The sequence below is a fragment of the Hemiscyllium ocellatum genome, chromosome 12 (assembly GCF_020745735.1).
Source record: "Hemiscyllium ocellatum isolate sHemOce1 chromosome 12, sHemOce1.pat.X.cur, whole genome shotgun sequence".
Classification (NCBI taxonomy): Eukaryota; Metazoa; Chordata; class Chondrichthyes; order Orectolobiformes; family Hemiscylliidae; genus Hemiscyllium; species Hemiscyllium ocellatum.
This window is the reverse complement of record NC_083412.1, coordinates 34,235,296-34,463,786: the sequence shown is the minus strand read 5'-3', so window position 1 is coordinate 34,463,786 and position 228,491 is coordinate 34,235,296. Positions and strand designations below refer to the sequence as shown.

The following is a 228,491-nucleotide window of genomic DNA, read 5'->3' as shown; positions in this document are numbered from 1 at the left end:
CTCCCTCACGGTCACATGCCACTCAAGACACAATGCAGCAAACACATAAACTCCAGAAACAATGTAATGCAAATTATCCTTTAGTGGCCAGATCTGGTGTGAAATGTATTTCTTTAACTACTGGGAGTAGTCAGATTTCTGAATAGGGGATGAAAATATAAATAGGTTTTTGAATGGCAAGGAAATGGCCATGTAAATGGGTCTGAATAATAGAAGATGATAATATAATTCCTTACAATCTATCTGTAAGTCAGACGGATCCCACCCTAGCCTCGGAACATCCAATTTCCTGCAGGTCAGCAGAGCAAATTAACTCTTTAATATCAGAAGGCCAGATAATTCTTTTTCAGCTAGTTTAGAGGCATTAGGCTGAATGTCCTCCTGAAACATCAATATAAAATCCACAGGTATTCCCAGAAATTTCTGTGCCATAGATTTCTATGTTTCTATATAGATATTTTTTGTAATAAAAGTGATGCTGAATTTTCTTTTCACATTCTCAAGAATAACTTGTTTCATTAGACTTTGCTGGTTGTGTGCTTCCAACATCCTACCTAATCTATCTTTTCTTCTCCTCCTAATTACTTGTCATAACACCCTTTCAATTCCTGATCTTAATCAACTAAATTCAGGGGGCGGGTTAGCTCAGTTGGCTTGTTTATGATACCAAAGTGTAGGTTCAATTCCTGTCCGGGCTGAGGTTACCATGAAGGACTCTCCTCAATCTCACCCCTTGCTTGAGGTGTGGTGACTGTCAGGTTAAACTCAACACCAAGTGACTCTAATACAAGAGCAGCCCTGTGGTCTTCTCACACTGTGGTGACTTGACTTTTTTACTCAATTGTCAGGCTTTGAATTTTCCCCCATAACTATTCCAAAATCTTTCTTACGTGTTCTTATGCCAACATCCCTGGCTTTCCTGCCAACCAGGTCAGTTTGTTAATAGTATAGTAGCCAGGTAGGAAATAGTTTTAAAAATGATAATGAAATCTCACTCCCTTGCCATGGCTTTCAGTGTCTTTGTCAGTAATGGATGGATTCTGGAAGGAAAGAATTTGGGAGTAAATATAGCTGTTTGAATTGATGACATCGCTGCTACAATAAGCACTTCAATCACAATGCTATTCGTCCAAGAACTTAAAAGCAAAAAAAGTCAAAAAAAGTGTCCAGTTTTAATTACAAAGACAAAAACAAAAGCAGCTTGCATGTACTATAAATAAATTATAACAATTTTAATAAAGTAGCTACAGGGAGATACCCTTAATTTCTGTTTTTGCTCAGAATAAATATATTCATTGTGAGCTAGTCTCCTGACATATTAGAAATAAGCCTTCTTTTGAAGAATATTCCATGACTGAAGTGTGTAAGTTCAAGGAGTTATGTTAGGCTTGGGATGGTTATGGCAAATTTAATTGTGTGCTCCAGGCCTCACAGCTGAGACCAATATTGATAATTTATTCAAATAACTAGATTCAGAAAATGATAAAGTAGGCAAATGTGGAGAGGATCTCAACTTCAAGAAGCAGTAAAATCTGAGACATTAGCTCAGAAACTGCAGAATAAATTGGGCAAATGAAAGGAGTAATAACGTGGCAAATAGAATTTAATAAGCAAAATATTTCACAAAGGAAGTAAAGTAAACCATGTTTCAAGGAATGCTCTTGAGACAGTTATAGCTGATACCAAGCCACTCTCAACATGTCCAATTAATGCAAAGCCCTTCCAGAACAGAATGCTACATTACTTAGCAAAAAAAAATCTGAAGAATTAGTGTTCCATCTCATTACATTCTAGCTGGATTGCACTTTTGAGGACTGCATCCACCTTTCTGGTCATTATATCATAAGGGACACATTCATACATATTGAAATTGGAGGTAGTGCAGAGGAGACCTATTTGACATGATAAAGTGGTGGTTAAAGAGTGATTTTTTTTCCCACAGGTAACAAGATAGCTAACAGAACAAACAAATTGTAAAATAAAAGGAAAGTAAATTTAAATTCACATTAGTGTATCTTCAAATGTGTAATTAACTGAAAACAGAATTGGAATTGCATTCTTAATGAGGCATCAAATACTTAAAGAGAGGAGAGATTTTCTTTGAAAGAAGGTCATAACATCTGATGTTTAGTGGTTAGTTCTGCAAGGATATGCTAATCAGATTTTCGCAGTGTGCTAATGTGATAGCTCCATTATCTTTTCATATTGTAGTCATGGTAGTTTTCTGTCTTTGTTTATGATGAGAATCAGAATTCAGAAAAGTTTGTTAATCTTCAATTTTAGACAGCGAGCACAAATTAATAATTACTTCTGCAATATGGCAAATTTTAATCTGATCAACATAAAACACTGCAACTCAGGCCACTTGCTATTCATCTATGTTATCCAAATCATTTCTTATACAGTCTGCTATGGAATAAAATTTCCCTTAATCACTTGTAGCAAAACAAATTAAACTCCTAAATGTTAAACATCGACCTTTGTCACAAAAGATCAGCAGCTATTGAGGTGTTCAACCACTCTCTCTGATTTTAATACCCTTCTCTTGTTAAATCACATTGTATTACATCTTATCGTTGCTTCTTAATGTTTAAAGGGACTTCAGTACATCTAACGCACAACTGTTTATCACTCATTGCTGCATCTACCATTAAACATCATCAGTTCAGGCTCCCTATCAAAACAGTTGTACACGACATTGGTTAGGCCACTTGGAGAATATTGTGTTCAATTCTGGTCTCTGTTATAGGAAAGATGTTGTTAAACTTGAAAGGATTCAGAAAAGACTTACAAGGATGTTGCCAGGGATGGAGAGCTTGAACTAAAGGGATAGGCTGGGGCTATTTTCCTCAGAGCGTTGGGAGATGAGGGTTGACCTTACAGAACTTTATAAAACCACAAGGGGCAAGGATTGGGTGAATAGTCAAAGTCTTTACCCCAGGGTAGGGAGTCCAAAACTAAGGGGCATAGATTTTCAGTGAGAGGGAAAAGATTTAAAAGGGACAGAATGGGCACTTTTTCACACAGAGGGTGGTGCTTATAAAGAATGTGCTGCCAGAGGACGTTAGATGCAGGTGCAATTATAACATTTAAAAGGCATCAGAATTGGTATTTAAATAGGAAGGGTTTAGAAGGATGTGGACCAAATGCTGGCAAATGGGACTAGATTAAGGTAGAATATCTGGTTGGCGTAGACGAGTTGGACCGAAGGGTCCGTTTCCTTGCTATACAACTCTAATTCTAAGTGACATTCTTAACAACCTACTGGAAAGTCAAGATAATCTTTGGCTCCTTTTCACTACTACAAACCATTTTCTGAGATCCTTTTTACATTGTCCTATCGCACAGCTCCTACCAGTGCTAAGAATTTACCCTCACCATCATTTTATTGGCTCCCCTCATGTTCCTTTCATATTAAACCTTCCTCAAAATTATCTCTTGCGCCAGTCCTGAACTTATTCTCTCCTATGTCTATTTTCACGTTCATAACATCACCTGTCACAACCCATCATCTCCTGACGCTATCTTCAGACTCCAATAATATGACATTCTCCCAATCACCTTTACATCCACCACCATCCATAAAAACCTCAACTCGTCTGAAACACTGCTGTCGGTTCCCTTCCATACACCGAATACATATTACTTTGAGACCTACATTAATTTCCCAAAACAAATTGAAAATTGTTATCATCATGTCCAAATTTCTTCATGGTCCCTATATCTGTAAAACTTCGAAAGGTCATTGGAAAAAAGGAAGAGAGGGGACCTAATTGAGGTGTACAAGATAATGAGAGGCATAGATAGAGTCGATCGCCAGAGACTTTTTCCCAGGACAGAAATTGTTAACACGAGGGGTCATAGTTTTAAGCTATTCTGCGGAAGGTATAGAGGGGATGTCAGAAGCGGGTTCTTTACGCAGAGAGTTGTTAGAGCATGGAATGCGTTGCCAGCAGCAGTTGTGGAAGCTAGGTTATTGGGGATATTTAAGAGACAAAAATGTGTTGCTGGTTAAAGCACAGCAGGTCAGGCAGCATCCAAGGAACAGGAAATTCGACGTTTCGGGGCAGAGCCCTTCATTAGGAGTCAGATGATCTCCAGCATCTACAGACCTCACCTTTTACTCGATATTTAAGAGACTGCTGGATATGCATATTATCACAGAAATTTGAGGGTTCATAACATTAGGTTTACTTTACATGAGGATCAGTGGTCGGCCCAACATCGTGGGCTGAAGGGCCTGTTCTGTGCTGTACTGTTCTATGTCACACAATTTTTCCACAACTCTCCATTGCCCCAACTCTGCCGTCTCAAGCACCTTCTAATACGAGCGACCATACATGCCTTCATTAAATGGGGAGAAAAATTCTGGAATTCCTAAAGTGAACTCTGGATTAAAAATGCTCCATCTTTCTCAAGCCTGTGCATCTTTGACCAGGTTTTGAGACACTGTCCTAACACCCCGCTGGTTTGGCTGATTTTGTTTCCATTAAGCACTTCAGATGTTTTGCCAACGTTAATCATGCTATCTGTGCAAGTTGTGCATTCGTAAATCCACAAGCTTGCAAATTCATTGTGAAATAATGAAATAAGGATCACACTGGGATTTAGGAAGGTGGAAACTATGCCAAAACAGGGACAAAAAAAAATCGAAATACCCAGTAATACATCAAGATTTCCCCCAGACTTTGCACCCTTCTAGCCACTCCCAACCTCCAACTCAATCCACCATTGCAAAATACCGCCGTGCCTGTTGCACATGAAGACTTTGCGACGTGACACCAGCTGAGGTTTAGGCACAGGTCCCTGGGGTTGTTGTTTCTGGCCGGTCGGTTCAAGAGGAGAGCACACGGGTTGCTTCGGAGCAAGCGCAGTGAGAGCGGAATGTGGAATGTCGTGGCCATTTGAAAGTAACGGAAGTGCAGCGAGCCGGAGAGTGGAGCGCGCGCGATGGGTGGGAGAAACAAGCAGCGAACGAAAGGCAATGTGCGGGTAAGAGAGTGAGTGTCATTCGCGGCCGGCAGGCGGGCCGCTGGGTTGGGGTGTTGTCTCTTGCTGCTCGGGACCGGGCTCCCCCGGAAACTCAACCGCTCTTCCTGAGATAATGCACACTTTGACAAACGCATATAAGCAGGATACTCGGCCGCATCATGCTGCCTGTGCTACGACCTCCTTCCTGTCCCTGCTTTTTTTTTCCCCTTCCTTATCTCTTTAGCCACTTCTCAAGTTCTGTGCTTCAAGGAAAGATTTTATCTCTTAACTTGGCGCTTTTACGATCTCGAGATGTCCCCACCGCGCATTAACAAGCGTTGCAAAAGTGTAGTCACTGTTTTCATGTAGCAAACTTATACTGCAAATTGTGCACAACAGCAATTCCCCCCCCCATCCCCCATTACTAATTTGATAACGAGCTTTTTAATGTTACGGAGGATGAATACCTGCCAGGACTCCAGAAGGGCTAAAATCAAACACGAACTGCGGATGCTGGAGATCGGAAACAAAAACAAATTTGCAGGAGAAACTCAGCAGGTTTGGCAACATATGTGGAAAGAAAGCAGAGTTTCAGATCCTGTGACCCTACTTCAGAAATGGAGTCACTGGACACGAAACATTCACTGTGCTTCTCTGCCCCGCCCGCCCCATTCATGCTGCTAGATCTGCCAATTTCTGTTTTTGTTTACTGCACAGGACTTCCTTGCTGGAGAATTGTTTACATTCACCTAAGAGGGCTACACCTCTGCCTTTGCATTGAGTGTCAGGCTTGGCTTTGTGTTCATTGCACTAGGCAGCATCTAACACTACTATTGTCAGCTTTCAAATATGGGGTGTGGGGGGGGGAGAGAAATGCTTTTAGAGGCACTGAAGTTGTGAAAGTCAGTGTTGTGACCTGAAGGCTATAAACTGCCTCAGTGAAAAATGAAATGTTGTCTGCCAGTTTGTATTGGATGTTGCTAGAACATTTCAGCAAGTCTATAGCAGACATAGTCATAGAGTTGTACAGCATGGAAATAGACCCTTTAGTTCAACTCGTCCATGCTGACCAGCTATCCTAACCTAATTTAGTCCCATTTGCCAGCATTAGACCCATATCCCTCTAAACCCTTTAAGGTCACCCCTCAGCCTCCGACACTCCATGTTCGCCTGAGAGCAAAAAAGATGCATTGAAATGACTAGCAGCTGGAAGTTCGGTGAGATTCTTATGGACAGTGCAAAGGTGTTCCATGAAGTGGGAACCCAATTTGTGTTTGATCCCGCCAATGTAGAGCATGCCTCATCAAAGGGATCTGACACATGAAAGTATAGGTGTGTACTGTACCTTTGAGAGAGAGAAAGAGAGGAAGCTAGCAAGATTAGATTTCCTACAGTATGGAAACAGGCCCTTTGTCCCAACAAATCCACACTGACCCTCCGAAGAGCAACCCACCCAGATCCATTCCCCACATTTATCCCTGACTAATGCCCCTAACACTATGGGCAACTTAGCATGGCCAGTTCACCTGACCTGCGCATCTTTGGACTGTGGGAGGAAACCGGAACACCCGGAAGAAACCCACACAGACACAAGGAGAATCTGCAAACTCCACAAAGACTGTCGTCCGAGGCAGGAATTGAACCCGGGTGTCTGGTGCTGTGGGGTAGCAGTGCTAGCCACTGTGCCATCCGGCAAGTACTGACTGACAGCACAGAGTGCTGAACAAAGTAAAAATGTAACACGTGATTGAAACAAGTAGCTGGAGTTGCATTGCCATGGAATAAAAACAAATTCAAATCCGACCAATCAATTTAAATTATGCCCCAGGTACCAAAATCCAATCAAATTTGAAGTTAGTGTTTGATGACATCAAACCATTGAAATGATCCAATGTTTTTGGGTATAAAATTGGGCATTTTGAACAGTTCTCTCTAAAAGGTACCTGTCCACAACAAAACTTGTGCAGCAAAAGATCGAAGAGATGACCCAGGAAAATCTACAGCGAAAAATTGACAAAGCTGACTGGTTTTGAAACGTGATTTATTTTTTGTAAATCTTAATCAGGTTTATTTTTAATTGGACCAGTATTGTAGACTGGGAGGTAAAAGATAGGTTCAAGAGAAAGAAGTTTTAATATTCCCTGTTGGACTTAAAGAATAGAATTGTTAATTTTTCACTTTAAATAGTGAAAACTGGGATAGTTTTTTGCCTCTTGAAATTTAACAGATTATGACATGAGGTGAGCTTCTCTGTATGTCGAGTTTAAAGTAGCAGACTTTACCCCATGTCATAACACACAGCTGAAGGTCTTGTCAGCCATGGTGATAAAGTGAATCCTCGTTGAGGGAAAAGAAAAACATGACAAGTACTCCTGTGGAAGGTGTCATAATAGATGAGTTGGAGAAACTGAGAGAATGAAAAACAGTGGATGGGCAAGCACTTCTTCTATAAGTGGAAGAATCAATAACCAGATGCCATAGATTTAAAGTAAAAGGAGAGCTGGGTGTGAGAAAGTATAGTTAAGGTGGTTGTGCATGTTGGTGGAATTGTAATGACTATTGGTAGACAGTCTGTCCCCAGAAAAGAAAACAGACTTGACAGAATGGAAGAAGAGTCGGAGGGACCAAGTAGGGGTGAGAAAAGGTTGGAACTTGAAAACAAAATTTTGATGTTTTTTCCCAATTCCGGACAAGTCCAGCAAGCAAATCAATGGACTGGAGAAAGATTTGGGAGAGGGCTGTCTGTGTAGGACTGGAGCATATTCCGCATACCCCTCAAAATGACAGACATAACTGGGATCAATATATATGAAACCCTTCCTGATGAAGGGCTTATGCCCGGGGCGTCGGGTTTCCTGTTCCTTGGATGCTGCCTGGCCTGCTGCGCTTTTCTAGCGGCACGTTTTCGGCTCTGATCTCCAGCATCTGCAGACCTCACTTTCTCCTCGATCAATATATATACCCAACCTTTGACTTGGAGAAAAATGAACTGAGTTAAAGGAGAAATTGCACTGTGGTCAATGAAAGGACCCTGTGAAGATCCCGAAGATCCGAGAGACTGCAATGTGCATATAGCAAGATTCTTGAAGGTATTGAGCAGCTTGTTAAGTTGGTTCAGAAGGCATATGGGATACTTACGTTTATTAGCCAAAGCAGGAATGCAAGTGCAAACATATAATGCTGGAGCTGTTAACATGTTGATTAGGCTACAACTGGAATATTGTGTACAGTTCTGGTCAACACATTAGAGGAAAGATGTTGATTGTGTTATGGACCAGGCCAGACAACCTCAACATATTTCAAGAAGGTAGTCTAGACCCCAATGTTTTCTTATTTTAAAGGCAGATGTGGAGTGGGTGTTTCTGGTGTGATGCAGCTGGTCAGATCACACTGTTTTAAGATAAACAATTTATTTAAACACGATAGTTGAAACACAAACAAAAAAAGTGTAATTTAGAATAACTTTACTATCGGAAAACATATCGACTTGATACTGTAACTATTACTAATTAACTGTTCCAATACAATAACATCTCATCAACACACCCTTTGGCAAAAAATGTAAATTCAAACACAGATTCCTACAAGCAGAAGGGAATAACAGCTAGAGAGAGATTTCAGAAAAAAACAGAGGAATCCTTTACTTTTTGAAGAGGTGACAAGATAGGTTGACAAAGGTGGTGTAGTAGATGTGGTGAATATGGACTTCAGCAAGGCATTTGATTAGGTTCCCCATGGTAGGCTCATTGATAAAATCAGGAGGTGTGGGATACAGGTAGGTTTGGCTATCTGGATTCGGAATTGGTCGGCTGACAGAAGGCGGAGAGTGGTTGTAGTTGGAAAGTATTCTGCCTGGAGGTCAGTGTTGAGTGGCATCCTGGTGGGGGGTGGGGGGCTCCTGAAGAAGGGCTCATGCCCGAAACGTCGATTCTCCTGCTACTTGGATGCTGCCTGACCTGTTGCGCTTTTCCAGCAACACATTTCCAGCTCTGATCTCCAGCATCTGCAGTCCTCACTTTCTCCTGTGGAGATTCTAGACTAGATTCTACTCGACTGCATTTGCAGCTCACAATGTGGTCTCCTCTAAATAGGGGAAATGAAGCACAGACTGCTTCACTGAACACCTACATTCTGTCTGCAAACAAGACCCTGAGCTTACGATTGCTTGCCACTTCAACACATCACCATGTTCTTTGGCTAACATCTTTATCTTAGGCTCGTTGCAGTGCTCCAGTGATGTTCAGTGCAAGCTGGAAGAACAACACCTAAGTTTCTGCTTGGGAACCCTGCATCCATCTGGACTTAATATCAAATTCAATAATTTTAGGGCTTGAGCACAGTTTGACAGGGTTGGGTAGAAGAGCAGAGATATTGAGGCAGCGTCTTCAGTCTTCATCTGATGCAAACGTTTCTGTGCCAGGTCTCCTACACTGTTCCAATGAAGTCTGATATAAGCTGGAGGAATGCCTGATTTTGAGCTGAAGCACTTTATAGCTTGAGAATTCAATGTTGAGCTGAACAGGTTCAGAGCATAAACACCATTCTTTATTTTGATTACCCTCCTACCGCCATAACACCCCCTGCCCTCCACCTCTCACTGTCTTGTTTACTTTCAGTAGAACTGATTGATTTTCTTCTTTTAACGCCTACCATTAATACTTTGAACAACTATCCTTCATAAATATCACTCCTCTGCTACTATTAGCACTCCTTTTGCCTTTTGCTCTGGGCACCCCCACCACCTCTTCCTCCCACTTTGTGCAGACCATTTATTTTTTTAAAAACACATTTCCAGCCCTCTCCAATTTAGAATAAGAGTCATCCAGGACTTGAAAAAACATTAACTGTGTTCAGCATCAACAGATGCTGTCAGACCAGCTGAGTTTCTCCAGCACTTCTAGTTTTTATTTTACATTTACATTTTATTCCAGTATTCCTGATGTTTGCCAAGCCTGCACATCCACACTACCCTGTGCTGCAATAGAAGTTGTCTGCTATTAATGACAATGCTTGGGTTCTGCTGAAGAATTGCACAGAAATAAAATTGGTTAGGTACCTTCCGCATAATTGCTATATATAGATCTTATGGGTGTAATGCACAAAAACTAGAAAATGGTAGTGGAACAATACAGTATCTTTTTGTTTATCAGTGTCCCTGTTTTCTGTCTTGAAATCTTCCACATTATCCATATCTCATGACGGACATAATTATTTCCTGCTGATTTCTTTACCATTTTCTGCTTCCAAAGCGCACAAGTTTTCGGGATGCTTAACACTTTTGTGCTGGAAAGTTCCAAAATGTGTCAGCACTACAGTCCATTTATTTGAGGATGGTTTATATTAAAATTGTCCATTTTGTTTGGACGGTACAAACCTTCAGTTTAGTAGTAGCCCTCCTTTTCTCTACTCTTCGGAGAAATTGTATCCTACATTTACAGAATTTCAGATTGGGATCTTAATCAGTGCAGCAGTTGAAGACTGAATTGTCTGAAATGTACCCTTGTGAAAAATGCTTCTGAGGCTAATTGCCACTAACGTAACCATTGACAATTTTAGTAATTGTTATTGTTCCAATACAACATTTTTTTAAAAATGTTCTCCAGCTGTCAAAATCAAAAATCATGCAGACCTCATTTGACTTCCAAGGAAGTTAGCATAAGTTACTTTGAGATGCTTTGTTTTTGTTTTGCAGCCATCAAGCAGTGGTAAAGCAGCTGAGCTGCTGGCTAAAGACAAGGGAACAGTTCCAGGCTTTACTGGGTTTGGAGCCAACCAGAATGAACTGGGTTATGTTCCTGCAGTCCAAGGATTTGAAGAAGTGGATAGTTTGGTAGATGCTGACTTTCGATTGGTTCTACGCAAAATGTCAAAACGAGATGCAACAACAAAATTAAAAGTATGTTTTGCTGACATTTTCCACAGAAGCTCATTTTTGTACTTCAAGACATTGTTGGGGAAATTGCCTTTGTAAACTGATCTGCAAAATTCTGTTTGTGACTGTGTATCACAAAATACTTGTAGAGGATAATAATGAAGTAAGAGATTCTGCTTTTGTTTTTGCTGTTTTTGTGCTCATGCTCTGTTTTATGCAGAGAGAACATTCAGGTCAACTGAATCAATAACATGACTGTTTTTACAGACAGAATTTTATCTGTTCCCTTTTACTGTTGATAATCAGGATGTTTGTATATACGTAAGAGGGATGTGCTTCCTTGTCCTCCATCTGAGTGTTACAAAATGCTTTCAGATGAATAATTTAATTGCAAGTTTTAAGATAAGTTACTTCTTATCCTGAAAATAACGTGGTGTACCTCTTGGGAGAGAGGAAAGCTGAAAGTAGATTTGATTGAGGTTTTCAAAATCATGAGTAAGCTGGACAGAGTAGGTAGGGTGAAGCTGTTTTAGCTTGTAAAAAATACAGGAAGGAAAGGGTATGGATTTAAAGTGATTTGCAAACGAAGCAAGGATAATGTGCGATAAAACTCTTTCAGACAGTGAGTTTTTAGGGTATGGAATGTACTGCCTGGAAAGGTAATTGAAGCAGGAGGGTATTGGATTTTTTTGGATATAATACTTTGCAAAGATATGGGGAAAAGGCAGAGATTGGCAGTAGGTAATAGAGCTGGTGAAGGCACAATAGACTGAATGGCCTCCTTCTACACGGTAATAATTCTGTGTTTCTGTAATTTCAGTCACTTGGCATGTGCATTTACACACGCACACAAACAGATTACATACTGATCAAGGTAAACTATAATTGCAGCATATAATTTTTTGTTTTCCTAAGGTAGTTTCTTAGATGATATTGAAGCTTTAAAGTTGAAGTGCAGATCTGTTCAAACAAGGAATTCTTAGTTAGATACGAAACTTCTTGTAGTTGAATTTCCATGAGGATGGATCTCAGATGAACTTCAATTGCAATAGTCTGGAAGCAGTCCTTCGCTCTGCTAGGATCTCCCACTTTCAAGGTATTGTTGATTATTACCTTCTGGCTTGGTTTACTTCTTTCGATGCAACTCTGTTTACAAATTCTGTTTATAGCTCCTATTAAAAGCAGACAACAAAATTGTTCCCTCGTTGTATCACTTCCATGTGTTCAAAATCTTTTGTTTCCAAACATGGGATTGAACTAACAATTACAAACCATCCCATTTTGTTCTGTTTTGACACATGGAGAAGTTGAGGCAGTCATGTTTGGATAAGCCATTTAATTTGCCAATATTCTTTTTTCTTAACTTCAGGAAAAGACATAGATTCAGCATCAGTCTAGATTTTTTTTATTTCTAAGTCAGTTCAGTGCACAAATGATGTCAGGTGACTCTTGGATGACCAACTTTTGTGTTCAGTTTTAATATATCAAGATGTATTTGAAGTTTAGAATCTATTCGAACAGGACAGTGATATAATCAAAAATCATTGACCAATGTTTAACTCATTCCTTATTACGGTTGTGGTGGAAGTATTATCCTAAACCAGTGTTTTAGAGTCATGGAGATGTACAGCATGGATACAGACCCTTCAGTCCAACATGTCCATCTGACCAGATATCCCAACCCAATCTACTTCCTCCTGCCAGCACTCGGCCCATATCCCTTCAAACCCTTCCTATTCATATACTCATCCAGACACGTGTTCAATGTTGCAATTCCATACACTTACGACCCTCTGCATGAAAACGTTGCCCCTTAGGTCACTTTTATATCTTTTCCCTCCCACCCTAAACCTATGCCCTCTAGTTCTGGACTCCCCCAAATCAGGGAAAAGACGGTCTGTTTATCTTATCTGTGCCCCACATGATTTTATAAACCTCTATAAGGTCATCCCTCAGCCTCCGATGCTCCAGGGAAAACAACCCCAGCCTATTCAACGTCTCCCTATAGCTCAAATCCTCCAACCCTGGCAACATCCTTGTAAATCTTTTCTGAACCCTTTCAAGTTTCACAGCATCTTTCCGATAGGAAGGAGACCAGAATTGCATGCAATATTCCAACAGTGGCCGAACCAATGTCCTGTACAGTCACAACATGACCTCCCAACTCCTGTACTCAATACTGTGACCAATAAAGGAAACCATATCAAAAGCCTCCTTCACTATCCTATCTACCTGCAACTCTACTTTCAAGGTGCAATGAATCTGTACTCCAAGGTCTCTTTGTTCAACAACACTCCCTCGGACCTTACCATTAAGTGTATAAGTTCTGCTAAGATTTGTTTTCCCAAAATGCAGCACATTGCATTTATCTGAATTAAACTCCATCTGCCACTTCTCAGCCCATTGGCCCATCTGATCAAGATCCTATTGTAATCTGAGGTAACCCTCTTCGCTGTCCTCTACACCTTCAATTTTGCTGTCTTGAGCAAACTTACTAACTAAACCTCTTATGCTCACATCCAAATCATGTTCAAATCAAAAAGAGTTCTTGAATTTAGATTCTTACATTTTGGTTGTGAGTTTGTTTTTGTGTATCAAAGTAATTTTATTTTTAACAGTTGACAACAGTTTTTTCATAAAGCTTCAATTTTTCATTTGACTTGAACTTAAAGAAAATAAACTTTGAGAGAAGTTAGATGCTTCTATTGACAAAAGTTGTCTAAATTGCAAATAAAATATTCTGTTTTTCTTATCTGTTTTCAACAAATTATGAGAACAAAATGAATACTGTGCTCTCTATTCAATTATGAAAATTCAGCATCCTGAATTTTGATTAACTAAACAGTACAGTTTCTAATGTGTTTGAAACAGTCTTGCAATCCTGTCACGATCCAATTGATCAAAATAGTTTTAAAAAGGAATTAAAATTTTCAATTAATAACTGAAAGGATGACATTTCAAGATTTCATATTTTAAGGTGTTTATTGTAAGAGACTTAAAACACGCTGAGTAAATGCTACTTTTGTAAACAACTTGTACTTCAGCCTGCAATATGGAATATCCCCGCTTTCTGCTCAGCTGAAAGAAAACCCTTTGCAGGTATGCTTCACAACAGGCATTCAGCTTTCCAAGATTTATTCCAAAATGGTTCTTGACTCCCAGAACTTATTCCTGTTCTTTTCTCAGCCTGGTAATTTACAATCTTAGTCTTTTACAGTGAGTTTTTTTTTACTTGAAGAATTAACATCTAGCCCTAGCTAGGTAACTCTTTCAACTTTGTTTTAATCCCTTGTGAGTTTGGTCTTTACATTGTATACTCAAGCTTCTACCTGTACTTCTACACAGCGAGCCATTGAATCATTTTTGGCCTCTGGTTACTCCTTTGCACCTGATCCAGGTAAACTAAAAAGTGATTTTCTCGCTAAGCCTGTAATGTACTCTCTATAATGACTTCCTCTGCATCCTTTCTCATGATGTAAATCACACGGGTCTTATATTAAGGCAGAAATGTTCATTATCCATTAATGAGAACCCAACCCCCTTTTATTTTCAGACTAAAATGATAGGTAAAATAAACTGCCAACAAGCTAACATTCTCAACATCCTTTTGGGACTTTGGGAACCTATAGACTCAGCTTTGACACACAGGTTGTCACCAACACCAAAGCATTTGGCACTTTCTCCCAAGTAAAATAATCTAATCCTTCCTTTGATGGAACAATGAAGCCCCCCAGGCTCACTGTCAGTCAAATGTCAGAACAGGTCACAGACCCCTATTTTATTTGAGCCTAAATTTCTAAATACAGTCCCAAAAAAAGTCATGTAAATCTCATACTACACATCTTGTATAATTGTAACAATTGCTGTTATAATTGGATTTATTGTGTAACAAACTGTGACGTTAGTACATCTTCATAGAACTAGTAGAAGATGGGTAGAATTATTTTTGACATTTCTTTGTGACTGAAGTTAGTTGTATGATCTTTATTACCCCCACACTTCTTGTCCTCCCCTGAGATCCATCTTCTGAATAAACAATCTTGGAAAAAGCAAAGACCTTAGTGCAACCTCATTGTGAGCACTGGACTAACAAGCATAATTAATGGTATAGATTAATATTGAGGAGAAACAAAAGTAAATCTGAACACTGTGCAATAACGTTGCTACATTTTTCAGAGGATTGATGATACTTTGTGATTGAAGATAGCCTGTAACTTTGTTCTTGTCTACTCTAAATAACATATCATAGTAAGTGTTCCTATATATTTCTGCCATAGGAGTTTGCATACGTTTAATTCTGTACACCTGTTATAGAATCATACAAGCCACTTGGCAATAATGCCAATACTAATATATTCTTGTATAGTGAAAATATTAGTAACTATTCCAGCATTCTGAATTTTGAGATTCTTATTGATGTCAAAAGTGAAATCTAAACAGCTATAAAAGAGAAAAGGTGCTTGATATTTATTTGCAATGGTGATATTATACATTTTTTGAAAAATTTGGACAGTATTGGACGTGTTCTGCAAAGTGGTCACCCAGTCTGGATTAGTGTCTGTTCCAGATTTTGAGTGGAGATTGCAATGTGCTATATTGGGAGGTCATGTTGTGGCTGTACAGGACATTGGTTAGGCCACTATTGGAATATTGCGTGCAATTCTGGTCTCCTTCCTGTTGGAAAGATGTTGTGAAACTTGAAAGGGTTCAGAAAAGATTTACAAGGATGTTGCCAAGGTTGGAGGATCTGAACTACAGGGAGAAGCTGAACAGGCTGGGGCTGTTTTCCCTGGAGTGTCGGAGACTGAGGGGTGACCTTATAGAGGTTTACAAAATTGTGAGGGGCATGGATATGATAGACAAAGTCTTTTCCCTTGGGTGGGGGAGTCCAGAACTAGAGGGCATAGGTTTAGGGTGAGATGGGAAAGATATAAAAGAGACCTAAGGGGTAACTTTTTCACACCGAGGGTGGTACGTGTATGGAATGAGCTGCCAGAGGAAGTGGTGGAGGCTGGTACAATTGCAACATTTAAGAGGCATTTGGATGGGTATATGAATATGAAGGGTTTGGAGGGATATGGTCCGGGTGCTGACAGGTGGGACTAGATTGGGCTGGGATATCTAGTTGGCATGGACGGGTTGGACTGAAGGGTCTGTTTCCATGCTGTACATCTCTATGACTCTATATTAAAAGACGCACTATATAGTAAACCTGCTGGGGACAAGGGTAGTGAAAGGAGATAAAAGAGCTAACATTGCATCTCCTGAGTTTGTATGAAAAAGAGAACGGATGTTGAGTCTAAGGGGTAGTCAAATCTATTGTGAAGGGAAAGTCTCTTTCAGTATGCAGAAAGGGGAGATGTGGGTAAGCTGGGTCTGGTGATGGCATTATATGGAAGATGACAGAACTGGAGGAAAATTATCTGTTGAACACGAAGTATGAAAAAATGGAAGTCCAAGACAAAAGGAAGCACTATCAGTGTTCTGGGAGCTAAGAGAAGGAATGAGAGCAGAACTATGTGAAATGGAATGAAATAGATGAGAACCCTTTCAGGCATAGTGTAGAATGGGATCCTCAATTGAGGGAGAAAGGAATACATAACAAAAGAACTGGTATGCAAAGTTGCATCATCAGAATAGATGTAAGTGGGAGGATGGAATGGAGCCCTTGCAGAACTGATATAAGAAAGTATGGCTAGTGTAGCTATTGAGGTCAGCAGACTTAATAGCAAATGTGTTTTCATTGCCTATTGCCAAAAACTGAGACACAGAAATTGAAAAGAGCAGGACAATGTAAAGGTCGAAATTGGAACCAAAGTTTATGAAATTTCCAGCTCCGGGTGAGAACAAGAAGTGGCATGAATACTCCACATATCCCACAACAAGGTACACATTGAATGGACTCATGGGTTAGAATGGTAACATCTTTTATTTGGGAGAAATGATTGAAATTCAAGGAGATCTTGCTTTGCTGAATCACAAAGCTTTACATTGGTTTCTATTGTAGCACCTCTTCCCAACCCCTGGGGTTGTCCTTGAAAGTGCAAATCCACCAAAAGGATAACTGAATGTAAAAAGATTAAGTTATGAGAAGATGTTTGAAGCAGAGATGCAGTAGGATACATGCAGAGGAGCTGTTTTCTCTGGTGTACAATCTTAAAATCAGTGCTTTGTCACTTACAAGAGAAATATGAAAATATTGCAGAGTGGAAAATAAATATGGACTCTATTTACCCAAGAAGCTGGATCAATTGACATATCTAATACGAAGGTTGACAGAGTTTTAAGAAGTGTGTCAAATAATATCAAGCAAAAACAGTTTGAGTTGACGTACAGATCACCCGTGAGCATAATAGGCTCAAGGAGCTGAATAGTCTATATCTGTCCCCATGTACAGTAGCTAAACAGGCAGCCATATATTCTCAGTCAAAAAGTCTCATCTTTGATAGTACACTTGCTGTTGCCTTAGCTATTTATCTAGAATGTGCCTTGAAACCATGAAATGGATGGAGAGAAACATTCTTCAGCCAAGTCAAACTGACACAAGCAGGGATCAAGTGTTCAGTCTTTTTGATCAATATGACTGAATTATAGATAGCAGATTTCTTTTAGCCAAACTAACTATGATGAACTACTGGACTATTTTGCCAGGTAACATTAAATTTGGATGTGCCTTTTTCAAGCCCAGCTAATTGTAAGACTTTTTTTTGATGGCACTGTTGTTCCTAAATTAGAAAATAGTGGATTCAGTATGTTCTTCAGATACTTAAGCACATTTTCTGAGGACTGCTGCACTTGTTCACATGAGAAGTTAAACTGAGAATTGTCTGCTCATTCAAGTGGATGTAAAAGATCTTGTAATATTGTTAGAAAAAGTGCAGGTGACTGCTTCCAGTGTCTTGAAAAATACTTAGCCTTCAACCCATCTCCATTAAAAACCACAGGTAACATTACTATTCATTTCATTTTTTGGGTGGGGGGTGGGTGGGGAGCAACCTGCTTTGTACCATTATTTCCAAAATTACAAAGGTAACCTCAGTTTTAAAACACCCTACAGACATCAAACTCCACACAACAAAGCACTTTTTAAAAAGTCTAATGCAATTTTCTTGTTCAGGTCGTTCTGCTATAATGCGTGTTTTGTCAGCATGAATTGGCTATAAAACGATTGATAAATTGTGGACGTTGTTTGTATAATGCCAACTTTCTGCTGAACAACTATAGTGTGTTTTTTCCATGGCGCGATTTCTATAGTCGTTTCCCATACCGCGATTTTCTATAACACAAAGTTGCAGGCGAACACGACTGCCACGTTATAGCAAAATGACCTACACAGCAAACTTTGTATGACTGCCATGTTATGAACTGGTGTTCACAGCCCAGTCCATCTTACAAACCTGCTTTCCATCCATCAACTCCATCTGTATTCCCTGCTGTCTAAAGAAAAAGCAACCAACATAATTAAAGACATCCTCCCACTCTGGTTATATTCTGTTTCACACAATTCCATCGGGCAGAAGATATAAAAGTTTGAATACATGTGCAGATTCAAAACCAGATTCAAGAACAGCTTCTTACATGATTTTATCAGACTTTTGAATGGACCTCTCAAATGTTAATATTGATTTCTCTCTCTCTCTCTCTCTCTCTCTCTCTCCACACCTTCTCTGCGGTGGTAACACTGTATCCTGCACTCTGTTCTGCTACCCTCATGCACTTTGTTTGGTACAATCTGCCTCTATAGCACGCAGAACAACACTTCTCACTGCATGTCGGTACGTGTGACAACAATAAATCAAATTCATCTGATAAACAGAAAAAATATTATATCCCTCATACTGTAAAGTTTACTACATTATTCTGTGCAGTTATTATAGCTTTTTAAAATGTATTTACTTCAATATAACAATACTTGTTCAATGCAATGGCCACACAAAATATCAACAGTTGATTCAAGTTCAAATCAATTTCTCCACAAGTACTGCAACCTGCTGCAATGTCCAAGTAGTCATTTGAGGGTGCGAGCGAGAAGGCTTACTACTGAAGGAAAAGTTACATTATTATCGAATTGTTTTATGCTGAAAATAAAGTATAACAGTGATGGGTATACCCCCTGTATTTTGTTTCTATACTTAGTGTATCTTTTTGCATTGATTATGTGGACCTTTTGATTATCTGGAATATTTGATCAACTGGTACACTCCTGGTTCCACTGGTGCTGGTTAATAAAAAGGATGCTCTTTATTAAGTTTTATTTTCTATGATACATTTTGAGCCTTTAATGGCACACTTAAACATTGCTATATTTACTTGCCTAGTTTAGCTTGTCTTATCCCTCAATGTGGATTAATTAGGTAACTGTAAGTTAAGCTTTCTGTTTCAAACTGCACTAGAATTACTGTTTGGTCAGATTTTTAAAAATGTGCCATATAATAGGTAGAATTCAATTAAATGCTAAGTGTTATATTGTATTTGACACAGTATTATTGTGAGAAATGTTATTGTTTGGAATTATGAAATTCTCTTGGCTTTTTTCAGTATGATATTGGTTTCATTTTTCACTGCTCGAATTACTCACTAAATGTTCACTCACTTTCTTCTAAGGCTGTACAAGAGTTTGGAGCAATGTGCAAAGAGAAGCACCTAGAGAATATTAAAGGAGTTCTTCCTTACTGGTCAAGGATTTACTGCAAAATTTCTTTGGTAAGCTTCAATGTGCTAATGCTTAAACTGAATAAATGCAAGCAAATAAATCAGATAAATAAATAAATAGAACTGAGACGTTGGCCCAATATTTACAAGGAAGCAGAGAGGGTATGGCAAAGTGAAGAAAACCAGCAAAGCCAATGGTGCAGACTTTCTTCTATACTTCAATGGCGCCTTCTTGTTATAACCTGATTTCACTTCCATTTCATGCCTGGCAGTAGCCCAGTCAGCTGCTGAATGGAAAAACCAGCAGCAAGTGACTGCAGCCATTGACCCTTTGGGACGGTTCAGTTCTGGACAGTTACAAGGGAGGGGAGAGAGAGAATTTGGGCTGGGGGGGGGGGAAATTAAGGCCATGCATGGGCGGGAGGTGACATGAGATTGGGGCTTGGAAGGGGTTATTCAACAGAGAGAAAGAGTGGCAAAAGCTTTTTCACATAAAATACTAAGGCCTTCGTGAGCTTGAAGCATTTACTTTCTCTTTGCTTCACAGGGAACCCAAGTGGCAACAGTTAAATTGACTTGCATTGAACTATTGGAACCTGGCAGAAATATGTTAATGAAGTGACTTATCTCTCCATTGTGAATTGTTGTAAAAATATTGAAGGATGTTTGCACAGCCAGATTGAGGATGCATTCCCTATTTTAAAACCTTAACCTCCAATGTAGCCTGTCATTAGATTGGACAGCTGTCTGGGGAGTGAGGGAAGCATAACAGGAGCAGTGTGGAGTACCATTAATATTATAGTCCTAGAGTCTGCAAATCAATAACATAATATTTTTTAATGAAAGCAACACCAATAATTTCTTAATATTATCATCGTTCATATCCACTATCAAAAGGATTGTTATAATCCCAAATTAAGAACAGTAACTCCATTGTTCCTTTATACAAATATTTTGCTCATATGTTGCATTTCTCAACATTTGTTTTGTTTAAATGTAGCCCTTATCATTGAAGTCATTGGACTGTCTCAATTTGGGCATCACATTTACTCGCTGTTGTGGTTTTCTGCCATAGTTTTCATGATCAAATGTGAATTTGATTCTATGTACTTTGTGGTCACTTACATGTTGTGGCATATCAGGATTACACAGCTTAACTACATATAACATATATACCATATATACTTGTTTAAAAATTGATCTCATGTAAAAGTTGACCACCGATTCTTAGCCAAAAAATCTGGAATTTTCCATATACCTCATGTAAAAGTTGACCCTAGTTCTTCACAGAAAACAGCAGCACTTATGAGCCAAAGTATTATCTTGTACGTAAATGTTACAATGAGGATATGAACTTTTTTCCATGCTATTACTGGGTATGTGATTTGATGTACAATTCGCACCAATTTGGCGCGAAAGTTTAAGATGCATCAGGTCAGAGTCAGGTGACAACCAACTTCATGGAATATGGTTACCTACTGTACTGCTACCTAGTTGAGGCTTTGAAATTTCTTCGTCACTTTGTGTAAAAATGCTTTCCAGAGAAAACACAATATACAGCAGCATTGGAATAGCAGAAAGGACAAGTAACTGTGCAGCATTGAGAGAATTTTGTGTTTCAAAGAACTTGAGAGACTAGAAAGATGTCCAACCAACTTCAGACAATGCTAAAATGAAAGTGTGCCAACGGAAGTAAAACAAGCAAGTGGCCACATTTGGAGAAAAAAGTTGCTGAATGGGTACTTGAAAATCATCAACGTGGAAAATGTGTTAGCCGTGAAGCCATCCAAATGTAGAAAGAAAACAAATCAAAGAAGGGTGGAATTTTGGATTTTAAGGCAAGTGTTGGATGGGGCGCAAGGTTCATGAGAAGTCATGACTTAGTACTTCGGCAGAAAACTATGCTTGCACAATAGCTGCCTGCTGAACTACAAGGTAAGATATTACAATTTCACCAGTTTGTAATCAGAAATTAGCTGAAGGAAGGCTTCAAGTTATTATGCATTGGAAACATGGACGAAATGTGTATTACTCTCAACATGCCAGAGAATCGAACTGTGAACCAAAAAGGAGAAAAAAACAGTATTGGTGAAAACCGCTGGACATGAGGAAAGTAGGTTTACCTTAGTTCTTTCCTGTATGGCTGATGCACTAAGTTAAAACTGATAGCTGTTTTTAAGAACAAAACTTTACCAAAGGAGAAATTTCCAAAAGGAATTGTCCATATGCATCCACATGGCTGGATGAATGAAGGTGGTTGCAGAAAATGGAGAAAGGAAGTTTAAAATTTACAACCTGGTGGACTACGCAAGGAAAAGTGTTTGCTCAACCTAGACCAGTTTAAATCGCACCTAGTGAAGGATGTTGTTGATAACACCCAATCACATAACACTGATGTAGCTGTAATTCCCGTGGACTTACAAGTGTTTTGCAACCAATACATGTTGGTATCTATAAGCCATTTAAAGACATGATGAGAATGAAGTTGTATAACTGGATGTGTGATGGAGAAAACATATACACTAAAGGAGGCAGTATGTAGGCTATATCACTGTCACTGTTCTATGAATGGATCGTTGATTCATGGAAGGAAATAAAAGCTGACACAATTTCCAAACCATTCAAGAAATGTGGGATTTCGAGTGTATTGGATGGTACAAAGAATGATTATCTATGGGATGACACAGATGAAGAAGAAACAAATGATGTGCTACCTCTAATTACAGACAGCAAAGCTGAAGAGGATCCATATGATAATATCATTAATCCTGATGCTTATGAAGCTTTATTCAGTGCTGAAAATATGGAACAGTGTGATTTTGCTGGATTTCAATGAACTTTTATATTTGACATGTTTAATTTAAGGTCTACCATGTAATTGTGATTCAAATGTACAAATAAAAGCTTACTAATTTATTTTTGTTTCTATTGTCTTTATTGGTTTTTTTGTGTCCTAATGTTTTCATGTTTTCATTTCATCTGATCTAAGTGCCTTTTTTTCAGATGACATTTTCTTCCCCTTTCCCTGTAAATAACTACCACCCTCTCATTGTAGCCAGAAGTACAGATAGTTGATTTGTTTTTAAGCTTCTCCCAATTTATCTATCAAAGACTATATTCTCCTTTGGTTTAATATTCGCATCTACACCCAAAGTATGCTCACAACACTAACAGCAAGCTTGAAAACTATCACTTCTTCAAGATAAACACTTAGATTCTCAATAAATGTGAAAATTGCTTTGGCTGATTGTGTTGTATTTTTGTAAATTAATACATTGTCTTTTTTTCGACAAAAATAAAAATGTCACCTTTAAAAATGATTAATTTTGGTTCTTTTACTTTGTGATTTCAAACATGCCTCATTCATTTTTCAAGTGCATGAACAAATGACTTGCTGCCAGAATCTTGTCACTCCTGCTATTAAGCCAGTCACAAGGAGTTGCATGACAGTGCTTGCAATAATTCAGTCAGGGTGTGTTTGTTACTGTGTATTTATTTAAATATCCTTAAAACATTCTCCTTCCAAATTGGGGATTTCCTTTCATAATATGCAGCCTGTGAGAACATGGCAAGTAGAAAACCATGACTATATCTTGCTACTCCTCTTAATAGCACAATGTGAAAAATAACCCTTTCACTTTCTCTTTCATTCTTCCAATGAGAACCCTTTGCCCGTGCCTTTTTGTAACATTTTACACATGCACCTAGAAGAGATTTTGGTTTAATTTTTATTACCATTATATGGTCAGGTTACTTTAGGAAGGATTAAAATGTCAAATAGGACATGTCAGTCAGAATGCTTTTGAGATTGGACCAAGTTAAAAGTCAGATGAAACCATAGTCATGTGGGTACTTTCCTATTGTCTCAAAACTAATAGAACATGAGAATATGTTGGAACAATTTATACCCACTTGCTAAAATTGACTTTTCATTGTGTTTGGCTCAGGGATTTTGCAGAACAGATGTTGCAATTGCCTTGATCTCCCACAAAAAGGAGGTTTAATTTAAGATTTAAATTTTGATTTGACACCATAATAGACAGGTCCTCATCAGAGTTATGGAGGAACATAGGCGATGCAAATCTGTGCAATCAGAAATCTGGCTCCCTGCTCAGAGATCTGATCTGATAAGATTGAGGAAACTTATAACAGCGGAAGAAGCAAGTTTGTGCTTACTAATACATGGAAGCCTAATTATGTTTAGCCCATAACAAAAAAGAAGATTTGGGGCTTATTTTTCAAAGCATTTGGTATGACTTGAAATAGATGTTTCTCACTGGTTCATTCATCCATTTAATGTAAAATGAACCTGTTTATGATTGGCCTTATCTCACTAAAATGCTTTTCAATCTGTCTTTTGAAAAGATTAAAAGAATGCACGTGCCACTGAAAGGGGAAATGAAGTTTTCATTATACACAATGATCTATTATGAAGATGCTAACCACGAGTTAAAATAATTTATTTCTGGAGGGCTACTTTTATGATTTGCAAGGGCCTACTGTTTCATTCTCACTAGCTCACTTATTAGATGATGTGATCATATTGCCTGATGTATTGATGTTCATTTTTGGACTTGCACAGAACAAAGGTAGAATAATTCCTCAATATACTCCATTATTATCAACTTACCATTAAACTTAAAGCCACAACATTAGGTTTCTTAGTCAAAGTAGCTAACATTCTTTGACACTCAAAAAGCCATCATGCTAAACACACCTCCAGGAGACTGGTCAGGTCCCAGCTTCAATGGCAGCTGATCGAAGCAGTTTCATTTCAATCAGGCAGTTACAACCCTGCAACCTCCATCAGATCTCAAACTCAAATTTAACAACTGGCACACTTTTTTTTTTCTCCAAGTATTGTAGCTACTGAAACAAAGGTAATTTATATTAAAGGTTATACAAGATTCATTGCTTCAGTAATTCCAAATTTTATTGGATCCTAGTTGGCTGAGCATTCCATTCTTGATAGATTTAAAACTGTTGTTTCTCCATTGCAGCCTCCCCTCTTCCTGGCTCCTTTTCACACCTTTTACATCTTACAGTCTCCTTCTACCCCTCTCTGCAGCTTCCTACTCCCTACAAATCCCGTAGCCGCCTCCTTTCATCCCATCTATCGAGAATCATTGAATGGAATCCTGACAGTTTGGAAACAGGCCATCTGGCCTAACGAGTCCACACAGACCCTCTGAAGAATATCCCATCCAAACCTGTTCCCCTACCCCATTACTCTCCCTGAACACTATGGGCAATTTAGCATAGCCAATTCATCTAACCAGCACATCTTTGGACTGTGGGAGGAAACTGGAGCACTCGGAGGAAACCCATGCAGACACTGGGAGAATGTGCAAACTCCATGCAGACAGTTGTCCGAAACTGTGAGGGGACAGTGCTAACCACTGAACCACCGTGCCACTCCTAGCAACTTTCTTTTCCCCTCTGTACTCTTTGCCACCTTTTCTCTCTGACCCTATCATAGCCTCATTTTCCTCGTGTTGTCCTGTTCAGATTCCACTTCCTCTACGAGTCCTCTTGCAGCCACCTCCTTTTCCCCTTCCATACTGATCCTAATGGACAGAACTCCTGGACTCCACACAAAAAAAATCTTTCCCACCCCAGCTAAATGCAGCTCCCCATCATGGCTTTTATGTGTATTTTGTGCATTGATCCCAACATCATGTTAATTTAACAAGGTATTGAGCATTTTTGGTACTCCCCTAATTTATGGGATGTGAAATTCTGTAACTTGAGTGACCAATAATGGTAGAGGAAAGTAAGGGCTGCAGATGCTGAAGATCAACGTCGAAGAATGTGGTGCTGGAAAAGCACAGCCGGTCAGGCAGCATCCTAGGAGCAGGAGAGTTGATGTTTCTAGCATAAACCCTTCATCAGGATTGGTCATTGCCCTTCATCAGAAGGGCAATAATCAATAATGTTGAATTATAGAGAATATTAAATAGAACATTGAACTTAGATCCTTTCATTAATAATTTGCAAACCAGTTGAAACGAATCTTTCAATAGCTGGTTTCTCAAAACACTTCTCATCTGATAGTGGAGACTACTCCAATCAACACTATGTTTTTTATAATTATAGTAGTCCCAAAACCTACACAAATTGAAACTACAATATCCACACTGATTTGCACGGAATTTTTTACCTTAGTGCTTTCAAGTTTTCTTGGACATCTGTTAGACGTATTGTTGTTCATGTAAAACTGCTCTCTCTCTTTTGGTTTCTCCCTCCCTCCTCACTCCTCCCTTGCAACTCCTTTTCACCTCTTCCATTACTTTATCCCTAACCTCTCACTGTTGTACTTTGCAGCCTCCTTTAGCATTAAACCTTCAGCCCTTTTCTGATCCTGGGAAAAGGCCCCCAATTTCAATGTCTTTCTTCATGACTGTGACCTTGCATCTTGGTAGATTTGAAAATCTTCTCTGTATCTTTTCCATGGCTGTAATATCTTCCATATGATAAGATATCAATTCATTGAATTTAAAATTAAGAAATGTTGAAATACAGTGTTCTTTGCACAATACCTAGGATCCATTTGCCAGTACTTACAGTTTAAAAGAATTATGTAACTATTTCTTGAGATCTTTCTGTCATATTATAAGAATCATAACTGTCACAGTTAAGGCCCTTTTGAAATTGACAATGTTTTGTGAAGGTAATTTTGCTTAACATACTGACATTTACTGTGCATTCCAAAACCAAGATTTGCTAAATTCTAGTGGAAACTTCACTTGGATTATACTGTCTGCTGCCTTGCTGATTGATTCAAACAAGTAATGCATCTGTCCTCTCAGTGGGTTTGGTTTAAAATGTGAAAAGTGCAAAATGAGAGGAGTAAAAAGACAGAAGCAGATAATCCCGCAGAAGCATCGAGTGTAATTTTATCATATTTGGTGACTTCAATTTTTTTAACACTTTAATATGCCCAAATATTTTCCTGCCTTCCCATTTTCTAATGAAGATATAGATTTGTTAGCTGATACTTTTCCATTGGTGCCTGCTAGCTTTTAACACTACTTAAGTGGAAATTCTTTGCTATGTGAACCTAACTATTAGATGTGTTCAACTTTGAATACCATGGTTCAGCCTAATCCTAACATTGACATTGCACTTTTACAACAGCTATGCCGGGGTAGTTACCAAAAGTGACAATCATGGATGATTTCTACCCCCCCCCCCCCCCCCCCCCCCCCCCCTTAATTCTGGGTTGCTGAGACCAATTAAAATGCCCATTGAGCACCCCTTATAAACTACAAGTTGTATGTGGGATGCTTCTCTTTCGTGTGGATTAGTTGCTTACTCATAAACTTGCTGACCTATTGAGAGATGTGCACGGGAAGGAAATTGTTTAATTATAGCACCATTTTTATTAATATTTTTTATCTCTTATGTTTTCATTTAGTTCATAGACAATAGGTGCAGGAGTAGGCCATTTTGCCCTTCAAGCCTGCACCACCATTCAATATGATCATGGCTGATCATCCTTAATCAGTATCCTGTTCCTGCCTTATCTCCATAACCCTTGATTCCACTATCCTTGAGAGCTCTATTCAACTCTTTCTTAAATGAATCCAGAGATTGGGCCTCCACTGCCCTCTGGGGCAGAGCATTCCGCACAGCCACCACTCTCTGGGTGAAGAAGTTTCTCCTCAATTCTGTCCTAAATGGTCTACCCCGTATTTTTAAGCTGTGTCCTCTGGTTCGGCACTCACCCATCAGCAGAAACATGTTTCCTGCCTCCAGAGTGTCCAATCCTTTAATAATCTTATATGTCTCAATCATATCATACCCCCTCTCATGTAGTGAAGTTTATAATGTCCAAATCTAGTAAATGCATACTGCAAGTAAAGACTAAGACACAGATGAAGACATTCATCCTTTATTGCTTACTGCCAACCTTTGTTCATTATTCACCAGAGAAATCCTAATACTTCGTAATGACAAATTATTTTCATTAATTCCCTGCTCCCATCCCTACTCCAGGACCATGATCGTCGGGTTCGAGAAGCAGTACAGCAAGCATTTGAAATACTCGTCCTTCAAGTGAAGCGAAACTTAGCACCTTATTTGAAGAGTATTATGGGACACTGGCTTATTGCACAATGTGATACCTACAATCCGGCAGCCTCAGCAGCAAAAGTAGCATTTCAAGTTGCATTTCCACTAAACAAACAGCCAGAAGCTGTGGCTTTTTGTAAAGAAGAAATTATGAATGTAAGTTCTTTTTAAAAGCAAAATCTTTCTCACTGGTTTTTGAAGAATTATGAAAAGTTCTGTTACTTGTAACATTTGTTTAAATTTGCCCTGTAATTTAGCCAGAATTATTAGCTTGAATTTTTAGAATTCTTTTTGAGTGATTAGAAAACTTTCTACCACAGGTCAGTGATTTGTCTGTTTTGTTGTGCAGATAGTTCTCCTATAACACGATGGTTGCCTTCTTGAGCAACCCTGCATTATAGAAAAATGGCACTTTAAAAATAGCACTTAAAGTGTTGGTGCTGTAATTGCATTATAGCCAACCCATGTTTTAAACGTTATCGCTTTAAAAACAGTGTCCCAAATTTGTCAATCACGTTACAGTGAATTCGCATTAACGAAGTGTGCATTATAACTTGATACAGAGCATTCTGTTATCAGTTATCATTCCTTACCAGCTGTTTATGCACATTGCTCATTTTCACTTGGTTCAAATGAATATTGTTTGAGCAAAGCCATTAGTGTAGCATAACTGACCTAACTATTTAACAAGGGTGTAGCTTTTATCCTTTTAATCCATCCCAAAGTGAGATTGACAATATTCTAATGGTAAGCATTGGAGGGATTGTCCAGTGATATAGCATACTAGCTTTAATTTCTTGTACGTGTGTTTCAATCCAACACACTGATGGGATGAAGGCCTTCTTTCTCTTTTGGCTGGCAAGGTCTTGTACAAAATAGGTTTGTGTATTGACAACTTAAGGTCCTGTGGGTATGATTCACAAATTGGTCCTAAGTTATGAACCTTTGGGAGACAAGAAATGGAAAATTAAAACAAAACTAACTTCATCGTAGCAGACTATTCCAAAGTGATTCGGTTAATGGCATATTCTAATGACAGCAAAAAATTTTTATGATCATCGAAGAGTCCTGTTGCAGTTCTGAAAGCAAAACATCTTTTTAGATTAGATTAGATTACTTACAGTGTGGAAACAGGCCCTTCGGCCCAACAAGTCCACACCGACCCGCCGAAGCACAACCCACCCATACCCCTACATTTACCCCTTACCTAACACTACGGGCAATTTAGCATGGCCAATTCACCTGACCTGCACATCTTTGGACTGTGGGAGGAAACCCACGCAGACACGGGGAGAACGTGCAAACTCCACACAGTCAGTTGCCTGAGTCGGGAATTGAAACCGGGTCTCAGGCGCTGTGAGGCAGCAGTGCTAACCATTAAGAGTCGTTTTTGGAGGATTCCAGACACAGAGGAATTGCTCATCGGCAAATTCAAGAATTTCCATAGAGTTAGCTACATCAGAAACCCCATGATAAGGCAGGATCTTAATGAAACTTACAGAGTACCGAGAGGCCTGGATAGAATGGATGTGGAGGTGTTTCCACTAGCAGGACAGACTAGGACCTGAGGGCACAGCCTCAGAGTGAAGGGATGACCCTTTAGAACTGAGGTGAGGAATTTCTTCCATCAGACAGTGTGAATCTGACGTATTACAAAATTTAGGAAATATTCTATTCCCCCTCAATTATTTTAAGATCTTTTGATTAATATTGCTGTTTGTTTTGTATTTAAAATGAATTTAATTTTGCTTTACATGAGTCTATTTGCTCTTTATGCAGTTTCAAATAACTTTTGAGCAGCAAACCAAAAGCTGTGAAAACATTTGAATCCAGTGCCATCTGTTGACAACAGTATACTTTACAGCAAAACACCAGTTGACAATGAGCCAAATATCCCAATGATCAGACAGTTATTGGAATAATGTAGATTCATGTGAAAATTACCTATGACTATTCATCTTGTATCATATGGTACAGAATTAGGCCATTCAACCCATCGAGTCTGCACCATTAAATGATCATGGCAGATATATTTCTCAACCCCATTCTCCTGCCTTCTCCCTGAAACCTTGATCCCCCTCACAATCAAGATCTTATTTATCTTTGTCTTAAATACACTCAGTGATTGGCTTCCACAGCCTTCTGCTACAATGACTTCCACAGATTCACACTGTCTGGTGGAAGAAATTCCTCACCTCAGTTCTAAAGGGTCATCCCTTCACTCTGAGGCTGTGCCCTCAGGTCCTAGTCTGTCCTGCTAGTGGAAACACCTCCACATCCATTCTATCCAGGCCTCTCGGTACTCTGTAAGTTTCATTAAGATCCTGCCTTATCATGGGGTTTCTGATGTAGCTAACTCTATGGAAATTCTTGAATTTGCCGATGAGCAATTCCTCTGTGTCTGGAATCCTCCAAAAACGACTCTTGATGTCAGAGAATTCAAAGGGTTCAAAATCTATTTAAAAGTAGCACTGGAATTGGAATCCGAACCTACTCCAACTTCTTGGTAACTAGTAAGCTAGTTAACCCCTGACAAACCATTGATGTCCCACCAGACATGACCCTGCTAGAGATAGTTAAAAATAATACAACACCAGGTTATAGTCCAACAGGTTTAATTGGAAGCACACTAGCGTTCGGAGCGACGCTCCTTCATCAGGTGATAGTGGAGGGCTCGGTCGTAACACAGAATTTATAGCAAAAATTTACAGTGTGATGTAACTGAAATTATACATTGAAAAATTGACTGTCTGTTAAGCCTTTCATCTGTTAGAATACAGTGATAGTTTCACAAAACCTTTTTTTAAAATGTTGCATTCTCGGGTTAGCTGTTAACAATGGTGATAGCTAGACAATATGTTGAAGGTGTTGGCCCCCTATCTATGCCATGATGTTTAGATTGATTCTAATCTAAAAAGTGAGATAACGGAGTTTTACATAAATTCATGCAGTTTTTGAGCTCAGAGTTCTACATGAATGCATGCAGTTTTTGAGCAAAATACAATGTGACTCTGCAAGTACGAATTCACCCCACAAAATATATGTGTGCATGTGGGTCTTTGTTTGTTTGTGTGTGTGTGACTGTCTGTCTGTCAGTCTGGGGTGGGGGTTGTGAGTGTGAGAAAGTGTGTGTGTGTGTGTGTAGTGAGTGCAGAGTGTCTTAAGTCTGTGAGGGGGTGCATGTGAGAGTGTGGGAGCGTGTGAGTTTACAAGGGTGTGTGTGTGTGTGTGTGTGTGTAGTGCAATGGTGATCATCTGTAATGTCCCTGTTGAGGCCCTCCCTATAGGTACTGAACTTCGCTATCAGCTTCTGCTCGGCCACCTTTCTCTGCTGCCTGTCCCGAAGTACACCTTGGAGGACTCCTTCTGAATTTCAAGGTTGTGGCGCCTGATGTAGAGTTGGTGCATGAGATGATTGAGGAGTTTACGAGAGGTGCAGTGGCAAAGTCTCTCTGCAGAGTCTGCGGAGTCCACACTCACAGCCTGCACACAGGATACATCAGTACAATTATTTGACGTTGCCAAACAGAGAAGGTGACAAAACTACACCACGTGCATTCATGCCAAGAACAAAAAAACTGGGGAAACTTGGCATTCTCACCAGTAATAGCAAAGCCTGCCCTGGAACCACAGTAGACAACATTATCACTGCGGGGAAGTCTATTGTCAACTTATCGGACCACACTGTTCGACCGGAAGAGATTGAAGTCCTGACCAGAGATCTCAACTTCTGCCCCACCACCAAAAGGGACTCGTTGGTTCTGGCAGCAGACACAGGAGTTCATCTGACGAATGAGACTCCAGGAATTCTTTCAAGGTGCTGGCAGTGATCCCACTAAGCCCACTAATGAACTGGAACAGTCATCACAGGGATCTGTAGAGGAGCGACCAAAGAAGGTGTCAACATGGATCCCACCAGAGGGCCACTGCCCTGGGCTTGACATGTATGCTCAAACTGTCAGGAAATATATGTTCATCAGCCGTACCCACAAGGTAGAGCAAAACATCACCTGTTCACAACGCAATGCCGTCCAGGCTCTCAAAACTAATCACAACATTGTCATCAAACCAGCAGATAAAGGAGGAGCCATTGTCATTCAGAATAGAACAGATTACTGCAAGGAAGTGTACCGACAACTGAACAACCAGGAACACTACAGGAAACTACCAGCTGATCCAAACAAAGAACACACCCGAGAATTAAACACTGATCAGAACTTTGGATCCAGTCCTTCAGAGTTCCCTACGCACCCTCATCCCACATACTTCTCGTGTAGGCAACTTCTACTGCCTTCCAAAGGTACACAAAGCCAACACACCGGGATGTCACATCGTGTCGGGCAATGGGACTCTGTATGAGAATCTCTCCAGCTATGTGGAAGGCATCTTGACACCTATTGTTCAGGGGATCCCCAACTTCTGTCACAACACTATGGATTTCTTACAGAAACTCCGCATCCACGGACCAGCCGAACCGGGAACATTCCTCATTACAATGGATGTTTCCGCACTCTGCACCAGCATCCCCCACAATGATGGCATCGCGGCAACAGCCTCAGTACTCAACACCAACAACTGCCAGTCTCCAAACACCATCCCACAGCTCATCCGCTTTATCCTCGATCACAATGTCTTCACCTTTGACAACCAATTCTTCATCCAGCCACACAGAACAGCCATGGGCACCAAATCTGCACCCCAATATGCCCACATTTTTATGCACAGGTTCAAACAAGACTTCTTCTCTACACAGGATCTACAACCAACATTATATAACATGTACATTGATAACATTTTCTTCCTCTGGACCCATGGCGAGGAGTCACTGATAAAACTACACAGTGACATCAACAAGTTTCATCCCACCATCAAACTCACCATGGACTACTCTCGACTATCTGTCTCATTCTTGGACACATGCGTCTCCATCAAGGACCACACTCTACCGCAAACCCACAGACAACCTCACAATGCACACTTCTTCAGCTTCCACCCAAAACATATTAAAACAGCTATTCCCTATGGACAAGCTCTACGCATACCGATGAGGAGGAACATGACGGACACCTGGAAGTACTCAAGGATGCCCACACAAGAACGGGGTACGATGCTCAACTCATCGACCGCCAGTTCCGACGCGCCACAGCAAGGAACCATAATGACCTCCTCAAGAGTCAAACACATGCTGCAACTGACAAGGTGCCCTTCGTTGTTCAGTACTTCCCAGGAGCTGAAAGATTACGCCATGTTCTTTGTGACCTGCAATACGTTATCAATGAGGATGAGCACCTCATCAAGACCTTCCCCACACCTCCACTACTTGTCTTTAAACAACCGCCAAACCTCAAACAGATCATTGTTCGTAGCAAACTGCCCGACTCTCAGGACAACTCCATACAACCCTGTCACGGTGGACGCTGCAAGACGTGTCAGGTTGTGGACATAGTTACCACTATTATGCGTGGGAACACCTCCCACCTTGCACGTGGCAGGTACTCATGTGACTCAGCCAACATTGTCTATCTTATACATTGCAGGCAAGGATGCCCTGAGGCATGGTACGTTGGGGAAACCAAGCAAAGGCCACGACAACGGATGAATGGGCACCGCATAACAATCAACAGACAGGAGGGTTCCCTCCCAATTGGGGAACACTTCAGTGGTCCAGGACATTCAGCCTTGGACCTTCGGGTGACCATCCTCCAAGCTGGACTTCAGCACAGGCAGCAGAGAAAAGTGGCCGAGCAGAGGCTGATAGCGAAGTTCGGTACTCCTAGAACTGATCACCATTGCACGCCACACACACACACACACACACACACACACACACTCACATGCACCCCCTCACAGACTTAAGATACTCTGCACTCAATACACACACTTTCTCACACTCACAACCCCCACCCCAGACAGACACAAAGCACAGACAGACAAAGACCCACATGCACACATATATCTTGTGGGGTGAATTCGTACTTGGAAAGTTACGTTGTACTTTGCTCAAAAACTGCATGCATTCATGTAGAACTCTGAGCTCAAAAATGAATTTATGTAAAACTCCGTTATCTCACTTTTTAGATTAGAATCAATTTAAACATCATGGCATAGATAGAGAATGCAAGGGGCTAGCACCTTCAACATATTGTCTAGCTATCACCATTATTAACAGCTAACTTGAGAATGCAACTTTTTTTTAAAAAGTTTTGTGATTTACACATGAAAGAAGTGAAACTATCACTGTATTCTAACAGATGAAAGGCTTAACAAACAATCAATTTTTCAATGTATAATTTCAGTTACATCACACTGTAAATTTTTGCTATAAATTCTGTATTACGATCGAACCCTCTACTATCTCTTGATGAAGGAGCGTCGCTCCAAAAGCTAGTGTGCTTCCAATTAAACCTGTTGGACTATAACCTGGTGTTGTGTGATTTTTAACTTTGTACACCCCAGTCCAACACCGGCATCTCCAAATCATGACTGCTAGAGATAATACTCCCCAGCTCCACTTCCTTACTGGGCCTGACCAACCCCTCCCCACACCCCAATACAACCTAATCCTGCCAGGCCTGCAATCCTGCTGAACCCAACAAACTCTGTCACAGACCAAACACCGCCCCTGACCTACCATAAACACTTGTACTCAACTGATACCCTATCCACTCATTCACTTTGCACAATACTCACTTGGCACACAACCTCCTTTTCTACACATTGTCTACCCTGTACCCTCAACTTTCCTCAGTCATTGTCAAAGTACATTTAACCTCTGAAGTACAGCAACAGGTGTTTTAAAATAAATGGGATATGTCATGGCCTGTATCACAAATTCTGAACTAATTAAATTTATCTTTGGTGTATCTGGATGAATATATTGAGGGCAGGCGAGGCAAAGAATCTTGGCTGGAAAAATTGCCAACAGTTAAGTGGGTGACTTTAAAGAGAATTGCCGTTGCTTAAGTATGTTCCAATTTGGGCCAGTAAGTCATCAACAAATTGTATTCTTTTAGTAACTTTGACATGGAAAAAATTCCCAAGACACATTAACAATGCCAATCAATTAGACAAAAGTGGATGCTGAGGCAAAAAAAGACCAGTTTTTCTATATCTTCATTCACTGCAATACATACTCAGTTTATTAACTAGGAATTAGGATCTATTCAATTAGGAGGTCTTTGCTAGCAGCTTATGACTTATTAATTAATATTTTTCCCCACCTCTTTGGAAAATGTCTGTTTTTTTCACTATTTGGTGAATAACATAAGACTGAAAGAGAGCAAGTATATAACTTGTTAATTATACAGTAGTGGCCTATGCTGCTGAACCACCAAATGATGCTACTTTTAAGTGTGAAGTAGAATTAGTTTCTTACACATTTATATTATTATGTAATGATAGACACAAGCAAGCCTACCAATGTGAAAGTAATTACTTAACATGTATAGAAATTCTCATTAAATTGTGCATTTTCACTTCAGTTCCACCTAGATAGTTCAATCAATGGTGTCACCAAGACATGATATTTCAGAATAAAAATGAAAAGAAATGTCTTTTTTTTGAGTGCTGTTTTGAAGTGTATGTACATTTTAGCAGTTACAAGAACAACTATTTAAATTTATTTGGAAGAATGGTACAAATGACATTATTTTGTTTCACAGATCATATGTGATTACATCTTGAAGGAAACTCCAGAGACCCTCAGTGATCCACAGTAGGTTGGAGACAGTTTACATTGAAGTATTTAGGAGTTTGACAATAATGACATTGAGGATGTATTCTGACGTTTGAACAGTCTCCCAAATGCATCAAATTCAATTATTGTGACTTAAAATGCAACCTAACCATAATTCCAATGTTATTCATGCTGAAGCAACTGCTATATATATAAATAAATGCTAAATACATATATGCCAACATTGCAGAACTGTTGTTTGGGATGCACATGAGAATTGCATATGGACTATCAGTCTTGTGTTTTGACCTAAAAGTTTAACTGCAACTGTAACATCTCAATGTGAATCTGAATGTGCATTTTCAAAGGAATGGCGCACTGCAATTGGAGTGTGTAGTCTGCACTGCATGTTTCTATAGTACTGATATTTAGAAAGCACCCATGAGAAATGGCTGAGCAGTTTCCTCCTTTAATGTCGCAGACGTATTCTTGACAGGACCAGATCACCACCTTAATGGTCTTGGAGCATGCTGATGGAATCAGCATACACTTAAGTGTTTAATGTCGACACTAGTTTGGTCAAGTTCATCAAATGGATGATGGCTGTAAACCGAAAGGCGTTTTGTGTGGTGAAATAGTCACTATGTTACAACATGTTAGAACATCCATCTCCCTGCCACCAGCAAGTGAGATGTGAGGATGATAGATATTGTCACAGTCAGCTGTGAGATAGTCACTGACTGTTATTGTCTTGGGAGACTCACTGTTTGGGAGGGCATTGGAAGAGACAAGGCAGTATGTAAAGTTCAGCTGGCTTGGAAAAGAGCACTAAGAAAATAGAGGTAAGCAAATCCTGCCTCTGGTGAAGCCGCTGCCTTTATCTGCAGCAAATTTGGCAGAGACTGCCATGCCACAATGAGCTTCCGGAGCCACCCAAAGCATAAATCATTTCAAATAGAAATCTGCCAAAGAGAGTGCAATGGTCTGTCCATGCAATAATCTTTTCAGCTGTGAGGTTATTGTTTAATTGGACGTTTTATATCTTTGACTGTTTTGGCGACTTCAATGTATCTCATTAAAATTAGCCTTCTAGCACCACTACTAATCAAATGTTCCCATTCTCAAAGATGCTGGAATCCAGCAAAGTACAAGTAAAGCAATTTCAGGCATTTTTAGCCAGAAGTGCTTGTTGAATTATTCAATTCTGCCTCCTTCTGAGGCCTCAAGTGTCACAAATATTAATCTTCTTTTCATTTAATTCATTCGCATGATGTCAAGACGCAGTTGGAGGCACTGGATGTTATAGAAGCTGCATGCCCTGACAATATCCCCGCCATAGTGCTGAAGACTCATGTTCCAGAACTAGCCATGTGTCTAGCCAATCTGTTCCAATATAAATACAATGTCAGTGGGGAAAAAAATGCCAAGGCATGACTGATCCACGAAAAGGAGGACCAGTTCAATCCATCCAATTATTACTCCATCAGTGGCCTCTCAGTTATCAGTAAAGTGATGTGGACAGTTTTGATCTTTATACTAAAGAATGGATACATTTGCTTTAGAAGTAGTTCAGGCATGGATCATTTGTTCGATTCCTGGGATGAGGAGTTACCTCATAAGGAAAGGTTGAGCACATTTGGACCTATACCTTGTGGAATTTAGATGAATGAGAGGTGATATTTTTAAACATTGTAGGAACAAATTTTCCAATAACCAGACCATTATAATGCCAGTGTAAGTTGGAATTGTGCAGGGGGACACTGCAGAATCCCATCACAATGTAGGTGTGAGGAAATTGAATTTTCTGTTGGGTGGATAGAGCCCCCCCCGCCCCCCCCCCCCCCCCACCGAACACCCTAATTTAAATCCGAGACTTTGACAAGTTCCTGTGCAATTAGATAAAATAGGAAAAGTTAAATATGAAGTCTAACTCCTAAATAACTATTCATCAGATCCCATATTTACCACACACTTCCCCTCGACTATGTCTCACCCAGAACCCAATGTCTTGTTTCAGATGGATGCAATGTGGTGCACCATGCTGTCGATGCAACAAATGTACTTTTGTTGTTTTCATGTTGTAGCGTAAGACTCTGGATCCTGTCTATAGCTTTCTCAGCATTGGTCAAGGCAGTTTCCCAGTTTTTCTAGAATTGGATCTGAATTGAGATCTTTCTGCTTAACTTGCTTTGAATCATATGCTGACCCTCTTCAAATTTGGGACAGATCTCCTGTTCTTATCATTTTGTTTGCTGGAAGGAAAGCCTGTTTATTGAATTGTTCTGAGATGTTTATCTTATGTTTCATAATGGTGGACAAATGGTGGAATCACCTACTCATTCACAATGTCAATTTTCTGCACCACGGTTTTCCACTTGGTTTATAACTTCACCCTCCCTTCGATTAACAGCTTTTAAAATTTTCTGAACTGTTTAGTCATTCTCTCAGGCCTTTCTCAAGATGATCTCATTGTTAAATCAAGGCTCTTGCCCAACATTTCATGATTTCATGCTTGTGTCGGGTCAAACGCCTCTTTTGTTGGCATGGTCATATGACAAGTTTGACAAGTTCTGTTCTTCCAGAGTAGGTATGGCTGCTTGGTTTATCAATGTCATTGTTTTGTGGGATTTACTATTTCTGGACAGGAATAGTTGAGGTCTTTGACCTAACTGGAATTTTCTGTAATCTGAATTTGACTCACTGCAATTTCAATCTAAATGTATTATTCATGATTATTTCAGAAAATATGCCACTTGATATTTACAAATGCTGAGGTTTATTACACTGGTTTCGAGGTTCAAAATGTATAGAGGCAGTAGACAAATTTGCCCTTCAAAGCTCTCTAGATGCTCTCAAAACATCAATAATGGGATGCCATTGAAAGAAAGAGTCACCTCTATGCATGGGAGAGACAAAATAATGACAGCATGCATGTGCGATCTAGCTCCTTATGCATGCAGTGACTTCATAATGCTAGCAGTCACTATGACCTCCATCTTGAACTGGGACAGAGAAGAATGACATGGCTTTGAAGACTAACAGCATTTGTGATTAAGCACCCCCATTGCAGTCCTTTCAGGGAAATATCTCAAAGCTTTCTGCCTCATCATTACCAAGCTCTTAATCTGGACACTCTCAATTCACATTCTTTAAATACTTACCTTGTTTATCTATATATTTATACAGAATTCACTAATAGTGATTGATTTATAGTGTGAATGTTGCTTGTATTTGGAGACAGTACTGAAGATCATCTGGTTCTTGGGTCCAGAGCATATGACATCAAGCAGTGAAAACAAACATGTCAAGATGCTTCTAGGTTTGGTGCTAGTTCAGTTTATTACAGGAAACAGTGGCAGAGTAGTTACCTTAATCAACTGAAAAGCCACAGACCTGAATTAGTGATCAGAAGAATACAAGTTAGCTTCCCGTGATAGAACTTAAATTCAGTTAATTAAATAAACTGGAACATTATTTAAAGAGAGAATCCATTGGGTGAGCAACTTTTGTGGAAAGAAATTATCCTTGCCTGGTCTGTTCTAAATGATATTCCAAACCAGTGTCAATGCAGTTGAGTTTTAATTGCCCTCTGAAATATCCTAGTAAGACACTCAGCTGTCTTAAAGAAGGCAGCTTGCCTCTAGTTTGTCAGAATCCCGTGGATTGTGCAACAGGATATGGCATTATAATATTGACACGTGGTTAGAAAGCTATTTTGATCTGATTAATTCTTGGTTTGAGTTTGGATGAACTGTTGTACATAATAGAATCAATTAACTACCAACTGACTATATACTTTGGTTTTATGCTCACAAAGGAGGACACAAATAACATTTTAGAAATACTGGGAAACACGGCATTTAGTAAAAGGGAGGAATCAAGAAAATTAATGTTAGTAGGGAAATTGATGAGATTGAAGGCAAATAAATCCCCAAAACCTGATAATCTACATTCCACAGTACTTGAAGTGGACGTAGAAATAGTGAATGCATTGGTGGAGGTTTTCCATGCTTCTATAGACTCTAGAGCAGTTTGTACAGATTAGACAATAGACACTAGGTGTAGGAGTAGGCCATTCAGCCCTTCGAGCCTGCACCGCCATTCAATATGATCATGGCTGATCATTCCTAATCAGTATCCGCTCCCTGCCTTATCTCCATAACCCTTGATTCCACTATCTTTGAGAGCTCTATCCAACTCTTTCTTAAATGAATCCAGAGACTGGGCCTCCACTGTCCTCTGGGGCAGAGCATTCCACACAGCCACCACTCTCTGGGTGAAGAAGTTTCTCCTCATCTCTGTCCTAAATGGTCTACCCCGTATTTTTAAGCTGTGTCCTCTGGTTCGGCACTCACCCATCAGCGGAAACATGTTTCCTGCTGCCAGAGTGTCCAATCTTATACGTCTCAATCAGATCCCCTCTCAGTCTTCTAAACTCAAGGGTATACAAGCCCAGTCGCTTCAGTCTTTCGGACAGCCAACTGATTGGCTGACAGGAAGCAAGGAGTAGGAATAAGTGAATCTTTCTCTGAATGGCAAGTAGTGACGAATGGGTACTGCAGGGATCAGTGCTAAGATTAGAGAGTAGCTAATGTAATCGTGCTTGATAAATCCACTGGAATTCTTTGAGACTATAACTCATGGAGTTGATGAGAGGGAGGTAGTGTATATGACTGATGTGGGCTTTCAGAAGGCTTACGACAAAGACCTGCATATGGGATTAGCGTGTAAAATTAAAGCACATTGAACTGCGAGTTGTTTGTTCAAATGGACAGACAAATGATTGGCTGACAGGAAACAAAGAGTAGGAATAAGTGAATCTTTCTCTGAATGGCAAGTAGTGACGAATGGGGTACTGCAGGGATCAGTGCTAAGACCCCAGCTATTCACAACATATGTATGAATGATTAAGATGAGGGAACTAAATTCGCTGGTGACACAAATCTGGCTGGAAAGGTGAGAAGTGAGGAGGGTGCAGAGATTCTTCATTGTCATTTAGACAAGCTGAGTGAGTGGGCAAATGCACTATTATGTGAATAAATGTGAGGTTATCCACTTTGGAAGTAAAAACAGGAAGGTAGATTATTATCAGAATGGCTATAAATTGAGATGGGGTAATATGAAATGGGAGCTGGGTGTCTTCATATCCCAGTCACTGAAGATAAGCATGCAGGTGCAACAGGTGATCGTGAAGGAAAATGATGTCCTTCATAGTGAGAATATTTGAGTATAGGAGACTGGATGTCTTGCTGAAATTATACAGGGCCACATGATGAATATCATATGCAGTTTTGGTCTCCTTTTCTGAGGATGAGTGTTCTTCTTAGAGGGAGTGCAGTAAAGGTACACCAGTCTGATTGCAAGAATGGCAGAACTGACATATGAGGAGAGGTTGAATCAGTTAGGTCAGTATTTGCTGAGGGAGAAAATGAGGGTGAAATCTCACAGTAACCATTAAAGTTTAAAAGGACTAGACAGGGTAGTTACAGAAAGGATATTACTGAAGATGGAGGAGTTCAGAACCAGGTGTCACAGTCAAAGGATATGGGGAAACACCATTTATGAGTCAGGTGAAGAGACATTTCTTCACCCATAGTGTGAGCCTGTGGAGTTCGCTATCACAGAAAGCATTTGTGGTCAAAACATTGTTATGATTTCAAGAAAGAGTTGGATAGAGCACTTGGGGCTAAATGGATCAAAGGGGATGGTGGAAAAGTTGGATGATCATCCCTGATCATAATGAATGACAGAGCAGGCTCAAAGGGCTGAATAACCTCCTCCTTATGTTTTCTATGTTTCTTTGTAACCTTTATATTCTTGTATTTGTACTATCTTCCTTACATAAAGAAATCCCCCAAAAATTTCATCACAAATTCAAAAGTTAATTTTCCTCCATGATGGCATTACCTAATAATGGAGTTAGTTAGAATGGGAAAGAAAGTGAGTCTCTGAAAATCATGAAGTAGTCATCTCAGAAATATTAAAAGAACCCTTGCAAGTAAAAAATTATTTTTATCCCTAATGGATAGCCATAAAGGGTGGAATACCAAAAGTAAACATTAAATGATCACTCTTCTAAATGCTGTATTGTAAGTATGCTAACAATATAATATGTTTTTGAGAAGTGTAGGTAATATTCAGATAATTTTACTGTTTTATTATCTAATGACTGTAATATTGCATGTGATTAGCATTCATTTACAACATAAATTGGTGTTCAAACCTAGAAGTGTTCCAGAGGAAGAAAGGGAAGAAAAATACATAAGGATTGTCACAAGTTCACTTCTGGCTCTGAAAAAGCTACTTGACCTTCTCCCTGAAAATGAGAACATTGTCCTGAAGAACAGACTATTGGCTATTCTATCACAGTCCAAGTTCTGGAAATACAGCAAGCACAAAACCCCACAGGTTCGGCTTAACCATTCTCTGGTATATTAAACGAAATCATTAATTATTGCAGTAATTTAACAAATATAATTTTACCTATTACATGAGAAACTGAGCCCCTCAACCTTGTGAAACTTCTCTAATTTAAAGGTTTTCCAAATTTTTATTAAATAGTGGTTTTCCTATTCATAAAATGGTTGTTTTAACAATTCAGTTAAAAGTCAAAGGATGCTGGAAAGTTGTAGCACTGAATTGCTGGACTTCTAATCTGTACCCCTTAGCTTTGATTTAGATAACCTATGGTGCAGTGATTGAACATGTATCTTTTGACAACAACGGTTCTTGGGCAGAGGGAAATAGCAGGACTAGTTCAGCCCACAAGTTTGCAATAAACAATGCCCAAAGTCCAATTTGCCAATTTTGTATGACAGCTTGGCAGGAGGAAGAAACATGATGATAGTAAATGAGATTTGAGAAGAATTTGTCACTCTTGTTTATAAATATTATCTAAAACTGTTACATCAGAACATTGTTTTGTGGAGACTTTATCTTGCCAAAATTAATCCTTCAATTTATTCCTAATTGTAAGCTTTACTTTTAGAACAGTCAGTTGAAAATAAGATTGGATTTTCAAAGAATGTAGGATAACTGGGGGAAATAAAACTCCCTGATACAGGAAAATTGATTGTTTATGAGAATTTGTGTCTTGTTTTATAACCTTCATTCACAATAATATAACCTGATGGTGGCATGGTACATTTTATTGACCACTTGAACTTTGCAGATCAGAATTAACCTTTTGGGATCCAATGAGTACAAAGCATTTATATTAATATCTTTATGGAAATGGTGAGGTTCTAAAACACTTACAATATTTTTTTAAAAATTTGTTAGATCCGCTCAGCTTTCTTTGAATTGATTATTGCTTTTTGCCAATACTTGCCTGAGCTGATGAAATCTGAAGCTGCACGAGTGTGTCCCGCTGTGCTACTGAATATAGATGACATGGATCCAGTCGTATGCCCTTCTGTGTGGGCGGCAGCACTTTATGTGCTCACCTGTATTGAGGTAACATGAAACTTAAAATCAACAATTCAGGCATACAAAGTATTATTTTATTGATTTTTAAAAATGCATTGCATTATATTATTGTAAAATAGCAAAAGAATGTTTGTGTTAATGTTTTAGTGAAGAAATTTTGGTGTTCTATTTTCAAACAAAGATTAATTATTTAAGCTGGGACTCTGGAATTCCCACTGAATCAATGGGTTAAAGTAATTTATAATAGGGGTTTCATTTAGTTTGTAGTGAATGAATTGGTTTTATTATGGTAGCAGTACCCCTTGGTTAGGTGGAGAAGTTTGCCATGACTTTTTCTTCTAATCATTGTCTGATAATTCCTGTTAGAATTAGTCTGTATGTCAGCTGACAATGGTATCATGTTCAGTTTTGGCACTTGTGTTTATCTCAGGCTATGGGTACCCTCTCTAGCTCTCATTTGAACAGTGGCCATTTGTGGAAGTATCAGAGGATGTTTATTAAACATCATCCTGACAAAAAGAGATGAGAAGAGGAGCTGTGAAAAATTACCCAAACAAAGTCTATTCAAGTTTGCTTTCCTTCTCTTCTCTCTGAGATTGCCCAAAGTGAGGATGTTGCTCAGATCATCTTAGGTAACACTAAAATTTGTTGAAAATAAAGATTGTCCCAGTTTTTTGTCAACCTTGGGTGGATCCTTAGCTGAAAAAAAGAACATTGAGTGGTTTGTAACTGAAGACAACAAAGCTACAGTTTCAGAATAAAATGTTCAAGTTTTTTTTTAAAAATGGTGATAGATCAGGAGCATATTTGGTTTTGATTGAAATACTTTGTTATTATGCATTTGTTCAAATGGCACAAAAATACATACCCTATTTCCTATCTATCCTTGTTCTTGCCTGCTGATTTAGATTAAATGGAACAAAGTACAGGTTCAAAGTCTTGTAATCTGTGTTCTGTGTCACAGTCTGTCACGTTGCGTCTCTGAGGTCAGGTATTTATTTTTCACTAGTCATGATTTTATCAGCAATCTTCATAGCTACCATCACAATACAGATAGTTTTTATTATAAAAATTTAGATTTTGAAATGTAAGTAAATTAAGATAGGAGATGTTTAGTAATATCATTACAGATGCTTTTTCCTGAGATTGTAATAGCATTTTTCAATGTGCTTTTAAGATTAGTGCCATGAGGAGACAATGTCAATATTTTGGTATTCTGGTTCATGTGGTTGCAGAGATATTGTTTCCAGTGAATTCATGTTTGCCATCCAGTATTACAATATTTTAACAACACTGCTTTATCTTATTTACGGTTTTGTTAGGATTGCTGGGTCCATGTAAACGCAAAGAAAGGAATTTTGCCAAAGTTGTGGGCAGTTCTTAAAGAAGGTGGTCGTGGCCTGGCTACTTCTGTTTATCCAAGTCTTTTACCATTCATCAGCAAGATACCCGAAGAAGTAATTGGATCAAAGATAGAATTTTTCACCTTGTTCTTCAATACTGTTAGCGTGGGGTATGATTTGTTTAAAAATTTCAATCAACAGAGCACTGCATCATTATGTTGTTTAGCTATTTACAAAGCAGCCTGGCCTGGAGAAATTTAAATATTTTAAGTGGTGTTTTGCAAAGAAGTGTACGCAACTCAGAAAATAGATTTCTGGAAAAGGCAACACTGATTTTAAAGGATAATTGACTGGATCATTGATATAGCATGCTGCTATTTTGTTTCCAGTTCTGGGTTAAAGTTCAACATTGTCCTGTCTCTCTGTTTATCCTAAGAGCCCAAAATGAAATAAGCTAGGGTAATTTTAGCACAAAAAGTGACAGGTTAGTTGTGGCTTGCATCGTCCTTTATGCCACGCAGCCTTTGATAATAATGCATTAGTCCTGTCATCAAAGGCAGTGAAGATTTTGCACTCTGCTTTTGGCAGATTTATTTGTTTGTGTATATGAATTATGAGCAGGAGTAGGTCATTCAGTCTTAATAATTGTTCACTGATGAAGAGAATTAAAAAAAACAGCCTTCTCAAAAAACTCATCTCTTCACTCTCTTTTAAATGAGAGTTTAAAATTGGGTTCCCTACTCTCCCATGAGTACAAACAACCTTCAGAATTCACCTTGTGAAGTCCCCCAAGATCTGGCATGTTTGATTGAGGTAGTCTTTCATTCTTTTAAATTCCATTGGTTGCTGACCCAACCTGTACAATCTTTCCTCATAAGATAACCCCTTCATCCTGGAAATTGGCCGAGTGAAGCTTCTTAGCGCTGCTTCACATGCAATTATATCCTTTCTAATGAGAGGAAACCAAAGTACTCATATGTGGTCTCATCAACATCCTAAACAATTGTAGCAAGGCCTCTTAACTCTTATGTTCCATTCTCCTTGCATTTCACAATAAATTTCCATTTATCCTCCAGTCTACTTGCTCAACCTGCATACTAACTTTTTGAGATTCTTGTTTGAATTTCACAAACCTTATCTTGTGTATTAAATATTTGGGAAACAACCTATGGAAGTCCTTATGGAAATCCAAATACTTTGCATCTACCGGTTTCCTTTCATCTAGCCTAAAAGTTACATTGTCAAAAAATCTAAATCTGTCAATCCAGGTTTCCCTTTCAAAGCAATGTTGCCTTCAACTCATACTATGTTTTTTCCAAGTGCACTGTTAAGACTTAATCCTAGCCTCCAGTACTTTTCCAATGACTGGTGGTATGTTAATTGGCCTCTAGTTCACTGTTTTCCCCTTCTCTCTTTTCCTGATTAGGAGTGTTCAATGAGGAGTGTAGGAGGGTTTGCCAGAAGCAAAATGAGGCATATCAAACAATCAGGTGCCGATCTTTGAAGTTACAACAAAAGACTACTTACATGTCAAACAGTGTAAGCAGTTGCAAGAGACGAGGCTAAACAATTGCACAACTAACAATTCCGATCTAAGTTTTGCAATTCTTCCACATTCAGTTGTGATTGGTGATGGACAATTAACCAGATAACCAACGTGAAGAGGATTCACAAATATCCTCATCCTCAGCAATGGGGAAGCCCAGCATATATAAGTCATAGAAATCATAGAACACCTACAGTGTGGAAACAGGCCATCAGGCAAAACAAGCCCACACCAACCCTCCGAAGAGTAACCCACCCCGACCCTATTACTCTGCATTTACCCTTGACCAGTGCACCTGACCTATACATCCCTGAAACACTATGGGCAATATAGCATGACCAATTCACCTAACCTGCACATCTTTGGATTGTGGAAGGAAACCGGAGCACCTGGAGGAAACCCAGGCAGTCACCCAGGGAGAATGTGAAAACTCCATGCAAACAGTCGCCTGAGGCTGGAATTGAACCTAGGTCCCTAGCGCTGTGAGACAGTAGTGCTAACCACTGAGCCATGCAAAAGACAATGCTGAAGCATTTTCATCCATCTTCAGCCAGGGATGGCTAGTGAATGATCAGTCTCAGCCTTCACCTCAGGTCCCCAGCATCATTGATGTCAGCTTTGAACCAAAGCACTCCTTGTGATTTCAATAAATGGCTGGAGGCACAGTATAATTCAAAGACCATGCATCCTGACTGAATTCTTGTAATAGGTACTGAAGATCAATACTCCAAACAGACCTCATTCCGAGACATGCTGTTCCAGTGCAGCCACAAATGCTGAAATTTTCCAATGTGTAAAATTGACGAGCTATGTCTTCGCACAAAACTCAGGACCCATTCACCCTGATGGCTGTTGATGGGCCATAATCTTGGAAATGCCCTTTTGGCAATGGGCATTCCTACACGCAAGGAGTGCAAACAGCTCTCCACAACCTTCTCTAGAGCAGTAGGATCTCTGTATACCATGAGTGAATTAAAAAAAAATCTGATGCCCAGCCTGATGGGAATGTCGAAGAATCTAGGTCAGCATGAAAAATCATAGCCAGTGCATGTACTGGGTCTCTAGTGGGTTTTTTTGGAACTCTGCGAGGTAGGCCATCAGATCCTGGGGATTTTTCAGATATTAGTCCCTTGAGTTTCTTAAGTACTTTTTCTTTGCTAATAACTAATTATTTTAATTTCGTACTCTTAATAGTCCCTAGGTTATAATATATTTCTGCTATCTAACCTGTATTTTACTGCAAAGATGAGGACAAATGTATCTGCCATTTCCTCAGTCCATGATAGTTTATTTTGTCTGTGCAGCTAAGGGATCAACATTCCTTTTTGTTATTCTATTCCTTTTTATATAGTTATAAAAATCTTGCAATCTGTTTTTGATATTCCTGACTCCTAAACACACTCTGTACCTTTCCCTTTTTATCATTGTTCCCTATTGTTATTGAATTAACTTTACAGTATAAAAGGAAAAAAATAGGTCAGAATACAAAATTATGCACTTAGAATTGGAGGTGGCTGAGGATTTAAACACAATACTGGGGAGAGCAGAAAGTCAGACCATATAGAAATGTCACATTACTACATTGAGCTGAATATGAGAGCAGAACAGCCCTTGCTACTATCTGACCGGTGCTCTGCCATATTGCATATATTGTAATGTTCAGAAAAGACAGTTGGACCTGTTTCCCACCTTTGTTTTTGCTCCACAAGAGCCTCAATCTGAGCCTGCTAATGTAATAATCCATTTATTCTTCCTTGTGTCTCTTCAACTATATAGATATGTTTCATCCTGATTACTCCTTGTGATAGTATAGTCCACATTCTGATGTCACTGGTATATAAGCCTCTTTTGAATTTCTTACTGGATCATTACATCTGGAAATGTGCATTTTAGCCACATCACCTAAAACTGAAATGCTACTCGTAACCAAAACAGTACTTAGAGATTTGTGCATTTTACTGAATTTAATGAAATGAAGCGTGGTAGTGTAGCAAATTGAAACTTGAGTATATAATGCCTTTAGCTGTTGGAGAATGCAACTTCATTCAGTACTTCACAGGTTGCTTTTTCTTACCCCATCTTTGAAGTGAATGCCAAAGGAAGCGGACAGATTCCTTACAGAAAATAAAGAAACATTTGCAAAAGAAGTGGACTTGGATTGCACTTCAGAGTTTACAATTTATCTGAGATAATTTAGGGAACTAATATCTCCTGTTATTTTAAAAAGATGTCCTTTTATTTTTGATTAGATTACAGAGTGAACGTGCCTTGACGAGCTGCAGTGAGAGTTCAGCAATTGTATCAGCATTCATGGAATGCTTATGCTTTACTGTGCACCAAAATCTTGGAAACATTGAGGATCACCAAAAACTCCAACAGATGCTCATAAATGAACAGGTATATGAAAAACTGAAGGAAACGTTTCTTAAAAATACTGAAAATTAACTTGCTAAAGTTGAAAACAAAAAGGGATCTGGAAATTGGAATCTTTTATCCATTGATTAGCACTTTTACACATTTTAATGTATCAATCCACCACAGGTTTTCATTTCTTTGAGACATTTTTCTTATTCCATTCTCTTTTAGTGTTTCCTTGAGAATTGCAATATCCTTAACTCAGGGAATAGGTGTATACCCCACTTAACTACAAGGAACAAACACTGGTATCTTTCCCTTTCATCTAGTGCATCCGGTCATTGATGCTTCCCAATACTAGGTGAAGTTGGTAATTGACAATGTGGAGGACTATTGTCACAAACCTGCAGCCAATGATACATTTGTCATAGCATGCTGGGAAACAATAGACAGCTTCGTGACTTTTGAATTTGGCTTTCATGACTCTTTAAAATTCATCCTTGACTTTAGTTTTGTTACAAATGCAAAATTTATGAGATTATGGGACTAAATCTTTAAGGTAAAATAAACAAAGGACTGGTAAGGCAACCTGCTCTACTTTGGTGTTTTTCAACTTGGTTGCTCAAGGAAGACCCAGGTTGATTTGCTGGGAAGAAGAAGGTTCTAGATATTAACATATATAGATAATGGAGAGTAGTTGTGCCACTTATCGGTCAATTCTCATGGAAATGCTTAGAATGTCAGCTTTATAAGCTTTTGTACTTACAACTGCCAGTATAATTCCAAGGTAGAATGGTCTAAGAGGTCTAGAGAATAGTTAACCAGCATTTTTGCTTTGATGCTTGATCCAACTGACGCACTTTGCAATAGAGACAGTCTTTGGGATGGCAAGTTCACAGAAAATCATTATTATATTGAGTTACAGTTTCTAAGATATCACTCAACCTCTTAGGCACAAAACAGCCTGAAAGAGAGACCCAGAAAAGTAAAATGCTTCCTTTATCAGTAAAGATAAAAGTAGAAATCTCACAATGCCAGGTTACAGTCCAATAGGTTTATTTGAAATCACAGCCCCAATGCTCCAAAAGCTTGTGATTTCAATTAAACCTGTTGGATGTTGTGAGATTTCTGACTTTGTCCACTCCAGTCCAACACCGGCACACCTACATCAAAGGTAAAAGTGACAGGAGGACCTTTTTTCTGCAGTCGAGTAGCAGTTCCCTTCCAAGGCTGTGATTCATATAAAGGCCACCTACTGGTGGTGCATAAAGTACATGTAAGCAAAAAGAAAGCCAGGATCATTGTAAATGATGGAAAGCAGTAGCCAGTCTCAGGAAGTGTGCATTTAGAAACGTTCTGTTTTTTTTTGAAAAAAGTGATTTTTAAAATAAAATTAAATGCACAAAATGGAGAAATGGAGGCTAGCTCCTCTGCTCCCATTGCAGGCCTCCCAACTTTTGACCCTATTCACACCAGAGTCCCAGCCCTGACTTTGCTTTCCCAAACTCCACATCAGCAGTGCATGTACTGATGATATCATTGCTGTGTACAGAATGCAGTTATGTCGTAGGTGCTTTGTGTAACTTGTCCTCATGACTATGTTATGCATGTGAGGTGGTCAGTTTAGTGTTCTGGATAATCACACCTAATTACTGAATTTGTTTACTCACTGTTGCTTTTGGTTTGTTACCGTAGAAATATGAAATCTTGAAAGTCTCTGTGTGATCCACTGAGTTCCTGAAAATGCAAATATCTTGTAAAAATTAGTGGTTTCTAGGCAGATTATAGCAATATTTATGATTTTTGCATTGGTCAATAGCCAATATTTCAATTAGATGCGAAGACTATTGTGCCAGTGTTACTCATCAGAATGGTCTGCTTTTGACCATACGGTAAGCTTGCTTGTCATAGAGTCATAGAGATGAACAGCATGGAAACAGACCCTTCTGTCCATGCCGACCAGATATCACAACCCAGTCTAGTCCCACCTGCCAGCACCCGGCCCATATCCCTCCAAACCCTTCCTATTCATATACCCATCCAAATGCCTCCACCACATCCTCTGGCAGCTCATTCCATACATGTAACACCCTCTGCATAAAAATGTTGCCCATTAGGTGTCTTCTATATCTTTCCCCTCTCACCCTAAACCTCTGCCCTCGGGTTCTGCACTCCCCGACCCCAGGGAAAAGACATTACCTATGTACCCTATCCATGCCCCTCATAATTTTATAAACCTCTATAAGGCCACCCCTCAGCCTCCGACGCTGCAGGGAAAACAGCCCCAGCCTGTTCAACCTTTCCCTATAACCCTGGCAACATACTTGTAATTCTTTTCTGAACCCTTTCAAGTTTCACAACATCTTTCCGATAGGAAGGAGACCAGAATTGCATGCAATATTCCGACAGTGGCCGAACCAATGTGCTATACAGCCGCAACATGACCTCCCAACTCCTGTACTCAATACTCTGACCAATAAAGTAAAGCATACCAAACGCCTTCTTCACTATCCTATCTATCTGCGACTCCACTTTGAAGGAGCTATGAACCTGCACTCCATGGTCTCTTTGTTCAGCAACAAAATGAGAAATGGCAGATGGAATTTAACTCAGATAAATGCGATTTGCTGCATTTTGGGAAAACAAATCTTAGCCGAACTTACACACTTAATGGTAAGGTCCTAGGGAAAGTGTGTAAGTTCGGCTAAGATTTGTTTTCCCAAAATGCAGCAAATCGCATTTATCTGAGTTAAATTCCATCTGCCATTTCTCAGCCCATTGGCCCATCTGGTTCAGATTCTGTTGTAATCTGAGGTAACCCTCTTCGCTGTCTACTACACCTCCAATTTTGGTGTCATCTGCAAACTTACTAACTGTACCTCTTATACTCACATCCAAATCATTTATATAAATAACAAAAAGTAGAGGACCCAGCACCGATCCTTGTGGCACTTCACTGGTCACAGGCCTCCAATCTGAAGAACCACCCTCCATAACCACCTCTGTCTTCTACCTTTGAGCCAGTTCTGTATCCAAATGGCTAGTTCTCCCTGTATTTCGCGAGATCTAACCTTGCTAACCAGTCTCCCATGGGGAACCTTGTTGAACGCCTTACTGAAGTCCATATAGATCACATCTACCAGTCTGCCCTCCTTAATCCTCTTTGTTACATCCTCAAAAAAACTCAATCAAGTTTGTGAGACATGATTTCCCACACACAAAGCCATGTTGACTATCCCTAATCAGTCCTTGCCTTTCTAAATACATGTACATCCTGTCCCTCAGGATTCCCTCCAACAACTTGCCCACCACGGACGTCAGACTCACTGGTCTATAATTCTCTGGCTTGTCCTCACTATCCATCTTAAAAAGTGGCACCACGTTATCCAACCTTCAGTCTTCTGGCACCTCACCTGCGACTATCGATGGTACAAATATCTCAGCAAGAGGCTAAGCAATCACTTCTCTAGCTTCTCAGATACGCCTGATCAGGTCCTGGGGATTTATCCACTTTTATGCCTTTCAAGACATCCAGCACTTCCTCCTCTGTACCGTGGACATTTTGCAAGGTGTCACCATCTATTTCCCTACAGTCTAGATCTTTCATATTCTTTTCCACAATAAATACTGATGCAAAATACTCGTTTAGTATCTCCCCCATTTTCTGCAGCTCCACACAAAGGCTGCCTTGCTGATCTTTGAGAGACCCTATTTGCTCCCTAGTCACCCTTTTGTTCTTAATGTATTTGTAAAAACCCTTCGGATTCTCCTTAATTCTATTTGCCAAAGCTATCTCATGTCCCCTTTTTGCCCTCCTGATTTCCCTCTCAAGTGTACTCCTACTTCCTTTATACTCTTCCTTTATACCTTGCATATGCTTCCTTCTTTTCCTTAACCAAACCCTCAATTTCTTTAGTCATCCAGCATTCCCTATACCTACCAGCCTTTCTTTTCACCCTGACAGGAATATTTACTTTCTCTGGATTCTCATTATGTCATTTCTGAAGACTTGCCATTTTCCAGTCGTCCCTTTACCTGCGAACATCTGCTCCAATCAGCTTTTGAAAGTGCTTGCCTTATACTGTCAAAATTGGCCTTTCTCCAATTTAGAACTTCAACTTTTCGATCTGGTCTATCCTTTTCCATCATTATTTTAAATCTAATAGAATTATGGTCACTGGCCCCAAAGTGCTCCCTCACTGACACCTGAGTCATCTGCCCTGCTTTATTTCCCAAGAGTGGGTCACGTTTTGCACCTTCTCTAGTAGGTATGTCCACATACTGAATCAGAAAATTTTCTTGTACACACTTAACAAATTCCTCTCCATCTAAACCCTTAACACTATGGCAGTCCCAGTCTATGTTTGGAAAGTTAAAATCCCCTACAATAACCACCCTATTTTTCTTACAGATAGCTGAGATCTCCTTACGTTTGTTTCTCAATTTCCCTCTGACTATCAGGGGGTCTATAATACAATCCCAATAAGGTGATCATCCTTTCTTATTTCTCAGTTCCATCCAAATAACCTCCCTGGATGTATTTCTGGGAATATCCTCCCTCTGTACAGCTGTAATGCTATCTCTTATCAAAAATGCCACTCCCCCTCCTCTGTTGCCTCCTTTTCTATCCTTCCTGTAGCATTTGTATCCTGGAACATTAAGCTGCCAGTCCTGCCCATCCCTGAGCCATGTTTCTGTAATTGCTATGATATCCCAGTCCCATGTTCCTAACCATGCCCTGAGTTCACCTGCCTTCCCTGTTAGGCCCCTTGCATTGAAATAAATGCAGTTTAATTTATTAGGCCTACCTTGTCCTTGCCTGCCCTGGCTGTTTGACTTGCTTCTGTTCTCACCTGTACCCATCTCCGATCGATCTCTTTCCTCACTATCTCCCTGGGTCATGCACAGGCACACAGACGCACACTTCCGAGCAGCTCCAGCAAATTTCCCTGCCAGTATATTAGTCCCTGTCTGATTTAAGTGCAGTCTGTCCTCATTGTACAGGTCACTTCTACCCCAAAAGAGATTCCAATGATCCAAAAACGTGAATCCTTCTCCCATACATCAGCTCCTCAACCATGCATTCATCTGCTCTATCCTCCTATTCCTGCCCTCACTAGCTCATAGCACCGGGAGTAATCCAAATATTACTACTCTCGAGGACCTCCTTTTCTTCAGAATCTCAAACTTTTCCTTTCCTATGTCACTGGTTCCAATGTGGATAATGATCTCTTGCTGGCCCCTCTCCCCTGTGAGAACATCCTGCACCCCCTCTGAGACACTTTTGATCCTGGCACCAGGGAAGCAACACACCATTCTGATTTTCTGCTACTGGCCACAGAAACATCTGACTGTACCTCAGACTAGAGAATCCCCTAACACAATTGATCTCTTGGAACCCAACATACCCCTCGTTGCATTAGAGCCAGTCTCAATACCAGAAACTTGGCTGATTGTGCTACATTCCTGTGAGATTCCATCACCCCCTACATTTTCCAAAACAGCATACCTGTTTGACATGGGTATATAGACTCCTGCACTAGCTGCCTACCTCTCTTACTTTTCCTGGAGTAAACCAATCTATGTGACTGTATCTGAGACTCTTTCCACCCCCCCCCCCCCCCCCCCCCTTCCTATAACTGCCATCCATCACGTACTGTTGCTGTCGCATATTCCTCATCGCTTCTATCTGTCTCTCCAACCGATCCATTCAATCTGATAATATTTGCATCCAACAGCATTTATGGCATTTATAATCTGCAATAACCCTTAAACACTCTTTAAACTCCAACATCTGACAAGAAGCACATATTACTCTACTAAAGGCCATTTTCGCTCCTTCACAATCTACAGACCCAGAAAATAACACCGTCTTATTCCTCTATAAACACTGCCCCAGGTTAAATTACTAGTTATGGCTTATATCTTAAATTTAATCAAGAGCCATATGTTTTAAATTGGTCAAGTTGTAAGTGTGGCATATAGCAAAAAGAGCATTTACAGGTGCAGACTGAGAGTATTTAAGGCAAATAGAAGTTTGATAATTGTTAATGTAATTTTGAAAGTAATAAAGTTGAACTACTTCTTTCCTGAACTTCTTATTTCTTTCAGCTGCTACCTCTTTTAAATTTTGCGTTGAAGAATCCCAAGCTGCAAAGTAGCACTTTCTCCAAACTTGCAGACACTCTTGCCTCATGGGAAAGACGAACTGATAATTCAGATATAGAAGAGTGGGCTGCTGCATACAAACAACTGTTATCTGATTTTTGGAAAGGTCTTTCTCAAGCCTGCATATCTCAGTTGGGCAGCACTGAAGTTGATGAAAATGTATTAGAAGGGATCTCCTCTTTGCTTAAATGCATGGGAAAGCCTAAGGGGACAACAGAACAGTCTGTGAGAAAGAAAGGTAAAATCAGATTTATCGATCAAGAAGAAACTCAAGATTATGAAAGCAATGCTACAAACCACCTGGAAGAATTAATTTTTGAAACGAAGAATACATTGGAATCTGAAAATTTGGAGGATACTTCAAGACAACGTCAGGACAGCCATCCTGCCAGAACAGTGCCTTTGGAAGCCCTAATCTGTGAACTTGCCAAACTGAGCATGACCTTTGTTAATGAACAGAACTCCGAAATGCATCTTGTGTTCTTGACTACACTCATTAGCTCATTTCCATCAACAAAGCTATTCACTATTTTGCTGGAAAATGATAAACCAGGGAGTACTGAATCTTTCTTTGAGACAAGTAATGAAGTGAAAGCGATGGCAAGTAACCCTGCTATACGGTTTCTGACTCAGAAACTACTAGTGTGGGTGAAAGAAGATAAAACTGACTTAGGTTTTTTGGTTGATATGCTCTACAGTGTCCTTCATTGCTGTGATAATAATGAAAGGAAGATAATACTGAACCAAATCTCCCAGGTAGGTGAAAGAGCATAGAAAATCAATGACAATTTTATTTACTGGTTTTGAATAGGTTGGATTAATAGTTACGAAACATGTTCAAGACATTTTTATAGCTGTTTATGCCTAGTCAGCAGTAGACACTGTTACCAGGAGGGCACAGACTTATCATTGCACGGAAAAATTATTGTTAAGCAAGCAAATGGAAGGTTATCCAGTAGGCGGGCATGTGGGTCTGAGGTTACAATCAGTGTTCCCTCTAATATTTCATGTTGATGCATGGACCTCTATCTGCGCACAGCTTCCGGAACTAGAAGCCAATGTATCTGCGTGGTTATTGTTGTGTACAGACCCTTCAAGAGCTGTTCTGTCAATGAGGGAACATCGATTACAATCAGGTCAGCCATGTCATTTGAATGGTAGAGGAGGCTTAAGGGGCTAAATGGTCTACTCCTGCTCCATGTTCGTGTGTTCATATTTGGCTCATCAATTTAGGATGGCTCTAACCCTGCAGCTCTACAGGTTTATGTTCTTATAGTCCCTGTCCAATTGCCAAGAACCAACCAAGTAGTGTGTTCCAGCTCGGTAAGATGGAAATGTTCTTAAATCGGCAGCACCGTTATTGCCATGAGTTTCTCTTTTTCTCCTCTGTCTGTCTCTCTCTCTCCCTCTCGTGCTCTCGCTCTCGCTCTCTTTCCACCCCCCTTAGTCTCTCACTCTCATGTCTCCCCTCCTCCATCACTTGTTTTCTTTCACTTTTCTGTTTTATGTCTGCAATTTATTTCACTCTATATCCAGCAACTTTCCTGGTCAATTGTGAAAACGGTAAATATAGACGATAAGTAGGATTAGCTGCAACTAGCTGAGTAGCAGGTAGGGAGGGAGCATGCAGCTGTGGAAGCTCAGCGTACATACTTTTGAGAACTGATCCAAAACTTTTCTGTTAAGTCTCACTTAACATTCACTCTGACTGTTGTTGGCTTGTACGTACTCCATGTTCTGTAATGCCCCAGATTAAAATTTCTCATCCTCCACTTTAAATGCCTTCATGGCTCGGTGTCTCCCTATTTCTGTAGCCTTCTCTCTAGCCCTAATATTTATCTCTTAAAAACTTTTGGTTAACTTTTCTCCTGCTGTTTCACCATCATTGATTGTGCCTTTAGCTGCCTGAGTCTCGAGCTCTGAATTCCCTCCCTGAATCTCTCCACCTGTCCACCTCTATTTTCTTCTTTCAGTCTTTCCTTTAAATCTATCACTTTGAACAAAATTTTAGTCTCTACTTCTACTAGTTACTTTAGTTCAACATCCACTTTTGTTTGACATCTTTGGGAAGCACCAGTGTATTTCTTATGTTCCAGTTGCCATGCAAATGCAAGCTATTATGTTATTATCCCTTTACTAAAGAACGCTAACTTTTCTTTTGTAGATGGAGCAAGGCTGGCTCCTCGTGTTCCACATCGTACAAAAGGTAATTCTGCATGCTACTGGAATTTATTTACTGAGTTTAGATTTTCAGACAGCCTTGTGTTTTGGGCTTTAAATTTTCCTTTTCTTTCAGTTAGAGTAGAAGTGCAGAATGTCATATTGCTTCTCATAAGTTTGTCTTCATGTCCAACTGTAAATGATAAAGATACTGTGTTAATTTGATTTTCAAAATGCAGCTGTTCAATCAGCATTCAAAATAAAATTTGTGTGTCATGTAAGCTATTTTTGTGAATGCCTTTAGCGTGCTATTTAACAATATTTGAACTAAAAGGAATTTAAATAAAAGCAAAATCCTTTTGCAGCTGATTTATATAACCTGAATAACCTGAATTAGTAGTAGTAGGTATTTATAGGATGAGGTCAGAAAAAGTTTGTTTTGTTCTCAAATTTTGGTTTTGTAGTTAACGAATGACAATCTGGAAAGTGCACATTTTATGCCCTCTATCTGGATATATTAGTATTGCAAGTTTATGTTGTTAGTTTAACTGTGGTCATCAGTTGACTGGAATTTTCACATTATTTTGAAACAAAATCTTGTGATTCTGTCAACAATTCTAACATACATTAAATAACGATATTCCCTCGGCACTAGTGTTGGACTTGTAGAAGTAGAAGGAATTAATACCATAGGCAATTTGTTTTGAGCCTCAAAACCATTAAAACTAAACCATTAATAGCTATTTTAATCAGTTTACAATATAGATTGTTCATGGATTATGGAAGGTGCTGGCTACATCAGCATTTATTGTCCATCACTAATTGCCTAGAGGGCAGTTAAGAGAAAACCATATTACCATAAGTCTGAAGTCATGTATAAGTAAAACCAGGTAACGATGGCAGATTTCATTCCCGAAAGGACATTGGTTGTCCAGATGAGGTTTTTACAATCATAAGCATTGGTTATATGGTTGCCTTTAGGCTAGCTTTCTAATCTTCAATTTAATTGAATCCAAATTTCACCTTCTGCCATGGTGCAATTTGAATTCATGTACCTAGGACATTTGCTAAGCGTTCTGGATTACTACTGCAGTGACGTTGACACTATGCTCTCCCTTCTCCAAAAGTTTATTAAAAGTCACATAGAGGACTGAACTTGAATAATGCTAAAAATGCGTTCATGTTGTACTGAGCAGGGCAACTGGAAGAATGCTAAATTTCAAATTATTACAGCAATTAATATTGCAGGAGAAGCACAGTTACCCTGTCCAAACAAGAGGATTATGTTAATGTCTTGCATTTTTGTTTAATTACCCAAGAATTTAGAGAACTCATTGCTTGCTCCATGACAATGTCCAATCAATCAGAGTCAACTTGTGAACAGCTTTTCTAGGAGTATTGATCATTTGAAATTTGACTTCCTTGCATTTGTTCTGCTGAGCTCAACATAGAGCGCTCTAGCAATGTGTTTCTCTTTTCAGAAATAAATAAGTTTATAAACATTACAATATAAGAAAACCTAATTTATAATGGTTAAAATGCTTGGTAATCTTTGTTGTTTCCATTTCTAACCTGTTTCTTTCAGGCATGTTTGGATCAAGTTAAGTATGCTGCTGTTTCTGATTGGTTGAAAGGAGAAGTACTTGGTGAGAAATTGGTCTTATTGGCAGATGAGCTCTGTACAATGGGAAAAACCAGCTCTTGGCCAAAAGATGCTCACTCACAAAGCTGGGTGTTACTTAGCCTAGCTCTATCTAAGCACTTCAGTAATGGTGAGTAGAGAAGCTTTCTTTCAAAAACCTTCCAGAACTCTGTGTAATGACATATGACATATTTCTGTGCCACGAATCTAGGTCATTTGGCCCAAACAATCCATGTCAGTATTATGCTCGAATCCCCTCCTAGTAGTAACCCCCTATCCTCATAGTGGTGACAAAACACTTTTCACTCTATATTTGTAGATATGTGACAATAAATAACTCAATAAATCACGTATGTGTCCATCTTCCCACTAAATGTATCTGGCTATTTGCTTCTACTACATAATGTGGTAGTGAGTTCCACTTTCTCAAAATGCATGTTTTATCAAAATGAGGAATTTAAAATAACAAAGGATTTGTTAATATATATAAATAATGTATTGCTACTTCTGATGAGGTATAATTTTAAAATCAGATTTGGGCTTTTCAGAATAAAATCAGGAAGTGTAAGATAAAGTGCATTCGAAATGTGGGACTTGCTTCCTCTTAAAGCTTGTGGAAACTGGGTGAGTTGATGTTGTTCAGACTGAGATTTTTGTAAAGGTAATGTGACAAGGAGTATCAGTCAAAGTTGAGAGGCGGATACTAGCTGAGTTGCGATATTATGAACATACGAAATGGAAGCAGCGCTAGGCTACTCAGCCAGTCAAGCTTTGTCTTCCATTTGATAAGAACATGGCTGATCTGATTACTCCATAGTAATAATCTTTCACTTCCTTGCTTATCAAGGTTCTGTCTGCCTCTCCCTTAAAAATATTCAAAAACTTTATTTTCACCACCTTCAGAGAAAGAGAGTTCCAAGCACTCATGATCCTCTGAGAAAATAATTTTCCTTCTCTGTCTTAAATGGGCAGACCTTAATTTTTGAACCATGATCCCCTTGTTCTAAATTCTCAAGCAAGCAGAGATAACCTTTCCACACCAACCTATCAACACACTTCAGGGTAAGCGTTTCAACTAAGCTTCTAACTCTTCTAAACCCAGGCAGATGCATGCCTCACCTGTCTTGCAGCGTGTTTCCTGTTCAAATATTCCCAGCAAAATGGTTAAATATGATTTCCCTTTTGCAAAATCTTCATTTACCTTAGTGCTTGGTTATATCATCTTCAGTAATAATTTCAAGTATTTTCCCAGATGTTGAGCTAACTGGGTTGTAGTTTCCTGCTTAGAGTGTTGAATATTGAAGTTGCATTTAATATTTTCCAATCTGACACTGATTAGCCACAATTTAATGGTTAAATTTTTCTATAAGTGCAGGTCAAAGGCTAGGAATTCTCAGTAACCCCTTACAGCTTCCCAAAGCAGAGCTGATCCTAGGGTAGAGTGAATCAAGGTCATCTAAAAGAGGGCCACCCCATATCCTGTATTTGGTGGGGCACTCTGCATTGGGATCATAGACACATAGAAGGAACTAGAAACCAGGGTGAGAGTGAACTTTGAATAAGCAAACAAAACATTTCATTTCTTTTCCAGTTTAGTTTGAAGGCAGCAAGAACTCTTTAACACAAAGAAATTCATGGAATTATGTATTATAATGATATATGTGTTATAATTATGTCCTATAATACTTTGAGGATTGATTCAATGCTTGTGGATGTGTTGAGCAACCAGAACATCTTTTGTAGTTAACACCTTCTCTCTTGACACAATTTTGGATTTGGCTGCATTTCAGTGATTAATTTGGTTCAAATCATATGATTTCTCTCATTTAGCCATCCCTGCTCTGTGAAGGAGTTGGCACAATGTGACTTCCACGAGATCTTTCACCCACTTAAGAATGGTTCTGTCCCAAAGGCTAACCATCTGCAAGGCATAAATCAGGCATACATTAGAATATTCTCTGTGAGTTTTGAGAAGATTTGTAGCTCAGATTGACGTTCTGGATGTAGGTTTCCTCGCTTACTGATGATGTTACCTAGTATGATGACGAAGGTTTTGAAAACGAACCTTCCAGCTCAGTGAGCAAACCTACATTCAAGAATACTCTCTACTTGACTGGCTTAGTGCAGCCAACAACACTCAAGCTTGACAGCTTCCAGGTCAATGCAATCCACTTGATTTTGCACCAATCCACCACTTTCAGCATTCACTTCTTTCACCTAAGTGAAGTGGTAGCAGAATGCATCATCCAGAAGATGCAGTGCAGTTACTCAAGTCAGCTCCTCTGACAGCGTCTTCCAAATCATGACTTTTACCACCGAGAAGAACAAGGACAGCAGCTGCTAGGGAATACATCCACCTTCATCCTCCCTTCCGAGCCACACAACTTCCTGATTTGGAACTATATCACCATTTGTGCACTGTCACTGGGTGAAAATCCTGGAACTTCCTTCCAGCAGTACTGAGTGACCTTGTATCCCAAGGACTGCACCAGTTCAAGAAAGTAGTGTGCTGAAACTTCTTTCAGGCAGCAATATCCACATTCCAAAGAACAAGTTAAAACAGAAACTGCTCTTTGTTGTGGTTTTGGAAGAACTAAATGATAGTTCCTTTTAAATCCTGATTGAAAACAATTTTTATCTTTCCTCTGGCTTTTTCCAAAGTTTTGGTAAAAAATTGCTTTTACTGCCTATTAAAAAGTAAGGACAGCATAGCCCTGCCTGATCATAGGGCTGCTCTCATTAGAGAGAGAGAGAAATAACTGGTGCTGTTTTAACTTGAGGGTCACCGCACCTCAGGTGAGGGAAGAGTTTGAGAAGGAAAGTCTTTCATGGCACCAAGGCAAACTCAGCCAATGCAGAAACCCATGTTGTTGGTATCATTCCATTGTAAACCAACCATCCAGCCAACTGAGCTAGCCAACTTCCTTGTTGAGTATTAGAGCACTGGCAGAAAATTCCATCCAAGCTGAAACCTATCATTGACAATAGCCTGGAAGTTGGTAGTAAGGGCTCTTGTAGCAGTGCTAGTGTCCCTATCTCTGGGCTGGAAGGCGTGGGTTCAAGTCTCACCTACTCCAGTGGTGTGTCATGAACATCTGACTAGTTGATTAAAAATATTTGGAAATCATTTTTCATCACCCTCATTCAGCTGAGTTTTGACGAGGTTTATTAGACTAAAGATCAGGGTATTATAGAGTCTGAAGATACTGAAAGGGATCACTTGAACAGTTGAGTTCATGCTAGATCTCTTTAGAACAACCCAGTTAGCCCCATTCTGCTACTCTTTCATATTTGTATAGATAATATATCACAGGTACTTTTTTTATTGTTATGTTTGAGTCATTCAGATGGCTTCTTTAATTAATTGGTATGTATTCGTCAAATTGAACTATTGTATCAAAGGGTGCGTATTGCCTTAAGGATGTGTTGTAGTATTTGAATTTTTTTTTATAGAGTTCTTGATCGGTGAGCTGTATATTGAAAGGATAATTGACAGACTGCACAATGCGCTCTCTAAGGATCTTTCTAAGGACCTGTCTAAAACTCGAGCTCTGGAGCCAATGCTTTCCTTCATTTGTGATCTGGCGTCTAATTTTTTCTGCTCCATCAAGGGGTGTTTGCAGATGTCTACAGCTGAAGATCTTCTTTCCACAATCTTCCAGCTCTGTGCCCAAAGCCAGGAGAAGACTCATCTCTCAGGTGAAGTGCAGTGTTAAAAAATTAGGTTTATTGTTTCTATGTATCTTAAACATATGCAATTTCAAGGTGTGCACATGTGTTTTATATTTTAATTAATCTAACCTCATCCTCCTCAGAAATCTTGGCATGGTGTTATTCTATTATTGGACATATCTGATAGTGATTTATCTCACAAAGTTAGCCTGACCGCATTTAGCATGACTTCAGTTGTTTGTAAGATTTTTGAGTCAATTATTAAGGATGCGATTGCGGAATACTTGGAAGTGCATGGTTAAATGGGGCTGAGTAAATATAGTTTCATCAAGGGAGGTCATGCCTGACCAATTTGTTAAAACTCTCTGAGGAGCTTATGAGCAAGTTAGGCAAAGGAGAGCCAGTGGACGTGATCTGTTTGGATTTCTAGAAGGCCTTTGAGAAGGTGCAGCAGAGAAAGCTGCACAGTAAGATAAAAGCCCATAGTGTTAGGGGCAAGGTACTGGCATAGTCAGAGGATTGGCTAACTGGCAGATGGCAGAGTGTGGGGATAAAGGAGTATTTTTCAGGATGGCAATCAGTGACTAGTGGCTTTTGCAGAGTCCACAACTATTCACACACATTAACAATTTAGATGAAGGAACTGAGGGCATTGTTGCTAAGTTTGCAGATGGTACAAAGATAGATGGAGGGGCAGGTTGTGTGGAGGAAGCAGGGAGGCTGCAGAAGGACTTGGGCAGGCTAGAAGAGTGGACAAAGAAGTGGCAGCTAGAATGCAGTGTGGGAAAGTGAGAGATTATACACTTTGGTAGGAAGAATAGAGGCGTAGACTATTTTATAAATGGAGGGCGGTTTCAGAAATCTGGGACCGGGAGTCCTAGTTCGGGATTCTCTTAAGGTCAACATGCAGGTTCACTTGGCAGTTGGGAAGGCAAATGCAATGTTGGCATTCATTTCAAGAGGGCTAGAATACAAGAGCAAAAATGTACTGCTTGGGTTTAATAAAGCCGTAGTCAGTCTGCATTTTGAAATATTGTGAGGGGTTTTGGGCCTGTATCTGAGAAAGGATGTGTTAGCATTGGAGGAGGTTCAGAAGAGATTCACTAAAATAATTCCAGGAATGAAGGAGTTGTTGTATCTTAGTCATAGCGATAATCAGCACTGAAACAGATTCTTCAGTCCAACACGTCCACGCTGACCAGATATTTTAAACTAATCTAGTCCCATTTGCCAGCATTTGGCCCATTTTACTTCTAAACCTTTCCTATTCATATGCCCATCCAGATGTCTTTTAGGTGTTGTAATTGTACCAGCCTCCACCACTTCCTCTGGCAGCTTATTCCATACACGCACCACCTCTCTGCGTAAAAAAGAGTTGCCCCTTAGGTCCGTTTTAAATCTTTCCCCTCTCACCCTAAATCTATGCCGTCCAGTTCTGGACTCCCTCACCCTGGGGAAAAAACCTTGTCTATTTATCCTTTCCCTGCCCTTCATGATTTTGTAAACCTTTAAGGTCACCTCTCAGCCTCTGATGCTCCATGGAAAACAGCCCCAGCCTATTCAGCCTCTCCCCATAGCTCAAGCCCTCCAATCTTGCCAATCCTTGTAAGTCTTTTATGAATCCTTTCAAATCTGTTGTTTTTTATGATCCTAAACTCAATTGTCAAATAAATATCTAACTCTAGCTGGGATAAATTCAATGACTAAGCCTGTAGCGACTTCTGAAAATGACATGCAAAGTAATCTCAGTCTGGAGTGGGGAGACACATCTCTATTTAACATTGATGAGGAGTGGTTGAGGAATCTGTGTCTGTACTTGATGGAATTTAAAAGGATGAGGGGAGATCTGATTGAAACTTAAATAATACTGGTAGGCCTGGATAGAGTGGTAATGGAGAAGATAATTCCATTAGTAGGAGAGAGTAGGACCCGATGGCACAGCCACATAGTGTAGGGACGGATCTTTAGAACGGCGATGAGAATGAATTTTTTCAGCCAGAGGGTGGTTAATCTGCTGCAGAGGCCTGTGGAAGTCAAGTCAATGATTATATTTTCGACAGAGAGAGAGATAGGTATTTGATTGGTAAGGGAATTAAGGGTTACCGGGAGAAGGCAAAAGAATGGTGTTGGGAAATGTATCAGCCATGATTGAATGGTGGAGCAGACTTGATCAATTGAATGTTATAATTCTGCTCTGGTCTTATGGACTCATGGAAAGTTATTAACCATTTACTGGGATTCAGATGCTAAGTAACTAAGTGTCTGATTACTGTCAAGAAATGAACACCTTTATTGCCTGACCACTGAGATATAAGTCTGGCAAACATTGTCATTTGCATTTTGAGAGCTCATTACAATTTCTGCAGTGGAGGAAGGTTGGAGTGAGACTTCTAAATAAAAATGCCGAACATATTTTTAAAAATAATTTATCCATCTTTCACTTGATGAATAGACCTTTGCTGATACTGAAAGTGGCTCCTGTACACTCCCCATGTACTTACTCCTGACCATTTACCTGTTTAGGCTCCACACTCTTCTACCTTTCCACCTTCCTCTTTCAAGACAAATGCTTAAATCACACATGTTTGATACAGCTTCTTTGCTCGCTCCTTTATTGCCTTCCTGAACAGTTTTCATCTGATGATGCCTTGCTGTACATCTCTATGACTCTAAGAGACTATAACTGTAAGCTGCAGATGTAGTTATACATTTCAAGGTGGCTACCTCGAGGTTGCTGAAGTTCACCTTGCAGAATTTTCCTGCAGTTAATGCTTTGTGCAGCTGGAAGATGTGGTTGGCTTCATGTGCACTTGTTCACAATGCAAAACAGAGATTAAACTTGACAATGTGGCATTAAGACTGAACACGATACATTTGCATCTCTAAGAAACCTGTCTGCCTCATTTATTATTTATTTTCTGTTTCTAATGTGTCTTGAGTTTTTTTTTCAACTCTCATTCAGCTCTGCTCAGACATTCAGAGTTAAGAATCTTTTTGCATTTGGCCAAAGTTTGTGTAATATTCAAAATTATTAAATGTACCTGTGTCTGCTACTGACTTCAAAGAGATACACAGCAGAACTTTCATTCCGGGGCAGAGGCAGCTGTGGAAGTATTTAGTGCCAAGCTATGTACCAGTTTCCTCACAATTTCTCAATTCCCAGCAATTTTGGTGGAGGCAACTTATGTTGGACTCAGCATGAAAATAACATCAATTGTGGTTGTTCAAGAGCCACCTTCAGGGTGAATGGTACACAGCAGAGCTGCTGACTCCATGGCTATGGAGACTCAGCTACCCTGAGATTGCAACAGCTGCTGACAGAGAGAAAAAATGTCAACATTAGATGCAATGTGTTATTACAGAGAGATGAGGTGCATGGGGAGTCCAAAACTGCCATGCTTGCTTTTGGTTTAGCTTCCAGGACATTTTGAAGCAACAGTGTCACCAGAGTCTGTAGGTTGAGGCAGGTGATTGCTGTTTGTATGCAGTCCTGCAGGAAAACCTGAGGCCTTGTGGATTATATGGGCACACTGTGGCAGGCATATCATGGCAGCAGTCCTGATAATGACAATGGTCTTGAATATTTTGTTACTGGGTTATTCTCAAAGCATGCTATTTGAGTGTGAGACATGGAATCTAATCTAATCAACATCTCACAAATGGCTGCTCATCACATTGTTCAGATGCCCTCTATAAGAGGGAAGTGAAATACATTGAGTTCCAGAATGAACAGCAGTTGTCATCTGTATCAACATGACAATCAAAGCTTAATTAGAGCAGCCAAGGGCATTCATCAATATCCACTCCCGCAATTTATAACTGGTGTGCAACCACCACATGAGTTTGCTGCAACTGTTCTAGATTTCTTGGAAACTGTCATGGCATCTGCATCTTAAGGCAACAGTATATGTTGCAGCTGTTAGTGCTACCAGAGGTAATATGTGGATGGCTTCTAAAGGACAAAGGTTGTTTGTTGAAGAAATGGCTACTGACATCAGTGCGTAATCCTACAATAGATGCACAGAGTTACTATGGTGAATACCATCTCAGTGCATGGATCATTAGTTAGTAACCCATCAGACTCCCGATCCTGGGGCTAGTGAGGAATCAGCATAATGTTCTGGACTGAATAGATAGGGAAGAACTGTTCAGTAGGGTTGACAACCATAGGACACTGAACTTAGGAGATGGGCAAAACAACCAGGTGCAGTGTAAATCAAAACATTTTTTACAGAGCAAACGTTAAGGAGTGTATTGCCTCAGAGCATGGTGGAAGTAGATTTAATCATGATTTTCAAAAGGGAGTTATTTAATTATCTGAGAAGAAAATACTTGGAAGGTATACGGCCAAGAGTAAGGGAGTTGGACCAGCTGAGTTCATGTTGCAGGAGCCAAATGGGCACTTTCTGTGCTGTAATTCTTTTGTGATGGAAGATTGACTCCTTCATTTTCTGTCCAAGACGTCCCGACATTTGGGCACACACATCCCATGCCTTCATCAGAAAGGTTTTGCATGTGACCTTCAATCCCCAACAAGACTCTGCACCTCTCCCTAGTTGAGCATGATTGATCTGACCACCAATCCACCTGGGGGAGTTTCCTTCACCTGCCTCTGCATCCATCGCATTGTCCACACAATTGAAGTACTGGGTACTTTGTGCCATCCTTTCAAAACTCATGTGACACTAAGTTAGTGAGTGTTTCAGCAGTGGTGGGTAATGCACTTAACTGCAGTGATGGTGCTATCTTCGATGAATCTTTTCCCTGCTGTTGTCATAAGCAGCACAATGGTATGCTGAAGATGTCCATCCATAACTGGCTTTAAGGAAGACCAACTGGCTTTAAGGAAGCTTATTCCTGATGAAGGGCTTATGCTTGAAACGTCGAATTCTCTATTCCTGAGATGCTGCCTGGCCTGCTGTGCTTTGACCAGCAACACATTTGCAGCTGTGATCTCCAGCATCTGCAGACCTCATTTTTTACTTAAGGAAGACCAAGGCGAGTACTTAGACACTTTCTCCTCTGTCTGGAGTGACTTGCTCGACTTGTCTGTTCACATTGATAACTTCATCAGGAGCAGCTACACCACCCTTCTCAAGAAAATAGCAAAGTGCTTTCGCACTCTTTCAGATGTCAATCTTACTCTTACCAACGTATACAATCATAGTTATAGAGTGATAGAGTCATGCAGAACCGAAACAGACCCTTTGCTCCAACAGCATATAATCCCACCTAAACTAGTCCCACTTGCCTGCTCCTGGCACAAATCCCTCCAAACCTTTCCTATTTATGTGTTTATCCAAGTGTCTTTTAAATGTTATAACTGTGTCCGCATCCACCACTTCCTCAGGAAGTTCATTCCACATGTGAATCACCCACTGTTTAAAAATAATTGGTCCATCATGTCTTTTTTTAAATCTCTCTCCTCTCACCTTAAAAATGTGCCCCCTGTCTTGAAATTCCTCATCTTAGGGAAAAGACACTACCATTAACTCTATCTATACCCCTCATGATTTATAAACTTCTATAAGCTCACCTCTCAACCTCCTCCTCTCCAATGAAAACGTCCCAGCCTATCCAGCTTTTCTTTAGAACTTAGATCTTCTATACCAAGCAATATTCTGGTAAATCTCTTCTGAACTCTCTCGAGCTTAATAATATCCTTTATATAGCAGGACGACCAGAAAAGGCCTCACCAATGTCCTGTACAGCCTCAACATGCTTTTCCAATTCCTATATTCAAAGGACTGAGCAATGAAGGCAAGCATACTAAATGACTTTTTCACTACCCTGTTTATATATACCTGAACCCCTAGGTCCAAATAGCAGTGTTCTATAGCACTTCTTGCAAATCTGTAACCTACCAACTTCCAGGGCCGCCTTAATAGCTGTCTGTATAGGAAATAGCATCACTAATGCTATCCCTTTTTTGAATGTTACATTTTTTTCCCTGCAAAGTCGATAGTGATAAATTTAGCACCATGGTGTCCTTCCTCAATGTATACTATGGCTCACTATAATTAGTTGGCTGTTTGGTACAAAATATTTTAGATATCCAGCAGCAAAATTGAGCAGGATCAGGACTTCAAAAAAGTTTAAATCTACAATAAAGATTCAATCTGTGCTATCTGTTCTTACACTTGATCGTGTAGACTGCAGAACCACGTTCACCAGAATCAACATAAGCAAAGAGATTGTATAAGTGGTACCAATTGATTTTGGAAATATTTCTAAAGTGGAGTAGATATTCCCCTGAGCATTTGTGCTCAATTCAGTTGAGTTTGTGTTTTCTGATGTTAGTGAGTTGTGTCAAAATGCTGTAGTTAACATTTAATTTTTGTGGAATGCCCTACAGTGATAAAAGCTTACAATAAGTAAAGGGGAGTGGTTAATACAAATGGAACTTATTGCCTGGCAGTTCTAAGAAGCTAAAATATACATGGTGCTTATGAATCATGTCTTGTAATTTTCAGGACTGTTCTCGAGCTGATATATTATGGTCTTTGTTCAGTGACCCCCAAATAATTTAAAACAGAATCAAAAACATGAAGCATTTTCATTGTTGTCTCCGTAGCTCTCCTAAAAATGCCAGCTTTGGCTGTTATGATTTCAAAACTACTCAGTTTCCTCATCCAAATAGCAGTGTTCAGCATTGAATTACCACTCAGCAGTTTGCGAAATTTTGTCCACTAGGAGCCAAAATGGTCGTGAATGGAAATTGAAATTCTGATTGCTTTTTCCCAGTTCCCCTAATGCAATGTCATCCCTTGCGAATTTCAAGTAATTTAGCAAAATCCAAGAATTGAACTTCGATTCCTTGGTCTATGCAATTCAATATCAAATCAGCACTGACCTGACCCCGATCTCTTTTCTATAACTGAGGTTGATATGAAAGTGACTAGCTAATATAGGCAGCTGAAAATGTGTTGCTGGAAAAGCACAGCAGGTCAGGCAGCATCCAAGGAACAGGAAATTCGACGTTTCGGGCATAAGCCCTTCATCAGGATAAGCCCTTCCTGATGAAGGGCTTATGCCCGAAATGTCGAATTTCCTGTTCCTTGGATGCTGCCTGACCTGCTGCGCTTTTCCAGCAACACATTTTCAGCTCAGATCTCCAGCATCTGCAGACCTCACTTTCTCCTAGCTAATATAGGCAGCCTTGTAAGCAAAGTGGATAGAAGTATAAAATTGATGAATGTGCAAAGCTGAGACAATGTAGGAACTGTAAGTTGACATCTACTTCAGACCTAGAAAGGATACTTTCTGAACAATACAGGAGGATCAAGCTAATCTTGAGCTAAACAAAGTCTGACTGGACTACATCTGGAATGCAGTGAGCAATTTTAGGCATTGCAACAGAGGAAAATGTATTGCCTTAGAGTGGTTACAATATAGATTTATTAAAATTAAGCCTTGACTCATAGAGTTAAATTATGAAGAGGAAATTCAAGATCTTTGATTGTATTCTCTGGAATCTAGGAGGTAAAGGGATGACTTCATCAAAATTTTCAATCTTTCAATCTATCCTATTATCCCAAGTTAGGACTTGGGGACCTAATCAAATAAAAAATCTAGAGTCTGATTTTGAGGAATGAAATGAGGAAATACTACTACATTGAGTGGCAGGAGTTTGAAACTCTCTTCCTTAAACAGTAGTTAATGCTAGATAATTTGTTAATTTTAAAACTTAGATTTTTGTTAGCCAAAGATATCAAGGAAATTGGGGGATAAGTGTTTATCAGGAGTTAGGTTCCAGAAATCTGACCGAATGTCAGAACAGACTCGAGGAGCCCAATAATGTACAATATTCCAGTATTTCTGTTCAACTGAATTAGCCTTTTTACTACCAATTGATGGATTTGACAACAATAGGAAATGTGATTGTACATATTGGAGAGACCAAAACCAGAAACTGAGCTATTGTTATTCTTGGGAGAAAGTGAGGACTGCAGATGCTGGAGTCAGAGTCGAAAAGTGTGGTGCTGCAAAAGCGCAGCAGGTCAGGCAGCATCCGAGACGCAGGAGAGTTGGCATTTCGGGCATAAGCTCTTGATCCTGATGAAGGGTTTATGCCCAAACCATTGACTATTCTACTCCTCGGATACTGCCTGATCTGCTGTGCTTTTATTATTCCTGACTTGTATCATTGTTACTGTTAATTGTTATTTATTAAATACACTTTTTTTCATATAATTATGTCTGAAAGAAGTGGTAGGCTGTTTGTGTTCTGGTGTTTGTATAGGTCTTGATAAACACAGTTGGAGAATAACTGGACAGGCTGGTTATTCCCACAGCCAGATTGCAAAATTTCTGCTCTAATCTCTTTGCTGCCAGGGTACTCGTTTGTACTTCCAGTCGTTAGCAGTTTAGTTTATTGGCAACTCAGCAAACCTGCCTCACTTGCATTGTTTCTGCTTCAGGTTGGATTTTGATCTGCAGTATGAAAGAAAATGAGATAATGTATGACCCTTAGGGTCTAAACTTATTATTTTCTATTATAAAACATATAGAAGATACCTTCACAAATATTGTTTAACCACATATTGGGAAGTAACTTGGTTATATCTGACTGACTTTTATTGATTCATAATTCCTTCCCTTTCCCACCCCTCCAGCCTTCGACGAAGGTATTGCAAATCTTTAGTCAGTATTTGGACCATGGTGTGCTAATATAGTGAACTGAACACGGGGGACCAACCTTTGTATACTGCATCAAGATGATGTACATCAACACCAAAATGCTATGTAAATGTGGTTTCACTCTGCAATATATTTTTAGTATTTGCATACCTTCATGCAATAAATAGGATGCAATAAAGAGAGTTTGCTTCAAAATCAATATTTTAAACATATTATAATAGTAGAGTGGTGCTATGCAGTAATTTACTGATGTTATAAACCAGAAGGGTATAAACTTTCTCTGTTCATAGGCAGACATCAGTGCCCACAGTTAATGCATAAAAAGACATGAGTGTTTAGATTAGAAGATTAGAGTCCTCACACTGACCCATTGAAGAGTAACCCACCCAGACTCATTCACCTACCCTATATTTACCCCTGACTGATGCACCTAATACTATGGGCAATTTAGCATGGCCAATTCACCTGACCCGCACATTTTTGGATTGTAGGAGGAAACCGGAGCACCCAGAGGGAACCATGCAGACAGGGAGAATGTGCAAACTCCACATAGACAGTTACCCGAGGTTGGAAACGAACCCAGATCCGTGGCACTGTGAGGCAGCAGTGCTAACCACTGAGCACTGTGCCGCCCCATGTTACTTATGCTTGCTTACGTTTTTTTTAATCTTACCTTTCATTTACATATTTTTGATGATTTGGCACTTTTCCCACTCTTGCAGATTAAAATAGTGGTCTCCTTCTCTCTACCCCACCTTCCCTAAGCTGGCGTAATATTGTATGCATAGAAAGTATTGACGTTGCATGGCATTCCACCCACATTATGCAGTAGTGTTCAATTACTTGGAAAAGTAGGAACCTGCCTGCAATTTGCTAAGGAGTTTTTAAAAGTGGTATTTGGTGAATTGGGCTAGATAGTATGCACACCAAATTGTTGTTACATGACTACTGTTCATCTTTTGCTTCCACTAAAAATATTTAATTTTCGAAGGTGATACTTAGCACTGTACAATTCTGTTGTTTTGCTGAAATTATTTGTATTGTGTTGCTTGATGCATTACTAATCACAGTGCTAACATGGGATACTTGTCTTTGGCAGGCTTCCCAAATGTGCATTATAATGGTGAATCTGAAGTGCTTTATAATGGTCATCCTTATCAAATGCCATCACATTGTTGGCATGTGCAATCCATTTGAGAAAAGTTTCAATTGTTGGAAAAAGTAAATTGGGTCTTAAAAGCATTCTGTAGATGGTCAATCTCGGTGTACATTATTCTAATGTTCTTAAATCCATTTTAAAGAATACTTTAATGGCACTACTAACCTTCCATTCTAACATTTTTGTAAAAGGATATTCTGAATATTCGATATTGACCATTTACCCACTTAGTCCCCACCCATTAAAACGTTTCTCAATACTTTTTAATCACTTTTTATATGAAATACAAATGATTTTAATACCTTTTGCAAGTCTGAAATATTGACTTTATTCTTGTTTGACACATTGTTAAAATGTAGTTACATAAAACATTTCAACAAGTCTTTCAAAATAATGAGTTAAGATATTCTTATTTTTAATGGCACAAATATATGGTGTACAATAAAGCATTTTTCATACAAATCCACATGCATGCATATACAAAAGCACAAACTGCAAATCTGAAACAATGTAGAAAGTGCTAGAAACACTCAAGTTAATCCATGTGGAGAGAAGAGGCTAACATTTCCAATATCGCCATTTATCAGAACTCAAAAATATCATCAATTAACCTATTTAAAGGAACAGATAAAACATGTGGCAGGAGTAAGCAATTTGACTCCCTTAGTCTTCTGCACTATTCAACTATATCTGGGCTGATCTGGTTCGATGACATTTTATTGCTTTATCCACGTATCCCTTTATATCTTCAATATCTAGAAATCTATTGATCTCTGATTTAAACATCATCAATGACTGAGTCTCCATGATCCTTGGGGTCAAGAATTGCAAAGATTAATCACACATTGAGTGAAAAAATTCCTCGTTACCTCAGTACCAAGTGGCCTATTCCTAATATTGAGACTGTATCCCCTAGTTCTAAATCTCCCCCTGAAGTTCTGGACAAACATTCTTCCTGCATTAACCCTGTCAAACTTTGCAACGATTTTCCATTTCTCAACAAGATCACCTTTCATTCTTCTAAGCTTTAGAAAATACAGGCCCAGTCTTCTAAATCTATCTTCATAGAACAATTCCGTTTTCCCTAGAACCAGTCTGGTGAACCTTCATTGCACTCCCTTTGTAACAATGGTATCATTCCTTAAGTTAGGAGCCTAAAACTTTCCAAGCTATCATTGGAGACGCCTCATCAAGGCTAAAAGGAAGAATTACTCATGCAAGTAGGCCCAGTGGTTAGCACTGTTGCCTCAAAGCACGAGGGACCTGGGTTCAATTCCAACCTCGAGCGACAGTGTGGAGTTTGTACATTTTCCCTATGTCTGCATGGACTTCCTCTGCGTGCTCCAGTTTCCTCCCACAGTCCAAAGATATGCAGGTTAGGTTGTTTGGCCATGCTAAATTGCCCACAGTGTCCAGGGATGTGTAAACTGGGTGAGTTATCAATAGGAAATGCAGGGGTACAGGAATAGGTTAAGGGGGTGCCTGGATTTGGTTGGGATGCCCTTTGGAGGGTCGATGTGGAGTTGATGGGCCTAATGGCCTGCTTCCACAATACAGGGATTCTGTGATGATTCTGTAAGTCCATGCATTCACATGATATAATGAACGTGAATGAAAACCAAAAGGCAGCAGAGTACCTGATTAAATATTAATGTCAGACGGTAGGAGAAAGGATAGTGAAAGGAAGGTTAAGAGATATGGAACATGTAAATATAGTAGCTGAGGCAATTTTGGAATAGAACAGCAATGCAAGCAAAGTCGATATGCAACCTCACAACAAAGAAAAAAACAAGTAGAAAGCAAAGGTGGAGACTGTCAAACCCACTTACAATGTTGCCTGAAGAGGTGAAGGAGTTTATGGAGAAAACTGCAGAGTTTAGGACCGGAACAAAGTGCCAAGGTTAGAGCAATTGAGATGAGACACAAAGGAGAATACTGTGGTTGATTAGGTCAAAGATTTAAGAAGTCAAGATGGATAATTGTGAAAAGTTCAATGTTACTACAATCATAGAGGTTGTCGTTTGTGACTTTAAGTGTAGTATTTTCAAAAATATGGATGTTCCGACAATCCAAGCTGTATTCTTGGTATCCTATACATTTATTTTGAGATGTTTCCTGAATGAATGAAGTTATTTAAAGTGAGGAGTTAAGCCAGTTTTAGTAGTGTGATGGCAGATGGGAATTGGCGAGACTGCTGATCAAGACAATGATCCCAGGCCACCTTAATGAAATATGGTGATGTAAACAATTTTCTGATGAAAAGTAATACAACGCTGCTCCGAGGCAGTAGAAGAGCATCTCCGGGACTGCTTGGAATTGGTGGACTGGACCATTTTCAGGTATTCAGTGGAAAAGCTAGATAGTATGCTACCACCATCACGGACTTCACTATCAAGGGCATAGAGGACTGCATGCCAAAGAAGTCAACCCAGGTGTTCCCCAACCGGAAAGGTTGGATGAACTTGGAATACCAGGTGTGCAGCATTGAAGTCGGATGATCCAGATCTGTACCGAAGATCCAGATATGACCTCTGCAAAGCCATCAGAGATGCCAAGAGGTGTTAGAGGCTCAAACCAACTGTACAAACACCTGCCACATGCCTAAACAACATAACGGGATACAAAATGAAGCACAGCAAGGTATAGATAAAACACATCCCTCCCTGATGCGCTGGATGCTTTCTATGCTCAGTTCGAGCAGCATGCCAGCAGCACAGTGTCACCTGCCCCGACAGTACCTCACACACCTGTTCCCTCTGTCACCGCTGCAAATGTCAGATCGATCTTGCTGAGAGTCAACTCTTGGGAAACGACGGGCCAGGACAGAGGCCCCAGCTGTGCACTTAGATCCTGTGCGTACCAGCTGGCAGAGGTATTCACTGACATAGAGTCATAGAGATGTACAGCATGGAAACAGACCCTTCGGTCCAACCCATCCATGCTGACCAGATATCCCAACCTAATCTAGTCCCACCTGCCATCACCCAGCCCATATCCCTCCAAACCCTTCCTATTCATATAGCCATCCAAATGCCTCTTAAATGTTGCAATTGTACCAGCCTCCACCACATCCTCTGGCAGCTCATTCCATACATGTACCACCCTCTGCATGAAAAAGTTGTCCCTTAGGTGTCTTTTATATCTTTCCCCTCTCACCCTAAACCTATGCCCTCTAGTTCTGGACTCCCCGACCCCAGGGAAAAGACTTTGTCTATAACCTCTCCCTCATACAAGCCAACGTCCCCGTCTGCTTTAAAAAGACCACCATCTTCCAAGTACCAAAGAAAGCACATGCAATGTGCCTTAATGACTACCGCCCAGTGGCTCTGACCTCCATAATCATGAAGTATTTCAAAAGACTCATCATGGCCCACATCAACTCCAGGCTCGCAACCCTACTGACGTAACAGGTCCACAGGGAACGCCATTTCCCTAGCCCTGCACTCATCCCTTGAACATATGGACAACACGGACACCTACTTGAAATTCCTACTCGTCAATTATAGCTCCGTCTTTAACATCATGATCCCCTCCAGACTAATTTCAAAACTCTGAGACCTAGGTCTCGGTTCCAGCCTCTGCAATTTGATCCTCAGCTTCCTGATCCACAGATCGCATTCAGTGAAGACAAGCGACTGCACCTCCTCCACAATAACCCTCAACACTGGAGCCCTGTAAAGATGCATTCTCAGCCCCATACTGTACTCCCTGTTCATGCACCACTGTGTTGTCAAATTCCAAACAAATGCCATCTACAAGTTTGCTGACAACACCACCATGGTGGGATGGATATCAAACAACAATGAGTCCAAATAGAAAATGAGATGGGGGCTTGGTGTCATGGTGCAACCTCTGTCTCAATGTCAGCAAACTAATCATTGAATTCATAAAGAAAGTAGCGGAACACACCCCTATCTGTGGACATTGACAGGGTTGAGAGTGACAAATTTCTCAAAGTGATGATAACTGACAACCTGTCCTAGATTTCCCATGTGAATGCGATCATCAAGAACACACAACGATGCCGCCTCTTCCTCAAGTGGCACAAGAAATTCAGCATGCCCATAAGGATGCTCACCAACTTTTACAGATGCATCATAGAAAGCATTCTATCCTGGTGCATAATGGCCCGGTATGGCAACTGTTCTACCTGGGACTGTAAGAAACTACAGAAGGTTGTGTGCACAGCCCAGACCGTCACTGAAGCCAACCTCCCATTCATGGATTCCACTTACATGTCTCATTGCCGCAGAAAGATTGCCAGCCTAATCAAAGACCCATCACACCCTGGTAATGCCCTCTTCCAACCTCTTCCATTAGGCAGACGATACAGAAGCTTGTACACATGCACCAACAGGTTCAAGAACAGCTTCTTGCCTGCCGTTATTAAACTGATGATTGGATTCTCTAACTTCAAATAATGTAAATTTTGTTAATATTGATCATGCTTTGCACAACTCCTCTGCAGTGTAACCTGTATGCCTCACTCTTAAGTTTTTTTTCACCCTATGTTCTGTATGTCCTTGTTTACTATTATTTGCCTGTACTGCTCACAAACATAGCTTTTCATTGAACTTGGGTAAACAAATCAACACAGTGATGCATGAACAGGGAGTACAGTAGGGGGCTGAGAATGCATCCTTACAAGGCTCCAGTGTTGAGGGTTATTGTCGACTAGATGCAGTCGCTTATCTTCATTGAGTGCAGTCTGCGGATCAGGAAGCTGAGGATCAAGTTGCAGAGGCTGGAACCGAGACCTAGGTCTCGGAGTTTTGAGATTAGTCTGGAGGGGATTATGTTGTTGAAGACGGAGCTGTAATTGCTAAGTAGGAATTTCACGTAGGTGTCCTTGTAGAATTTGATCTGAACAAAGAGCAATTTACCAATGTCAAGACAAAAATAAATTTGTGAGGCAGGAACAATCGTATATGGGTCATATGGAGCAGGTAAAATAAGATTATACAGGATTGGGGCACAGAGCTTGGAAGCAGTGCAGAGGAAAACCTTAATAATGTCATAAGTACCTGGGAAATTACGAATGTGTTTTTGGAAACAATGTTATTGCCTAGAAGGAGATAAAGAGATGTTGTAGAATTATTGTTCAGCTTTACCAAGATAAAGATGTTTGTGTTTATTCAAAAACAATGGTTCCATGAAAGCAGGTTTGAGAAAGATTAAACCTGAAAGAACAAGCATTGCAAATTCAGAGGCAGATAGATTCAAATCTGGGAAGGAGAATGGAAAAACTGATGTCGGTGATATTCGATGGAAAGATTGCATAGCGAATACTAGATAAAGAAACCATAATGTGTCAAACTAGATGAAGCCAAAGGCAGTCAAAAATGGTAGAATGGAAAATTATTTTGATGATGATTAGGGAGAAAGATAGAAGTAACAGAGAGTTGAGTGTTGGTGTGATCTAAGGTTAGAGTGGAGTCCAGCTGACAAAGGATTTTTCTGAGTCAGAGGGGGCAATATTGAAGAGGATAGTGTAAATCTCACAGCAATTGAAATTGGGCGAAAAACAATCGGGCAATAGGCTGGTACTCAAGTGTTGTTGATGGTAATGTTTTTCCTTATTTGAAAACAAGAGGAATCAGGTAGTCTCAAAGTGATAGATGAGATGAAATATATAAAGGACTGAGAACTATTTCTGTTCCAACATACAGTGCTCCTGAAGAAAAAGTGCATGCAGTCTGCAATATCAGCAAATCATGAATTGTTGACAGTAGCAGTTACAAGAGTTTAGAAACCACAACAATGTTGATCATGGTTGGATCCAAAAGAGGAAGGCTAACTCTGAAGCATTTACATATGTGCTCTCTTAAATATGTTACAATTATTCTATTTATTTGCTCATACTTATTTGTGTGCTTTTCCTCTCCTCTATTTTAAATGCTGATCCTTTGTATTTTTGTCTCTGGAGATTATATCTGAAATGTTCACTTGGTTGTTCTCTTCACAAGTACTCACTGGCTGAGTGTTTCCAGAACTTTGAGCATGTATTTGCTGATACTTTAAAGCTGTTTTGCTTCTCCCAAGGAGAACATCTAAAAATCACCAATGGACAATTTCATGGATATGTTTAATTTCAATTATTTTTGATGCAGAACTTCTTGAGGAACAAAATCAGATTAGATTTTTCTTTTGACATTAAACGGAGTTATGTTTAATTCTTGATGTCATTAGTGGAGTTTTCCATGTGTAGAATCTTAGTTAAGGCAATCACCTGATTATGTAGGGTGAAGTGGCACTTAAGCTAGTATGACTATTTTAGTATAAATCTGAAAGAGCTAATGAAGAATGAAACAAGAACAAAACTGTCAAGATGACAACTTCTGTGTGCTAGAGATAAGGTATAGCTCTCTGTTCCTGTCTGTGTTACTTATAGTTAGTGACAGTTGATGTGTGACCAGACCAACTTAACATGAAAAAGCCTCATGGATTTGGCATTATGGCTTCAATGTTGTGATCAGGCCAATGTCCTGAAACTGGGAAACAAGAAAATCTTCCACTTGTGCTGGTTTTCAGAAATAATACTTTGAGAAATTTAATTTAGTAAAATAATATTTTCAGTCATAAAGGTGCTTGTGGTGTAGAAAAACATTCTTTCTGTAATAGAACATTTATCAGCTATGTATTGCGTGAGATCTTAACAAATAGTCCAAATAACACAAGTATTCTGTCAAATGACTGATAATCTAAGACCAAGGCTGTAGCAGCAGAAACAACGAATTGCTCAATATATTGTTTCAAACAATGAAAAGAATAACTTCAAAATAGTTAGAAAAAATGTCAACTTGATTTTAATTGTAAAATTTTATCATAGGGTTTCAGAACAATTTAATGATTTGAAAATAAATTATTTTCTGAAATAACTATTCTCATTTGTGCATTCTCCCTTCAGCCATACACTGATTTTCCATTTATTTGTAATTGCTGATGTTAGAAATGTTCACATATTTCACAAATTTTGTTTTTTTAATGATGCATTAAACAACGTCCTCAGGATATATGTGGCAAGATTTTATGTCTCCTCTTGAAAATCTCTGAACAGAAAATAGCAAAGTACAACCTTGTAGCAATAATATGTACCTGAAGATCTTTCACTAAATCTTAGATCATATTTCAGCTCTGATTTGCCAGCATTTATCCAGCTCTACGTGGTCAATGAATAATTCAAGAAGAACCCCTGTAATTGACAGTATTTCACTTATGAAATCATCTTTAATGATGCATTTTCATGGAGAAACAATATTTGCTTTTTAAATGTCAGATGGTTACCACTTTTAAAGCTAATTGTTAGACAGACAATTATTTGAACTTTACTGGTTTTGTTTAATAGAAACAGCTGAGAATAGGTTTTTTTGCTTACGGATAGAATTGGTCTCCTCTGGAGTACTGAATGTGGAGAAAATGGTGGTTGTATGTAGTGAACGGTCTGTCTCAAAGCATGTTGCATTTTGTTTTGACCTTTTGATTCTATTCACTCAAGTGGCACATTCACATCTGGAAAAAATTGGATCCTTCTGTGGCAGCAGTAGCGAGCAGCTGAAACTGATCTCTTATGCATCCCAACAGAAAAATAGATTGTATTCCTCAAAGAGATCTTAAAAGAATGTTTGTCCTTGTAGTTCTATTCGTAGATGGCACAGGACATGATCTTTGCAGAAAATAAGTACTCCGTGCAGCAGTGTCTCTGTAAGGCAGAAAAATAAACAGAAGAAAAATTATAATGAATCTATAGATGTGGCTTTGTTTTTAAGTTACTGTGGCAAATTGGACAGCAGGCTCAGTGATACAATACTGGCCCTGTACTTCAAATCCAAATTCCTTTTTAAGTCAGGAAAGACTGTAAGAGGTTGCTATGGTTCTGATGGAAAAAGGCAAATGATTGATTTACTATGGAGTTAAGTGTTTGCTTGTGAACTGTTTAACTGTTTTCCTGCCATGAATGTAATAATTTACCTTACTGATTGAAAATGAATGGCTATTCTGATTCAAATACACAGCTTTATTTTTATTTTTGTTGATATTAGTAGCATAGCATCTTTAGTATTTTTGTGCAAAAGAAATTCAAATGTACAATACTGGACTTTTTTCCCTTCATGTAAAGTGAACAGTGTACCAATTCGGTCAAGAGTAGATGACCTTGTCAGTGTATGTTGAAACCAGACTGGTAGGAGGTGCACAAGAAAGGCTAGTTGAATCACTGTCCAATATTTTCACCCCCAGTGGGAAATGCCTTTCCAGTTTTCAATACCAATGCCAGATGGTCTAACTAAAATCTAGAACAAATATTTTCTCCTCTGCGTGTGATGTTACCACAAACTACAAATTACTGTATCTTTATGAGAATAACAAGTTCCATATTAATGGCAATTAATTTCAACTGGTTTTGTCAAACACCATTAATTTCTTGTCCCATTCTGCTGTCCTGTCCAGAAGGTATGGTAAAGGGCATATTTTAGCTGTTGCATGGGTGTCTAGGTAAAAGGATTTTAAATGCTTTTCTGCTTCGCTATGTTTTAGAGGATTTAATTTTATTAGCTTATCACATTTGTGACTGCAAACATACTTTCAGTCATAGCAGAATATATACTTCTTGGTCTTGTCACCCGGTGATCATAATTCAGGTGAGGCAGCACATGGTTTTCCGTGCGGGCTTACTTCTTCAAACATGCCTCTGTCTTAACCTGCGAGAAAAACACCCTAAGAAGCTCAATATTTTGCTTTCAATGCCGCCATCTCTTTATCAGTGAGACTGTCAAAGAAGACCAAATCATTCTGAAATATGAAAATTCTGTTTCTGAAAAGTTCCTGTATGTACTTTTGAAATGTCAAAGTTCTTTTTTAAATCAGTTTATTTGATCATTCTGTCTATGTTGCTCCTTTGCTCACAGTAATTTTTGTATTTCAGTATGCTAAAGCACAACCAGGGAGAACAATCCAAATATAATATTGTTGTGTTTTTGTTACCTGATTTTAGAAAGGCAGTGGACCTTTCCGTGAGAGTTTGGGTCGCGTGCGTTTATTTTCTCGTGTAGCAGACTGTTTGCATCCTGAGCAGCGAATGATGCGACTTACTGATTGACTAACAGCTTCTGTTGGATTTGTTTCTGCCCAACGTACAAACTGCTGGAGTTCTAACAAAGAAATAAATAGATCAGTCAAGAATTCATGGCTTACTGTGACTCTTAGAAATGTATCATCAATACAGCAGCAATATGTACACAGCTTGTTGCAATATCTTAGAAAATGTAAAATATTGCTACAGAATCAAATAAGGGTTTTGCATATGTTACTTTCAAAAGCCTAAAAAAACAAATGTATCCTAAAAGGGAGACTAACACAATGATTGATAGATTCTTACAGGCATTCATTTAACTTTGTATTGATAACAACTAATGCCAGTGCAAGCTGGCCATCATTGCTGTTGAAAACTGACTGTTAGTTTGTGACGCAGTAAGATGATTTCAGTGCATAGTTTAAAGTGTTTATCTTTATCTAAATTATAATTCATCGTCAATGTTCTTCAAAACAATCATTTTAGTAAACATGTAGTGCTTACCTTCACATACTGAAGACATTGCTATCAAGATGATTAGAAGAACAATGATGTATTTAGCATTCATTATTTTGATGAATATATGAATAACTTCAGTTACTAATACAGTAAGAAAACGTTCTCCACCATATTTAAATACATCTGAGTGACTTCCTTTGGTTGCATACTAGGAGAAAATTTCACTTCAGTCTTGATTGTAACTGCTTGCAGACCGTTTCACTATTATGTGGATAGCAGTGCAGTCAATCATGCGGACCATGTAGTTCAGCCTATTGAATTAGTGTATTGCACATTAAACCATGCCTCTTAGTTCTTATTTGGAACTGCAGCCCATTAAAACTCCTGTGTTTTTACTTTGCCAGATTTTGCTGCAATGGAAACGCATCTTGATGCTGATAGTTGTTTAAATAATATTTCAGATAACTGTGCAACAAAGCTTATTTATCAAACAATGTATTGTGTTGTGCTAAATTGTAATTAACGTTAAGAGAAGCATCAGAGAATGCATTTTTATTGCACTAATTTGATTAAAGGTTACAGTAAAATGACTGGAATAACACAAAAGAGATTGCTGTTGCGTAATTGTACAGAAATCCATCCTTGGTTACTTGCTTGTTCTGGAGACTCTCCACTGTCCAGAAGAAGAACCATCTCCTAACATCTAGCTTGAGTCTAAATTTATAAACTGTAATATTGTGACCCCATACCATATTTAATCTATTTAATTGGAGCACACTGTCAATTTAAACTCAATCTATTATCCTCATCCACTTATCTCAGTTTGATCACTCAGTTTTCTATGCTTCTCTAATATGTAAAGGCCTGGTCGTGAATTAAATAAATCGCCATCCTCTGTACCCTTTCCAAAGTCTCAGATTAATTCACTCAGTGAGGAGAGCAGAACTGGACACAGTATTCAATTAAGACCTGACTAAGTTTTTGCACAAAGCCAAGTGCAGTGTTTTGCTTTAAAATCAGTTGTACTATAAATGCGCGATAAAATTTGGCTTTCTTTTGCTATCACATTCACAGAATTTCTTGTGATCTGTGCACCTAGCCCTTTTTCGACATAATTTAATGCTTTTCCCTGAAGGGAGTACCAATGTTGAGTATTTCCCCTACCCAGGTATGTAATAGTATTCTTTCTGAGCTTAGCCATACTTTACCAGCTATAAACACCATCCTGTTAATGTATCAAGATTTACTTAGGGCAGTAGACAATATCTAATGCTTAAGACTCATACAGGTCTTAGCTTTGTGTCAGTTGTATATTGTGACCTACACAGGTCATTAATTTAAACAACAGTAAGCTCATAACAAACAAATATGACCAAATCTGAGTGAATTAATGAAAAAATTAAAAATGAGTAAAACTGGAATAATGTTGGAGAAATCCTGAAATTTGTAAAAGCTTAATGGAATAGATAAAAGAACTGTAAATAGTCGTTTAGCAGTATAGAACTTGGGAAAGAAGACACATTTTGTTAAAGCTTTTCAACCTTGGGTGACTGTCTGTGTAGAGTTTGCACGTTCTCCCTGTTTCTGCGTGGGTTTTCTCTGGGTGCTCCCATTTCCTCCCACATTCCAAAAGATGTGCAGGTTAGATGAATTGGCCATGCTAAATTGCCCTTAGTGTTAGGTGCATGTATAGGTCTGGGGTAAATGTAGGGAAATGAGTCTGGGTAGGTTTCTCTTCAGAGGGTTTCTGTGGACTTGTTGGGCCAAAGGGCCTGTTTCCATACTGTAGGGAAACTAATCTAATCTAAACTTGTATTCATCAGAGCATTTCACAAGAATACAAATCCAAGTGGAAAACTAACATTTGGTACTGCATGAGTGGAAAGTGTTGTTTGGCTGGCAAATGAACAGTGGTAGAGGCATTGCCACAGAGAATACGCTATTAATACATGGGAGTTGGAACTGGATGCTACATATATGCTACACAGTGCCCTGCTTTTTGCAGCCAGAAAGAATTATTTACATACATGGATCCTGAGAAATCTGAGCCAGTCTGTTTGGTTTGAAGTTTAAACAAAGCCAAGCAATTAACTGTCAATCAGCATTAATGGGTTCACTTTATCCCTCTATCTTAACAAAAGTGGAAACATCAAAAATAAATCACATTAATTTCCTAAAATTGTAACATTAATTTATTGAAAAGGATTTATGTTTGATTTTTAAAGCAACATCTTAATTTTAGAGTTGTCAAAAATAGGGGATAAGTGATTGTGAAATAATTCCAAGTAAACTATAATGTAAATTTATTACTAATTACTATCTTAATTCCCCATCTCAAGTTTTCCATTGGTTCTCTAGGTCGCATTATTTTATGTTAACAAAGGTATAAATGTACTGACTACAAAAATTGGAAGTTCTCTTCAAAATCTGACAATTTTGTTCAGATTAAAGTGACATGATTATAGCTAATTGAGGGACTTTGTTCCACTTACTTATGCTTATTCGTCATTTGCATTGTCATGTTGAACAAACTAAACTACCTCTAGTTGTGTACCAGAGAACTCAATTTTAGTATGCTTATGCTGTTTAAAAGGATGATGACTTGAATTCACGTTGCAAACTTTCACATTGTATTTACTATAATTTTTTTATTCAAATTTTATTTTGTAAGGTTAAATCCTATTACTACTTGAGATTATGTCTTGAAATATATACTTTGTTAAGAAGCATTTTCTGGTATTTACACCAAGCATAAAATATTATTTTGTCACTATTGCAAATAATATACTTATAAAATTTAATATTGTCCAGTACACATGTACAGATGACAACTCTACGGTATAACCTGCATTAGTGTGAACACAACAAGAAAATTAGTAATTAAATTATACTTTTACTTCAACATTTAAAAAGAATCAAATTATTTTCTATTTTTCTGATGTTTAGTTAAAGTTTTAGAACACAAAACCCTAAAGAAATTGTTAAAATCATTGTGAACTGCATTTTATATATATATATGCAAAATTAATGAGCAATTGTTGTTAGGGTAATTTTATTTTCCATTTCTGTAGAAAGTATATTCTGTGATATAAATTTTATATTTATCATTGACTTAACACTGAATGCATCATTATTCTAAGATGCCAGCTTTGTGGCATTTTATATTGTTTTTAACCACATCCAGGTTATTTTAAACTCAGAACAAGAAGTTGTGATGAATGCATTCAAGAGTTGCCTTTGCACCATTCATAGAAGCCACAATTTCAAAGGAAACATTCCAAACCACAACTAAAATATTCAGGACTTCAGGATATTTAAGTATGTTAAAAGATATTTTACATGAAGTTATTGAATTATTGAGTTTTTTCTTCTTGTTTTAGATGCTGATCTGCAAAAACTACAACAAACCTGGTTGCTAGGATTAACATCACTAATCAAACAACAAGATGGGAATTTTAGAAAATGTGGTTTCTTTCATAGCTCTGCAACATGGTTGAAAACTCAAGTCCAAGCATCAACTTTGGATGTGAAGAGGTATTATTTCACAAATAAGCATTCTCTTTTTCTGATGTTTCCTACACAGATAAATATATTTTCCTGTGAGAAGCTTGACCAGTTGATATTTGCCTGTTGTGTAAAGCATCGTCTTATTTATATTACATCCTTGTTTGGTCTTAATACACATGTTGCATGCGTTATATTATGACATGTAGTAAATTTGAGATGTGGCATTTTTGCATTATGTATTCCTTGCAATTATAATTACTCTTCTTGAACTTGCAGTCATTAAAATAATGTAGGAAAAGTCCAGCTGTGGTGTGATGATAAGAATGTTGCCCACAGCTAAGTGATTTCTTACTGCATACAAATCTTTTGTTCGAAAAAATATTGGCAAGAAAATGTTTTGATAAATATTCAAAGGATTTTGAATAAACTAGCATCTTGGATAGATACTTAAATTACATTTATTTATATGACTGAAATATTAAGTGATGCAGTGATATGGATATTAGTCAATTACCTTTATAGCAAGAGTTAGTTTTAAAATCCAGTACCCGGTGACAGTTTCAATTATACTTGAGATGAGAAGTTAGGTGAATGGAATAGACATCATTAATGTAGCAAAGATGCTAACATTAGAGAAGGGAAAGGACTTGTTTGCAAAAGTAAGCTCTTCAAAGGTCAAAACATAAACTATACTTTTAGAATTGGATCAGCTTGCCTAACTCTCCTGTGAAGAACTTATAGCCAAATGAAGTGGTCAAAACAAAACTAAACGAGATGAAAGGAAACATGTTTCTTTAATTTTACTTCTTAAAATAAGTTTTGAAAGCATTGCGGCACTCTGAAGAAGAAACAAATACCAACCATCAACTTACTATGGTAGAGTGTGGTGCTGGAAAAGCACAGCCAATCAGGTAGCATCTGAGGAGCAGGAGAATTGACGTTTCGGGCATAAGCCCTTCATCAGGAAGAGCTTATGCCTGAAATCTCGATACTCCTGTTTGGATGCTGGCTGACTGGCTATGCTTTTCCAGCACCATTTTCCTTGACCCTGATCTCCAGCATCTGCAGTGCTCACTTTCTGCCATCAATTTACTATACTATTTCTAAACTTTTCATTTCATACAAATGATTTAATAATTCTCAAAATAGCCTGGTGATGTGACCCTAACGATTTTGAAATTACAATTCTCAATTCTGTCATCAGGAGATTATTCATTGTAAGAGTCTTCAATGCAATTAATTAGGTGGTTTAACTCAAATTTTAAGAACACAATAATATTGAAATTGCTTTTGTTTTTTAAGTAATTTATTTTAAGATGTTATACTAACACTTTTCAGAGACCGAAGACTGCCACTGGACAATAGTTGGTGTCGCGGTGGTCAAATCTATATAAAGCATCTCTGTGAGGCTCAGGAGCCCTACTGTGCTGTTCCATTCTCTGCTTTATTTGCTGCAGGTGAAAATTGTCGACTGAGAAGGTGCTTGATTCTTGCTGTCTGTTTTTTCTTAGATCTCTTCTCAGTTTAGCAGAGATTTTTGATTTTAGTTGCCTCTTTCTTTGTCCTTCTAAGGATTGACCATTGCCATCAAAACTGTCTCCCAGTCATCAGTGTCTACTTCCATTTATGTTTTTGTATTATCTCAGTTTTTGGTATCCTTATGGCAATAGTATGGACATCCAGGAGGCTGTGACTCAGTGGCTAGTTTGCCATACAGCAGGACTTTGGATATGCAGTTGTTGGTTGAACCTATTGAGTTTTGTTGGAGCTGCGCTCACCCAAACAAGTGGAGATTATATCATCATACTCCTGATTTCTGTCTTGTAAATGGTGGACAAACTTTGAGACTCAAGCTGTGATTACAGTGACAAAGCCAGTTCTTTTAGCCAATGTATTTATCTGGCTGATGCTTCAGTTTCTGCTTTATGGCTATCCTAGGATGTTTCTTGTGGTGGATTCAGAATTGATAATTCCATTGAATATCAACAATAGATTGATTCTCTCTTGAAGATTTTCATTGCTTGACACTCTTTTGGTACAAATATCATTTTCTACTTATCATCTCAAGTCTGAATAACATTCCCTGTGTCAAAGGACATTTGGATATTATAGTAGTTGTTGACACACTATCCAGCATTCTTTTGGACTTTACTTCAGGTGATTCTTAGTGCACAAATTGTTTTACTCAAATCTAGTTTGTAGTTAATGATTGTAGCTTGGCTTCGATGACAAGCTTCACTGCAGTGGTACTAGCCTTGAGTCAAACAGCATCTTTCTGTTCTTGCTTCCTGTATATTGAGAATATTGAACAATATTGAAATATTGTGGGCGGCACGGTGGCACAGTGGTTAGCACTGCTGCCTCACAGCGCCAGAGACCCGGGTTCAATTCCCGCCTCAGGCGATAGACTGTGTGGAGTTTGCACGTTCTCCCCGTGTCTGCGTGGGTTTCCTCCGCGTGCTCCGGTTTCCTCCCACAGTCACAAAGGTGTGCGATTCAGGTGAATTGGCCATGCTAAATTGCCCATAGTGTTAGGTAAGGGGTAAATGTAGGGGTATGGGTGGGTTGCGCTTCGGCGGGTCGGTGTGGACTTGTTGGGCCGAAGGGCCTGTTTCCACACTGTAAGTAATCTTATCTAATCTAATCTATATTTGTAGTCTTGAAAAAGACTGTTCCACTTCATTTCTGTACTCTCTGTGGGAATTCTAGAGTACAGCTGTTCAGGTGAGCTGAGGAACTGATATTTTAATCTGGGTTTCCTATTGTGTTGTCATGGACATAAGGATAACATTTCTGTTTTGAATGAAAGTACTTCAAGACTGTATCCTCTCACAAGTGTACCAGAGAGTAATCTGTAGCGTGGCCAGTGCTGTGCCATAGCTGTATCTCTCAAAAGTGCTGATCAGAAAATTACTTCAGGCGGAGATCAGATCCAACTAGTACCTGTACAATAATCTTGGATGTTGGTCGGGCACCTTGTGGCATATTTTGTTTTGAATTAGTTTCATGGAGCTCATTGATGAAGGAGTCTCTGTCATTCTAATTGATCTTTTCCTGTCCATGATGAAGAGGCAGGAGGACAATGCTGTATGATAATGATTTAATGTTGTCATATAAGATTTTCTGACTTTGACATTGCCATCAACCAAATTCCTATGTATTCATTGAACAAATCCTTTACCTCTAATGGAGAACAAGATTGACAATGAGATTAACACCATTCCCTCCCCTCCGTTTGCGTTGAGAGTTGGATAGAAGGAACACATTTCGAAACACTTGTGAATTTTATTACAGAGAGTAGTGAATTCCTTACAGTCAAGCCTGTACCTTGCTCTGATGTTTTTTCTGAACTCTTATACTCCTGGGTCCACCTTGTCGGACCAGCATCTTAGAGTCAGAGTCAGAGTTATACAGTATGGAAACAGACCCTTTGCTCCAACTCGTCCATGTGGACCAGATGTCCTAAACTGATCTAGTCCCATTTGCCAAAATTTTGCCATATCCCTGTAAAGCCTTCCTATTTGTGTACCCATCCAGATGCCTTTTGAATGTTGTAAATGTACCTGCATCCTCCACTTCTTCAGGCAGCTCATTCCATACATGCGCTACCTTCTGTGTGAAAAAGTTGTCACTTAGATCCCTTTTAAAACGTTTCCCTCTCATCTTAAACCTATACCGTCTAGTTTTAAACACCCACAACGCAGGGAAATGACCTTGTCTATTTACCCTTTCAATGTCCCTCATGATTTTATAACCTCAAAAAGTCACCCATCAGCCTCCGGTGCTCCTGGGAAGTAGCCCCAGTCTGTTCAGCCCCTCCTTATAGCTCAACACTCCAACCCTGGCAACATCCTTATAAATCTTTATTTGAACCCTTTCAAATTTTGCAGCATCTTTCCTATAGCAGGGAGACCAGAATTGCACACAGTATTCCAATAGCGGCTTAACTAATATCCTGTACAGCCGCGACATGAGCTCCCAATGCCTATACTCAGTGCAATGACCAATAAAAGCAAGCATATCAAATGCCTTCTTCACTATCCTATCTACCTGAGACTCCACTTTCAAGGAACTATGAACTTTTACACCAAGGTTTCTTTGTCAAGCAACATTCCCCAGAACCTTACCATTAAGTGTATATGTTCTACCATGATTTGCCTTTCCAAAATGCCACCACCTCACATTAGTTGTATAAAGACTATATATTTTTGTTTTTCATTATTTTAATTATGGACTGAAATGGGAAAAGGATACATTAAAATCCAAGGGTTTTTTGACTGAAGACATCTGCTGTTGACTCATTCTTATTTGCTCAAATAATGTTTACTGTTGACCACTGCTGTATATTTAGATGTTGCTTTCTTGTTTGTCATCACGTTTTTCCAATTAACAACTCAATTTTGAACAAGCTAACCAATTTTCCATGAGTTCAATGAGTCTTGCAATTTCAATCTTTTGAAATACCTTTTGAGCTCAAATTATTGCCATTAGATGTCTCCATAAATGAATGAAGTTATTTCATCAAAGCTGTCGGACTAGGAAGCTAGAAAATAACCTGAATTTAAACCATTACTAATCATGGTGTTCTTTCTGGTTATAAACTAAAATAATTTTGTGCAAAATTGATGATTTCTTGAATTGTTTGCAATTGATATACAATAATTTCATTTTTTTTCTCTTCTCTAAAGCCTCCAAGTGCTCCTTACCTGCACTTCTACTTTGCTGGATAAGCTGAAAGCAACTCAGCCTTTACCTCGTGGTCATCTCATAACATTGATTGAATGCATTGTTCCAAATAATTCAGAATGGGAAAATCTGAGGCAGAAACTAACTCCACAGGTAATATTTGATGTCTTGTGCAATATGTAAACATGCACTGTTTATTTAATTATTTCAGGGGTTAGCATCACTTGCAAGATCACTGTTTATTGCCCATTCATTCGTGCCCTTGAGGAGATGGTGGTGAACAGCATTCTTGAATTGCTGCAGACCGTGTAGCGTAGGTCAGGCTGTCATGGTGGTGGAAATGGCGGAGAATCCTTTGAACATGGAGGCTAGAGGATAGGGTGTAAGGGCAAGTGAAACTCTTATGCTGCGAGGGAGCAGAAAGCATGGGACTAGAACCAGTGGTTTACTACAAGGATGCATGCTGGGTCGAGTACTTTTTGTCATTTATATTAATGATTTGCATGAGAACATAGGTATGACTAGTAAGTTTGCATATGACACCAAAATGGGTGGAGTAGCAGATGCAGTTTAATCTAGAAAAATATGAGGTGCTGTATTTTGAAAAGACAAACCAGGGTAGGACTTACAGACTGAATGGTAAGGTTCTGGGGAATGTTGCTGCGCAAAGAGACCTTAGAGGGCAGGTTCATAGTTCCTTGAAAGTAATGTTGCAGGTAGACAGGATAGTGAAGATGATGTTTGGTATGTTTGCCTTTATTGTCCAGAGCATTGAGAATAGGTGGTGGGAGGTCATGTTGCGGCTGTACAGGACATTAATTAGGCCACTTTTGGATTACTGCGCTGAATTCTGACCTTCCTGCTGTAGGAAGGATGTTTTGAAACTTGGAAGGATTCAGAAAACCTTAATATTTACAAGGATGTTGCCAGATTGGAGGGTTTGAGCTATAGGGAGAGTCTGAATAGACTGGAGCTATTTTCCCTATGGAGTATCGGAGGCTGAGAGGTAACCTTATAGAAGTTTTTTAAATCGTGAGGCGCATAGTTAGGGTGAATAGCCAAGTTCTTTTTCCAAGGGTAGTGGAGTCCAAAACTAGAGAGCATAAGTTTAAGGTGAGAGGGGAAAGATTTAAAAGGGATCTAAGGGGCAACATTTTCACTCTCGGGGTAGTGTGTGTATGAAATGAGTTACCAGAGGAAGTGGTGAATGATGGTACAGTTACAAGATTTAAAAGGCATCTGGATAGGTATATGAACAGGATGTGTTTGTAGGGATGTAGGCCAAATGATGGTAAACAGGACTGGATTAATTTAGAATATCTGGTCACCATGGATGAGTTGGACCGAAGGATCTGTTTCCACGCTGTACATCTCTATGATTCTTAAGAGGAAGGAAGAGATTGGAAATAGCAGACAGGCATGTCGGCCAATGTGGATGGAGGGATTATCCTTGGTTGAGGAGAAAGGAAGATGTATCATAAGCATCCCTGTGGAATGTGGCATCTCTGTAGCAGATGTGACAGAAACGAATGGTGTCCTTACACGAAGTAGGGTGCATGCAAAGCAATGACTAGATATGATATGTTATTTCATTTGTTGAATGTGTAGCTTTAGCAACTGTCATCAATATTTAAAAGTTGCTTGGTGACCAAGCATGATTTTGGAAGTTTAATATGTATTTCTTGATGCATTCCAATAGTGTAATGATAAAGAACTTTCAAAATTTAATGTGTTGTTTATTCACAGTGGCTGAGTAAAGTATTGCTGATGGAGCGGTTGAGTCTGAACAAAGATGCCCTGTATGTTGGCTCTGATATTTACTCTTCTGACAAGATACCAAATCATTTGTGTATCACAGCATTATTAAACTTAGTGCTGTTACATATATTAGAAGCCAATGTATTCAGTGAACAGGAAGAAATTCATTCAGTCCTGTCTACATCAGAAAGTAAGTTTGTTTGGAAGTCAGCTCATTGTGATGTTGTTAAGCTCTTAGATAATTAACCCAATTATAAATATTTAACAGTTAAATACTCTGATGTCTTGAGAGTAGTTTATGAGTGAACAACTAAAAAAAACTTAACAGAATTACCAAAAATAGCATATAGAGTGATATTTCTGAGGGTTAAGCTTTAAAACTGCAAAACTAAATGTTGTGGGAACCATATGCAGTCACCATTCACTTTGTAAGATGAATGGGATCTGGAAAGACTTGTTTTAAAAAGAGAAATTTAAATTTTCAGTTAATAGCTGAAACATTTACTCATTTACAAACCTATTTTCCATTCAAACCATCTCCTACTGATGAGACCTCAAATAACAATTTTAAACAGCTGGCATGAAAAACAAGAATTGTCAAAATTCAGTCAAGAATACAGTGAGATCAAAATAACTTTGAATCAAAACAGCCTCATCATGTTTATCATCCTCCCCTTGGCCTTATGCACTCTTCTAGTTTGTCACAGCTGGAAACTAATTTTTCTGCTCTGATCAAATTTATATTATGTCAATTCTTGGCTGGAGTTTCATAAATATGATCACCCTCTGGTATATTGATCACGTGATTATTACTCATGCATAAACTGTGGCTTTAAATGCGAGCAGAGCATTCCATAATCATAACTAAACACAGCTTGATCTCATCTGATATGCATAGAGTTTCAATTGCAGAAGCAAGGATTTTTAAAAGTTTTTGTGCCTCCATATCTCAGTGATTATTGAGACTTCTTGCAGTACTCTGAACACAGCTAAGAACCACTAATTTGGTTGGTAGTCTTGGTACTAACTTGCAAACTCTTAAGATTTCACATATTTGCTGAATAAACCTTTGTTGAGGAAATCCAACTTTTTGTTTTGGCTCATTGAGAGTTTAGTTAAGATTTTTCTTTGAACAAAAACAGAATTTGTGGGGGAAACTCAGCAAGACTGGCAGCATGTGTGGACATGCTGGTGACCCTCCTTCAGAACTGATTGTAGCTAGGGTAAGGTTGGTATATCTCCTAAAGATGGAAACCCTGCAATGTTCTGGACTCAATTTTAAGTTCAGCAGTTTTAGGACTTGAGCACCTCGTAGGTCCTTATCCCAAACCTACACCAGCCTTGTCATGTCATGGGCTGCTACCAAAAATAATCCATTGTCAGCTATCAGTAGTCCCCGTTAGTACCTATTCATTCTCCCAGGTTGACTGCCCAACTGTGTTTCTCTCTCTTTGGGCTCCATTTCCACCTATGGTTTACTCCTTCCCACCCACCTCCACCCCTCCCCCTCCCCCGCAACCCCCTCTTTAGCACAAATACCAAACCTTTTCTAGCTAGTCTCAGCTATGAAGAAGAGTCACTGGGCCTGAAATGAAATATGCTGTTTGGTCTACCCAAAGCGTGTTGGTCTTCCAGTATAAAGAATTGATCTTGACTGGTGTTTGCAAACCGGCACGTTCCAAGGTCCAGGACTATGTGCTAAGGGATGCATTAAAGCTTGGAGTAGCTGTTGCTAAGGTGCTGTAGAGAAAAACCACTGTCTAAGATCTTTCTACTGAAGTTTAACAATGGTTTGTTTATTTATTGGCCCCCTGATTGCCTCCGTGTATGTTAATACTGTCCTGCGTGAGTAAGAAATGCCTTTAGTTTTTGCAGCTGCAAGGAATGTCAAATCCCAATGTTTGTTTTCTTGATATGCAAAGACTACAGAACTGCTTTAATATCTGTGAACATGAAGAAAGCTTTTCTTTATATATAAGATATATTTTTGCAATAAATTGTTCTCCACTACTGCCAGACCTGCTGATTTTCTTTTCCAGCAATTTTTGTTTTTGTTTTTGACTTCTAGCATCCAAGTTATAGTCATAGAGTTATACAGCATGGAAACAGACCCTTCAGTCCAACTGATCAGCGGCGACCAGATTTCCTAAATTATTCTGGTCCCATTTGCCAGCATTTGGCTCATATCCCTAAAGCCTTCCCATTCATGTACCCATACAGGTGCCTTTTAAATGTTGTAATTATCCCTGCCTCCATCAACTCCTTTGGCAGCTCGTTCCATACATGTACCACCCTCTGTGTGAAAAGGTTGCCCCTCAGGCCTCTTTTAAATGTTTCCCCTCACACCATAAATCTATCCCCTCTGGTTTTGGATTCCCTTACCAAGGGAAAAAAAAATTGGCTATTCACCCTATCCATGCCCTTATGATTTTATAAACCTCTATATCCTTTGATTTTTTTAAAAAATATTTTTGTCTGTTGCTTCTTATAAGATAGCTAAAGTTACCATTGCAATGATGGCTAATGGTAATCAAATAACTATTTTACAGGATAGTTGACACAGTAACATAACCACTTTATAGGATATGAAATCTATTTGCAAGCTCATCATCCAACTCTTGGTAATTGTAGCTGATGGTATATCAGCAAAAAGACTCACCAGTCCAAAGCTCTTAGATGTTGATTACAAAGTTAGATAGGCAAAGTCTTTTCCCTGGGGTCAGGGAGTCCAGAACTAGATGGTATAGGTTTAGGGTGAGAGGGGAAAAATATAAAACAGACCTAAAGGGCGACTTTTTCACACACTGGGTGGTTACGTGTATGGAATGAGCTGCCAGAGGAACTGGTGGAGGCTGGTACAGTTGCAACATTTCAAAGGCATTTGGATGGGTATATGAATAGGAAGGGTTTGGAGGGATATGGGCCAGGTGCTGACAGATGGGACTAGATTGGGATATCTGGTTAGCATGGATGGGTTGGACCAAAGGTTCTGTTTCCATGCTGTACATCTCTATGACTCTAGTTAAGTTAATTGACATTTTTTGAAAGACTTTTCTAATGTTTTAAGATTATCTTTAACATAATGCCCTGATTTACTATGAATAGTACTTTGTATAGCGAATTGTACATTGTAAACTAATCAGCCATGTTCTTTGTTTATTCAGTTATTTGCTTCATATTGTTGAGAACTATTAGTTATGTAAATATGCATGTATCCTGGGTGCCCCATTCACTCCTGCACAGTAGTCATGTTCCAAATAACAATGCAGCAATCTATTAGTCCATCAGCTCCATGGTAAACTGATAGAAATACATTTGATGACGTTTTAGCGTTTGAGTCTAAAGCAGGGCTTCTGAAAATGAGGGCAGCAGCCCAAATGGGGTCACAGAATTTGAGGTCGGAGTTCTGAGGCAGTAAAGGTGCTGTTGACCTCTGACAGAGTGAACAACGGCATGGCAGTTTCAAATCCTTCCACTTTTGTCAAACTGTGGCTGTAGTCTAAATGACACAACCTCAAGGCCTGGCTCCAGTAGCAATAAAAATTGTAGTCTTTACATTAGCGCGTTTTGAGAAGATTTGTAGCTCAGGTTGAGGTTTTGGATGTACGTTTGCTCACTGAGCTAATAGGTCTGGAAATGAACCTTTCATTACCTTACTAGGTAACATCTTCAGTGGACCTCATGTGAAGCAATGCTGAAACTTTCTGCTTTCTATTTATATGTTTGGGTTTCTTCAGGTTGGTGATGTTATTTCCTGTGGTGCAGTCACTTCCTGTTCCTTTTCTCAGGGGGTAGTAGGTGGGGTCTAACTTGATGTATTTGTTGATAGAGTTCTGGTTGTAATGCATGCTTCGAGGAATTATAATGAGTGTCTTTGTTTGGCTTGTCCTTGAATGGATATATTGTCCCGAAGTGGTGTCCTCCCTCATCCGTATGTGAAGATACTAGTAAGAGAGGGTCATGTCTTTTTGTGGCTAGTTGGTGTTCATGTATCCTGGTGGCTAGTTTTCTGCCTGTTTGTCCAATGTATTGTTTGTTACAGTCTTTGCAGAGTATTTTGTAAATGAGCTGAAAATGTGTTGCTGGAAAAGCAGCATCCAAGGAGCAGGAGAATCGACGTTTCGGGCGTGAGCCCTTCTTCAGGAATCGTCATTTTGTAAATGACCGTTAGTTTTGCTCATTGTCTGCACAGGGTCTTTCATGTTCATTAGCTGCTGTTTTAGTGTGTTGGTGGGTTTGTGGGTTACCATGATGCCAAGGGCAGTCATTTCTGAGATGTCTTTGATGTAGGGGAGAGTGGCTAGGGTTTCTGGACGTGTTTTGACTGCTTGTTTGGGTTTATCACTGAGAAATCGACGGACTGTGTTTATTGGGTACCCAATCTTTTTGAACACGGTACAGGTCATTTTCCTCTGCTCTGCGTAGTTCCTTTTTGCTGCAGTGTGTTGGCTCGTTGAAATAATGTTCTGATGCAGCTTCGTTTGTGGGTGTTGGCATGACTGCTTCTGTAGTTCAATATTTGATCTGTATGTGTTGTTTTTCTTTAGATGCTGACTTAAAGTTCCCATTGGCTGTTCGCTCTACTGTGACTTCTAGGAATGGCAGTTTGTTGTTGTTTTCCTCCTCTTTTTAGTGAGTTTTATGCCAGTTAGGGTACTTTTGATGGCCTTGAAGGTTTCCTCTAACTTGTTTCTTTTAGTGATGGCAAAGGTGTCATCCACGTAGCGGACCCAGAGTTTGGGTTGGATGGTTGGCAAAGCTGTTTGCTCAAGTCTCTGCATTACTGCCTCTGCTAAGAACCCTGATTGTGGAGATCCCATGGGTGTTCCATTGGTTTGTCTGTATGTTTTGTTGTTAAGGGTGAAGTAGGTGGTAAAGCATAGGTCCGCTAGCTTGATCATCTTCTCCTTGTTGATGAAGTTAGTGGAGTTTGGTGTCTGTGTCTTTGGGTCGTCTTATAGTGTAGCCAGTGTTTCCTTGGCCAGGTTAATGTTGATTGAGGTAAACAGGGCTGTTACATCAAAGGAGACCATTATTTCATCCTCTTCTATCTTAGTGTCTTTGGTCTTCAGGAATTCTTGGGTGGAGTGGATGGAGTGGCGTGAGCCTTCTACTAAATGTTTTAGTATTTGGTGTAACCAGTATGTAAGTTGGTGTTCCAGGTAGTGAAACTATGGGTCTGAGGGGGACTCCTGGTTTGTGAATTTTGGGTAATCCGTAGAAGTGTGGTGTGTTGGATTTGTCTGGTTTAGTTTTTTGGAAGTCGGTCTTATTTATTTGTCCAAATTTCTGAAGTTTTTTGAGTAGGACTGTGATTCAGTTCTCTAGTTGTGGGTTCAGGTCTATCGCCACTTGTTGGTAAGTGTTGGTATCTGTAAGTAGTGAGTTTGCTTTTTCAATGTAGCCTCTTCGATTTAGAATCGAGCGTCCTTTGTCTGCAGGTAGGATAACAATGTTTTTGTATTTTTAAAGTCTTTCCGGTGCTTTCCTTTTTTGTGTATTGAGTGTGTTTCCTTCCTTTTTTTCTGTTTAATGCTCGTGTGACTACTTGTCTGATGGATTGTTGGATTTCTTTTGTGAGTTAGTTGTCTTTTAAGTGTTGTTTCTAATGCTGCTAAGAAATCTTTCTTGTCCGCATCCTGGCAGTTGTAATTCCTGATGAAGGGCTCTGGCCCGAAATGTCGAATTTCCTGTTCCTTGGATGCTGCCTGACCTGCTGTGCTTTAACCAGCAACACATTTTCAGCTCTGATCTTCAGCATCTGCAGACCTCACTTTTTACTCCAGTTGTAATTTAATCTTACTAAGACGGCTTTTTCAGTGTCTGTTACTTTTTCAAATAATGTAAAGACTAATACTGTTTCCATGTTTCTAATTTCACCACCACCCCTCTCTCTGTCTCACCCCCCCTACACACACACACACACACACACACACACACACACACACACACACACACACACACCCCCACACACCCACCAGGTTTCAAGAGTTGAAATGGGATCCTGGTGGGCAACATCTCGGGACTCCCTGGTCTAAAGTGTGATTACATCTGTCTTAACTGGACAAGAATATATAATAATGATGCAAGGAATAAAAGTGTTAAGTTAACAGATTCAATGATCACTTAAAAAAAAGCAAAGTACTGCTGAAGGTCAAAAATAAGAAAAAAGTGCTGGAGGAATTCAGCGCACCTGCAGCATCTGTGGAGATAGAAAGAGAGTTTGAGTTGGGTATGACTTTTTCAGGTTACAAGCTCTCTTTCCTTCCAGAGATGCTGCCAGGTCTGCTGAGTTTCTCCAGCATTTTCTGCTTTTATTCCAAGGCTGCCTTCTCAGCTGTGACTTTTTTTAATGCTACATTACATCATTGCATTGCATAATCCCTCTGTTATAATACTTGGTTCATTGTTTTCCGTTCAATAAGGCTAATTTTGTTGCAATTAGTAAGAGAATCATTTAAGTTGAGTTGTCTTCATTTTAATCTAATGTGCATACATTAAATTTAATAACGATGTTTTTGTAGCTGAGGCTCAAAAATAAATAATTTCTAAGGTTGTTATAGCAGAATCCTAATGTCTCTTGTGTGTAATGCCTCAGATGTTGAATCTGTTGTGTTGATTTCTCCGTGGTCAGCATAATTGATTTTAAGGATTAATAGTGCAATTTTGTAGGCTTCAACCAGTGACCTTCCCTGTGCAATTGTGTCCAACATCTGTTACACACTATTCAAGTTACTTTGTTTTAACTGGCTCTGTTTTCAAAGTACTGATACAAATCTCTTCATGAAACCTTCATAATCTTGTGTCCTTGTTGAAGATGCAGTCATCAGTCCTTCCTTTCATCATTCTCGATATTGATGACCAATTTAGATGGGGTGGGGAGAAATTTGTTGATATTAGTTTCTATTCACGATATTAAATATTATATGGTGTAAATGTACACTTGGAGAATTATTGGATGTACTCTTGTTAGGCACAAAGTTAAAAGCGCAAAACACCAGATTTCAGTCCAACAGGTTTATTTGGAAGCACTAGCTTTTGGAGCGCTGCCCCTTCATCAGATGGTTGTGGAGTATAAGATCACAAGACACAAAATTTATAGCAAAAGTTTACAGTGTGATATAACTGAAATAATATATTGAAAAAGAGCTGGATTGTTTAAGTGTCTCATTTTTTAGAATGGGCATGTTGGTTTCAGTTCTTTCATATGTAAATTGCAAAACTTTTTTAAAGTTACATTCTCAAGTGAACTTTAACAGAAGGTGCCCTCTGTGAGGCTGTCTATGCCACAATGTTCAGACTGATTCTGATCTAAAAGAGGGATTTACAGAGTCTTACTTGGATTCATGCAGTTTTTAAGCAAAATAAAATATAATTCTGCAAGTACAGATTCACCCAACAAACTTGTGTGTGTGTGTGGGCCTCTGTTGCTAGGCCTCTGCTTGGCCTTGCCAATGTACCTGAGGCATGGTATGAATGGACAACAATGAACGGAGAGCAGTGTTCCCTCCCAGTCAGAGAAAACTTCAGCGGTTTGGGACATTCAACCTTGGATTTTCAGGTGTCCATCCTCCAAGGCGGACTTCCGACAGGCAACAACACAAAGTGGCCAAGCAGAGGCTGAACACCAAATTCAGTACCCATGGGAATGTCCTCAACTAGGATCTTGGATTCATGTCACACTATAGGTGATCCCGCTGCACTATACACACACAGACAGACGCGCACACACTCTGTTACAGACCTATATTCTCACACAGACCCGCTCATATGCTCTCACACACACACACACACACACACACACACTGCCACGCTCTCATAGACTTATACCCCTTTGCACTCTCACACGTACACACACACGCACACATACACATATAAATTTATAGGTTGAATTTGTATTTGCAGAGTTACATTTTATTTTGCTCAAAAACTGTTTGAATCCATGTAAGATTCTGTGAATCCCTCTTTTAGATTAGAATCAGTCTAACCAGGGGGGCACAGACAGCCTCACACAGCGCACTTCACACCTTTAGTGCATTACCTGGGCTGATATGGCACCTATTGTTACAAGTTCACTTAAGAATACAACTTTTGAAAAGTTCTGAAATTTACATATAAAAGAACTGAAACCAACATGCCCATTCTAAAAGATGAGAGGCTTAACAAACAATCCAGGTCTTTTTCAATGTATAATTTCAGTTACATCACACTGTCAACCTTTGCTATAAATTCTGCATCATACGATCTTATAATTCACAACCACTTGATGAAGGAGCAGTGCTCTGAAAGCTAATCCTTCCAAATAAACCTGTTCGACTATAACCTGGTGTTGTGTGATTTTTAATTTTGTACAACCCAGTCCAACACTGGCACCTCCAAATCATGTTAGGTAGTTATGGTATAAATCTCCTTTTGAGATTTTAATATATATTTTAAGTCAGAGGGTACAAAACTGATTGCTTAACTTGTGTATTTAGATTGGCAAACCAATATGATTTGGTTTGCTGTTTTAAAAATGTTTAAGCATTCTTCTAATGTGGCACAATTTTGCAATAAAGTTTTTTTAAAAATTGAGTGTTTTATTTAGTCTATAGGAATATTATGGATACTTGTGCATTTTGTTTTTTGTTTTTACTAGTTGCTGCAGAAATGCTGTATTCTTTGCAGTGGTGTGAAGAAATGAAAGACTTCTGTCCTGCTATTGAAAAGTATCGTGAAGTACTACTTCAATTTGAAATTACACATGAGAGACTGATGAAAGCATGCAGCACATTGTCTGAAACTCTCTTTAGCAGGTAATCACACCAATTCTGTGACTGAGCATATATTGTAGTAAACCAGTGATTTTTAAAAAAATTATCTTGTAATGTGGAATATAATATTGATGTCACAATTTTATACACTAAAGGGTGTATTTATTCACTGCTAGAAAATGCTCTTTGCTATCCAAAGTAAAATGCCTAAGCCATTCTGAGAAAAATCCACAGGACCTTTGTAGGAAATGCAGTTACTTTCTGTCAGCCTTGCTAGCTGGCCATTATCATATTTTGATTTTATTAACCACAAAATTTAATATTGCTGTTGCACAACAGTAAAGGATTATTTCAACACTTGCAGTTTTAGGTTTTAATTTGCAAACATTCTGTTTCATTCTTTTATGTTCTGGTAATTTGCTTTGAACCCTAAGGGGAGCTAATTCTAATAAAGAGGAATAAATAAGTGGGATTGTGGGGATGAAGAAGTGAAACATTGGACAGAAAGTAATCGCTGTGGTAAAGTACGAGTCAGCAGAGAGTGAAATTGTGTGTTTGACAAAAGGTGCAATGGCCTAGATTCTTCTGAAAACTCCCAGAAGGACAGGGTTAGAATTCTTACTTCAAGGGCATAATAAAAGGTGCATGTATTGCAGGGGATTGATTAGAAGGTATGTCTATGTTATGTTTGGGAATTTCAAGGATGTAAAATATTTTGGACTTTTGTGTGATAAAGAATGTTTACAGAGTTTGCTGAGGTAAGGAAAACATGAGTTTATTGAAGAAATGGGACTGGGATATCATAGCAATTCAAGGTTTGTGCGAAGATTTGTAGCTCGGGTGCTCGTTGTTGTGGTTCTGTTCGCCGAGCTGGAAGTTTTTGCTGCAAACGTTTCGTCCCCTGACTAGGAGACATCATCAGTGCTCTGGAGCCTCCTGCGAAGCGCTTCTTTGATGTTTCTTCCGGTATTTATAGTGGTCTGTCCTTGCCGCTTCCGGGTGTCAGTTTCAGCTGTCCGCTGTAGTGGTTGGTATATTGGGTCCAGGTCAACAAACACATCAGATACTGCTGAACTAAATCTAGTACAGTACTAAATTACATATCCAAAATTTCAATGTCTGATGGATCTGCAAAGATTCTGCTTAGTGCAAAACATCTTTTTTTTCCTGTCCTCATTTTCAAATTTTCCTTTCATAATAGATTAATCAGAATAGTGAACTGCATTGTAAACTTAAAATGTATTCAGAATAAACTTCAGAGATAGTGTCGACTATACTTTGGTTACTGAACAGGATACAGGTAAAATATAGAATTATAGGACTTCCTACTTTTACATAAACAACATATTAAGAATCCTAGTCTGCTACTACATTGTTAGTCTCACACTCCATTCATTTCCCATATCCCTGCAATTATTTTCTCCATCAAGGATTTATCTTGTTTCTTTTTGAAAGTTACTATTGAATGTGTTTATTACAAATTTTTTAAAAAGTTTGAATGTGTTAAAATTGATGAGATTTTCAAAAATTGAGCTTCAATACAAAGGAGACAGTATAACATTCAGTCCCAGTAGAATTATAAAACAAGCATTGATTTTACAAACCAACGTAATTGCATTTAAGATGATACTGAGTGCAATCTGTTGAATCAGCGTAAAATTCTAGTGAACCTAATTTACAGATAACTGACTTACTTATGACACGGGCACACTTTATCCCTCAAATATATTTGATCAACAGAAATTAAAGCTGTACGTTATAGGAAGGTAATTCTCATAAGAATTTGAAAAATGTTAAAAGAACAGAGGAAGAGATGCCCTTGAGCCTCTTACACCATTTAGTTAACTTTTCTGCCTTTTCTCCAAATCCCTTGATATCCCGACCTAACAAAAATCTGTAAGGAATTGAATTAATTTTTAAAAAATTCTTTCAAATAGATCATTACAGAGTGGATTGCTCTGGGCTTTAACTGCATCTCAGTTTATCACCCAAACCAAGGTTATTGGTGGTTTCGAACTAAAACAGTTGTACATTACAGTGGACAGGTAAGGACTTGATTATGTCAAGAAGCTTAAATTCAGTAATTATTTGAAGTCACCTATTATGTGTTCCTCTTTTCATTGTTAATGTTAGAAGTATCACCCTGTAATGCGTGCACTGGAGCTGTTTTGTACTATATTATGTTATTAGTCTAGAAGAAATTTTATCAAGTTAAAGCTATATATTTCATCCCATCAGTTTTCCAATGGCTGCTTGTGGTGAATTGGAGGGTGTACTATTTCATAAGAACTTTAGCAATATGCTGTATAATCTCAGATATTGACTTTTAAAGAACCTGTCCCCTTCAGGCTATTGAATGTAATCATAACATCTTTGGTCAATTAAGAAATGATTGCACTTGTCACTTTGTTACTCTTGAATTCGGTATTTTCTATTTCTGGGTAAGTTATTGTAGATTAAAAAATAATATTTAAAAGTGCTTTCATTTTTTAATAAAGACACATTCAAAGCTTTATTTATTATATGTTTTCCCTTATCTTTAATAAAAGTATTGCTCATACAGCATTTATTATAATTGTACTACCTTGTTCTCGTAATCTGTTTTCTTTCGAGACAATTTCCAATATGCTATTATTGTCTTGCCAGATGTATTACTATTGATTTTAATTATTCCTCCTTGAGTTCTACGTACTTGGGCCACAATTTTCTGGGTGCCATAATAAAGAAGAAACAGTTTTGCGTGAAGGGCTACTATTATTCCACTTGCTGCCTGAATTGCTGTTGGCTATCCTTTTGCCCATCCACCACATGCAAATTGGATGGGCTGTTGAGGATTCATGTGTATAGATGTTTGAAGGTGGCAAGTCATATGGACAGATGGTTTAGCACAGCATTTAAAATTTTGTTGCGTAAATAGAGGCATCGAGTATAAAAAGGGACATCATGCTGAACCTTTGTAAAGGATTGGTTAAGCCACAAGTAGAATATTGCATTCAGTCTGATCACCATGCTTCAAGAATGATGTGTGGATCCTTGAGTGGGTATGGAATGGAAGGAAGCAGGGTAAATCCAGGGATGAGGGTATTAAACTGCAAGATTACATGCAAAGATATAGATTAGGAGCAGGAATAGGTCATTCAATCCCATTTGCCTGCTCCACCATTTGATAAGATCATGGTTGATGTGATTGTGTGGCCTCAGCTTCACTTTCTGCTACCTAGTATACCCTTTGACTCCCCTGTTAGTTCAGAATCTATCTACCTCTGCCTTAAAAATATTCAATGACTGCCTCCACCACTCCTTGAAGATGAAAGTTTCATAGAAACATAGCCTTCTGTTAAAAAAGGTCTTCCCTCATTCCTGTTTTAAATGGAGTACCCCTTAGTGTCCCCTAGTTCTAGTCTCGCATAAGGAGAAATATCCATTCACCATCGCTGTTAAGTCCTTCAAGATCTTGTGTACTTCAAGAAGATCATCTCTTATCCCTTTAAAGTTAATAAGACAATCCCTTCCTTCCAGGAATCAGTTGAATGAACTGCTTTAAATTCATTTATATTCTTCCTTAAATAAGGAGACCTAAATGGTACACATTATTCTAAATGTGGTCTCACGAATGCCTTGTACAGCTGTAGTGTAACATCCCTACTTTTACATACCGTTCACTTGCAACAAACAACAATATTCCATTTGCCTTCTGAATCACTTGCTTTACCTATTTGCTAACTTTTGTGATTCCTGTACCAGGACGCTGAGATCTTTCTGTCCCTCAGAGTTCTGTAATCCCTCTCCACTTCAATAGTATGTCACTTTTCAATTCTTCAAGTTATTTAGAAGAAGCTGGTGGTATTCTCACTGAGGTAGAGGAGATTGAGGAAAGGTTGGATATAAGGTTATGACAGGATTAAATAAAGTAGAGAAAGAAAAGCTGTTTCCTTTAGCTGATGGCATAGGTGCGAGGGGTCATGGATTGAAGGTTTTGTGAAAATATTCAAAGGTGCTGGGTGAATTTTTTTTTTACTCAGCCAGTAATGATCTGGAACTTGTAGCTTACAAGGATGACAGAAGTGGAGATGTTCAAGTTATTTGATAAAGAAAATTGGGTGAGCATTTGAGGGGAGTGAACATGCGAGGTGATGGGGATATTCTTTGGGATTGGTACAAACTGGATTGCTCCACGGAGAGTGGATTAGACTTGATGGGCAGGGGGGTCTCCTTGTGTGCTAAAATGACAATGTAACTCTTCAGGCCCAGACAGTGTGTTTTCTGCTTATGGTCCTCGTGGGGCAATGGTAATGTCCCTACCCATGGACTGTGAGGCCTGGGTTCAAAGTCCACCTTCTCCAGAGGTATGTAGCAACATCTCTGAAAAGGTTGATTAAGAAAATAGGTCCTACAAGTATTGCCACTTCCTGGAGCTACCGGGGGAAGTTGATAGCTACCAACCCTGGGAAGCTGTTAATAAGAAGTCTGTGTTCCCAAGTTCCTTCTATTGCCCTTTTCTGCCTCCATTTTTCACCCAGTTTAGAGAAATTAATTGTTCCACATTTGGTTGCATCTGCACCTTTCAAGGACTGGCTGTTAAGGTTTGGCTCGGATAATGTGGCTGGAAAGTTTAGGAACTCTTTCCTGGTCAGGAACCCACTATTTAAAAAGGATGAATTCTATCCTAGGAAACTGGGTCAGAGTTATAATGGTGATGGAGGTACAGGCACAGAGTGAAATGTGACCTTATCTGGGATATGAATCCTAGTCTTAATCTCTCATCTGGATTTTGCACTTTTACTTACTTGCTTGAGAAACCTATATGTCCCTTTTCTGTGGATATTTTCTTACAACTGTATGCTATAGTCCCTGGTCACTAATTTGCATTTCTGTTTCCAGATTTTTCCCTTTGACTGAGGCATGTCTGCACACAATTCAGTGCATTGCTCCATCTCTTCTCCAGGAAGATAAAAATCTTCTTGTGACACAGTGTGCTGCAAAACTTTCTACAAGCAAGGGCACAGATATTACCAATCTTAACGGTCAGTGTTTTGCTTTTAATTTTAATATCATAAAATATTTATTGTCTTTTTAAAAAAAAGCCTTACTCTTACTCACTTCACATGTTCCTCTGAATTTGTGATTTCAAGCTGCATTCCAAACTATTGAGTACATAATTTTGGTTGACACTTCAGTATAGTCCTGAGAGAGTGCAGTAGTCATTTTTCTGATGACACATTAAACCAAGTGGGCAATGTAAAAGATCCATTGGCATTATTCACAGAAAATTAAAGGACTGGTATTCTGACAAATGTTATCCCTCAATCTACATTGCTGAAAAGTAATTTGTGAACATTTGTTTAATTACATTTATAAGATGCTGGGTTGTATTTTTTTTAGACTAAATGTGTGCCTATTAGTAAGAGGCATTGTTGCAGAGAGTTGTCAGGTTTTCTTCTGCAATTATATTCTCAGCTTAGTAGAGATGATTTTCTTGAGGGAGGTAGTGTACTGGATGGCTGCAGCAACCATTCAAGGAAACTGGGAGTGATGCTGAATTTAAGCATTGCAGCAGCCTCCTAGGTAGTAGGCCTACACCTGTAGAGGTTGTTGTGTCTGACATCTACAAGCTGGAAATTGAGCAAGTGAAACTTCTTCCTGTCCCAGAATGTGGCTAGATGATGTCACAAATGTCACTGAGAGCCACATATGTGTGTTTAATGGTCCCTTATATCTAAGGAACCCAGTAATTGCTGCAAGTCTAACAGTTTGGGCACTGACTGGCACTTTGGATATGTGGTGAACGGAACAAACTGAATTACTTTCCTGTAGAGCCATTGGTGAACTTGTGGCTCACCAATTGGGAGCTCATGTCCCCATTTGAGATTTGAAAGAAACCACTGTGATCTTCAGAACCATGGGCCTAGTACTACTTCATAAGTCACGCATCTGCAGATCTTCATATTGGAGTTAGCAGATGTCAGTGATGGTATCCCTAGTTATACCAAAACATCTCTGATGCTTCCATTTACTCGTCTGCAGATAACTGCAATGTCTTCAGAAACCCCTGTTTCATAACTTCATAACCCTCCTGAAGACTCTGGTTCCTTTCTTCAGATGCTAGTTGCTTTTTCATAGCTGTAGCTCTCTGAGTCTCTTATTTTGGTCCATTAAAATGACCCAGACCTTCCAGTGGCCTTCCACTTTAACACACCGTCATGTTCCCATGATAACATTTCTGAGGCAAGCCCGCTACTGTATTCCAGCAAGCCTCAGCGCAAACTCGAAGAGCAGCATCTCATATTCCCTGGGGGGGGATACTGCAGCCTCTGCGACACAACGTTGAGTTCAATGATTTTAGAGCTTGATTCCATTCTTCTATTTTTTTTAAACCCACCCCAAAAGCCCCCTCGACACAGTGAAGCGCATCCTCCATATCTGTCATAGGTTTTCCTCTTAATCTTGCTCATAGCAAAATGAGTATTATAGTCTTGATCATTGCAGTGCTATCCATGGATGCAGCAAATTAAACTCTCATCCATAGCCCAAAACCATCCTTTTAAAATCCAGAGAATTCTGGTGCCGGAATTGAACCAGCACTGTTGCTGTCACTCTGAATCACAAACCAACCATTCAGCCAACTGAACTAACTGACATTCAAATAAGAAAACTAGAGCTTTTGACAACTTTTAAAAAAACAAATACTTCAGAAAGATTAGTGGTGTGTAGACAGTACAGAGATGAAGTGAAAAAGGAAATCAGGACAGCCAAGAGAGGATATGAAAAATAAATTGGCCTGTAAAATTAAACAAAATCCAAAGATGTTTTATCAGTACATTAATAGTAAGAAGATGACTAAGAAAACTGTTGAACTAATCATAGATGTACATGGTAAAATGTGCAGATGCAGAAGATGTTGTCAGGGTGCTATGTGAGTATTTTGTCTCTGTATTCACTAAAGAGAGGGATAAAGCAGACCTTCTAGTTAAAAGGAATGTGAAGTATTACATAAAATAAGCCGAATGAAAACGGAAGTACTGGAGGTACTGACCTCCTTAAAGGTGGACAAATCACCAAGTCCGGAAGCCAGTTAGAAAGTAGCTGATACTCTGGCAATCACACATTCCAGTCTTCAGTGGATACAAGCAAGGTATCAGAGGATTTTACGTCTGTAAAAGTGCCAGTTCCAAAAAGCGTGAGAGGAATAGGCCAAATAATTATCAGCAGGTCAGTCCAACTTCAGTGATGGACAAATTACTGCAATCAATATTACTGTTACTTGGAGAGGCATGGATTTTAGAGTGATTGGTTAAGGAAAGGTTGTGTCTTACTACTTCGGTTGAATTTTTTGAAGAAGTAACCAGTCAGATTGATGTGCATAGTGCATGGATTTTGGTTGCTTTGATTTTAGTCATGCATTTCCAATTTCCCGTGTGGCAGACTGCTAAGAAAAATTAAACCGCATGGAATGCAGGAGAATGTGGAGAATTGGATCCAAAATGGTCTCAGTGATAGGAAACAAAGGATAGTAGTTGACAGATGATTTGCAATGAAAACCATTTCCAGTAGTCCGCAAGTGTTCAATTTTTGATCCCTTGTTATTTGTGGTAATTATTAATTATTTAATTTAAATTGGGGAGGCATGATTGGAAAATTTGCATGTCATGCAAAAATTGGCTACGTAGTTGATAGTGAAGAGGATGGCTGTCCACTACCTGATGATATCAGTGGTTTGGGTGAGTGACTTGAAAAGTTACATCTGAATCTGGAGAAGTGCAACGCTTTGTATTTGGAGAGGCCCAAAAAGCAAGGGAATACAAATAAATGGGAGACTATTGAGAAGGATAGAGGATTTAAGTGACTTTGTAGTGTATGTTGACAGATCCCCAAAGGTTGCAGTATGGGTAACTAAGGTGACAAAGAAGGTATGTGGGGTGCTTTCTTTAATTAGGTGAGCGACTGACTACAGAAGCAGGGAATTAGTGCCAGATCTGTGTAAAGCCACGGCTGGAGTCCAGTATACGGTTCTGGTCACCACATTTCAGAAGAATATAATTGTTTTACAGAAAGTGAAGAGGATTTACAATAATTTTGCCAGTGCTTGAACTATAGCTGTGAGGAAAGTTTAGATATGCTAGAGTTATTTTCCTTTGAACAAGTTATGTTAACAGGTGACCTTAATCAAGATGTACAGAATAATAAGGGACTGAATAAAACAGACAGGAAGGACTTGTTTCACCTTCTTAAAGATCAATTCCATGGGACAAAGATTTAAGGTGATTGGTACAAGGATTAGAGGGGACATGATGATTGTTTTCCAATTCATGGTGGATCAACAGATGAGTTATAAGAGCATCAGGGTCTAGAAACATTGTACTGTTATTCAAAAGGGTGAGAAGGATAAGCTAAATAATTATTGGCTGGTCAATCTGTCTTAAGTGGTGACTGAGATGGTCATCTGATTGGCCTCTATCAGTGGTGTAGCTTTTCTATGGTGTATGTTGCTAATGGAATAGATGTCCCTGCAAGTCACCATCTGGGAGAAAAAAAGTCATCTTTTAAAGTGTTTTACAAAGGAAAATTGCAAGGGAATTAAATAAAATCACAGGACAAAAGAGGCTGTGAAGCCACTTATAATCTGCATAACCTTGCCCTCAATTTTTGTCATGTCAGCATAGCACATAAGCTTCTATTCCTTTCTCTGTCATGCACTTATCTAGCTTCTAACCTGAGATTCACCTCAAATATTGCTTGTCCAATGTTTTTCATATTGTCGGCACACTCTGGGTAAGAATGATCCCATGAATTCTTTATTGGATTTCTTAGCGATTACCTTCTATTCAAAGTTTTACACCCCATCCAACCCTGATAAATTGCTGTTTTGCATAAATTCTGCAGGTCATTTCGATAACCTGTTATTTTATCAAATACCTTTTGGTCATCCTTGTTTACTACATCCACTTCATTACTTTTGCAGGTATTTTCTGTTATTTCTTCAAATAATTCAGTAAGGTTAATCAAGTTGAAGTTTTCCTGCTGAAGTCCTTGTTGATTATATTTTTAATGCATTTTCAGTTTCTAGCAGTTTTTACATTCAATTTTTGAAAAGTTCCAATATTATTTTTGCCGTCAGCATTAACTGGTCTGTAATTCCTTGAATTTATTCTATTTCCTTTTCTAAACATTAGCTTACTGGCAGTCTACTGGCACAATTTCCTTTTCTGTTGAATTTTAGAATACACAATCTATATATATATATATATATATAGACACACCAAAAAGTGCTTCAGCTGTCTTCTCAAGCTTCTTTCAGAATGCAGAAATGCGTTCAATCTGGACCAGGATGAGCTTATTTGTCTCACTGGTCCATATTATTGCCGTTTGCTTGCCATAACCCATGTGTTTAGCATGTGCATTCCCAACATTTATTACCCATTCCTAATTACCCTAGAGAAGTTGATTGTGAGCTGCTTTCATGCACTGCTGCAGTATATTTGTTGTAGATGCACCCACAATGCTGTTAGGTGGGAGTCCCAGGATTTTGACCCAGGGACAGTGCAGGAATGGCAATATATTTCCATGCTGTTCCATGTATCTGCTGCACATGTCTTTGTAGGTGATAGAGGTTGTGATTTTAAAAGATGCTGTCCAAGGAGCCTTGGTGAATATCTGCAATATATTTGTAGGTAGTATTCCATCACACCTGACTTGTGCCTGTAAATGATGGACCAACATTTGGGAGTCAGGAGCTGTGTTGATCCTGTCAGATTCCGAGCCTCTGATCTGTTCTTGTAGCCACTGTATTTATACGGGTAATCCAGTGCTGTTTCTGATCAATGATAAACCACGTCCTCATTGCTCCCCAACCATGTCAGAAGCTGAATCTGGGGAATTCAGCGAAGGTAAATGCCATTGGATACCAATGGGCAATGACTAGATTCTCTCTTGATAGAGACGATCATTGCTTGTTACCTGTCTGACATGGATGTTACTTGTTACTTGTCAGCCCAAGCCTGGATATTGTCCAAGTCTTGTTGAATTTGGACATGGGTTGTTTCAGTCTGAGAAGTTTCAAATAGTGCTGAACATTGTACCATCATCAGCAACAGTCTCACCCTGACATTATGTGAAAGGAAGACAGTTGATGAAGCAGCTGAAAACAGTTGAGCCTAGGACACTCCCCTGAGGTATTCCTGCAGAGATGTCTTGGAGCTGAAATGACTGGCTTCTAATTATCTTCCTTTGTGTCAGATATAGCTCCAATTAGTGGAGAATTTACCTCTTGATTTCCATTGATTCCAGTATTGCAGTGGCTCTTTGATTTCACACTCTGTCAAATACTGCCTTGGTGTCAAGGGAAATCACTCTTGCCTCATCTCTGGAGTTCACCTCCTCTTTCCATATTTGAACTGAGGCAGTGGGATCTGGAAATAATGACCCTGGGCATTACCCAAACAATATATGGCTAAGTTGGATTTGTGTTGCTTTTTGTGTACAGGTCATACCTAGGCAACTTTTCATATTACTACTGATTTGATGCCAGTGTGCTACTTATACTGGAACAGCTTGACTAAGGGCACTTATAATTCTGAAACACAAGTCTTCAATACTATTGCCGGAATATTGTTAGGGCCGAGAGTCTTTGCTATCTACATTGTCTTCAGCTGTTGCTTGATATCAAAGTGGAATGAATTGACTTGGCTGAAAAATGGCACTTGTGATCCTGGTGACATCTGGTGACAGTTGCAAATGTGACACTGTTATTTTTTGCACTCATGTACTCTGACTTTCCCATCATTGAGGATGAGAATATTTGTAAAGTACCCTCTCCAGCTAGTTGTCTAATTGTCCATCATTACTCACGACTGGATGCAGCAGGATTGCAGAATTCAGAGTTGATGTTGAGAACTCCAGGACAATTCCTTCCCACTTTATATCAGTGTGCCACCATCTTTGCTGGATCTGACCTGCATTGGAGCAGAATGTACCCAGGAATGACCATAGTGTTGTCTGGGACATTGGCTGTAAGATAAAGTTCATGAGTATGACGATATTGCAACTAATGGTACTTTACTCGTGTGTGAGACAGTTCTCCTAAGTTAGGCATTAGGCCCAGATGTCAGTCACGAAGAAAGAAAACAGAATTTGCTGTCAAAGCTCAGCAGGTCCATAAGACCATAAGACGTAGGAGTGGAAGTAAGGCCATTCGGCCCATCGAGTCCACTCCGCCATTCAATCATGGCTGATGGGCATTTCAACTCCACTTACCAGCGTTCTCCCCGTAGCCCTTAATTCCTCGAGACAACAAGAATCTATCAATCTCGGCCTTGAAGACATTTAGTGTCCCGGCCTCCACTGCACTCTGTGGCAATGAATTCCACAGGCCCACCACTCTCTGGCTGAAGAAATGTCTCCGCATTTCTGTTCTGAATTGACACCCTCTAATTCTAAGGCTGTGTCCACGGGTCCTAGTCTCCTCGCCTAACGGAAGCAATTTCCTAGCGTCCACCCTTTCTAAGCCATGTATTATCTTGTACGTCTCTATTAAGTCTCCCCTCAATCTTCTAAACTCCAATGGATACAATCCCAGGATCCTCAGCTGTTCCTCATATGTTAGACCTGCCATTCCAGGGATCATCTGTGTGAATCTCCGCTGGACACGTTCCAGTGCCAGTATGTCCTTCCTGAGGTGTGGGGACCAAAACTGGACACAGTACTCCAAATGGGGCCTAACCAGAGCTTTATAAAGTCTCAATAGCACATCTCTGTTTTTATATTGCAACCCTCTTGAGATAAGAGACAACATTGCATTCGCTTTCTTAATCACGGACTCAACATGCATGTTTACCTTTAGAGAATCCTCGACTAGCACTCCCAGATCCCTTTGTACTTTGGCTTTACTAATTTTCTCACCATTTAGAAAGTAGTCTATGCTTTTATTCTTTTTGCCAAAGTGCAAGACCTCGCACTTGCTCACGTTAAATTCCATCAGCCATTTCCTCGACCACTCTCCCAACCTGTCTAGATCCTTCTGTAGCCTCCCCACTTCCTCAGTACTACCTACCTGTCCACCTAACTTCGTATCATCGGCAAACTTCGCTAGAATGCCCCCAGTCCCCTCATCCAAATCATTAATATATAATGCGAATAGCTGTGGCCCCAACACTGAACCCTGCGGGACACCGTTCGTCACCGGCTGCCATTCTGAAAAAGAACCTTTTATCCCAACTCTCTGCCTTCTGTTAAACAGCCAATCCTCAATCCATCCCAGCAGCTCACCTCGAACACCATGGGCCCTCACCTTGCTCAGCAGCCTCCCGTGTGGCACCTTATGAAAGTCTTTTGAAAGTCTAGATAGACCACATCCACTGGGTTTCCCTGGTCTAAGCTACTTGTTACCTCTTCAAAAAATTCCAACAGGTTTGTCAGGCATGACCTCCCCTTACTAAAACCATGTTGACTTGTTCTAATCAGACTCTGCTCTTCCAAGAATTTAGCAACCTCATCCTTAATGATGGATTCTAGAATTTTACCAACAACCGAGGTTAAGCTGATTGGCCTATAATTTTCCATCTTTTGTCTTGATCCTTTCTTGAACAAGGGGGTTACAACAGCCATCTTCCAATCAACCGGGACCTTTCCTGACTCCAGTGACTCTTGAAAGATCTCAACGAATGCCTCCGCTATTTCCTCAGCCACCTCTCTCAGAACTCTAGGGTGTATCCCATCGGGGCCAGGAGATTTATCAATTTTAAGACTTTTTAACTTTTCTAGCACTATCTCTTTCGTAACGGCAACCATACTCAACTCAGCCCCGTGACTCCCTTTAATTTTTGGGATATTACTCATGTCTTCCACTGTGAAAACTGACGCAAAGTACTTGTTAAGTTCTCCTGCTATTTCCTTATCTCCCATCACTAGGCTTCCTGCATCAGTTTGAAGTGGTCCAATGTCTACTTTTGCCTGTCGTTTGTTTCTTATGTACTGAAAGAAACTTTTACTATCATTTCTAATATTACTGGCTAGCCTACCTTCATATTTGATCTTCTCATTTCTTATTACACTCTTTGTTATCCTCTGTTTGTTTGTTTTTGTATCCTTCCCAATCTTCTGATTTCCCAGTGCTCTTGGCCACTTTATAGGATCTCTCTTTTTCTTTAATACATTTCCTGACTTCCTTTGTCAGCCATGGTTGTCTAATCCCTCCCCGGATAATCTTTCTTTTCTTGGGGATGAACCTCTGTACAGTGTCCTCAATTATACCCACAAACTCCTGCCATTTTTGCTCTACTGTCTTCCCGGTTAGCCTCTGCTTCCAGTCTATTTTTGTCAGTTCCTCTCTCATGCCCTCATAATTACCTTTATTTAACTGTAACACCATTACATCCAATTTTGCTTTCTCTCTTTCAAACTCCAGACTGAACTCTACCATACTATGATCGCTACTTCCTAAGGGTTCCCTTACTTTAAGATCTTTTATAGAGTCTGGTTCATTGCAAAGCACTAGGTCCAGAATAGCCTGCTCCCTTGTGGGCTCCATGACAAGCTGTTCCAAAAAGCCATCCTGTAAGCATTCCATGAATTCCCTTTCTTTGGACCCACTAGCAACATTATTTACCCAGTCCACCTGCATATTGAAGTCTCCCGTGATCAATGTGACTTTGCCTTTCTGACATGCCTTCTCTATTTCCCGGTACATGTTGCGTCCCTGGTCCTGACTACTGTTAGGAGGTCTATACACAACTCCAATTATGTTTTTTTTGCCTTTGTGGTTCCTCAATTCCTCCCACACAGACTCCACATCATCTGACGCTATGTCATTCAATACCATTGATTTAATTTTGTTCCTAACTAACAAGGCAACCCCACCCCCTCTGCCCACCTCTCTGTCTTTTCGATAAGTTGAAAAACCATGGACGTTTAACTGCTAGTCCTGACCCCCCTGTAACCAAGTCTCTGTGATGCCTACCACATCATAATCATTCACTATTATCTGTGCCATTAGTTCATCTGCTTTGTTATGAATGCTACGAGCATTCAGGTAAAGTGCCTTAATGCTAACTTCCTTATCATTAGAGATGTTGGAAGTCATATGATGTCCTAAGTTATCCTTGCTTTTTTCTGCATTCTCAGTCTGCCTCAATTTTAAATCCGCCTGGACACATGCTATCCTGCTGCTTATTAGATTACTAGATTAGATTAGATTAGATTACTTACAGTGTGGAAACAGGCCCTTCGGCCCAACAAGTCCACACCGACCCGCCGAAGCGGCAACCCACCCATACCCCTACATTTACCCCTTTACCTAACACTACGGGCAATTTAGCATGGCCAATTCACCTGACCCGCACATCTTTGGACTGTGGGAGGAAACCGGAGCACCTGGAGGAAACCCACGCAGACACAGGGAGAACGTGCAAACTCCACACAGTCTGTCGCCTGAGTCGGGAATTGAACCCGGGTCTCAGGCGCTGTGAGGCAGCAGTGCTAACCACTGTGCCACCGTGCCGCCCATACTCCCATCTTTCCATTTAACGCCATACTCCCTGTCGCTTTCACTTTCCCTTCCCCCCCAACTCAGAAGTTTAAAGTCCTACTGACCACCCTATTTATCCTCTTCGCTAGAACATTGGTACCTGATCGGTTCAGGTGGAGACCGTCCCAACGGTACAGATCCCCCCTGTTCCAAAACTGATGACAATGCCCCATGAAGTGGAAGCCCTCTTTCCCACACCAATCTCTTAGCCACGTGTTTACTTGCCTAATTTTCTTGTCCCTATGCCAATTGGCACGTGGCTCGGGCAGTAATCCGGAGATTATGACCCTTGAGGACCTGTGCTTCAATTTCCTGCCTAGTGCTTTGGAATCCCCAAACAGGTCCTCCACCCTAGTCTTGCCTATGTTGTTAGTACCAACGTGGACCACAACAACTGGATCCTCCCCCTCCCGCTCCAATATCCTTTCAAGCCGGTCGGAGATGTCCCGCACCCTGGCACCGGGCAGGCAACACACCATGCGAGACTCCCGATCCGGCTTGCAAAGGATACTATCTGTCCCCCTAATTATAGAATCCCCTATAACCACTACTTGTCTATTAGCTCCCCCCTCTTGAATGGCCTTCTGCACCATCGTGCCTTGGTCAGTTGGCGCATCCTGTCCACAGCCCTTTTCCTCATCCGAACAGGGAGCAAGAATCTCGTACCTGTTGGACAAGGTCTGGCAGCATCTGTGGAAAGAAGTCAGAATTAATGTTTGGGGACCAGTGACCCTTCCTCAGAACACTCATCTGATGTTCCTTAGACTCTACTATTCCATCTGTATTGACAATGAGATTACAGTTTCAGACCTTTTCTTTTTCTTCCCCTTGCATTTGTTTTGTCTGTGGCTCTGCTGTATCATTTTTTAAAAGAAGTATTTTAAGGATCTTTGTGATGCTCTGCAAAACTTAAATCTCATTGTGTGCCAACTATTTTGTTTAAATATTGTATAAGATTTCTCTAATGTGACAAACTTGCCTGGTTCTGAATGAATGAGGAGTTTTGCATACCAAAAGTGTAAGTCTACCATTGTAAGAATAAAATAAATATGTTTAGCAGTCTAATTCTTTAATTAAACTTTGTGCTTTGTTTTATTCAGCAATTTTAAAGCAATTTTGTGTTACATTTAGTTATATATACTAAATGCTGCATCTTGTACTGATTTTACAGGAGGGTTTGGATGCCTTGTTGTTATAAATAGCTGCCTACAGAAAGGAACCAATGTGGAAGATCAACATATAGATGACCAGTTGTTTATAGATGTATTAAATACAATTATGGAATGGAGAAGCTATGAAGAAGAAATATTTTTGTTTGATTGGTAAGTTAATCATCTAAGCTGTTACTTTTTTTCCATTTTACTTTAAAAATGTAAATATTCCACATGGAAACTTTGTTTCAACAGTAATCACTTCAAAGATGAATTGGATATACTTAAATTTGCCTTGCAAACAACTGTTACAGATAGCAAAAGCAATGTGTTTGTATAGGAATTTGTTACTTTAAGACTGTTAACAAAGTAAATCTGAATGAAGAAACTTTACAAATATTGAATTGAAACAACAAGAATTTTTGCATAACAATCGAAAAACTGCAGATGCTGGAAATCAGAAACAAAAACAGAAATTGCTGGAAAAGTTCAGCAGGTCTGACTGTATCTGTGAAGAGAAATCAAAATTAACGTTTCAGATCTGGTAACCCTTCCTCAGAACTGACGTCAGCTAGGAACATTTCGGTTTATAAGCAGAAGATTAGGGTGGGACGGAGGGGATGAGGAGTAAACGATAGGAAGGGACAGACCCCACAGAAAGAAAAGAGCAGTTGGACAGACAAAGGAATTGATAATGATCTGGCTGGGAGGGTGAACAGTTGTTAATGGAAATTGTTAGTGGCTAACGATAGGTGTTGTGTAATGACAGACCATGTGATAAAAGCCTGGTTTGTGTAGTACGGGGCTTGGACATGGGAGAGTTCAGGCCCTAGAATTATTGAACTCAATTTTGAGTCTGGAGGGCTGCAGGATCCCCTAGCAAAAAATGAGATATTGTTCTTCTAACTTGCCCTGAATTCGTTGGAGCACTGCAGCAAACCTGAGACAGAGATATTGACCAGGGAGCAAGGTGGTCTGTTAAAGTGGCAGGCAACTGGAAGTTCAGGGTCTTTTTTGCAGGCAGAACGTAGATGTTCTGTGAAGCAGTCACCCACTCTACACTTTGCTTCTCCAATGTAGAGGAGACCACATTGTGATCAGCGAATGCAGTAGACTAGATTGTGAGAAGTGCAGGTGAAGTGCTACTTCACCTGGAAGGTATATTTGGGCCCTTGGATACTGAGGAGGTAAATGGGCAGGTATTAAAGCTTCGGCAGGTGCAGGGGAAGATACTTGGGGCTGTGGGAGGTGTGTTGGGAGTTAAAGAAGATAGGACCAGGATGTCTCGGAGGGGACAGTCTGTGCAGAAGGTGGACCAGGGATGGGAAGGGAATATGTGACTGGTAGTGGCATCTCACTGGAGGTGGCGGAAATGACAGCTGATGATCTTCTGGATGGATGCTGGTGGGATGTTTGGTAAGAACCAGGGGAGCCCTATTGCTGTTGTGAGAGAGAAGAGGCGGCACGGTGGCACAGTGGTTAGCACTGCTGCCTCACAGCGCCAGGGACCTGGGTTCAATTCCCAACTCAGGCGACTGTCTGTGTGAAGTTTGCACGTTCTCCCCGTGTCTGCGTGAGTTTCCTCCGGGTGCTCCGGTTTCCTCCCACAGTCCAAAGATGTGCGGGTCAGGTGAATTGGCCTTGCTAAATTGCCCGTAGTGTTAGGTAAGGGGTAAATGTAGGGGTATGGGTGGGTTGCGCTTCGGCGGGTCGGTGTGGACTTGTTGGGCCGAAGGGCCTGTTTCCACACTGTAAGTAATCTAATCACAAAAAAAAAGAGAAGGATGAGACAGGGACGGACCTGGTTGAGGGCTCTGTTGGCAATGGTGCTGGGGAATCCTCAGTTGAGGAAGATGGTGGACATTTTAGAGCCTCCCTTTTTGAAGCTGGCCTCATTGGAACATGTGCAATGGTGGCAGAGGAATTTGGAGAATGGAATAGAGTCTTTACAGGAAACAGAGTGTGAGGATGTATAATCCAGGTGCGGGATTAGATGGGTTTATAGTGGATATCAGTGGCCAGTCTGTCCCCAGAAGTGGAAACAGCAATGGAAACAGAGGAAGGGAAGGGAGGAGTCAGACGAGGTGGATGTGTTTTTGCTTGTTTAAAAACTTATTTGAGATAGGTTTGTATCTTTACAAATAGTATGATGCTACTCATGATCACCAGTCTATTTGGTTCAAAACTATAGACCTTAATGGCATAATATCTTGATTTTGACATATCACTCTACTTTAGTCTACAGTACTGTAGTAACTTTATATGACTTGGATAAGACAGGGGAGGAAAACATTCTGTTCTTCATGTAAACCATGTGAAATCTACCCTTTCAAATCTTCTACTGAAACTTTATATTGCTTTTTCAAAATGCTATATTTATTATATTGTTATTGATGTACCAAGACTCTTGGCAAAGGCATATTGGCAAATACAGCAGGTTTTTTTCACTCTTGTCACAGTCTTTAAATTTCAAAGATGCTTAATTAACTGTAAAATACATTTGGAGATCCTGAGGCCATGAATGATGCTGTATAAATGAAAGATATATTGTTATGCCACTAATATGCTGCAACTAAAATTGAATGATTAATCTTTTTTGTGGTACATTTGGATGTGGAAGCTGGGGCCATCCAGAGAGCTGCCTGTTTTTTTTTGTTTGATAATAGCTTGGGATCTTTAATCTCCACTAGAGAAGACTGATGAGATTTGATTTTGTTTCTGTTCAAATTATAGCAGCTCTAAATTATCAGGCATGATTATATACAGATCTCTGATTCATAGACAGGATTAGAGTTTCCGCCCAATTCTTGTTGACTGTAATTTTGCTAGAGCTCCTTGATGTCACACTCCATCAAATGTGGCCTTGATGTCAAGGTCAGTCACTCTCATTTGGACTTGAGCTTTTTGCTCATGTTTGAAGCAAGATTGTAATGAGGTCAGGAGCAGAGTGGCTCCAGCGGAATACAAGCTGAGCTTCAATTAGCAGGATATTGCAAAGTAAGCACTTTGATAACATTGTTGATGATATATTGAAAAGGAAGTCTATATTCATAATATTTTTACTGAAAGCATGATTCAAACATTTTAAAATGTTATGTGGAGGAATCTTGACTCTGTGGCTCAGATTGTTTAGGGAGCACGAATTTTGTAAACTTTTTAACATCTCTGATTTCTCTGCAGTAATTTGAAGTGCCCTGACGCCACTTTGCTTGGAATCAATGTGGAAATTTTACGCTTTCTGAGATTGCTGATCAAACATTTTCCAACTTCAGTAACAAGTGAACAGTGGGACTTCATCATGTGCTCTGTTTTGACATGGTTGGAGGTGAGATTTAGAATAACGACTGACTGTGACTCAAGGACTGCAAGTGACTTAATTTGTTGATTTAAAGGTGATAACATCGTAGAGTCATAGAGATTTACAGCATGGAAACAGACCCTTTAGTCCAACTCGTCCATGCTGACCAGATAGCCTAACCAAATCTAGTCCCATTTGCCAGCACTTGGCCCTTATCCCTCTAAACTCTTCCTACTCAAGTACTCGTCCAGATGCCTTTTAAATTTGCAATTGTACCAGCCTCCACCACTTCCTCAGGCAGCTTATTCCATACACTCACCACCAGCGTGAAAAAGTTGCCCCTTAGGTCCCTTTTATATCTTATTCCTCTCACCCTAAACCTACGCTCTTTAGTTCTGGACTCCCCCATCCCACGGAAAAGACCTTGTCTTTTTACGGCATCCATGCTTCCTCGTGATTTTATAAACCTCTATAAGGTCAATCTTCAGCCTCTGATGCTCCAGAGAAAACTGCCCCAGCCTAATCAGCCTCTCCCCGTAACTCAAACCCTACAACCTTGGCAATATCCTTGTAAATCTTTATGAACCCTTTTGAATTTCACAACATCCATCCCATAGGAGGGAGACCAGAATTACACACAATATTCCGTAAGTGGTCCACCAATGTCCTCTACAGCTGCTACATGAGCTCCCAATTCCTATGCTCAATGCAATTTGAGACAGATTTTTAATCCGCAAAAGAATTAAACGTTATGGGGAAAACTGGCATTGAGGATTATCTTTTCAGTCATGATCTCATTGAATGCTGAGTAGACCCGATAGGCTGAATACTTTTGTAGTCCTGTAGATTGCATCATGCACATAGGCAAGGACTTAAATTACAGCATGATGTACACCTCAGTCCTAGGCAAACCACTGAATCAAGTTTGTTTTTTGACTTGAATATTATGAGCAGCTCATTAAGTATCAGGTAAACTTTGGCTCAGATTTTGAGGTAAGAGTAATGGTTAATGAGCAAATTGAATGGCAATTTGTGGTGTCACGCATGGGCAGTTAAACAGAGAAATCGCTATATTGTCCTATTTGCCATGGGTCTCGACAATCTTTCCTAAGAGACTTTATTGGCTAGATAGTGTAATCTGGTCAAATAGTTGGCATTCAAACTAATGAAAGATGCAAAAGATGTTAAATACTTAACCACTGGATACTCATTAAACAAGGGTGTGGCCCAGTCATGTGTAAGTGAATTTTTAATGCCATGACTTTCTTCCATGCAACCTTTCTGGTACTGAAAGTGTACTTTTATAAGTATAAGTTCCCATTCCTTTGGCTTTGAACTCGTGCTGCAAAGTTTTTCTTTCCAGTTATGTTACTTCTTAGTCTGATATTTTATTTCTTGCTTTTTTTTAAAATAAGATTCTACATTGAATTAAGTGTTTAATTCTAGCTTCATGGTTTAATCTCTCTGCTCAATAAGGATTCTTCAGTTTGATTGGTTAAAGAGGCATATTTTTGCATCCTCTGTTCACACAGATCTCATGTCTTGTTTGAAAGGCTCTGTATTGCATCAAATTCCCAATGATTCTAAGCTGTCAGACAAAAACCAAGAGTTAAAGCTGTAACAAGCGACGAGCATTGTTCATTCACCACCAACTGCAAAATCAGGGCTGTTTCGTTTAGTAGAATTTGAACAATAATGAATGCTGTTAAATTATGTCAGTCAATAAGCAGAAATAATTTTTTTTAATCGACAATTGATTTGGTTTCTGTTTCTCATCAATATGACAACAAATATCGTGATTAATTGCTTTTTTTTAGGTAATGTCAAACATTTTATGCTGCAAACTTCCAACATTTTGGTTGAGACATATAACTGAAGTTGTACCTGAACACCCTCACCATTCCAGCATCCCGTTCTAGAGATACAAATGACAAATAAACATGAACTATGACCATTTTGAAGCCAACTGTCTGCCTTCCACTAGCTTTCTTACTCTCAAGTTTGTTGCTTTTTGCACCACATTAAATGTATTCAAAGAAGAAACTTCGCTTCCTTTAGCATACTGTGTGCAGCTTTCCTGTACTTATACATTCAAATTGATGACAATTTATATAATGTCTTTAAAATAAGGAAATATTCCATCGTGTTTCATAGGAAAGTTATAAAGCAAAGGATCACAAATACATCAGAGCTATTAGGTGAGATGAGTAACAGTTTGGTTAGAAAGGTAGGATTTAAAATGTGTCCCAAAGGAGAGAAGCAAGGTAGAGGTTGAGAGATATAGGGAGGATGTTCCAGAGTTTGAGGCATAGACAGCTGAATACTTAGTCTGCGGTGCTGGAGTGTTTATAATTGGGAATGCACAGGAGTCCAGAATTAGAGGGTACCTATATGAAGGGTTGATTGGTTGGAGGGGATTACAGAGGTAAGATGAACTGATGGTGTGGTAGGATTTGAAAAAATTAATATTTTAAAATCAAGTGATTCTTGACTGCAGGTTAAATTTAGACTAGAATACGTAGGGGTGATGGAGGAACAGGATTTGCTGTAAACTAAGCCACTGGGAGCATAGTTTTGGATGACCTCAAAGTTTCATTGGCATAACAATATAAAAATCACGTGATAATATAATGACAATGAAAGCTAACAAAGTACATAATGAAACAGCTCCTGGAAGCAAGTAAGCTTGTGCCAGTCTCAGTGACTGTGCTGTGGTGCCAGTCACCATGGCTGTTCTGTGCCCGTTAGTACATATAGTGTGAGGGCCTCATTTTTATTTTTGTTTTGAATTGCTCCTTTTTCAGGCTGTTTGGTGAAACTCTATCCTTCAATTCCAGTCGCGGTGCCTCTGTTCTGCACATTCATACATTTAGTCCCAGGATCTCGATTTTGTTTTTGTCAAAACATAATAACTTGAGACTATTCTGAATAAATAAATCTCTAAACCTCTCTTATTTCCCTCACTGATTTAACTAGTTGATGACAGTGAGCACAGCCTTCATATCTTTGTGGAGATTAATGCAGCCTTTTATTTCTTACTATTTAACATTTCTGAAAAAACAGAATATTTAAAATAATTGCTCTTTTGAATGATTTTGGCTGCTGTCTTGCTGAAAGGTTTACTTTTATGTTCAAGTGAAAGTCTTTATGTTCATATATATGGGGTACAACGTCAATTTCCTATTCAGGTGTGAAACCAGCAGTGTGAAATGGCCACCCATTACAGAAACTATCCAACTTTCTTTTCACTTCAATTAAATGGAAATAAAAATACGCCTGTTCATATAGTGGGTAATTACAATACCCATTTTTCTTGTTTGGAAAGTTGCAAATCTATCCAAATCATCACCAAAACCCTGACAAAAATTACTGTAATATCTGTCACTAATTTAAGGGGAACTAAACTGGCAAATTTTGATTTAAGAGGCTCCACTCTGGACAATTTTGAAAACTATGAAACTAGAATGCACTCAGATGATCTTTAGAAGACACCACAGCAAATAGATGGAACTTTGTTGCATCTGGCCTTGCTATGTTTTCCATCATAATCTGTTAATGTTGAGTGTTTAAATGGTTATGCATTCTGTTCCCTATTAGGATCCCTCACCTTGAATGTGGAACTGAGGGAAAAAAAATCTAATTTTAGCCATTTTCCATTTCTTAAGATGTAGACTGATTATTTTTGTTTATATAAATTCTCAATTCAAGAATAGGTATGATTATTTTTTAAAGGTTAATAGATTCCTTCCAGGAAATATACATTAAATAGAACTCTATATTCTGCTAAGTAGTGCTTTATTTTGTCACACTTTTTATTTTTCTGTTGTCACTGGCCTCGCATTTGCAATGTTACCACACACCTTAATTCCTGTTTTTGCCAGATTTATACTTCTGTGCAAGCTGATTGGATTGACCTTTTTTTTTGTAATTTCAGACTATGAGTGAAATTGTGTCACTTTCTTCCAAGCCATTGGTGCTGCATTTTGTTTGCCAGATTTGTGGCATGCTGTCAGACCTTGGCCGCATGTTTCAAACAATAACACCAGAAATAGGCACAGCTTTTCCTCCTAACCTTATAAATGAATGGAACAACTTCTTTGTGGAAGGAGCATATGGACAGTTGTTACCACTGTTCTTAAAAATTGCAGGTAAGGACATATTCTCATGTTTTTGAACTCACTGGTTGAACTCCAAATACTTGAGTCAACAAATATACCTTAGATTCAAGTAATTAAAATATCACGTGTGTGGAATACAGGATTACTGAATTCATTTTTGTTTTACATTCTTTTGATCATGTGACAAATAATCCCTGATGAATTAAAATGACATGTAAACCTTTGATTTTTTTTTTGCCATCCCTCACCTTTTGTGTTGCTAAAAGTATTTTATTTGTCTGAATGAACACTTGGTTTCTTCACGTGATCCCACTTCCACCTTTTTACACATGACATGCCCTCTGATCATTAGGGGAAAAGCAGCAGTTAAACAGTGCACCTACCTCACGTGGTACTAATGTTATGTAGCTTTTAAGGCTCTGGTCAGGATATCAAATCAGAGGTTCTGTAGTGAAGTCTCTTACACTGGCTAACAGGTTAAAAGGAATCCTGAAGACTGTCCTTTTGACACATCATTGGTAAACCTTAACCAAGTATGACAACAAAATTATACCCTACCTACCATTTTTACACAGTAAACTGAACATAAGTGAAAGGATATCTACAGTTATGTTTTAAATGTGCCATATATTCCCTCATTTTCTTCATATGCCTCCCATTACATTGGAATGCAAAATTGATGTCTGCAACTCGGATTGAAGAAGTCAGTTGTCTGGTTGACTTCTCTTGGAAGACTTGGGTGATTATTTCTCGGTGCCTTTCAGTCGAGAGGGCGCAGGACTGCTGAGATGCCTACATACATGCTCACCCTCAGCCTCATCTGCTGTACCCTTTGGAAGCACAGGCAGGTGGGATTTGGAAGGACTGGGCACCTCTCACATGCTGAAAATGTGTTGCTGGAAAAGCGCAACTGGTCAGGCAGCATCTAAGGGGCAGGAGAATCGACGTTTCGGGCATGAGCCCTTCTTCAGGAATGAGGAAAGTGTATCTAGCAGGCTAAGATAAAAGGTAGGGAGGAGGGACTTGGGGGAGGGGCGTTGGAAATGCGATAGGCGGAAGGAGGTCAAGGTGAAGGTGATAGGCCGGAGTGGGGGTGGGGGCGGAGAGGTCAGGAAGAAGATTGCAGGTTTGGAAGGCGGTGTTGAGTTCGAGGGATTTGACTGAGTTGCTGAGTTTGACCCCACTTTCTCCACCTCTCACATGCCCCAGGAAGACACTTCTGAGGCCTTTGTTGTTCTTCCTTACTGATGTTGCCTGCAGGCACCGCTGAGTCTCCTTAGAGGAGAAGGCATCTAGAATTACATTGCAGTCTGTTGTCCCCCTGACCTTGCAAATATTGTCAAGCTTGAGCCAGGGACCAGATGCTGAGTGTACTCAACATGGATATCGAGGGCATCGCCAACCTGTCCATGGAGACGTACTAGATCCAGCATAGTACTGAATACATTGAAGAAATCCTCCATCCTTCAATCCAGCTTAATAAGTGCCTCTGACAGACGCGTCTGCTGTTTCAGTGCCTGACTGTGCATTTTGATAAAGCAATTAATAACTAAGGCCATGGGTTTTTTTCCATGGGGCTGAGCAGATGCCTCATCTCCAGTGGTCCTTGAGTGTGAGGAACCTGGGACACTTGTAATTGATTAATTTTAATTAGGGAGTTTGGAATCTTGCCCTATATAATGTCTTCAATTAGTATTGTCTTTGAAAATCATACTTCCTTCGTTTCTAAAACTGTACCCAAAATATTTTCTGTGTTTTGCACACTAAAATTTCAGTTCAAAGGCATTTTTATACATTATAACCTAGACAGTATTATGACCTGTATCTGAGTGAAGTTTCCCAATTCATTATGATTCTCGGTGAGGGGGGAGGGACTGGTTATCCTTTATTCAACCTCTTCCCTCTATTGATCGCAACATGATTAACTTGAAGCAAAGATCCCTTCATTCATGGATACCATTCTCAATCCTGATGTATTTATGTTTTAAAAGGAGTCAATTTAACTAGGTTTTCTGAAATGAAAGTGAGTGAATTAGTGAAATGCAAGGAAGAATAAAATGCAACGCAAACCTACAAGCGTGCATGCACGCATTGAGTAAAACTGAGAAGCAAGTTAAGATATAACCAGGGAAGAATAAATAGCAAGGTGATAATCGAGACTATGAATGAACCCCGTGGTTTCAGAAAAACCTAGTGTAATCTAGTAAAAGTTACAGCATCCCAAGTTTTTCACAAGTCTGGCAATATGTTTAAATACAGTGTTTTACAAAGGAGGCCCGAATAGCCCCAATCCACCATCACCCTCTTCTGCCTGACTGAGCTCGTTCTCACTTGATCAATGTTTTTTAAACTCAGTCCGCTTTCACAAGTAAAAGATATGGCCTGGGATCTAAGATGGCAGCATTCTGAGAAGATCACACTGCAGAGCTTCGCATCGCAGCAGGAGCAGGACGGTTCTTTAACTCACCCAACACAGGTCATCAGGATTTTTTGGGGCATTGGAAAGATTGTGGAGCCCCAAGAAACATTTAAAAATTGACTTACCTGTGTTTTCAGCTGTCCAGAAATGCCTAAAAAGGGAGGAGGAGCATCCGAGGCCGGGTCTGCAGCTCAGCCTGCAGCAGCCTTGGAGCCAATTACTCTCCAGGACCTGGTGAACCAGCGCTCGAAATCTCGCGAGATGTTGGGGAAACAGATTGAAGAGAAGCTGGCTCCAGTGTGTCTCATGCTGCAGAAGCATGAGCAGCAGCTGGGAGACCTGGAGAAGAGGATGGATGAGGTGGAGCACAGGGTCACAGTGGTGGGAGCTGATGCCAGTTCATTCAAAGAAGGGATCCAAGCCCTGAAGACGCAGGTTCGTAATTTGCATGGCCAAGTGGATGATCTTGAAAACAGGGGCAGGAGAAAAAACATTCAGATCATCGCTCTGCCTGAGGGTAAGGAGGGTGAGCGGCCTGCGGAATTTGTTGAAGATTGGCTTCCGAAATTCCTTGACTTGGAGACTGGCATGAGAGGATTGAAGATAGAGAGGGCTCACTGGATCGCAGCACAGAGGTTGGGTCTGGGTCAACGCCCTTGTCTTTTCCTGATGCGGTTCCATCATTACCAGGATAAGGACAAAGTCGTGGAGGCTTCCAGACTCCAGGGGAAGGATTCAAAGGCCCTAATTTACGAGGGGTCTAAGATCATGTTTTTTCAGGACTTTTCAGCGGCGGTGATACAGAAACGAAAATCGTATGATGGTCTCAAGAGAAGACTGATGAAGGAGCTTGGGATTCAGAACTCCCTGAGATATCCGGCAGTGCTTCGGATCACCTTAGATGGATCCATGCATCTCTTTGACACATCGGAGAAGGCAAGAGACTTTGTGGGCAAATTAACCTAATTTAAACAATTGTAGTATGTATAAATATTGTTGCTTGGGTATGCGTTTATTATTCTGTGAAAGAAATGGAGGAAATCCAGTTGGAGCTTTGTTTTTCCCCTTTTCTTTTCCTCTATTGATAATAATTTGGTTCAAACTATGTTTGGCGGTGGTTAAAATATACATTTTAAATTTCTAAGTTAGGACATACCAAAGAATGGGTGGGGTATTTATTCCCCCTTTTTTATAAAAGAATTTTTTAAAATTCATATTGATATTCTATGGGGTGTTTATTCTTGTGCTTGTGATGCGGCTTTAGCTGGGAGAAGTGAAGTTGGTTGAGATGGTTAGATGCCTATTTATGGGCAGTTCGGGACAGGTAGTTGCCCCCTCCGGGCAGGGGGTGAGTTCCCCTGTTCAACGCTATTGGTGCTTTATATGTTGGTTTGTTTTCTGGTTTTTGTTTTTTATTTTTAATAATTTTGTATGTTTGTTAAATGTAGTGGTTTTAGGTTGTGTAGTTTTTATATTTGGTGGACCATGCGACACTAAGGCTCAGCAATTTGTGGTTCGGTCCTCCTCTCTGGAATTTAAATGTAATTGCAGAAGATTATGGCTGATGATTTGATTAAATGGTGTACCTGGAATATCAAGGGAAGTCACTCACCAATTAAGAGGAAGAAGGTACTCTTGAGTCTTAGAAAGGAGAAGGTGGATATTGCTTTTGTTACAGGAGAGACAAATTACAGCAGAATGGCTTAGACTGAGTTTATTTTTCATCATTTAATACCAGAAGTAGGGGAGTGGCTATATTGGTAAGGAAAATTCTCTCATTTAAATTGTTGGAATGTGTTAAAGACACATTTGGGAGGTTTGTAATTCTTAAAGCCTTGATAAATGGGGAAGAATGTGGCATTTTAAATGCTTATTGTCCCCCAGCTCATCCTCTTAAATTCATGGTAGATGCTTTTTCTAAACTGATAAGAGTCAAGTCTTGGCACATCATTATAGGGGGAGATTTTAACTGCCTCATGGACCCCACAGTAGACAGGTTGCCTAAAGGTCCCTCAATACCCTCTGCACAAACTAAACAAGTATTGGGTCTGTGTGGGGGAATTAGGGTTGGTGGACGTCTGGAGGTGTCTCCACCCTACAGGTAGGGATTTCACGTTTTTCTCCAATCCGCAGAGATGTCACACAAGGATTGATTTTTTTTTCTGACCCCTGCGGTAACTCTGGATCTGGTGGCATCCTGTACGATTGGTAATATTGCCAACTCTGATCATGCTCCAGTGTACCTCGTGGTAAAATTAAGGATGTTACAGTGGATTCAAGGTACTAGCGAATGGACCCCTTTATTCTCATGGACAGCAAGTTTGTGGAGTATTTCTCTAGGGAATTTCGGGCATTCCTAGACATCAACATAGGCTCAGTTGATAGCTCATCTGTTCTCTGGGAAACTGCCAAAGCTTATGCCAGAGGATTAGTTATTTCATATTTCACAAGTAGGAAGCAGCAGAAGGGTGAGCAGCAATGTGTCCTTGAAGCACGGTAGAAGGCAGCCGAGAAGGCCTATTTTGACAGACCCTCATTGGTCAAACTACAGAGGATTACGGCACTGCAGTCTGCACTAAATTCTGTGCTCACGCAGACGGCAAAGAAGAAGCTGGCTTTTGCAGAGCAAAGGTTATACGAGCATGGTGGCAAGCCAGGCAAATACTGAGCATACCTTGCCAGAAAAAGAAGTGCCCCACAAACCATTACAGCGATTAGGGAAGGGTCTGGGAACCTAACATGTGATTCTAAAAAGATTAATGTGGTGTTCCAGAGATTCTACTCTTAAGTTATATCAGTCTGAGAATTGTGAGGAGGGGCAGGCCAAAATGGTATCCTTTTTTAGAGATCTGAAGCTCCCGGGTGTGACTCCCGAACAACAGTCCTTTCTCAATGCCCCATTATCAGGGCAAGAAGTGCAGGAAGCTGTGAGGTAGCTTCAGAGTGGAAAGGCACCCAGTCCTGATGGACTTCCCAGTGAATTGTATAAGGAATTTATAAGTATACTGTCAGGCCCGATGCTGAATATGTTTAATGATTCATACAGTCATCTTTGTCTCCCACCATCTCAGAGAGGCCAATATTTCACTTACCCTTAAAAAAGGGAAGGATCCGGAAGACTGTGCTTCATACAGGCCCATCTCCCTCTTAAATGTGGACTTTAAGATCCTCTCTAAGGCTCTTGCGTTAAGGCTGGAGACTGTGTTACCCTCTATTATTAAAGAGGATCAGACAGGCTCCTTAAAGGGTCGCAGATCCTCCAATAACGTTAGGAGGCTGCTTAACGTAATTCAAGCATGCCAACAGCAGACAATACAGGGATTGGTGATTTCTTTAGATGCAGAGAAGGCATTTGACCAAGTTGAGTGGCCATACCTTTTCTATACTCTAGACCGGTTTGGTCTGGGCAAACTTTTCATAAGATGGGTAAAGGTTTTCTACAGTGTACCTCTTGCTGCGGTCATTACCAAGTGGGTACGATCAAGCAATTTTAATATTTCTAGGGGCAGCCGGCAGGGCTGTCCCCTTTCACCATTACTTTTTACGTTGGTGATTGAACTGTTGGCAGAGGCCAATATATCAGCTCCAGAAGTGGGGTCAAAATTACATAAGATCTCGATGTATGCAGATGGTGTTCTAATTTTCTTGACAAATCCAGCAATTTCAGTGCCTTGCCTGATACAATGCATTCATGCGTTTTGTGCTTTCTCAGGGTATAAGATTAATTTTGCTAAATCAGAGGCTATGCCTATGGGTGGTCTTACGAAAGAGTTGGCCCTTGAGAGTGACTATCGATTCCCACTTAGATGGTCACAGGGTGGTTTTGTGATTTGGGCATATTCATTACTCCAGTTCTGGCTCGGCTGTTCAAAGCCAATTTTACTCAATTATTTGAAAAAATTAAACAAGATCTCCAAAGATGGGAGGCACTTCCAGTCTCATGGTTGGGTCAGATAGTGCTTATTAAGATGAATATTCTCCCTCGTTTGCTATACCCTATATGGATGTTCCCCCTGATTTTCAAAAAACAAACACTCAGGAGACTGAACAGTTGGTTCAGCTCCTTTATCTGGCACCGTAAACGGCCTCTCATTAAATTAGCCAAACTGTAGTTGCCTCACAGATTGGGGGGAATAGACCTTCCGGACATTAAAAATTACCAATTAAGCTCGCTTTTGACTTACGTAAGTGATTGGGTTTGTGGGGACCCTCTTTCAATATGGCTAGATATTGAAGTCTCCCAGGCAAGGTGCCCCCTTACCAGTTTGCTGTTTTTGGACAAGGTGAGGACAGTTAGGAAATATTGCTATTACCCAATAGTCATCAATACTGTTAAAGCATGGAGGGCAATTCGGCAGAGGGAAGGTAATATTGGCAAAACTTCTTTGTTTACACCTTTAGTGGGTATGCCGAGTTTTCAACCAGGTATGATAGATTCAGGATTTAAACATTGGGCAGCTAAGGGTATATCTTGCATGGGTGATTTATTTGAGGGAGATGTAATGATGTCCTTTGATCAGTTAGTACGGAAGTACGAGTTACCTAATAGAGACCTCTTCCGTTTTTTCAAGTTAGGGATTTTATTCAAAAAAAAGACCACACTTTTGACTGATCCCTACAAATCTGACATAGAAAGAGGGGTACTAAGGGCTAAGAGTACTCTCTCTGTCAGTACTCTATATCACCAATTGGGGGGTGCCACCTCATGAGTCTGATTGACTCTGCAAGATGTGGGAAAGAGAGCTGGGTGTTGAAGTTTCTTCAGAGGCATGGGAGGATATTTGGGAGAATGCAAGGAAGATATCAATTTGCAATAGGACCCATGCTTTACAGTTGAAGATTCTCCACAGGGTCCACTTAGCCCCAGACCGTTTGTCAAAATTTAAACCAGGGGTATCTTCAGCATGTCCCAAGTGCAAGGTCTGTATGGGTACTCTTACCCATTGTCTTTGGTCTTGTGACAGGCTTCAAACATATTGGAGCGCTGTGGTGGGTGCAGTGGAGAGGATTTTAGGTGTAGCAGTGGAGAAGGACCCTATTTCGCTCCTTTTGGGCCTACCCATTGTATTTTCTACAGACTCACATAAGAAAAGACTTTTCAATATTCTTACATTCTGTGCCAGGAAGAATATCTTGCTAGGTTGGATATCAGAAAACCCCCCCGAGGCCTGTCGGGTTGGCGGAAGATCGTTAGGGAGCATATTCCCCTGGATTTTCTCTCATGTGGTACACCACAAAACTGAGAATTTTTACAAGACACAACAACCCTTTTTGAAATACCTGGACACAGATTCATCTGCCACACTGTTATATAGCCATAACAATTGTGTTTCATGAATCCAATATCCAGGGAGGAGGAACTGAATGTATGAGTGTTTTGTTTGGCTGGGCTGAGCTATTACTATTTATTTGTTTGTTGTTAGGTATTTAGTTAGTTAAATAGCTAGTTTAGGTTTTTTAAATTTTATACTTCTCAAAATATGTTTATACATTCGTATAGGAGGGTGGACTGGGGAATTTTGTTTTTATTATTTGGGTTTAGTTTTGTACTATTTTTGTACTGTTTTGAATTGCATTCTTTTGTATTTGTAATATTTAAAAATCTATTTTTTCTTAATAAAAATATATTATATTAAAAAAATGTGGCCTTTGGTGCCCACATAAGTCCTATTTATGTCTTTCTCTTTGTGGGGTACGTGAACCATTCCTTGTTCTCGTCCTACTTGAGTCTCCTTCCACAACTTTTTCTCCGGTACATCGTCGGTTATATCAGTGTTGCTTCCTGCTTTTGTATGAAATTGGAAAAGTTAAATCAACTTTGCTTCCAATTTCCATCTTTCTCGCAGCTGGAGTGTTGCAGTGAAATCCAAGGAAGCTGGAAGACAAACACTTCAATTTCCTCTTAGGCAGCTGCCAACCTTCAGGGTTCTACATTGAGTTCACAACTCTGGCCATGAATTCCATCCTCTGTTTTGATTCTGTTTCCCCCCCCCCCCCCCCCCCCAATCTATTTCAGAGTGTCTTGTTTGCCTGGGTTTGTGCTCAGTTGAGCTGAGCTGTTTTCTGCCATTAACATCTCCTGATCTATATCATTTTAAAGTTTGCTGTGGGGCACATGTACCATGCATTCCACTCAACTTCTCTCCCCTCACCCCACAATTTTTCTACAACATATTACCCATTAGTTGCGTAAACACTTCACACTTTTCAAACTATGTCTCCTTTCCCACACAGCTCTCTGAATTGAAAACCTAGGTTCTACCAATGTCTGTATGTCTTTGTTTGTTAATTCTTTACATTGTGATTTTAACCAAAATGAAAGACCAAGGCAGTTTTCAAACACAGAACAAGAACATGGAAAAAGTTACTTGTGTTTTAAAAGCCAGTCGGGTAAATCAGAAAGAGTCATGCTGATGCACGTTTACTATAAGTGACTCTGGTTAATGATTCATGCTTTGAGAGAGAGGCAGAGCCTGTTTCTTTGTTGTTTTCATCATTCAAGCAGTGTTTGGAAATACATTATTCAACGTTATAAATATCTCTTGTCTGTTCTTCTACATAATGTTTAATTGAATAATTTATTGTTTCAAATCCCCCGTCTCAAGTTGGTAAACATGTTTTGATTGTTTAAAACCTGAAGAGAAAGAATAATTTACATGATGGCATAAGGTGTATCCCGTAGCCATTATATTCAGACAAGAGTTTTGTTCTGATTTCTGGGTTAGGCTATCATTAATCTTCAACACTGGTCAAAATTTGAGATCATACAAAGTTGAGGTGCAGATACAGGGGTGACTAGTAATTCTGAATTTTAAGAAAACATGCCAAATGTTGTTTCTTCTTGCTGTAGATTGTTATGTTTAAAGTATTGCCGAGAAGAAAATCAATTGACAAGGTTCACTTCCTTTTGTTTAATATTTATTTTTGTTTTCTGTGCAGCTGAGTGCAAAGGAACCATTCTTCTCCCTTCATCAATGTGTCTGTTAACAGCCTTGGGTGAAGCTTCTGCACTTATTCCATTGAAGCAGCTGATGAATCACAGTTTGCCACATAAGTTCATTGCTGGTCAGAAGACTAATTTACCTGATAAGCTTCAGTCAATCCTGAACACTTTGGCTCCATTGCTGCTCTGTAAGACTCGGCCTGTGCAAATTACAATCTACCTTATATTGCACAAGTAAGAAAAAGAATAGATTTATGTACGGTTAAAATATAGGAATTACAAGTTAGATTTTCAGCTTTATAACACCATTATATCTTTGGGCAGATCACATTACCTGCAAAGAAGCTGTTTAGGTTTCATTCCATTGAAATCAGGTAGGTTTCATGTCAGACCCTGCGATCTGCCCTGCCTGATTACTATCCAAGTGACAAAGAGCTACCTCTATAGTGATTGACAGACTTGTTATAGGAGGCCACTGTGTCTGCATCAGCTATCCAATGAACTCTTATGATTTGGTACCATTCTTCTGCCTTATCCCCATGTCATTACATATTGTTTCTATTCACATAATCATCGAATACCATCATGAATATTTTAATTGAACCTGTCTCCACCACATTTCCAGCAGTGCATTCCAAACCTATATCCTCCCTGATCTTGTATTCTGTTCCCATGTTAATAAAGCAAAGTTATTGTATATTTTATAATTTGCTCCCCCCACGTGTTCTGCCACCTTTAATGAACTATACACATATACACCTAAGTCCTTCTGATCCTGCATCCTTTTAAATATTGAACCCCCCATTTTCTATGTCTGTCCACTTTCTTCCTACAAAAATACATCATCTCACACTACTTCATTGATCTTTATTTACCACCTTCCTCCAGTCTTAAAAATATCTATTGACCACTACACTTGCCTATTACTCTGCCAATTTGTATCTATATCGCTACTGCCAAAATCATTCCAAGAGCTATAACGTTTCTCACAAGTATTTTGTATGACACTGTATGGAATGTCTTTTGAAAGTCTGTACACCACATCAACAGCATTGCACTTGTCAACCTAGTCTGTTACCTTTTTAACAAAATCTAAAACTTTAAACATGAACATGAAGGATGTTGTGTAACTTGAGAGGGTTCAGAAAAGATTTGCAAGAATGTTGCCAGGTTTGGAGGGAGAGGCTGTTGTACCTGAGCTGTCTCCACTTTGAAGAAATTCCATTGTTCAGCTACAGTATTTCATGTCTACCTTTTGTCCCAGTCAAAGTGGCCCAGTGCTATTCTTGCTCCATTAAAGTCAGCTCTTCCCTATTTAATGATTCTTATTTTGGATTGCTTGTCATCCTTTACTGCTGTGATCCTAAACCATTTGATGCAATGATCGCTATCTTCTAAGTGATGCCCCTCTGTCATGTGATTTGTTTGGTCCACCTTACCTCCAAGAATGCACAATTTCTTGTTGGGCTGGACACACATTACTGCAGGAAGTTTTCCCGACCACAATCTAGGAATGTTTGCCCCTCACTGACCTTTACGTTGTTACTATTTCAGTCTACTTTCGGGTAGTTGAAGTCCTCTCTTATTACTATTCTGTACTGGCATGTCCTTTAGTACCCCTGCAGATTTGTTCCTCTGTATCCATATACTTGCATTCTTTTTTGTTCCTTAACTCTAGCCAAATTGATCGGTCCTTGAACTCTCTCGGACATCATCTTTTTTCCAGCACAGCAATGCTCTTCTTGACCAACGTCACCACCTTTCCTCCTCTCCTTTGTTTCCTATCCTTTCTGAACAACTTGTACCATGGGATATTTAACACCCAGTAAACCCACCTGGCGCCACACGCACACACCCTACTATTCTTCAGCAAGGTTTTTGTTATTGCTGCAACATCAGCCTTCCATATGGCAATCTGCCCTTTTCTTTCCCCAATCCTATTTACTGTACTCAGTGTATTGACCATCTACTGTCATTCTGATTTAGATTTCATTACTTTCTCAAGACTTCACACCTTGACTTTCTATTCTCTATACCACTGGTATTCATCTTTCCAAGCATCTTGTGGTCCCTGATATTCCTGTTTGGTACACTCTGTTGGTTCACACACCTCTGCCAAGTTAATTTAATGTCCTCCCAACAGCACTAGCATAATACCCCGCCAGGATTTCTGTATGAGCTCTGTTCAGGTGTAACCCTTTTGGCTTGTCCAAGTGCCATCTTCCTCAGAGCAATTGTCAGTGTTTAATCTCAACACTACATTCAGAGAATGTGTTTGGTACTCTGCTGCAACAGTACACCTGCTGACATAAATATGAATCCGTTCCAGTCAGTGGCTTCCGTTTGCTGACTAGAGTAGTATGTTTTTAAATGTGCAATAGAATATTCTTTAACAAGCTATCAGTACATTCCCAATTAAAGATTGATTTTCTTTTACACTGTCCCTTGGGCTGTTTGAGTCTGTTCCCAGAATATTTCCGGAGTGTATGCAAGAGTGGTACATTTTAGCTTTCCTGTTGACTTTTCACTTGCCTGTGCAGCAATTAGCTGCTCTTCAGTTTCTACCTGAGCAAACCAGCTAAGATTGGAAGTTATTTTTCTAACAATTGCTACAGCTGTCACTGAGGCAACAGTGGTTGGTGGAAAGTGGTGTTTGTCTTGCCTTTTGCTCTGTTAAAACATCCTCCATAAACAGTAATTTATTCAGGCATTTACAGTGAGAAATGGCTGAGGCAGGTTATGATTGTCCTAACACTCCTTGGAAAACCTCCCAGTGTATGATATCACAATGATAAAGGCAACAATTTATTTTGAAACCTTTTTTGTTTAAATCTAATTTTATGTTTTAAATAAGGAAGCAAGAATCTGATTTTAAAATAAACTTTAGATGCATAAAAGTATTTATGATGTTTAGCCTTGTAATGTATACTTATATTAAACAAGACAAACATATGAAAATGAACTTCAAATTCAAATATGTTTTTTTTCCCTTGTTCTGGAAGGGGGATAATCATTTTTCAAAAATTATGAATGATGTAAAACTGAAGTAAGAATGAAAAATACTGGCAAAAAACAAGTTAGCAGATCAAATAACACATTCTGAGAATAAAATAACAAACTTTCTGACCGATTTGCTTTCGAATGTAATCCTCAGGTTAATGCCAGGACTACCTGCCTTTGACAATGAATATTTGAAATCGTATGATGATAATGGGAATGAAGAAGAATATGTTTTGTGAGTAATGGCCTAACTCTTTCTCAGAGCAATGTTTTTGAAGTAACTTTGACCTCTTGACTGCTTTTCATTGTTTTTCCAATATTCTTAGCAATTGGTGAAGAAAATGCTTAGACTTTAAGTGCTGCTAAGAATCGAGTTCATCTTACTGTAGTCCATCCTAGAGCTACTTCAAGTTCCTGCAAGTCCTAGTAATGGATAGAGCTGTTGTTTAAGTTAGTTTCTGTCCTGTAATGGAATCTGTTTTGTGATAGTTCATCATTTCCAACACTTAAATGTGCTATTGTTGTCAACATTAAGGATCACACAAAATTTAGGGAGAGTATAAACCAAAAGAACCTTCAAGTGGATAGAATATTTTGGTTATTTATTTGTGACTATAGCATGAATATGCATTTGCCTTCCAAGTTTTACTGTTTTGCAGAGCTTTACAAAAACCCCCATGAATGTACTAAGCAGTTTGTTGCTGATTAATTAATTCAGGGTATTTTTGTTCTATGAACACTACAAATTAATTATAATTCCATTATTCCATGAAATGAGCCTTATTTATTTTCTTGTGAAAGGTTCTAATCTCAAATTACTCTTGAAATTGTCATAAATAAACAAAGGTCAGATGAGCCAATTAACAGTTTCCCTAAGGTAGTGGTCATGCTAATCTTGTATAGACTTTTAAGATTTCCTTTCTCTCCTTTCAGATCACCACCTGCAGCACTTATGTCAGTAATTGGTATCCGGGAGGAAGATTTGGAGAATATTTTCTACAACATTCCAGTTGGAGAGCACACAGATATTAAACCACTAAGTGAAGCTTATTATTCTGTTCTGGGATATCTGCTTACATGGAAGCTTCTTCTAACATTTTTCAAAGCATCTCCATCTGAGGTAGATATGGGGGTTAGAGTGCAAGTATTCTGCAACATGTTACCGTGTTTTGTAAATGCATCGTATTGTTTAAAATTACAAATCATACTCGCAACATGTGGTAATGGAAAATTGGCACTAAATAAACATTTTGTAGTCATAGAGATATATAGCATGGAAACAGACCCTTCGGTCCATTCTGACCAGCTATCCCAACCCAATCTAGTCCCGCCTGCCAGCACCCGGCCCATATCCCTCCAAACCCTTCCTATTCATATACCCATCCAAATAACTTTTAAATGTTGCAATTGTACTAGCCTCCATCACTTCTTCTGGGAGCTCATTCCATACCTGTACCACCCTCTGTGTGAAAATGTTGCCCCTTAGGTCTCTTTTACATCTTTCCCCTCTCACCCAGAACCTATGCCCTGTAGTTCAAGACTCCCCCACCCTAGGGAAAAGACTTTGTCTATTTATCCTATCCATGCCCCTCATAATTTTGTAAACCTCTATAAGGTCACCCCTCAGCCTCTGACGCTCCAGGGAAAACAGCCCTAGCCTATTCAACTTCTCCCTATAGCTCAAATCCTCCTTCACTGGCAACATCCTTGTAAATCTTTTCTGAACCCTTTCAAGTTTCGCATCAACTTTCCGATAGGAAGGAGACCAGAACTGCAAGCAATATTCTAAAAGTGGCCTAACCAATGTCTTGTACAGCTGCAACATGACCTCCCAACTCCTGTACTCAATACTCTGACCAATAAAAGAAAGCATACCAAATGCTCTGCACTATCCTATCTACCTGCGACTCCATTTTCAAGGAGCTATGAACCTGCACTCCAAGGTCTCTTTGTTCAGCAACACTCCCTTGGACCTAACCATAAAGTGTATAAGTCCTGCTAAGATTTGCTTTCCCAAAATGCAGCACCTCATTTATCTAAATTAATCTCCATCTGCCCCTTCTCAGCCCATTGGCCCATCTGGTGAAGATCCTGCTGTAATCTGAGGTAACCTCCTTCGCTCTCCACTACACCTCCAATTTTGGTGTCATCTGCAACTTACTAACTGCCTCTTTTATGCTCACATCCAAATCATTTATGTAAATGATGAAAATGTAGAGGATCCAGCACTGATCCTTGTGGCACTCCACTGGTCACAAGCCTCCAGTCTGAAAAGCAATCCTCCACCACCACCCTCGGTCTTCTACCTTTGAGCCAGTTCTGTATCCACGTGGCTAGTTCTCCCTGTATTCCGTGAAATCTAACCTTGCTAATCAGTCTCCCATGGGGAACCTTTCGAACGCCTTAATGAAGTCCATGTAGATCACATCTACCACTCTGCCCTCATCAATCTTCTTTGTTACTTCTTCAAAAAACTGAATCAAGTTTGTGAGACATGATTTCCCATGCACAAAGCCATGTTGACTATCCCTGATCAGTCCTTGCCTTTCCAAACACATGTACATCCTGTCCCTCAGGATTTGCTCCAACAACTTGCCCACCACCGAGGTCAGGCTCACCAGTCTATAGTTCCCTGTCTTGTCCGCCACCCTTCTTAAACACTGGCACCACGTTAGCCACCCTCCAGTCTTCCAGCACCTTACCTGTGACTATCGTTGATACAAATATCTTAGCATGAGGCCCAGCAATCACTTCTCTAGCTTCCCACAGAGTTCTCGGGTACACCTGATCAGGTTCTGGGATTTATCCACCTTTATCTGTTTCAAAATATCCATCACTTCCTCCTCTGTAATATGGAAATTTTGCAAGGTGTCACCATCTATTTCCCTACATTGTAGGATGTAGAAAATTGGGAACACAACCGGTCAGACCATATCTGGACAGGAAGGTGCCACTGTGTCTGGATCAGGCCTGAAATGTATATGACCAAAATGATTCTTCATAATTGTTGACTACACTATTTTTACAGATTTTTCTGTCTTTGTTCTTCTTTTGTTCTTTATGATCGATGTTTATTTTAATATGCTCAAAAGCAGATTGAGACTCATCTTTCAGATTTGCACAAAAATCTCCTATGGCACTTTTGAAAAAGAAGAGAGATCTCCTCAGTGTGTCAGTCAGCATTTATTCCACAACCATTCTCATTATCCAGATTATTGCATTGCTGCTATTCAAGCCTTGCTGTGCAAAGCCTGTTCCCTGCATTTCCTACAGGTAGTTCTCCTATAATGCCATAGTGGTGTTCCAACGAAACCTTGCTTAATAGAAAATCACTTAATAGAAATTGTGGGATCTATGGGAAAAGTGGGCTTGGGACAGACCCGCAAAAAATATCACTCACGATGGCTCAAAAATCATTCAAAAGTTTAACGCAAAGTATAGCACAGCCTGAATGAAGGTTGAAATCATATTTGTTAACAAATCAAAATGAAATTTAACACAGTACATTTAAAAATGTAAGAAAGCTGCTCTCTGTACAGTACCTCTGAAAGAGCATATGCGCACAGCACGAAAACAGCGCTGACTTTGCACATGCACAGAACCGTATGAAGGCTGGTGCAGATATCACACATACGCAGAATGGGGTGGACTCAGGTGCATGCGCAGAATGGCATGGAATTTTCAGTGCAGAACGAAGCACGCGAACTGATTCCTCTTGGAATCGTGCTATTGTGAACAGAAGTAAGCATTCTCAAAAATATCGTTTTCTAATTCGTCAGTGACGCTATAGCCAAGTCGCACTGCCGAAACATGAGTTATCCCAGAACTACCTGTATATTAAAACAAAGATTGCACTTAAAAAATGCAATCTTTTTCTCGACATGAAAGTCAGTATATTGATGCACCTTTTCACTTTGTTTACTGAGCAAGCAAGATGCATTCATGCAATTCATGACAAAGTACAAACTGATTTTAATGGGAATCAAATATGTTTTCTAAATCTTTCACTTGGAACTTTATTAATTTTGCATGCATTTTGCATATGTGATCACAATTTTAAAAAAAATTAAAACTGCAATGTATACACTTTTAATGCTAGAAGTTGAAGTGTGTCTTTCTTTATCTAATCAATGGAAAGAAAATTGTTATTTCAAAGCTATTCTTATAACTTGGGATTTTATGTCTTAAGATTTCCTTTCCTGTTCTTCACTGAACCATATGCAATGCATCAGTCTTGTGAGTTTTCCCACTCACAAACTGATGCAAACTGTAATATGTATTGATCATGTTTTCTAAGTATTTAGTGTAATATCTAGCACAGGTGGCATGAGTGGCACAGTGGTTGGCACTGCTGCCTCACAATTCCTGCCTCAGGCAACTATCTGTGTGGAATTTGCACATTTTCTCTGTGTCTGCGTGGGTTTCCTCCGGGTGCTCCGGTTCCCTCCCACAGTCCAAAAATATGAAGGTTAAGTGAATTGCCCGTAGTGTTAGGCTAAGGGGTAAATGTAGGGGAATGGGCCTGGGTGGGTTGCTCTTCGGAGGGTCGGTGTGGACTTGTTGGGCCGAAGGGCCTGTTTCCACACTCTTAAGTAATCTAATCTAATCTTTGAATCACTGAGAAGTATCTCTGAAATTATAGAACTGTCCATTGTTACTGTATAAAGTTAAGTAGCATAATCCAGTTAAAGCAAATAAATGATTTTACCGTTTCCACTTAAAAATTAATAATTTAACCGACCTGAAATAATTGTAATTGCATCGCCATTTTTATTTGGCAAGATGATGGGAACAAAGATAACATATATCGAATATTTGTATGGAATGACTTTTTTTTCTGTTCTCTAGTTGCGGGCCATATATGCAACTTATCTTCGCAAAAGTAAATGCCTACACAAATTACTGCAACATCTCTTCAGATTGATGCCAGAAAATCCAACTGTTTCTGGACAGAGTGCTGATTCTACCAGTAAAGGTCAACGGACACTATTCAGTGAGAAACATGCCATTCTTCTCAAAGGTATAAATAGAAATGAAGATAAAAGAAATGTACACTAAAATCCATTAAAGCAGCACTGACATTTGCTCAAAGATTCCCTGACATTATGTTATGATTTTTCCAACGGTTGATGGTTAAATAAATATAGAGGACTGAGTAATTTACTTTATCTGGACTGTTGATAACATTGTGGGACTCCCATGAAATGCCTTCCTTTAGAAGACCAAAAAACATAGGAGCAGAAGTAGGCCATTCAGCCCATTGGGTATTATCTGCCATTCATTAAGATCATTAATCTACAACTCCTTTTTTTGCCTTTTCTCCATAATCCTTGATGCCCTTACTGATTAAAAAGGCTGTCTCTTGACCTTGAGAATAACTTAATGTCCGAGCCTCATCAGCCTTCTGTCATATAGATTTCCACATATTCACTGAGAGAAGATGTTCCTCAGCATCTCTGTCTTTAATGTGCAACCCTTATTCTGAGATTATACCTTCTATCACTTGGCACTCCCACTAAGATAAACAATCTTTCTGCAACTACCCTGTCAAGTCCATTAAGAATCTTTTATGTTTCAAGAACGTTGACCCTCATTCTTTTATATTTTAACAAGTACAGGCCCAGACTACTCACCCTTACCTCAAAATTTATTTTCTCAATACCTGGTGTCAGCCTAGTGAGCCTTGTCTGGACTAACTTTTCCACATTTAAATTACTTACAGTGTGGAAACAGGCTCTTTGGTCCAACAAGTCCAATTCACCTAACCCACACAGACACGGGGAGAATGTGCAATGTCGTGTGAGGCAGCATTGCTAACCACTGTGCCACCGTGCCGCCCACAACCTCAATACTAGAATGCATTTCCTTAGATAAAGGACCCAAAATTATTCACAGTACTCCAACTATGGTTTGACTGGTGCCTTGTGTAATTTTAACAAAGCCTTCATTCCCTTCGAAATAATGTCTAACTTTCCGTTTGCCTTCCTTCCTACCCGCTGAACTTAAATGTTAGCTTTTTGTGATTTGTGGATAAGGACTGCCAAATCCCTCTGATCCAAAGCTTTCTGCCGTCTTTCTCCATTTGACTAATAGTTTTTCTATTTTTCCTGCCAAAATGCATAATCTTAAGTTTTCACATTATATTTGCACATATTCCATCTGTCAAGATTTTGCCCACTTACCTAACCTGCCTTATGCCTTTGCAGACTCTGTGTGTCCCTTGTCAAATGTCTTCTGGAAAAAAAAAATTACATCCAGTGCTTCCCCTTTATCTATCCCACTTCTTACCTTCTCAAAGAATGCTAGTAAACACGTTAGGCATGATTTCACCTTCACGAAACCATGCTAACTCTACTTGATTATATTATGCATTTCTAAATTCTCTGCTATTACATTCTTTGTATTAGACCCTAACATTTTTCCAATTCAACACATTAAGCTAGCTTGTCTATAGTTACCTGTTTTTTGCTCCTTTTCTTTTTAAATAATCATGATTTTTAATTTTTGAACAATCATTTATCATTGTGCAATAATTCTCTATCACCATCTCTGCTTCAGCTTGCAGCTTAATTAAAATTTGGCTGTGTAGGCCCATCCTCCTTCATTTTCTTTCAGAACCTCCCACTTTTTTAAGATACTGCTTAAAAGTTACCTTCCATCAAAGTTTAGTCACCTGTTCTAATGTTTCTGCACTTCTGAAGAAGGGTCACTGGACCTGAAATGTTGACTGTGCTTTCAGTCCACAGATGCTGCCAGGCTTGCTGAGTTTCTCCAGCAATTTCTGTTTTTGCTTCAGATTTCTTTGGCTTGGTGATGGTTATTTATTCCAGTCTGTTTACACTCCTATGAAGCCATTTAGGATCTATTTTGACAGTAAAGGCACTTATGAGAACAGACTGTTGTTGTGTTAAATAAATCTGCTACAGATATTTATGTATTAACCATCTCTCTTTTTGTTTTTAAATAATTTAAATTTTGATTTTTAGTTTTCAAGACAACTTTACTTAGTGTTAGATTAAGACATAAGGTTTTTTTTTGCTAGAGACAGAAACCTTGGACACAGAGATTCCCAAGTTGGCTTGTGCAGTGTATTACAGCGTATTGGAAGACTTGCCAGCCACAGTTCGACTTTGGTGGAATAATCAAGACAAGCGTGTATCCAGCACAGTGGATAAATACACAAGTAGATATGTTAGCAGTGTCCTTTCTTCACAGGAAATTTCAGCTGTGCAAACCAGTACACAGTCATTCAAGAGCATGGTGGTTAGTAATTTTTTTTTAATGTATTCAAAATTCAATTTTGCTGTATGAAAAGCTATACTTGCGATAATTTATGTTGTCAATTACCGAGACACTGCCTATAATGTATTAAGCACGCCAGCTATTATTCACAGTGTCAGCTCTTAAATATTAGCAACAGGCAAAAAAGAGAGGCTAGCAGAATGGACCAGACCAGTGACAGGTGGAAAGTGATGCGTTTTGGCAGAAAGGTTTGGGAGAAGCAATATAGTCTTCGTGCAACAGTTCTAAAGAATGTACAGTGACAGAGGGTCGTGGAAACGTTCACATGCACAGATTGTTGAAGCCTGGACAGCTTGAGAGATTGTGAGCTTCATAAATCAAGATTTTGAGTACAAAAGCAGGAAAGTTATAATGAACCTTTATAAATCTCTGGTTGGGCCCCAACTAGAGTATTGCATATACCTAGTTCTAGTCACCACACTTGAGTTAGATTGTGAGGATCCTCGAAGGGATGTAGTATAGATTTAACAGTAAACTTCCAAGGAGGAGGGATTTCAGCTGCAAGATTAGATTGAAGAAGCTGGGTTGTGACAGGAGAAATCTGATGGAGATGTACAAGACAATGACAGTTTAGACAAGGTACACAGAGAAAAGATCTTGACATCAGCTGATGATGCAAAAACATCTTAATGGTCATAAATGTTAAGTTTTAGCCAAGAAAATCAAAACAACCTGAGGAAGAATTTCTTTGTGCAGCAATTGAAAGTGATCTGGAGCTTCCTCTCTCTAGAAATAAAAGAAGGGAAGACAATTATGATTTCTAAAGAAAATTTCTAAAGAAAATTGAATGGAAGGCATTTGAGAGAACTAAACTTGCAAGGCTTTAGGGATGAAGCAGGGATTGGACCTTATTGGATTGCTTTACAGAGAACTAGCGTGGACTTGTTGAGCCAAGTTGCCGCCTCCATGTCATTATGATGTTAACTTGTTTAGAATGCAGTTACCTTTGATCTTTAGGCCCCTCTAACTAGTTGTAAGTGTTAACTTTTCAATTAATCAGAACTAAGTGCAGCAGCAAATGTGGCAAGAAAGCCAAAGACTGAAGAGCCTCAACACGAAAATGTGCTCTGAACAAAATAGACAAGTTGCTCAAGGTGAGGCAGCACTCTCTAGTATTGCACCCTGATCTCCCAAAACTCTCTTCCAATAACTTGCAGTTAGTAAAGCCTTTGACAAATTGTGAATGGGAGAATAATTAGTAAAGTTAGATCAAATTGGATTTAGGGAGAGCTTGCCAATTAGATACAAATTGGCTTGACAGTAGGATTGTGACCAGCAGTGTTCTGCAGCGATTGGTGCTGGGTTCACTTTTGTCATTCATATAAACAATTTGGATTCGGGGAGCATGATTACTAAGTTTGTGGATGACACCAAAATTGGTGGTATAGTCGACAATGAAGAAGGTTATCTAAGATTACAAAGGGATCTTGATCAATTAGGCTAATGGACTGAGGAGTGAAGATGGAGTTTAATTTGGATAAATGCGAGAGTCGCAATTTGGTAAAACAGACGAGGCAGGACTTTTAATGGTGCAGTTAATGGTAGGACCCTATTGTTGAATGGAGAGACTTGGAGGTACAGTTACATGGTTCTTTGAAAGTTGCGTCATGGGTAGACAGGGTAGTTAGAAGGCATTTAGCATGCTTGCCTTCGTTGCTCAGACCATTTGAGTAGACGAGTTTAGATTAGATTAGACTTAGACTTACAGTGTGGAAACAGGCCCTTCGGCCCAACAAGTCCACACCGACCCGCCGAAGCGCAACCCACCCATACCCCTACAATTTAGCATGGCCAATTCACCTGACCCACACATCTTTGGACTGTGGGAGGAAACCGGAGCACCCGGAGGAAACCCACGCAGACACGGGGAGAACGTGCAAACTCCACACAGTCTGTCGTCTGAGTCGGGAATTGAACCCGGGTCTCAGGCGCTGTGAGGCAGCAGTGCTAACCACTGTGCCACCGTGCCGCCCACATTTGTGACATTATGTTGAGGTTGTACAGGACATTGGTGAGGCCACTTTTGGAGTACTGTGTACAGTTATGGTCGCCCTGCCATAGAAAAGATATTATTAAATTGGAGAGGGTTTAGAAAAGATTTACTTGGATGTTAACAGAACCTTCACCGGATCGTAGGAGGTTGAGGGGTAACCTTGTAGAAGTTATTAAACATGAGGGGCATAGATAAGATGAATAGCCAAGGTCTACCCAACTCCCTAGGGCATGGGAGTTTAAAACTAGAGGGCATTTTTTAAGGTGAAAGGAGAAAAATTTAAAAATGACCTGAGGGGCATCTTTTTCACAGGGTGGTTCATATATAGAATGAACTGCCAGAGGAAATGCTACATGCAATCAAATTACAACATTTAGAAGTCTTTTGGATAGGTTCATGAATATGAAAAAGTTTAGAGAGATATGGGCCAAACACAGACAAGTAGGACTAGTTTAGTTTGGGACTGGTTAGGTTGGCATGGATGAGTTGGACCAATGGATCTGTTTCCATGCTGTATGACTGTCTAACAGAATGAAGGACTGCTATCAAAGTTCCATCCAGAGAGAGAGAAAGCACATGGATGAAGGTTAGAGAGACACATCTGTGCTGTCTTCAGAAAGTGTGTGCTTCCCTGTGACCCTTTCTAACATAATAAAGCCAAATATTGAGCTGAAACACTATGCATGCTTGATTTTATTTCCTGAAAGAGTGGCTTCTCAAATGAAAGTCCTATCACAACATAGGGATCCACTGTTCAAACAAAAAGTGAAATGTCGCAGCTGCAGAAAAGTGACTAGAAAATGTGTTGCTTCAGCAGCTTCAAGATGTGAACTGTGGAGTGATGTCAATTGTGATGAGACCAGTACATAGTTCTATTAGCTATGGTCTCACTCACTTTAAAGGTAAATATTTACTTTGCCAAATAAAAACAAAGGAAAGAAATTCCCAACTGCAGTGTTAATAGCAGTACTAGACTGGGTGTCAACGGTAGTATTCACTGAGCCATGTCTTCTTGATGATAATAATACACTGTCCACAACTTGACACCAAACATAACTGAGGATATCAGAATGATGTAATGTCAAAATGATGATAAGGGGGAACTGATGAAAGAGTTTGTGGTAACATGGACCACCACTTGTTTCAATTCTGATATTTCGGTGTTATGAGGAGCAGCACCCTGATATAGAGCCAGTCTGTGACATGCTAAAGTAAATGAGCAACATGTGACACCCACACTGCCAGGGACAAAGGATGCAAACTCAACTTGGAGTTCTAGGCATAAATATGTCGGAATATTTGTAATGTAACTTTAATATATAATCACACTTTTTAATATTACTCTTAGCAGGTATGATGTAAATGTAGTTTGTAAATCTACATTCACTCTGGTTTGGTTTGGTGGTACTCATGTACAGCGTAAATGCCAAATTATGTGTTTCTGTGCTGAATATCAAAATGGATTGAGATTTGGGGTCACTTAAATGTACGATTGCTCTTTGAATAGCATTATCTCTTTTAACCACCTAAATTGTGCAGAGGACACAATTCATTTATACCAACAGGCCAATTATAAGCTGTGGGAATGCTATGTCATTTTTCCTGGACTATGACACCAATTTTATCATTGCCATTTTTATATGTTCTTAACCTCAGTGGAGTGCCACCAGGATCCGTGCTGGGTCCACTACTTTTCATCATTTATATAAATGATTTGAATGTGAGCATTAGAGGTATAGTTAGTAAGTTTGCTGATTATATATCAGCAATGGACAGCAAAGAAGGTTACCACTGATTACAACAGGATCTTGACTAGATGGGCCAATGGGCTGGGAAGTGGCAGATGGAATTTAATTCAGATAAATGTGAGGTACTGCATTTTGGGAAAGCAAATCTTAGCAGGATCTATACACTTAATAGTAAAGTCCTCGGGAGTACTGCCGAACAAAAAGACCTTGGAATGCAGGTTCATAGCTCCTTGAAAGAGGGGTCGCAGGTAGATAGGATAGTGAAGAAGGTGTTTGGTATGCTTTCTTTTATTGGTCAGAGTATTGAGTACAGGAGTTGGGAGGTCTTGATGCGGCTGTACAGGACATTGGTTAGACCACTGTTGGAATATTGCGTGCAATTCTGGTCTCCTTCCTATCGGAAAGATGTTGTGAAACTTGAAAGGGTTCAGAAAAGATTTACAAAGATGTTGCCAGGGTTGGAGGATTTGAGCTATAGGGAGAGGTTGAATAGGCTAGGGCTGTTTCCCCTGTAGCGTCAGAGGCTGAGGGGTGACCTTAAAGTCATGAGGGGCACGGGTAGGATAAATAGACAAAGTCTTTTCCTTGGGGTTGGGGGGTCCAGAACTAGAGGGCATAGGTTTTGGGTGAGAGGGGAAAGATATAAAAGAGACCTGAGAGGCAACTTTTTCTCACAGAGGGTGGTGCGTGTATGGAATGAGCTGCCAGAGGAAGTGGTGGAGGCTAGTACAATTGCAACATTGGGTATATGAATAGGAAGGGTTTGGAGGGATATGGGCTGGGTGCTGACAAGTGGGACTAGATTGGGTTAGGATATCTAGTCAGCATGGACGAGTTGGACCAAAGGGTCACTTTCCGTGCTGTACATCTCTATTACCCTACCTCTACTCCATCAAAATTAAATATGTGCATATATTAAATATTTGTTCAACAAGCTCACACTGACAACCAATGTGTATGTTATTATTATTTGTGTACACTTATGCTCGTAACATACTATTTAATTTTTAAGTTGTTTGCACAGTCGGAGAACTGCAGTCGTTACTACAAAAATCAATGTCAAGACAGCAGATCTTCTTGGCAGTGTTACAAAGAACCAGGCATTTATGTTTCACATGAGTACTAACAAACCAACCTAGAGTGAATGCAGTTTTACAAACAACATCGACGCCACATCTGCTAAGAAGTTAATGTTAAAAAGTGTTATAATTATTTTTTCTAAAAATATAAATTGTAAATAGCCCACACATGATTATGCCTCGAGTTCTATGTCGAGTTTCATGATGCATTTACCATGTTTTCTTTCTACCAGTTATACTCCCAAAGGATCGGAGACATTAGTTCGTAATATCAATCTTCAACCTTCATTGCAACTAGCCTTTGTTGATCCTACTATTGTGCTTAGAAACACATGATAGTCACTGATTTGCATTTCTGATTGATCAAAATTGCCATTCTAGTCAATATTATGAGTGAATCCTTCTGCCTTGCAGTTAATCTGTACCATTTCTTTGATCATTTAAAAGCTTGATTAGATCACTGGAACACGTTTTCATAGTTTTTAGTACATTTATAGCCTGTTCTAAGCGCTGGCATTTCAAAAAAAATAATTAATTCACTTTTTTTATTGTTTTCTTTATTAGGTGAAAGCTCGTCCTGTGGCCCGAGAGGTACTTGCTACGTATTCTGTGGATGACATATTCATTGAGCTCATTATACAGTTACCAACAAACTATCCACTTGGATCAATCACTGTAGAAAGTGGGAAGCGAGTTGGTGTGGCTGTCCAGCAGTGGCGCCACTGGATGTTGCAGCTAAATACATTTCTTAATCTTCAGGTACTGTAAGATCACACATTATTGGTTATTTTAACATCTGTTCAAACTAACCTACATTAATAACAAGATTGACTTTTACTGAAAATTGATTTCAAGTGTTCCTTTCCCTTGTTTCTCTTAATATTTTAGGATTATTTTCTCCTGTGGCCTACACATGTTGTATCCAGGGCTAAAGCATGAGACGCGTTCTTTTCTTTACTTTTAATCTGTCTAAACTACACAGGTGTGACGATGCTGCTCCTTTAATAAGGTTATGTCATAGAGTCATAGAGATGTACAGCATGGAAACAGACCCTTCGGTCCAACCAGTCCATGCCGACCAGATATCCCAACCCAATCTAGTCCCACCTGCCAGCACCTGACCCATATCCCTCCAAACCCTTCCTATTCATATACCCATCCAAATGCCTCTTAAATGTTGCAATTGTACCAGTTCTGGACTCCCTGACCCCAGTGAAAAGACTTAAACCTATTTATCCTATCCATGCCCCTCATAATTTTGTAAACCTCTGTAAGGTCACCCCTCAGCCTCCAACACTCCAGAGAAAACAGCCCCAGCCTGTTCAGCCTCTCCCTGCAGCTCAGATCCTCCAACCCTGGCAACATCCTTGGAAATCTTTTCTGAATCCTTTCAAGTTTCACAACATCTTTCCAATAGGAAGGAGACCAGAATTGCACACAATATTCCAACAGTGGCCTGACCAATGTCCTGTACAGCCGCAACATGACCTCCCAACTCCTGTACTCAATACTTTGACCAATAAAGGAAAGCATACCAAATGCAGGCAAAGGCCCTTCATCAGGAATCTTTTTTTAAGCTGACTGGAGTAATCCTAACATTATGGAGGTTCCTAAAATATTAACAGTGCCATGTTTTAGGATCTTTTTAACACTTGCATTTGTTTTCTGAGAAGGTATTACTCCCCTTGGATGACAGCAAAACTCCCTTTTTATCAGCTCCAAAATGCATGGCAAGGCCTACATTTGGAATATACATCAACCCTCCTTTTTGTTTGTTAATAAATTTCCTCAGTCTGCCTAGGGTTATGCCGTTTTTGAAGGTATCAGTTTTTAAAAATGGTGAAATGCAGTATAGGTTCAATCAAATCATGGGAAAACTCTGAACTTTATACATGCTGATTTACAAACCTGACACCAGGTAGAGAATTCACAATAAATAGTATGTTAATTTTTTGTTCTAAGTATTAGCATTTCCTTACCACTTTATGCACACTGTAAAACCATCCAGTGGACAAAGATGGTGTGTGTACTTCTTATTTCATCAGTTTTTGAGATTGCTGTCGCCTCCAAGGGATTTTGTTGATCGTGTTATTTGTTAAGATTTGAGGTGGGGACACTTGTGGAAAGTAAAAGCACCTTTAAAGGGAACTTGGAGTTGGATTTCACTGTACATCTAGAACCTTTGACTCATATTAAAAGAAGAATAGTTTTTATGTTAACACAGTGCGCAGGAGCATGAGAGTTTAAGGAGCTACATGTGCATCCGTTAGTCAAATACAGATATTTAGTCGCCTATGTTGGCTTACTATTGGTAGGTTATAATAGTGGAGGAAAACCTCGAAATTTTGCCATCTAATTTAGTATATCTTTGGTACATCTTTTGTTTCCTTCACTCCATAAAGTCTGATGGGTGGAAAGTGAGCAATTAACCAAGGATCTTTAGACAGCACATTCCAAACCCATGACCTCAAGGGCAACAAACATATGAGAATAATTTACAATCGCTTCACTGTCACTGAGTCAAAATTCTGGAACTCTCTCCCTACCAGCATGATGTCCCTACAGCACAAGCCTGCAAACGTTCAAAATGGCAAATCACCACCAGTTCTCAAGGGCAATTGGGAATAGCTAATACCGAGCTAGTTATATCCATACCCAAAGAATGAATTTTAAAAATTCATGAGTACCCATGCTGAAGATTGCTGTGCTAGAAAAACACATCTGGTCAGGTAGTATCTGAGGAATAGGAGAGTCGACATTTCGAGCATAAACTCTTCATTACGAATGAAGAACTTATGTTCAAAACAACAACTCTGCTGCTTCTCAGATGCTGCCTGACCTGCTGTGCTTTTCCCACACCACACTTTTCAACTCTGATCTCCAGCATTTGCAATCCCTGCTTTCTACAAGTACCCATGCACTAAGCCAGAAAAAATGTAGATCGATTGCGGTCTACACTGTATTGAGGAAATATTGTTATCATAACCTTATATTCAGTCACAAGGATATGAATGCCACTGGTTAGACCAGCATTTATTACCTATGCCTAATTATCCTTGACAGGGTGCTGCAGTACATCTTGAAGACAGTATTCACTGTATGTTGATAGTGAATGTTGAAGGTGTTAGATAGGGTGCCAATCTATTGGGCTTCTTTGCCCTGGTTGGTGTTGAGCTTGTTAGTGTTGGTGGTGGTAGCATCGCACTCATCCAGGCAAGTCGAGAGTATTCTATCACAATCCTGACATGACTGGATAGGTTTACAGGAGTCAGGAGGTGTTACTTGCTGCAGAATTCTCTGCCTGTGTCCTGCTGTTGTGGCCACAGTTTTTATTTGTTCAGTTCTGTTTCTGCTCCATTAGTAACTTATGTATTTTGAGACCTTGACACTTGTTGACAGGTTGACATGTTTAACAGTCCCAAAAGTTTTCTGCACCATTTGTGCACAATTTTCTGGAGAGCCCAGAATCTTTCCCTCCCCCTTCCCCCTCCACCCCTACACAAAAAAGATACCAGGTGCCAGCCTCACCCCTGCCCTTAAAGATCATTGCCAAAGGTTTTATCGGACTATGCCCACAGGAGTACTTCACTCTCCAAAGGGGTATCTTGGCCATCCAAAATGAAATGCACTGACGACAAACATGCTCTTACCTGTTCTAATCTCCATACTCCGGGGACTCAAATCTCATTTCTGGGATAACAACTGGTCTTTTAAACCACAGCTTGTCCAGTCCTAATCCTGTAAACATAAGGGAGGCCAAGTTCAGGGGAAAAACTTCAGGGCAGAGATATTTTCCCTCCTGGCAAAAAGTGGGGTCCTAGTCTCAACTGAGCTAACAAATTTAAGATTTACAACAGTCTGGACATTTTGTGCTCTTGAACTAGAGAGCAGAAAATGAGCTAGTGTTTCAGCTCTTGACCTCAATTCCAATGTGTGTGAAGCTTCAGATGGGAATAGAGTTAAACAATTTGCCAGCACTTGATTAGATTAGATTAGACTTACAGTGTGGAAACAGGCCCTTCGGCCCAACAAGTCCACACCGACCCGCCGAAGCGCAACCCACCCATACCCCTACATATTACCCCTTACCTAACACTACGGGCAATTTAGCTTGGCCAATTCACCTGACCCGCACATCTTTGGACTGTGGGAGGAAACCGGAGCACCCGGAGCAAACCCACGCAGACACGGGGAGAACGTGCAAACTCCACACAGTCAGTCGCCTGAGTCGGGAATTGAACCCGGGTCTACAGGCGCTGTGAGGCAGCAGTGCTAACCACTGTGCCACCGTGCCGCCCACTGCCACCGTGCCGCCCACTAATCTTGAGATTCTCACATGAACAGAGGCTGTTTAGACAATAGACTGCTGAGACCACATGTAATATTGCCTCAACCACCACGAGAAGAAAAGGGAGCCTTGCTCATGGCCACTTACTACCTGATCAATGAACTGTTCTTTAGAGACCTTCTGGTACAGCTGTTAATCATCAGTAGGAATTAACAAAAAAAATTAGATTTCATTATAAACTAAATAATTTTGCAAAAAAAAAATTGGGTCAGGAGAATAAAAGAATAAAAGTCTTATCTTTAAGCAAAGTTACAAAACTATCATGTCAGGTAGTGTGATTCTGGGAGCCTTGTAAAATCAAACTACTTGCTTTTAATGTGGTCATAGCACAATATTTGCATATACGTGGTATATAAAATCTTCAATATAATATTTTTGCCTTGGTTATGTTTTATAATGCTTCTGTAAGGTGAGTAAACACATTTAAGAAACTGCGTGGCCAGAGTAAGCACAAACCCATAAACTATCTAATTTTTAAATCCCAAGGAAATGTTTTTTCTTTGCACACCTTCAGTGATGGACCTAATAGTTAAAGCTGAGCTGAGGGATTCCACCTCTCAAATGGCTAGTTAGTCTTTGGCGTTCTCTTTCATTGGATTTACTCAACCCAGAGTTCTGCAGAGTTTTGATCTAAAATGAGCAATGGATAATGGGGGACAGACAGAACAATGAAATTAAGAATCAGATCAGCTACGATATAATTCAACAGTGACTCGATGGCTCAATGTGCTACATTCCCTACATCTGCTCTTACATCTTACCATCTGATAGTGTCATCCACAGGTTATTTACCCAGAAACTGCCTGACTGACAGGCTTGGTTTCCACTTGGATGGGAAAGCAGGAGAGAATGAGCCAATCTGAAGTGAGGAAGTGCAATCCAAGGATGTGGATCAAAAGTCTCATGTTGTTGGGTGAAATGGCAGGGTGGTAGTGGGTGGGTGTTTTCTGATGTTGGGAAATTGCTCAGGCGAGTACATGGAATCCACTATATAAGGGGAAAAACATTGAACCTCCACAAACCACATGTGTGTAACTGCTAAGTTTTCAGAGCTTCGGGAAACTTGGCTTTCCATAGTTAAATTCAAAATGTTGAATAACAATGAAACCTCATGACAATATTTAAAATACCAACCCACTTTATTGGAGCAGATAGGTCCTTCCCACGAACCTCAATTAAAATGAGAAGTTGATTGATTGGTAGTGACATCAAGAGTAGGAGTATGCCATTTGGCCCCATTTAAAATGGTTTCAAAACTTGTTTACTTACAGAGATTATTGTAGTTTCTGGCACATTCCTAATTAACTGTACAGTTTTATTACTTCATATGGCTTTTCCATAGAATGGTAGCATCATAGAAGGCCTTGCATTGTGGAAGAGCAATGTTGACAAACGATTTGAAGGAACAGAGGAATGCATGATCTGCTTCTCAGTAATCCATGGCTCGAACTATTCGCTTCCGAAGAAAGCCTGCAGAACCTGCAAAAAAAAGTTCCACTCAGCCTGCTTGGTAAGTTGTTTAAACTTGAAAAACAAATTTAAAAGTTGTCAATAATATCAGTAATCAGAATCTTTTTCGAGATGTAGCTTCCATATTGGTATCAGGAGAATTGTGGACATCAAAAGGTCTTTATATTTTTTTCTAATAATTATTCCTTTCACCAATAATGCATCATAGACAACTTTATGTTATGTATTATTCTTTAATAGGGCAAGTATATACTATGCTTTTCCTCTGTTTTATAGAGTTATAGAGATGTACAGCATGGAAACTGACCCTTAGGTTCAACTGACCCATTCAACCAGATATCCTAAATTAATGTAATCCCATTTGCCAGCATTTGACCTATATCCGTCTAAACCCTTCCTATTCATGTACCTTCCTATTCAGATGCCTTTTAAATGTTGTAATTGTACCAGTCTCCGCCACTTTCTCTGGAAGCTTGTTCTATACATATGTCACACACGTAAAAAAGTTGCCTCTTAAGTCCCTTTTAAATCTTTCACCTTAGAATAATTGCAGAATGAATTGCAGTTCAAACACTGGAAAATCCCGCACCTCATAAGGGAGTGTTCCTGTCACAATGTCACAAACAATGAAATTGTAAACGGTGACCATTTTTAAATGAGTTAACAGCATGTATAGTCCACCTTAGCATTAAGAGGTAATCAGTAATGCAAGCATGAAGTCATGTGTAAACAAGCCCAGTTATGGGTGACTTATTCCCATCTTTGAAAACCATTCATGGACCAGTTGGGTTTTGAAATCTATCCTCAGTTTTCTCTCTGATATACACGAACTTCACCATTTTACGGTATGCGAATCTGACATCAACTCCTTTGAATTTTTAAAACCATATCTTTATTCAGTTTTTTTGCTCCCTTGTGAGAATTTGCAACTTTGAAGCAACAGGTTGCATAGCTTAAATGGAAATGCAATGCTAATTTTGCAACTTGTACTTTACAAAAGCTTTTTATTTCTTCTTTTTGCGAGGTGTGGTGGTGAACTACTAATATTATTGGACCAGTAGTCTAAAGACCCAGGCTAAAATCATTGGCTCAAATCGTACACAACTGGATTTTAACAATAGTCTTGAAGCTATTGCTTTTCAGAAACACACATCTGGTTCACTTTCTTGGTGGGCTAATGAACTTGTAAGCTTTAAGTTCACATTTGATTTATTGTTGCATTAAAGGTATTCAAATAGTATTTGTTTTTTTGTCAGTGCAACAACTATCAATCTATTTTAACTAACATAAATATTTAAAGGGAAATTTTAATCAAAAACACAAAAACCTTTGCAGCACTTACCTCCTTATCCACATCTTATATTTGTCCTTAATTTTTAAAATTTAAATGTACTGTTTTCCTTCTAGTTCACCTTCATTAAAATAAAAATCTTCCATTTTTCATGTTTCTTCTTTCTGTTTGCTCTACCACCTGTTTTGGGGGTGAGAGTGATTCTCAATAAACACCTAATATGTTCTGTTACATGCCTATTTGAAAGGCTGCAATATCAAAATTGAACCAATCCATCATAATAAAACTAGGTTGATCCTTTTACTTTTTTGTATAGAATGTTCTGATGTCAAATGTCTTTAGCTAACACTTTGATCCTGGTTGTTGTTGTTTGAGAAGATAAATAAAGGTTTCACTTTTAATAAATAAAAGTAGGTTTCCTTAAGAAGTTGGTCATAATCAAGTGTGAGGCAAATGTAACATTCATTAATTCAATCTGATTGCTTTACCTTACAAGTCTTAAAATTCAAATGTTTTAAATTAGTGTTTCAGTATACACCTGTGCTGCTGCATAATTTCAGTAGTTTGCTTGAATAATGACAAAGCAATTAACTTTTTCTCCAACATTGAAACGTTGCAAAAATGTAAATACTTGGCTTTAAAGAACTGCACTTATTCTTCACTATCATGAACATTACTAATGGATTGTTAAAATTTTCTAACCCCTTTGGAATTTATTTCTCTTTCTGGTCATTCATTCAACTTTTTTAGTAGACTTCAGTTTTATTTTCTAATTTTTCTCATTTCTTCAGATAGTTCTGAAATGTTTCACTCTTGTCAAATTGTTTTGTCTGAAAAATCCACAACTTGTTAAAATCAGTCAGTAATATTTTTTTAAAAAAGTAGATCGTTACTATTCAGAATTATGCTAAAAGCAGTAATTTTCGTTGGACTATGATACTACGGCATATGAATGGTAAGATTGCACTAATTTCTACTGTGAGGTTGAGATTTTCAAACATGGACAAGTATCAGTGAAGTGTAAATAAATAATGGAAACAAGATAAAAATTTGGCAGTATATCTTTCATTCTTACTTCTGACATCATATACAAATCATCTGGACCAGGAAACCTTTAATATCTATCAACGTTATCTGGCACTGAAGAGACAATTTGTGCACAGTGCAGCAAAACTGATTAACACCATCTTTGAAAGTATTCTGGGATTCAAATGAATGGACAATCATATAGCTGAAACTTCCTGTATTTCTCTTTGTGATGTTTATCTATAATTGAAAATTAAAGTTAAAATGAGGAAGAATTTGATTGTGCTTATGTTTAGAAAAAAACGTGCTTTTAAGCTCTGAAAGTGAATCAGTAAGTCCGTGGCAATGTTTGCAATGTTTTTATATTTTTCTTCAATAGTATTAAATAATCTATTTACTAACTTTTACATTTTTTGTTTACAGTACAGGTGGTTTACTTCAAGCAACAAATCGTCATGCCCACTATGTCGAGAGACGTTCTTTTGAGACAGTTTGGCTGTTCTTCTGATAAAGCGCCATACACCAATCAAGGGCATTTTGAGGGTCAGCAAGTGGCAATATTTGAATATCACAGCAGAATTTCACAGTATATTTGTACACTTAGCCTCTAATCCAAAATATAATCTTGATATATTTATGTGAATTAACACTTGACTAAAAAGCATCAGTAATTTTCCACAATTAAATTTATCAATTAAATGAATGGTAATATATAAAAAAGATTATTTACCAATTTATTTTAAGATAAGTCTCCATGCTCCAATTGTCTTTCTGGTTTGTGGCAACTTGCCTATTTTTCTTAATTGGTGCTATTGTGGATCAGCTACTGGGGAATAAATGCACAAAAGTGTTGTCAGAATGATTTTTTTATTCCCTCATGTTGTAGGATAATGTATTTTTTTCACTCATCAGTAGGTTAACCAAACATTCACATCATTCTTACCATCCAGTAAAACAAGGCGGTTTTAATATCATTACCGTCAATTTCCTTCTAATTCAAATATTGTGATATGAATCTTTATTGTTAGTAATATTCTGCAAAATGAAGTGTAGTATTCTGTAGTGTAAATGGGTAATGCCTGCACCAGTTAGTTTTGTTCTACCTATATTTTCAGTCTTAATTGAGCCTCATACAATAATTATCCAGATTAGCATTCGTATTAATATTATGAAGGCCATCAATTTCAACACTTTGATCAAACTTTCCAGCAATTCTTCCTCCAAACCAAGCAGTGTTGATGCAAATTTCAATTCTAATTTCAATCTGCACATCCACAATAACCTGTTTGGATGCAGGGCTACCACTTTAGAAGTGTTGTACGATCCCCTACTTCACAAAGCTATATGTAAAACTTAGCGAATTTTGCTAAGATTTGTAGCATAGGTTGAGGTTTTGGATGTAGGTTTGCTCGCTGAGCTTGAAGATTAATTTCCAGATGTTTCGTCACCCTAGGTAACATCTTTAGTGGGCCTCAGGCGAAGCACGGCTGAAAATTCCTGCTTTCTATTCATACGTTTGGGTTTCTTTGGGTTTGTGATGTTCCTTTTCTCAGGGGGTGGTAGACGGGATCTAACTCAATGTGTTTGTTGATAGAGTTCTGGTTGGAATGCTGTGCTTTGAGGAATTCTCATGCGTGTCTTTATTTGGCTTGTCCTAGGATGGATGTGTTGTCCCAGTTGAAATGGTGTCCTTCCTCATCCATATGTAAGGATACTAGTGAGAGAGGGTCATGTCTTTTTGTGGCTAGTTGGTGTTCATGTATGCTGGTGGCTAGTTTTCTGCCTGTTTGTACAATGTATTGTTTGTGACAGTCCTTGCATGGTATTTTGTAAGTGACATTAGTTTTGCTTGTTGCCTGTATATGGTTTTTCAAGTTCATTAGCTGCTGTTTTAGTGTGTTGGTGGGTTACCACGATGCCAAGGGGTCTGAGTGGTCTGGCAGTCACTTTTGAGATATCTTTGATATAGGGGAGAGTGGCTAGGATTTCTGTGTGTGTTTTGTCTGCTTGTTTGGGTTTGTTGCTGAGAAATCGGCGGACTGTGTTTATTGGGTACCCATTCTTTTTGAATACACTGTCTAGGTGATTTTCCTCTGCTCTGCGTGGTTCCTTTGTGCTGCACTGTGGGTTGGCTCATTGAAATAGTGTTCTGGTGCAGCTTTGTTTGTGGGTGTTGGGATGATTGCTTCTGTAGTTCAATATTTGATCCGTATGTGTTTTCCTGTAGACACTGGTTTGAAGTTCCCCATTGGCTGTTTGCTCTATTGTCACATCTAGAAAAGGCAGTTTGTTGTTGTTTTCCTCCTCTTCAGTGAACTTTATGCCAGTAAGGATATTATTGATGGTCTTGTAGGTTTTCTCTACTTTGTTTGTTTTCTTTAGTGATGAAAATAAATAATGTGGGATCTCCAATATCAGGATTCGTAGCAGCGGCAATAATGCAGAGGCTTGAACAGCTCTGCCAACTATCCAATCCAAACTTTGAGTCCACTACGTGGATGACACCCTTGTCATCACTAAACAAAACAAATTAGAGGAAACCTTCAAGACCATCAATAATATCCATACTGGCATAAAATTCACTAAAGAGGAGGAAAACAACAACAAACTGCGATGTCACAGTAGAGCAAACAGCCAGTGGGGAACTTCAAACCAGCATCTACAGGAAAACAATACATACGGATCAAATATTGAACTACAGAAGCAATCATCCCAACACACACACACAAAGCTGCATCAGAACATTATTTCAATGAGCCAAAACACAGTGCAGCACAAAGGAACTGCGCAGAGCAGAAAAAAATCACCTAGGCAGTGTATTCAAAAAGATTGGGTACCCAATGAACACAGTCCACTGATTTCTCAGCAACAAACCCAAACAAGCAGACAAAACACACACAGAAATCCTAGCCACTCTCCCCTATATCAAAGATATCTCAAGTGACTGCCAGACTACTCAGACCCCTTGACAACATGGTAACCCACCAACACACTAAAACAGCAGCTAATGAACTTGAAAAACCATATACAGGCAACAAGCAAAACTAATGTCACTTACAAAATACCATGCAAGGACTGTCACAAACACTACATTGTACAAACAGGCAGAAAACTAGCCACCAGGATACATGAACACCAACTAGCCACAAAAAGAAATGACCCTCTCTCACTCGTATCCTTACATACGGATGAGGAAGGACACCACTTCGACTGGGATAATACATCCATTATTGGACAAGCCAAACGAAGACGCTCATGAGAATTCCTCAAAGCATGGCATTCCAACCGAAACTCTATCAACAAACACATCGAGTTAGACCCCATCTACCACCAACTGAGAAAAGGAACAGGAAGTGACTTCACCACAGGAAATGACATCACCAACCCAAAGAAACCCAAACACATAAATAGAAAGCAGGAATTTTCAGCAGTGCTTCACCTGAGGTCCACTGAAGATGTTATCTAGTAGGGTTACGAAATGTCTGGAAATGAACCTTTCAACTCAGCGAGCAAGCCGACTTCCAAAAGTACAATGTAGCCCTATGTGGTGAGAGACTATGCAAGCTTAAAGCAGTCATCTACGTCCTCTGCTGTTTCAACTTAGGTACTAATTAGCATTCCAACTAGCAAAAGAGAAAATGTTCAGGTCCACATTTTAAGCTACCATACATAGAAATCTCATGGAAATATTTTATAATTATAATTATTTACGATAATGTCACACAATAGCCGTCTCCAACAAGACAGAATCTTACTATCATTCCTTAATATTCAGTGACATTACCCTAACTGAATCCCCACTGTCAACATGCTTGGGGATTCCATTGACCATAAACTCAACTGGACTAGCCATATGAATACAGTGGCTACAATAGCAGGGCAGAAACTGGGTATCCTGCAGTGAGCAACTCACCTCTTTACCCCCTATATCCAGTCCACTGTTTGCGAGGCACATCATTAGTGTGATAGAATTCTCCCACTTGCCTGGATGAGTGCAACTTCAAGAATGCTCAAAAAGCTTGACGCCATCCAGGACAAAGTTAACATGTTTGATAGGCACCATGTTCACAAGCATCCACTGCCTCCAGCACCAATCTCAGTAGCAGCCGTGTATATCACCTAAAAGATACACTGTAGAAATTCACCAAGGCTCCTTAGACTGCACCTTCCACACCCAAGACCTCTTCCATTTAGAAGGACAAGGGCAGCAGACATAAGGAACATCACCACCTGCAAGCCACTCACCATCCTGACTCGGAAATGTATATGTTGTTCCTTCACTTGCTGAGTCAAAATCCTGGAATTCCCTCTTTAAATGCATTATGGGTCTATCTACGGCAAATGGACTGCAACAGTTCAGGTAGCAGCTCGCCACCACCTTATGAAGGGCAACTAAGAATGGACAATAAATAGTGGCCCAGCCAATGATGCCCACATCTCATGGTTGAATTTTTTAAAATTATCAGATTTCAGAATCGGAAACGGAATTAGTTTGCACTTTTCAATCTCTCCAATATTCCAAAATATTTCTCATGTAGAGAACTACTTATGAAGTGAAATAATTTGTTATGAAAAACATTTGAACGGTTACCTTGTCTCATTGGTGAGAGTTGAGGAAGGGGTGCTGACCAAAACGGTTTGAAAACCCAACTGCTCTTTTGAACATTGCATCCACAGATCATTTTAACGTAGGCTTTAAAGAACACAACTTCCAACAATGTGGCATCACTTGGTGTTACTTTGAATTGTGTGCCCAAGTTTTGGCTTGTGTTTGGAATATACAACTTTCTCATGTATATAGCAAGAGAATACCAACTGAACCAAGTTGATGCAAGGAAAGAAGTTACAATTAAACATGGCTTATACAAGTTTTATGCATTTTATTTTATTTAAAATGTTATCTTTGAATTCTTATTCAAGCTAGCACATATGTGGATGAGGAGTCCAGCTGTTGTCGAATAGAAATAGAATGATCAAGAGCTACAGCTTAAAACCCTATGAATATATTGAGCGTAAACCTATATAAAATTGTTCATGAAGCTATCGAATACACAGTCAACTGATTTCTTAGTATATTATAAACTGTATCATCAACAAACCTGCATCATACCATCAAGAAGGAGAGATTTAAACATACATTTTACACTTTTTACATGCATTAATCTGCACTGGAAGCTTTTGTGATGTAAAATATTTGCAATGTGCTTGAACTGATTTTAGCAGCATTATTGAAAATATTAATGAGTAAATATGAAATTATTAATTGAAGGTATGACTGAAATCCGTATATATGAGAGTGTGATAAAGCTAATTCAAATGATTCAGGATTTATAAAGGCAATTTTATAACACTTGATTCTTATTGAGAAATATATGTAGCTCTGTAGTATAACCCAAGTATTTAGCTGCAACAACTATTGCATTATCTGGTAGTTAATAAACCTGAAATCCCTTGTTGATAGATCAAATAAACTATTCAGAAATCAATCATAATTGTTACCTGGAATTAAGGAGCTGTAGCCAAATCTATGATAGTAAATGACCTGTTAACAGAGAAATTTGATTTCACATGATTTCAATGTCATACATCATAGATATGTATCAATCAACCTGCCATAACGGAATTTCTCTGCCAGGAAATACTATATTTGCATTTGGAATTGGCCTTTGTTTTGTGCCTCAAAAAAACATGCTTTACTCATCTAATAAATTTGTGCAAGGAGTCAATATGGGTTGTTTTGCTAAGAAGGTGCATGCAAGTTAATGTGTTACCACACCTAACAGTTTATGCATGGTGAATGATAAACAGAACTGAGTCCTCATGAAAATGGATGAAATGCAAAGCTGATTTCTCATCACAGAACTGTGCTACAGTGAGAAAGGTCATGTGGTGTTACTGGAAAAAGTGGTGTGAGAATGGAAGAAAAAAATCTGTCCTGAAGAAAATGCCCAAGAACAAATGCACTGTGTGAACATGGACCAACTATTGGCATACTGTTGAGAAATGTCTATTAGAATGGGTCCTTGAAAATCCTTAAAATGATTGCGTTATCCCAGAAGTATAATGTACCTATATGCACTTAAGTGGACCAAAATAAACAAAAAGACCAGTAAAGATTTCAGAGTAATCTTGAGTTGGTATCATTGCTTTATGTTGTGAAAATGTTTAGTATTGCAGCACAAGATCACGATCACTTGGGCAACTAAAAGACCTGGAAAGGGGGGACAAAATACCGGACAATATCCTGTTGATGTTTGTTCAGTAGAGCAGAGGTGGTGCTGTCAGATGGGGTGCTTCCATCAAACAAGATTTTTTTTGAGGATGTAACTCTAAAGATGGATGAGGGAGATCCAGTAGATGTAGTGTACCTGGACTTTCAGAAGGCTTTTGATAAAGTCCCACATAGGAGATTAGTGAGCAAAATTAGGGCGCATGGTATTGGGGGCAAAGTACTAACTTGGATTGAAAGTTGGTTGGTTGACAGGAAACAAAGAGTAGTGACAAACAGCTCCATTTTGGAATGGCAGGCAGTGACCAGTGGGGTACCAGTGGAACCGCAGCTTTTTACAATATATGTTAATGATATAGAAGATGGTATTAGTAATAACATTAGCAAATTTGCTGATGATACTAAGTTGGGTGGCAGGGTGAAATGTGAGGAGGACGTTAGGAGATTACAGGGTGACATGGACAGGTTAGGTGAGTGGTCAGATGCATGGCAGATGCAGTTTAATGTGGATAAATGTATGGTTATCCACTTTGGTGGCAAGAGCAGGAAGGCAGATTACTACCTAAATTGAATCAATTTAGGTAAAGGGGCAGTACAAAGAGATCTGGGTGTTCTTGTACACTAGTCAATGAAGGTAAACATACAGGTACAGCAGGTAGTGAAGAAGGCTAATAACATGCTGGCCTTCATAACAAGAGGGATTGCATATAGAAGCAAAGAATTCTTCTGCAGCTGTACAGGACCCTGGTGAGACCACACCTGGAGTACTGTGTGCAGTTCTGGTCTCCAAATTTGAGGAAAGACATTCTGGTTATTGGGAGAGTGAGCGTAGGTTCACAAGGTCAATTCCTGGAATGGAGGGATTACCTTACACTGAAAGACTGGAGCGACTGGGCTTGTATATCCTTGAGTTTAGAAGACTGAGAGGGGATCTGATTGAGAGATATAAGATTATTAAAGGATTGGGCACTCTGGAGGCAGGAAACATGTTTCCACTGATGGGTGAGTGCCGAACCAGAGGACACAGCTTACAAATACGGGGTAGGCCATTTAGGACAGAGATGAGGAGAAAATTCTTCACCCAGAGAGTGGTGGCTGTGTGGAATGCTCTGCCCCAGGGCAGTGGAGGCCCAGTCTCTGGATTCATTTAAGAAAGAGTTGGATAGAGCTCTCAAGGAAAGTGGAATCAAGAGTTATGGAGATAAGGCAGGAACAGGATACTGATTAAGGATGATCAGCTATGATCACATTGAATGGTGGTGCAGGCTCGAAGGGCAGAATAGCCTACTCCTGTACCTATTGTCTTAAGTTATTAACCATATTTTTGAGGATTTCCGGATGATGGGCTTATGCCCAAAATGTTGATTCTCCTGCTTCTCAGATGCTGCCTGACCAGTTGTGCTTTTCCAGCACCACACTCTCGACTCTGGAAATCGAAGTTACCAATTTCCAGTATTTCTTTGTTGGAGAGCAACAGAAACTGGGGTGTTATTGTCACATTATTAAGATATGCCCAGTAATCAAGCAATGGAATAAAAAGATGCAAAAACAGTTCAAGCAAAAACAACAGCTTACAAAACAGGATGTGGGGCAGTTCTGGCCAATGGAATGAAAGTAAAATCAAAAGTAAGTTTCAAATGTAAATCATACTAAAAATCAAGTTCTCTTCAGGAGATTTTGTACATTTCCATGATGATTGGATAGAGAGAGGTGAAGTAATAATAATTTGGTTATTGATATTCCTCATGGTGGTAGTTGCCAAATTGTGATGACAATACAATTAAAACAAGCAATCTTTGTATCATTGTGATGGGTAATATTTAAAATAAAATATTGAAAGATTGTATATGATTATTTCAGTGTATAAATATTTGCAATATGTTGCATAATTTACAGAATAAAAATGAAAAATCTGCATTTTGTATTAATGTTCATAGATCACACATTGTAAAATTCAGTTCATTCAATTTCAATTATTTGCATAATATGTCAATTTTATAATGCAAGGAGCTGTCTTATCATCTATTTGTTATATGTTTTGTTTGCGAAAGTGTATTTTCTCCCTAATTTTTTTGCTCATTTACTTTGTGTGGTTGTAGCAAGAAATGGTAGCAATGCAAGTGGGATTTTGAGAGCTTTCTGAAGAAGTCTACGCAGACCTTTTATTGGCTTTCAATGGGGATACATTATCTGTTTATGTTCAAGTTGATTTGGTTCATTACTCAAGATAATTTTTGGTGCTAGGTTCCGAATGTCTTTGAGCTTATCTACATGCTCCTTGGTGAGTTCTGCATTCCAAACAGGTGCTGTTCATTTAACAACATTAATAATACTGCAATTAAACACTGACCACATCAGTTTGAGTATTGCAGTACTTGAGATGATGTACTGTGTGAACTCTTCTATTTGCTCTTGTGTGGAAAATATGTCAGTGGGCTAAGCAAAGAACAATTAATTGTGTGTGGGTTGTAGCATCCATGGATTAAGTTACAGTAACACCTGTGAACAAATAACATCCAAGTTGCATTTAAAGCACAGGGACAAATGAGTGCAGTTTAACCTTGAGATGAGTGCCTCAACAAGCCATTCAAGCGTCATGTTGTGCTGAATGGAATAGGTAGATAGTTGACTGAGGGAGTAAAATCATTATAAGTGGAAATTTGCTTGCTGCTGCCCCCGCCCCACTCCCTTATGTTTTGGCACCAAATCATAGCATGCTATTAATGCATAAATGTCATTAGTTCTTTCAAAAAATGTGGAGCATCCAATTCATTGGATGGAGCGAAAGATGATTAGTTGTGGAAGGTTGAAAATAAAAGTGCCAAATCTAATCCTGAATGAAATCCTTAGGATAATATCACAGCCAAAATGATTCAATGAATTTGATGAACTTTCTGTTCTGGATGGTGGAGACAATGAATTTTTTACCTTTATTTTTAAATGTGTTAAAGGTATTCTTGCGGAATTAATTAATTCAATGAAACGTGTCACACTGATTTTATCCGTTTTCCCAATTTTTTTTAGAAAATTACAAATGAATAGTTGTTCATGCAGAATTTCCCTGACTAATGCTCCATTGTTTATGCCTGAAATGTTAACTCTCCTCCTCCTCGGATGCTGCCTGACCTGCTGTGCTTTTCCAGCACCACTCTTTTTGACATAGTTACAATCGAACTCTAAAAGAAAAAAATGAGAGCAGCCATCAATCAGCCCCAGGACAAATACGCTTTCCTCACTTCTCTATGTCCCCTCTGTTACACCTTTACTGCTTTACCCTCTCACTCACCTTCTCCCTCTCATTCACCCTCTCCATCTCTTTCACCCTCACAATCACACACTCCCCTTCTCACTGTCTCCCCTCACTCCCTCTTCTGTCACCCTCTCCCCTTCTCACTCACCTTCTCCTACTCACACTCTCCCCTTCTAACTCTCTCCCTCCCTCAAACCCTCCCGCTCACATACCCTCCCCCCACACCTTTTCTCACTCTCCCTCTCTCTCACCCTCTTCCCCCTTACACTCTCCTCTCGCTCGCACTTTTGCCCCTCGCTCACTCTCTTCCCCATCCCCTCTCACTCACCCTTTCCCTCCCATTCACCAACTCCCCCTCAACCTCCATCTCTTACCCTCTCCCGCTCACTCTCTACACCTCTCTCACATTCTTGCCCTCACGCCCTCTCACTTACCTTCTCTCCCTGTCAATATCCCTCTTCCCCCTCGCTCACGGTCTCCTCTCTCAATCTCCCTTTCCTCTCTCACTTTCTCCCTCTCCCCCCTCTGACTCCCTCTCACCCTCTCCCTCACACTCTCCCTCCCTCCCTCTCCTTCATCCCACCCTCACTCTCCCCCTTCCTCTCCCTCACTCACCCTCCCTTTCTCTTCCCTCCTATTTCCTTTTATCTTTCAAATAAAACACTGAACCGTGGATGTTGGAAATCTGATACAAGAACAGAAATTGCGGAAGAAGCGCCGCGGTCTGGCAGTATCTGTGAGAGGAATCAGGGCTGTCCTTTCTGTTATTGTTCTATTTGTCCCTCTCTGTCCTTTTACCTTCTTCAGGCTTTTCTCCTGTTGCCTGGTAACGGAGACGCTCTCACTGTTTCCGGGCCCCAGGAGGGAGACTCGCTTCAGGATCACTCCGGGATCAGGTTCAGGATCACTCCCGGATTAGGATCACTCTGGGTTCAGGATCGCTCCGGGATCAGGATCACTCCGGGATCGGATTCAGGATCACTCCCGGATTAGGATCACTCTGGGTTCAGGATCACTCCGGGATCAGGATCACTCCGGGATCGGATTCAGGATCACTCCCGGATTAGGATCACTCTGGGTTCAGGATCACTCCGGGATCAGGATCTCTCTGGAATCAGGTTCAGGATCACTCTGGGTTCAGGATCACTCCGGGTTCAGGATCACTCCGGGTTCAGGATCACTCCGGGTTCAGGATCTGTCGCCACCGTTAGCAGTCTCCCGGAGTCGATAACAATTTTGTTTGAAAAGTGTAATCGGCTTCTTTCGCCTCCCAGGTGGTGTCGTCCTTTTTAATTTTATTTAATTGTGTAGAATTAGTAATTGCGAAGGAAGAAGGGAAGGAGACAAACCCTGGGGAGGAAAGGGAGGGGTCTATTCACTGGCAAAGCCCTGTCCAGCTGGTGAGGACTTGTGTCTCAGTGATGGAGCTACATTAAGGTTAGTCTGAAATGTCAATATTTGGGGAAATAAAGCGGGATCATAGTATTTGTGAATCAGTAAGCAACATGACCACTTAGTAACACTTTTCAGGTTCGAGGGTGGTACAAATTTTAGACCTTCACTATTTATTTTCACTATTCCTCTTTTAGGGCAATTAACGATTGGTGCAGAATATGAAGACATGGCTTACCTTTCACTAGCATCGCATAGAATTAAGGGCTGCCTAATGTAATCTTCCTTTTATAATGGTGTAGAGCTGCCGGTGTTGGACTGGTGTAGACAAAGTTAAAAATCACAGAACACCAGGCTATAGTCCAGCAGGCACGCAGCCCGCATGCCAGAACAGATAACTCCACGTCCCAACACCTACAACTACTGTACTTTAACTTCAGATAATTGTTAATATTTTCAGATTAGCCTTAAGTGTTGTTCCACACAATATTTGTTTTAATTTTGAAATTATGTGAAATGTTAGCAAATAGAATCATGAAGTTTACATGACAAAAGAGGTAATTTAGCCTATGATGTCTCTTTGCTAACTTTCTTGCCCGAGCTCAATTGTCCCACCACCTCAAATACTTATCCAGTTTCCCTGAAAAACTTCACAATGGATTTTACCTCAATCACTCCTGGTGGCAAAACATTAGATGCTACAAAAATTCTCTGGAAAGGAAGTTCTCCGGGACCCTCTTGTATTTTCAGTCACAATTTTAAATGAATATTGGAAACCCAAGTAGAGGAAACAAATTCTGAACACTTAAAGACCTCTTATGTGTCCTCTTAATATGATCATTTCAAAACAGAGAAAACACTAACTCCTTAAACTATAGCATCATCCTGATGAACCTAGATTAAGATGAATGTGGATTTAAATCTAATTTGCAATGAGACTCCCAGAACTGCGGATGGTGCTGAACCTGGTCTAATCTGCAAACTTATCGCCACTTCTCCACCTTTCATACTTCTCAAAACAAAATCCAAATGCAGTTGGTATTTTTAATGTACTAATTCACTTTAAGGAAATTCTATATATTAATCCTTAAATTATTTGTTCATCTGCACCTTTCGTCTTTTATCCTTCCAAACTATATTATTGGTAACAGTAGCATACTATGCTGGTGATCCAGTGGCCTAGACAATTCTCTGGAGTCTGTTGTTCAAATCCCACCATGGCAGTTGTGGGGGATTAAATTCAGTTAATGAATTAATCTAGAATTTCAGCTCATACTGGATCGTCATAAAAATCCATCTGCTTCTTTAATGTGCTTCAGGGCAGGGATTATGCACGTGACACCAGACCAATAACAATTCAGTTGAATCTTAACCTCAATCTGAAATGGCCTAGCAAGATACTCTGTATCAAACTGATGTAGAAACAAGTGTGGGCGAATATAACACCAGATAGATTGCAGTACCTCATTTCTACCATCGGAATTAGGGATGGGCATTAAATCCTACTTTTGCCAACACTACTCTCATATCACAAATGAATAAATATTTTAAAAATTGCTAATGTAACATTAAATTATACATATCACATGTCTCCCAATTCCACAAACCTAGCATGGTTTACATATGTCAGTTATATTTCTCATTGTTTCCCACATTACTTAACCTGGTATCAGTATCGTCGGTTTCTTCAATGCAAATTGGCTGTAATGTGATTGAAGAATTTACACCATTATTTGTAGAATGTGAACTTTCCGTACATGTATTGACTGTAACACAATTCCCGTTCCATTGCTTTAAACGGTGCTACTATTACGTGATTTTCTTATAATGCGGGATCGCACAGGAGACTGCATCAGGTGCAACGGATACAATAAATGACATTTGGGGAAGTGCACTCTCCTTTACATTGGGGAGACTGGACACCTTCTTGCAGAACGCTTCAGGGAACATCTCCGTGGCACCCACGCCAATCAACCCACTGCCCCATGGCCGAGCATTTCAACATCCCCTCCCACTCTGCCGAGGACATGCAGGTCCTGAGCCTCCTCCACCGCAACTCCCTCACCAGCCGACGCATGGAGGAAGAACGCCTTATCTTCCATCTTGGAACACTTCAATCCCAGGGCATCAATGTGGATTTTACCAGTTTCCTCATTTCCCCTCCCCCCCACCTTACCCCAGTTCCAAACTTCCAGCTCTGCACCATCCTCATGACCTGTCCCACCTGTCAATCTTCCTTCCCACCTATCACCTTTACCCTCGCCTCCATCCACCTCCTGCAATCCCAGCTACCTTCTCCCCAGCCCCACCCCTTTCCATTTATCTGTCCATCCCCGAGGCTTCCAGCCTCATTCCTGATGAAGGGTTCCTCGGATGCTGCCTGACCTGCTGTGCATTTCCAGCACCACTCTAATCTTTTCCCAGTTAAGCCTTGTCAAGAATATCATCTCCATAAGATTCTGCTTCTATGATCCCTGTACAAAGGATATTTGGGTGAGATGGACTTGTAGAATAGAAAATATTAAAGAATGCACCATTTAGCATTCTGCCTTTTTTTTGCTATTCTAAAGCAGAAAATCTGTAAACTATTGTACATCATGAATTTGCCATAATGGATAGCCATATTCTTAGTAGAAGATAACAAGTACAAATGATAATTACCTCTCTTGGTATGAAGTTCACAGAAACTCTTCAATTTAGTAAAATTATTGGTAAATGCTGACCAACAAATTCACATTTTCCTTGAACATCTTAAGAGTAATCTCCTTTTAATTAACCACCAAATTGCAAGCAATAATTGACTCTAGCTGATTTGTACCTGTTACTTTTGATGAATTATTAATACCAAGATGTATTATAGAAAAAAAACATATTTAAATGAACACATCTTTGACATACTGTAATTGAAAGATGATTTATTCTAACATAAGAAATTTCTCTTGTGAAATGCAATGCAGTATGAAAATAATTCAGTGCCTAGTTATTACACAGTATTGATACAGCTTTTTGACTCTCAAATACTTTCTAAATGTATTATTTAATAATGATGCTGACTGTAAATATGAGATAATTGCTTTAACTTGTTTTTGTCTCTTTAGAATGATTTTGACATGATAATAATGAATCCTATTATCTTGGAAAGTAAATGTTCACCACGTCTGTATCCATCTCCACAAAATGATTACTTATTTCAGAATAACGAAGAAATAACAGCCTATGATCAATCATGTGAATCAGATATGTAAGTAAGCCACAAGTATTTTCCAATACCAATTTATTTTATTCATGAGCTTTTTTCTTGGATTATTCTATGCTTAACATAAATAACATCAATAGATTACCAGAAGAAAATAAATAAATATTTGGGTTAATACAAAAACACTTGTCTCTCACACTGTGAAAAACATATATTTGTTGGATTGCTTGTATCACCTATCCCTGTTTTGTCACTTCCCTGCTGAAAGATCTGGCTGTAATTTATCAGCAATGTCCCCTAGTCTCCAGAATCCCCAGCTAGCAAAATAGGTTCTAACTATCGATCTTGTCTGTCCCCCTTAAGATCTTGAAAATATGGACTTAATCACCCCCAGATCTTCTAAATTCCAGGGAATACAATTCTAGTTTATACAACCTGTCCTTGTAATTCAGTCCCTGGTATCCATTTTGGTAAATCCATGCTACATTCAGTATAAAGCTAAAAATCCTTCCCCAGATATAGTGCTCAGATGGGTGTGATCCTTTGCCAGAATATTGGTGAACGCTACAAATGGGTATCATCTTAAAAGGAACAGAGTAAAGGAGAAGCAAACAAAAGACATATATGAATGAGAGGAAATTGGATTGTTTAGAGCACAAAATGCATGTTACATGAGAAAAATTATATTAATCACCTAATAAAAACAATTAAAAATTAAGTACATGATGAGTCATAGAGGACGTGTGAATTGCAAAGGAGAATAGGCAGGTTAGTACAGGAATATGAGGAAAGTGAAGCAAATTTCACAACCAGGACTTTGGGAGAGAAAAAGAACAGGGCAAGACCAAGAAAATAGATTATCTCACCAACGTATTGTTCTGCTAGTGAACTATCTCAAGCATAAGCTGTTCTTCCTCAGAAAGATGGGTGAATTGCAAAACAAATATTTTACATCAGTATTTACTGTGGAAAAGGACATGGAAGCTAGGGAACTTAACAGCATAAATAGTGATGTCCTGAAAAAAATTCATGTAACAGAAGAGGAGGTGCTGCAGGTCTTAATGTGCATAAAGACAGATAAATGCCCAAGACCTGATCAGGTGTTTCTCAGAACTTTGTACAAAGCTATAGAAGAGATTGCTGAGCCTCTTGCTGAGATACTTGTATCACCTACAGCTCCAGTTGAGGTGCCAGAAGACTGACTGGAAGTTGGCTAATGTGGTGCCATTATTTAAGAAAGGCTGTAAGGAAAAGTCAGGGAACGATAGACTGGTGAGCCTTATGTCTGTAGTAGATAAGTTGTTGGAGGGGAGTTATTGGACAGGGTTTATATGTATTTGTAAAGGCAAGGACTGATTAGGAATAGTCAATATGGTTTACACTTGGGAAATCATGTCTCACTAACTTGATTGAGTTTTCTGAAGAGGTGGCAAAGAAGATTGATGATGAAGGCAGAGAGGTAGACATCGTCTATATGGACTTCAGCAAAATGTTCAAGAATGTTCTGCAAGGTAGACTGGTTTGTAAGCTTAGATCACATGGGATCCAATGGGAGCTAGCCAACTTGATACTAAATTGGCCTGTAGGGAATCTAATCTAATCAGTATGCATACTGATCTGCAATTCCACTCCTATTGGAGTATGATGTTGAATGTTTAAACTGCAGGACAGTTAGGTTCATGGGTATGACTGATTCCTTCAGCCAGACAGCTTTATATATTTCCAGTCCACACTATAACGAGTAAATCAATATTTATGTTATTAACAGTGATCTATACAGCCTTAATAAACATAAGTATAATTAACTGACATCTCTATTTTCTCTACCATGTGTATGTTTTGCCATTTACATTTTTCTTTTCAGCTTGGCTCTTGCAATATGTTTTAAAGGTCGGAGCAAAAGAAACGATAATCCTGTGGCTGTACTTTTCAGACTAATGCAATAGAAAAGGAGATGACGTGATTACGGCAAGGACAAATTAATAATGAAATCTTGCCTGAATGAGTGCAGTTGCAACAACACACAAGAAACTCGATGTTAAAGCAAAGATTGATTGACATACTATCCACAACTTTAATTATTAATTTCCTCAAGCACTGGTACAGAGTCGAAGCAATGTGTGCCATCTACAGGACATGCTGCAGTGACTTGCTGAGATTCCTTTGACAATACCTTTTAATATGCAACCTCTACCATCTAAAACAAGGACAGCAGGCACATGATATACTACCACCTGCAATATCCCCCCTAGTCACACACCATCCTGATTTGGAACATTTTCACTGTTCCTTCTCTGCTAAAATGTTGGAACTCCTACTTGCCCACTCCCTGACCCAACGGTACTGCGGATGTATCACATGGACAATAGTAGTTCAAGGAGATTGATCACCACTGTCTTTCCATGGGGCAATTAGGGGTGGTCAGTACACACTGGCCTTCTGTGATATTAATATCCCATTCATTGAATAAAAGAAAACATTTTTAATTGTAGCAGATAGATTAAAACATTTCATTGTCTATGCTATGTAAATCTCTCAACCTGACGTTCATTTTGATACAACTAATAATGTCCAACATGTATCAGCTAATTTCTGCTCTGTCATTTTTAGAATTGATCAAAATTTTGCTGCTCGAATTATTCAAAGATCATGGTGTTCTTACAGAAATAAACAGCTATTTCGCCTCCTCAAGCACACAATCTGTGCAGCGGTAAGTATAAAATCGGAATCCATTGTACAGGCTGTTAATAACAGAGAAATGAGGAAGGTTTCTTTTTCTCTCTCTATCCATTGCTTTTATGTTTTGTTCACCAATAACTAATATTCACATGAGGAATTCTCCTGTGGTGGTAGCCTTTTATACCCACAGTAGGAGTACTGCATACAATTCTGGTCATCCTGCTAGAGGATGAATGTTTACTTAAGAGGGAAATCAAGAGGACAAAAATGGGACATGAGATAGCTTTGGCAAATAATGTCCAAAGGGATTTTAAGGACAAAAGGGTAACTAGGGAGAGAATAGGACCCCTCAAAGATCAGCAAGACAGCCTTTGTGTGGAATCGCAGGAAATGGAGGAGATACTAAACAAGTATCTTTCGTTAGTGTTCACTGTGGAGAAGGACGTGGAAAATACAGAATGTGGGTAAAAAGATGGTGACAGCTTGAAAAATGTCCATATTACAGAGGAGGTGGTGCTGGTTGTTTTGAAACCCTTAAATGTGGATAAATCCTCAGTGCCTGATCAGGTGTACTGTAGAATTCTGTGGGAATCTTGGGAAGTGATTGCTTAGCCCCTTGCTGAGATATTTGTATCATTGATGGCCACAGGTGAGGTGCTGGAAGACTGGAGGTGGTGCCACTATTTAAGAAAGGTGGTAAGGACAAGCCAGGGAACTATAGGTTGGTGAGCCTGACATCGGTGGTGGGCAAGTTTTTGGAGGGAATCCTGAGGGACAGGATTGACATGTATTTCGAGAGATTAGGGATAGTCAACATGGTTTTGTGCATGGGAAATCATGTCTCACTGACTGGATTGAGGTTTTTGAAGAGGAAGATTGATGAGGGCAGAGTGGTGGGCGTGATCTATGTGGACTTCAGTAAGACATTCGACAAGGTTCCTAATGATAGACTGGTTAGCAAGGTTAGATCACATGGAATACAGGGAGAACAAGTCATGTGGATACAGAACTGGCCAGAAGGTAGAAGACAGAGGATAGCAGTAGAGAGTTGTTTTTCAGACTGAGGCCTCTGACCAGTGGTGAGCCACAAGGATCGGTGCTGGGTCCACTGCTTTTCCTCATTTATGTAAATGATTTGGATGTTAAAATTAGGTGGTAATTTGGTGGTGTATGGACAGGAAAGAAAGTTACCTCAGCTTGCAGCAGGATTTTGATCAGATGGGTCAATGGGCCAAAGAGTGGCAGATGGAGTTTAATTCAGATAAATGTGAGGTGCTGCATTTTGGAAAGACAAATTAGGGCAGGACTTCTACACTTAATGGTAAGGTCCGAGGGAGTGTTGCTGAACAAAGAGACCTTGGAGTGCAGGTGCATGACTCCTTGAAAGTTGAGTCTCAGTTAGATAGGATAGTGAAGAAGGTATTTAGTATACTTTCCTTCATTGGTCAGAGTATTGAGTAAAGGAATTGGGAGGTCATGTTGCAGCTGTACGGGAGATTGGTTAGGCCACTTTTGGAATATTATGTGCAATTCCAGTCTCTCTCCTATAGGAATGATGTTGTGAAACTTGAAAGGGTTCAGAAAAGGTTTACAAGGATGTTGATTTGATAGGAGGGTTTCAGCTATGGGGAGAGGCTGAACAGGCTGGAGCTGTTTTCCCTGGAGCGTTGGAGGCTGAGGGGTGGCCTTATAGAGGTTTATAAAATCATGAGGGGCATGGTTAGGGTAAATAAAAAGGTTTTTTCCCTGGTTTGAGGGAGTCTATGTCTTTGAGGGCGTAGGTTTAGGATGAAAGGGGAAAGATTTAAAAGGGACCTAAGGGGCAACTTTTTCATGCAGAGGGTGGTTCCTATATGGAATGAGCTGCCAGAGGAAGTGATGGAGGCTGATACAATTACAACAATTAAAAGGCATCTGAATGGGTACATGAATAGGAAGGATTTAGAGGGATATGGGACAAGTGCTGGCAAATGGGACGATTAGATTAGGATATTTGTTCAGCATAGACGAGTTGGACCGAAGAGTCTGTTGCCCATGCTGTAAATCTGTATGACTCTATTAAACTGGAAAGGGTGCAAAAACGATTTGCAGGAATGCTACCAAGACTGGTGGGTTTGAGTTGTAAGGAAAGGCTGGATAGGCTGAGACTTTTTCTATGGAGCGTAGGAGACTATAAGTGTCCTTGTAAAGGTTTATAAGATTATGAGAGGCATGGATAAGGTGAATAGCCAAGGTCTTTTCCCCAGGGTGGGGGAGTTCGAAACTAGGTGGCATAGGTTTAAGGGGAGAGAATGGAACCAGTTACCAAAAGGAAGTGGTAGAGGCGAGTACAATTACAATAATCAAAAGGCATTTAAACAGGTAAATGGACAGGAACAGTTTAGAGGTTTATGGGCCAAATGAAAGCAATTGGGATTAGTTCAGTTTTGGAAACTTGGTTGACATGAACGGATTCGACCAAAGGCCTGTTTCTGTGCTATGTGATGCTATCTTGTGACACTTTTGGCTTGAGCCGTGATGATCACTTCTGTATTAAGCATCGCCTGCAGTGGCTCAGGCGTGGCATGCTGGTCTTTGCTGCATTTGCTACAGAAGGAGATATTAAGCTGAGAATATGCACAATTCATAGAGGAATTGCATGGGATGCAGTGGCATAGTGGCAATGTCACTGGACTAGAAATCCAGAACTCCATGCTAATGTTTTGGAGGGTAAAGGCAAAGAACTGCAGATGCTGGAAATCTCAAATAAAAACAGGAAGTGCTAGAGAAACACAGCAGGCCAGGCAGCATCTGTGGAGAGAGAAGCAGAGTTAATGTTTCAAGGCTAGTACCCTTTGATAGAACTGAAGACAGTGGGGAAGTTCATATGTAAGTAATAACAGTTTGGGAGGAAGGGAACAGAGTACGTGGAGACAATGTGCACAGAGAGAGAGAGAGAGAGAGAGAGAGAGACAGAAAATAGAGGCAAACAAACAAAGAGATTGCTGATGTTAAACCTAGAGAGAAATAATAGCTAAATGGGGTGCTAACAGAAGTGTAAATGTTTGAAAATGGATTGGATGTGCTGAGAGCAACCCATAAAGGATAGGACCTAGTGGTGTTTGGGAAAGGAACAAACAAGGGAGAAGATGTTCACGTTCTGAAATAGTTAAACTCAATGTTGAGGCCTGGAGACTGTAAGTTGCCTAAGTGTAAAATTAAGTGTTGTTCCTCCAGCCTGCACTGAGCCTTATTGGAATACAGTAGTAGGCCTGAGACAGAAATATTGGCATTTTTTAAAAGCTTAGGTGTTTAGCATAGTGGTCATCCAGTCTGTGGTTAATCTCCCCAGTAGAGGAATCTGCATTGTGAGCTGAGAATACAGTTGACTGGATTTAGTGAAGTGCAGGTAAAATCACTGTTTCATCTGAAAGGTGTGTCTGCTGCCTTGGATATTGAGGAGGGAGGAGATAAATGGGACATGGATTCAAGACCTACCATGGCAGTTGGCAAAATTTGAATTCTATAAAAATCTTGAATAAAAAGCTAGCCTATTGGCAGCCATCTCACCACTGTCTCATGCCCCCTCCCTCTCTCCAGGTAACTATTGGCCAGTTATCATATCAAAGATGGTAGAAGCTATTTTTAAAGGTGTTGTAGCAGGGCAGTCAGTAAAGCTCAAAGCAATCAGACAGGATCAGCATGGCTTTAGCAGGGGAAGTCATGTTTACCCAATTTTATGGAGTACTCGAGGAAGTCACACATGCTGTGATCATAGGGAAATTGGTGGATATATTCTACCGAGACTTCCAGAAGGAATTTGATATGGTGCCAAACCCAATGATATTGTGGAAAACACAAGCTCATGGTGTAGGGTTAACAAATTGGCACAGATAGAAGATTGTCTTGATAACAGGAAACAAAGTACGTGTAAATAAATAATTTTCTGATTGGTGAGATGTGGTGTGTAGCATGCCATTAGGATCAGTGCTGGAGCCTCAACTTTTTAGATTTTATAAATGACTTGGAAGAAGGGATTGGTTGTATGATTGCTCAGTTTGCTGATGATGTAAAGATGTTTCTGAAAGTAAATTGAAGATGACATAAGGAATGTCATGGTATCATTATTCAAGATGGGTGGTTGAGATAATCCAGGAAGTGATTGAGTCTAAAATCTGTGATGGGGAAACTGTTGAAAAAATTCTGAGGGACAGAATTAATCTCCATTTGGAAAGGTAAGGATTAATCAAGGATAGTTAGCATGGCTTTTTAAGGTGTGATCATGTCTAATAAATTTGAATTTTTCCAGGCGGTGCCTAGGTGTGTAGATGAGGGTAGTGTAGTTGACATAGTCTTCAATAAGGCTTTTGATAGGACTTGCATTGCAGACTGGTTAAGAAGCAAAGAACCTATTGGCAATTTGACAATCTAGATCTAAAATTGACTTAGTGGCAGAAATAAAAGGGTGATGGTCAAAAGATGTTTTTGTGCCTGGATGCCTATGTCCAGCGGCAAAGCACAGGGTCCTTTGCAGTTTGTCACATATGTTAATGGTCTAGCCATTAGTGTCAGAAGTATGATCATAGATGACATGAAAATTGGTGTCTACTAAATAATGAGAAGGAAAGCCTTAGACTACAGGATGATATAGACAAACTGGTCAGATGGCTCAACAGTGACAAAATAGAACTTAATCCTGAAAAATCTCTGCAAAGAGATGCATCAGAGGATCAGTACAGATTTGATTGGCTAAAAGGCCTCTATCTGCACTGTAGGATTCTATGATTCAATGATTCTATGAGATAGGAAAAACATACTGTTACAATAACCACAGGGGATTTCAATGTGTAGGTGGACTGGGGAAATCAAATTGGTAGTGGATCCCAAGAAAAGGAATTCATGAAATGTCTATGAGATGGCTTTTTGGAGTAGCTTGTGGTAGATCCCACCAGGGATCTGGATTTAGATGTGTATAATGAGGCAGACTTGATTAGGCATCTTAATGTAAAGGAACTCCGAAGGGGCAGTGACCACAATATGATAGAATTCACCCTGCAGTTTGAGAGGGAGTATCTTGAATCAGATGTAATGGTATTACAATTGAGTTAAGGTAACTACAGAGACATGAGAGAGGAGCTGGCCAGAGTTGACAGGAAGGGGAGCCTAGCAGGTAAGACAGTGGAGCAGCAACAGCAGGGGTTTTTGGGGTAATTTGGGAGGCCCAGCAGAAATTCATCCCAAGGAAGAAGAAACATACTAAGGTAAGGACAGAAGCAAACATGGCTGACAAGGGAAGTCGGGGGCAGCAGAAAAGCAAAAGAAAAAGTGGACAATGTGGTGGAGATTAGTGGGAAGCCAGTGAATTGGGAAGCCTTTAAAATCCAGCAGATTAAAAAGCAAAAAAAAGGGGAGATGATGACAAATGGGGATAAGCTATCGAGTAACTTAAAGAAGATTGCAAGAGTTGTTTAAATATATTAGATAGGGTGGATGGACATTGGACTAGTGGAAAATGAGGATGGAGAAATAGTAATTGGAACAATGAAATGGCAAAGAAACTGAAGAAGTCCTTTGCATCAGTTTTCACAATGGAAGACACCAGCTGCATACCAGAATGTCAAGAGAGTCAGGGGACAGAGGTGAGTGTAGTGGTCATCACTAAGGGTCAGGCGCTGGGGAAACTGAATGTTCTGTGTTATGGACACGATCAGACCCCCTCAAAATGTGTTAAGACGGTCGCCCAAATACTAACTTCTTCTAATTTTAAAGGTTATTGTGAAGTGTGTGTTCCAGATGTGATGCTCCTGGTTAAACTACTCAATGTTAAGCAAGACAATATTTATTTAAACATTATAGTTAAAATACAAACAAAAGAAAGAGGAATTTAGAATAACTAAACCACTGGAAAACTGAGCTGAAAAATAGATACAGTGCCTATTACTAATTAGCTGTTTCAATATAGTAATATCCCATTGTAAATATCCTTGGCGAAAAAGCAAATTCAGACACAGTTCTCCAATCCAGGTGGAAGCAACATCAAGAGATTTCAGAGAAAGTAGCAATTTGGAATCATTCACTGAAGCTTCCAACTCTTCTGAGACCCCAAACAGCCAAACCAAAGTTAGAAAGCCTTGTCTGTGAGGACTGGCCATTCCCATTCAAACTGCTTCCAATGTTCCATCCTGTTAAACAAAAAGGCCGCACACATTGTTTACTCTAGTGGTTCTGGCAGCCTTACAACCTCTCCTAAGAAAAAGACAAAATGTTTTCTTAAAGTGACAGCACTGTCACATCTGAAGCTGGAAAAATCACTCAGATCAAATGGACTACCCCCCAGAGTTCTGAAGGGGATAGCTGAGGAGATTGTAGAGGCATTGGTGGTGAATCTTTCAGGTATCACTGGAGTCAGAGAGGGTCGCAGGGAACTGGAAAATGGCTAATGTAATACCCCTGTTTAAGAAGGGAGGAAGGCAGAAGTTAGGAAGTTGACGAAGCTCGAGCTGAATCAGCATGGCTTCATCAAGGGACGCCATGCCTGATAATCTGCTAGAATTCTTTGAGGAGGTAACTAGCAAGTTCGACAAAGTACAGCCAGCGGGCGTGATCTGTTTAGATTCCAGAAGGCCTTTGATAAGGTGCTTCATAGGAAACTACGAATTAAGATAAGAGCACATGGTTTTACGGGCAAAGTACTGGCGTGGAATGTGGGTTGGCCGACTGACAGAAGGTAGAGAGTGGAGGTAAAGGAATCTTTTTCAGGATGGTAGCCGGTTACTAGTGGAGTTCTGCAGGGGTCCATGCTCACACTGCAATTTTCATATTATACATTAACAATCTGGACAAAGCAACTGAGGGCATTGTTGCTAAATTTGCAGATGACATAAAAATAAATGGATGCAAAGGCAATGTTGAGGAAGAGGGGAGGATGCAGAAGGGCTTGGACAGACTTGGAGAGTGGGTAAAGAAGTGGCAAACAAAAACCATGTGGGATTGTGTGAGGTTATGCATTTTGGTAGGAGGAATAGAGACATAGATTATTTTCTAAATAGGGAAAGGCTTTGGGAATCTGAAGCACAAAGTTACTTATGATACCTAGTTCAGAATTCTCTTAAGAAGGTAAATGCAATGTTAGCATTCATTTCAAAAGGACTAGAATATAAAAGCAAAAATGTACTGCTGAGGCTGCAAAAGGCTCTGGTTAGACTGCATTTGGAATATTGTGAGCTGTTTTGAGCCCCGTATCTAGGGAAGGGTGTGCTGGCATTGGAGAGGGTCCAGAGGAGGTTTACAATAATGTCAAGAATGATGGGCTTGTTGTATGAGGAGCAGTTGAGGATACTGGGTCTGTACTCAATGGAATTTAGAAGGATGAGAATGGATCAGATTGAAAATGACAGAATACTGAGAGACCTGGATAGAGTGAACATGGAGAAGATGTTTCCATGAGTAGGAGAGACTAGGACCTGAAGGCACAGCCCCAGAGTGAAAGGACAACACTTTGAAATTGAGGAGGAATTTCTTCAGCTGGATGGTGGTCATTGAGGGACTTTAGGATAGAGACAAATAGATTTACTTGATTAGAAAGGGGACCAAAGGTTACTGGGCAAGGCCCAAGAATGGGGTTGAGAACTATATTCGTCATGATCAAATAGCAGAACAGTCTTGACGGGCCTCATTCTGTTTCTAGATTTTACCGTCTTATGGATAGATATGTAAGGTAATTAAGAATGCTTGCCTTTCTTAGTCAAGGCTTTGAATACAAGAACAAGAAAGTTATGATGGAGCTGTATATAATGTTAGTTAGGCTGCAGCTGGAATATTGTGTGCGTTTCTGGTTGCCACACTGTCGGAAAGATGTGATTGCACTGAAGAGGGTGCAGAGGAGATTTACCAGATGTTTGTCTGGGTTCGAGCGATTCAGATATGAAGAGAATCCAGCTATGCTGAGATAGTTTTCCTTTGAGCTGAGAAGGCTGAGGGGAATCTAATGGTGGTGTACAACTTTCTGAGGAGCAGAGAGAGGTTAGATGGGAAGAAACTTCTCCCTGAGTAGAGGGGTCAATATTCAGGGGGCACCATTTAGATTAGATTCCCTACAGTATGGAAACAGGCCCTTCAGTCCAACAAGTCATCCCTACATTTATCCCTGTCTAATGCACCTAACACTATGGGCAATTTAGCTTGCCCAATTCACCTATCCTGCACATCTTTGGACTATGGGAGGAAACAGGAGCACCCAGAGGAAACCCACGCAGACACGGGAAGAATGTGCGAACTCCACACAGTCAGTCACCCGAGGCCGGAATCAAAGTGTTTTCCAATTATAGTCATGATCGATCTACCTCTAACTTTGAGATTCTGTCTCCTAGCCCTAGACTTCCCAACCAATCAGATTCCATCAAAATCTTGAAAGGTTTGGTCTCTCTTACACCTACTTTGTGTAGTGTCACTCTTACTTTGTGTAGTGTCTTCTTGCAAGTTTTGCATTTCCTAGATTTCCTATAGTGTGGAAACAGGCCCTTTAGCCCAACCAGTCCACACCGACCTTCTGAAGAGTAACCCACCCAGACCCATTTCCCTCTGACTAATATACCTAACACTATGGGCAATTTAGCATGGCCAATTCACCTGACCTGCACATCTTTGGATTGTGGGAGGAAACTGGAGCACCTGGAGGAAACCCACGTAGACACGGGGAGAACGTGCAAACTCCACACAGTCAGTCACCCGAGGCCAGAATCGAACCTGGGTCTCTGGTACTGCGAGGCAGCAGTGCTAACCACTGAGCCACCCTCTAAAAGGAAAAGACATTACTGAACCAGACTGTAAAACAATCTGATCATAATGGTCACCATTTCTAAGACTTATAAATCCTGAATTTTTTTCATTAGTTTAGATTTCATTGGCTTTTGTGGTAGAATGTGAACAAATAGTATTAGCCCAGGCCCTAACCTGACATTTCAGTTAAAATGTGCTTTTAAATATAAAACATAGTCATATTCCAAATGCAATTGTTCTTTATTTTGAAAGATTTACCCCAAATTTAAATTGATATATTTAGTCAGTATGTACTGGCAATTTACTATGCATAATAGTATAGTTCACTCAACACTATTGGTAAGTGAAATATTTTACAAATTGTAAGAAGCAGGACACTTAGAAAAAGAAACATTTTTTAAAAAATCGTGAGAGTGTGTAAAGACATCTGGGTCTCCTAGTGCATGAGTTGCAAAATATTAGCATGCAAGTACAGCGGGTAGCTGTAGGGAAGCTCATAGCATGTTATAATTATTGCAAAAGAAATTAAATATACAAGTTATGCCTCATTTATATAACACAGTGGTGAGACCACATCTGGAATACTATGCACAGTATTGGTTTCTGTTTAAGGAAAGATGTAGATTTGTTGTAGACAGTTCAGGAAGGTTTACCGGGTTAATATCTGGAATTGAAGCTTGTCTTGTAAGCGAGGGTTGTATCCAGTGGTCTTTAGAAGAATAAGAGGGCAACTTGATTGAAACATTTATGGTCCTTAAGAGTTTTGCCAGGGGTGATATGGAAAGAATGTTTCCTCTTAAGGGACAATTTAGAACTAGGGGTCACTTCAAAAAAATCAGGAATTGCTCATCGGAAACCAATGATGGGTAAAATTTGTCGTCTCACAGAGGATCATGGGTCTTTGGAACTGTCTTGCTTAATAGGTGGTAAAAGCAGACTTCTCTAATGTTTTTAAGAACTAGTAGATTCTTAACAAGCAAGGGCATGAAAGGTTCTCAGCAATAGTTCTGGAATAATCAAATCAGAACGGTAGAGCAGGCTCGATGGGTTCATTGGAATGCTGCTGCTTCATATTTGAACATTTATATCCATCAGGTGAATGTGGCTAAGCCGAGTCATTGCAATGTCATTGATTGTATGTTGATTTAATCAGCATGCACCAGAATCTCTGAGTTGATGATCTTGTGCTGCCAAGAATTCCTGAGGATAGGGATGAGTCAGCGAAGGTGGAAACTGTTCATTCTGTACTCTTACCTGGGTATATGTTCTCCCGGTCTTACTATTATGGAGGAGTGTGTTGAGGCCTCCAGCTTGGTAGACTAGCAGTATTTTTTATTCAGTGTGGGCATAATTGATACTACTTTTGTGCCATGCACTGACTTCAGCGTCAAGTGACAGACTGCTGTTGATTGTGAAATGTAGATACATGAAGCTATCACCAACCTACAGCATAACCTTGTTACGGCTGATCAATTGAGGTATGGCAGCATACTGGACCTCGATAGAACATAGAATGTTACAGTATAGGACAGGCCCTTCGACCCTTCATGCTGTGCCAGCCTTTTATCCTGCTCTCAGATCAGACTAAGCTACATGCCCTTCATTGTACTATTTTCCATGTGCCTATTCAAGAGTTCGCTTAAATGTCCCTAAAGTATCTGACGCTACTACCTCTACTGGCAGTGCAGTCCAAGCACCCACCACTCTCTCAGTGTAAAGATCCTATGTCTGACATCACCCATAAACCTTCCTCCAATCACCTTAAAATTATGCCCTCTCATGATAGTTATTTCTGTCATGGGAAGATGTCTCTGACCATCCACTCTATCTATCCACTCTATCTATCAACACCTTGTATACCTCTATCAAGTCACCTCTCAACCTTCTTCACTCCAATGAGAAAAGCCCTAGCTCCCTCAAGCTTTCTTCATAAGACCTGCCCTCCAGTCCAGACAGCGTCCTGGTAAATCTCCTCTGCATCCTCTCTAAAGGTTCCACATTTTCCTGTATTGAGGCGACCAGAACTGAACACAATATTCCAAGTGTGGTCTAACCAGGACTCTATACAGCTGCCGCATAACCTCGTGACTCTTAAATTCAATCCCCCAGTAATGAAAGCCAACACACCATATGCTTTCTTAACAACCCTATCAACATCGGTGGCAACTTTGAGGGACCTATGATCTCTCTGTTCCTCCACTCTGACAAGAATCCTGCCTTTAACCCTGTATTCTGCATTCCAAAGTGAATCACTTCACACTTTTCCAGGTTGAACTACATCTGCCACTTATCAGCCCAATTCTGCATCCTATCAATGTCCTGTTGCAACCTACAACAGCTTTCCACACTATCCACAACCCCACCAACCTTTGTGGCATTGGCAAACTTACTAACAGACCCTTCCACTTCCTCATCCAAGTCATTTATAAAAATCACAAAGCGCAGAGGTCCTAGAACCAATCCTTGCTGAATACCACAGGTCACTGAGCTCCAGGCTGAATACTTTCCATCTATCACCACCCTCAGTCTTCTATCGGCCAGCCAATTCGATATCCAGACAGCCAGATTTCCCTGCATCCCATGCCTCCTTAATTTCTGAATGAGCCTACCATGGGGAACCTTATCAAATGCCTTGCTAACATCCATGTACACCACATCCACTGCTCTACCTTCATCAATGTGTTTTGTCACATCCTCACAGAATTCAATAAGGTTTGTGAGGCATGACTTGCCCCTCACAAAACCATGCTGACTATTTCTAACCCAACTATGGTTTTCCAAGTGATCATAAATTCTGTCTCTCAGAATCCTCTCCAATGCTTTGCCCACCACAGATGTAATTCCCAGGATTATCCCTATTCCCTTTCTTGAACAAAGAAATAACATTTGCCACCCTCTAATCGTTTGACACTACTCCAGTGGACAGTGAGGATGCAAAGATCTGGATCGGCAAAGGTGCAGCAATCTCTTCCCTCACTTCCTGTAGTAACCTTGGATATATCCCGTTGGGCCCAGGGGTTTATCTATCCTAATGTTTTTCAAACTCTTCAGCACATCCTCCTTCCTAATATCAACCTGTTCTACAATATCAGTGTGTTTCTCACTGTCCTTGGAAACATCAAGGTCCCTTTCAGTAGTGAATACTGAAGAAAAGTATTGGTTAAGGACATCCTCTACTTCCTCTGATTCCAGGGTCAAATTACCTCCACTAACCCTGATCAGCCCTACCCTCATTCTGGCAATCCTCCTGTTCCTCACATAAGAATAGCATGCCTTAGGGTTCTCCTTAATCCAACCTGCTAAAGTTTTTTTTGCCCCCTGCTAACTCTCCTAAGTCCATTCTTCAGTTCCTTCCTGGTTACCTTTTAACCCTCAAGAACCCTATCTAATCTTTGCCTCCTCAAAATTAAGTAAGCTTCTTTCTTCCTCTTGACTAGATGTTCCACATCCCTTGTCACCCAAGGTTCTTTCAACCTACCATCCCTTCCCTGCCTCAGTGGGACAAACCTGTCCAGCATGATCAGCAAATGCTTCCTAAACAACCTCCACATTTCTGTCATGCATTTCCCTGAGAACATCTGTTCCCAATTTAAATGCCCCAGTTCCTGCCTAATAGCAGTGTAATTACCCCTCCCTCAATTTAATTCTTTCCCAAAACGTCTGCTTCTATCCCTCTCCACGATATAGTAATGGTCAGAGAGTTGTGATCACTATCACTGAAATGCTCTTTCACCAAGACTTCTGACCCCTGGCCTGGTTTGTGCCAAGTACCAAATCCAATGTGGCCTCCTCTCCAGTCAGTCTATCTACATATTGCATCAGGAACCCTTTCTAGTACACCTGACAAAAACTGCTCCATTCAAACTATTTGAACTAAAGAGGTTCCAATCGATATTAGGGAAGTTAAAGTCACCTATAACAACAATACTGTTGCACCTTTCCAGAACCTGCCTCTGAATCTGCTCCTCTGTGTCTCTATTGCTATTGGGGGGCCTATAGAAAACTCCCAATAAAGTGCTTGCTCCTTTCCTGTTTCTGACTTCCACCCATACTGACTCTATAGATAAGACCTCCTCAATGACCTCCCTTTCCTTTACTGTGATACTATCCCTGATTAGCAATGCCACTCCCCCACCTCTTTTACCTCCCCCCATTCCTTTTGAAACATCTAAACCCTGAAACATCCAATAGCCATTCCTGCCCCTGTGATATCTTCATAATGGTGACATAATCATAGTTCCAAGTATTGATCCGTGCTCTGAGTTCACCCCCTTTATTGCTGATACTACTTGTATTAAAATAGACATACTTCACCCCGTCACACTGACTACACCCTTGCCCTATCAAGTGCCTGTCCCTCATCACAGACTCTCTGCATGCTGTAAGGTTTTGATGCAGCCTCGTCATAGCCAGTCCTGTCCAACATACTGTCATGGAAAGAGGAGATCACATAAAGCAACTTTAACAGGCAGCCATTTTTCAGCAAGAACTAACATAAACACTTCTGCTCACGTGGTGAATGCCTTGACAACGTCAATGACAGCCTCCTACAATATTCTCATCATTTCTCTTCCATCTGCCAAACTGAGAAGATCATAATAATTAAAAAAAACAAAGAACTGCAGATGTTGGAGATCTGAAACAAAAACAGAAACCCAATGGGTCTGGCAGCATCTATAAGAAGATAGCAGAGTTAATGTTTTAAGTCCAGTGACTCTTCCACACGAACTGAAAAGGTCATGTCACCGGTACATCTTTCAGTTGTGAAATCATTTTTGGATTCACTGTAGATGTGTCCAGAATCTGCAGCATGTGAAGGGTGACATGAGCAAATATTTTTCTCATGATACTCAATAGGGAGAATTCTCAGCAGTTGGTATGTTTGTTATCATCGTTATGGTTCCTGTACAGGGTTACAGTCTTTGCATCACGCATGCAAAGGCACATTGGCCCTCACTCCAGCAGAGACAGAGGAGCTTGTATTGATTTTGCAGGAATGCTGTTTCTCAGGGTGAGAGGTCAGGCAGTATAGTGATTTCATGACTGCTTTGAAACAAACCTTTTAGCTCCACAATTGTTCTTGAATTTAAATTTCATTGTCTGCCATGATGGGATTGTTAATGTTCTGCTGTATCCCCAGAACATTACTCAGGGGTTTGGTTTGCTAGTCTAATAACTTGGCCATGACACTACCTCCTCCCAAAGTTTATTTGAAATTCAGCCAATCTTTTATAAATGAAACCTTCATTAAAATTCAATAATTCCTTTCTTCTATATTACATTACTTAAGTAAATACAGAGATTATTTCTCGCCTTAAAAGATACTCAGAAAATTGTTGTGCTTCAGTTTGTGTTAATTTTCCCCAAAGGCACAGTGGTTAGCACTGCTGCCTCACAGTGCCTGAGACCCGGGTTCAGTTGCCGACTCAGGCGACTGACTGTGTGGAGTTTGCACGTTCTCCCCGTGTCTGCGTGGGTTTCCTCCGGGTGCACCGGTTTCCTCCCACAGTCCAAAGATGTGCGGGTCAGGTGAATTGGCCATGCTAAATTACCCATAATGTTAGGTAAGGGGTATATGTAGGGGTATGGGTGGGTTGCGCTTCGGCAGGTCGGTGTGGACTTGTTGGGCCAAAGGGCCTGTTTCCACACTGTAAGTAATCTAATCTAATCTAATGTGCAGTTTATTGTGCAAATGTACTTTGTGAGAATCTGTGAATTTACCTTTACTGCCTCCTACGATAGGAACACTGCCTGACAACTAACATTCTAAGAAAACTTCAGCTCTCCGATGCTGAGCTCCTGAAGGATACCAGCTTGTCATATAAGATCAGATTCAGGTAATTCCTGAGGGACACTCTCTAACAAAATGACATTGACACAGAATGAAACATATTTAAGAAATGCATAGTTATGTACAAAACAGAGCTATGTTTGATCAGTTATGTGAAGTTCACATAATAACCATCTACCAGTAGAACAATTTTTTTTAAATTAGCAGAACTTCAAGACAGGTTTCACAGTTTCTGTATAAAATGGTTAGCTCAATTTGAATTTGTACTGTCAGCATAATCAACTATTGTACAGTGGACCAGGAATACAGCATTCATTTACTTTATACAATGAAATAGCACAGTTAGCTGAAAAAGCTGACACCATTTACAGAAAACAATCATGTTATTTCCTCTCAGGTTTGCCGGAGAAGAATTTCCACCTATCCTTGTGTTTAAGATTTTTCAACACGTTGGGAATTGTAAAAATCACTATATAAGTGGGAAAAGAATAATCAGACCTGCGACTGAGGTAACTCAATTTTTAAAAAAATTTCCTTCACATATGCTCCACTCTGGGTATTAATCCACTTGTTGGAGTGAACATATTAATTCATATGCACTCCCTTCATTCTCCAATACTGTGTGGGAGTCTTGACAATGAGTAATAGGCCTTTAACTCTGTTACAACTATCTTATATATAACTTTTTTTTTAGCCATTGTAAGTAAGCTACTACTTCTCCTTTTAATCCTCTTTTGTATCTAAGATTTGTACCTAGGTACTTGTACCTAAGATGGTGCCGTGGAAGACAGCCATGATAAAAACTTTTCACTGTGCTCCTGTACTTTTATACTGGAGTACACATGACAATAAAGGATATTCTATTCTATTGTATTTGGGCTATCAAGTCTGTTCTGCCGTTTCATGAGATCATGGCTGATCTCAGAAACCTTAACTCCATATTCCTGTGTTTACCCCATAACCCTTAATTTAAAAAAAATCTGCCTGTCTCAGCCTTGAACACTCTAAATGATCCAGCCTCTATAGCCTTCTTTGGAAAAAATATTCCACAGATTCATTACCCTTTGAGAGAACACATTCCTCTCACTATGTCTTAAATGGGCATCATTTGCACTGAGATTCAGCCCTCTAGTCCTCGACCTTTCCACCGTGGGCGGCATGGTGGTTAGCACTGCTGCCTCACAGCGCCTGAGACCCGGGTTCAATTCCCGACTCAGGCGACTGACTGTGTGGAGTTTGCACGTTCTCCCCGTGTCTGCGTGGGTTTCCTCCGGGTGCTCCGGTTTCCTCCCACAGTCCAAAGATGTGCGGGTCAGGTGAATTGGCCATGCTAAATTGCCCGTAGTGTTAGGTAAGGGGTAAATGGATGGGTTGCGCTTCGGCGGGTCGGTGTGGACTTGTTGGGCCGAAGGGCCTGTTTCCACACTGTAAGTAATCTAATCTAATCTAAAACCTCTCAATAGTACCCTGTCAAGTCTGCTAAGAATCTTTCATGTTTCAATAATGTCACCTCTCATTCTTCTAAACTCCAAAGAGTACAAGCCAAAACTCTCAACCTCTCCTTAAAAGAATATCCATCCATGCCTGGAATCAACCAGTGAATATTCTCTGGATTGCCTCCAATGCCAGTCTATCTCTCCATAAGTAGGAACCCGAAAGTGTTCACAGTATGGTAGGTAATTTATCTAAAACCTTGTATAGCTTTTGAAAGCCTTCTCTATTTGTGTACTCCATCCCAGTAAAATAAAAACCAACACTTCATTTGCTGGTCCTATTACCTGCTGAGATTGGATATTAGCTTTTTTATGATTTATGCATTTGGATTCCCAAATTCCTCTGTGCTATAGCTTTCTGTATTCTTTGTCCATCTAAGTAATTTCAACTCCTCTATTCTTGCTGCCAATGCATAACTCCACACTATCCAACATTATATTCCATCTGCCAAGTTTTTGCCCACTCACCTAACCTATCTATGCCCCTCTGTAGACATTATGTCATCCTCACCACTTGACTTCCCACCTATTTCGTGTCTTCTGCTAGTTTCATTACCTTACATACGTTTCCATCATCCAAGTTATCATTATGTCTTGTAAATAAATGTGGCCCCAGCACAGATTCCTGTGGAACCCCACTAGTTACAGGTTTCCAATTTGAAAATATCACCTTATCTCAGCTCTCTGTCTTCTACTGGTTAGCTATTCCTCTATCCATGCTAATATACTACTTCCAGCTCCACGAATCTTAGCTTTTTAAGGGGTCTTATGTGCAGTACCTTATTGAATCCTGGCAGCACAGTTGTTCAGTGGTTAGCACTTCTGCCTTACAACACCAGGGACTGAGATTCGATTCCACCCTCGGGTGACTGTGCATATTCTCCTCATATTTGTGTTGATTTCCACTGGGTGCTCTGGTGTCGTCCCACAATCCAAAATGTGCAGTTTAGGTGGATTAGCAAGGGGAAAAACAGGGATGGGGTGGGTCTGGGTGGGATGCTATTCAGAGGGTCAGTGTGGACTTGATAGGCTTAGTGACTTGCTTCCATAATGTAGGGATTCTATGATTAACAAGTTAAGCTTTTTGGATATCCAAATATGTTAAACCTACCAATTTCCTTTATCTATACTGCTTGTTACTTCTAATAAATTTGTCAGACGTGATTTCCTCTTCATGAAGTCATGCTGACACTGTTTGATCATGTTATGCTCTGCTATTGCCTACTTTCTGTTGGACACATTTCCCCAATAAAGACCTTAAGTTAACTGGCTTAGAGTGATGTGTTTTTTTGTTTCCTTCCTTTCTGAATAACAATGTTACATTGGTGAATTCTAATTCTCTGGGACTTCTCCAGAATCTAAGTATTCCCAGAAGATTACTACTAGTTCACCTATTATTTCTATAGTTACTTTCTTTAACATCCTAGGATGCAACCTAGCATGTCACAGGTACCTATTGACCTTTAGCTCCCGCACTTCCCAGTATTCTTTTCTTTAGTGATAATTATTGTATATATTTCCTCTATCCCTTTTGCCCCATGATTATTTAGGCTTTTTGGAATGCCATTACTGACCAGTACAGTGAAGACTGATACAAATCCTCTGTCATTTCCTAGTTCCACATTATTATTTCTCCAGCTCACTTTCTAAGGGGTTTTACTCACTTTAGCCTCTCTTCCTTTTTATATATTTCTAGAAGCTCTTGATGTTTGTTTTCATATTACTTGCTAGTTTACACTCTCAGTTTATTTTCTCCACTTTTTGGGTAATCTTCTGTTAAGGATAAATGTATCTGGGATGGGTATATTGGTGAGAACAGATCAAATAGGCATTTTCCTCTTCTTGGTCAGTTTGTCATCTGTCCCAGGCCCGATGTGGCAGATATCTTCTTCAGGATTTTGCCAATTCAGGCAGTATTGGTGGTACCAAATCATGTCTGATGATGGACATTGAAGTCTCTTACCTAAATAACATTCTGTTCTCTTGCTACTGTTTCTTTTGAGTGGTGTTTAACATGGAGGAGTTTAACAGTTCAGGGGAGCTTGTAGGTGTTTTTGATTGAGACATTTCATTGCCCACATTTGGCCTTGTTCTATTGGATTTTGACAGTCAAATGTTGCGAGCTCCCAGAGCTACTTCCTCCCAATGATATATCTTTGTGCCACCACCTCAGGTCATCTATATTGTCAACTGGACTGAACATACCTGGGTATGATAATATACAAGCCTTGGGACAAAGTATAATACTGTGGGTATGACTATATCAGCTTGACTGGTCTGCAGGATAGTCATGAGATGTCCCATTTTTGGCACAAATTCCTTGAAGCCTTCAGAACTATTTCTTTGCTGAGTTGAAGTCAAATGTCGAGGTCAATGATCGGTAATCAAATCTAGTTTAATGCCTATTACAGTTTTTGTTAAAATGTAATTATTTATTTGTTTTGTTGGTCTTTTGGGAGGGATTAAGAAGGACCTTTTGTGAATTGTCCTTTTATTTCAGAGTCTAACTTTATAATTCATAGATTTAATGAGAGGCTTCTTTTTTCAATAGGCAGCAGCTGCTTCCTGCAAAATTATGGGACACAGGAAGTTCTACGACCTTATTATAGAAGATAACCTTCAGTATCAAAGAACCAAAATAGCAGATGAAACTGATGTTGTTACAATGAAAGATTATATGCAGGTTTGAAAGCTGGTTTTGTAATGCTGCAATTTGTTAAAGTAATAGAGGATAATCGTGTGGGTAAAGTTAGCTGGTCTGCAATCCCAGGTAAGAAAGGGCCTCTAAGACTGCATACCATCTACTGTATATCCTTACTTCCCTTACAGCATCTTCAAAGTAATATTTGACACAAAGGACTTGAAAGATGCTGGTAAATAGAATGCAAGAGGAGGTATCATTAACCTTTTTAAAGAATTAATAGTTTTTTGTTTTTGGCTAGGGAAAGAAGACATTGGTAGGATAGTTTCCTAGAGCAATAGGTTATGGAGCCAACTAGGGAACAGGTGATCTTAGATCTGGTAATGGGTAAAGAGGCTGGTTAAGTAAATGACTGCCGAGGAAAGAAAGCCTTAGGAAGCAGTGATCATAACATGATAAATGTCATATTTCATTCTTGAGTGAGAAACTGGAGTTGGAAATAACAGTTTAAGTTAAACAAGGGAATTACAATGAAATGAAGGTAGACTTAGCTAAAGTGATTGGACAGGTAGTTGAGCAGGAATGACAGTAAGAAGGCAGTGGCAGACACTTTCAGGAGGTAATTCATAACTTTCAACAAAAATATATCCCAGAAAGGAAGAAACATTTGAAGAGAGGGATAAACCAACCATGGTAACCAAGTTAGTTAAGAAGAATAGTAAGTTGAAAGACATAGCATATAATCAGTTAGCCCAATAAAGCAGAGATCACAAAACACAGATCGACGTGAAATTAACAGTTTATTAACACAGCGTGGAAGAGAGATTGACTAAGCTGAAACAGCACAGATAGTCTGTCCATGTAGCTGAAACTCTCTTCCTCGAGCTGAAAATCAAGCCCAGTTTTATAGTAATCTTATTCAATTATGTTAATTGAAAATGGGGAAAATAACAATGTATTTGACATTTAAGTAATCCAGTTATGACAGTGATAACTGCAAAGCAGTTATCAAAAGAATGTCCTGAATATGGATACAATGTAGAATCCTGGCAGTATCAACACAGTTGTTAATGGGATCAGGAGATTCCAGCTCTCTTCGAGGGTAGGTGAGAATATCCCTTTTAAAGCAGTGAGGTGTTCCCATTGTTTTTTCCCTGTGAGCGAGGTATTCTGGTGCCTTTCCGTCTGACCTGTCCTTTGTGAGGCTTTGGTATCACTGAGATATGAGATTGCCTTAGGGCTTTGGGACAGCTGTATTGATTGGGTCCAGGAAGCTGATTTGTCTTGGGAAATGTATTCCCTGGTCTGCGAGTGACTATGGTCATGTTGGGTTTCTCTTGTCAACTTGTTTGGTCAATGCTGAGGCATTCTGGGTGTTTCTTATGTGGTTTGGACAGGCTTGATTTCCTGTGTTCCCTGTGGCCATGCTGTGGGTAGGCAGGGTGGCAGATCTTTTCCCACATCAGGTCAAAGTCAATGATAGCCCCAAAGACTGGGATAAATTCAGAATCTAACAAAGGAGGACTAAAAAGTTGATAAAGACTAAGAAAATAAAATGTAATGGCAAATTAGTGAGAAATATAAAAACTTGATAGTAAGAGCTTCTTTAAATATATAAAAATGAAGAGAGGGATCAAAGTGGACACAGGTTCCATAGAAAATGGTTTGGGGGAACAAGGAAATGGCAGACGAGGTAAAGAGATATTTTGCATCAGTCTTTACAGTGGAAGATACTTCAAACATTCCATTACTACCAAAGGACACTGGGAAGAAATTAAGTACCATCAATATCACTAGAGTATTAGACAAATTAATGGGGCTAAAGGCTGATAGATCTCCTGGCCTTAATAACTTGCATCCTAGGATTCTAATAGAGATAGCTAGAGAGAGTGGATGGATTGGTTGTACATTTCAAAAAGTCATTGTGTTTGGAAATTATGAGAGTATTAGAAAACTATTAACATGACAATCCTATTTAAAAAGGGGGGGGGAGGGCAAGAAGTGGGTAACTAAAGGCCAATTAGTCTAAAATCTATTGTCACAAAGTATTGGAATCAATTATTAAGGTAATAATAGCAGAACAATTGGAAAAAATCATAATTTAATCAAGCAGACTCAGCATGGCTTCATGAAAGGGAAATCATGTCAACTGATTTATTAGAGTATTTCAAGGAAGTCTCAACCAGATTGGATAGAGGGGAACCAGTAGATGTGTTGTATTAAGATTTCCAGAAGGTATTCATCAAGGCACTTCAAAAAAGGTTAAGCTGTAAGAATCCACAGTGTTGAAGGTAGTATATTGGCATGAATAGAGAATTGGCCTATGGGCAGGCAACAGTGAGTTGGGCTAAGGGATTCTTTTTCAGTTTAATAACCCGTGACCAATGGGGTTCCACAGGGATCAGTGCTGGAACCACAATTGTTTACAATATATATTAATTTTAGCGAGTTTTGAGAAGATTAGTTGAGATTCTGGATGTAAGTTTGCTCGCTGAGCTGGGAGGTTCATTTTCAGATGTTTTGTCATGATACCAGGTTACATCTTCAGTGAGCCTCCAGTGAAGCATTGGTGGTATGGCCCGATTTTTGTTTATGTGTTTAGGTTTCCTTGGGTTGGTGATCTAATTTCCTGTTCTTTTTCTCAGGGGGTAGTAAATGGGATCCAAGTCAATGTGTTTGTTGATGGGGTTCTGGTTGGAGTGCCATGCTTCTAGGAATTCTCACGCGTGTCTCTGTTTGGCCTGTCCTAGGATGGAAGTGTTGTCCCAGTCGAAGTGGTGTCCTTCATCATCTCTATGTAAGGATACCATTGAGAGTGGATAATATCTTTTTTTGTGGCTAGTTGATGTTCATGTATCCTGGTGACTAGTTTTCTGCCTGTTTGTCCAATTTAGTATTGGGTGCAGTACTTGTACAAACAGGAAGAAACCTAGCCACCAGGATCCATGAACATGTTGTTATTTTTAGAAGTCAACCTATAATATGTGATTAGAGTCAAGAGTGGGCCAAGGATGACCAACTCCTATCTCTGGACAACAGAAATGAAACATTTAGGTTTTTATGTCACTGGAAGATTTCCTGATGGTGATCAAAAAAATTCCAGATTATTATTCCAGGTAAATTTCACAACAAACCCCAAGCATAATTAAGAATTTATAATTTCTGCATTGCTAGTCCAGTGTCATAACCTTTAAGCAACTCTGAGCCAAAAATACTTGACTATTTCCAGTCAAAAGAATTTGAAGGATAACCATCACATGGGATATTAGAAGTCATATTTCCAACCTGCCCCATACATTACAAATGTTAGTTAGGTCCTACATCTTTTGATTAATTAGTTGTCAGGCACAAAACAGTGATAAACAACAAATTAATGAGGGTGCAACAAAAAGCAGGCACATCTCATGCCTCATGGTGCTAATGATTAATTTACTGATGAATAGCTTGTTTATTTTCTCATCTGTATTATTCTTTTGTAGTACATAAGTAGTCTGGATGAGACTCCGGCTTATCTTGGTGGAAAAGACAACTACTGGAGAATGTTGACCCTGACAAACCTACCCAGGACAACAATTATGTATGACATAATGGACTATGTTCAAAACAAAACTTTATCTCAGCGTTTGAAAGATGAATTGCCAACTCTGTTTTCTAAACCCACTACTGAAGAGATTCAACTTCAACATATTAGAACCATCTCTCAGACCAGGTATCTAATAGAAGGGTTAACTTTGTGATCTGCCTGTAATATTTGCATTCATAAACGAGCTTCCAACACAAAACAAAAACAGAAAATTGCTGGAGAAATTCAGCAGATCTTTCAGCATCTTAAGAGACATAAAAGAGTCAATACTTCGAGTTCAATATACTTCTTCACAACATTTTGAAACACTGGCCTCCACAAGTGCAATATAACCTCTTTGCCATTATCAACTTTAGATCTCGACAGCCTATCCAATACCTCCTACTTAACAATTTGAAACTCTTCAAGTGTCTGAATGACAACCTTTTACACATTGATTTTACTAAAGATAAATGCAAAGCATTAATGTAATAGCTCAGCATACCTTCTACCTCCACTTGTTATAAATGCCCTGTTTAGTTTCTAATTGTATGACAATATGCACTACTCCCTTTACCATCCCTTTATTTAATCTATAGAAGATTTTGTGATTCATTTTCTCATTGGTTACCAGTATCTTTTTAAACTTCCACTTTGCTTCTCTTCTTCACCTCACTTCAGAATCTTCTATATTCAGCCATTTAATTGTATTTTCTATATGACATATGTTGTAAGCATCCCTTTTCCTTTTTATCTTGATTTCTGTCACAGATAGCTGTGACTTTTGTCCTATCTTTCACTTTCAAGGAAAACTTACCTTGAATGTGTCCAAAATACCTTTTTTAAGAAAGTAGTCAATTATTCATCTATTGTTTCTCCTGCCAATTGCTGATTCTAATTTATTTTGTCAAGATTGATTCTTATTCAGTTGAAGTTAGCTTTGCCCAGTTGATTAGTGATATGATAACCCATATATCAGTTAGCCATTAGATTAATCTGGGGATGCTTCATCCAGTCACTGGTTTTGGTGTGAACTGAACAATGCACACAGCAACTTGCCATCCCTATATATACACAAGATACAGATGGTGCAGACAAATTAAGAACTCGTTGAGAACAAATGTAGCACAACCTACATCAAAAGATCTATGTGCATTTATCTAGATCACCAACTCCATCCATAAGCATTCCTCCAACTCGATCGTCAACATCCACAAAAGCAGCAAGAAAGACGCAACGCCGTTCTTACAAAGCACGACGAAAGGTTTCCAAAATGAGAAAGATTTATGGTTTGGATAAAAACAAAGAGGTAAAACCCAGTGACTAATGTACAGCTGTCGTAATTCCTGTTTTGTGTTGCCCAAGGTTAGTCCAACATTTGTCAAAATAGTTGAATTCGTTTTATTTCAGTCAATTCTGATCATTCACCAATGTAGTAAATTAATTCGAAGGTCAATTGAATAGTCCATTGCTGATTGAACCCAGTAGAAACTGGCCTTGTTTGATCCCATGTTTGAATTTGATTTATCGTTAGCAAGTTTGCAGATGACACTAAAATTGGTGGTATAGTATACAGTGAAGAAGGTTACCTAAAATTACAAAGGGATCTTGATCAATTTGGCCAACGGGTGGTAGATGGAGTTTAATTTGGATAAATGTGAGGTGCTATATTTTGGTAAGACAAATAAGGGCAGGACTCACACAGTTAATGGTAGGGCCCTGGAGAATGTTGTTGAACAGACAAACCTAGGGGTGCAGTAATATAGTTCCTTAAAAGCTGTGTTACAGGTAGACAGGGTGATAAAAGGCAGCATTTGGCACACTTGCCTCCATTGCTCACACCATTGAGTAAGAGTTATAACATCATGTTGTGTTGTACAGTGAGGCCACTTTTGGAGTACTGTGTACAGTTCTGATCACCCTGTTGTAGGGAGGATATTATTAAATTGGAGACGGTGCAGAAAAGATTGTGCAAGGATGACACTGGGACTAGACGGTTTGAGTAATGAGGAAAGGCTGGATAAGCTGGGTCCTTTTTCACAGGAGAAAAGGAGGTTGAGGAGTGATCTCAAAAAGATTTATACAATCATAAGGTGAATAGCAAAGGCCTTGTCTCTAGGGTAGAGGAGTTCAAAACCAGAGAGCATAACTTAAAGATGAGAGTAAAAAGATTTAAAAGAGACTTGACGGGCAACTTTTTCACACAGAGGATAGTTTGTATGTGAAATGAACTGCAAGATGAAATAGTAGATGTAGGTACAGCTACAACTACAACATTTACAAGGTATTTGGATAGGTACATGAATAGGAAAAGTTAACAGGGACATGGGCTGAACACAGGCAAATAGTATAGTTTGAGAAACTTGGGTCGGCATTGTTGAGTTGAATTTAAGGGTATGTTTCTGTGATGTATTCCGTGAATGCAGCCTGTACCTTACCAGTAGTGTCTCCCCTTCTAACTCCTGTATTATCATCCTGAAGCCAAACCAATGATATATCCATGGTTGCTTCCACTTGTTGCCTTTGTGAAATGATCTGCTAACAAATTATACTGAGAACATTTACTTTCATCATCTTTTTAAAAAAAACTCCTTAATCACCTTTTTTGCTATCAAACTCTTGTGAATCAGTCACAAGTGAAATTGGTAAAACAAGCCATATATTTCAGCCCCACCACAAATCCCAGCACCCTTTCCATTGATTCATTTACTTTTGTTGGCTGTTGGTTTTGAGCGTTCGTGATTAAAATTACCTAATATAGGCAATTGATGAGTTGCGGCAATTTTCCAATAGTTTCCTGAATTGTTGAGAAGCTGCAGTTTAAATATGATATATTCGTTAATCAGACAAAAAAAAATTCAGTCACGACAACTGGGGACGGTTCTGAATCGAGAGACCAAACAGCTGTAGAAACAGAATGTGTTGGTCTGGTTAAAGTTGTGAATGTAAAATCTTAATCTTCCTTGGATCTTCCTCCTCCTCTGGTCCATCTTCCATCTAGAGATGGCAGCTCCCAGAGGTGTGCCAGATAAGGACTGCCCACTGCCCATTGATGATGTACTGTTTCTCCAGGAGCTCAGAGATTAGACATTGGCCAAAATGATTTAGGCAATTGATTGACAATGACTATGGGACTGCCATTCACAACATCAGACAATTGTGGTTCCCTTGCCCACATCTATTTGAGGGCTAGTTTTCATTCCTAAGGAAAATAAACTTAATATTTTTGAGAACATTGTACTCATAATACGATAGTGTGGGACCCAATAAAGCTTTTTTACATTGGTAGAAACCTAGTTACTATTGGAACACAGTTAAATTAAAATTTATGTTATATAAGAAATATATAGAATACTAAAAACAGAGATTAAAAGGGACCCCAATATCCAACACAGCTATTAATGCAGACTGAATCAGAACATGCAAAGCTTTGGCAACCCATTCCACATGCTTTAAACGCTGGCAATGGTTTCAGGTACATTCACTATCGTCTGTCCAATGCTGAAACTCTTAGCCAGCATTGTCAACTAGAAACTTAATTTCCCAAACATTCTTCTCACTGTCTGCATTCCCGAAACTGTTTCCATCTCCCCTACCCCCACTTCATAACTTTCTCAATTTTGTTTTGATTGTTTTCTGTCACTCTCCTAGATTCTTCCTTCTTGGCTCACCTCTTTTCTCTTGCACTCTTTATAAAGCATCTTATGTTTTCTATTACTTCACAGGGCTACGAGATATTAACATGATCTCCCAACAAAATTAACACTAGGTGCTTGAAATGTAGTGTTCCATTCCATACATACCCTCACTGTGATGAGCACGATGGAAGGATTCTGATCCCGATTCACTGCACAAGTTACACTTCTGAATTTACTGTATAACGGAGATCTTTGAATGATACATGTCAAGTACTGGGTCTTTCACCTTTCAGACTTTTGAATTTTAACGTGCACAAAACAAAGATCTTCCCATTGAAGGTTTTTCTTACATTAATTTTCTAACCTTGACAGAGATTAATATGAGCGAGTAAGTAGTTATTTCAGTAACTGAAGTTACCTGTAACCTGATCCATAGAATCAATTGAGCATGCACATTATGCCATTGACAGATGATTATAGACTACTTTTTTTAAAAGATTTTTAAAAATATTACAAATACAAAACAATACAAAGAAAGAACCCAAAAAAGTAAAAAAAAATCCAACCCACAAATGTATAAATATATATAGAAAATAAAAACCCCTAACTAACTGTTTAACTACATAAATAATAACCAAACTAATAGATAGTAATAACTCAGCCAAACAAGACACTCATACGTTTGCAATTCCTCCCCCCTGGATATTGGACTTGTAAAACACAATCGTTAACGACTACATAAAAGCCCTTATTAGTGTGGCAGATAAATCTGTGTTCAGGTATTCCAAAAACGGCTGTCATGTCTTATAAAAATTCTCAGTTTTGTGGTATACCATACTTGTCAGAAAATCCACAGGAATATGCTCCCAATAGGTCCGGGGGATTTTCGAATACCCTAACCTAGCAAGATATTCTTTCTTGCGCAGAAAGTGAGGATGTTGAAAAGTTTTTTCTTATGCGCATCTACAAGGAATACACTGGGCAGGCCAAATAGAAGACAGCGGGTCCTTCTCCACCTTTATCCCCAAAATCCCCTCCATTGCACCCACCACAGAGTTCCAGTATGTTTGAAGCCTACCAAAGGACCAGAGACAATGGGTAAGAGTGCCCATACAAACCTTGCACTTGGGACATGCTGGAGATACTCCTGGTTTAAATTTTTACAAACAATCCGGAGCCAAGTGGACCCTGTAGAGAATCTTCAACTGTAAAGCATGGGTCTTATTGCAAATTGATACCTTTCTTGCATTTTCCCAAATATCTTCCCATGCCTCTGAGGAGACCTCAACACCTAGCTCTCTCCCCCACACCCTGTAGAGTTGATCAAACTCACCTGAGGGGATGCCCCCAACTGATGATATATAGTGCTGACAGAAAGTGTACTCTTAGTACTGAGTACCCTCCTCTCTCTGTCAGATTTGTAGGGATCAGTCAGAAGCGTTAGTCTTTTTTTGAATAAAATCCTGAACTTGAAAAAAAACTAAAGAGGCTAGATAGCTCATACTTCCTTGCTAACTGATCAAAAGACATCATTGTGTCTCCCTCAAATAAAATCGCCTGTGCAAGACACACCCCTAGCTGCCCAATGTTTGAATCCTGAATCCATCATCCCTGCTTGAAAACTCAGCGTACCCACTGTAGGTGTAAGAAAAAATGTTTTGCCAATATTGCCTTTTCTCTGCCGAATTGCCCTCCATGCTTTAACAGTATTGATAATTATTGGGTTATGGCAATATTCCCTAACTGTCCTCATTTTGTCCAAAAACAGCAAGCTAGTAAGGGGGCACCTTGCCTGGGAGGTTTCAATATATAACCATATTGAAAGAGGGTCCCCACAAGCCCAATCACTCACGTAGGAGAAAAACGAGCTTTTAATGTCTGGGAGATCCACTCCCTCCCAATCTGTGAGGCAGTTGCAGTTTAGGTAATTTAATAAGGAACCACTTACAATGCCAAATAAAAGAGCTGAACCAGCCATTTAGCCTCCTGAATGTTTGCATCCATATAGAGTGTAACAAACAAGGGAGAATATTCATCTTAATAAGCACTATTCGACGTATTCACAAGACCGGAAGCACCTCCCACCTTTGAATGTTTTGTTTAATTTTGTGAAATAATTGAACAAAATTGGCTTTGAATAGCCGATCCAGAACTGGAGTAATGAATATGCCCAAATACACAAAACCCCCCTGTGACCACCTAAATGGAAATCTATATTCACCCTCAAGACCAAACTCCTTTGTAAGACCACCGATAGGCATAGTCTTTGATTTTGCAAGATTAGTCTTGCCTCAAAAAGACACCAAACGCACTGACGTATTGTATCAGGTGAGGCACGGAAACTGTTGGATTTGACAAAAAATTAGTACATCATCTGCGTAGAACGAGATCTTATGTAATTTTGCCCCCACTTCTGAAGCTGATATATTGGGATCCCTATGAATGGTCCCTTACTAGCTTGCTGTTTTTGGACAAAATGAGGACAGTTCAATCACCAACATAAAAAGCCCTGCCGGCTGCCCCTAAAAATGTTAAAATTGTTGGATCACATCCCATCAGTGATGACCGCAGTGAGAGGGTCACTGGACAGAACCTTTACCCATCTTATAAAGGCTTCACCCAAGCCGAATTGTTCCAGAGTATAAAAAAGGTAGGGCCATCAACTTAGTCAAATGCCTTCCCTGTATTGACTGCTGTTGACCTGCTTGAATTACATTAAGCAGCCTCCTAACGTTATTGGAGGATCGGTGGCCCTTTATGAAGCCCCATCTGGTCCTCTTTAACAATAGATGGTAACACAGTCTCTAACCTTAATGCAAGAGTCTTAAATGTGGAGTTTAAAATCCTCTCTAAGAGTGAAATGGGCCTGTACGATGCACAGTCCTCTGGGACCTTGCCTTTTTTGGAATAGGTGAAATATTGCCCTTTCTCAGAGATGGTGAGAGACAATTATGGCTATATGAGTCATTAAACAAATTCAGCATCAGGCCTGACAATATGTTTAAACAGCCTCCTGCACCTCTGGCTCTGATAAGAGGTATTTGAGAAAAGACCGTTGTTTGGGGGTCACGCTCAGGAGCTCCAGATCCTTAAAAAAAATCTTCATTTTGGCCCACCCTTCCTCATAACCCTCAGATTGGTTTAATTCAGAGTAAAATCTCTGGAATGCGACACAAATCTTTTTGGAATCACATGTTAGGTTCCCAAACCCTTCCCTAATCACCATAATGACTTGAGGGGTACTCCTTTTCCTGGCGAGATATGCTAAATATTTGCCTGGCCTGTCAGCATGCTCATATAACCTTTGCTTTGAGTGAGTAAGCTCCTTCTTTGCTGTCTGTGTGAGCACGGAAGTCAACGCAGACCACAGTGCCATAATCTTCTGTAGCTTGGTCTACAAGGGCCTGTCAAAATAAGCCTTCTCTGCTGCCTTCAACTATGCTTCGAGGAGAAGTTGCTGCTCACCCTTCTGCCACTTCCTATTAGCAGAGGAGGAAATAACTAACACCCGGAATAGGCTTTGGCAGTTTCCCAAAGGATAGATGGGCTTCTAACCGAGCCCGAGTTAATGTCTAGGAACACCTGAAATTGCTTAGAGAGGTACTCCACAAACTTACTATCCTTGAGGATAAAGGGAACCATTCGCCAGTGCCTAAAGCCCACAGTAACATCCTTAATCTTAACCAACAGGTACACTGGAGCGTGATCAGAGATGGTAATATTACCAATCATATAAGATGCCACCAAGTCAGGCAGCATCCAAGGAGCAAGAGAATCGACATTTGAGGCAGAAGACCTTCTTCAGGAAGGGCTCCTTCTTCAGGAAGCCCTCCTGAAGAAGGGCTTATGCCCAAAACGCCGATTCTCCTGCTCCTTGGATGCTGCCTGACCTGCTGCGCTTTTCCAGCAACACATTTTCAGCTCTGATCTCCAGCATCTGCAGTCCTCACTTTCTCCAAGATGCCACCAAGTCCAGGGTTGCCATAGGGTCAGAAAAAAGAATCAATCCCGGTATGACATCTGTGCGGATTGGAAAAAAACATAAAATCCCCGCCTGTAGGGTGGAGATGTCTCTAGACATCCAATAAGGCCTAACTCCATACACAGATCCACTAATTATTTAGTTTGTACAAAGGGTATCGGGGGGCTTTTGGGCAATCTGTCTACCGTGGAATCCATAAGACAATTAAAATCTCCCTCTATAATGACATGCTGGGACTCGAGACTGATCAGTTTAGAGCATTCATCTACCAAAAATATAGGGATGGGCCGGTGGGCAATAAACATTTAAAACACCATATTCGTCCCCATTTATCAGGACTTTGAGAATTACAAACCTCCCATGTGTCTTTAACACACTCTCGTAACTTAAATGGGAGATTCCTCCTACAGTCACTCCCCTATTTCTCAGAGAGGAACTCCTCTAACCACAAATTGCTGAGTGAAAGTGTTACAAGATCCATCAAACATAAAACTACATAAACTAAACCCACTACAGTTAACAAACATATCAAAGATTATATGCAACAAAAACCATAAAACAAACTGACATATAAAGTGCCAACGGCACTGAATAGGGCAACTCATCCCCTGCCCAAAGGGGGCAACTACCCATCCTAAAACCCAATTTCCCATCCCACTGCCAAGACTACAGCCCGAGCATTTAAATACCTGAAGCGGGTATAAACTGCCTGTAAGTAGGCATCTAGCCATCCCAGCCATTTTCCCTCCTCCTAGCAAGAGTCGCATCGCAAACACAAGCAGAAAAGAAAGAAAATACACCATGGAATAGCAATATGAATAAAGAATTTCTTTATAAAGAGAAAAGGGGTAAATACCCCATCCATCCTTTGGTATAACTTAGAAAATGAAAATACACATCTCAGCCACTGTCAAACATAGTTTAGACCAAATTATTACCAATTAAAAAAAAGGTAAAGAAAGCCCCAACTGGACTTCCTGTTTTTAAAGAACTAAAAAAGAGACAAAGCCAAACAACACTACTATTTGTACATACTAAATTGTTCAGATTAGGTTAATTTGTCCGCTAAGTCTCTTGCCTTCTCTGCTGTGTCAAAGAGATGTATGGATCCATCTAAGGCGAATTGTAGCACCACCAGCTACCTCAAAGTACTGGATCCTAAGTTCCTTCAAGTCTTCTCTTGACACCATCATAGCATTTTCTTTTCTGGATCACCACCGCTGAGAAGAACATGATCTTAGAACCCTCATAAATTAGGGCCTTTGGATCCTTCCCCTAGATTCTGGAAGCTTCCACGACTGACTCATCTCTATACTGACAAAACCACACAGAGGACAACGGCGTTGACCCAGACCTGACCTCCATGCCGTGACCCGGTGAGCCCTCTCGATCTTCAAGCCTCTCATGCCAGCCTCTAAGTTAAGGAATTTCAGCAACCAGTCCTCAATAAATTCTGCTTACCTTCCTTACCCTCTGGCAGACCGACAATGCAAATATTTTTTGTCCTGCCCCGTATTCAAGATCATTCACTTGGCCATGCAAATTACAGACCTGTGTCCCCCGTGCCTGGATTCCTATCCTTGGAGGAACTGATATCAGCTTCCACTGTGACTCTGTGTCCTACCTCATCCATCCTTTTCTCCAGGTCTCCCATTGCTGTTCATGCTTCTGCAACATGATAGAGATTGGGACCAGCTTCTCCTCTATCAGCCCGCCCAAATTCTTGCGAGATTTCGCGAGTTCCTTCACTAGGACCCGAGATATAATTGAACCTGTGGATCCTGCAGGCTGGGCCACTGGCTTGACCACGGATGCTCCTCCTCTCTGCTTTAGCATCTTTGGATGTGAAAACACAGGTAAGTTAGTTTTTCACAGTTTCCTGGGACTCCACGACCTTTCCAGAGTCCTAGGATATCGCAATGGCCCAAGTTGAGCTGCGGTGCGGAGCTCTACAATGCAATCCTCCTAATCGCCATCTTGGCTCCCCCATAGACTACATTTTAAATGATAAAATAATCAGTGAGACTGCGATTCCAAAGTTCAAGGAAGTCGTACTAAGTTTGTGTTGGGGAACAAAGGTGCAATAGTGCCAAAATGTTTGAAGATCATATGCAATTATGCTTTTGTTTCAACTTGTTTTAATCTTTGACTTTTCATGACTGACTTCCAGGAAGTCCTGAATAACCCTACTCATCACAGTTATGCACAGGATGGTTCACAGATTATCACCAGTTGTGATCAAGATAAGAGAAGTCCAGCTGTTCACTTAACTTCTGATGAAGAGTGGGAGCATGAAGTGGATGAACTCTATGCTTGGACACAAGAACTATCGCTTGACTATTAGTCTTATTTCAGTAAGGGAAAGGTACATCTCTGCAGTGAAGGCACAAAGCTGCCAAACTCTAGCTTTTCCATTGTAAACAGTACTCAAGAGTTCAACAATAGTAACACCTTTTGCAGTACTTTTTCACTTGGCTTTCACTTTACCTATAATTGTATAAGCTGTATTCTACTTCCTTTGGTTTACATTAAATTGGTCATTTGGATGCATATAATAAATTAAAAACAATGTTTTACATCTGTGAAGTTTTACAGTGTACAAAATGAAGGTTCTTCAGTAATAGTAAATGACTTGCATTTTTCAACAACAGTCTTTCTTCACTGTTTGATCTTCTCCCATTCTCTTCTAATGTGACTGATTCTGCACAGTAGTTATTTGGGACTTAGCTACCCTCTGATATATTGTTTGGGATCTTGTAGTGTCCCCCTACCTCCAAGCCAGAAGCCCCAGGATAAGGTCCCACTTGAGGACTAGATAAAACATTAATCACATGACGAGACTGATTGATTTTATTATTAACCTATAAATCCTTTCTCTGTGCCAATGGAAGGTGGGAGAAAAGAAACAAACAAGAGCATCTCCTGGTCAGCCACGCTCGAGACAGAAAGACACCCCTCAAGGTACACCCTCTGGCCACAAGGTGACCTGCTCCACATAAAAATAATCATGGAAATTGCTTTGGTAGCCTGGTACCACTGGACATGTGAGTGAACCAAGGAAAAATGGATATAAGAGACGTTACTTGTACACAAAGTCATCAAATCCAATCTTATTTGATCCTGCAAATGTCATATCTCAAGCAATTTTTAAATAAACCATGCATTTACATAGATCCTTTCTATTCAGGATCCCAAGTGTTTTACAGACAACTGGTTTCTGTTGAAATATAGATATCTAGGAAAACATGGCTTTCAACTTGCACACAGAAAGGTTCAACAAATCACAAAGTGATGTGTTTTACTAAAAAGTGTTTGAGGAATACATTTTTGCTAAAATGCTGGCAAGTTCCCCTCCTTCGAATGCCATTCCCTAACTAACTACAGGCTCTGTTCACTATCTTGATATCATATTTGATTCCAAGGTGAGCTAAAACTGTGTATTTTCACCTTCACAGCACTATCGGACTTGCCCATTTCAGCTTAGTGCATTGCTGAACCCTCACTCAGGTTTTTGTTACCTCCAGAGTCAACTATTTCAATGCATTCCTGGCTGGTCTCCCACATTACACCCTTTGGAAACTTGAGGCCATCCAAAAATCCAATGCTCATACCTTAACTTGCAGCAAATCAAATTCCCTTTTGACTCCTGTGTTTGTTGACGTACATTGGCTGCAGTTAAACAACACCTTGACTTTAAATTTCTTATATTCGTTTTCAAATTACTCCATGGACAATCTCACTAATCAGCCCCAGCTCTACAACCCTCCAGGATATTTGCACTCATTGAGTATCCAAATTTCTAATCTTTCCACCATCGGTGGATATGCCTTCAATAGCCTAGGTACTGGAGGTCCCTGCCTACACCTCTTCCTCACGTTCCTCAAAGTTCCTTGAAACATATCTCTCTGACCAATCTCATAATTATCTGACTTAATACGTCCTTAGGCAGCAGGGCATTATATTTCTGATGCTCCTGTGAAATGCCTTGAGATGTTTCATCATTCTAAAGCTGCTATATAAATGCAAGTTGCTGTTACTTTTCAAATACTGACAGGAGATCTTTCAGATCTACACAATTACCTTCCCAGGCTTAATGATGCAACAACCAAAAGACTGACAGCACTTTTGAAAATCACTACAAACAATAATCCCTGTGAGCTGAACAATGACGTTATTTGGCAAAACTGAGTTACTATAAATTTCCAGAGGTTCAAGGTTATGATTCAAGTACTTATTGTTATACCTCTGAATAAAGCTTATATTACCTGAACAGGTAAACAAATCCACCTTATCATTCTTATACCAAATAAAATAATATTTTTATTTTACAGAGCATCACCATAAATTTCACAGAGAAACATACTCCAGGTAAATACATAGGACATTTCATAAAACTTGTTTCCTTAATGTTGGTGAAATATTGACATCAGCTTTTTAATGAATGAAGGGGCTTAGTTGGTTTGATCAAAAGATAAACACAATAATTACAAAAGGACATTTGCATAAACCAAAGATTTTTTTGACAATGGTTGTCAAAAAATTTCCATGTTGTTAGGAGAAAATCACTAGAATGCTAATTCAATTCCATACATTTGTTTAACAAGATTAAAAGTGTAAAGGTTTCACACACTTTTATCCTGTAGTTAGATGACTTTTATCACCTCTGAAAATAATAATCGTATACCATATATATTCATTGATACAGTAATAGAAAACAAATACATTTAAACCTATTTTCTTTCAAACTGAGAAATTAAGGCAAGCTCACAATACCATTTTTGGGATTCTTCAGGTATCACCTTTAATAGAAATAAGGTCAAAGCATATTAATATTCAAATATGCAAGTAAAATTGACAAATGAAGGAATCCGTTATAGAAGTCAACTCTTTTATTTAACACTTCTTACAATTTTACAAATATCTTCAGTTTAAAAAGTCACAAAAAAAATTTTTTGCACTGATTAAAGTGGGTATTTGAATATTTTATATTATGTACTGCAGTGTGGTTCCTTTTTTCTAGTGAGAATATACTGTTAATATAAATAAGGCATGAACATCCAGTCAAATATTTAACATGTAAATGCATTTTAACTTGGGTCTGTCTTCGACTGAAAAAGTGCTCTTTCTTTCCCACTCCCTGCTGGTAAAAGTGGCTCTCAGCACCAACAAGCTGGCCTGTGACTAAATGAGTAGGGTTCAAGTAGGAGAATAAACTCAAAGAAATTGTTACAGCTATCATTTTTGTGGTACTTTAACTTCATTGGCTGCATTTGTGAAACAGTCCAAGTACTGCCCAATGTTTATGACTATATAAGTCAGTTTAAAATGTTGAAAAACCTCCCTTTTATTCAAAACATTGAAAATGAATTACACAAGTTTGCTATGCTTTTCAGTGCCACAATTTTAATGACAATAAAACAAAACTATGTACTGAAAAGAATCCTTGCTGACTGGTCTTAACCTCAGGTTTAGTTTGTGAACACAGGCACTTAAACTCTGGGACTACAGTCTGAAAGCCCCACTTCTTATTACCAAACTTTTAATGAAATTAAAGAACTAAATACCTTTGGGTGATTATTGCAAGGTCTTTAAAATTTGGGTGATTTGTTAAAACCCAGAACAGGGCTTAAACATAAATTATGCCATCCTATTAAACTATCAAGTCTATCAAACTCATCAAGTCTCCAGGCACATAAATTTTAGCTACATATACTTTGTGCAATACAAGGTCTTTACTTACAATTGATTTTCTCTCCCCACCCCACCCCAACCCTCTTATCCTATAGATAAATACTTACCTCAAATCTTTATAATAAATTAGCCTCATCTTAAGGCTTGAAATAAAAAGGAGACTATTCAGTACAGGGAACTGTATTTTTTTTTAAAGGGGGGGGGGGGTAATGTGTACACTGTGCAGTCTAGTAGATGAACTTATTTTAGTGGAAATTTAATTTCCAAAACAAGTAATTTGTTTTTGGAAAATGTGTATCTGACTTACATGAAATGCATATATGGTAAAGTGTTGAGGATAGGTTAATGAAAGCAGTCACCTCCACAGAATTAATGAATGGAAGTTGATTTACAGATGTCATCTTTCAATTGAGAGGCTTTAAATTCAGACTGCTACTACAATGGCATATATTGGTGATAATTCACTTTTAATATTTCAATTTCTGTAGCACAAATTTTCAAGACTTTAGTTAACTAAATACACTTCATTAGAAGCTTGATGCATCCACTTTGCCCAGGGAAATATAAGATTCAGTATTTACACGTCAACAGTTTTTACACTTCCTGATTCTTTTACTTTTTTTTTGATAAAACTAGTTTCTTACAATCAAATCCATTACTTATTTTTGGTTTCCAGATGGTTGAAATGGTAGGTGTCCAATGTGTTTAAATAAGCTTTGAAGGTCACAAAACAAAAAGGAGTGATGCAAATGTGCAAGATAAATTATTCAGTCCAGGGAAAGCTGCAACTAGAGTTTACCGTTCATTCCAGAATAAATGATGGCATGGAGATGGTACAAAAATGTACATTTACATGCATTTTGAAAAATGCTTTGTTCTTAGAACAGAACTTTTTTTTCTTTTAAAAGAGAAGCCTTTCCAGTGTATTTCACCATCCAAACAGTTTCAACTCAAATCGATGAGAGACTGGTTTCCTCAAATCCTGTAATTCTACTGAAAACTTATCCTAACATCTCAAGCCCCACGTTCACACAAAGGTGAAGTTTAACATACAAAACACATTGCAATGACTTAAAGAAGGATTTCCCAGCAATCCTTTTTTTAAAATTAGCTTATACAGCTTAAGCTATTTGCAAGATACAATTCACTCTGGAGTCTTGGTTTCCAGGGTTGTCCTTTAGAACTCTAAAAATATAACTTTTACTTTACAAATAAAAGTTAAAACAACAATAGATTGTACTCATATTATAGGCAATGAAAACTGAACGTAAATTTGTTAAGCACAGGTTTATATACAGGAGGAACTAAACAATTCCTTCAAGAAGTGTGATTTCCTGAAAAGTCATCTAATTCACTACCAAATTGTTCTAGCTTCCAGACTGTATCCTTTTCCCCAACAACATCCCTGATTCCCACTGCCCACATCAGAAATGGTTTTCAATATCTTGTGTGATGTCCGCTGCCTCCTGCATTAAACTGTACATCGGGGCATTTTCATAATGTAATTGACCTAAAGAATTTGTTCTTTGATGGATGCATAATTCTGAGAATGAATGATCAAGTCATGAAGGAGAAATAAGGAAAACTGATTAAAAGCTCAGGAGAAATAAGACTTCAGTGGCATGCTAAAGTTGTCGATAAAGTTACAAACAAGAGAGGAACCCAAAAGGAAAATATTTTTTAAAAATTATAAAAATTGACAAAAATTCAGGTAAGCTCTACAGAAATTGTACCAAGTAGAGACAATGCCAGGCTCAGGATGCACAGGTATTAATGGGCAAATTCTCAAATACAGTAACAAATGTAAACTTTGCCATTAACAACTGAAGTTTCTGAAGTTAAATGGTCGAAACAAAACAAAATCTTTTATAGATTTTAACAAAGACTACAACTAATTCAAATTGAACAGAAAATAAAATTCTGAAATGCACAGGAAAGACATACATAGCTTCTTCTTTTGGCATCTAGTATTTCAATGAGAATACTATTCAATACTGCAAAACTTGCTCTCACCCAAATCCATTAAAAGATTTACAATCTCCCATCCAGTTGATTAGTGTAATTAACCATTGCCCTGGCTTACGTACATCTCCGAACATGCTCCAATATGAAGTCAGGAAAGTAAAGGCTGCAGACTTGTAGGCCGTCCAGCTTACAAGGCATCCTTGGGTATTCATCTTCTTTCCATTTATTTTCTTCTGGATCAAAGGTGAGTATGGAGTCACTGTACTGACCATTGTAACAAAGGCCACCAAGAACTATTATCTGCTTTTCAACTACTGCCACCCCGTGTCCACTTCTACCTATGGGCATTGATGCTAGGATAGTCCATTGATCAGTATCAGGATTATAAACTTCTGTAGATGGACAGCCTTGAGACTCAAAAGATGCCCGTAAAATTACACACACACCGCCAAATACATATAGTTTCCCATTGTGGGCAATCATTTTATGAAAGCAACGTGCATAATTCATCTTGGCTTTGTTCTCCCAACATGTTGTAACAACTTGTGTTCTCCTTGTCCGCTGTTCTACAGTCCCTTCTTTGCTGGGATCAAATACACATACCTGTTTGGAGGTTGAAGAGGACATTATGCCTCCAGTTATGTACAGCTTGTTGTTGAGAACAGTTCCTTCATGTCCATATTTATTAACTGGATATGGATCAATAAATTCCCATTTGTTTTGCGTAATGTCGTAACGTTCTGTAGAGTAAAACGTTTCATCTCTCGTTCTCCCTGCCACAGCATAGATATACTTTCCAATGATACCAACAGCAAACTCAGATCGGGGGACAGACATGTCAGACATTCTCAACCATGAATTTTGTCGAGGATCATACCTGAAAACTTTCGAAGAGGCATGAAATTCACCGTCAGGGCCCAACTCTTCCCCTCCTAACAGAAACACAAAGTTGTTCACTACTGCAAGGCAATCAGGTCTCAATGGTACTTGTGGACCTTCCAATTCCCACCAGACTCTTGGTCTGTGTAACAGAAGAATCTTGCTATTCACCATGCTGTGTCCAATCATTCCACGGAAAACTGCAGTCTGTGCCTTGCCAGAGCGAATGCGGTTAGATCTCATCTCCAGAAGAGGCTGTTGATTAACATTCTGAAAGTAACTTAAAGCCTGCTCAACTTCAAAACGCAGCTGTCGCGAGTAGCGATAGAATTCAGATGGTTTCACCTGAGAAGAAATGAGAATATATAATAAAATGGTGGCAGTTAAACAATAGGAATATCACTGCTCCAGCCTTCAGTTCAGTTCTGGTTATCAACCCAAATATAGTTAGTACTTACTATATGAAGTCCTTGTCCAATAAAATGATCAATTGCAGCAATTAATACAAAAGTACCAAGACTTCATTGTTTTGCAATTTTAGAACAGACCACAACAGGCACTTTAGTATAAAATTCAAATAGAGCCTTCACACTAGTTAGCAGTAGTGATGCAGTGTAAATGCAATGTGAAAGTAGTAACCTAATTACACAACACATACTTTACTGCAGACTGTTTAGAGGAGTGGCATTCTGTCACAGAAAGCAGAAACTTTATGTTGCTCCTTTCAAATACTTTACAAATTTACATGACTGAAGTTCAGATAAAAGTCATCAATACTTAATGCATACTGAACTATTTAAATGGGAAAATTACCGTACAGCTGGATCAAAATCTTTTTGACAAACTAAATATAAGCAACAGTAACATTTCAGATTAATTAACTTTCCAGCCATGCTTTGCTCTAATAGTTTAGTTGTCAAGTCACTATGGTACAGGAAGACAGAATGGAAAATTCATTAAAAACAAAATCAAATGTCTGAACATCTCCTATTTATCCTAGAAATTTAATATTGAAAGGAATGCAAATACATTTAAGTGGACTCATTAAATAGGAGCACACAGTACACAATTAATTTGAAGCCATACTGAATGTTAAGCAGGATCATTTCTACCACATGGATTCAACCAAGAGTGGGTGACAACACCCTTTAGATATTTCAAATTGATATGGGATCCAGCATTTTATAATTCACAGACTGCAGGATTATACTGTTCCTCAATGGGAGATATTATACAAGACATCTTATAAAACACTAACAATTTGAGAAAAGGGAAACAAAGATTGCAGCTCTGCAATAAAAAAAAGAAGTGGCCTAGACCAGCCTTTCATACTTAACATAAACACGATTGGCAAGTTGTGCTTTTGCTTCTTGCACAACACACACTTCAGTCACATTACAGCAGTCAACACACCCATCTCTTCACTCTCATAAATTACAAAATGGCCTGTGACTCCAATTATGAGATTTAAAAGTATTAAGGTAAAAAAAGGAAAGTATTGTTAAAATTCAAATAATGACAGTGTGTTCCTTCCACAAGAAAGAATCACATTCACAGAAACCTTTCTGTTATTATCCAATTCCTTGCTGAAAAGTGAACAGTTGAATTGGTGTCTTTTGAATGTTACAGAATAGCATAGGTTTGGATAGATTTGCCACCTAACACTATGTAATTTCACAGTTTGGCAAAGTAACATGCCCAACAACATACTGTGGAAGATAATGTTTAAACACAGAAGAAATGTGATAAGTGTATAGTGACACATAAGTGTCATTCTAAGTAGAAAAGATGTTGATCTGTGTTTGCATTTCTGCCCCCTTTTGGATATAATAGCAGGATTTGCATTGGGGAATGGTTTATATGGAAGGGCAACCATCCTACACTTCACAACAAGTTTAAATTGCAAACACTGGCAAACTATTTGATAATGGTAGTAGCATAATGAAGATAATGTTTGTCCTCACCTTACTTAATATTGTGAGTAAAAGCTTAAAGCCTAGTTGGAAAAACCAATGTTCAGGTAGTGAAGTGGAGATAATCCTGGCCTGTTGGGATCGCTCCCACACCATGTGGCAAATTTACAAACTAAGCCTCTTTTTAAAATAATAGCTCTTTAACAGCAATCTACATTTTATTCCCCTAATATTCACCCCTTGATAGAAAGTTCTGGTGCAGCTGACTTTCTTACTCTTAACAACTTAAAAGAAAATGCAGGCACCTTAGAACGTTCAATGAATAGCCCATCGAAGAGTAAGGCACAACACCTGCATGGCAACTCCCTGCAGGATGGGTCACATATTTACAGTACATTAATATCTCAAGAGATGAGGCTGACTGCTTTCAAGAAAACAAAAAAATCATTAAGTCACAAACAGTTGCAGATACGGAATGTAAAGGTCACTACAGAGAACACTGTACCAAACTTTAAACTCAAATACATTTGCATTCATCCAATAAAGATAGTTTTTTCAGCACTGGGTACTTCTCATCATGTCTGGCTCTAGATGTGCACTTTACTGGTTACAGAATTGCAGTAAGTCCATCAAAATCTGGAGGTGATGAAAATGAAACTTAAAAGACAACTCATGAATCAGTGGAAGCAGTTTTCTTTTAGGGGGAGAAACAGTAATAGGACAAAATGCTTTAATCAGCAGAAGTTGCTACTTATGATTTCCACCAGGCTTAAATAAATTACACTGCAATATATGAGATTCAAAATAGAAGGAAGTCAGTAAGGAGATAATACAATCATTTAAAGCTGGAATGATACAGCACCAAAGAATCCTTCCGTGGATAGGTAGGAGACTATTAATTAATGCCTGAAAGTCAGAATTGCTCATTTTTGTTGTACATTGTTTATTTACATTTGAATATATGATAGCACAATTAATATAAAGATGGAATGGTGGAAACGTGAAAACTCTGGACTGAAAACTCTCATGGTTCAGCTGTTTCATTCTAGTTAGAACTTAACTTTAGTACACCAAATTGCACCATTTTCTGTAGGGAAAACAAAACGTTATTAAACATTTTAGCACAAAAGAAGTTGAATATACCATCTACTAACATTTATCTTCTCAAAGTAAAACTGACCAGAGTTGTAGAAATTTCAAAGTATAATTTACTATGTTATTGCTTCAAGTTACTGGTCAGTGTCACACTGAGATACTGCTTCATGTTTTGCTCTGGTTGATCCAAGTGGTTACATCAGGAGGTAGGGAGGTGATAAACAAAACTAAATGGCAAGGAGATCCTCCATAATTATTTTAGGAAAATTCCAATTTAAGATTTTTAAATCATGTATTTTTTTCCTCTGTGTTATGGCTAATCTTATACTCCCTGCACAAATCAGCACATTGCGCTCCAATCATTCTAAAAGCTTGGGTTTAGTTACACTTGTTATGTACAAATAAACACACAAAGACTTACAGGCTAGTTTGGTATCGCCATACAAATGCTCTCCACACTTTGATGTGTGCTGGGAGTATCAGTCCACGCCACACGACTGGTGTGTTACTGCAAAAGGTGAGCTGTATTAGAGTAAAAGTGTGTGTCCTGTCCCTTCCCTTCCCTCCCACCACCAAACAAATAAAACACCAAACAAAAACAATAAACACATCTATTTTGCTCAAGAAAGTTTCTGTAATTAAATCAACATCACAAATGTGTACATTTTCACATACAAGATGAATGGCAATTACAGAGACTACCACTAGTATATTAACTCTGCTTCCCTCATTCCCACCTCACCAATCACAACTTGGAAAAACAGTGTCTGAAAGAATGCCTTCTCCTGATAAATACAGTGGAACCAACTTAAGCTCAATTTGCTCCAGATTGAGAAAACATAAGAGTTGATCCGATTGTTCACAATGATATTGACTGGACTGAAATAGAACACAACAGCAAAGAGGCATCAGCAGCTGGGTCGATGGGGTATAACAACTACAGCTACTTATTAAACAGCACAACTGAACGTATACATAAGGAAGTGCTGAGCAAATCTTTGTCATGAGTAGTCATGTTGCTAGGTTCTAAAAGTGACCGTGGCTGATCATATTGGTTTAAAAAGCCTTACATGAGGTAGTAATTACTTTCAGAAAATAAAAATAGTGGGTGTATTTGTGGCTTACACAGTTGTATGTGGTACAGTGCACAAAATACTGAAGAAAGGTGTGTGGGTAAAAAGAAGAAGAATGAAGCTCAAGTTTCCACTTCTCTACATCTCTGATTACAACCATGCTGCTGATGATTGAAAGGAATGGAGGAAAAAACTTAGCTGAGCATTTTTCTGGTCTCATCATCGCCAACTCAGTTACAATTCTTACACCTGTCCACTTGGTTGCAAGAACTGCATGGCCTGAGAAAGGAATATTGTTGGATCTTAAGTGTGTTCCACTGTATTTTCTGGCTACAAGAATTATCACATTTACAGAAATTATAACCAATTGCATTGCAATCATTCTACACAAACAGAGGAGACAGAACAGGACATTTCTCACTAAAGTGGGACTGCACTAAATTAAGTGTGCGCCTTTAAATACATGCAAGTACAGAAGGGTAAATAGTTCACCTTCAAAGAAAATGAACCCTATCAAGACCTGCCTGAATTCAAATCTCTTGGGGGTTTTCCATCTTAATTTGATTCTTCTCAATTCATGGTGATTAAGACATAGAACAGCTTCTGCACAGTTGCTGGGGTGCTTTCAGATCCAAACAAAGTAACTCAACAATCCCCTACTGCAATGCGTGGGGACAAAACTTCTTCGAATTGCGGAAAAGTTGATGCTTACGGGTCTGGGTTTGAACAAGCTTTTGGACACAAACACACTTGGACCCCTTGCGATAGGTACAATGAAAACAAAAAAATAGACAGGCAGGAAAATAAAGCAAAGCTATTAAATGATTGCTGGAAGAGAAGTTAGACAAATAATTTATGTTGATTTCACCAAAACTGTGTGCAATGCTAGTCACCAGCTTTGGATAACCAACCAAAGATCAGTGGATAGGCCAGTAAAATCAAGATATTTTGTGAACGTCAACATATAATCTGAGCTTTTGACTTGTACCTGATCGGTTGTCTTTCTGCCCCAAACTATTTTAACTTATCTTACACACCAACCCCTGGTACAGGTGGATTCAGTATCACTTTGGTCACTTTCAGTTCCACATGAAGTGGAATGAACAGATTACCAGTGACAAAAAGACTTGCTCCTACTCAAGAATCCAAGATAAATGTGCTGCCATTCCCGACTGGAAGTTTCCAAGTAAGTATTTAGTGGAATTTCAGAGCTTTAACTGCAAAGGCTTATTTTGTATTAGAACAACGTTCAAAAAAGCTACCTTACTCCCCAAATATAATAACAATCAATGCTATGGCATGCTACACTAAAGCAACTTTATCTATATTTTTGCATTTCTCTGAAAACTTTCACAACAAAAGTACCAAATGACACACAAAAATATTATTGCAACCTTATTTTTCATGAATGTTGTAAATAACCCTGACACAAGAATTCTGCTTTATACTATCACAGATTAGGCAATAGCTAAAAATTGATAGAGAAAGCAAAGAAACCAAAAGTAATTGCTGAAGATAGCAGATGAGCAAGCTAGAGCAAAAGTAATTGTACTCTCAATGATACTTTCCCCAGAGTACATAATGGTCTAACTATGTTGATTCTTGGTTACTGCTTTCAAACATACTAACCTTTTCCAAAACGTTTGTCGTATTCATCAGACAAAACCTGACATTCTGAACAATGGCATCTGTGTGCCTCCACCGGCTTCTGTCATGTCGCAGCCAGGCCTGCGCAGCCTCAAAAAGCTCAATCTCTGGGAATCGGCTTAATTGGTCATTTTCCAAACATGACAAAAGCTTTTCAACACTCAAGTAGGATAGAAAGTCAGCTCGGGACATGAGTGGCACAAAATTCTCGAGCAGGAACTTGTCCAGCTGTTCTTGGATACCATCTATATTAACACTGAAATCATCCAAGAGTCGCATGATTTCTGCGCAGTTATCCAAGCAGATTTTTGATAACAGGAAAGAACAGCAGAATTTCACCACTTCAGTCAACTGGACATACATGGCTGCCTGCAGGATCTCATGGACAGTGCTCATGTTCAGTTCAATGGAGCCATAATACATAAACTGAAGCACATGACTAAAACCTGTTGGAGTCAGTCCCTTAAGATGAATCTTGTTCTGGTCTCGTTCCCTCATATCAGCTGTGAACATTATTCGAAAATAGTCACTCTGTGTAGCCAATAGTGCCTTGTGAGCCTGGAATTGGTGATCTTCAATTACTAGCGTGACATCAAATAACAATCCTTCTTCATACAGGGTTTTAAACCCTGAAGAAACACAGGAGTCATGAACAGAAGAGTTGTACACATCCACGTTTCCTGCCATTAATACCCTGAAAAAGTCAAGATTGAGTTCATTTCAATGTGGAATAAGATAAAATTAACATATTTATCATGAAAGAAATGCTGTAGGAATACTGACTAAAAGTGCTCATCACATCTATTACCCCCCTCTCCAAAAACATAAAAATTGGCCCTTATATCATTACAACCTCTGAAGCATCTTGCAGCTATATTTTAGAAATTACAATCCATACCAACTTAACATTAAGTTAAAAAATGAAATGTTTTGATTCACAAATATTTAATACTCTAAGATAACATTACCAACTAATTAGATTGTCTGACAAAGTAAACTATGGTAACATGATATTTCATAGCCACCCATAATCATCATATTTGCTCAATTCAATCAAACCACAAGGGTCAACTGTATGTTTCCGGTCTTCAAGCAACCGTTTAACCACAATTTTGCACCAAAATCTTATAAAACTACTTAAATTCTGGAAAGATCCCAGTGGATTGGAACATAGCTAATCTTAACACCTTCATTCAAGAAGAGAGACAGAAAGCAGGAAATGAGAGGTCAATTAGCCTGACTTCTATCGTAGTAAATAATAGAATATAGAAAAAGTAGAAAATGCTAAAAATTAAGGAGATCACAAAAGAATACTGAGAAATTATAACATGATTTAGCCACGTTTGCATTGTTTTCTGTAAGGAAAATGTGTTTTAACTAATTAATTATATTAAACTTTGACACTCCTTTGAGAAAATAACATTTGGATAAATGGGAATCTGCAGATGTGGTGTTGATTTCCACAAGACTTTTCATAAGGTGTCACATCAGAGGTTATTAAGAAGGTAAGAGCACATGGTGTAGGGGGTAACATATGTAATTAGGATTGGTTATCTTACAGGAACCACAGAATAGAAATACATGTTTTCTTCAGTTGGTAAAATGTAACTAGCAGCATGCCATATCAGTGACTAGATTAAAGGACTGGTTGTATGCTGGCTAAATTTAGCAATGGCACTAAGGTAACTAGAAAGACCTGTTGTCAAGAAAAAACACAGAGCAAGTAAAGGATACATGCTCATTAAGCAAGTGGAGAAAAATCTGACAAATGCAGTATAATCTGGGAAATTGTGAACTTTTTCACTTTAGCAGGAATAAAAAAAAGCAGTGTATTATTTAAGTGGAGAGTGTTTTCAGAACTTTTCAGAAGAGCTGCATTCACAAATCTGGAGTACTGTGCAGAAATCCTTAGATGAAAAAAGATACAGTATTATGTTACCAGAAATTCAGAAACAGTTCACCTGACTCATTCTTGGCATAGAGAGTTTGACTTATTTAAAAAAAGCTGAACAGGTTGGACCAATACCAACTGGGCTTTACAAAAATGAGAGGTGACTTTATTGAAAGATACAAGATTTTGAGGGGCTTCAGCAAGATTTTTCCTGGTATGGAGAGACCAAAGCTAAGGAACACAGCTAATGAATAAGAAAAAATTTCTGTTTAGCAATGGAGATGATGAGATGTTTTAGAACATATGATAATGGGAATATATAATTTAGCAGCAGGTGTTTGCCATTTGGCCCTTGAAACCTGTTCTGTCATTCAGTAAGGCTGATCTGCTGGTGTTCCCAAAACTTCTGTTTTGTCTGTTCTTAACTCATTTATATCAAAAATCTATCTAACTTAGCCTTAACCACATTCAAAGACCTGGCTCCTAATATCTGGGAAAGTGTGTTCTACATACTAATGAGGCTCTTGAGGGAAAAGTTTAGTATGTAGCCTCATTAGTATGTAGAACTCTCTTTCCCAGATATTAGGAGCCAGGTCTTTGAATGTGGTTAAGGCTAGGTTAGATAACTCATTTATATCAAAAATCTAAGAACAGACAAAACAGAAGTTTTGCGAACACCAGCAGATCAGCCTTACTGAATGACAGAACAGGTTTCAAGGGCCAAATGGTAAACACCTGCTGCTAAATCATATATTCCCATTATCATATGTTCTAAAATTTATTTTTTTGGTGTTTATGGTTGCTCACCATCACAGTTAGTTTGTATGTATACTGCTCACTGTTGATACAGTATTCCCTATTGTTTTCAGTGTTTACTATCAGTATCCAGTATTTGTTTCTAGCTTAAATTCTTTTCAAATGCAATAGTTTGTAAATATGCCAGTGGATTCTGAAATTTAGCCTTGGTTTTACCCAATCCAACAGAACACAATTAGCAATTTATCACTTTTTATTTTCATTACAACTCTCTTTTAGAGAAAAAAGTACAATATAATAAATACACATCTTATTCTAATAATAGACATGTAACCATAAAGTGATTAAAATCCCGTTTAATGAGATGTTTCAATGTTCAGCATTAAACTAATATTTAACCACATGTCTGTCAGTGTTAAACACAAACAGACCTTTTTTATTCAGTGTTATTTAATGAAGCAGTTATTGTTGCTTTTCCTGTGGGAGAGGCTTTGTGCATGCTTTGGGAAAGATTTCCATCTCCAACACCTAGGTACTAGTCTGAGGATTTTTCATGCTTCAGTTACACAGCCTATTTTATTTTAATTACAAAAATCAAACATGTTCTAAAAGTGGATGATTGACTCCACCAGATTATTGAGTAAGTGAAGACAGTAGTTATCTGAATTTTATACTTGCCTGCCAGGTAACTTAGGACCTGGGAAACCCATGAACTGAAGAGAATTCACAGCAACCAATGTCAGCGTGCAGGTGCTTTGAAAAGCTATTTTGGGGAAGCCAGGAGGAGCAAAGTGTTTCTCACAACAAAAACACATTTTCAGCAATTGTCTGCCACCATCCCCAGTCCACTATTATGCTGATCTTTCTGTCCCCAAATGCTGCCATATTCAGAATGAAACTCCCATTGATCAGTTTACAATTGCCAGGACAATTCCTGGTTAGTATATTTTAATGTTGGTTTTCTTGCTGGCTCTCTCAGTCTGGAAGATTTGATGGATGGAAGAGTTTGAAAAGAATATTTTTAAATTCAAAAATTACATTGGTATTTTGAAATTTAATAGATATTCTACTTCTCCAAATTGTTTTGTACTCTTCTGAGGGTAGTGAATCTGCTCAGGTATAGATTTACAATCACCATTTAGATGCTCACCTGGCGGGGGGGGTTCTACAGCTCGGAGTCTTGGCAGCCGATAGCATTGTCACCAATTGTGCTGCAACTGTAAAGTTCAAATGGTCAGGTCTCTAACAGCACAGATATCTCCAATTATGGCTGGAGAAGACTGGATAAGACCATAGAGGGTAATGGAAAGAAAGATAAGAATTTTTAAAATAGATATGATGTCTAAATGGGAGTCAATGTAGGTCAGTGAGAACAGGACACAATGTATGATGTGGACTTGGTGCAAGTTAGGCCAAAAATAGCAGAGTTGGTGACCACCTTGGGTTTTTAGGAACATGCTATTATAGTTGAGTCTAGAGTGAGGATTTCAGATGCATATGAGATTTCAAATGAGATAGGGTGGAATCAGACAATGTTAAGAGAGGTGGAAATAGATGACATTTAGTGATGGTGCAGATATGTTGCTGGAAGCTCAGTTTGTATGTTTCAGCATCAGATAGTGGTCAAAGAAATGGAGTTGATGGCTGGGAAACAGATTGTGTGGCAGTGACTAAAGAAAATAGCTTCAGTCTTCCCAATATTTAGTTGAAAAGAATTTCAATTCACCTAAAACTATACATCAGATAAATAGTCTTTAATTTACAGTGAAAGAGTCGAAAGAAGCAATGATGAGGTAAAGTTGGTTATGTCAGTACACAATGTAGGGAAACTGACAGAATACCCTGTGTTAAAGGCATGACAAATGTTTTTCAAGCGTTCAATTAACCCAGTTAATGAGCGTTTATCAGGGATTTCATTCAAAATCAGCAACTAAATACCTTCCTCACCCACCAAATTCAGCGACTTCTTTCATAAAATTGTAATCAGGTTCAAAGACAATTTATGTTTTCTGAATCTTCCATGTGTTATTTTTTCAGGCAATATTTCTCTGAAGTTTTCTCCCATTTTATGCAGTAATGGAACCTGCAAATTATGATTTAATTTACTGTATTAGGCAGATGCAATAGAGTCATAGAGATGTACAGCAAGGAAATAGACCCTTTGGTCCAACTCATCCATGCCGACCAGATATCCTAAGTTAATCTAGTCCCATTTGCCAGCACTTGACCCATAGCCCTTTAAACCCTTCCTATTCAAGTACCCATCCAGATGCCTTTTAAATGTTATAATAGTACCTGCCTCCATCACTTCCTCTAGCAGTGCATTCCATACACAGGCAAAAAAGTTGCCCTTTAGGACCCTTTTAAATCTTTCCCCTCTCATCCTAAACTTATGTTCTCTAGCTCTGGTCTCACCCAACCCAGGAAAAGACCTTGTCTATTTACCATATCCATGCCCCTCTTGATTTTATAAACCTCTATAAGGTCACCCCTCAGCCTCTGATGCTCCAAGGAAAACAGCCTCAGCCAATTCAGCCTCTCTCTATAGCTGAAACCCTCCAACCCTGGCAATGTCCTTGTAAAACTTTTCTGAGTCTTTTCAATTTTCACAACATCCTTCCTATAAGGGTTGACCAGAATTGCACACAATATTCCAAAAGTGGCCTAACTAATGTCCTACAAGCAACAACATGACCTCCCAAATCCTATACTTTATGCTCTGACCAACAATTATTCATAATTGGAAAAAAAATACTAATTTCAGCCATCTAAGTGCTCCAGTTCTGTAAATCAGGAAGATGTTACTTTCCAGAAAAGTGTTACTTGACAGCATTTCATAAGTGTCCATTTAATTTGCAACCGAGGTGAGAAGGGGATGAGAAACAATTTATAAAATTACAACTTAATTACGAAGAAAAAAAGAGTCACATACTGATCCTAAACCATGTCAAGCAACAAACACTGCCTCATCAGAAACAAAACAATAGCAAGTCTACTGCAACTTTCAATTATTAACCGGTTGTAATCTAGCTAGGCCATTGTAAACACCAAGAAGAGCTCTCAAGCTAATAGAATAAGTTGACCTCAACTACAATCCATTCATTGTCTGGGAAACGCATATTATTTTTCTTGTTTTCGTTACCTAAAGTAGAACATTTTTTACTGCTATCAAAATTGGGATTCAAACAGTTTGATTGTGTTTCAATTTTTCACAAGTAATAGGTTTGTAATTTTGCACTATATAATCTCCGTTTAACAACAACTCATATCTACTTAGTATTAGAAAAAAGTTCCAAGGCACAAGAAAGACAGATACAAGGTATTAATTTAGTACCATGCCCTCAGCTTTTGGGTTCCTTAAGTTACTTGTTAGTCTTTTCTCATACTTGCTCTCAGTTTCTCATTTAGTTTTCACTTCCACTGTAAACTTTCCATATTGAGCCTGGTTCTTCTCACTTGTAGATATGTCAGGGACGTTTTCTGCTTCAACTTACTGTCTCTCTGATCCTCCAGGAAACTCTCACTTTGCTCTATCTATTCTTTACCCTGGGAACAACATATACAAGTTTGAGAATAACACATAAACATCATATCCTTCCATACTAAAGATTCCTTTTCTTGAAATATAACAATATTTATATATCTATTAGATATTTTGATAGCAGACTAACATGCAACAAAAAAAGGTCTATGGCCAACTTCCCTGTACAATCAGACCAGACCTTCACCTGATTGCCATAAGAAGCATTTACCAGGAAGGAAAAGTCGACTTGTGTTTTTTTCCCCCTATGCTGTTCTTCAAGTAGAAGAGACACCTCAAATTAGTGCAGGGAACGGCGAAACGTAAATATACTACCTAAATGTTACACTGAAAAGTAAAATTTAAATCATTCCACTCATGTGCTAACTGATAGCATTTGGTAGTTTATAAATTATTGACTTTTGATTGCCTCAAATATTTAACCATGGGTAACTCGAAAACACGGAGATACAAAATCCATCTCAAAGCCAGGGGCATGGGTGTAGTGGTGCCCACCTGACACTAACAAGAGGCAAGGAGCAAGCAGACATTATCACTTCAAGGGTAGATTGCTTGTAGGAGAAATTGCATGGTTGGAACTTGCACACCATTCTCATTGAAAGAGGCAATATCTGACAGTCATCTCACCCTGCTGCAAGTGGGCCTTCTGCTGGATGAGCGTGGAGTAACATTGATGGAACCTGTGAAGAAGTCCTCAACCCCAACCGTCTTGTGCTCCTGCCTAAAGGAGGCTCCACACTAGTCTGCACAGGAGAAAGAAATCTAAAATAAGTTTGCAGATACATTCCTACCGGCATTTAAATAACTAACCCATGCTTTTACGACAGAGATAAAGCCTGAAAGGACATATTCACAATTTTCTGGTTTCCCGGTTTGTTTTGCCTTTTGGGGGGGTTGGTTTCCTACAGCCATTTTATACCTTGGCCAAGCAGCAACTTTTCATACTTTATGACAAACTCCAGCTACAGAGGAAACCACATCAGCTTAATCCTAGTTTTAACTGATATTCAAACAATAAATTAAGAGTCACTTGACTATGATTATGTACAGCACTGAGTGTATCAGTAAAAATGGCTACTCAATTTCCTTGGTTAAGAACTTTTGGCCCAACACAAACCAAGAATTGAACATGAGATGAAGTACATTTACCCATAAAACTACCAGAAAGCTCAAGGGCTATACTTCTTGGAACAATTTTACATTTTCTAAGCAAGAGCAGAGATACAATTCATAATAAACTGCCAAGCACTACAATGATAAAAGCATAAAATTCAAGTATTTTACAAATTATAACCTGCTGATACATTTTGATGCAGGCATGGTCACTCTACAACATTTGAGCAACGTGACCCATGAAGTTCGGCCAATTCAGTTCCCTTTCTGTTTATGTTTAATATCCAGTCACTTGCCCCATTTGAATTTTGAGATGATGATTGTGGCACAGTTACAATCTGTTGGAGAAATCTTAAATCTGAACAATAAATTTGGTTAGTATTAGCATCTTGTACTAGGAATAGGAACATTTGTAAGGGAATGGCAGCACAGTAATAGTGTTACTGGACCAGTAAACAAAAGGCCCAGGTTATTGCTTAAAGACACAAGTTCAAATCCCATGACAGCAACAGGTAGAACTTAAATCAACTAATAAATCTAGAATAAAAAGTGAGTATCAGCAATGGTGATTAAGAAACTGTTGAATTACCTGGTTCATGAATGTCCTTGAAAAAATTAAATTTGTCATCCTTATTCAGTCTGGCCTGCATGTTACTCCAAAAATAGCAATTGGTTGAGATTTAACCATGCTCTTAAACGGTCCAGTAAGCTACCATTACATTACCTATTAATGCAGGGACTTAGATGTCTATTGTTGATATGTATTACAACTTCAATAGAGTCTTACAGCCGTACATCATGGAAACAGACCCTTCGGTCCAAATCTTCCAATGTGACTGGATATCCTAAATATGTCGAGCCCCATTTGCCAGCATTTGGCCCATATCCCACTAAACCCTTCCTATTTATATATCCATCCAGATGCCTTTTAAATGTTGTAATTGTACCAGCCTCCACCACTTTCTCTGACAGCTCATTCCATACATGCACCACCCTCTGCTTGAAAAAGCCATGACTGCTTTCAATTCCGACTTTTTAAAAAATTGTACCAGAGTCACCTAGTTAATTGGCAAAACACACCTGTGCACAAGATAACGCCAAATCACGTGCAATCACCACCAGCCAAAAGTGCTAAGTGGATGATCACAGATGTCAGTCTTCAACCAGTTTTATTCAGTCCACTTGATCTCAAGGAATGGCTGAAGACACTACATACTGCAAAGGCTATGACACAGTCAACACACTAGCTGAAATGCTGAAGACTCCAGAACTAACTGCACATCTAGCCAAGCTATTCCTGAACAACTTATAGCACTGAGAACATTTCAACAATGTGGAAAATCACCCACATATGTCCTGTTGACAAAAAGCATAACAAGTCCAATCTAAATCATTAAGCAAAGTGATGAAGGGTTGCATCCTGCAGCACTTGCTCAATGGTATACACAAGAATACCTGTTTGGATTCTCCAGGGCTACTTGACTCATTACTTAGAATGTAGGTAGGAGATACAAAAGAGCTGAATTCAAGTGGTGAAGTAACAGCGATTACACTCCACAACAAGGCAATAATTGACTGACTATGGTAACAGCTTAGTCTAACCTTGTTACTGGGAGACTGAATACCTCCATACTAAAGCTCCTGCTGGTTAACATTTTGGCCTCCTGGTGCTTCTTAGAATTTAACACAATAAGAAAACTACTGATCTTAGAGGTACTTCAATAATAAAAAAGGAAATCAAAAAAGCACCATTACTGCACTGAGGCAGGCAGAATCAGCAAGGAAATAAAAATTCACCCTAGGAAAGATGTTAACAGTACAGATGAAGTCTGCAATGTGTTCCAACCTGAAGGAACACTGAGTCACAAGTGCACTACAGAGAGGAAAATGTCTTGAACCAGGGATGTAGAGAAGCAGTCTTAAAAACCTGTCTCCAATGGGAACAAGTAAGGTTAGACCAAACTGTTTCCTGTTCAAAATGACAGATGACATCATCATATCATCTGATCAGATTCAAAATGACAGTCAACCATACTTATTATACAAATATATAACAGCATCAAGGAGAGTTCAGAAAATTGAAGTAGTCAATTCACATCAGGAAAACTTCCCACCAGTTGCTGTCACATCTAGCACAAAGATAAATGATTATGGTGGTGCTGTTGGAATCCAAAAATCTCAGCCACAAGGACATCACTGTTGAATTTTCCTGGGGTAGCGCCCTTGGCCCAGCTATCTTCCGTTGGTTCATTAATGGATTTTCCTCAGTCGCAAGGTATACGGAAGTTGGTTATTTGCTGATGTTGGTTGTTTGTGTAAGGTTCAAATGCAGTTGCAACTGCTGAGATACTGAAGTAGTCCCGTGTCCCGTCCGCATGTGGGGAAAACATTTAGGCTTGGATTAGGTGTTATCAGCAAACTAAAACTTAATCAACCAGTCACATAAGTAAAATGGTAATTTTACCACATAGAAAGCTTAGAGTTCTGTGACGACTAGTTCCTTACACATCAATGCCTGATAATATCAAGTGTGACAGAATACTCTGCATTTGCTTGAATGAGTGCTAGTCTAACAACAGAAGCAGCTCTTGGTTTGACTGGCAATCCATCTACTGCCACTTTAACATTCATTTCTTCTATCCTTGGCACACTGTGGTTGCAGTACCTACTAGCTACAGTGACTTGCCAGACATCCACCACCTCAAAGAACAGGGACAACAGGTACTTAGAAACATTAACCCTGCAAGTTTCACTTCAAGTCACAGACTATCCTGACTGGGAACCATAACCTTGTTTTTTCAGGTCATTAGGTCAAAAACTCAGAATTTGGGGTCTGGCAGCACTCTAAGTTTAGCTGCACCATATGGACTTTAGCAAATCAAGATGACAGCTCACTAAGTTCTCAAGGAATGAACAACAAATGCCTATAACACTCGCATGCCACGAAAGAATAAAAAAGTAGCTTTGCATTTTTGCATGCTCAATAGACCAAGCTGCCCAGGGCAAAAAGCATAGAAAACTGAACTTTAAAGACACTAAGTTTGTCACACAAAAACATTTATGGAATATTGCAGTTCTAAACACCTTTCTCAACAATATGATCTGGGTAAAAAGGACAATAAGATTTGACGTATACAAAATTCTAAAATATCAAACTGCACCTTCGACCAGAAAAACATTAGAAATTAAAACTCTGTATCTAATCTAAACCATTTCTAAAAAAACAAATTCCTTTGAACATATTAAATGCATACTACTTTTTCTTTAAAAGTCAGTTACCCTAGCTAACATACCATTAATTTTAACATTACAGCGACAGAGTCAGAGTCTTTACAGCATGGAAAAAGGCCCAATGTGTCCCCAACAGTCATCAAGCATCCATCTAGTGTAGGCCCATTTTGCACAAAGCCTTGTATACTATTGTGTTTCAAATGCTCAACTAAAAAATTCTTAAATGTTTTAAGGGTTGCCACCCTTAAAGAGTTGTGGGCGGCACCGTGGCACAATGGTTAGCACTGCTGCCTCACAGCGCCAGAGACCCGGATTCAATTCCCGTCTCAGGCGACTGACTGTGTGGAGTTTGCACGTTCTCCTCGTGTCTGCGTGGATGTCCTCCGGGTGCTCCGGTTTCCTCCCGCAGTCCAAAGATGTGCGGGTCAGGTGAATTGGTCGTGCTAAATTGCCCATAGTGTTAGGTAAGGGGCAAATGTAAGGGTATGGGCGGGTTGCGCTTCGGCGGTGTGGACTTGTTGGGCCGAAGAGCCTGTTTCCACACTGTAAGTAATCTACTCTAACCTCTATCATTTTTCAGGTGGCGAGTGCCAAATATCTACAACCTTTTGGGTGAATTATTTTTCCCATAAATGCTCTTTAAACCACCTGCTCTTACCTTAAAACAGCATTCCCTGGTTATTGATCCCTTGACAGGGCCATGTTTCTCCCTATCTACCCTGCCCTGCAGAACATTGTGCACCTCAATCATATACCCACCTCTACCCCAATCTTTGCTCTAAGGAAAATAACCCTAGCTGATTGACGCACTCTTCACTATTGAACTGTTCCAGCCCAGGCAACACCTTGGTGAATATCTTCTGCACCATCTCTCGTGTATTTACATCTCTCCTATAATGTGATGACTGAATCTGCACAAAGTAGTCCAGCTGTGGCCAAAATAATGCTCCATCATAACATCCTTGCTCTTGCATTCAATGCCTTAATTAATAAAGGCAAATATCCTCCATGCCTTTTTCACCACTTCACCTATCTGTTCTGTTGCCAAAGATCTATGGATGTGCACATCATGATCTCTGATCTCAGTAATTCCTAGGGTCCTATCCGTTGCCTTGTTAGCCCTCCAAAATGTACCACCTCACACTTTTATGGATTGAATTCCATTGGCCACTGTTCAGCTCATCTGTATCATTCTGCAACCTAAAGGTTTTCCCCACACACCTCCCACATTCATGTTGAGATCATTAAGGTACACAACAAACAGCAAGGGACCCAGGACTAAACTAGGCAGATGCTGGAGATTAGCGTCAAGAGTGTGGTGCTGGAAAAGTACAGCAGGTCAGTAAGCATCCAAGGAGCAGGAAGATCGACATTTCAGACAAGGGTGATAATGATGAAGGGCTTTTGTCTGAAAAGTTGATTTTCCTGCTCCCTAGATGCTGCCTGACTTGCTGTGCTTTGCCAGCACCACACCCTTGATCCAAGACTAAATCCCCTTTGCCCGAAATGTCGATTTCGCTGCTCGTTGGATGCTGCCTGAACTGCTGTGCTCTTCCAGCACCACTGATCCAGAATCTGGTTTCCAGCATCTGCAGTCATTGTTTTTACCCCTTGGTACAACAGTCTTCCTTCGATCATCAACCTCTGATTTCTAACTTTAAGCTACTTCTGGATCCAATTTACCAAATTGCCCTGGATCCCAAGATCATCTCTGCTTCTTAAACAGTGTGTCATGTGAGATCCTGTCAAAAGCCTTACTGAATCCATGTAGATGACATCAACTGCACTACTCTCAT

At 39.4% G+C, this 228,491-nt stretch overlaps 3 protein-coding genes across 8 annotated transcripts in view; 2 read left to right on the top strand and 1 right to left on the bottom strand.

Annotated features, from left to right (window-relative positions):
- Positions 1–4,889: 4,889 nt before the first annotated feature.
- Positions 4,890–156,744, top strand: ltn1 (listerin E3 ubiquitin protein ligase 1). Of its 3 annotated transcripts, none has more exons than XM_060833496.1 (30): positions 4,890–4,992; positions 10,664–10,867; positions 19,448–19,546; positions 27,494–27,724; positions 35,230–35,282; positions 41,471–41,651; positions 42,525–42,698; positions 43,994–44,184; positions 47,810–47,957; positions 54,027–54,839; positions 56,248–56,289; positions 57,829–58,015; positions 61,339–61,584; positions 84,263–84,416; positions 89,078–89,228; positions 90,822–91,023; positions 99,472–99,628; positions 101,524–101,631; positions 104,468–104,610; positions 115,276–115,426; positions 118,436–118,580; positions 122,488–122,701; positions 132,030–132,267; positions 135,188–135,268; positions 135,967–136,153; positions 139,882–140,053; positions 142,076–142,296; positions 147,720–147,914; positions 152,846–153,013; positions 155,714–156,744. In XM_060833496.1, the coding sequence occupies exons 1-30, from the start codon at positions 4,951–4,953 to the stop codon at positions 155,774–155,776; spliced, it is 5,361 nt and encodes a 1,786-aa protein (XP_060689479.1). In that variant the 5' UTR covers positions 4,890–4,950; the 3' UTR covers positions 155,777–156,744. The 3 variants fall into 3 exon arrangements, with proteins under 3 accessions (XP_060689479.1, XP_060689477.1, XP_060689478.1); XM_060833494.1 differs by lacking the exon at positions 4,890–4,992 and adding an exon at positions 5,275–5,529; XM_060833495.1 differs by lacking the exon at positions 4,890–4,992 and adding an exon at positions 7,745–8,060.
- A 9,962-nt stretch (positions 156,745–166,706) lies between these two features.
- On the top strand, positions 166,707–204,244 carry c12hxorf58 (chromosome 12 CXorf58 homolog). Its single transcript, XM_060833268.1, has 9 exons — positions 166,707–166,718; positions 169,260–169,402; positions 171,968–172,067; positions 186,536–186,630; positions 186,982–187,093; positions 190,629–190,760; positions 194,198–194,427; positions 195,445–195,589; positions 204,071–204,244. Exons 1-9 carry the CDS (start codon positions 166,707–166,709, stop codon positions 204,242–204,244), a joined length of 1,143 nt encoding a protein of 380 aa, XP_060689251.1.
- A 5,243-nt stretch (positions 204,245–209,487) lies between these two features.
- klhl15 (kelch-like family member 15) overlaps positions 209,488–228,491 on the bottom strand; it is a 19,719-nt gene continuing 715 nt past the window's right edge. Inside the window, exons 1-4 of one of the 4 annotated variants that reach the window (XM_060833491.1) lie at positions 222,979–223,063; positions 219,961–220,027; positions 216,146–216,857; positions 209,488–210,780 (exon numbers count right to left, since the gene is read on the bottom strand). In XM_060833491.1, coding sequence (XP_060689474.1) covers positions 209,671–210,780; positions 216,146–216,857; positions 219,961–220,007 — 1,869 coding nt within the window. In that variant the 5' untranslated portion in view covers positions 220,008–220,027; positions 222,979–223,063 and the 3' untranslated portion in view covers positions 209,488–209,670. Of the gene's footprint in view, positions 210,781–216,145; positions 216,858–219,960; positions 220,028–220,761; positions 220,894–222,978; positions 223,095–228,491 lie in introns of those variants that run through there. The other 3 variants (XM_060833492.1, XM_060833490.1, XM_060833493.1) reach the window with 3 other exon arrangements.

Bases quoted from the DNA above. Each gene is read 5' to 3' on its own strand.
- c12hxorf58 (XM_060833268.1), top strand. The intron at 190,761-194,197 runs GTTTGAAAGCTG...ATTCTTTTGTAG, and splicing joins CAATGAAAGATTATATGCAG to TACATAAGTAGTCTGGATGA. The intron at 195,590-204,070 runs GTAAAACCCAGT...ACTGACTTCCAG, and splicing joins GTTTGGATAAAAACAAAGAG to GAAGTCCTGAATAACCCTAC.
- ltn1 (XM_060833494.1), top strand. From the start codon at position 5,419: ATGTTACGGAGGATGAATACCTGCCAGGACTCCAGAAGGGCTAAAATC. The intron at 41,652-42,524 runs GTTCGGCTTAAC...AAAATTTGTTAG, and splicing joins GCAAGCACAAAACCCCACAG to ATCCGCTCAGCTTTCTTTGA. The intron at 56,290-57,828 runs GTAATTCTGCAT...TGTTTCTTTCAG, and splicing joins TGTTCCACATCGTACAAAAG to GCATGTTTGGATCAAGTTAA.